The 282,457-nt window shown below is 40.8% G+C and overlaps 2 protein-coding genes across 4 annotated transcripts; both read left to right on the top strand.

Moving 5' to 3' along the window:
* The first annotated feature begins 60,338 nt into the window (after positions 1-60,338).
* On the top strand, positions 60,339-176,944 carry mef2aa (myocyte enhancer factor 2aa). Of its 3 annotated transcripts, XM_033968513.2 has the most exons (10): positions 60,339-60,476; positions 102,603-102,772; positions 123,499-123,702; positions 157,540-157,641; positions 157,705-157,839; positions 160,283-160,466; positions 167,778-167,941; positions 173,715-173,844; positions 174,037-174,160; positions 175,358-175,985. In XM_033968513.2, the coding sequence occupies exons 2-10, from the start codon at positions 102,719-102,721 to the stop codon at positions 175,653-175,655; spliced, it is 1,395 nt and encodes a 464-aa protein (XP_033824404.1). In that variant the 5' UTR covers positions 60,339-60,476; positions 102,603-102,718; the 3' UTR covers positions 175,656-175,985. The 3 variants fall into 3 exon arrangements, with proteins under 3 accessions (XP_033824404.1, XP_055078299.1, XP_033824405.1); XM_055222324.1 differs by lacking the exon at positions 157,705-157,839 and having other exon boundaries at positions 175,358-176,944; XM_033968514.2 differs by lacking the exon at positions 157,540-157,641 and having other exon boundaries at positions 175,358-175,984.
* A 17,400-nt stretch (positions 176,945-194,344) lies between these two features.
* Positions 194,345-277,373, top strand: mctp2a (multiple C2 domains, transmembrane 2a). The gene is made up of 23 exons (XM_055222323.1): positions 194,345-194,449; positions 197,165-198,087; positions 200,093-200,152; positions 202,346-202,445; positions 208,972-209,114; positions 209,802-209,878; positions 209,964-210,078; positions 210,175-210,198; positions 220,880-221,053; positions 223,960-224,090; positions 224,673-224,859; positions 225,850-225,943; positions 227,156-227,258; positions 227,348-227,441; positions 227,512-227,613; positions 228,957-229,031; positions 229,208-229,327; positions 256,044-256,163; positions 260,269-260,310; positions 270,269-270,378; positions 271,001-271,110; positions 273,672-273,769; positions 276,757-277,373. The coding sequence occupies exons 2-23, from the start codon at positions 197,182-197,184 to the stop codon at positions 276,817-276,819; spliced, it is 3,048 nt and encodes a 1,015-aa protein (XP_055078298.1). The 5' UTR covers positions 194,345-194,449; positions 197,165-197,181; the 3' UTR covers positions 276,820-277,373.
* The last annotated feature ends 5,084 nt before the right edge of the window (positions 277,374-282,457 follow it).

Genomic DNA, 282,457 nt, shown 5'->3' with positions numbered 1-282,457 from the left:
AGGTTTTAGCTGCATAAAACTGAAACACTTGTTCCCCATGTTTAGTCCTGACTCTGTGCACCTGCAGGAGGCCGGTCCCTGAAGTCCTCAGAGTGTGAGATGGTTCATGTGACTCTAACATGTCAGAGATGTACTCTAGACCTAGGCCATGGAGACACTTGTTCACAAGCAGAGCTGCTTTAAAGTCTATTCTCTGAGCCACAGGAGCCAGTGCAGAGACCTGAGCACAGGACTTATGTGCTTGTACTTCCTGGTTCTAGTCAGGACCTGAGCAGCAGTGTTCTGGATGTACTGCAGCTGTGTTAAGGCTCGTTTGGAGAGGCCAGTGAGCAGGCCGTTAGTCTAACCTACTGGAGACAAATGCATGGATAAGCCTCTCTAAGTCTCTCAAAGTCAGTATGTGACTTTCTGGATGTGGCATGCTTGCATGATTCCATGGAAAAAGAAAGTTAAAAAACATACTTTGGAACATTCTCCACTGAGATAGGCAAATTTTATGCCACAGTGTCGAATATTATAGCTAAAAGAACCACCTTTCCATGGAAACAAGCTGAGAAGCTCTTCATCGACTCCATAAGAGTCAGGTCTGTGGATATGCAAGCCTGTTCACAGAGAGGGTGCATGTTTTTATTCATTTTTCAGTACAATAAAAAAAAAACATATGAAAAAAAACATGCTTTTATCTTTTGGCTTAAAGTTACATAATATAGCTTTAAAATATTTTAAGACCCAGTTAGTAGCATAACACACACCAAACACAATAAGTGAGATAAGCTTTTTTTTATTCAGTAAAAATTGTGTACAGCATGCTTGTATCAAAATGTCTGTGCCAAATTCAAAATATTTGGCTGGTGGGTTAATAATGACTGAAAAAAATGACATGTTGATTTAAAAAGGTGAAATGGAAATAAAGTGTCACATTTAAACTCAGTGAATTGATTTATGAATTTGAATTGGTTTCACAAAATCAAAGTACATTTCCGGTACAAAACCTATTTTAAAGAGGTAGTATTATGCATTTTTAAAAATGTATTTATTTATACATTCTACCATGTTATAATGTTCCCTCATCAAAAACATGCTTGAAGAGGTGTTGATGTCATCCTACATCACCCATGCTCCCACACAACAATTCTCCATAAATATACAAATACATGATACAGAACTGTACACTGCAACCTGACAAACCTGATGTGATGTGCAATAATTTCCTTTGCGGGATGTACGCTGATTGTGTGGTGATAGCACTCTGAAAGAGGAGTGAATTAGTGTGGGGAGCAAAGGGAGAGGAGACTCAAAGCATCAAATACGTATGTGAAACTTATAAAACATTTTAATGTATTGAATGCTTCAACCCACAGACATCAATGAGGGCTCTACTGAAAGCTCACACTGAGAGGAATCTGTATCTGCACACCCAGCGGCTCTATTACTGATGTGCATTTACATAGCATATCGAAACCCAAAATAAAATGTATATTTCTGTATAAAATATAGTCAAAACAAGTGGTATGGGTCAAAATAAATATATATTTACAAACTCCACATACTGCAAACATTAAACAAACACACACACTTCAAAATGTAAACAAACACTCACTGCAAACTAAAAACACACTGTACATGATTATGGCTGGTCTTCTGTGTGCCAGTCATTAGGAGTCTCTTTGTTGCTAGAAGCATAGGGGGATATTGTCGGTTAAATATTTCACTGGCATGTCACTTCCTGCCTTATGTCTTCTTTGCGCCAGGGTTGACGTACACAAGACGATGATGCTTCTCCCTGCTTCCTTCTTCCTGCTGTGTTCTGAAGGCTCCAAGACAAGAGTTTCTCTAAAGGCCTTTTGGTGCATGTAAGGATTTTACCCTTTGATCTACAATGTCCTTTATCAATAATGAAGGTATTCACAATAGCAATGTCCACAAAATGGCTGATGAGCACACCTGATAGGTCAACATCACCCATGTTCCTAAGGAAAAACACAAACACATCAGTCAAACACATTAGTAACAAGAAAGTACAAAATTGAGAGGGGGTGGACTAATATTGTATTATACACATATTCATAATCATCACACAAAAACAGTAAAGGACACACAATGATGCAGGATTTACACTCGTGAAGCTGCATCTCTACACAGTCCTCTACGTGTGTGTAGTAAAGCATGTCAAACTATACATCATCTTGTTCAGCAGCTCATTGGTTATTAGCGTAAAGCATCGGTAACATGTAATGTGTAGTAATTAGTTAATACTACAACGGTGAGAGCAAGTGTAAACATACTGCGATCTGGAGCTTCAGTGATCTGCAAAACCAACAATGATTGTCAAATTAGGTGTCAATCAGAAGATAACATTTGGGTTTAGCATTGGGCAGCACAGTTATCGCTGTATGAACTATATTCTGCCAGATATCAACAATAAACATTTCTGATCTGTAACTCTCCACAGGAACATGCCAGAGCGCATCTCACTCATGCGCACAGATGAGATGCTAATGTGTACACATCCTACAATAATGCAAACTGCAGAATAAAACTACAACTTTCAATCAATAGACAAATGAAGTCTAATTCATACAGCTAAACACAGATGTGCCAGAGCGCATGGTTCGAATGCTCACTATGTGCACAGAAGCAATGCTAACGATTTCACATGATATATTTTACCTACCATTATGTCAATAGCAGAATAGTGGGAAAGATGGACTGGTGTGGGCAGAGTTGTGTTTTAGTTTTAGTTTTTCCTCGAGTCATGCAGAAAAGAGGGAGCCACTGTCTGTGTGAATGGTTATGTGTGTTAGCCACGCTTAAACCACGCTTACCGATCGAGAACAGCATCCAGACCATCAAAACATAAGGTCCTCTACTCCTGAGTCCACCTTGGAATTTTCACTCTTTGCAACAAACCGCTCCAGGTCCAAGATGCCTCTAGTATAACTTGAACAAACATTAACAGTATCCTCGGTCGTGTACTTTGTTTTGTCTGTTTCTCATGTTTAGAACCAAAACTGTTGCAAAACAACAGTGCGTAAAATGTGCATGAATTATGCACGTAGTCTCTAGATTCTTTGTTTATGGAAAACCATGACATATGATACATCGTTCTGCTGCTCATTGGCTATAAGGGGAAAATGTCACTAAACGTGTGTAATGTAATTAGTTGATTCTACAAGGGGGAGAGTGGAGCATAAACTTTCAGTCATCTGTAGGATTATATTCTCTGGACCTGTACAGAACAAATGAGACCAACTTTGTGTGAATATGTTGATGTTTGACAGAACCAGAGCGCTCAAAGGTAAGTGAAGTCCAAATCCACATTTTTGACTTTTCTGTAAAAACGCCTTTCTGTCAGCACTGTGGTGATTGCAGATGAAAATGGTTTGCATATTCGGAAACACAAGTGCTGTAGCTTTTATTTGATGTGTAGATTGTTTACGTGGGTGACGGAGAAGTGTATGTACATTGCTATATAGTTGTAAAGTCGAAGGGTCGGATCTATAACAGGATATGAGAGAAATAAACAGAAGGAAAGGTTGAAATGTGTTTTTCTGTAAAGTCATGATTTGATCCCATATTGGACGTGCTGGTCCACAGGTAGCCCTAGACTGGAATTAGTCATTATTTGTAGATGGTCTAAAAGTTTGTAAACAAAAACATTCTAACAGAGCCAACTGGAGGCAAAGGGAAAGTGAAATATTATGTGATTTCATTGAGGAAGCTGGAATTAAAGCTTCTATATTTTGCTATTTTCTGATCAAAACTAGTCGGTAATCTCGGTTCAGTATAGGTCCTGCTGTAGATGTCTCAAGAGATTCTGGTCAGTATAATTTATGTTGTGTAAATATGAATTCATCTGTACTTTAAAGGTCCAGAAATCAGAGAGGTATTTGTTGATCAGTGCATGATGTTTACAGTAGTCTCCTGACCACAGCTGTGTACAGTTGTGAGGCCTGGGGCAGAATATGCAGAGGAAATGTAGTCTCCCTGTAAAAACATTCTCCTCCTTAGTCAGATCTGTGCCCACTAGTTATGGGACTTTCGGCTCCTTTATGATCTTTTTGGATCTGTTCATTTTAGAGTCGTTCAAAAGACTGGCTTTTTACTATTTATTAATATGACAGAAGCCAATGTGAGAACTCACTTTATCTACAGACTAATCACAAAGAGAAATGGCCAAGGCACAGATCTGTTTAAAATGGTTCAAACTGAGAGAGGGAGAGTATTTGCCTTTTAAAATGCTGCATACTCTAAATAAACATTGCACTACAGTAATAATCTCGATTTACCTGTCAATCTACGCTCCTACCTTCACTTATGAGCTTTGTGTAGTGACCAAAAGGACAAGATCGTGGATACAAGCGGCTGAAATGAGTTTCCTCCGCAGGGTGGCTGGGCGCTACCTTAGAGATAGGACGAGGAGCTCAGTCACACAAGAAGAGCTTGGAATAAAGTCGCTGCTCGGGTATCTGTTCCGGGGGCCTCCTGGACGCCTCCCTGGGTTAGTTGTTCTCGGCATGTCCCACTGGAAAGAGACCCCGGGGAAGACCAAGGACACACTGGACTGAATTTCTCTTGGCTGGCCTTGGACATCTCGGAGGAGGGGCGTCAAAAATGAAAGTGAAACTTAACATGTTAATACGTTGTTTTCAGTGACTATAGCATTGTCAGAATAATAAAAGGCAACATGGTGATCGAAATAAGTTATGTATCGGCAATTAATACGTTTCCCTAGTCTAAATAACCAAGAGCGTTCAGCCAAATCATCCAAAATGCAACACAGGCTTAAAAAAACAACCAAAGACCTACAGATACATTGTAAGTTGGAGCAGCAATCACAGAGGAGCAAATGAACCCACAGAAAAATATCAGCATCAAATATCAGTATTGAGTATCATCATCGTCATGTGAAATAACATTGGCCAATACCGATACTTGGCCCGATATTTCACTCATTTCTAATTTTGTATATAGTCAGTCATATTATAAAATCGTAGCCTCAGTATTCAAGGTCCTACAGGAGTGCTCCGGCCCCTGAGCCTTCGGCCCCAGAGTCCCTGGCCCCTGGCTCTGGCACAGCCCTGCATACCTCAGTTCTGTGCTTGTTTGCTTGTCCCTGGCTTTTCCGGCTGGACTTTGCCCCCACATTTTGGCCCCTGTCCCTGATGGCTGAGGGGCTTGTATTTCCGGACCCCAGAGGCCCTTAATGAAGCTGGTAGGGCTGGCACGGGGCCCTCAGACCGGGGCCGATCACAGCCCACAGAGTCCTGTCTTGGCACGGCTCTCGCTCCCTCTCCGCAGCCTTCCTAATTTAGTAACGCGCGGTAAAAATATGTGCTAACGAACAAGGTCTGGTATGTCAGGCTGGAGTCCAGGGGAGGGAAATGGGAAAGGGGGGGGGGTGGGGTAGGAAGAGGAGAGAGTAAAAAAAAGGGGGGATGGAGAGGGAGAGGAAAGGAAGAGAAAGAGGGGGAGAGGAGAGGGGGCATAGAGGAACGCGGAGGTGCAAAGGAGGAAAAGATTTAGAGTAAAATGGGAAGGTGGGAGAGGAGGAATGAAGGAGAGGTAGAGAAAGAAGACCAAGAGAGATGGGACTGGAAGGGGGGAGTGAGAGGAAGGGAAACGGAAGAGAGGAGAGATAAGGGAAAGAGAAGAGAGGGGATAACAGAGGTGTGGGTGAGAGAGGAGAGAAGAGGGGTGAGATGTGAGGGAAGCTGGGTGAAGTAAAAAAAAAAGTGAGAAAGGAAAGGGGGGGCTGATAAAAAAAACGGTAGAGGGGGAAGACTGAGAGAGAGAGACAGGAGAGGAGAAGAGGAGTTCTGTTTCCTCCCTGAACCCTGTGACCCACCGTTTCTTCTTCTCCCACTTACAGTCAGGATCAGAAAGTTTTGGTTACACACTAATAATAATAATAATAATAATGCCCAACACGTGTAATGTGCTTTACTGTAGGGATGCACCGATCCAGCTTTTTTAGCTCCGATACTGTCATCGATGATATTGGAGCCAGTAACCGATATTAACCGATACCAGTGTTGAGTCCGAGAATGGCCTTTTCCCCCAAAAAACACAGTTAACTGACTAAATGGATAAAATTGTCATTGGTAATTGTTATTTTTCCTGAGCTAATATTATGAAACCAATACCAGATCCAGCAGAATTTCCTGGATCAGTGCCAATATCCACCTACTTCATGGTGGTAAACTGCTACTGTAGTCAGACTAGCATAGACTAGCGTAAACTCAGAATGTGCTCAGAGCGAGGCTTGGCTAAATCAAAGCTAATATTTAGGCGGTTTGAGGATTCAATTTTTTAAATGTTCTTGTTGTGAAAATAGAGAAGAATCCATTCAAAATCAGACCTTTGTGAACGCTGTGGATGCCCTGCAGCCGGACACGGCAGTTTGATTTCCCAATTCTTTCTGGGCCCAAGCTCCCGGAAGCTACAGTACCTAGGGAGCTGCCACTATCGATCTCGCACCAGGACAGAGGGCAAGTGTCTTACCCAGTTCATATTATAGATCCATGGTGAATACACAGTGTGATACATCTGGGTTATATGTTGTTATGATTACTACACAGTGCATTACAGGAACCTGCCTCTCTCCTGTATGGCCCTCTGTCCTCTGTGGGAGACACATCAAAGTAAAGTGAACAGAAGCAGGACATATAGAAGTCCCCTCAGTCCTTCTGTGTGCTGGTGTGTGTCAGACTGTGGCACAGGGACCACTGCAGGCGCTCTCTGTTATAGGGAGGAGCTGTTTGTGTCTGTCCCTCTGTGTCTCCCTTCTGAGTGTGTGTCCAGTGCATGAAGTGCACATCCACCACACAGACAGCACTGCACACTTTCCGAACCTCAAGTGTCAATCATTAAAGAGGGGCTATACACTTCTATGGCGTATTAACTGTTAGCACATAACATATTTAGATCACCATGTTACCTTTTATTGGTTTGCAAATGTTATATTCACTGAAAACAACATATTAAAGTGTTTAATTAGTTTTAGTTGTTGGCACTCACTGTTCTACAAGGCGAGGGCTGTGCAGTGGAAGCATGGGGTGTACTGCACAGAACTTCTTGTTATGTAGGATTGTGGGCGGAGCCTAAGCCAAGATGCATGGTCTTGTACACCTAACCATAAGGACGATTCGAATAGTGCCCGTGAGAGAGACTACCCAAGCAGGCATGGATGATTCAGAAAAGCTCCTCAGGCATGTTTTGATGACATAGCACATAAAACAATTAACTAAAGTAACATAAAAACAGCGAGGAGTAACCGTAGACAGCTCAAGACATAGAAACAGACGTGGTCCCATGGTCATTTCCTTTTTTTTTTGCACTCGGCAGCAATTTCTTCTCACAAGCGGCATTTTATCCTTCTCTCTCTGGCCACATGTTTAATGTTGGAGGGTGAGGTTCTTTTCATAAAGTTAAGATGAGACTTACAAGTCACCAGTGCAGTACGTATCACTCTGACCACAAGGTTTCTCAGATAAGGCTCTAAGCAGCTCTACGTGTAGTCCCATACTTTTATCCATTCCAGAAAGACCAGCAGTCAGGCCCATAAAGCCTGTATCTGTACCTGGGGCTTTTTGGCATTTCCAACAAACAGCATTTTTGCTACGAAGTCTTTTTAGGATTATGCCAATAAAAATAAAGGTTTGATTTAAAGACCATTTAGATAATATTTTAAATGTTTAATTAATAAGTGATTTTAAAAGGTACAAATTTAAAAAAGATAAATTGGTAAATATTTTTTAACACTAATTTAATTGTCCATTTAAAATAAAATTTAACAATAGATGTATTTTCTGCAATCAATAGCCTAATACACTAACACACATATATTGCTAGTTGGATTAATAAATCTGCTACAAACACAATGTTTAAATTGTAATTTAATACAGCTGTAAAAGATTCCTTTAGAGTGCCATACTAAATGTGAGACCAATGCAAAAAACACTGACATAACACAAGGGATTCTCAATTCTTAAAACTGTTGAATGAATATTTGGTGTGATGTTCTAACTCAGTGTTTGATTTTTGTATCACAGGTGGAGTCTGAGAAGATGAGCCTGCTCCACAGGACAGGTGTCTGTTTTGTGGGGAGGACATACATAACAACGTATTAAAACAGCGTGTCAAACTCTGCAGGTATGTGCCAAGTTTTCACATTCACCCCCAGTCATATGTTGGACCTGTGGCCCTCCAGCAGATAAGAAAGAGCACCTAATGCAGAAACATCACATTTAAAAACTACATTTATCTAATTGCACTGTTTCATTTTTGTTATTTGCCTTTGAGTGCCTTGTAAAGTGCTATAGAAATACAGTGTAAGGTGTTTGCTCTACATTTATTTTCAAATCTTTGTTCTTAATGTCTTTTTTGCTTAAGTGAAACTGTTCAGAGTGTGTTCTCCACTGATTCACCAACTGAAAATGTTGTAATACTCCATGTCGGGGTGTTGTAAAACTGCATGACGCACGGCTCCTCGTCATTTAAATCAGACCTATTCTGTAAAAAGTGTGGTTTGCAGCAATCCATAGGAGAGGTCGACAGCTACACGGCTCTTTGTTGTGATGACGTTTACAGCTCCCATTGGCACCTCAGTTTTCTAACATGGAAACCAGTGCACTTTTTTTCTTTTATCAAGGTGGTTTAGATCAATATTGTGATATATACAAATTATAACATAATGATCCATGGGTGTCAGAGATTAGAACAGGATGTCATCTTTAAATTGACCTATACATCAGATAATTAGTGGAATTTTAAAATAAAAGTAAATTTCATTACACTTATAGACTTTACATAATTGCAAATGTAATATGTTTTTTTTTTCAAAGTAGACATCTCTCTCCCATCTCTTTGCCCTCTCTGTCACTCTCTCTTCTTTCCCTCTTTCCTCTCTTCCAGTCTACTCCTAAAAGTGCTTGCGATACACAAATCCATCCAAAGCAGTTTCCCCTCTGTGCCAAACACTCTGTTTATCCCTGTCTGAGCTTCAGGCACGTCTCAAATCCTCCATTCTACATCACAATAGCACTAAAACTAGCATTATGAAGATACGTTCAGGCTGTTTGTTGTTTTTGCTAAGCATTGTCTAAACAGAGAATGCTTCCATCACCTCAGGAAGCTCTCTGTAGTCTTCTGCATACAATAAAATTATGTTGACAATGGACGTGCGTTTTAGCGAACTCAAATTTGGTTTCAAAGGGGGCTTTGAATCGAAGACTTCAGCTCCACAGGGCAGAGGTAGCTGAATTAGTAGGGTAGTTATAAAGTTGTGCTTGTTTTGACAGAAGTAGTAGTTGTACTTGCAGAATCAGTACTCGTGTAGTTGTAGCAGAAGGAGTATTAATAAGTAGTATTGGTAATTAGTAGTAGCAAGAGCAGTATTTGTAGTAGTAGATGCACCAGTAGGCGTGACAGTTCTAGTGGTGATAGTAATAGGCTGAGTGGTTAGTCTGTATAGTAAATAATAGATGGCAGGAATAAACCAAGTAGTATTGGTGGTAGTAGTAGCAGTAGTGGCAGTAGTAGTAATACTAGTAGTAGTAGTAGTCAGGCCTGGGCACAAACCAAACTGACTGAGGGTTTTCTGATCTATGATATAACTGATCTAAAACATACCTAGAGTTGTATTTTGTTTCAGTCACACAAACCCTGAATATATAGGCCCAGTTCTTCTCTCAAACTGAAAACACTCTGTTCCATCTTGTCATGTGGTAACACAGGAAGTGCTCCACTGTGTTTTTAAACTCCATACACCTTCATTAGAATCATTTGGATAATTTCAGCCTGGAATTCCAAATCTACGCTAAACAAAAGGTAAAAGGTAGTTCTTAACTTGAAAACTACCACTACATGACGACACAATGTGGAAAAGAGCATTTTTAACTTTGGAGATGTAGACAGATTAATAATAAAGGATTACTTAAACATGTGTGAATGAAATAAAACACAAATCCAGCTATGTTTTTGATGAGGTAACAGCATTATAACATGGCCTAAAGCTCACAAGAGTCCATTTTGTGTAATATAGGACCTTTAAGTGGCATTATCATTATTATTAGGCATTTCGAAAGTAGCTACATCACAATAGAACTAAAACTAGCATTATGAAGACACACAAGCTGTTTGTTGTTTTCGCTAACCATTGTCTGAACAGCATCACCTCAGGAAATTCTCTGTAATCTTCTAAATACAATAGAAATTATGTTGACAATGGATGCACATTCTAGCACACTCAGATTTAGTTCCTATGGCCACTTTGAATGGAAAACTAGCTTCCAGAGTACAGAGAATAAAGGGACAATGGCGAGGAGTTATCTTATCGCACTGTAACTAGCATGTCCATGCACAAAGAGAGGAGGGGAGCTAGCTTAAGGCGCTTCTCCGTCTCAGCTCAGAGTTAGCGCACTGCTATTGAAGAGCGTTTAATTTGTTATCTGGAATGTAGCAGCTGGAGGACATTAACATTTCACTGGTACTTAGGATGTGAGGTGTGGAGTTTGGACTGCAGTGGAGTTACGGAGTTGCAGTAGTAGGTAAAAGTAGTAGTTGTAACACAAGGTCGTATGTAATCATAGCACAAGGTAGTAATAGTAATGGGGGAATAGCAGCAGCAGCAGACAACAAAAGTTAGTAGTAGCAAGCTTAGTAGTAGTTGTAATAGCAGCAGTAGCACAGGCTAATTACCAGTAGTAGCAGCACAAGGTAGTCATAATAGTTGTTGTAGTAGTAGTGGTGGTAGCATAAGTTCATATTAGTAGCAGAATGTAGGCTAGTATTAGTAGTAGCACATGTTAGTTGAAGAACAAGTTAAGTTAGTAGCAAAAGTTAGTAGTAGTAGTAGTAGTAGCAGCAGGATATTTACTAGTAGTAGCAGCACGTAGTAGTAGTAGCAGTAGCAGTAGTAGTAGTAGCAGTAGTAGCATAAGTTCATAGTAGTAGCAGATTGTAGGTTAGTATTAGTAGTAGCACATGCTATTTATAAAACAAGTAAAGTTAGTAGCAAACGTTAGTAGTTGTAGTAGTAGTGGTCGTGGTATAGTAGTAATTGCAGTAGCACAGAATATTTAGTAGTAATAGTAGTTGTTCAATTCAATTCATTTTATTTTTGTAACGCCCAAAATCACAACAACAGTTGTCTCGAAGGGCGTTCATGTTTTGGTTGATGGGGGAAACCGGAGTACCCGGAGGAAACCCATCCAGACACGGGGAGAAACATGAAAAACTCCACACAGAAAGGCCTGGGCGACCCAGGGATCGAACCAAACCTTCTTGCTGTGAGGCATGAGTGTTGCCACTCAGCCACCGTGCTGCCTACACACAAAAACAAACAGGAAAAATCAGACAAAACAAGAAAAATCGGCCAGGCGAGGAGGAGAAAGACCAGGTGAGGAGGAGGAGAGCCGGGCGAGGAGGATGAGAGCCAAGCGAGGAGGAGAGGGAGGCGGGTGGAGGAGGGCCAGGCGGGGAGGAGGAGAGGGTCCAGCTGTCATCGGGGCATCTGAAAGAGTTACACTCCACAGGGGGAGTGGGACAAGGGACAACATGTGAATAGCATTGCTGATGAGAAAATAGGAGGAAGCAGAGGATAGTGCTCAGGTTGCCATACTTCCCCCAGCTAGTTATCTCCTACTGCAGCCTATCTTATCCTGGGTTTTAATGTCCCTAACTCCCTCACTAAGTAGCCTGGTCATAAGCTATACCGAAGAGGAAGGTTTTAAGCCTGGTCTTAAATACAGAGACTGTGGGGGCCTGTTTAACATCAGCAGGGAGTTGATTCCATAGCACAGGAGCTTGGTAACTGAATGCTCTCCCTCTCACTGTACTTTTGGACACTCTAGGAACCACTAATAGTCCTGCATTCTGAGAGCGGAGTGCTCTGTTTGGCTGGTACGGGGCAATAGCATCTTGCAGATAGGATGGGGCCATACCGTTTAGGGTTTTGTATGTCAGGAGGAGGACTTTGAATTTGATTCTAAGCTCGACAGGAAGCCAGTGCAGATATTTTAGTACAGGACTGATGTGGTCTCTTCTTTTAGTTCCTGTTAGGACTCTTTTAGTTCCTGTTAGGACTCTGGCTGCTGCATTTTGGACCAACTGGAGGCTCCTTATAGTACTTTTGGGGCAGGCGGCGAGCAGAGAATTACAGTAATCAAGTCTGGAAGTAACAAATGCATGGATGAGTTTTTCAGCATCGTTTTTAGGTAAAATATTTCTAATTTTAGTTATATTTCGCAGGTAAAAGTATGCGGTTTTACAAGCTAGGTTTATATGGGCTGTGAATGAGAGATTTTGATCAAATAGGACTCCAAGATTTTTTACAGTAGGGCTAGAACCTATACTCACATTGTCGGGTGAGATTATCTGGTCCGACAGAGAATCTCTTTGACCTTTGGGACCAACGACAATGACCTCTGTTTTTTCAGGATTTAAGAGCAGGCAATTCAAGGTCATCCAGGTTTTGATGTCCTTCACACAGGCACTGAGTTTATCTATTTGATCAGTCTGATTTGGTTTCATTGATAAGTACAGCTGAGTGTCATCAGCATAGCAGTGAAAATTAATGCCATGTTTTCTGATAATGTTACCCAATGGCAACATATACAGAGTAAATAGGATTGGACCAAGCACAGATCCTTGTGGAACACCACAGGCTACTTTAGAACAGGGAGAGATGCTCTGGTTTATACTAACAAACTGGTACCTATCTGATAGATAGGATTTAAACCCTTTGAGGGCGGTCCCTCTGATTCCAATGTCACATTCTAACCTCTGCAGTAGAATGTTGTGACCAATGGTGTCAAACGCTGCACTGAGGTCCAGTGGGACCAGGACTGAAGCCAACCCATTATCAGCAGCTAGTAGTAAGTCATTTGTTACTTTAAGCAGTGCAGTCTCTGTGCTGTGGTGAGCTCTGAATCCAGATTGAAATTTTTCAAATATATTATTGTCCTGCAGGTGGCGGCAGAGCTGTTTCACCACCACTCCTTCTAGAATTTTTGAGAGGAAGGGAAGATTAGAGATAGGTCTATAGTTGGCTAGTTCATCAGGATTTAGGTTAGGTTTTTTTAAAAAAAAAAAAAACCTAACCTAAATCCTGATGTTGTTGTAGTAGTGGTAGCACATGTTCATATTAGTAGCAGAACTATAAGTAGGCTAATATTAGTAGCAGCAGGTTAGCTGTAGAACACGTTAATTAAGTTGTAGTAGTGTAGTATTAGGCCTGTAGAAGACATAGCCTAGCAGTAAAAATAATAGTTGTTATAGAAGTCGTAATAATTATAGTAGTAATAGTAGTTGTACCAGCAGAATTAGTAGTAATACAGTTGTACTTGTATAGTAGTATGGTAGCAGGCTACTACTACTACTGCTATAATATAGTAGCCTAGTGGTAGTAGCAGTAGTAGCCTAGTACCACTGTTGTAGTGTTAGTAGTCATTGCTAGAGTAGCCAGAGGGTCTGTGGGAGCAGTAGTAGTAGTAGTAGTAGCAGTAGTTGTAGTAGTCATTGCTGGAGTGGCTGGAGGGTCTGTGGGTGCAGTGAGAGGAAGTGTGTATAGCTGTGAGAGTGTGTGATCGCAGAGTAAGGAGAGCCCAGATGATTCATAACTCCAGGTCTGAGTGTAGACCTTCTTTTAGCAGGTCTGATGTGGGTGTAGTGTTAGATCAGTTTTGTGTACACGCTTTCCCCAGACTATTGCTAATGGTGGTGCTAATATTGTTCTTGATCTGCACGGCGAAAAGGACTTGGCTCTGGGGAATGGGGAAGTCACCATTTGACCCATGCTGGGCCTGTCAGGGAATCATCTCAAGACATTGTGTTAGGATTTCAGTCAGGAGTACTTATGTAGCTGGAGGAGGTACATGGATTGTTTGGGTTAATGATGTGTCTAGACTCAGACAACCAATAAGAACTACCAGATCCTGTGCAGCCAGGATGAGTGCTTCTGTGCTGTCCTTCAGTCCAGCTCTCTCCAGCTATTGGTAGAATTTGTGGATTTCAGCCACTTCAGTTATGTTCCGGTGGTACATCCCATGCAGGGGCTTGTTCTCCCATGATGGTTCCTCCTGCATCTCTTCCTCTGTGCTCCACTGTCTGAGACATTCACTGTCATCTGTTGGAGTCTTGTCCTTGATGTACTTATGGATCTTGGATGTTTCATCTTGGACTGTGGCTCTAACACTCACTAGTCCTCGGCTTCCTTCCTTACGGCTCTCGTACAGTCTCGGTGCTGGATTTGGGATGGAACCCGCCATGCATGGTCAGGAGCTTTCGGGTCTTAACGTCTGTGGTCTGTATCTCCTCCTTTGCCCAGCTTATGATTCCTGCTTGGTATCTAATTACTGGCAGGGTGTAGCTGTTTATTGCCCAGGTCTTGTTCTTGCCATTGAGCTGACTCCTTAGGACTTGCCTTACTCGCCTGAGGTATTTGGCCGTGGCTGCTTTCTTTGTTTTCTCTTCGAGGTTGCCATTTGCTTGTGTGATACCAAGGTACTTGTAACTGTCCTGAATGTCTGCTATTGTTCCTTCTGGGAGTGAGACACCTTCTGTGTGGACTACCTTCCCTCTCTTTGTCACCATTCGGCTACACTTCTCAAGCCCAGATGACATTCCAGTGTCTGTGCTGTAGATCCTGGCGGTGTGGTCAGTCGATGTCTTGCTCATTCTTAGTGTTACGGCCCTAGGCCTTACGTTCTTTTGTTTTGTTAGTATTTGCCTGTTATGTTTAGGGTGTAACTGAATCTGTCCCCTTTTCCCCATGAAATCCTGGCTGTGTGAGCCCTTGCTGGTTACTGGAGGACTGTTTCCCTGCCTCACCAATCCTGTGGCTCACCTGCAACTGTCTCCCTCTACTTAAGAAGATTCAGCACAGAGTTCTTCCTTGCCGAGAAGGAGGGTCTAAGGACAGGGGATGTTCTGGGACAGCAATCCATTTGATAGTTTTCTGGTGATTTGCTTGTGTTTGTTTGTCAAGAAGATTTTGTTCTGTTATTGTAAAAATGAGTTTCTTAGTTAAACTTCACCTTACTCTTGTGTTTTGTCTTTACTCTTTTGTTTAAACCCTTGCATGTTGCCTTTTGTTTAAATATTTTAGATCCCTCTTGTTTAATGTACCTTTTACATTCCTGTTCATTAAATTGCTTCTTTATTTCACCATTTTTCCATCTTGGTTTTTGTTACCTCCCTGACACCTAGGCAAGCCGGGTTGTAACACTTACCGTACAGCTTGATGTCATCCATGTAGAGGAGGTGACTCATGGTGACCCCATTCTTGAATTGGTATCCATAGTCAGTGTTTTTGACGGGCTGAGGGGTTCAGATGTATGTAGAACAGCAGTGGGGGCATCGATAGATATTTTACTGTAAATACATAAAGATTCCAGTTAGCATATATCTTTTTAAAAAACAAAACTATTTAGCAGAACACATCCCCTTTAATGTTTACCATAGTGTAATTCATTTCTATTCCCCACCCCAACTCTACCCACATGCCAGCCGCCTGACCCTCATCCATCACACACACGTTTACATAACACTGTGTGGATGATGGAGAACTTCCACATACAGTCACATTCACAGCACCTCTACACCCACAGCACCCCCTGTGCCCCCTGCACCATACCCCTCCTCCCCTTCTCACCCCCTCCATCCCCTCCCACCCCTCGCCTATTTTTATGATTCCACACTTCCACAAACAAGTGCTTCTCATGTGTCTAAAGGTGCTCTGGATGCCATTTTTCTGATGGAGATGTTATTGCTTTGCTTAAAATGTTGCGCAATATGGCATTAAACGTATCAAACCATGGGGCCATTATGTGACACCACTGAGCCAAGTTGCAGGTCAGATCATAGACTTGTAATAGAAGTGGACTAAGTGAGTGTGACGTCACCCAGAGCCAAATTAAGCTCATTGAGACTAGCAATTATAGTGGCTAATCTGCAAGTAGGGACCATGTAGCAACCTTTAGACCTATTGCTAACGCTAGCGGGAGCGACCTCTGGGAAAGCAGGTGGCAGATTTGTATTTTATTAATGTTCATATCTTAATGTAGGGGCAAAATAAAAAAGACCCGTGGAGCGGGTGAATACAAATATTTCAAGACCAAAATGACAAGGCTCATAGCAGCGGTTACGTAGAAACGGGGCCTCAGTTTTTCAAAATAAAGTGAATTGCAACCAGACCTTGAAGAAACCATATTGTACCAATGCTAACTTCCTATTTGGAGCTAACGTATTAACTATGTCCATTTATATATACAGTCTACAGGTCAGATCTGTGGATAGGCCACCCCACTCATGCTTACATACATGCTTTTCAAGGCATTTTTAGCAACAAAACACTTTACTTTATAAATAAAGGATGAACATAGAGTGTAGTATAATGCCATACTTTGTAACATTCTAGTCTAAGCAATAACATGAAAACAAGCAGGGGACAGACCCTAGTGCACCTTTAACCTCCAGCAGTATTCATCTGACCTTTCACTCTCTCTCTCAGCTCAGGTAAGCACAGGTCATGCGATACGGTGATTTTTTCCTCCCTCTCTCCCCTCCCTCCCTACTTACCTCGTCCTACACCGCACCCCCTCCCCCCCACACCCACCTCACCCTCCCCCCTAAACCACTAACCGCCGACCATCTCCCCATGGCTTCTAAGTGGGTCAGGAGAGTCTCTGGGTAGATGGATGGGGGGAGAGAGATTGATGAAGAGCACCAGGGAGAGAGAGGAGGGGGGGACAGCCTACCTCACCCCCCTCCCTCCCTCCTCCTCACACACATACACACACACACTCATACGCACGACCCCCTACCGAGCACACATGCTCTTTAAATGACCTTCAAATTAGCCGTATTTTTCACACCAGAAGATCTCGTCCCTGAGTTGTGTATTGTGGTGATGGTGGTCGTAGATGGAGGAGCAGACACCAGGGTGAAGGTACACCAGTTGATACAGTGTAGATCAGAATGAATCAAGTCATTGGTTGTCATGTGATGTTTCAAGTTCAATCCCTGCAATGAAAATAAAGCTGTTGTGCAAGAGACTCCCAAGAGACCATCTTTCTTAGCATCCACAAATCTATCTGTTGCTGTTGGTAGGTTTTGATAAAAAATGAAACAAAAAAACAAAAAAAAAACATGTTCCTTTGTATACACTGAAATATCACAGCGACTGTGTTCAAATAAATCTTATTATTCACGTTTCTGATCTAGGCTCTGTCGTCTGCTTGTCTCCATGGAGAAGTTATGCTGTTATTCCACAGCATTAAATCTAGTCTAAATCAATCTAAACCAGTCTTGCATTTATAAGGGTGTATTTATTCTTACTGACCTGTAAGTTGGTTGAGCATCATCACCTTCTTGTAAAACAACAAGGAACCACTCACCCATTCACACACACATTCATACACCAGTGTACGCAGACAAGGTGGGTTAAGTGTCTTGCCCAAGGACACAACGACTGCATTCATCTGTGTGAGCTAGACTCGCACCGCCAACCTATGGATCAGTGGATCTGACCGCTCAACCAATGACTGAACCGATGTTTATGTTGAGAGCGGGATTTGAACCGCCAACCTTCGGATATACCACATTCATACTAGTCAAACTGGGTGAAGTTGCCTAAGAACACAACAGAACTTGGTCAGGAATCAATCCTCCATTGCTGATAAGTTAGAAGAGGGATGAAAAGAGAGGAAAGAGAGGACTGAGGAGACAGAGGGGAGCCAGAGTTTTGGAGTCACCGTGATCCTCCTCTTCAGCAGATCCCAGGTGCAATGTGAGCCTGTCCTCCATCCATCAGAGCTCAGAGGTGATGTTCTACCAGTAGGAAGTCCACTGTCTCTCCTCACTAATGTACAGTCATCAGGACACGAACAAGGCATTACTCAATACTGACTAATTACACCAAGATCATACCCATTTTTCATGCAACAATTCTGGTTTTTAACCTCACAGCATAGAAGGTTGTGAGTTACATTCCTCCTTCCTTCCTTTTTAATTATAGTATTTATTTGATAAGGACGAAGCCAGATGTTTTGTTGTCTTATAAGAAAGATCACAACTTTTATATTTATTTTTTGTTAAATGTACTCCCCGTGTGTGTCGGTATCTTGCCCAATGTCACATCAGACTGGTAACCTTCAATTTTACGGGAAAAACACTCACCCACTGACATTAATATTTTAATTAATGTCACACTATGTAACATGTCTGGTGGAGGGTCAGCAACCTTCTTGTCTCCATGGAGATGTTACCACTTTGCCTGAAATGATCCACAGTATGGTATTAAATTTATCTATCTTATTTTTATGTAATTACAGGTGTTATTATTGCACAAAAATATACTGAAAAACATGCATCCTAACCTAAAGCTGGATCACCTCTCCACAGATCTGGCCTGTAACTTGACCTGGTGGCTTCATGGAGATAGATAGATTTAATGTCATACTGTTAAACATTCCAGGCAAAGCAATAGCATCTCCATAAAAAGAAGCAGGATGCAAACGCTCTACCGGAATTGGTCCTATATAACACAAAATTTAAAAAAATAAAAATATATATTGCATGAAATTCACTTGTGTGAGCTTTAAACCATGTTATAATGTTGTAACCTCATCAAAAACTAATCTGGAGTTGTGCTTTATTTCATTCACACATGTTTGAGTGATCCTTTATTATTAGTCTGTCCATATGTCCAAAGCTCAAAATGCTCTGTTCCACATTGTGATGTCATGAAGTGATAGTTTTCAGGTTAACAGCAGCCTAAATATGCAGGATTTGTGTGTTGTGTGAATGAAACAAAACAAAACTCCAGGTATGATTTTGATGAGGAAACAACATTATTACATAGATCAGAAAATAGTGTAATACCAGCTCTTTAATTGTCAGCAAAGTTTGAAGTTAAAATCCTTATACATGACTTTTCCCTATATACTTGAGCAAAAAGTGTCTCGCCCCAGAGGTTAAAACTCTGCTCTGGTTTCTTGAAGTTGTGAAAAGCTCTTATAAACTCTTTGCGGTAAATAATTAGGATGCATAAGGTAAGTGAGGAATAACTTTCGAGCTCTGCAAACAGCTTAAAATGAACTAGTTCTGTTTTTCACATAAAGACTGTAAAACTCAGGTACAGCGCCTTTAATATTTTATTGATGAAATGCTATATTATAACGTGTTCAAAGCTGTTTACACTACAGGAGGCTCCGGTGTGAAGCTCAGAGGTGACCCCAAACATCAGGCTAGTCTTTGGGGAGACGTGTGTGGTCTCTGGTTTATTTTGAAGAACACCATGCATCTTTGCCTATCCTCCTGTATTTTATATTTTATTACCTCCAGAGACGATTTGTCATGAGGCTTCTGCTCATGCTGACCTTGGGCTGAGGGAACTTCAGACTTCTTTACAACAATAGTTTATTTCAGCCTGGAGAGATGTAAACACACTGTAGTATAATCCAGTATAATGACAAGAATGAAGAGGAGGAGATGAGATGGAGAAGCTCAAAAGCTCAAAATGTTCTGTTCCACCTTGTGATGTCATGAAGTGATAGTTTTCAAGTTAACAGCTCCTTTTACCTTTTAGTTCAGCTGAGATTTCTACATTTCTATGTCACATAATAGTCTCTGTGTGCATTAGAGGAGTTTTCATCCAGTGTTCAATTGCGTGATGTCATGATTTCTAACCAGGAAGTAAAATTTGAAACATAAAAAATAGCTTGGCATGGTATAAGTTGGTCTGTGATACAAACAAACAAACAAATGAAATGAATGAATAAATTTTTAAAAGTTAAATATAAAAAGTTGCACCGTTGCTCCGTAGAGAATCAGAATCATAATAATCAGAATCATAAACATAAACGATATAGCCATACAATTATAAAAATAAGAAAGAATAAGCAAATCTAAAAAGGTAGGTTTTGACTTGGGACTTAAATGACGTCTCTACCTGATTTCGTCTGAGTTCAGGTAGGAGGGACTTCCAGAGGGTGGGGTTGAGCAGCTGAAAGTTCATGCTCCCATGGTGACCAAGCGGGTGGAGGTGAGTGAGCTGTAGGGAGCAGGAGAACCAAAGGGAGCGGAGGCAGAGACATGGAGGATCCCTGAGAGAGATGATGGAGACATGTTATTGAAAGCTTTGAATGTGAGGACAATGCTTTCATATTGACTGCATTGTTTGATGGGTGACCAGTGGAGCTGCTGGAGGACTGGGGTGATGTGATGAATGATGGGGGCTCTGGTGATACACAAACGTCTCTGAGGTCAGATCTTCCTCAAAGCCCCAATGTGCAAAGTTCAGAGTTTATGGATCGGATTGCAAATGTAAGTTTTCTTTTTTTTAGATCACGAACTTCAAATGGAAAGTCGTGTACGCAGCATTTTTGTACATACACGCGCTTAATAAATCCTTGATGTGATGTTTACGCCGACATCAGTTTCTATTTGGCACTGTAGTTTTCAGCAGACTTGTTTCTTTTATCAAATCATTTTGGATTTAGAATATTCCCTCTTCCAACTCAGCATTTTACTACTACTGTGAGTATAGGATTTTATTGTATTTCTATTGTTGTCATACACTCAACACTAACATACCTGGACAGAAAGACACAGAGGGGGCTGTAGCGGTGGGCTGTACTGATACTGATGGAGGTACATGGCTGTGCTGTAGATGGGCTGCTGGGATCTCCTGTATGATGTTTTGGGATGCCCATGTAGCATTTGGACAAAGAGGAGTGATGAGGAACACGCAGCAGTTACATATATGAATGAAGAGACTGGGGCAGGAGGCAAAGCTAAAGCTGGACTGTGCTCGTACTGCAGGACTGGGACACTCACGGTGGATACACAAATGAAATGGTCTGATTGGACAATACCTAAGTTACAAGGTAAATACAGTTGTTCAGCCCATGATAAAAACCACTTAAGGAAAACTGAATCCTAGTTATGACTCATTCATTTCACTCATGAAGCTATACCGAACGTTACACAGTAATGTATATAAAGCTATCTTTCTTTCATTTATTCAATTATCCAATTATTTATTGCCAATGCTTGGTTTGGTGGAGTCGCTTCTTTCCATTGAGATTGCTAAGTTCTGTGGAAAATTCCATAGAGAATAGCATGGATGACATGTGATTTTACACAGCCCATGTTACCATGGGACAGTTAAAAGAAACTGAGTCACAAGCAGAATTCAGAAAATGACTCAAATTCACATTTTATATCTATTCATAAGTAGGACTACATATAATTTAATTTAATTGCACAGTGTGGAAATTCTGATGAAGGAACAGGACACAAGCTGCTGACACACTGCTCTTTCCCTCTGCTGCTCCTCTTTGAACACACTTCAGACATAGTTCAGAGTATATAGAGCAGTGCCAGCCATGTGCAGGACATATGCTAACACCGGGCGCAGGGCTAACCCGAGTGTCTCTGAGGTGTTCCTCGGCTCAGGGAGGTGGAGTATGAGTTTGTAAGAAGAGCATGGAAATCCTTTAGTGGACAAGAGAAAAAAGGCAAATAGAGTTTAAAAAAACTGTATGTAGCTGAACACTTACTGTTTTCAAAAGGTACTACAATCGCAACTGAACCTGGCCTGCCAGTGTCTTAAGCTACAGATAGAGACACATAAAAGTTTTTCTCATTCTCAGTATATGGACAGGCCATGCCCCATGTGAAAGCTCAGACCCTGAGCTGCAGAGGCTGCACTAGCACTGATTAATGATTGGCTGCAGGTGCAGGGGCATCAAAAACAAAGGTGAAACTTATGGTTCTTGGTGAATATAGCATTTTCAAACAGTAAATGGTAATCTAAATATTGCATGTATAAACAATCACTTCCCAATAGAAATAAAAAAACCTAATTTTGCCATAGTTTTCCATAGCTTGAATATAATTTTAACATTTCAGCAGTTTTCATGAGGAATGAATGGGGAGGATTTTGCCCCAAATGTCCCAGAAATGGTTGGGGATGGAGTAGACTGTACACAGAGATTGTTTAATGATCACAGATTTATGATTATTCAGGTTTAAAAAGTTTGCTTAACTTCAATATTCGTCAAACCAAAGAGCATTGTCCCTTGTGTGAAGTTACATAATTATACACTTAACAAAGTATACATCATCTTATCACAGTCTACCTCTTGCTCCAACATTCCTGTCTCTAAACACCATCAGCTCTGTGGCTCTCCTGGGTCAGACATGAAGCTAAATGTTAACTTATCGTCGCTAATTGACCACTGGAGTGTTTGATTCTCTCAATCCACTGCAGAACTCTTAAAAAAGTCAACTCCACATCCAGATTAGACCATTTAACACCTCCCAATGCACAAACCCACGCGAGAATACCCCTCTTAAGTGCAGTCGCGCTGATGGCTAGCCCTCCGCGCGGGACGCTAGCTCTTTAGTCACTCCTGTTTGCCCCGTGTGATCCCAGACTCCAAGGCAGCGCCAGTAAAAAGGCTTCTTGGCGGGGGGGAGGTCGCCCTGACATCTTCATCATAATTGCCCTAAATACCCCCATTAGAGCAGCTAGCCGCTCTCCTCAATAATGCTAGTCAACCCGGGGAGCAGCGGAGCATCTAATTGCCAAGTTTTTTTTCTGTTTTTAGAAGAAAGATTGCCTGACATCACACGACTCCCCACGGACTAGCCCTCTTCATTCTCGACCTAGCAAAGCATATCGTTATCGCAGCTAGCTAAGAGACCCTGCCTCCCTGTGCCGCGATAATTAACTGTCTGGCTTAGCGGCGTAATGGAAAAAATGCGAACATTGAAGTGAGCAGAAACGAGGAGTGGAGACAATGCAGGGGTCATTCATGCTTTCTCAACGCTGATAATGGAAAAGAATAAGCAGTTATATTTGATAGCAAGGCTGGCTTTGCGGGATTGGTTTCATATGATAATTAGCCGTGTATGCTAATTGCGGGAGGCTTGATGAATTACCTCTTTCTCGCGAGTGGTCCCATCTTCCTTATTCAAATGTCGGATCCGTTTTTTCTCATCTACTTTGAAAACCCTGTTCGTCTGTCTCCTTGTACAGAGTGTCATTGAGAGTACTGTCATATCACTACCAGCATGTAGGCCCTGGGGGGTTGGGTGAAGAGGAGTTGATGACTTTGGAAGAGTGGGAGATACGTTCAACCTTAAAGGCCGTAATTTCTGCTTAAAGCCATACTATGTAACTTTTTAGCCCCACGCATTTAGGTTGTTTCTGCGCTGAAAAACCTAGAAAAATGTGCATTTGTGGCCTCCTCCTGCTTGTTTCCATGGAAATGTTGTTCCTTTGGCTATAATCTTCAACAGTATGGCGTAAAACTCATCTATCTCCCTGGAGAACATTCCAAAGTGAGGAAAACTCAGGTGAAAGTTACGTATTGTACCTTTAACTTTACTGCTTTGGTCTTTTAACCCTGTTCTAATGTAGTTTCCCCTTAAAAAAGCATATCTGAAGTTGTTTAAATCACTGGTGGCATGGTGGCTGAGAGGTTAGCACTGTCACCTCACAACGAGAAGGTTCCGGGTTTGACTCCCAGACCTTTCTCCCTGTGTCTGGATGGGTTTCCTCAGGACAGTCCGGTTTCCCCCATCATCCCCCAAAATACACAAAAGGTTTAATCCTCCAGCTAAGGTAGTCCTGACCAAGACTAGCTTAAGATCTGGAGATGAAAGCTGATTAAGCAAGATTGGTTTCTTATGCTAATTAGCCATGTATGCTAATGACTCACAGAGAAAGCACTGATGGATTCTCCTCCCTATGGTCCTGTTCTTCAAACACCCTTTATCATCTCGCATATACTTCACCCCCAACTTATAGGACAGTTTCAGAAAAAAAATAAAAACAAAAAATCTAAATCAGCAGTCTGATTTCAGATTTGGATTCATTATTCACCTACCGCACAACTAGCAACCCAAGCACAAAGTGACATTTCCAGTGTGTTCCTGAGGCTACGTTGGTTTATGTTGACGGTAATCAGAGCGCGGCGTGCACGTGTTTGTCTTTCCGTTACCGGGTGGTTGGTGCCGCGCTGGGATCAAGGACACTGCATTAGTGCGCACCTGGACAGGAACAGCTTGTGCATTCGTGGTGGAGGTGGGGTTGGTGGAGGATAGTTGGAGCTATAGGTGGTTGTCTGTGACCGCGGGCCAGGCAGAGACACTGCGCCGAGGTGACTGATGGAGCTCCGGAGCGCTGTCAGATCTAGGCCACTCCCAGGAGCTGCAGTTTGTTTGGGCTGACAGCGAGGCTCACCGCGGGGCCGCCCCACTCCCAGCCATCCCACCCGTCAGCTGCACCAGGAGGGGGGGGTGGGAGGATGGAGAGGGGGAGAGGAGGAGAAAGAGAGCGAGAGAGAGCGTCCTTACCTAAGAACGGAGAGTCCTTTCTGCTTTGGAAGTGAAGTTATCGCAGTTACAGTAACACTAGTGAGGTACACAAGAGAATGACTCCTTACTATTAAAGCTCATCTATTACACAACATGGATTCTTGTGAGCTTTAAGCCATGTTATAAAATTGTTCAAAAACATACCTGGAGTTATTGTGTTTCATTCATGCATGTTTGAATAATTCCTTATTATTAGACTATCTACATCTCCAGTCCTCAAAATGCTCTGTTCCACCCTGTGATGTTGTGTAGTGGTATTTAACTGCTACCTTTTACCTTTTGTTCTTTACAGATTGGTAATTCTAAGGCTGAAATCATCAAAATGATTCTAGTGAAGGTGTCCATACCTGTCCTCTCTATTCTGTCCATACACCTTCACTAGAATCAATTTAGAATCAGTTTAAAAACACAGCGGAGCATTGTATTACCACTAAGTGTTTGCTGTTTGAGAGATTAACTCAGTCTGAATATGCAAGGATTGAGTGTTAAACGTGTGAATGAAAGAAAACACAACTCCAGGTCTGTTTGTGATGAGGAAACATTATAACATAGATCAGAAAATAGTGTAATACGGGCTCTTTAAAGAGGAGGGACACCAAATATAGTCTGTATAGACTATATACAACAATTCCCAGTGAAACATCTTGAGCTTAAAGGTCCTATATTATATATCCAAAAATGACTCCTATGAGCTTTTTGCCATGTCATAATGCTGTCACCTCCTCAAAAAAGTACTCGGAGTTGTGTTTTGTTTCATTCACTCATGTTTAAGTAATCCTTTATTACTAGTCTGTGTACATCTCCAAAGCTCAAAGCTGCTTTCACCTTGTGATGTCATTTATTGGTAGTTTTAAGGTTAACAGCTCTTTTACCCTCAATTTAACTGATTTACTTTACCATACATAAGAATAAGTTGTTGCTTTTATTTTTGAATATATTTGAATATTCCTGTGTTCAGTTGAGATTGTCTAGGAAGTCGGTAAAATATCAGATTGTGTGAGACACCAGGAGTGAGACTGTTTCAGTGTGGCTAAATAGCTGTAACTTCAATGTTCCTGGGCTGAAGTGATCCAAATGATTCTAGTGAAGGTGCATAGAGTTTAAAAACACAGTGGAGCACTTCCTGTATTACCACATGACATCACAAGGTGGTTTTCTGTTTGAGAGAAGAACTCAGCTGTGTGTGCTCAGGATATGCAGGATTTGTGTGTTGCACATGCAACACATTATGACAAAAATAGTGCAATATAGGCCCTTTAAAGCTACCATCTGTAAGTACATTGTATTTTCTTTTTGTTCAGGCTCACCTGTGCTCTCTGGTCTTCTTCTATCAGGCCAAAGCTGACACACTGTCAGACCGCAGTAACTTAGATAGCATCTAGCGGTGACATATAAGAATGCAGCAGGGCCAGGTCGGTCAGTCTAATTACAGATGGTCGCTTTAAATGAAAAATGTACGGCTGCTTGCTATGGTTAAGTTATCCGTTCTGCAGTTCTGAACAGGTCAATTAACCTTTTTCTATTACTAAGCCTTTTTAAATCAATATTGCAATTTACAATGTAAAAAATGTAAAATAATCATCTACCTTATAGTTGTTTAATACTCAGTAAATAAAAGTATAAAATAATATAATAATATAAAATGGTTAGAAAGTGTGGAAGCAACAATACCTCTAAAGAGACTGGCAGGAGCAACAAAGCCAATCATGCAGGCTCCCCTCTCCATCTTCTGATATGGGGCTGTTTTGTTGTTTTCTCACACTATTGACGCAACATCTTTGCCTCATAAATCACATCTTATCATTCTCCTGGGTCTCTTCACAGCTCTGCACGTTCTCTTGTAAACATACACTATGAAAAGGCCAGTCTCAAAACTCCCTCCTCTCTATTCTGTCTGACCTCCACACATTTCAGACCTCCAACAGACCGTCAGCACCTCTTTCCCGTGTCCAGGCTGAGGCTCTGGCGGCGGGGAGCCTCTCCTGAGGGACCTGGTGCTTCCCTGGTGCTTCTGCTGCCTTGGCCCTGTTTACCAGCCTCCTCCTCGGGCTCTTTCCACTGAGAGAAGGCTCTAGAGTCCCATCTGGATCTGGCATTTGTCACAAACAACCGCAGGACATGATGCTAGAGCCTCAGAGGGCTCTACCACCCTGTGCCCCCCTCCACCCTCCTTCTCCTCCCTCCCTCTGGGTCCCGTGGGTGCTGTCACACTCATCAGGCTGACGTCTCAATACATAAATCACGCAAGCCACATCTAATTGAATCATTTCTAACCTTAACCTTAAAGATCCTATATTACACAAAACTGATTCTTGTGAGCATTTAGCCATATAATAATGCTGTTATAATGCTCTTGTGTTTTGTTGTCTGTCTACATCTCCAAAACTCAAGATGCTCTGTTCCACCTTGTGATGTCATATAGTGGCAGTTTTCAATGACTAGCTTTTACCTTTAGCTCAGTAGAAATGGCCAATTCCACAGCTGAAATCATCCAAATGATTCTACTGAAGGTGTGTGGAGTTTAAAAACACAGTGGAGCACTTCCTGTTTCAACATATGACATCACAAGGTGGAGCAGAGTGTTTTCTGTTTGAGAGAAGAACACAGCCTAAATATACAGGATTTGTGTGTTACACTTGTGAATGTAATAAAACTCAACTCCAGGTATGTTTCTGATGAGGAAACAACATTATAACATAGATCATAAAATAGTATAATACGTGCCCTTTAAACCAATCTTATATTATGTTATTATTATGTAAGTAATAATACTCTTCAGAGCACAATCACAACACAACTAGCATGCACCCCGCTAATGGATCTACTGCACATCGCATCAGGTTTGTGAAGTTTAGTGTATGGTTTTGTATCATGTTTTTGTATATTTATGGAGAATTGTCATGTGTGTCATTGGATGATATAGGGTTGTGAGCAGAGCATTGCACAGAATCTTACAGTTAACCATAAAAAGGGTTTGAATTGGGAGAGATTGCTAAAAAAACATGCATGGATGGCATATTAAACCTCCTCAGGAAAGTTTTTGATAAGGGAACAATGTTATAACACGGTAGAATGCTAAACAAATCAATTTAGCATAATACTATTTATTACTTAAACGTCTTCTCTATAAAACTTTTGTCCAGTTGAAACAATTGGATTTTCTTTTGCTATGGAACCTACTTGGATGATGGAAGGATTACACAGAGATTCACATTGTGGCATATGATGTGCAAGAGAAAAATGCCAACTAAATATGCCAGTATCTGCCACTGGTGGTGGTGAAGAGGAGGAAAGGGTTAAAGACGATGATAGTTATGCTTCTGCAGGCTAGAAAAGATCCATATTTTCTTACTTCATACTGTCCAGAATTTTGTGGAACTACATCTAACTTATAGTTTTCCTGGGCACTTTTTTCCTCGTCCGATGGTTCAGTTGCTGGGGTAAATGTGGAGTGTCCCTGTCCGTGACATCGGGAGGCTCAGGCTGTGCTGATCTGGAGGTCACATCCAGATAAAGAAAACGGAAATCACCTTCTAAGTTTAACCTGCTCCTTAATCTCAGCGGAGGGGGCGCCAAGAGGACACCAAACACACAGCGTTCTGGAATGAATCATTCACAATAAATCACAATAAATCATGACTGTGAGCAGGCTTGCCTCTCCACAGATATGACTGACATATAGCATGACTGATATACAGCATGTCCTGAATTAGTTCTCTGAATTATTAGAATGTTTTAAATAAAATTATTATTAATAATAATAATACATTTGATAGCATTATCCATTCACTCCACACTTGGTGGTGGTAAACTACAGTTGTAGCCACAGCTGCCCTGGGGCAGACTGAAGGAAGCCATTGGTGCCTCCAACCACCAACACCCACATACACAAAACTTTCACACATGGCAAGGTGGGTGAAGTGCCTTGCCTAAGGACACAATGGACAAAGTTTCCACCAGAGCCACTGTGGCCCCTGGTATTCACAGCAGTCTCCCAAGTACTAACCAGGCCCAGTCCTGCTCAGCTTCTGAGATCAGACGAGATCAGACTTTGACAAGTTGGTATGGTATATTGGTGAACATTTGCTGTCATAGGTTAATCCTGGTTTAGATCTGATTTAGCTCAAGCCTTGAGAAAAGTTATGCAGTGTGAAATAAAACAGTTGACTATCTCCTTAATCTGCAGTTTCAAATACCTCAAAATTTAAGTTTTTCACTCGCCCTGTCACGCTTCAACTACCACTATCTGTTCTCCATTTTCTGCTCTCTCTCCTCTGTCTGCCTCCCCTTAACTCGTTCTTTTCTTCCTCCTCTAGCTCTCTCTCCTCCCTCCTCTGCCCTCCCCTCTCCCTCCTCCCTCCTCTGCCCCCCCTCTCCCTCTTCTCTCTCTTCTCCCTCCCCTCTCTCCCCTTTCCCTCTCTCCCCTCTCCCCTCTCCCTCCTCCCTCCTCCCTCCTCTGCCCTCCCCTCTCCCTCTTCTCTCTCTTCTTCCTTCCCTCTCTCCCCTCTCTCCTCTCCCTCCTCTCTCCTGTTTCTCCACTTTCTTCTCCCTCCTCTCTTTCTCTCCTCCCTCTTCTCCCTTCTCTCTCCCTCTCTCTCTCCTCTTTGCTCTCCCTACTCTCTCTCATCCCTCCTCCCTCTCTCCTCTCTCTCAGTGAGCACACATTTGGGATAGCTCAGTTTTATTGAGGGAATTATCTGCTTCATCGCTGCCATCTCTCATCCAACGCCCCTGTGCCAAATGGCTGTGTTACCATGGCGCCAGGGTGTGTTTACTGCACCTCTCTCCCCTCTCTCTTCCCTATCTCCCTGTATCTCCCTCTCTCTTCCCTTCTCTCTCCCCTCTCTGTCTCTCTCTCTCTTTTTTTGGTCCTTCCTCTGCCCATTCTCACCCTCCCTCTCTTTGTCTCACTCCTCTTCTTGCCCGTTTCTCTCTCTTCTCCCTCTCCCACTCTCTCTTTGTCTCTTTTCCATTCTCCTCTTTCTCCTCCTCTATCCCCCATCTTCCCTTCTGTTTTTTCTTCTTTTTATTATCCCTCCCTCTTCCTCTCTCTCTGTCACTCTGTCCCCTTCTCGGCCCCTCCCTCTCTGTTCCCTTCCCTTCTCTATCCACCTCTTTCTTTCTCTGACACTCTCTTAGCCTCTCTCTCTATCGTCCCTTCTCTCTCCACCTCTCTTTTTCTCTGTTTCGTTCTCTGGCACTCCCCTCTCCTCTCTCTCTCTCTGTCACTCTCTCAGCCTCTCTCTTTATCTTCCCTTCTCTCTCACCTCTCTTTTCCCCTCTCTCTTTCTCTCTGGCATTCTCTCAGTCTCTCCCTCCCTCTCTCTATCTTCCCTTCTCTCACCACCCCTCTTTGCCCTCCTCCCTGTTTCTCTCTGTCACTCTCTCAGCCTCTCTCTCTATTCTCCCCTCTCTCTCAACCTCTCTTTCTCCCCCTCTCTCGTTCTCTCTGTCACTTTGTCAGTCTCTCCCTCCCTCTCCCTCTATCTTCCCTTCTCTCCCACCTTTCTTTTCCCTCTCTCTTTCTCTCTGTCACTCTCCCAGCATCTCTCTCTTTTCCCTTCTCTCTCTACTTCTCTCTCTTTCTCTCTGTCACTCCCTCACCCTCTCCCTCCCTTTCTCTCTATCTTCCCTTCTCTCACCACCCCTCTTTGCCCTCCTCCCTCTTTCTCTCTGTTACTCTCTCAGCCTCTACCTCCTTCTCTCTCTATCTTCCCTTCTCACTCTGCCTCTCTTCCTCCCTCTCTCTCTTTCTCTCTGTTACTCTTTCAGCCTCTACCTCCTTCTCTCTCTATCTTCCCTTCTCTCCCACCTTTCTTTTCCCTCTCTCTTTCTCCCTGTCACTCTCTCAGCATCTCTCTCTCTTCCCTTCTCTCTCTACTTCTCTCTCTTTCTCTCTGTTACTCTTTCAGCCTCTCCCACCCTTCCGCCCTCCCTCTCTCTGATACATGGGGGTATATTTGGGTCCACCTGCTCCTCCACACTCGTTCCTCCGTCTTTGGGGTCTCCCTCCATCCCCCTGGTCCCATCGCAGACACACAGACAGACGGGCTGATGGGTGGAGAAGGCTGTGCCGCTGGTTGGGCATCGGTGGCAGTGGCGGTGGAGGCAGTGCCAGGGGAAGACATGGCACCACCAGCTGAGAGTTTTCACAGTAAAATAACAGCATCATAAGACACACAGACCCTGGTTTATTTCACATCACTGTAAAAATGATCTTGAGACAAAGTCATTTACTGTAAAACAGAAGGTGCTGTAAAACAAATGGCTGATAATGTTGCATTGTTGTTGACATTTTGCGTGTGTTTACTGCTGCCACCAACATATTTAGATCATCATGTTACCTTTTATTGTTTTAAAAATGCAACATGTTGTTTCAGTTTCATCACTCCCCTTCAGAGTGCTGTCACAACACAATCAGTGTGCATCCCCCCAATGAAACTACCAGTACTGCACTTTTCAGGTTGGTGAAGTGTTTTTTGGGGCTTTTTTTTTGTATCATTCTTTTGTATGTTTATGGTGAATTGTCGTGTGGGAGCATGGGTGATGTAGGCTTGGGGCTGGGCTTTGGACAGGATCATACAGCTAATTGTAAGGAGGGTTTGAACTGGGCCTGGGAGAGGTCGTTAGTTTACTGAAACATGCATGGATGACATCTAAATCCTCTTTCAGCATATTTATGATGAGGGCACGTTATAACATGGTAGAACATTATTTTGCATAATACCCCCCTCTTTAAAGAAGACTTATTATAATTATAGTCTATGTCACCTGTGGATCACTATGTTATAACTTGGACATTTAAACTCACAATATTGATCTAAATCAACATAATAAAAGAAACAAGTCCACTGACTGTGCAGCTGTGGGCCCCTCCTATGGATAGCTGCACATCACATTAGTGAGGAGTGGAGTTTTTTTTATTTTTTATTTTACATTTGTACCAAAATAACTATCCAACGCTGCTGAATCCTACGTTTATCACTTACTAAGAAAATAAACTGGAGAAGGAAGTAAGTGCGACACAGTGGGCGTATGCCGGTGGCGGTGAAACGGGGGTAGATCAGAGCAATGACATCTTGAATACATAAGAATAAAGATTACTCAAACATGTGTGAATCACTCTAAATACAACTCCAGAGGGTAAATGAGAAGGAAACAGCTATAACATGGTTAAAGGCTCTGAAAGGTTGATTTTTCAGAATAGGTCTGCTTTAATATACACTTTAAGTGTAAAGAAGAATGAAACCTGCTTTTCTCTGTGGAGATAATTATAATAGAGACAGTGTAATGGAGATACATTTGTCTAATGTTGTGACATATTCCAGACAAAGCAATGACCATGATGATCTCCATGGCGGGTCATTGATCAGAAAAATTACACAGTGCGCCTTTAAGAATTTATGATCATTTTAATATGAGTTATTAAACAGTAGAATACCCACGGTTCATCTTAAACATACTCTTAATAAGATACATACTTTTAAAATACATGGCCATCTACACAGTTCATTAGAGTGACACTATGGAAGAGACTTGGAAGACATTTTGATGGCAGTAGAAGTGTAATAAAATGCTCCCGCAGACTGCTTTAAGGCTGAGCACATGTTTGATCTGAGAGCAGTTTGTTTTATAAGCCTGCTGTTATGTGGCTATGTTACTCAAGCAGTCGCCATGACAAAGAGCTGCAGATCAGAGACTGTGGAGAAGTGGAAATAATGAGACAAAAGTCATAAATCATCTGGTACATCAAAGCACATTAATATACTTTTAAAAGTTCTACAGTGTCAGTGTCTGTGTGACAAACAGCTTAATGACCCTTACAAATATTACCCTCAACATTTGTCAGTAGTTCATATATTGCTTTTACACAGTGTCATGTCAACAGAGACAGTGGTGTGGTTTGTGCTAATATAGTGGCACTTTTGGATCACTATCAGTGTATCACAAAACAAAATATATCCACATCCTGTTCATTGTATGGCATTATTCAATATTAAAGCACCACCACATAACCTTCTGGACATGGCCATCACCTGCATGATGGAAAAGGAGAACATTAAAACCATACTTTGGAACATTCCCCATGAAGATTATATTAGCTTAGAAGATTATTATATCCCAAGGAACAACATTTCTATGGAAACAAGCAGGAGGAGGCCCTCCTCCAGGTTAAATAAGAGTCAGGTTTGTGGAGATGCAAGCCCACTCACAGTAAGGACATATTATTTTCTACATTTTGCAGTGCATTAAAATGATCAAAAAAGCTTTTGTTAGGCTAAAAATGTTACAGTTCAAAGGTTGAACTTAATTTGGCAAATAAGTAGAAGATTGAGGTGGAGAACCCTAGAAAAACAACACAGTATTTGAGTTTTACGCAGACCGACTATTAAACTAGGTTTACTTTAACATAACTCCAGTTATGTTTTTGAGCAGGTAACAACATTCTAACACGGGTTAAAGCTCACAGGAGTCAGTTGTGTAATAAAGGACATTTAAACAATACTCACAGATCCAAAACTGCAGTGACTAGCAGAGCTTTCAAACTTGTATGAGGCGTCCTGCTGCCTGCGTCTGAGTGACAGATGCACTTGGACAGGCCCGCCCCCAGAGCACTGATACTGCACCTGATTGGTGGAGTGGAGGGGGGCATTACCTGAAGACATGTGAGTCCCAGCTGATCCTGCCTCAGTCTGTCAGCTCCTATTGTCATCTGTGCTGTCATCTACACAGAGAAAATTTAAGACCTATTCTGAAAAATCGACTTTTCAGAGCTTTTAACCATGTTATAGTTGTTTTCCCTTTTCATTTACCATCTTGAAGTTGTATTTGGAGTGATTGTTGGAGCAATCTTATTTTCAAGACACTATATTGCGGATGAACTAATTTTACACAACCACTGCTCTGTGCTTACTTTATCTCCAATTTTATTTTCTTAATTGGTGATACGCATATGATTTGGTAGCGTTGCGTAGTAATTTTGGTATAAATTAAAACAAAAAATCCATGGCTCACTATTGTGATCTGTAGCTATCCACAGGAGGTGCTGTCAGCTCTTTGTTGTGATGGCGTTTACGGTGACGTCAGCTTCCACTGGGCACTGCAGTTTTCTGGAAGTCAGCGGACTTGTTTCTTTTATTAAGTCACTTTAGATGAATATTGTGATTTCAAATGTCCAGATTATAACATACTGATCCACCTGTGTCTTAGAATGTAACTATATAGCAGATCAAAGTTTCTATTGTAAACCTGATGCTTTGAGATTTCCCACCTCACTGTGATTGGTTCCATCAACCTGTTACTCTGAGCGGCCAATAGGAGGAGTGGACGGGGAAAGTGTCTGTGTTTGGGCATAGATCTGTATTATTAGTGCATATACTTTTATTTCTTCTTGTTCAGGAAATGGCCTTTGTTTCATACAGGATATTGTTAAAGTAGCCTGTTTTCTCTTAAAAATGGAATTAGAACCAACTGCTTGAACTATATAGTTGCAAGTGGGTTTATCTCAATCAACAAGTTCCCAGTTCAACACGAGTGAAAGTGACATGTGGGCGGAGCTAACGGTTCATTCTGAATCATACTCCTCAGTGCAAAACTGGATACAGGTTCTTTAAGAGAAAAGTCAAAAAAGGGAAAATTGAACTGCAGATAAGCCACACAGCAAAAGTTAAAATAAAGTAATTGATACTTTGCAGCTGATGTTATTAACATTCCCTGGGGATGTGATTCTAACTGTAGGCACTGCTCTGTCTGAGACTTTATTAAACTTCACTCTTTATTTTAGCACAATCTGTCCAGAAAGAGCAGACTTGGAACCACAACAGGTGAGATGATTTTTTTTACTGTTAAACAAGTCTCTCTCAAATGACATTACATTCACAAGCTAGCATTAGCCAACAGCCTTTCAGTCGCTCTCACCTTTTTTTTTGTTGAAAAACAAGCACCTAAACATGCCCATGAATGCTTGTATAGATCACAGATTCCTGAAAATGTGCTGTTTAAATTCATGTAGTATTTTTTCTTGAGCTTTCAGACTATCTTAAAACTTTTTTTGCAGTGTTTGCTAATCACCATGGTAACTGCTGACCATTCTGACATACTCATACATGTAGAACACCCCTATGTTGTCACTGCAAAGTATCAATTGCACTGTCAAAGGGGGCCATTGCTAGCTTAACATTTTCAATAATATAATATATATCACATTTACTAATCCTGTTTGGTGACACAGTGTGTGTGGTCCATTCACCTTCACTCATTCTGAGCTTTATCTATGTGCACAGTGTTGTGCACACGCTTTTAATTTCAAAATGCTTCAATTATTGTCACAGAGGGTCAGGCCCATAATCCAAGAAATCTCTCTGAAAATTTACGATGTCCATACACTAATTAATGTACTGAAGACATAACAAATGACAAATCAGTAAAGTAGCATACTTAGATTTACATAAATAAATCAGTGGTTGACTTAATATAAGGTCACACCAAGATTAAGGTTAAGACAGACTTTATTGCCTGGCTGGATCCTTCTCAGAATCAGGACTTTGGTCAGGAGTACCGAACAAGACTCTTCACCAGAGTCAGGTCAGACATAACTAGTTGAAGGTTGATGACCAGAGTACCCAAAACATCTCCATAAATCCTCCATAGTCTAGGTTTACACCAAATTTAGTCTAAAAAAAACACAACCCAAAGTTAGTTACATCAACAGTAGATGGAGCTACATATCGCATAGAATGTCCACCAAAGCTGTAAGGTCACATGGCTAATCTTGATCATCACAAATGTGCTTCAACTCCTCTCTTTACTTTGTTTATGTTCTTATTCCTTGTGGATTAGATGCTTTAAGACAAATCATTTTAGTGAATTTCACATTTCAGTCTTCCATCATTCATACAGGGTGATCCTGGTATTAGCTTCTATTTAAACAAGACCCAGGCAAAGGCACTTGCAATCGACAATCTCTGGATGAGATGATTGTTAGATAACATGGAGGATTATATGAAATGTTTATGTATTTGTTTTTTGTGTGTTTCAGTGATTGTGGATTAAGCAAATATGTACAGATTTTGCCAGCATAATTTAATACCTGAACAGTTGATTTTTTGAGCTTTTGACCATGTCATAACCATAGACTGTATAAAAAAGTGGACTAAGTGATTGTGATGTCACCCATAGTGTTTGGCTCCAGTCAAATGACGCTGATCGAGGCGAGCAGTTACAGGGGAGAGCAATTATAGGGACGAATTTGGAGTTGATTTCCATATTTCTGACCACAAGCATCACAGCAACCAAAGAGCCAATCCGGAGGGAAGCTGTTGAGGAGGGAAGCTGTCAACCTTGGGGAAAGGGGGCTCCTGAGTTCTCTGTTGTTAATGTTCATATCTTGATTTACGGACACAATAGTGAAATAAAAAAAAAACAAAAAACAAAAAAACAGGATCAGGCAGCACGGGTCAATACGAACATTCAGTCTATGGTCATAACCTTGTTCCCTCATCCAATTCAAATCTGGAGTTGTATTTAGCTCCATTCACACTTGTTTCAGTAATTCTCTATACAAAAAATAATAAGATTAAAAAAATTCTCTGAGCCTATTATACACAGTTTGAATTTTCCCATGATTGTTGCATCACAGTTAGAAATCCTGCACAGTTTTAAGTCCATAAATCATTAGGCCAAGCAGGAGGTCAGGTCTGTGGAGAGGTGCCCCTGCTGACAGAATGCATTTTTTCTGTTTTTTTGTTTTTTTTTCTTTTCAATTAAAAAAAAACAGTAATTGAATAAATGCAAGGCAGACAGGTTTAATTCTGTACAGTGGAATTTCGGTCCAGGTTATATACCATCTTCCAAGCTGATGCCGTACCAACTCAACAAGGAAGGTTACATAGTGCACCTTTAAAGTTAATAAAATGTTAATGTAATTCAGTTCAATTTCTGTGATTGTTAAGATATTGAAAAAGAAAAAAAATATCTTGCTTCTCAACTAGAAGTCTTGGGTTTGATTCTTGATCCATATGACATAACTTTTCTCTTAGTGAGACTCAATATTATGTTTTAAACTGCGTCCACACTAAATTCTGATCAAATCTTAACTAAACCAGGACTAAACCAGTACTTAAAACAAGATCACATCAGGACTAAACAGGGCTCAAACAAGGACTAAACATGGACTAAACATGGACTAAACAAGGACTAAACAAGGACTAAACAAGGACTAAACAAGGACTAAACAAGGACAAGTGAGCACAGTCTTAGTCTCTTGTTGGTACACTTCTATTGTGTGTGGGTGTTCCCTAGTGTCATGCATATGCTTTGTCTCTCTCTGTACTTAATACTAGACTCCGGATACACTGGGCAGCTCTGTTCCACTGTGAGACATTCTTCAACTCTTTCCTCTGGTATAAATAGCCCCACAATCTAAAGATAAAACAGGCTTCCTTCACTGTACAATGGACCACAACGAACACAGCAATATGTCAACAAAAGCAGGGGCCTCAAAACTACTGCCTGTGGGGTGACTGTTGATGTAAGCAGGAGTGGAAAAAGACCTACCAGTAACTACAAAGGCAATTTTGAAGAAGCAACAAATGGTCGTGTGCATACGTTTTTTTTTCTTTTAAAGGAACTGTATGTAAGATTAGGATTTTAAATATTCAAATCGAATATAGTTCTGAGCTTTCACATGAATCATGGCCTGTCCATATACTGAGTATGAGAAAACCTTGTATCTTCTACCTCCAGGTTAAGGCTCTGGCAACCCAGGTTCAGTTGTGATTGTGATTGTAGGACCTTTTTAAAACAGTAAGAGCACAGACTACATACACTTCCTTTAAGGTAAGATATACACTATTTAGATAATGCTTTATTATTATTTTACAAAAATCTGTTGTCTGCATTTGACCCATGCTTCAACCAAAGCCACTAGGGTTGAACATGTCAGAAGCAGTTAAAGAGAGAAGTTGTAAGATCGGCCTTGTGCAAGTTTTAGGATAATGGGGTCAGACATCAAATACTTGACCTTTGGGAGTGATAAGCATCTACTAAAGTATATGGTGATGGTCACATGACAGTCCCGTACCTTAGCCCTGTGTGATTTCAGATTGTGTTGTAGAACAATTGAGTATGACATCAGGGTTTTTCCAGCTGTAAGAGCTCAGTCAGTGTCACTGAAACAATGTCTTTCGACCAGACTGACTGTGACCTAACAGTCTCTGGAGACTGTACTGAAGAATAGGGTCAGGCCTGGAGATGTCATGTTGTAATATGTCTTAAGTCTTGTTTTATTATAATAAATAAAACTGTATCTTGGATCTTCACTGGGACCCAGAGGGACATCATCTAAAACGTCTCCCTGGTGAACCAGCTCATCAGCCTATCTCTGAAGGATCAGCCAAGCACCATGTGAAGGAGCCATATGTGGAATCAGGAAATGAACTACGAGAGATGACTTTTGTTAAAAGAAGACTGTATATTGTTTAGCTTCTGGTACTTAGTATTAAACTACAATAAGAGCAAATCACCATTTACTTTGTTTCATTTTAAACCATGATATTGACCTAAAACAGCTTAGTAATAAACATAGGACCTCTTTATCATGGCATTTCAACATAATATGCAATAGATTTTCATGTATGTGTTAGTATTTTTTGAAAAACTGCTTATAGACATTTTTTTTAGGCCTATATTTATTTCAGATAACCACGACCAAGCACAGAGAGGTGGGTGGAGATAGGGAATAGGTGAAAATGATCATTTATTGACCACTCGAGTCTATATTGGCATGTTTTTATGACATCATCCTGTTCGGGGACTGCAGGTGGAAATGGGTAGTTTTGCTAAATGAGCATCTCTTTTCTGAAGGTCAATGTTTGTATGTGCATTGTCTCTGATAAATAAACACATAAACTAAACTGAATTCAAAAACATGCAAGATGACTCAAACATGCAAGAGTCCAAGTCCAAGTGAATAAGAATGCCATTGTCTCAGATTTGGAGATGCTGATACTCATTCCAAAAGCTGTACTGTGGACTGCAAACAGCCAAGTCCATCCTGAAGGACAACATAATCTGCAAATATCAACAATTGGATAGTTTTCTATTTCGTTTCCTCCAACATTGCCCCCCCCTAGACCAAATGTTTTGGTTCCTATTCCCACTCTGAGTAAGTCTAGTGAGAAAAGCTTTATGTTGACAATATGAAATGATTTGAACATTTGTGTTTCTTGCAGTGCTTCTTCAGATATGATGTATTTTTTTTCTCTTTTGTGTGTTTATCCTATGAAAATAATAGATATTTTGCATTTTGTAAGGTTCTGACCTTAAATAAATTTGACCTAAATCAATTTTTAAATCAGATGTTACAATTATTCTTACTTTTGTTCCCAAGTACTGTTTTACTCTTACTTGAGTCAGTTTTTGGACCACTTCTTTGTACTTTTATTAACGTTACTCTTACTTGATTAAAATGTCTGGCTACTCTACCCACCTCTACCTTAGGCTCATAGTTGCTGATAAAACGCACATCCGCCTGTGCTCGTCCTCAGCTAGCTCCTTCACCTTAAAACCATATGGTGCGGGTGTGTGTTTATTATGTTCATATGGATGATTAACCTTTGACCCTGGACTCTGCTCATTAACTCCTCCCCTAAACACAATCACCCTAAAGAGTCCCATTGCCACGCCAACATCCATCACTGTCTAGCCTCACGTGGGACGGTCCATTCACCGGGAGGACTGCTTCTCTGTACCTGCCTGTCACTTCTCCTTATGTATTACAAATATGATCACGCTCTTATAGACATATATACCATCATGCAAAGTGCCTATATAATGCAATGTATTGATTAAGCCATGCCCCACAGAGGTCTGAGTGTCTGTTACGTCCAAACACTTTCCTACATTACGTCGTTAAAAGTAGTGAGTAGTATTTATACAGGCAACGCAGTCCTTTTGAATCGATCAGTGGGAGAATGTATGTTGGAATATCTCGTAAATGTATAGGGACGTTGTAACACTCACAAACACGGTGACGTACATCGTTCTTCTAATGGGAAAAGTTTCAAATGTAAAGCATGTTGATATAAACTATGTAACTTTTCTGGTGGGAGGCCTGCTGCGAGCTTGATGGCTTGAGATAACATTGGTTTGCCTAGAATGTCGCACACTATAGCATTAAATAAGACCTATTCTGCTTATGTATGCTATATCGTTATTCGGGGATCATCGTGGTATCATTTGGACAGTTTCAATCGCAATATTGATCTAAAAGGACTTAATAAAGATAGACAAGTCCGCTGATTTGTTTGAAAATGGTGGTGCCCAATGGGAGCTGATGTCGCTGTAACGTCATCACAACAAAGAAGCGTGTAGATGTCGGTACCTCTGATGGATAGCTGCACATCCCACAAGTGAGCAGCTGATTTTGAGTTGATTTGGAGAAAAAAAAGTAAGTACAGAGCAGTGGGCGTGTCCTGGTGGCGGTGAAAACAATAGGAAGAAGGAAACAACTATAACTTGGTCAAAACCTCTGAAAAGTCCATTTTGCTTGCAAGTTTTACAGGCTGTTTTTATTGCTAAACTTGAAAAACGTGCATTGTTACTACACTATGAAGCATAGTGGGCAGGGTCAAATCACCGCAGATCTCAGCTTGGCCCGGTAGCATCACCTGATCGTTTCCATTGCAATAAATACGTTTATTGCCATATAACTCCACTTTTACCTTTAGTCCCCCAGACCCCGCCCCTCCTCCCCCCTCACTCTCCCCTGTAGTCCTCCAGGCACTGTCCAGTTTACTTGAAATGTGGTTGTGGGTGGAGTTAATGTGCTTAGTTGCACTTTAAACTTTCTGTATTTTTTACTGCGTTGTTAGTAGCAGTTAGCAGCTGTTTGTCCTCTCTCACTCCCTATCTTCCTCATTTCCCTCGCTCGCCCGGCCACCTGCACGCAGCCCTGCCCCCGCTTGCTGTTTGTGATGAATACATGAGTATATTTTAGACGCTGTAGTGTTCGGGGTACTCTCAAGGGAGGGGGCTGTGGGTACTCCCCTTAGCCCAGCGGAGACATTACTCTGCTTATAGTGTATAGTGAACTCCTTCATCATACGCGGCGGTACATTAAAGGAGCAGTATTCCTCAGTGGTTTGGTGCTTTGAAGTGGGGCTATGCTGTGTGTACATAGGCAGCGCTGGGGTTCACTCACAACGTTTACATGCACACAAGGAAAACGGATAACTGGAGTAGTCCAATTTAAGCCGATTCATCAAAATTCATTACAAATTACGGTTGAAATGTTGTAATTAGATTCTCCCAGACTAGGCGAGGCTAGGAGAGGCATTCAACTGCAAGGGGTAAGAAAAAGTCAGAGGAATATTAAGCATGTGTTTGAATTTACTAAAACTTTGCAGCTGTAGTTGCTTATAAAAACAACTGTCATACATCTAACCACACTTTTGGCAGATGCAGGTATGCAACATCTCATTCACCCTGAGCATTTGATTTTCAGACATGAGGAACTGCGTTACTCATAAGTTATTTGCTCTCTGCAGCGCTATGCAACTACACTGAGTAAATCGGTAAGTTTCATATTCACCTTACAATGAAACAAAACAACATATGGTCAGTGGGTGTGTGTCTGAGAATCATATCAGCGTAAATGAGATGTTGCTTATCTGTTTCTGCCAAAAGTGTCTCTCTCCCTCTCCTCTCCTCCTCTTTTCTCCAAGCCCCTCTCCTCATCTCCTCCCCCTCTTTTCCTCTTGCTCTCCACCTCTCTCTCCTCTCCCTCTCCCGTCCTTCACCTCTTCTGTCCTCCTCTCCCAACCCCTCCCCTATTACCCATGGCCATATCTTCTCTTCTACCAGACCAAACAACTCTCCTTCTCTCCTGTCTCTCTCTCCTCCTCTCTCAGCTCTCCCCTCCTTCACTATCTCATCCTCTCTTTCTCTGCTCTCTCCTCTCTCTCCATCCTCCATCCAAAACATATCCTCGTCATTGCCTTCTCTCTATCCTCTCTTCTTCTCTCTATTCTCCTCCTTTCTTCTTCAAGCCCCTCTCCTCATCTCTTCTCTCTCTCCTCCTCTCCCTTTCCTCTCCTCTTCTCTTCTCTCAATCCCATCTCTTCATCTCCTCCCCCTCTCCTCCTCTCCTCCTCCTCTCCCATCTCCTTCTCCGCTCATGCCCCACTCCCTTCCTCTCCCTCTCCTCCTCCCCTCTTGTTCTCATCTCGTCCTCCTCTCAGTTCCTCCTCCCTTCCTCTCCTCCCCCTCTCCTCTCTTCTCCAAGCCCTTCTCTTTATCTCTTCCTCCTCTCCTTCTATCCCATCTCCTTCTCCTCTCATGCCCCTCTCCCCTCCTCTCCCTCTCCTCCTCCCCTCTTGTTCTCCTCTCATCCTCCTCTCCCTTTCCTCCTCCCCCATCCCCCGCTCCTCCTACCTTCCTCTCCTCTCCCTCTCCTCGCTTCTCCAAGCCCCTCTCCTCATCTCTTCCTCCTCTTCTCCTCTCCTGCCTCCGCATCTGCTCCCTCTTATCTCGCTCTCCTCTCCCTCTACGCCTCCCCTCCGGCTCTCCTGTCCTCCTTCTCCTCTCTCAGCCTCTCCCCTGTTACCCGTGGCCATATCTTCTCTTCTCTCCTCCCCCTCTCCTCCCCCTCTCTGGCCGCTCACACAAAGCGGGGCGGGAGGTCAGCAGCAGAAGGAAATCCAGGGGAATTCCCAGTGATCGGTGATAAAATGGACTCCTCTGTTCTGGAGAAACACTAGGCTCTGTTATCAGGAAGTTTGAAGAGGGAATTTGTTTCATAAGCGCTAATAAACTAAGGATTTTAAAATGTATGTAGGTCTCTCTGGGCACAATGGGTATTTAAAAGTATACATGATATTTTATTATTTCAGTGCCACCCCAGCAGTATCACTATGCAAGCGGCGACAGTAGCTCAGTTGGTAGAGAGTTTGTCCACTGAGCCGAAAGTTGGCGGTTCGAATCTCGTTCTTGATGTAAATATAGTAGGGCTGACTTTACGGAGCAACCAGCTGGTGGCAGTAAAGCAAAAACTATAAAAGTTTCCCAGCTGTCTTTGGTCTTCCTCTGACTTGCTCACTTCCACCTGCTGTGTGATCTGCTCTGTCCTCCATGATGAAAGCTGAGACAGTTGTTTTAGGAAATTCAGTTCTAACATTTAGGTGAACTAATGTAACTTATTCGGTGTAAATTTACTCCTGAGGTGTAGCTGTGGGTGTTTGTGGTGATGGGTTGACTCCACATCACTGAATTAGCATGGCTGCGAGCTTTGAATGAGAATAAAATACTTCAACCAGCTATACACTTTAAATTACACTTATTTCTCAGGTTATGGGGTTTGAATCGACGACACCCTGCAGTGCATCCTTCTGTCTGGCCTTCACTTTTTTGTTGCTTTGGATAGTAATTGTAACCTGTGAACATAAAGAACCAAACTGTTCAAGTGAAGGAAATTATATTGGTCCTTTTATAGTGAATGCATTATAACAATCAGACATTCTACCTCCAGCTGTTTACAATTTAAAATAAATGCCACTATTTAAACTGGAACTCACTTGCCTGCATCAGTGAGTGAACCTGTGTTGCTTAGTCTTTAGTTTAGTTAGATTAGTTAGTTTATTTTTCCATGTTAAACCCGGTGGCACTGCTAGTTTAGTTTTAGTTAGTTTACACTGGCTCCATTGATTCTGGCTTTAATTCACTTTCCTTTTAAAAAAAAACTGTTATCTCTCTCTGTAACTGCTGCAGAGAGCCTTGTCATTTTTTTATTTTTTATTTTGATATTTTGTCCGTACATCAACATATGAACATTAATAACAGACAAATCAGCTGTCTTCTTTCCCCGAGGTCACTCCCAAACAACAGATTTGACTTACAGCGTTGCTAAACCAACAGTGCAGAGAGGAAGAGGGGCGTTACCTTCAACAGCCTGGCTCCGGATTGGCTCTTTGGTTGCTACTCGTGGTCGAAACCCGGCTCCTAATTCACCCCTGTAATTGCTCTCCTCAATGAGCGTCATTTGACTGGAGCCAAACACTATGGGTGACGTCACACTTACTTACTCCACTTGTTTATACAGTCTATGGGTCAGATCCACTGGCCCACAAGTTGGCGGCGCTATTCCAGCTGTCGTTGTGTCCGTGCGCGAGAGTCTAAACCCACCTTGTCCCCAGCGTCTGTGTACGCTGGTGTATGAAAGTACGTGTGAAAAAGTGAGTGGTTCCTTGATGTAAAGCGCTTTGAATGTCTTGAAGGTAGAAAAGCGCTATGTAAAAATGTGACCGTTGACCACAGTAGTAGTAGCGAAGAAGAGGAGATGCAGGGGTGAAGGTTGTACTGCTGCAGATATAGGGTAACACTGCTCATGACAAACCAATGACATAACAGGTGGTGGAGTCTTCACCAGAAACAGTACAAACTGCAACATTAAAAAGGTTAAATAAAACATAAACAGACCATAGAGCTGTTTGTCACGTTCTATGGTCAGGGTGTGAAAGGGGCTAGCTGGTCACGAAGCGCTTTTCTTCAGGGCTCAACCTCAACGAATCTGTGACCCTTTGTGCACACATGCCCAGTCCCTGCTCTGAACACCTCCTCATAAGCTCTTACACCCCACACACCTCCATGGATGCCCTGTCCTCCTGCGACCTACATGCCCCCCTGGACCTCCTTTCACGCCCATGTTTGATACAGAGGTGTAAATATTAGCCCAGGCTCACGTGAACATAAAATCCTCTTGTTTACCTACTGTGGTACATAAACATACCGCACTGGTACATGAACGCTCTGTGTGTGGGGGGCATTTCCACACCACTCTATGATCCTTGGGGATGTTTTTTTTTCATCTGGGAGGTTTCAAAGTATGGCAATAAAACGTATAATTTCTCTATGGAAGTAACTGACACTACCAAGTCAAGTTAGTGGAGAGGCGACACCACTCTCAGTAAGAATCCATGTTTTACAGGGGATTTTTGAGAAATAAATCAATTGAATAAATGCAAGATAGATACATAAGTTCAATGCCACACTCTGGGGCATTACAGATAAAGCAATAGCATCTCCAAGGAGACAAACAGATTTCCCCCCACCAGGAAAGTTGCCTAGTCCACCATGATAAATACTATATAACAGGCACAAGTATCGCTCATAATTACATTGGTTACTTTCAATCATTTACTGCCCTCCACATTTGCACACAAAAGCAGAAAGTCTTAGAAGTAAAGGAGGTTTTATCTCTCATCCAAGAGTCCCTGACTTTAAATACTTTTGTGAGTGAAGGAGAAATGAACCGCCCCCGACTGACATAACTTAAACTGGAGTTGACACATATTTAGGACAAAGTATGCAGACTCTCTGACTGAAAAAATACACATTTTATACCAGTGCTGAAACATGAGGGAACAATGTTCTACCAGTGTTTCTCAACTCATACTTTTTTAACTGCAGTTCTTAACCTTAATTTATCTGTATGTAAAATTTTCAAATGAAAAATAGGTTTGATTTATTCTTTATTCCAAAAACATTGGACATGATGGCCAAGTTTATATTATAATTTGGTGCTCAAGATGATTATTCAATCAGAAAGGTCACCAGTTTGCTGAAATCCAGTAGCTTTAAAACTAAAATGCCTCTCTCTGATCTGAACGGTTGCTACCTAAACACCAGCACTTCATGAATCAGTGCTAGTGCAGCCTCTGCAGCTCAGTGAGTGAATTCTTTCACATGAGGCATGGCCTGTCCATATACGCATACACCTTTATGTGTCCTTTGTCTGCAGGTTAAGGCTCTGGCGACACAGGTTCAGATGTGATAGTGATGATACTGCATTTGTAACATACAGTTCCTTTAATTGTTTTATTTTTAAATCAACATGGGTTAAACCTGCCAGGAGCAGTGGGAAACCTGCACCTCGGGACTAGTCTCTAAATCTTTAGCTGGACCATGGTCAACGTAAAGTATCTCTACAGGGTTAGACAAAGATTACTTTGTTCTTTTTTAGGTCAACGAGGAAAACCATAAGTATAAGTAAAGTTGTACATGAGCAGTTGTGTGTCTGAAACAGTGTGTGAGGGAGAGAGTAAGTGGGCCATCTCTGCTCAGCTGCTCCTCTCTGCTCCTCTCCGCTCCTGTCTGCTCCTGTCTGCTCCTGTCTGCTCCTGTCTGCTCTCCTCCTCTGCTCTTGCTCTTCCACCGTCTCCTCTTGTCTGCTCCTGTCTCCTCCTGACTTCTCCTGCTTGCTCCTGTCTGCTCATGTCTGCCCCATCTGCTCTCCTCAACTGGTCCTGTCCACTCTCCTCTTCTGCTCCCGTTTGGCCCTGCTTGCTCCTGTTTGCTCCTGCCTGCTTCTGTCTACTCCTGTTTGCTTTTATCTCTTCCTGCCCGCTCCTCTCTGCTCCTACCAGCTCCTGTCTGCTTTCCTCCGCTGCTCCTACTCTGCTCTTTTCTCGTCCCGTATGCTCCTGTCTGATCCTGTCCACTCTCCTCCTCTGCTCCTATCTGCTCCTGCTCTGCTCTTGTCTGCTTCTGTCGGTTCCTGCCCTCCCTCTACTGTCCGCTCCTGTCTCCTCCTGCCTGCACCTGTTTGCTTTTGTCTGCTCCTGCCTGCTTCTGTCTGCTCTTATCTGCTCCTACCTGCTCTTGTCCACTCCTGTCTACTCCTGTCTCCTCCTGTTTGCTCCTGTCTCTTCCTGATCGCTCCTTCCTGTCTGCTCCTGTCTGCACCTGCTCCTTCCTGTCTGCTCCTGTCTGCACCTGCTCCTTCCTGTCTGCTCCTATCTGCACCTGCTTCCTCCTGTCTGCTCCTGCCTGTGTTCTATAGTGACCAAAGTGCTTTTAGCTCCTGCTGACTCAGGCGTTATCTGATGGTGAATGATGGTAATCCTGTACGCGCTCTAACCTGCTTTCAACAAGGAACAATAGAGAGGGCCATATACTCAGGTCTACACGTGTGAGAGGAGAGGAGGAGAAAGAGAGGAGGAGAAAGAGAGGAGGAGTGAGGAGGGAGGGGAAAGGCAGTGAAGAGAAAATATAGAGGAGAAGAGGAGAGGAAATGAGAGAGAAGAGAGGAAGAGAGAGGATGAAAAGAAAGAATGAAGGAGGAGAGGAGATTAGGAAAGGGTGAGAAGAGGATAGAGTGCAAAGACTGAAAAGAGGAAGGGCTTAGAAAAAGACTAGAAGATGAGAGAGAAGAGAGGAGAGTGAGAAGTGGAGATGAGGTGAGGAGAAAATAGAGAAGAGAAAAGAGGAGAGAAGAATGAGAAGAAATAGGAGATCCTCATCGTAAGATCCTAAGAGAAAAGAGAGAAGAGGAAAGGTTGAAGACAGGGGTAAGAGAGGAGAGAAAAGAAGAGAAGAGAAGAAAGGTGGAGGGGAGGAGGAGGAGGAAGTGGAGGAGTTTTCAAGGTATTTATTAAGATATAAAAACACCTGTAACTGTATTAATGCAAGATAGATTAAGTTTGTTTGCTGTGGAACATTTCAGACAAAGCAATAACTTATTCATGGAGACAAGCAGGTAAGAGACCCTCAGTCATAAAAGTTACATAGTATACCTTTAAATGGGGGGTGCATCGTTCAGGGAACCTTCTCTAGATCTGAGAAAGTTCTTCTGGTTAGCCACGCAGGATTGGAAACCAGAAACACACCTCAAAATCAAATATTCGACCCTTTGATCTTCTCGTTGTTTGTCAAAAGTGCTAACTACTCTGCCACTGTCCCAAGTATCATGATTATACTCAATGGTCTAAGCTTTTCTATCAAAATCACTCAAAGTATACACAGGTACCACAGACAAGGCAGGTTAAGTGTCTAACAACTGCGAACTCTGGAATCGCACCACCCACCTACGGATCAGTGGACAATGTTTATGTCAAGAGCGGGACTTGAACTGGCAACCTTCAGGCCAGAGGACTTGCACTCTACCAACTGAGCAAAGTTCGCCTCTAACACCGGACAGCCCTGCCTCGTGACACACGCTCTCAGCTCCCAGACCGCAGACAAAGTCCTGCTCGCCCCGTGATTAATGACACAGGTGAGAGTCGCACTGGGCACGCTCAGACCGCCGACCAATCACTCTCCCCCCGTACATCTGACAGCAGGCCCCCCCCCCCTCCGCCTCACACCACGGCACCCACAGCAACCGTAGCACCCAAGCCCCCCGGCCCGCACGCGCTCCTCTCAGCTCTCATCGTAAATCACCCCAAAACAAAGCGCGTGTAATCTTTGACGCGCAGCCTGACACGCAAATGTATGAGCTGTTGTGTTAAACCGTGCGCAGCCCATTCGGTATTTACCTCTGAGAAAGAAAAATGCAAAAAAAAAAAAAAAAAAAAATGGAGGGAACACAAAAGTCTAGTGTTGAAAAGCTGATGAGCGCGTTGTCTTTTTGCGGAGGACAAAAGCAGGTTTAAGGAGAGGAGGGTTGACACGCCCGCGCCGCTTTCTCCTGCCAGGACGACTGAAGGATTTGTCTCAGAACATGAATACCAAAAAAATCTCCACAGGATTAGTGCTACAGAGCCCTGTTTGTACAACTGTGAGTCACTGGAGCTAAGCACTTATGGAGTACAATGGGGTTTGTATGGTAGGTTTTCATGTTTTTCTAATTCTGACTTGGTTTGGTGGGACAGGAACTAGTTCTAAAACCGAATCCCTCTACTTATGTCATCGACGCCAAAGCTTCCGTCCAAAATCCAGGGACAATTCACGCAAAAAGAAGGTATTTGAGAGATTAAACATTGATTTAACAGAATAATGGCATAATCATTTATTTTTATTCATTTATTAATCTATTCATAACTATAGTGTCATTTGCCCGTGTCCAACCAGAAAGTAAAATTAAAAACTTCAACAAAACTTTTTTTTTTTTTTTTTTTTTTTAAGTACTCGTCATGTACTTTGAAGAAGAAGTTAAAGGGTCGCTATGCACCTTTTCTGCTCGTTTCCATGGAGATCTAACTTTTCTACTTTTCTGGTGGTGGTGGTTCCGTCACCTGCTTGTCTCCATGGAGATGTTTTTGCTTTTTGTATGGCAATAAAAGCATCTCCACGAAGACCAGTTAAACCAAGTTACAGGTCAGATCTGTGGAGAGGAGATCCAGCTCACAGTGAGAATCCATGTTTTTCAATCACCTGTAGCTATAAATGCAAGATAGATGGTTTAATGCCATACAATGTAACATTTCAGTGAAAGAGACAACATCTCCATGGAGACAAGCAGGTGACAGACTCCACCAAAAAAACTACTATGTAGTTACATAGTAAAGTTTAAAGGTGCACTATCTTAACTGTGACGAGCAGATGATGTCAACGGGCCAAGTTACAGGTCAGATCTGTGGAGAGGAGTTCTTGCTCATTGTAGGACTTAATGTGTTTCAATGTATTTTGATGAATAAAATACCAGATAGAGAGAAGACAGCGGAGAAGAGGAGAAATGAAAAGAGGAAGGAGAGGAAAGGAGGAGATGAGGAAGAAGGAAGAGGAGAGAAGGAGGAGGGGAGAGGAGCAGAGAGAGAGAGGAGGAGACGAGGAGAGTGAGAGGAGCAAAGGAGAGGGGAGAAGAGGACAGAGAGGAAGAGAGGTCAGGGTGAAGAGAAGAGAGGAGAAAAAAAGAGATGAGAAGGAGAGAGGTACCATAGTCTGCAGTACCACAGTTTGCAGTCTCACATTCTCCAGTGCCATAGACTGCCCAATCCCTGGAGTACCACAATCTGAAGTGCCATAGTCTGCTTTACCACTGTCTTCAGTACCGTAACCTGCAGTACTATAGTCCGCAGTACCATTGTCTGCAGTATCACCATCTGCAGTATTTTGCTGGAGGACTGGTTTCATGTGTCTGAATGCTTCTTTAGGATCTCCAAACCTCATCTGCTCTGCTCATGGCCCGCAACTCCTCTCTTCTCTCTGAAATCTTTAGTCGTCGTTCGCCCTGCCACTGCACGTTTGCGTAGCATTAGGCTGACGTGCTAAACAACCCCCACCATCTTCACCATCAGAGCGGCGAAAATGGGAAGTGATGGCACCTGACAACTGCCTACCGCCAACAGCCCGCCACCGCAGCGCCTCTGATGTAATCTACACCCGAGAAGTGAGGAGAGAGGGAGGAGAGAGAGGGTGAGAGAAAGAGATGGAGAGGGGGAAAGAGAGGGAAAGAGAGAGAGAGCGGAGGGATAGAAGGGTGGGTATGCTCCTGTCTGCACCCTGTCTGCTGTCTGCACCTGTCTCAAACAAGAGGAGGAAGGATTGACTTAGAACAGAGAGAAATTTGGCTTTTGTACATTTTTGCGCTCACATTTATCAATTAAATGAACTATATATATCCATGTTATGTGCCACTTGGTCCAGGGGTGGAGGCACGCACCGAAATCATGTTAAAACCCAGGTGTAGAACAAAACGGGAGCGTGGAGATGTGGTTAAAAAAAAAAGTGATAAATTATATTTATTATAACTGGATACAAATTAAACAACTAGATAATACAAAAATAAACTAAATAACTAAGCAAATTGCTACAACGGAGGACCTCACTGGTCTCCGATGTGCTGCGCGCTCCAGGCTTTTATTCCCCAGTTGGTTGCTGGCCGCTACAGGTGTGGCTCAACCGGTGGGTGGCTCTGGATAAGCAAGGCTAAACAGGACTGGTCTGTAACAGTCCTGTTCTCTTACTGTTATAAAAAAAGTACTATAATCACAGAACCTCCAGAATTCACTCACTGAGCTGCAGAGGCTGCACTAGCACTGATTCATGATGCTGCAGGTGCTGAAGTTTAGGTAGTGACAATTCAGATCAGAGAGAGTCATTTTTAGGGTTAAAGTAACTGGATTTCAGTATTGAAACTGGCAAATGAGAGACTTATAAGAGGCTCATTCTGTTTTCTGACTGGATACTCCTCCTGAGAGCACTAAATTATAATGTACATGGTGATAATGTCCAATGTTTTTATAGTCAAGAATATGTTTGCCTTATTATTTATCAGTAAAAACTATATCTGATTTGCATATGTTTACCTCACATCTGGGGACACGCACAGTTCAAGTTTATGGAATTTAAAATCTAAATCTTACATACAGTTCCTTTAAAACTATTTCAGATGACATCACAATATTCCAAGCCTCTGCCCTGGTGACCTGGCTTGTTTGGATTCATGAAGATTAGATAAGTTTAATGTCATACTGTGGAACATTTCAAGCAAAACAATAACATCTCCATGGAGACAATCAGATGACAGACGCTCCACCGGAAATGTTACACAGTTAAAACACAAGGGAGGCATCCTTAACCTTACTGGAATTTATAACACATGCATACAATGTTTTAAAGATGCAAACAACATAATAACAATATTCCACAGTATGGCATTCAACTTTTCCATCTCCACGGGGACAAGCAGATGATTTGAGTTGATGTGTAAGAATGCATGTTTTTAAAGGTATAATTGGAGGGAAACGTGCAAGTAATTAAGTAAATGCTACAGATTACTTTAATGCCATACTGTGGAACATTCCAGGCATAGCAATAACATCTCCATGGAGACAACCAGACAGCAAACCCTCTACCAGAAAAGTTACATAGTTCACTTTTAAAAATTAGTTTTGGTTGCCTTATTCTAAGTTATAGCTTTAACAAAATAAAACACACTTTCATACAAACACATACAAGTTTTTGAGGTACAACTGATAAAGCTCCAAAAAGTCAATTAAGTCACTAGAAATACTACACTTTTTTTTTTTTTTTTCATTAAACTGGGGGAACAGTTGGCCGAAGCACAAAGCCTGTTCAGAGCAAAGGGCACTCGGACAATCACTTCTGTGACTGTGTCTTTGTTTAATAAAGTTTGAAACAGTTCTGGCCTTTACATGTGAGCTGTTACATTTACACAGAGCTGTGGGTTTGCAAGCTGTGTGGTGTGAACGAACGTGAGGTCAAAGGTCAACAGACAGACGAACCCCAGACCGACTGTTCTACACAAAGTAATAATAAGTCTGCCAACTGAAGAAATTAATAGACAAACTATAAAGATCCTGGCAGGATGAAATAAAGCCTTGCTGATTTAATTTAACCTTCCACTCTATTTGCTAACACTTTTTTCAGACCTCTGTTATATGATGTTTGTTTCCTGCAAGATAAGTGCCATTTGAAAAAGTCATTGGAGGCTTGTAGTTTAAAATACACTATGCATTATTGTCGTTGATAATATCTCTAAAGTGTGAAAAAAAGAAAAAATTGAATGGTTAGTTTGGGGGTTCTGAAAAGGTGAAAAGTCACGTATGGTAAAATGAAATCACTGCTGCACACGACACCACAGCATCTTCCGTCAGGTTCAGTAGGGACAACTCTATTAGCCTTCACTCAGAGGGTTAACATTTCTACTTTGTGTCCAATTTCACAACAAACATCTGGGGTCAAATAAGGACATGCGCTCACGACCTGCTCTGCTCTAACCTGCAGAACAAGAATCTCACAGCAACAATAAAATCCAGACATAATGAGGCTGCCAAACCCGACCCGACCGCGCTCCTTTCACTCCCAAACACCAGGTGAACGAGGGGTATGTACAGTCCACAGATGTCACCTAGCAACAGCGGACACCTGCCTCATCTGAGCCTGATTAATGAGAGGGAGGGGGGGTTGTCGGGGACACAATGAAGAATGGTGCGAGCAGGTTCATTTCTGACCCCGCTCAATTTTTAATGAGACCGACGCGTTCGAGAAATGGATTTGGGGCTCACATACGACACTAAAAGAACTGTAATGTTAAATAGAATCACTGTAAATCCAAAGGTGGCTCGTACTCAGTTACATTTACCCAGTTATGTTTACTTGAGTAACTTTTTAAAGAGGGGCTATGATGCAATTTTTTTTTTTTAGCTTTCTACCATGGTATAATGTTGATCCCTCATCAAAAAACATATCTGAAGAGGTTTTAGATGTCATCCATGCATCTTTGAGTATTTTAGCAATCTCTTCTTATCCGAACCCTCCTTACGATTAGCTGTAAGATTCTGTCCAATGCTCCGCCCACAAGCCTAAGTCACATACTCTCCCACAAGACATTTCTCCATAAATATAAAAAAACACGACACATAACTGTACACAGCAACATAACGAACCTGATGTGATGTGCAGTAGGGTTATTAGTGGGATGCACGCCGATACTGTTGCGATAGCGCTCTGAAGGAGGAGTGACTTAGCGTGGGATTAAAGGGAGAGGAGACTCAGAGCATCAAAAATGAAAGTGAAACTTATAAAATATAACATTTTCAAGACAATAAAAGGTAACATGGTGATCAAAATATGTGCAATTCATACAGTTCAGAGTATTTTTCTAGGATAATCTTACACCTACTTAAGTAATTTCTAGACTATAAATTGCACTTTTTTCATAGTTTGGCCGGGGGTGTGACTTATATGTAAAATTATTAAAATATATAATTTTGCAGCTTCGTTATTGTCACGCTGACAACCGCACAAGGGAACTTTAGGCTTGCCTATCCTTAAAAGAAAATCGTATTCTGCTGAGTCTGATGACAGCCACACAGAAGAGGAAGCGGCACTTCATCTACCTCCAGAGTTAGTGGAGTTGTTCAGAAGCGACACCGAGGATAAAGAATTCAATGGATTTAGTTATTTTGAGTGAGTAAACTTGTTAGCTTGTTTTTTATGCTTTATTTATGTGATTAACTGTTAATATCTTACATTATCATACCAGACACATATTCAGTTCTGTCTATGCTTCATGTAGTTGAATAAATATAAATGTGTTATGTTAGAGTGTTATGCTGCTATTCAGTCTGGTGTTCTCTATTTTATTGTTGTTATTATTATAACCTGCCTTTAGAGATAAAATGTCTATTCTTGGTCTCAAATTTTGTAACATAAATTTACCCCAAATATGCGATATAGTCCAATGAGACCTATATGTTTTTTCTTCATTATTATGCATTTTTTGCTGATGCGACTTATACTCCGGAATGACGTATAGTCTGGAAAATAAGGTAATAGTAATAGTTTCCTCCTTAAACTTCGTAAACTGTCACCTGTCTGTTTAATTTGATGGACCTGATTTTCAAATTAGAGGGAGAAATTGGTATTTAAAGATGCACTATGTCACTTTTCTGATGAAGAGTCTGCCAACTACTTGTCCCCAAATTTTATGGTAACGGGACGGACCCAGAGTATTTCCACTGCATGAAGTGATCCGTAAAGTCCTGTTTGGGGGTCCCAAGGGGGTATGACCTTCCAAGGTTCCAAGTCTGGCACGGTTAGGACCTGGGACAAGCTTGCAGGGGGTGGGACTGGACACACGCACAGGACGAATGCTTAAGACATTTCTTGGATAAACGATCATCATTCAGATGGCAAAAAACAGTTGTAAACAGAAAATAATTTCTCACCAAATGCTGACTTGATCTTGTGATAAACCGTTGTATTTCCAATGATGGCAACTTATGTTGAGCCGATATGCTTCACAAAACAAACCTATCCAGCTGTTTCCTGTTTATCATAGCACGGCACTCGCTTCAAGATCAAAAATATTATATTTCCAGTACATAATACGTCTAATATGAGCCAAACTCAATGCATTACATAAAGAGAGGTTAAAACACAGCGTAGAGGTGCACAGAAGTGAAATAAATACAGAGAAAACTGGATAAACTGTAAATACTTTTATGTTTACACTGGCTTTAGCTTTAGCCACGTCTCACAGCACAACAAACGTGTAATTACTAATCGTCTTTTTGTTAATCACTGATCGGATGAATAATTAAGAATATCATTCATGTACAATTGAAATGTTGTATATTAAGAAAACAGTCAGTATATGGACAGGTCATGTCTCATGTGAACCTCAGAACTTCCACAATTGAGCTGCATTAATGTTTCATGATTAGCTGCAGGTGCTGGTGTTTAGATACTGAAGATTCAGATCAGAGCGAGTGATTTTAGGCTTAAACCATCTGGATTTTAAGTTTATTACAGGTTTATTATTGCACAAAAACACCTAGGAAAACTGTGAGCAGTCGTCTCTCCACAGATCTGACCTGTAACTTGGCCTGGTGGCATCATCTGGTTGTCTTAATGGAGTTCCTAGGTTTTTTTGGTGGTCAATTTTAGTACAATGTAAATTTGCAACTTTCTGGTCAAAAAACGGCCTCTGCAATTCCGAGTACTACGTGACATCACACAGGACTGTCCCGTCTCTCTGATTACAAACACCTGATCCTGACCCCCGCCCCTCCTCCTCTCTCACTTTCCCCTTTAGTCCTCCAGGTACTGCCCAGTTTAGAGGCTGTATTTGAAATATGGTAGTAGGCGGAGTTTAGGTGCTCAGGTTCACTTTAAGCATTTACCCACCAACCAGAATACTGTAACCTCCGCTGACTGCATATACCGCCGCTGTGTCATTGAGCAAGACTCTCCACCGACTCTGCCCACTCCAGTCTCATACGTCTTTTCTTATCCGTTAGTCTAAAGTTGACAGAACCCTCAGATGTCTCATGTAGCGCCATCTTCAGGCTGTGGATGGTTGTACAGTGCACTTGTGTTGACAGAGCAAAGCAAAGTGTGTACAGAGGAGGGGTGTTAGGCCTGTCAACACTGTTAACACCAGGACCGCCAGAAATGTCTGAGAAACATCACGGCAGAGATGACTTGAGCAACTTAGAGAGAACTGTGGAGCTGATTTGGGGAATGAAAATGAATTTGTTAATCATGAGTCTGTCAAATGTGTGTCAGACTGAAGTGGTCCCATTTTTCAAAATCAGCAATCACCACTGCACAAAACCGTGATACGCAGTCCTGGTTTAGTGTTCACTGCAGTTTCACTTTAGATGTATTTTTTTCCTCACCTCCAATGCACTCACTTTGGTCTCAGACTGGTTTAGGCTCAGTTTAATCCTGGAGTACTTGGTTAGCCCTAGTTTAGTCCCAATTTCCACGTGGTGTGTATGCGCAGTTGTGTGTGTGTGCTTAGCAACTGTTTCGGTGCTGCCTTGGCACTATAGACTGTATACATAAATGGACCTGCTAGCCACCTCATTCTATATCAGAAGTGATCATGGGTAGGCAGACACTGGCACCAATTCACTTTCTATTGAAAAACTGTCACCCCTCTCTGTAACTGCTGCTGCCAGGCTCATCATTTTGCTGTTAAAATGTTCATATTAATCTGTGCCTCATGATCCTGGTGTTTTTATTTGGATGTTTTGTTCGTAAATCAAGATATGAACATTAATAACAGACTAATAAAGTGCCTTCTTTCCCAGAGGTTGCCCCTTCTAACGTTAGGAACAGGTTTGATTGACAGCTTTTGCTAAGTCCCCACTCCCTGCTAAATCAGTGTTGCGGGCAGGACCTTGCCTTCAACAGCCTCGCTCCGGACTGTTTTTTTGGTTGCTATGACACTCGCAGTCGGAATTTCAAATATGGAACTTGGGTCCAAATTGGCCTCTATAACTGTTAGCCTCGACGAACTTCATTTGACTGAAGTCGAACGCTATGGGCGACGTCACACTCACTCGGTCCACTTCTTTACACACTCTGTGCTTGGCACTGGTAGCCTACATGGTCCAATAGACAAATAATATATATGTTAAACCAGACACAACATAACATAAGTCCTTTATTAAAACAAATTATGCATCTTACGTACACAGAGTACACAGTGTAACATTTCTGGTGCAGGATGCCATCTGCTTGTCTCCATGGAGATGTTATTGCTTTGCCTGTAATGTCTGTGTAATCCCTCAGTCGTCCAGGTCTGATCTATAGTAAAAGCCAAAATTAAATCTTCTCTGAAGAAGCAGGTTGGATGAGCAGCGAAACGTCTTCCCTCCTACAACTTTTGGTCCAGTTGGCAGATTTAACCTTTGTCAATTTTTTTTACAAACATCTAGTTTACCCTCAAATTTCAGACACAGTGAAAAGGTTTACTTTGCACTTTTACTTGAATTGTTGCAGGGGACATTTGATCCAACAGGGGACTCTGATCCAATGCAGATTTACTTTGACCCAATGGATGTTTTTACTTAGACTTATCCAGGTTTGTACTTATGCATTTACAGTTCTGGTGTAGCTAAGTCAAATAAATGTACATTGTAAAAGTTTAATGGGGAAAATCAAAAACAAATAAAATCTTATGGTAAAAATGACATAGTTGGTTTTGTTAGTATTTTTATAACATGACATAGTATTCAGAGACGAGACACATCATGCCTGTGCTGTGCAACCTGCTCTGGCTCCTATTTCATATCGGGTGAAATTCAAAATGTTATTGACAGATGTCGCCACAGTGTTTCCATCTGCGCCTGGTCTGATCCACAGTCTGCCGTAAGTCTCTGACGCTAATCGCTCTAATTAGCATTAGCCTGTGTAGCATGCAGAGCACCAGTGGATGCTAATAGTCTGTTAGCGTTAGCCTGCCGTGCACAGGTGTGGACCTGTCACCCTTTATTATGGGATCCATCACTGTCCACAGTTTGACCTTGGACCACAAGAAGTGACAATTGATATGTAAAAGTAATTATATCTAAAATAAATTCTGTCTAAGAGTATGACTATTACCAGTGGCAAGTTAACAGATTTATTTTCTGTTTTTTAGCAAAGGTTTTTGAAGCTACCATTTTTAAGTTTTTTTCTTTTTTCACTAGTAGATGTCAGATGTGAAATCTGTTCAACCAACCTCCCCCCTCCCTTCACCTGGCCCCTCCCCTCACCTAGCCCCTCCCTCAATATACTAGTTGTCATTAGCTTTACAAGTACAGCAAAACTCCGCTCTGGTCTCTGAGAGTTGTGAAAAGCTCTTATGAAGTCATCAAGGTGAATAATTAGATTGCTCTGAATGCATAAGATAAGTCAGAAATAACCAAGATCCTACGCTAATATGCAAAATTGACTCTTGTGAGCTTTTAGGTGAGTTAGAATGTTACCTTCGCAAAAACATACATGGATTTGTGTTGTGTTTCATTTACACATGTTTGAGTAATCCTCCACTATTAAGCTCTGTACATCTCCAAAGCTCAAAATGCTCTGTTCCACCTTATGACATCATGTAGTGGTAGTTTTCAACAGCTCCTTTTACCATTATTTCAGAGATTAGCAATTCCAGGGCTGAAATCATCCAAATGATCCTAGTAAAAAGACTGAGTATTACCACATGAGGTCACAAGGTGGAACAGAGTGTTTTCAGTTTGAAAGAAGAACACAGGGTTTGTGCATTAAATGTGTGAATGAAACAAACCACAACTCCAGGTGTATTAGTAATGGGTAATATTATAACATAGATCCAAAAATATTATAACATAGATCCAAAAATAGCACAATATGGTCACTCTAAATGAACTAGTTTTGTTTTTCATATTTTAAACAAGCACTAACACAGCACCTTTTACTCTCAAACTGAAGTTAACTCAGATATCTCACTCTTGGCTCTGTGGACTGAGTGGCGTTGTGTACACCCATTACCTGGCATTACTGCACCGTGTGTCTGCCTGCTTCCAGCTCACAGCCCAGGGGAGATGGTTGGAGAGGAAGAGGAGGCTCAGATCTCCTCTGGGACTCCACGCAGCAGCACCAGGGACGGGCGCCGTATAAATGAACCTCGTGCATAGCAACTTTCTCCCAACCACTTTTCTATGCAAGAAGCATTCAAGAACGGTGAAAAGAGGTTGCGTTTTAATTACAACCAGCTCCTGTTTAACATTTAAGGAGTCAAGGGAACTTGCAGAAAGTTACACGTTTACAACCTATTCTGCTAAAACTTTTAAGCTATAAGCCATATTATAATGTCATTAAAATGCACAGTACAAAATACATGAGCTTAGGTCTGGGTCTGTTGTCAAGCCAGTCAAGGGGTCTCAACAGTGACCGCCCACCCCCAGTTCAGAAAGTAAATTTTCCATTCATTTTTTTCCATAGCGTCTCCAATAAATAAATAAATAAATAATTGAAGGTTTGAAAGCTGAACGCTAATCAACTATATGGTAACTAATGATCACAAGACCTATAATTTTATTTAAAATCTGTTTCTGAAACTTTATAAACCACTTAACCTCTACGATGTCTTTGAAGTCTTAATATTTGAATTTTTCCAAAACGTCTATGGAGAAAAATGAAAAATTTACTTCTAGAACCAGAGCAGACTTCGAAGTCAGTTTAATACTTAAAACTTATAATAGTAATTCTGAGGCAGAACATTTGAATACATTTATTCCTTTATAGCAACCACTTGCTAAAAGAGAAGTATCATGCTGGATATGTAAAACATCATGGGGAAGTTTTAACACTTTTATTTTCTGTCAAATCATTCTGACAAGAATAAATATCAGTTTGAGCCAAATACACAAATAGAAAATAAGACTTAAACTGATTAAATGTCATATGATCACACCTGCTCCCATTGGGCCTGCAGTTTTCTAACACGAAAGTCAGATAAATATTGAGATTTAAAATGTGCAAATTATAACACAACAGGCTCAAGCACAATGTCTACTTTAAAAAGTGACTCAAGAAAATGTAACTGAGTACTACCCACCTCTGTTATGCATTATTCTCTGATTTATGTTATGAAGTTGTTTCCTCATAGAAAACATACCCAAAGTTGTATTTCATTTCTTTCCCACAAGTTTAACTCACAAACCCGGTATATTCAGAGTTCTTCTCTCAAACAGAAAGCACTATGTTCCACCTTGTGATGTCGTGTGGTAATACAGCGAGTTCTCCACTGTGTTTTTAAACTTCATACACCTTCACCAAAATCACTCGGGTGATTTCAGCCCTGGAATTGCCGATCTCTACTCAACTAAAGGTAAAAGGTAGTTGTTAACTTGAAAACGACCACTACATGACATCACAAGGTGGAACAGAGCATTTTGAGCTTCGGAGATGAGAACTAATAATAAAGGGTTACTCAAATGTGTGAATAAAACAAAATACACCTCCAGTTGTGTTTTTGAGGAGGTAACAGAAATATAACACGGCTAAAAGCTCAAAAGAGTCAATTTTGTGTGATATAGGACCTTTAATTCTAACTTTTCTTTTTGTGAATCTGTATTGAGAATTAATGAATGTGAGCTTAATGCCTAATTTTTTACTGTAAAACTAGAGGTAAAACTTGTGCAGAACCCTGGTGTATTCCTCATTACTTTCACTAGAAGCGCTCAGACCATCACATCTCCTCCGCTGCGTCCAGAGCGCTCTCCTCCAGGACTCCCAGACTCTCTGTGGCACCTGCTTCCACGCGCCCGCTCTGACAGTCCAGCGGGGCCAGGAGCCACGCCTCCCCGAGTCTGCAAATACACGTGACCTTTGAGTGCGAGCGCGCCAGGTCCCGCCCTCCTCCGCCTCTCATTGGCCGCTTCACAGGCGCTGCAGCCTCCCATTGGTCGAGAGGCGCGTGCATCAAGCCGAATTCCATCGCCGTTGTCTTAGCGATGTGACGTCAAATGTCTAATGTGACACGAGGAGTGGGAACGTTTGGGTAAAGTTGGCGAAATTCTGTGCGTAAAAGGCGCTGCATTCAATATAGCGCTTTGTAATCATGTTAGTGGATGTTGTTATGTCAGTAAATGTATTTAAACCCCGAAACTGACGTAGTTCAGACGTGTTTTGGTCAAACCTTAACTTAATAACACAAAACAGTTTACTAAGTTACGCTGGTATCGCCTCATTACAGCTTTATTTCCAAAGGTAATGACATGCATGAATCTTGCACCGACACGAAAATCCTTAACTTGTGTGCCAAAAACAACAAATAACTTCATATATTTAAAATTCTTTCGTGCGTAAAACAAACAAAGTACATTCCCGTTAGTTCTCCGCATGTTTCGGTGGTGCGTTCGAGTGCCAAGGGAAAGTAGCGTGTGCGTCGCTCCGGAGGGGGGCCACCGTTCGTCAGCGAGGAAGGGGGCGGAGTCTCTCACTGACAAGACAGAGCCTGGCTTCTGTGAGTTTGTCCAAGCCCCCTAAAATAGCAGTCGGCGCGTAAATGTGCACCGAAATTACTCGTATCCAAGCGGAGACACCGATATAGCGCCTCGAGTCTATATCCAGATACTGACTTCGGAGCAGAGGTGAGTGGCCGAAATAGACGCGCTATTACAGGAGAGAGAGCTGTTTGACAGGGACGAACGCGGAATGTGTCAAAGACTGAGCTCCATCATGTTGTAACGGACCTGGTTTAGTCCCGGTTTAGACCTGGTTTAGTCCCGCTTTAGGGTGCGTTCACAGCTTAACTCACAGCACATCAAAACTGTGATGAACTCGGAACTAAACCAGGACTTAAACAGAACCAAACCAAGTCTACATCAGGACTAAACTGGACTAACACCAGGACTAAACCAGGACAAGTGTGAACGCACCATAAGACCTGGTTTAGACCTTATTTGGACGTTAAACATGTCCAAGATCGACCTACCTGATTTATTCCGTGTGTAGTCCAAGTTCAGACCTAGTGGCCTGTTTAGTTACGATTTAGACTTGGTTTAGTCCCGTTGAAGTCCTGGTTTAGTCTGTGTATTATAGATATCCAGGTTCATTCCTGGTTTAGACTTGGTTTGATCCTGGTTTAGTCCTTGTTCAGACCACGTTTTCTTTTTAGTTTGTGCTGGTTGAAGTTCTGGTGTGGTTGTTCTTTGGTAACGACCAAGTCCTGGTTTATAAAGTTCTTGTATTAATACTTGTTTATACCTATTTTAGACCCCATTTACGACAGATTTTGCTCTGGTTTAATCTGTATAGTTTAGAGGAAAATATTTAGGACTGACGTCTCTGATACGCACGGGAAGCACTTTGATTCACTGAACTGTCTTGAAACAAAAACTCTTAAATAACCGTGCCATAAACGCGCTCTTCTGTATAATACATTTCACCCACAACAATTTCTGATAAATCCTGTCAACTTGTATGGTTTTATCCCACACTGCATCAGTCGAATTGCGCTGTTTTCGCTTGGGGTTCGTGCGTAATTGGTGCCTCGAAAGTATCTTGTTGTGAGTTTGTTTTGGGACAGCGCGGTAATCCTGAAAGTGCATTCGGTAAAGCGAGCGCGCAGTACGGGCAAAACAGCAATCAGTGTCTATGTAATAACATCCCTGCGCAGAGACAACATGCTCCCGGGCTGCGAGACACGGTCCGCGCCACATAACCGTGTCATGGACCAGGTTTAGTCCGGGTTTAGTCCTGGTTTGTAACGTGTAGCACCGGGTTAGTTCTTGTTAATTGTCTATTTTTTGTTTGTGTTGTAGCTGTTTTATTCAAGGTGTTCTATGGTTCTTGTTTAGTCTTAATTTGGTCCGAGCTCTGTGCTTGTTCAGTCCTGGTTTAGTCTTCGTTTAAATGCTGATTTTGTCAGAGTTTAGTTTTGGTTTAGTCCTAGTTTACAGCAGATTTTGTCTGGGTTGAGTCCTGGTTTAGTCCTGCTTAATCCTGCTTTAGTCCTGGTTTAGTCCTGGTTTAAACCTGGTTTTGTCTGGGTTTCATCCTGGTTTAGTTCTATTTTTAACCTGGTTTTGTCTGGGTTTAGTTCTAGTTTAAACTTGGTTTTGTCTGGGTTTAGTCCTGGTTTAGTCCTAGTTTGAACCTGGCTTTGTCTGGGTTTAGTTCTAGTTTAAACTTGGTTTTGTCTGGGTTTAGTCCTGGTTTAGTCCTAGTTTGAACCTGGCTTTGTCTGGGTTTAATCCTGGTTCAGTCCCCGTATACCACCGGTTTGGCCCTTGTTAATTAAATATTGCTCCATAATATATAATATATATTTATAATTTAAGCTTATACGCATCCCCAAAAATGATACCATAAGCCGCCACTGCACTTAAACCTGGTTTAGTCTTGGGTTTGTCCCTATTTAAACTTGATTGATGGGAGTACCTAGGTTAGTCCTGGTTTAGATCTGATTCCAGTCTTCAGTTAGTCTGGGGGTGGATCTAGTTTGTTTTTTGTTTACCTGGTTTAGTTCGAGTTTAAACCTGATTTTGTCTGGGTTTAGTCCTGGTTAAATCCATGTATAGTACAGTTTTTTCCTTGTTAATGTACTTTTGCTGTTATACCTGGTCACGACCTGGTTCAGTCTCAGTTACTCTATGTTTAAAATAGGTTATGGAAGTACCTATTTTAGTCAGTCAGTTAGTTTGGATTTTGATCTAGTTTTGGTCTGTGTTATACCTATATATTTTATTCTGGGTATTAGTCTTAATTTAGTCCGAGTCCTGGATTAGTACTAGTTAAAGATCCTATATTACACAGAGCTGGAGTTGTGTTTTGTTTCATTCACACATGTTTGAGTAAGTATGTTTGGATTATTAGTCTGTCTACATGTTCTGTTCCACCTTGTGGTGTTAGCTTTTGTTGAGTAGAGATCGGCAACTCTAGAAGTGACATTATCCAAATAACTGTAGTGACACTGTATGTGTATGCTGTAATATTGTGGAGAACTCCTTGTATTACCAGATGACATCACAAGGTGGAACAGAGTGTTTTAAATTTGATCTTAAGAATGCATGGGTTGTGTGTTAAATGTGTGAATGAAACAAAACACAACTCTGGGTGTTTTTGATGAGAAAACAACATTATAACATAGATCAGAAAATAGCGTGATATGGGCCCTTTAACACCTAGTGTAGTTCTGGGTTATACCTGTGATATACCTCTTTTATTCTGGGAAGAGTTGGGTCCTGGTTTAGCCTTAATTTTGTCTAAGCTCAGTCCTGGTTTAGTTCTTGTTTTTTCCTGGCTGGAGAACAATCTGTCTGCTTGTTTTTTTTTATTGCCCGTGGGCAGTTAAATTGTTTAATGTGTAAACTGTTCTCTATTGGTTAAATAAATTTTTTTTCTTCCTAAAATTTTAATCTGGTGTAGCGACAGCTGTTTTGATATTAGGCTGTAGGAAAATAAAATGAATTGAACAGTTTAGATTTGGTTTAGTCCTGGTTTAGTTCTGGTTTAGTCCTTTTGCATTCCTAGTTTGATCATAGATTAGCCCTGCTTTAGTCCTGCTTTAGTCTTGCTCTAGTCCTAGTTTAGTCCTGGTTCAGTTCTGATTTATTCCTGGTTTAGTCCTGCCTTAGTTCGGTTTAGCCCTAGCGCATTCCTAGTTTGATCCTATATTAGTCCTGGTTTAGTCCCGGTTTAGTCCTCACATTAACAGTAAAGACACTTGATAATAGCTGGACCTATGAGACCTGGATAGTGCGGAGACTGTGGATCATACTACACGCTTCCTGACCCCGGCGTTTGAACTGTGCAAAGTGGACACAGCCTCTATATCTTCATTGCTGGTCACTCACTGGTCACTCACCACTAGAGGTGAAAGCTTTTGGAAAAATATCTAATTTTCTAATATAGACTGTGATTAGTGTTGTCACTAACATTTTAAACTAAATTTTGATACTCAATACAGATTCTGATACCACAATAATAATAAAAAAAACACTCTTTAGATAATAGCAAAACCCCCCACAAATTTCTGTTAGATGGAGAACCTTGTTGTTATTGCAATATTTTGTTTTTGTATATATAATATACAGGGCTGATATTTGCACTTTTGAGCATGTCAGCCATCAGCCTTAAATATCCAGCAGAGGCTGAAATTTTGTTTGTGTCTACCAGCTGCCTAAATCTGAATACATTTTATTTTATTTGAACACTTCAGACACAACAGTGGGTAGAGACAAGGCACTAAATGTGATTACACTGGTCTCTCATTCAGTTTGGAGTAAAACAGGGCTGTCTGAATTTGTAATAAGTTCAAATGATATAATCGAGATATCGGCCCAGAAATATCGTTGAGTTGATATCGGACATCAATTCCTCTGGACTGTAAACAAGCATTATCGACATCAGCCATGGAAAAAAAACAAAACACACATATTAGTCGTTCTCTAGTTTTTTGGGATATTATTTATTTTTTCAGCCAATATTGCGACATCGATACTTTTGCTATATGTTCAAAACATTATTCAATATTACACAAATAAATGAGTAAATACAGTGTTTTTGATTTTTGTCTACATAATATTTTACTGATAAAAAGTGAAGTAAACATAAACTTGATCAGGAGTACCTAGCTGGAGGGTGACGTCACGAAGGGGGTGTTCTACATGTATCTCTATGGTGAAATGTTCACCAGTTACCAGTGCACACATTAGCAAGCACTATTAAAAAAAGTTATAAGATCGTCTGCAAACTCAAGAATCAATACAAAATGAATTTAAAGAGCACATTTTCAGGAGCTTGCGATCAATACGAGTGTTTATGGTCCTGTTTAGGAATTGATTTTCCACAAAAAGATGAGAGTGACTAACTAAAAAGCTGTTGGCTAATGCTAGCTAGCTTGTGGCTGTAATACTATGTGAGAGGCCTTGTTTAACAGCACACATCATCTCACCTGTTGTCATTCAGTTAAGTCAGTTCTTTATGGTCAGATTGTGTTAAAACAGATCTCAGATTAAAGTCTTAACAGAGCCTCAGACAGAGCAGCGCCTCCAGTTAGCATCACACCTCCAGGGAATGTTGATGACATCAGCTGCAATAAATCAATAAAGCAGAGATGTGTACCACAGTGCCACTTTAATAAGTAATAGTTTGTTGTTTGTGTGTAAAAGTGTCGAACTTAGAGTGCTTGTTTAAACTCATACTTGTGTTCAGTAAAGTGATATTACCATAACAGTGATATAACATATAAACATATTTTTATTTATCAGTTTTGTTAAATGTTTTTGTTATTAGGTTTCTTTATCTCCACTTCACTGAATTTGACTACTGTGCACCATACTCCCACTTTGATTAGGCGTACATCAGTGTAATAAGTACTGCTCTGTTACCCAGTTTAGTAAATCCAAGGTTGTGTATGAGTTTGTATTGAATTCAGATGAGATCATTTGGGGAAAATTGCCAAAGTCTGCCCTACATTTCTGTCCAAAAACATCCGCAGTGGAGTGGTTAGCCTTCGTTAGCCTCAACGCGTAATTGAAAATAAGTAATCCAGCCCTGATCCAAAATGCTTCAAACGGTTCATGTGCTCTCTCCTGAGCCTGAACGCTGAATAGCAGTACTGTTTATGGTGTGTCTGCCCCCTGCTCTCTGTTTGTGTGACCTGTGTATGTGAACATGTTTTACACTGCCCTGTCTGCTGTGGTGCGTTCAGGTGCTCTCTGTTTGTCTGACCTATGTGGACATGTTTTACACTCTTCTGTCTGCTGTGGTGCGTTCAGTTGCTCTGTCTTCTGTCCGCTGTGGTGTGTTCAGGTGCTCACTGTTTTGTGACCTGTATATGGAGCAGTTTTCTGTCCGCTCTGGTGCTTTCAGGTGCTCTCTCTGTGATGTGTGTATGTGGACATTTTTTACACTCTTCTGCCTGGTGTGCTGCGTTCAGGTGCTCTCGGTTTGTGTGACCTGTCTATGTGAGCACTCTTCTGTCCACTGTGGTTCTTTCAGGTGCTCTGTGTTTGTGTGACCTGTGTATTTGAACATGTTTTACACTCTTCTGTCCGCCATGGCACGTTCAGGTGCTCTGTGTTAGTCTGACCTGTGTAAATGAACATGTTTTACACTCTTCTGTCTGCCGTGGTGCGTTCAGGTGCTCTGTGTTAGTCTGACCTGTGTATGTGGACATGTTTTACACACTTTTGTCCGCCGTGGTGCGTTCAGGTGCTCTGTGTTTGTGTGACCTATGTATCTGGACACGTTTTACACTCTTCAATCTGCCGTGGTGCGTTCAGGTGCTCTGTGTTTGTGTGACCTGTGAATGCGGACATGTTTAACACTCTTCTGTCCGCCGTGGTGCGTTCAGGTTCTCTGTGTTAGTCTGGCCTGTATGGAGCAGTCCTCTGTCTGCTGTGGTGCGTTCGGGTGCTCTGTGAGAAAACGAGAGGTGAGGATCAGATGGTTGTGTTTGAGCAGAGCGGTGTGTGGGCAGCAGAGAACACAGGAGCCATCTATCAGCCACAATATATCCCTCTGCTCTCTCTCCCTCTCACCCGTCTGTTTGTCCTGCTTTCTTTCTCTCTATCTCCCATCTCTCTCATTCTCTCTCTCTGTCTTCTCTCTTTCTGTCTCACTCTCTTTCACCTCTCTATTTTCGCTCTTTCTCCCTCTCCTGTCTGTTCCTCTCTCTCTCCTACACCTCTGTCTCTCGCTTTCTCTCCCACCCCTCTTTTCCCTCTAGAAGGAGACTTCTATCTCTGTCTTTTCCTTTTCTGTCTGTTTCTCTCTTTCCATCTGTGTCTGATTGCCTCTCCCCTCTTCCTCTCCCCTTTCTCTCTATTTACTCTTGTATGTTTTAAGTGACATATAATAAATGCATTGCTTAAACTCAAAGTTCTCTTTCTACCCCCCCTTTCTTTCTTTCACTCCTCTCCTTCACCTCTCTCCTTCCCTCTTCTTCTTCCTCTCTCTGCCTCTTCTCTCTCATTCACCTCTTTCTATTTCACTCTCTCTCTTTCCTTGTATTTTTAAGTGCATATATTAAGTCAAAAGTCTCTCTCTTTTTGTTTCTCTTCCTCATCTCCTTTTCCTCCCTCACTTCTCTCTCTTTCCCCCTCTTGTCTTCTCCCTCTCTCTCTCTTCACCTCTTTCTCTCTGTTTCTCTCTGTCTTGCCCTCTCCATCTCTGATTTTTTCTCCCCTTTCTCTCTGTTTTTTGTATTTAAGTGTCATGTAATAAATGCATTGTTTAAAGTCAAAGTTCTCTCTCTATCCCCCTCACTCTTCCTTTCTGTCCTCCTCTGCTTTACCTCTGCCTCCCTCCTCTCTCTCATTCACCTCTTTTTTCTCTCCATCTCTCTCTGATTCTCTCTTCCCACTTCCTCTCTCCTTTCTCCTTATCTCTCTATTCTTGATTTTTAAAGTGATATATAATAAATGTATTGTTAAAAGTCAAAAGTCTCTCTCTTTCTCTCCCTCTTCTCCTCCTCCTCCTCCCCTCTTTCTCCAAAGAGGACACATAGCACAGAAGCAGAGGATGTACTAGCACAGTCGTACAAACAAACCGCTCTCTGATTGGACGGTCAGACTTTCTACCTTTTTATTTATTAGTAAAACATTATAATTCTTTCCTGTTGTGTTCTTGTTCTGCTGGTAGAACTTGGCAGCCATGTTTTTTTGCAGCAGCGGCTACAAACGTAACTCACGACTACTGAGTGTAATGACTGTAAAGAGGTGGAACTTGAAACTTTCTAGAGTGTTGATCTCTCTCGGGACATATTTGAACCCTCTTTAGCTATAAGATTCTGTCCAGTGCTCATGCCGCAGCCTTTTTTCATAAATAAACAAAAGCATGTTACAAAACAATGCACTACAACTTCACAAACCTGATGCGATGTGCAGTAGTTTCATTAGCAGGATGCACGCTGATTGTGTGGTGATAACGCTCTGAAGTGGGAGTGCAAAAACAAAACTGAAACAAATGAAACGTTTTAAAGCAGGCCTGTTACACCAAATGGACTTTCCAGAGCTTTTCACCATGTTGTAGTTGTTTCCTCATTTACCCTCCCGAAGTTGTATTTGAAGTTTCACCCCCGCTGTTCTGTACTTAGGTCGTTCTCCAATTTTATTTCTGATTTGCGTGGGATTCGGCACCGTTGCGTAGTCATTTAAAAAAATCTGCTACTTGCTAGTGTGATCTGCAGCGATCCATAGGAGCGGCCGACAGCTCCACGGCTCTTTGTTGTGTTGGTGTTTACGGTGAATTCCGCTCCCATTGGGCACCGCATTTTCTCACATGGAAATCAGCGGAATTCTTTCTTTTATTACCTCGTTTCAGATGAATATTGCAATTTAAACTGTGCAAATCTTAACATAATGATCCACTTATGTCATAGATTATAACAGAGCAGACACAAGCACAATAGGTCTTCTTTAATGTTTTGTTTTTTTTTTTTTTTTCCAAGAATATAGCATTTTCTATTAATACCTTCCTTTAAAGTCGCATTATGTAACTTAAGTGGTGGGAATTTCACTTCGTGCTTGTCTTCCTGGAGAACGATAAATATAATGCCATACTGTGGGAGATTCCAGACAAAGCAAGAACATCGCTATAGAGACAAAGTTACATCATGCATCTTTAATTTCCACATTTAATAAACCATATAAACATTATTCAAATCTATATCCAATTATAACACATTAACACTGGAAAATAACGAACCACGTCTGTTATTTAAAATTATGGGTTATTTATGGTTTGGTCTATGATTTAAAACAAACGTAACCTTTTTATTTGGGCACGTACTTAATCATTCTGTTCATTTAATCCTCAGAAATTACACTTTTCGTTTTGGTTTCATCAGCAAAACAATTACATAGACACAGAAAAATATGAGTCAAACAAATGACCACTTCAAATTGTCAGTGAAATCTCGCTAGAATGAGAGGACACCCTGTTATGTCCTGCTTGTTTGAGTCTGGCCTCGGACATGCTCAGATGAGTCATGTGACGGGGGAGCAGATGCGTCCTGTTGCCATGGCGATTGTTTATTGTTCATCAACAGTCGAGCAGTTTGTAGATTCCCGTGCGGGTGTGAGAGATCGACCGTCGGTGTAGAATCTGGCGCTCTGCAGATAATGTGAGCCGGGGCAGTTAGCTGTGGACTGTCCCGATGCTAAATGTAATCTATATATATGCTCATAAACAAACAATTAAAGGAGGATTACGCAACTTTTCACCACCATGGAGATGTTATTGCTTACCTAAAGTATTCTAAAGTATGACGAAATTACACATCTTGCATTTATTCAGGTATAGGGGTTATTATTGCTCAGGATACACCTTGAAAAACACGCATTTTTACTGTGCGCTTTATCGCCTCTCCACAGATCTGACCTGTAGCTTGGCATGGTGGCATTGCCTGCTCATATGTCACAGTCTTAAAATGCCTATACCAGATTTTCTCCATGTATTTGAGCTAAATGTGTCTTTCTCCAGTAGAGATATATTTTATAAGCAGCTCTTGAGATCAAAACAAGTCCAATAAGTAGGAAGTGCGCTTTAGCATGCTAGTTGTCGTCTCTGCGAGTTGTGAAAAGTGAGGGTGAGTCGTTTAGATGCTCTGAATGCAGAAGGTAAGTGAGGAATAATTGCAAACTTGTTAAAATTCAGTTTCTAGTTCTGTTTTTCACATTTTCAAGTCTGTAAAAAGCAGGAACAGCGTCTTTAATTTCATGAAGACTTTTAATAATTTCCATTTAGCACACACACACAAAAAAAATGGTCAAATTACCTCCTCCAAAGTTGCGCGTCTGCTCCAAACCACATGCTTTTACTGACAGCGGATTGGCCGTAGACCTCTCCATTACAGTTTAGAAAGTCAAAATTTTGGCACAAATTCCAAAACTTGCCACTCAAGGAGCCAATACTCAGTTCAAGCTAGCACCACGTTAGCATTTACAAGTATTAAATCTCATATCAAAACTACAAAACACTTATTGCAGAACCTAAAACACTACGATCAACTATTTGAACACAGATTACAATTCTAACTGTCTGCGTACTTAAACACAGGGGCGTCAGACTAGAGGGGGGTGAAGGGTACTGTTTACCCGGGGGCCCAGAGCAGGAAGGGGCCCCTCACAAAGTCTGTAATAGGCATTTTTCATAAGACAATATGTAATACGGGCCCTCTAAGATATATATATATTTTTTACCTAGGGCCCAGAATTTGGAGCTACACCCCTGTCTAAATACTACACAACGCCATAGAGCAAAGACACAAAGGACACAACTGAGCACACAGGAAGGATTCACAACATGAAGAGGTTTTTTAGCAGTTGGTAGTGTGTAGGAGTGTAGGAGTGGGTCTAAGCCTGTCCGCAAAAACTCTTCATGTTGTGTTCCTGCGTGTTCAGTTGTGTCCTTTGAGTATAGCACATGCAGAGAGCGTGTTACATTTGCTATCTATGTTCAAATAGTCGATGCTATTAATATATAATATAATAGTTAATATAATAAATAAAATAAATACATAAACAAATACTACATAAATAACACTACATAATAATAATAATAATAATAATAATAATAATAATAATAATAATAATACATAAAATAATAAATAAATAAAATAGTATATTAGTACTGCATAGGCCTGTCACTATAAATACTATACCAACTTATTCAGTATATGAAAGCTGGAACAATATTTTTTGGGGTCAGTATTTCTCGTGTGTACTTTTTCTTTGCACTTCTGGGAGATTTTGTTTTTTTGGTTTGGCTTTATGATAAGATTTAAACTGTAAAAGTTTGAATTAATAACGTCTATGACTCATTACAGATGCAAACTAAGTACGAAAGTGTTTCATTCTGCAGTTTATTTATCGCACCTCATGTTTTTTTCACAATACTGTAGATTTAGAATAGTTTTTATGTTTTAAATCTGCTCTTGAGTGTGAGTGTGCGTCAGTGGCATAAATTAGTTTCAATATTATCGTTTTTTTCGTCTATATTTTCTTGAGCAATATATCGTTCTTCATGTGTTATTGTGATAGGCCTAGTACTGCAAAAACATGAACTAAGTATTTGCTTCTCGAGTGGCGAGTTTGGGAATTTGTGCCGAAGATTTTGACTTTCGTGTCGCAATAATTGAAAAAACAAAACAAAACCGGTAACTGTCAACGTCAACCCCAAGCCCCATCACAGATCATAGAGTTGTGGTAATAGCTTGCATCGGGCCCACTGAATCAAATGATAATGTTGTAGTGCATCGTGTTGTTTCGCTGCACACACATGCACACACGCACACACACCCCCACACACACTGCACACACACATACGCACACACTGCCTGATCAGCCCACACACTCTGTATTAGTCATGTGCTGCTCTAGTGCAGTGCAAGGACTCTCACTATTTCAATTTTAGAAGCACTTTATCTTTCAATACATTTCTTTTTAATTTCGTTAAAGGTTTTTATTTATGTTTTTCGATTAATCGGCCAGTCAAACGATTATTTCTGTTAAAGTTTGAGATTTTAAACACGTTATAAAAAAAAGTTGAAATATAGTGACTTAAAAGTGCTTCATTTATTTAAAAAAAAAAAAGGGGAATCAAAATAACTAAATGCTTTTTTTTTTTTTTATCAAATTCATTTCTGCCGCAGCAAGTTTTTTTGACTTTTTAGACAGTCATGAGAGGTTGGATTAAAGGTTTACGTATCATAGTTCAACAACCAAGTGAGATATTCAGGCAGTCTGTCATCATAGTCCCTTATAAATACACATATACACACACATACACACATACATATACACACACACACATACGCATACATACACAAACATATACACATACATATACACACATATATACACATACATATACACAAACATATACACATACACATATACACATACATATACACATACACATATACACATACATATACACATACATATACACACACATATACACATACATATACACACACATATACACATACATATACACACACATATACACATACATACACACACACATATACACACACATATACACATACATATACACATACATACACACATACATATACACACACATATACACATACATATACACATACATACACACATACATATACACACACATATACACATACATATACACATACATACACACATACATATACACACACATATACACATACATATACACATACATACACACATACACACACATATACACATACATACACATACATACACACATACACGCATACACATACATATACACATACATACACACATACATACACATACATATACACACATACACACATACATATACACACACATACACACATACATATACACATACATACACACACACATACACACATACACACATACACATACATACACACATACATATACACATACATACACATACATACACACATACATATACACATACAGTGTCGTTCTCTTCTGACAGATACAATGGCTAAACTACTTTTTCATAGCGTGTACAGTGATGTGTTTTAACATGGCTCACCTGCTACGAAACGAAGGACTGAGGGAAAGAGCGGATCTGAAAGTTTAGTTTAGATTATATCTCCATAATCTCGTACATGGTATATGGTCAACTAGGCACGATTAGTCTGTTGATCGTTGCACACCTCTTGCCAGTGATGAATAATAAAAACTTTCATGAGATTAACAGCAAACATGGTTAGGGAGTTTCTGAGGGGATTTTTTAAATTTTTATTTCAAAGTAACTGTCACACGTGGAGTATTATAGCTTCTGTGCACTTTGACATGATCAACCTCTAAAATGTAATGCCAACAAAGCGAATGCATTTTGTTGATTTTGTTATACTATCTATAAACTTTTACTTTTGTTATAACATGTTAAAAAATGTTAAAAGGCTGATATTATGCTATTTTCTGATCGATGTTATAATGCTGTTTCCTCATCAAAAACATGCCTAGAGTTGTGTTTTGTTTCATTTGCACGTTTAACACACAAACTGAAAACACTCTGTTGCACCTTGTGATGTCATGTGGTAATACAGGAAGTGCTCCACTGTGTTTTTAAACTCCACACACCTTCACTAGAATCATTTGGATGATTTCAGAACTGTAATTTCCAATCTCTACTGAACTAAATCTAAAAGGAGCCGTTAACTTGAAAACACCCACTTCATGACATCACAAGGTGGATCAGAGCATTTTGAGCTATGGAGATATAGACAGATTTATAATAAAGGCTTACTCGAACATTTGTGAATGAAACAAAACACAACTCCAGGTATGTTTTTGATAATGTAACAACATTATAACATGGCTAAAAGCTTACGAGTCAATTCTACGTAACATAGGACCTTTAATCATTGTTATATTGTACTCTGGTTTGTCCAAATGGGGTTTTACCATAGTTATACCACTGACACAAAGCAAGATAATCCCAGTAAACCCATTTTTAAATATACTGTATCATCAAAAGGCATAAGCTGCAACAAATAAAAAGCAGAAGGAACCAATAATTAGCCAGAGAAGTTATTTATTCTACCCTCTACAGCTCAAATCTTACATTATCACACAAAAATGGCAAAAACCTCCCCAGTACTGCAAAGAAAAAGCACACACAATCCCAGCTATCATATATTGAGCCATAAGTTGTCGTGACAGACCTACCTTTCCGTTAGAGATCGGCCGATACGGGTTTTTTCATAGCCGATGTTGATACTGATTGTTTAGTATACAGAACAACCGATAGTCGATAAGCTCTGCCGATATTTTTTGAGCTGAAATGTTGAGCTGATTTTGATTATTTTTCCCAAATTATGTCATTTAAATTTACTACACATTCCCCCAAGCACATTTTTTACCACAAACCTTTAAGAGAGCTGTGTACTCAACTATCTCTTTGTATTAAAGTGTTAATATAAAGCTTTATGCGCATTTTTTAGGCAGCAGATCGACCAAAACAAAATATCGGCCTATGCTGGAGATTTAAGGCCGATCTCTGATGCACCAAAAAGGCAAAATATCGACCTGATATGGCCAATTGATTTATGGGTTTATCTCTACTTTCCATATACAATTACAATATAATATTAATTTTCAACAGAGAATAATTACAGTTTTATGAAGTGGCTGTACATTTCTTTAAAGGTACATTATAAAACTATGATGGAAATACATGTGTTTGTGTAAATGCATTTGATCTGTGTCCGTCATGGCTGCGAAACAAAAGTCACTCGCTTGGGACACCTGAAGGCTGCTGGTCGGTCTATATCTGTGTAACAAAGAATAAACCTTTAGATATTTAACTTCCCAAAGCTTCACAAGTGGAATATTATCATCATCAACACAGATTGAATTTCCACAGCATAACTTTTTAAATGGAGAGTCTGGTACCTGCGTGTTTCCATAGAGGTGTTATCACTTTGTCTGTAAAGTTCCACAGTATGATATTAAACTTCGTCTCCATAGAGAGAAGCAAGTGATGGCCATGGCCCGTTACAGGTCTGATTTGTGGAGAGGCAAGCCCACTCACAGTAAGAATGCATGGTATTTCTATAGCAATAAACGCGTGTACTTGAATAAATGCAAGATATATTTAATGTCATATTGTGGAACATTCCATTCCCGGCAGTTGAAGACCATATATAGTATCAGTACATGCTCGAAATAGTATCTGCTTAATATACTTGTTTTAGAGCGGTATGTTATGTGATTTCTACTGTCTTAAAACGTGAAAATTAATCTGTATTATTATTTTTTATTTTTCAGTTTGCAGTTGTCCAATGTTATTCCTCACTTACTTAATGCATTGTGACCATCCTAATTACTCACCGTGACGAGTTTGTAAGCGCACACAACCCCGAGCCGTGTTTCGCTGTGGCGGTAAAACATAACAACAACTAGCATGCTAATACGCACCTCTTGATTATCGGACAATAAAATGCATTCTGATTAGATGCCGACAGCACGCAGAGGATTTATCTGTAGTGGAGCAAGACACTTTCTGCTCAAATACATGGGGAAAACACTTTAAACAGTGACAAAATAATAGCTGCCCTACAATATTTACACCAGTCACTCCATGAACCCACTGACAGGGCGTTCGGGGACTGGAGCGTTCCTGTCCCTGCTTGTTAAATAGGTCATGTTAATAATATGCGTAGTATGAAAGTGACAGAGAGGTGCGGGTTGGCGGCTGGTTGGTTGCGGGTGTCGGTAGTTTCCGTTCGGATCTCCGTGTTGAATCCTCTTTATTAGGTCCTGGTGATGAGCTGTCATTAAGGAGCTCCACTGCTGAGAGGGGCACGGGGCTGTGAAATACCATCGTCCTGCAAACAACAAAACATAAACACGGGATTTGGTGGGAGATATTGACAGAAATGAACTATACACCGATATTCAAAATGTGCAAACTCAAAACAATATCCGCTGACTCATTTAGTATCCTCGAACAACCCCCCCCCATCCCGAGTCACCCCCTCTTACACCTTCTCACCCCCCGCCCCCCGGTGTTTGTGGAGAGCCCAAACCACAGCCGACACAGCAAGTGTGTCAGAGGACAGAGGGTGAGAATGCAGCACACCAGACCTGTGGTTTAGAAGGCCCTTTCAGTTATCGCTACCGTTTAGTTTTAATCTTCATTCCTGCTCTTCGGTGATACCCCCTACACTGCTGCTGCCCGTTATGGATTCTTTTTTTTCGGTGCCATCCTTCAGCTGTGCCCCTAGTTTAACTCTTCACTACCCTCCAGTCTCTCCATTGTGTGTCAACCTTTAGTGCTATTTCTGCCCTCAGTAGTGCCCTTCATTGCTGCCCTACAACTCCGTGTCTTCTCTTCACATCTCTACTGTACTCATTCTTTTTGATACCACCCATCAATACCGGCTTTCACTTCCACCCTCCAGTGTTTCCCTCCAGTCTCTCCCCTTGATGCCACCCTTTAGTACCACCCTTTCCGCCCGCATTTGCTGCCCTTCGCTTCGGCCCCTTACTAACTGCTTTTGCTGCCACCTTTCAGTAGTGCCCTTCAGTATCACCCTTCACCTCCGCCCTGCAGTGTTTCCCTCCAGCGTCTCCCTTTGATGCCGCCCTTTTGTACCACCCTTTATTTCTGCCCTCCAGTAGCTCAGTTAGTAGAGTATTTGTCCACTGATCTGAAGGTTGGTGGTTAGAATCCCGCTCTCGACACACGGCTCTAAACATCATTGGTCATTAGCGGCCAGATCCACTGACCCACAGGTTGGAGGTGTGATTCCAGTTTCCACAAATGAAAGCTGTTGTTGTGTCCTTGTCCTTGGGAAAGATGCTTAACACACCTCACACTGGTGTATGAGTGTGTGTGAATGGGTGAGTAGTTCTTTGATGTAAAGAGCTTTGAGTGCCTTGACGGTGGAAAAGCACTATACAAAAATGTGATCATCGTTACTGCCACACACTCCAGGTGCCCTTCACGTCTGCCCTTCACTGGCTTCTTCTAGTACTACCCTCAGTACTACCCTTTAGGATCGCCCCCCTCCAGTGTTACCCTCCAATGCGTCCTGTCACTGCTGCCCTTCGTAGCGCTCTCTCACTCTATGCTGCTGTAAGCCCCTTGTTTGGCACACTCAGCAGACAGGGTGCTTAGGCTGGCCCTCCCGTGTCCCCTCTGCTGTCCTGCACTGTCCCGCACAGAGACGCAGTCATTTACTCCATTTTCTCAAGTAACATATTACAGTTCTATCAGGTATTAACTGCTGATACATAGTGTATTTAGACCACCATGTAACCTTTTATTGTTTAAAAAATGCTGTATTTGCCATAAACAACGTGTGAACATGTTTAAGAATTTTCAGTTTTGTTTTTGGTGCTGTGAGTCCCTCCTCCCCTTGCTCTCGTCACTAAGTCACTCCCTCTTCAGAGCGTAATCACAACGCAAACAGTGTGCATGCTGCTAATTAAACTACTGCACATTGCGTCAGGTTTGTGAAGTTGTAGTGTACTTGTTTTGTATCATGTTTTTGTATATTTATGCAAAATGGCCATGGTACATTGTGCATAATATAAGAATTACAGGTGATAATAACTACACCTTAATTAGCCTTAAGAGAGCATGAATGAAGACTTCATAATGAGTGATTAAGAATGATTCAGGCTTAGTGAGGACTTAATAAAGGGGTTATTAGTTAGGGTTAGGGTCATTTTTGTAAATTTCCAGCTTTGACTTCAGCCTGCTTCTGCCTCCTCTTTTATTAAGTCGTTCACATAACATACGTGAGTCATGTTTTGAATGCTTACTTTCTACTTGGCTAATATAATATTGCAGGAACAGTATTTTTTGCCTTCCCTGTTGAAGTGTGTACCTGCTGCAGTGTACTGTGGTTGCTCTCTAGACCTCAGCTCAGGGGACGTCCCAGAGGAGCCCCTCTCACAGTCTATGATGAGTCTGCCTCTGACTGGACCAGTGCTGAAAGTCTGCAAGATACATGTATAAGTAACTAGCGTTGTCAAAAGTACTGAAAATCAGATTCTAATCAATAGTAAAACTAGTGTCGAAACATGATACTCATTCGAGAAAGTCACATTCATAGGACAGAGATGAACCTTTCCTTTCCTAAATAGCATTAGAATGACCTTCAGCTGGATCAGAACAAGTTTAAGAACAAGTATAAGACCACGCAGACTAGAATACGCCCAAGGTGCGGTGGTGATGTGGCGTGTTCCGCTGACTCATTTAGTACCTCTTGCCACCACCCCCCCTCACAACTTCTCACACCCCCCTTAACACCCCCAGTGTTTGTGGAGAGCCCAACCACAACCGACACAGTGAGCAGGTCGAAGGGCTGAGGCTGAGACTGCAGTACACCGGACCTGTGGTTTAGCAAGCCCCCCCCCCTCCAATGTGCTTGTAAAGGTTACCATGGAATTGTGTGGGGAAATACTACAAACTACAGACAACAAGACAATAGGGAGGACAGACAAAACAACATGTGTCCCTACAGAGTTGTTCTAATAATTGTAAATCAGACCTATTGTGCTCATGTTTGCTATATAGGTATAATCTATGACACCTGTGGATCATTATGTTACGATTGGCACATTTTAAATCACAATATTTGTCTAAAACGAAACAAGTCCACTGGGTACTGCGTTAAAACACTGCAGTACCCAGTGGGAGCTGACTTCGGCGTAAACGTCGTCACAAGAAAGAGCCGTGTAGCCGTCGTCTCCTCCTATAATAACTTCAGATCTCCCAAGTGAGCAGCGGATTTTTTTCACTTGTACCAAAATAACAAGCCAACGCTGCCGAATCCTACATGTATCACAATTAAGAAAATAAAATTGGAGAACAAAGTTTGTACAGAGTGGTGTGCGCATACCAGTAGTGGTGAAAATAAGAGTTGATTTGCAGTATGGCATTTTGAAAATAAGAGATTAAAGATTGCTCAAACATGTACAAATCACGACAAATACAAGTTTTTGACTATAACTATAACATCGTCAAAAGCTCTGAAAAGTCAGTTTTGTATTGATTAGTATCTGATTTTTGATACTTTTGACAACCCTAATTTATTTAATTACAGATGTTTTAATTACTGAAAATAACTATAATAATTACTTTGAACTGCTTGGTGCAGTGAAGATGGATTAACTCAGTGCCATACTGTGAAAAATCCCAGGCAAAGCAATAACATCTCCATGGAGACAAGCAAGTGGCATATGTGGCACTTATAGTGGCAAGTTAGATCGTGCCGCTTTAAGATGACACATTAAAGTTTTGTAATTTATTAGCTTGTATCTGCTCTTTTGTCCTTTCGGTCATTGCCCAGAGCTCATGACCATAGGCGAGGGCAGGACTGTAGATTGACCGGTAAATCGAGAGTTTTGCCTTTGGACTCAGCTCCTTCTTTACTACAATGCACCAATACAGCGACCGCATCACTGTGAACGCTGCACCGATCTGTCTGCAGTGAAGCGATGCCTGTTATATAATTGTACTTTGTTATAAGTGAAAACAACAATGATCTAATTGGGTGACAGTAGCTCAGGTGCAAGAGTGTTTGTCCGCTGAGCCGGAGGTTGGTGGTTTAAATCCCGTTCTCGACATAAACATCGTTGGTAGAGCGGTCAGATCCACTAAACAAACAGGTTGGTGGTGCGATTCCAGATCCCACAGATGAATACTATCATTGTGTCTTAGTTCATTTCAAACAGTTTGCAGTGATCCAAAGTTACTGCTCATTTACCTACCCATAATCACTTTAATATGACTTTATCAGCGCTTTTCACAACTTTCAGAGTCAAAAGTGAAGTTTTGCCATGACACTAAAGCTAACAACAGCTAGCACTTCATAATTATCGAACAATAAAACGATTTACAGTCACATTCAGATTCAGACAGGACACAGACGTATTTCGACCTCAAGAGCTGCTTACTCAAGGGGCAAGACACATTTTGCACAAATTCATGGAAAAAACAAAAACAACTCAGTGAAAGTTAAGAGAATATTCCTTTGCTGAGTTGCGATTCTGCTGAATTCTAACCAGACAAATCAAAAGAATACATTACAATATAATTATGCAGATCAAAGGCTCTCTCTGTTTGCTGCTGTGAAGTATACGGCATTTTACTGTAGATGTAAAAATGTGCTTTCCACCGGGACGTGTGGGGAGTGTGGGGAGTGTGCGGTGTGCAGAGGGCCCCACTCAGAGCCGTGCGCAAAGTAACGTTCATGTACACCGCAGACTGGGAGATTCTATTTGCGGAAGATGAAATATATGCGACTATTTATTGTTTGAAGTAGTCTTTGTACATGGCTAAGAAATGATATCCACATGAGCTACAGTGACCTGATTTCAGGATAAAAATGTGGATCAGAGATGGTTTGACTGTCTTAAAGGGGGTGTTTAAAAAAAAGTCTTGCTCCAGTACAGATGTATTGTATAAGCAGCTCTTAAAGTCAAAATGAGACCACTGTTTCTATCTGCATCTCATTATAAAGGGTTTTTATCGTCTGCGAACCTGGGAGTGAGTCTGGTGTCCTGTGAACATGTTGTTAGCAGGTCTGTAATGGCAAAACTTCACTCTGCTCTGAAAGTTGTGATACGCTCTTATAAATACATTGCAGTGAATAATTAGGATGCTCGGAATGTGTTAGGAAAGTGAGGAATAACTTTGGACCACCGCAAACTGTTTAAAATTCTGTTTTGGAAATCAGGTACAGCGGCCTTAAATAAGTTCTGTTATTAGTTTTAATCAAATTTATTAATAATTTGCTAATAATAATAATAATAACATTAAAAATTATAATAAAGCAGAAGAAGAAATAAGTGGGCAGAAGTAATAAAATGTTGCTTTTAAAATTTTTGACTATATTACAACTGGCTGTATTTGGAACTAACTAAATAACTAAATCAGCTTTTTTTTTGCTACTAACCGGTGTACATGGTGTTTTAATAGTTCTTTATGCTGTCAGAACTATGCTGGCAGAAAATGCCCAAACTTTTTTTTTTTTTATCAAGGGCCTCATCTCAAAACATATTCGAAGTGGAAGGCCACAGACCGGTGATCAATGCAGTGCGGTGCTTTAAACACAGCTTTAACAGAGCCTCTGTGTATTAATAAGGATTGAAACACATTCATTTTAGGTCTGTATCACAATGCAATGTGATGTTTGAGGTTATAGTGGTAGAAATAGTTTAATTTGCTGTTAAAAGTACTGCTTATGATCAATTGGGCTGGTTCAGCAGGAGGGCTGAGGACCAAAAAAACTGGTCTGAGGGACACATTTGGCCCCCGGGCCATGGTTGGATAACCCTGGTCTAAGGTGAATTTGCAGATTTCTCATCAAAAATCTCAAAACTTCAATTGTCTATGTGCCATCACGCATGACTGCCTTGATTACCGCCAGGTGTTTCTGATTACACACACCTGGCTGCAGGGGCGGGGTTTGAAGTGTGGATACCTGTTCGACCAATCACACTGTTTTTATACTGCCAGACCCCACCCCTTTCTCCCCCCTCACTCTCTTCTTTAGTAGTTGTTTTGCGGCTCTATTGAAATGTGGTTGCAGGAGGATGTTTAATCTGACTCTAATTTGAAATGATTTGCCATTTTCTTACTATACTAACTAATAAATATTGCTCATAATACATTCATACATTTCAAACCCATCATGAATACACTGAATGAAGCTTAAGGCACAACTCCAGCTAGTCTTTTTAACTCAAATATCTTAAGTGTAGTGCAGCCAGGAGCACAGTGGATACAGTTCCTTGAGTAGCTGTAACAGTGGGGCCCCTGCAGCTGCTTTGACCCCTGTGTATGTGGCCCCTGTATGACCCTGTGTAACCCCTGTGTGTCTCCTGGAGCTGTAGCATCGGCCCCTGTGCTGGTGCTGTCTGTCTGAGCACCTGCAGGACGCGGTTCCTTCATTATTCCTCTGGGACAAAACACCAGGAAATAGCTCGTCTGCTCCTGTCTGCTCGCACCAGTCCTCACTACTGTTTTTTTTTTACTCCTAACTCTACTCCTTTTTTTGTGCAGATTTGATATTTCAAAAATATTTAGACTAAAATGATTCAGGACCGTTACGTGTTTGTGTTGGCTACATTGAAATACAGTGTGGGCGATATTGTTTTTTGCCAACTAATATCAGGCAGGGCTGTGGACTTTCCCATGGCTTTAAGCAGGTTTATTAACAGGCCGAGGCAGTTATTCATCTAAAAACTGAAACCTAAAACTTATTTAATAATGATAGTTTGGACAGGTTGTGTGTTATTACTTTGGAGTCTATATTGGTTCATATTAGCAACTAGAACCAATATCGTGGCAGGTCTTGTGTCTGGCAAAAGATGATCATTTTTTAGCTAAAATGTGCTTTTAATGTCACTTGGTTCATGCAAGTATCACACTACCCCTGTGTGAAAGTTTACTCTACAGGTTTGTAGAGTTGTCACACTACTAAAATTTCAAACTCGATTAAATACTAAGGAATAGACTCCATTCTCAATACCGATTTCCAATACCGTGATTTCTTTTTGATTACCATGTGGTCTTATATCGGTGTAACCCCTCAGTTGTGCATGGGCATATACTAGTCTGTGTGGGCTTATACTTGTTCTGATACAGCTCAAGATCATTCTAAAGATATGTGACTTTTTTAGTATCGACACCACCTCCAAAGAGTGTCTAATTTTGATACTAGTTTTATCTGACTTTGACTTTCTATGTAACTGTGTGATTAAAATGACTAACTACCCGTTAAAATAACTATTAAACTACAAAAAAAAAAAAATCCTCAACCTCCCGTTGCTTTTTCCAAGTAAAATTAACATCATTTGAGCCTTATTTGTCCCACCCAGAACCAGCTTTTTACGATCTGTACAGTCACTACAACGCAGAGCAAACTACTGCCCCCTGTACACAGCGGACTGTGGTCAAACAGCATTGACCAAGCGCACAGATATCAGAACATTACAAACATGAACATGACAGCTCTGATACACAAGTAAAACCAGAGGTGAACCGCCAAACAAATAATATCAGTTGCACTTAAGATAAATAGCGTAAGTAGAGGTGTTAACTCTTACACTGCTGATGTCTTTTTAGCGATCTGTAAACTCCAGACGCTCGTGTCACTTCCTCTTTAGTCGTCTGCTTGTGCTCCCATTACAAAGAGTCGCCAAATAACAAAATCCACAAGAATCTGCATATTTCTTCATGTGTGTCGAAAACAGCAAGTATTTGACCTGATGCTAGTGGCAAACCAATGAAAGTCCAGGAAAGTCTTAATGGCTGCCTAGCGCTGCTTCTGATTGGCCATTTTTACAGTCAGTCTCTGTTTTAGTTTTCTGTCACTGTCTTTAATACCTCGTTTGATCTTGTTTACTTCCCAAAACAGAGGAAAAACTTGACAAAGGAAAAAACAGTGACCGCTTCTGCTTCTCACAGTGAAATAACAGACGCAGTTACTCTGGCAGTAACTATAACGGCGGTACAGCAGAGGAAAGAGTCATTAGTTAGATTACTCATTACAGGTAAAAGTGACTCCGTTATTAGCTCTCAATTAATTCTCAACACTGCTGATTTTTGATACTTTTGACAATGCAACAATCAATACATTTTTCAATATATCTACCACATCCTAATTGCAATATGATTTTTCCAGTATTCTTCCTTACTGTCTTGATATCCATGCCAGATTGTCTAAAACTTGTTGATCAATAGGGAAAGTTCAGTTGTATGAATAGATCCATTGATAATTCCATATTATAAGTAATGCGTGGACATTTTTAACATATGTGTCATCCATTTTCCACACTAACAGTTCCCTAAGGCTTAGACTATTTATACTCAGGGAGAAACACTGAGCCAATACAAGTAAGTGATTAAATCTGACATCTGAACTATAATCAGTTATTGTTCAGATATTGTCATAAATACAGCCAAGGTTAGGAACAAAAGAATGGTTAGAATGGCATTGTATTAGAGCAAAAGGGTGTGGGTTGAATTCCTGGGTCATATAGAAACTTTGTGTAGTTTATAGAAAAAAAAAAAAAAAAAATCCACTAAAATATAGAAAAAAAACATGAATAGTTTATATTTATTTATTATTTTAATCAGAACTTTTATAAGCGTTTTTTTTTTTTTTATTACAATCTTGTCTTTAAATTTTTTTTTACTGTCATTGTGGTATTAAAATCAGTATTGAACCATTTAAATCAATCAATCAACATTTATTTATAGAGCGCTTTACAACACTCATGGTGACCAAAGCGCTCTCCAGTAAAATCAAATTAAAAAACAAGTTAAAATCATACTAAAACAGTAAAGTAGGAGAATAAAATAAAATAAAATACATTAATACAACAAAATATAAATAATGATAATGTGTCACAACATTACTAGGTGTTGAAAGCCAGTCTGAATGAATATGTTTTAAGCCTGGATTTAAAGCTTCACTATGTAACATCTCTGGTGAAGGGTCCATCACCTATTTGTCCCCATGGCATTATATTTTTAATGATTGGTGTGCTTAAAACATGCATTGTTATTGTGAGCGGGATCGCCTCTCCACAGAGCTGCAGCTTGGCCTGATGGTGTCAATAGCTGGTCTCCATGGAGATAGAATGAGGCCCCGTGTTTAAGCTAGGTGCGATCGTGCTACACTGTGAGTGCTGTGATTTGAGGACACATTTGGAGGTGTTGTATGGCTCATTATGTTTAAAATGACTGTGGACTGTGGATATGTCTGGGGAGATCTGCCATGTTGTTTTTGGACATTATTCACTCCTCAGTCCCTCCAGGATTTCACAATGTTGAGACGGCAGCTATTAACACAAAATCAACTAAACTCCACCAAATCACGTTCCTCTGCAACGTTTTCCAATCACCACAACTTCTTTGCAACTAATCAGCCCTATTGGCCGTTTCTGAGCAGTTTAATTCATCCAATTTGTGCACAGAGTGGGGCACAGACATGTTTAGGGCCCCACACAGAGTTTTTTATGCAAACAGAAGGAAGAAGTGCGTGGTTACCTGAATCTGTCCAGTGAGGATGGCAGAGCGGGCACATGGGAGGTGTCCTGGTTGGTCGTGTTATGCCATAAAACTCCTGCTGCATATTTGAAAAAAGCAGATTGGTTCTTGCACAAAGTGGCCAACGGAAATGACAGACAGCCGCGGCCACACTGACCTCTGCTGCGACTCTGTGAGGAGCTGTGACCTCTGCTTCTTTCAGTGTGTTGCTTCTTTTTGCTTTGTTTCATCTCAGGACACAAAACGCCATCAGGTTGTGTCTTTATTTACAAGTAGTAATAAAAAGTTCCTCCAGCGCTTCATGCTATGTCGAGGCTCCACTAACATCCTGTGGTCCTTTCAAAATAAAACAATCCGCAATGAAGAGCTACTGAATGGCTTTATTGTGAAAAGGTTCAAAAAAGACACTAGCACTAGCACAAAAGTTGTTGGTTGCTGATGTCGTAGGTGTAAAATATTTATTGAATTCAAACATTTTACTTGGAATAATAGATGTAACATCGCATTTAAAAGAAAGAGTCTCGTCTATGTTGTTTTATAGAACCCAGAGATAGTAAAAAGTGTGATCTCTCTCAAAATACATTACAATTTAAACTTTTCATTGCAACTTTTGGAGAAATAGCCCATTAAATCTGCTATTTAAGCCTGCAACAACAGAAAAAATTCATGTGAAATCCTGGAGGGACGGACTATTGTTGCATTTAAGACGTCGTATAAAATGCATTTATTGAAAAATACGATCAAGCTTACTACATGTATTTGTGGATTCCAAGTACACATTTACAAACTTTTTAAAATCTTGCGCACCTCAGTAGTTTTCAGACCTCATACTTTTACTCCTACTTGAGCATAATTTTTAAAGAGTAACAGTACTCTTACTTAAGTAGACCTTTGGCTCCTGATCTTTGTTGTACATGTTAGTCAGGCCTCTCATTGACCTCCTCCAGTCTCAGCCCCTCTAAGCACCTGCTCCTATCTGATCCTCACGGTAACAGGATACACTCAGTCTTACAGGGACACTTTCCGCAACAAAACCTGGATTTAAGTCTTCCAAGTAGGCCATTATTTTTGACAAGGCTCTCTGTTTGTCGCTGCCTGTCCCTTCACTCTCCCCCTCTCTCTCTTTCTCCTCTTGCCCTTTTGTCTCTTTCTCCTATCTCTTCTCTGAACCTTTTCCTTCTCTCTTTTCTCCCTCTCCTCTGTTCTCTCTGTCTTTCTATCTCTTTTCTCTCAGTCACTCTCATTCTCTCTCCCTCTGTCGCTCCTCTCTCCCTTTTCTTTCTCTTCTCTCTCTTTTTCCTCTTGCCCTTTTCTCGCTCACCCCTTTTCTCTTCTCTCAACCCTCTCTTTCTCCCTTTTCTCTCTCTCCCTCTCTCTTTTCTCCCTCTCTTGCTCTCTCCCCCTTTCTCTCTCAGGGTCATTCTCTCTTTGTCCTCTCTCCCTTTTTCTTTCTTTCCTCTCTCTTTCACTCCTCCCTTTTTCCTCTTGCCCTTTCTCTCTTTCCTCTCTCTTCTCTCAGCCCTCTCTTTCTGCCTTTTCTCTCTGTTTCCCCTCTCGCGTCTCTCAACCCTCTCTTTCTCCCTTGTCTCTCTCTTTCCCCTCTCTCGTCACTCAACCCTCTCTTTCTCCCTTTTATCTCTCTTTCCCCTCCGTCTCTCAACCCTCTCTTTCTGCCTTTTCTCTCTGTTTCCCCTCTCGCGTCTCTCAACCCTCTCTTTCTCCCTTGTCTCTCTCTTTCCCCTCTCTCGTCACTCAACCCTCTCTTTCTCCCTTTTCTCTCTCTCCCTCTCTCTTTTCTCCCTCTCTTGCTCTCTCCCCCTTTCCCTCTCAGGGTCATTCTCTCTTTGTCCTCTCTCCCTTTTTCTTTCTCTCCTCTCTCTTTCACTCCTCCCTTTCTCCTCTTGCCCTTTCTCTCTTTCCTCTCTCTCTTCTCTCAACCCTCTCTTTATCCCTTTTCTCTCTCTTTCCTCTCTCTCCTCTCTCAACCCTCTCTTTCTTCCTTTTCTCTGTCTGTCTTTCTGTCTCTTTTCTCTCTCGTTCCCCTCTCTTGTCTCTCAACCCTCTCTTTCTCCCTTTTCTCTCTCTTTCCCCTCTCTCATCTCTCAACCCTCTCCTTCTCCCTTTTCTCTGTCTGTCTTTCTGTCTCTTTTCTCTGTCTTTTTTCTCACACTTACTCTCATTTTCTCTCCCTCTCTTTCTCCTCTCTCCTTTTTCTTTCTCTTCTCTCTCTTTCTCCTTTTGCCTTTTTCTCTCAGCCCTGTCTTTCTCCCTTTTCTCTCTCTCCCCTCTCTCTTCTCTCACCCCTGTCTTTCTCCCTTTTCTCTCTCCCTCTGTCTCTTTCTCTCTCTGGTGTGACTGTGAATGCTAGGTGTTGAGTCGTCCCGCTGTTCCCTCGCTCCTCCGTCCCCCCCTCCTCCCCTCCTCCCTCCCGTCCTGGTCCACTTCCATCTGTGTGCTGTGGGCTGCAGATCTAGGTGACAACGTACCAGCACCATCGAACCGTTTGGCGTCCACGCTGCAAACATGAATAACTAAATGGGTGGTTCAAAGGAATTCTGGGTGTTTATCTTGGTATGTGAAGTTTGGAGCATGTGTGCTTTACAGGCCTTGGCTTTTGGACTAGTTTAATGTTCTTATCAGATGTAAAAGTGTTTTGGATTTTGTCCTGCCTTTTACTTCTGTGACTAATCCTAAGTGTTCACAGCAGTGAGTATCAGGAGGGCGAAGAGCGAGTGAGGAGGTGGGTTTGATCAACGAACAAGTCCAAGAGGGGCGGTAATACACAAGTGAGGATGGCAATATTGACTATAGACATTTACGCTTTTGAAATGAAATAAGACACAAAAAAGGCTGCGAGATTATGGAAAAAAAAAAAAAAAATCATGAACACACTTATTTTCTTCATAATTTAAATCACAATTATTTCAAATTTACAATGTAAACTTGTAAAATTACATGTAAACTTGATATATTTAATTAGTTAAGCTTCGTGATGCTGTTGTTTAAAGGTGGTAACATTCCTGCCATCTGCTTGTCTCCATGGAGATGTTGTTGCTTTACCTAGAATGAAGTAGACCCTCCACTAGAAAAGTTACATAGTGCACCTTTAAAAGCCTATGTAGATTAGCTCCAAGTTTTGAGGGTCCATGTATTATTCTAAACAGAAGGTTCATTGTTATATTGTATTCTTATTATTGAATAGGGTAATAATTGAAATTACAATTTTAAATTCCAACTAATGAGAATAAGACACATTTATGTATTTATTTTACAATACATTTCTTTATAAACCAAAACTATAACTGCATATAATAGTGTATCCAACATTAGTCATGGCTTTAAACTCTTAATATAATATTACATATTTACATTTCTAATAAATTCTATATTAAAAAAAATGAATGCAAATGTGTTTCCAGACACTGAATAAGCTTCAAAGTGGACTGTTGAGCGTAATAAGAGCTGTTTTTGAACTTTTTTTTTATCCCTTTTCAGTCACACTTAAAAAAATAAATAAATAAATGTTGTCTTTCAAAAATGTGTAATATTTTATTGCCAAATCTAAGAACATGATTCACTATAAAATGGATTAATTCCTCGATGTGATACAATTATTTTGAATGATTTTATATGATTCATAAAACTGTATGTGGTTGTATTGGTGGATGGCCGCAGGGGTGTGCTTTGTCCCCTCTGCTCTTTGCACACTGTGTTCATGTGACAGAAAGCACATATCATCTGATTCGGCTGCAGAATTCCCCCTCACAGCTCACAGGATCAATGGGACCATTCAGCTCCATACATGATGATGGACTGGAATAGACAAGCACTCAAATGCACTGTAACACAGCTCTATCGCCCTGTGAAATCTGAAGGAGATATTTCACAGCTGCGATCTGCTCACACCGATGACCTCTTGACTTTTCATGGGGAGGGTGTAAAAATAGACTAATTATTTTTTACACAAGACAGAAAAAAAAAGTTGTAATCAAATGACTGTTGTGCAAGCTGCTTTCAAATCGCAATCTTAGAGTTTTTAACCTATGTATTTGAACCAGGCTAAAATATGCAGTTGAAACCAGACGTTTACTTGCACTATATAAAAAGACACTTGAAGACAGACAAAACCTTTCCTGTTTTCGGTCAATTAGGATTACCAAAATTATATCTATTTGCTAAATGCCAGCATTTTTTTAATACAATTTTTTAATACATATGAGCCTTTCTATATAGCATGTGTAAACTTCTGATTTCAGCTGTAGTTATTGATCTCACAATTTTTTTTTTGTGTTTAATAGTACCACAACATAACATACATAGATTTAAAAAGATATATATTATTATTTTTTTTTGTAAACCACAATATCTATGATCTGTGCAACTAAATAATAGAGTTACTTTTTCTTGTTTTTAATAAGACCACAGCATAGTGGCATTTTCATTTACAGTGTTTTCAATTTTGAAAAATGGCAACACGACATTTCAGAATCCTTTGTATAACCTGGAGTTAACATTTTCAAAGAAGATCAAGCACGTGCAGCTCTGTGGGCGGGGAAAGAGGTGGGTGAAAACACAATTTCAGAGGTTTCAAGCTTCGAATGCATCACAATACAGGATTACTCAAACACGCATGAGTCAGTCTCATAAAAGTTGATTTTGCATAATATGTAATCCATGCACCTAGGCCTGTTACAATAATCACTACATTGATTTATCGTTCAATATATGAAATCTTCAACAATGTATTTTGTTAATATTTATCATGGGTACATTTTATTTGCAAATGTTGGGCTATTTCAGTTATTTTTGTTGTAGTATGATAAGATTTGAGCTGTAGAGGGGTGTATAAGGCACTTCTGTGGCTAATTAGAGCTGCCTTCTGCTATTTATTTGTTGCAGCTAATGGCTTTTAATGAAACTGTCTATTTAAAAAATGATTTCCTGGGATTATCTTGCTTTATTTTAATCTTAATTAGTGTCTTAAACTAGTTTCAATATTATCGTTTATTGCAACATTTATCCGTAGCGATAAATGTGTTGTTGTGAGAGGCCTACATGCACCACTTTATTCAGTATTTGACATAAGCCATTAACCATGCTTTACTCGCCAGTCCTTTTTCCATTTGTGTTGTAAAATGTCAATAATAGTATACAAACTATCTGATGAATATCTGATGTTAAAGGGGATCTATGATGCAAAAAACAGCAAAAACAATACACTACAACTTCACAAACCTGATAGGATGTGCAGTAGTTTTAATAATATAGTGAATATAACATTTTCAAAACAATAAAAGGTAACATGGTGATCTAAATATGTGTTTGCAGTTAATACCCCATAGAAGTGTAATATGTGTAATACAAACTGTTTCAGATAATGATCTGCATAGTTTATAGTTTGAGAGTTTAATAGTAAATTCTTGTAAAAAGGATAATAGGTCTTGTTTAAAGTCCCCGTTGACCCCCCTTCCCTGACTGTATTCTGTCTCCCGCACAATATAGTTCCAGAGGTGTAGCGTGTCTCCATTAAAGCTCCTATAGACAGAGGAGCAGCCTGGGCAGATCAATGCTTCAGACAGGATCACTACTGTTACCACTCACAGCCTCTCTCCGCTCACATAACATCCACTTTTTATGGAACGCAACAGTGGCTGCAGTTACATGTGTGCTCAAAATCTGATTATTATCACATTTTTTCTTTTTGTTCTTGGTCCCTCTGATTACTCACATTGGATTTTGCAGTTTGCATGCCCTTCAAAATAATAATCTTAAAGGTGTAGAAATCAGATTATGTTAGATTTTGGTGAGTTTGTAACTGCAGACACTATGGGGAGAGCCATGAGAGTAGAGGAAAATCTAATATTTACTTTCAGCATGTTCATATATATATTTTTTAATCAAACTGGACCCTAACGTTAACTCTGTACATTAAAATGAAGATTAACGCTTATGGGAGTTTAAAAAAAAAAGCTACAAATATTTTTTATTTTATATTTTTATATTCTTTAGATTTCTGCTCTCGATTTCTTGACTTGGTGCTATATCATAATTAATTAATTCTTCTGTCTGTGCCTCTCCACTGAGCTAACCTGTAACTTGGCCTCTTGGCATCACCTTTTTTTCTCTATGAAAAAAGATTAGTGCCCTAGATTTAATGCCGTATTGTGGAACAGTCCAGGCAAAACTATAAGACCAGCAGATATCTCCATCTCTGTTTCCATCTGAAAAGTTAACATCGTGCACCTTTAAAGTGGGACTAAGCACCTAAACTCTGTTAAACTGGACAGTACCTGGAGGACTAAACTGAGAGAGTGGGGGGAGAAGGGGCGGGGTCTTGACCTATAAGCAACAGTGTGATTGATCTATCCACACTTCAACCTGCAGTTCAGGGCAGTCTTTCATCATGTCACCTAGTACTTGGAACTGCAGAGGCCACTGGAGGCATCACAAACATAGATTTAGGCTTTTTTATTTTATTTTATTTTTTTTTACCAGAAAGCTGCAATTTTACCTAGTTTGCACTAACTCGAAAACTGACTAGAAACAGTAGATAATGCTATTCAGTGGATTTAATGTTTAGTTCCACTTTAACTATAGAGTCCTTTCTTAGATTGAACATCAACAGTAAAATTTCAAACACATTTTGCAACCACATATTTTAACAATTTATTCCCAACGATCTGCACTGATTATGACATTAGAATACGCAGAATCTGTCCAATGTTTTCTGTTTGGGGCACAACATTTGTAGGCTCTGATAGACCATCATGTGGAGGACTGTCCCTGGAGCTACAGTCTGTCTTGCACTGGCCTCCTTCTTTTTCCCACAGTCCCACATCACTCAGTGGAACATCCAACTGCACTGCTCCAGGGCTCCTCAAGGGGGCGCCACACTGGGCTGGCATTACCTCAGTACACTGGGGAGGAGCGGTGATAGACAATAACCAAACACGGACAAACAGACAGGGGGGTACTGTGCAAACAACGCTATGCAAATGTATGGAAGCCAAGCATGTGATGATTGTAGGCAGTGGTTATCTTGTTTTGTGCCAAACTTTTTGCTTTCCGTCTGTGTTCTGTTTCTGTTGCAGCAGTGAACCAGGTAGTGACTTGGCAGTTTTGTTATACCCTTTGCTTATACTGGTTATGGTGGGAAAAGTGGGTTGAAATCAGTGATGATATTGTTGGTGGGTGACTGCTTCTACAACTACGCCACTGCATCCATCACCACTTATTTTTATTCTGTTCATGTGATGTTACTCAGTTGAACACTCAGACGTTTTTCAGGCCCCTGTGATATTTTTTCCCTTTATTTTGTCCTTATTAGCAGCCATATTTGTTTTGATGTGGACTGACCATGCATGTCCCTGATTGGCTAATCCACCTGTCAATTTTTCCTATCTGAACTCGACCAGACTCACATCTTTGTATTGGTGAAGTGTGTAATCTAGATCCCAGGTAAACCATACTCTGGAATATTGGATCATTATGTTATCATTTGCACATTTTAAATTGCAATATTCATCTAAAACGACTTAATAAACCAGCTCTGCCGATGTTAGAAAACTGCAGTGTCCAATGGGAGCTGACATCGGCGTAAACGTCATCCCAACAAAGAGCTGTGAAGCTGTTGGCTCTTCCTATGAATATCTACAGATCACTCTATGCAGGCGTTGCTGAATCGTTTAAGAAAATAAAATTGGAGAATGAAGTCAGTACAGAGCAGTGAGCAAACGCCGGTGAAAATGGGGGTTGATCGACAATATGGCATGTTGAAAATAAGCTTTTAAAGATTGCTCAAACATGCATGAATCACTCCAAGTACAACTTCAGAGGGTAAATGAGAAGGGGTAACAACAGTAACGATTTTGCATAATAGGTCTGCTTTTCCATCTCCATGGAGACAAGCGGGTGGTGGATTGTTCTCCAGAAAAGCTCAGGGATAGTATAGTTAGTACACCTTTAAAAGACACTTTATTCAGGTTTTAAGGATGTCAAACTATTGGGCATAATGCTGCAAACTGTCAATCATTAACAATCAATAATCCCTGACATAGACAAAGGTCATCCTAAAGGTCAAAGGGCGTCGCATTAACAGTATCAATCTGCTGGGGTCAAACGTGTCTCTGACCAGTTGTGAAGAATGCTGTTCCATGACCTCATTGAAACCTCATCAGTCTGTCCTGTGAATGTACCAGCCTCTCATCAGGTCCATTCATAATTAATGTGCAATAACTCATCCTCACTCACATTAAGGGAGGAAGACTTTCTCTCTTCTACTAAAAGTTTGAAAAGAATGGTGCATGCTGGGATCTACCATTTTATGCTCTTGGTTTATTCTGATGGTTTGAGGGTGACGCAGTTTAAATAAGACTAAATAATACGATTTGTTTTTAAGTTAGATGCATTGTAGTAGAAGCAGTCTGGTTAAGTTGTATAGATTGCCACTAAATGACAGAAAGAGGTGGACATTTGTATTGAATTGTGATTGAATATTCCTAGATGATAGATATTAGCTGTTGTTTTTTTTAATGGACAGGTGTGCAGCCAATTCCATGGCAGTAAACATGGTGCAATTTTGCACTGTGTATTATGCAAAATGGACTTTTTGAATTTTCTGCCATGTTATAATGTAGTTCCCTCATCAAAAACATGGCTAAATAAATCGCTGTAGTGTGAGAATTGAAGAGAGTTTATTTACATCAATATGGGGACCAGTACCCGGACACAAGAACCCTTATCACATTATGATAGTGTCGCCCATTCCTGTCTAGTACAGTCCAGTTTGACTATGCTTCTGTTGGAGGGAGTAAATGATGATGAGCTGGCAGTGATCGCCCTCTGTACAGCACCAAAATGTAACTTCTCTAACAATTATAACTTGAAAAAATGCCAATGGAACAATAGTATTTTTTTTCTTATTTTAGGTTCAGTAGTTTGCATCTTCATTTCAAGTGACTATATTTTTATATTTTTTCTTATTGTGAGTGAATCTTTTAATAACTACTACTACTACTTTTATAACTATTACTTGATTCAAGCACGTATTAACTATCTTATTTAAAGGTCCCATGTTGTGTTGCAAAATTGACTCTTCTGAGCTTTAACCATGTTAGAATGCTCAAAATGCTCTGTTCCACCTTGTGATGTTATGAAGCGGTAGTTTTCAAGTTAACAGCTCCTTTTACTTATAGTTCAATTAGCAATTGGCAATTCCAGGGCTGAAATTATCCAAATGATTCTTGTGAAGGTGTATGGTGTTTAAAATCCCATTGGAGCACTTCTCGCATTACCGCATGACATCACAAGGTGGAACAGAGTGTTTTCTGTTTGAGTTAAGAACTCAATACTGCCTAAATACGCAGGGTTTGTGTGTTAAACATATGTGAAACAAAACAAAACTCCATGTATGTATTTGATGAGGAAACAACATTATAACGTAGATCAGAAAATAGTGCAATATTTGCCCTTTAAGAGGCACAAAATATCCGCTGTTCGTATTATCACACCTGCAGTCCTGTGTTGGTTTGAAGCTCACAGGGGAAGTTGCAGTGTAAACTTTGTTCTCAGTGAGGAAACCGTCCATCATGTCCCTGTCTGGTCTGTCTGCTGTCCGTCCTGTATCCATCCGCGCCTGGAGCTAGTCCCTCTGCTCTCTCCAGACTGTCCAAACCTCGAGTACGTTAGAAGAGACGTGTATTAATGTAATGTCAGTGCGTTTGGTGAGGAAGGCCCCGGGCGTCTCCTCAAAGTCACCTTGTCCTCTGCGGTCCCCTCGCTCCCCTGACACCACATTCTGTCTGAGCCTGTGTCTGCTGGAGGACGCGCTCGCAAGCATCATTCACACAGTTGTACTGCAGAGCACAAAGCACGGGGAGCTCTTATACAATATTGGCACTTATAATATCAACACTGTAATGGAGATGGGGGCCATTATTATTGTTAAAGGCCCTGTACTCGATGTATCTGAGCAAAATGTGTCTTGCCTCAGTACAGTTACAGATATACTGTATAAGCAGTTCTTAAAGTCAAAATAAATCAGCTGTGAACCTTCTTCCTCTAATTATACACTGTTTTATTGTCCAAGAATCAGGAAGCCCACTGTTAGTATGGTAGTTGTTGGTAGCAATACCGTGACTGACTCTGCTCTGGTCTTTGAGTTGTGAAAATCGCTTATAAACAAGTGGGTAGAGTGGCCAAAAATTGTATTCAAGTAAGAGTAATGTTACTTCAAAATAATATTAATATTAGTGGTCCAAGAAATTACTCGAGTAAGAGTAACTTACAGAGCTTTAAGTGAATTTAATTTGAAGGACAAAACATGAAATAATGGATAAAATGTGGTATTTTCAAAGAATAGACACAACAATGAGACAAACTAAATGATGTCCGAAGGAGCAGTGGAAGAAACACAAATGTTCAAATCATTTCATATTGTATCATAAAGCTTTTGTCACTTGTAGACTTACTCACAGTGGGAAGAGGAACCAAAACTTTTACTCAAGTGAGAGTTCTGTGTGCTTCACTGTGCAGTGCAGCCGCTGTCTGTGAGCTGCAGCCTCCCACTGGGCTGTAGACAAATGCTGCAGACATCAGTTCTTGTCCAGTCTAAAACTTTTGTCCAGACTCCTGTCCTCTACACACTTTGGTTGAATTCCTATAGAAGCCACATAAAACATGAGAAGTGCGCTGTGGTCTGTTGCAGTATTTGTGCTATTCAGTCTATAGATGTATTAGTTCATCAGTTGTTTGTGCTTGTAACTTTGTGAAGAAGAGGCAGTTTGGCAAAAAATAAAGACTGCCTAAAAGCTTGTATGATGTAGAACATTATCTCAAACCACAAAGGCTGCATTTTAGGTAATAGAATGCCCTCTGCAAACAACAACTTACTAAAATACATAGACCTCATTGTAATTGGGAATGTTATTATATAATGTTATGAGATTATGTTATGTTATGTTACGTATAATGCATCTGAATGTGAGTTTGCTCAAAATATCCCTGACTAAACATCTGATTCCTTAAACATATAACAACTGCTATTAGATTATTGTGAAAACATCTAATAGCAGTGTTGTTGTTTATGTGTGTTGTTGAAAGGCTTCAACAACATTGTTCTGCAAAATTGCCAATTTAATACTGAACCAGGACTAGACTAGTATCAACTAGATCTTAACCAGGACTAATCCAGAATCAAACAAGGACTGAACCCAGAGTATCCCAGAATTAAAGACCACACCAGGTCTAAAGCAGAATTAAACAAGGACTAAACCAGGACCAAATCAGTACTATTTTTAACCATAAATTACACCAGGTATAAACTAAAAATCTATGTTTTAATATTTGGAAGATCAGGCCACCAGTGTGAAGAAATAGTTTTGTTTTTAATAGATCCTGGTTGTGCATTTACTAAATGTAGGACCTGCCTACATTTATAACAGTAGAACTTCAGACCTGAGAGAGATACAGAATTGGTGATCCCAAATATCCAACCTAGCGCCTCTCAGCTTGAGGGTAGGATCTTTAACCACTCCTCCACCACCCCATTATCCAGACTGTAGACCCATTCATTCCACTTGTGTCTTTTCACACTCTTGCTGCCTTCACTTTTTGTTCTGCCCATCGCGTTTATTAATTACCTCTCATTAGTCGCCGTGGAAACCGAAGCACTTCCTCCGCAGCACCGATCCGGGGGCAAGCGCGAGAAAATGTGCCCGGAGGAGAGGCCTTGTTCTGGGGATCAGCTGTGTGTCAGATTAGCATCAGGAGACATTAGCGCTAGTGACGCCACCGGGCCCGCTAGCCTGCTGCCTTTGAGTAGATAAGAGCGTGTACAAAAGAGGAGGAGAGGAGGAGGAGGAGGAGAGGAGGATCATGGGATGTTGGCCGTGTTCCACTCTCCCTCTAGGCCGATCACAGTAGCATTCACAGGTACAGAGAGGACAGGACGGAGCAGGCATGTTGGTTGTATGTTGGTGTTAGGTGTAATAGTGGATTTGACACTTTGAGGTAAATGTTCTGAAGAATGTCGTAATGGATTAAGTGTGGACATAGTATCTTAACGTATCAGAGAAATTGTGTTAAAAAGCATGTTGTCGGATTTTATAAGAGCGGTGATTCAAGCTTATGTAACCAGAGAGTAAGTTTTGTAAGTGTGTTTGAACCAAAGGGGACCGCCATAGTATTTGCAAGACAAGATAAGACCTTTTCATAGAACCCACGGGCCCCGTCTGTCTGACTCTTAAGGGTCAAATTTACTTGTGAAATACACTTATAAATTTCTCATTGTGCAGAATTGCGTTAAGAAAGTGAGGAATCAGTTTGGTCCTCTTTTGACTAACAGATATAGTAACTTTAAGGCCATGGCACTTTTTGAAGGTTACACTCTAAACACAGTGGTGCAATGAGTTCAACACTCACCCACGAACTGAAGGTTTGTCGGTTTGAACCTGACTTGAGTGATAACATCTGCCTTTGTGTCCCTGAGCTTGCCTTGATATTTATTTATCACACACGTTAAAAACACTTCTTAATTCAGTGAAATGTCCAAGGAATGGATGAATGAATTGGAGTTATTGTGTGACTGTGTAGGCTCAGATCTCTACAGTTCTGAGGACATAGACTGACAGGCCTTGTTTCCGTCAATATGCCACAGGGCAGCTGTGGCGACATTAGTAGCGTATCTCCACAGTGTAGAGTGAATGTATAATGCACCAAACTGTAAATGGACTTTGAGCATCAGGGAAAGTGCAGATACATCCCTCTGATGGCGCCCTGTCCTTTCTTCCTCTATGCGCCCTACCTCCTGCACCCTACTTTCTACGCCCTACCTCCTCTCCTCTTGCCTCCTACGACATACCTCTTGTCTCCTGCTCCCTAGCTCCTCCCTCCTCTGCCCTTGTCCTCAGCTCATTACAGCTCCCACAGTGCCGCGTGGTGTGGTTGGCGCGGTCGTGAATAACAGGAAGTGGGGTGTGGGGACAGGAAGTGGAGTCTCGTCTGCCTTCTGCCTTGTCCGGTCCTGTCCTGTGGGTGCTGGGGGGGTTGAGTTGAATGGACTGCTACTGTTAACAATAAATAAGAAAAACATTTTTTGGGGGAATGATGCAACATTGACTTTTTGGAGCTTTCTACTTTATGTTTTTTAAAATGTTGTTCCCTCATCAAAAACATGCCTGAAGAGGTTTTATGTCATCCATGCATGTTTGAGTAATTTAGTGATCGCTTATAGTGGATATCTATGTTAATCATAATTAATAACACCACTTTTTATACAAACTACATTGCAAACGAGTGTATTTATTCTTACTGACAGTAAATGAATATAGAGCCATTTTGGAGTCAAATTGAAATGCCTACACCTACATAGTTTACTAATATTTGTGTTTTACATCCTGTCAGTGAGCTGTTTGTTTCTTCACAAATTTGTCCTACTCCTACACCTCCTGCAGCTGGGCCTTCAGTAATATTGTATTTATGTAATTATTATTATGCATCTAGAAACCGTATGAATGACACATGACCGCTCTACACATCTGTAATGTACATAATGTACATTAATGAAGAGATACTATCAATGGCTGTGCACTGGTCAGACAGGTGCACTGGTCAGACAGGTGCACTGGTCAGACAGGTGCACTGGTCAGACAGGTGCTGTAGGCTATAATAAGTCCTCATGTGCCATAAAAAAACATCACCTTAAACACTGCCCTGCTTTAGAACAAACTCTCTCACAGATGCAAATCAAAACCACGTCTTTTCTGAAGAAACATCTTGTATTTCCCTAAAGTGGAGCAGGTCCAGAACAGCCACATGCTCCTCCACACATGTAACAGTCCCGTTATTTCATTAACGCTGCCACTCCATAAACAGACGAGCTCCTCGCCAGACGGTCACTCTACTGCTCTGACCAGATCCTCCATTTCACACAAACTAGCCCTGAAACTAGCCGACTGGAAATGACTCCCTGTATTACTAACTAACATCTAATAACTAGAAACGTGAAGCTAAAAATGTGTTATTTTAGTCACTTGTGTTGAAAGTTGGCACTGCGGTTGTCGTCTCCTGCTACCCATGCACACTTAATAGAAATCACTTCAGATGTCCGATTCCTCTGTGTTTTTTTCAGTGCTGTTTGACTCTCGTTTGAGCTGGCTGTGGTCCTCTGTATGCATGCCTATAAAACAACCGCGTGGCCTCTCCGGTTGTAAAAGCACATGGTGAGAGTGTGGCACGGCATGGCTTCCATAACAGAGGACAACAACACAAGTTAATGAGACGTTCAGAACCGCATTTGACGCAGTTTTATCAATGACCATTAGGGTGTACTAAAGGACACTTCAACCACGCTTCACACAGGCAGAAGTGAAGGGAAAACAGGATTATTTGGATATATAAGCTATACAATGATACTTTGATGATTTTAGATTTTTTTGGGCAAGCACTGGTTGCCTTGATTGCCCTGACCGCATGCCACTGCAATTCTGCACAATGCTCAGCCCACAAGCCTACGTCATCCATGCTCCCGGATGACAATTGTCCATAAATATACAAAAGCAGGATACAAAACAATACACTACAACGTCACAAACCCGATGCGATGTGCAGTGGTTTCATTAGTGAAGTACATGCTGATTGTACTGTGATCGTCAGAAACAAAACTGAAATTTATAAAACATGTTAATGCGATGTTTCAGTGAATATAACATTTTTAAAACAATAAAAGGTAACATGGTGGTACAATAAAATGGTACAATAAATAGATGTAGACAGCACATAGAGGACTTTTTTTTAACTCAAGATCTGCTTATAGAATATAACTGCACTGGGACAAGACAACTTTTGCTCAAACACATGGGAAAATTGGGTACAGGGCTTTTCATCCCCATGGCGACACAACCAAAACGTTACATACCTTTACGGCTCGAACAACATTGCGCAACACTCCAAAGTCAGTTTAGCAGAACACTTCTCTTTTACAATACTTTATCATCAACAAACAAAATGGTGGCCCTATTCGACGCTCATTATTCCCCCCCGCATAAATCTGTAACTTTACCGTACATTTTATATAGGACAACAGTTAAGGGAGTAATTCCTCAAGTTTGTGCGGGCCAGGCGTTCTATGGGGAGGCGACGCTGCCGGATCCGGTAATTACACAGGGAATAGGGCATGTTTTATTGATCGTGAAAAGGCTAGCCCTGTCACTGAGTCTGTCTGGGGACTCACAACGCAGGGCCCATCTGCACCTGTCACCTCGGATAACGGCGATCGGACGGTGAAGAAGAGGAGGAGGAAGAGGAGGAGGACTTTTGGAGGAGAGACTTGTGTAGTGTTGCTGGATGGAGTGATCTTTACGCCTGTGATGATAATTACTATATCGGCTAATCTTTCAATATATAAAAGATGAAACAGTGTTTTTTAGGGGTCAATATTTATCATGTGTACAGCTCATGCATTTTTAACAATACTTTAGATTTCACAGTGTTTTTGTGGTATAAATCTGCTCTTAGGTTTTTGTGTCAGTGGCATAAATTTGTTTCAGTATCATCATTTATCGTTCAGCAATATATCGTACTTTAAAATGTGTTATCGTGACAAGCCTAGTGGACGTATGTGAGAGGAGAGAGTGCAGTTGTTTTAGTGTAAAGGGGAGATAGAGAGAGGCAGTTACAGACAGGAAACGCAGCAGAGATAAGAGTACAGGAGGCAGGTTTACAGTGAACAAAGAGGAGTTATGCTGTTGGAGGTAACAAAGCTTAAGATGTGTGCTGTGAAAAGTGAGGGCCTGGAATCAAAGGGTGGAAGGAACATTCTAGTAACTAAAGAGGAGGCACGCAGTTCACACTTATATATAGATAACATATAACATACATTAGTTCCAACATTTCCCTCCTTTCTTCTTTCATTCGTGAACAAGACCAAGAGATACATTAGTCCAGGGTTTCCACGGCACATTTCAAGCCTTCAAGCAGCCGAAGTTTAAAGTTTCTCAACAAGTTCCAAGCGCCTGCCCTCAAATGCAAAGGCTCCAACTAGGCATTTGAGACAATTCTGATGCCATGGTCTGAACTCAGCATTAGAGCTGTACATCTTCATAGATCTCCTGTGAATAGTCAAACAACATGGACCATGACATGACTGGTATAGTGCAGCCTGCAGCCCCAGGTCTGGGTTTGGGCTCATATATTAACAGCTAAGGCCTGGCTATGTGGAGCCGCCCTTCTCTGGCTTCACCACCTGCAGAAGGTCTAGGTCAAGGTCCTTGACACCCCGACCTGCGGACACTGCACCAGACCCTCAGGACATGGGAAATACTATTCAGATGTAATATTTTTTCTGTTTCTGGTATTTTTTCACACCCACATATCATCCCTTTCTTCATCCTCCTCATGTCTCTTCTCTTTGCACACAAAATCACATGTCTCTCTCACTCTCTCTGCCCCCCATTCTTTCACTCTCCCCCTCTCTATCGCCCCCTAGCACTCTCTCTGTCTCTTCTCTCTTTCTCTCCTGTCCTAATCAGCCTCACACCATCTTGAAGGACCCCTGCACAGAGCCTGTATTGTTCTGTCCATCCTCTAACGCGCCAGTCTAAAATGACATCACTTTTATTCACCCAAAAAGAGCTGCACATCCTGTTAGCATCCTGTTAGCATTCTTTTAGCTCATCTAATGGCTCTACAGACAGGCAGAGCAAAGCAGGACACAGCTCCAATCGCTCAAAATGGAGACTTGTTAAATTTGGTGTTTTCATTGTGAGGCAGTGTTAATTTTGACAACTAATTTTAATTTTGTTTTGGTAACATCTTTTGTCTAAAATGCTTTTTAGTTACTAGATGGTAACATTATTGTTTTTAGTTTCCTTTTATGATCCCAGTCTTTATAAAAGTTGACAAACATTTAGTTTGGTATTATTCAAATTCTACTTTTTGGAGTATTTCCATTCACCATTTCATAATGTTGTTCCCTCATTGAAAACATGTCTAAAGTGGTTTTATATGTCATCCATGCACGTTTGAGTCATCTTGCAATCCCTTCTGGGCCTTATTTGAACCCTCCTTAAGGTTAGGAGCCTGTCCCTTTGTCCCAGTGCAGGTTAGACTTGGATTTTTAAAGTGTCCTGTGTCAAAATGACACGTGCACACACATATATCACGTTATAAAAGTAAGTAGAGTCAAAAATAAAGTTTTTTTTATTATCTCGGTGCTCAGGGACCTGCAGGTGTTCAGGTGTTTGGCTGTGATGAATGTGACTCTGGAGAGGTGTATGGTCCTGTCGGCTCCCCCTGACAGGACAGGTGCCCAGGGGAGGAGCTCCGGCTGAACCAGGGGAGCCAGGTTACTGCAGGGCCTGGAGGGAATATAAACACCGGCCCTTGAGATTGGGGCCCCTGTCAGCCCCTGTCGGCCCTGCGACGGGTGCACTCTTAATCATGTGAGAGCAGACACGCCGCTGACCTGCTAAAGCTAATAAATGTGCCCACTCTGTCACTGCAGCCACCAGACATTCTGTTTGTGTAGTAGACAGTGGAGTGGGCAAGGGCAGTGGGATTTTTAGATTAGATTTTATGACAGATTTTTATGTAAAACTAGATATGAATCTGTTCTCCCTGTGGGTTTCAATGAAGAGCTGGGCCAATAATTGTGTAGTGGTTTGTGGTTATAATGCCAAAACATGTTAGCGTTTACTTGCCAAATAAAAAAAATATATTCATGAGTATGTCTGTCCCAATATTTTTTACTGAATGAAGATGTGCAATCCTTTAAATGTTAATAACTGATCATTTTTGAGTGGAGCATTCAAGGCCTGAAGACACGCAACCTGCACCCTGTGACAAACGGTTTTTTTAATATAGATATTTGGCAGTTTAATATGATGTTTATGTTATAGAAAATTATTGAATGTATTTCCTTTTTATTTTATTATTAAAATATAAACAATTGTATATGGCTATATGGTTAAAATGATGCAGAATCCCTCAGTCGTCCAGGTGTGGTTCATTGTAGGAAAGGTTTCAGATCAAATTGAAAATGGCTTCTGGATGAGAGCTGAAACATCTTTATTGCAAAAACAGTGACCACCGTTGAAACCTATCATCTTACAGTATCAGTATCAAAAGTAAAGGACTGCACACATTTTTTGTTCATGGTGTTACTTAATAGTCATGGAACACTTTTAATTTCTCATATTTCCTTCCTCTTCTTCCCTCTCTTCCTCTCCCTCTCTCAGGTTGTATGTGACCTGAGGAGCAGCAGCAGACCAGGCCCACCATGTGTTAGGAGCTCCACACAGAAGAGCCTGTTGTTCCTGTCATATCTTTGAAGGTTCCACACACTGGAAGAGCCATGGGGCGCAAGAAGATCCAGATCACCCGCATCATGGACGAACGCAACCGGCAGGTGGGTGTCACGAGGGAGCGCCGTCACCCAGCAGCCACGGGCTCACCCAGTCCAAACAGTTACACAAAAGCAAGGGAGATGTGAGGGGAAGAAACTGGTTGATTTGGGTCAACTATTTTATTGGCAACTCTCACACATACTGTACTCTACAAATGAGGGCCACATTGCTGGATAATTAGTGGGAATTTCCTGAGCAGAAAAATGTGCTTTGTAATATGAGCAACATGTCGGACAGCAGTGGGTAGTACTCACATTCACTCATGTATATTTACTTAAAAAAATTATATTGCATTTCTACTACTGTTCCACTATTAGTGACAATATTCTAACAGTGTAACAGCACTCCTACTCTTGAGTAAAGGTGTTGGCTTCTCATTGCAATTTAGTCTACAAGTGGCAAAAGGTTTATGTTGGCATTGCAAATGAGTAAATGGAATTTTCCCCCATTGGAAAGCACTGACAACAAAATAAAAAAAAAAAATCAGACCACAAAGTGCATATGACAGGTTAAACTAATGATGTCACAATCATAGTTAACATGGTTATATTTAAAATTGTATTAAAATACATTTTTTGCAGTTTTTGTATTAAAATAAGATAATAATAATAATAATAATAATAATAATAATAATAACAAAAATAATAATGATAATAATAATAATAATAATAATAATAATAATAATAACAACAACAACAACAACAACAACAATAATAACAACAACAATAATAATAACCCTGTGGCAGTAACAACGTGAGGTACTGGTACTCTTGTTTAGCTGAAATCAGGGCCACAGGGCATCAACTTTAGACTTAAATCTGCACAATTTGACTTAAAGTCCAGTGTCCCTCTCTGTCTCTGTGTGTGTGGTTTCTAGGACCACTCTCCCTCTCTCTTTCTGATCCAGCGTCAGCTCCTCACATTTTCTCCTCTGTCTCTCCTCTGGTGCTTCAATTCATTATAATTCACATCATGGAAAATAAATGACTACTTTATTAGTATTTATAAATAAAACAGACCTGATTTAGTGCACAGACAAACTTAGATGGGGATTTCTCTGGAATTACCATCACAAAACTCTATTGATCCTGGTGCACTGCTCTTTATACCTGAAGTCTACCCCTCTATGTTTTCAATAAGATGGAAGAAAATCAAATAAAAGATCAATAAATGATTTGAAATGACAAGACATTTCAAAACAGTGCAGACTTTCCTCTACCACCCTGCAATTTCCTCCAACCACCCTCCACTGGGTGAGGAGGCAGCAGAGAGGCTGCTGGTGTGGGACTGAGCTGAGGTTAGCCTGGCTTTACCTCCAGACCTCCTTCTCACAATTTGCAATTGTCCAAAGCTATTCCTCACTTACCTTATGTGTTCTGAGCATTCTCCTTATTCAACGCAATAAGGTTATAAGCTAACAACAGCTAGCATGCTATGCACACTTCCTGACCTCAAGAGCTACTTATGTAACATATCTGTACAGGACCATTTAAAGCCCATGTGAGCTGAGCTTAGCTGCTCCTCCAGACCTGCTCCTCTGGCTCACCGCTTCCTATGTCCCATGTGACCAGAGGTTTTTTTTGGGGTGATTAAAGCAGCCGCAGCCCCACAGCACCCTCTCATTTGCAGGGCGGGTCAGCGGGACACATCGCACCCTCTGCTCTGCCTGAGTTTAAATTTAAATTGGTAAGGAGGAAAACAGGCAAGTGCTGTGGTTCTCAGAGTGTGGTGTGAGTTCTACAGCTATCCGTGGGTTTTAGCAGAATGGAAATTGAGGACTGTTGCCATAGTGATTAACAATTTTAAACAAATTGGGTAGACTTACGGAAGCGAGGCTGCCAATCTGCCCCACTGGCCCGTCTGAATATGATCAACACACATACACCACTTTCAGACTAGGTAATGTGGGTGAAGTGTTTTTCCTGAGGACGACAGACAGAATTGTAATTGACAGACCACAATGCTAGTACTACTTCCCGAGATGTTGGCTAGTAAAGGAAATTTTATCACTGAAATTATCCAAAAGAGGTGGATGAAGAGATGAACGTAAAAACAGGGGCGTTTGCTAGAATGATGATCACCAAATGTCCTTAAAGCAAACCCATCAACTTTTCAGAGCTTTGAACCATGTTATAGCTGTTTCCACTCACCATTTACTCACTCGAAGTTGTTTTTGGAGTGATTTGTGCATGTTTGAGCAATCTTTAATCGCTTATTTTCAAGTCGATCAACCCGTTTTCACCACCACTGGTACACGCCCACTGCTCTGTACTAACTTCGTTCTCTTATTTCATTTTCTTAATCGGTGATACTCATAGGATTTGGCAGCGTTGCATAGCCATTTTGGTCCAAATGAAAAAATCTGCCACTTGCTAATGTGATCTGCAGATAACCATAAGAGGAGGCTCTTTGCTGTGATGACGTTTACGGCGACGTCAGCTCCCATTGGACACTGCAGTTTTCTAATGTGGAAATCAGCTGACTTGTTTCTTTTATTAAGTCGTTTTACATCTTTTTAATTATAAATGTGCAAGTTATAACTTAATGATCTGTGAGTGTCATAGATTACAACTACTGTATCTAGCAGACATGAGCACAATATGTTTTTTTCATATGCAAGGTTTCACACAGCTACTAACATAAGATAATTGCTCCAAAAAGTAAGTTTAAGAGAATATTTTCAAAACAATAAAATGATATCTAAATATGTAATGTGTGCATTTGCTACAGTCAAACCAGATTTGTGATTTCTAGGAGTGTTTGTGAAGTGTGTGTAACACGATGCCCTCCTCACAGGTGTTAGCTGCAGCCTCGTCCGCGCACACACACAGATATACATGATGAGCTTAAACTCAGCTAGCCCCTCTGCCCGAGAGGACCAATTACCTGGTACAGCTGGCCCAGAGCGGAGGGTACAGAGCAGGTCACCCCCCTCACCTCACCCATACAGCAGACTTCTTCTGTCAGTCACGCCTCTACAAACAAGCACCGCAAAGGAATATTTAGGAAGAAGGTTAGGCTGGGTCGCTCAGAATCAGCAAAGTTATAAGGGATCTGTAGCTGTATGTTGTGTTGTTGAGCTTATAACTGAAGGGCTCAAAAAGGATATGTGTCAATTTGTGAATAAAACAAGACACAGTAGGACAAAAACGGTCAAAAGCACTAAGCAGCATATGCCAAAATATTACAAATATATATCTTTAAGGAACAGTATGTAAGATTTGGCTTTTAAATTTCATAAACACTGTGTCCCCAGCTACAAGGTAAACATGTTCACATCAGATCTTCTTTTTTCTGATAACAATTGTAATGCTGATTTATTCTTAATGAACCCCCCCCCCAAAAAAATAAATAAATAAATAAATAAATAAAAATAAATAATAATAATAATAATAATAATAATAATAATAATAATAATAATAATAATAATAATAATAATAATAATAACAATAATAATAATAATAATAATAAAAACATTGGGCCTGATGTTCCATTTATTTCCATATGTTGTAATTTAGTGTTTTGGTTCTCAAGAGGATTATCCAATCAGAAAGCACAATGAAATCCAGTTGGTTTAAACTAAAATTCCTCTCTCTGATCTAATTGGTCACTACCTAAACCCCAACACTTGCAGCCAATCATGACTCAGTGCTAGTACAGCCTCTACAGCTCAGTGAGTGAATTTGGGAGGTTCTGAGCTTCACATGGGGTATGGCCTGTCCATATACTGAGAATGAGAAAAACTTGTGTACCTGCAGGTTAAGGCTCTGGCAACCCATGTTAAGATGTGCTTGTAGTGCGCTTTCTAAACTATAAGAGCACAGGCTACGCACAGTTTATTGTTTTCTTTTTACTAATTAAGCAGCTCAAATAAAACTGTACTGTACCGAAATCTGAAATAGTCTATTCCGACCAAGTACCATCTTGTATTGTATTACCTACAATGTTCCACAGCGTGGCGTTTAACCTATTGATCTTATTCGTTTTTATTACTAAAAATGCCTACTAAAACACGCATTCTTTCTGTGAGCAGGGTCACCGCAGATCTGATCTGTAATTTCATTTGGTGGTGTCACTTGCTTGTCTCTATGGGGATAGCTGCCATACTGTGGAACATTACATGCAAAGCAATAACATCTCTATTGGGACAAGCAAAAATTACATAGTGCATCTTTAACATTTTATAACTAAGCCAGTAATAGTAAATTATATTCTTTTAGCCTCCTCCTCTGTGTAGTCCCTGTCTCACTAAATATCTGTTACAAAGTTTATCCGACGCTCCAGACTGCTAAGTTTTTGCTGTTTATGCTAACTCAGCAGACAGTGCAGTGCCAAAGGCCGTACGCTAAACTCCAGTGCGCTCTCGTCTCCACGGTGATGTATGTGAGAGTATTATGGTCTGTTTGCAGAGGGACGACTCCCTGGGGCCCAGCGCTAACCAGGGGGGACAGCCATTACCCATTAGCATATGTGCCTCGTTGTCAGGAAGCCATTTGAATCTTTACCCAGCCTCTGTGGTGTATTCTCCAAGCACGAGGATGAAGGAAGAGCCCTGTGCTGCAATTAAATACTCTTACTATAAGTTACAGATAATATGAGCTCCTATAGTGTTAGCAAGGCCTGAGCTAACTAGAGCAGTCCCATTGAAACAGCAATCCAAATATTTATGTTACCACAAACTACACTTAATACATTCTAGGGATAGGACGATATACGATAATATTCATAATCACGATAAAAAAGGTCCGCAATTAATCGTTTGTGACATTTTTTAATAATCGTGATCATCACACACAATTATAATCGCCTTCACAGCACCAGACTGCCTCATGTTTGAGAAAACGCCACTAAATGTGTGTAATGTAATTGGTTGATTCTACAAGGGGGAGAGTGGAGTGTAAACTTTCAGTCACCTGTAGCCCCGATTCACTGTCTGGGGCTCCAGTAACCCACAACCCCCACATTATTGGCCAGCCACATGCTAACAAGTTTGTTTAGCACTGAGGAAATCGACAAAAGAAGTGCAAAAAAGTGACGGAGCAGATTTCACATTTGGAATACTTTCCTGCAGCAGATTGGACATGGAGGATCTAACTTATTTTGTGGACATAATTTCTTCACTGAATTATATTCTCTGGACCTGTACGGAACGAATGAGACAAACTTAATATGTTGGTGTTTGACAGAACCAGAGCCCTCAAAGGTAAGTAAAGTTCAAATCCAAATCTTTGACTTTTCTGTAAAAACGTCTTTCCTGTCAGCACTTTCCTGTATCATATTTCCTATTCAGAAAGGTGAAAGCCGTAGCTTTCATTTGATGTGTAGATTGTTTGTAGGGAGGACGCAGTATATGTACATTGCTGTAGAGTTGTAAAGTAGGGTTAATAATTATCGTGATAACATCGTTAATCGCAATTATTTTGGTCACAATAATCGTGAGTCTAAATTTTTATATTGTCCCATCCCTAATACATTCATAGAGAAGGAAGTTTACAAGGGACGACAGTGGAGTGGATGAATAATGACCAGTGTAGGACTTTGAGAGGCTTGTAAAGCACATCGCAAGTGAAAGGGTTTATTTATTTATTTATTAAAGGGGACATAGTCTTAAATTTTACTTTTATAAGTTCCCTCATCATTATCTTATACTCAGAGTTGTAATTTGAGTGATTCATGCATGTTTGAGTAATCCTGTATTGGCCCGCATCTCCACCCACTGGCTCGCTTTTATCAACATTGCGGTGAAAAGGGTGTATATTTGTGTATTTGTGCACACGCCAGAGGGCACATAGTATTTATGAACCTGCGTGTACAGCATTCATCCTGTCAAACACACAAGCAGCTGGTGATAAATATGGCAAAACTAGGCTTGTACAATTTGGGAAAAATATATCATTGGAATTTTTCTGTATTGCATTTGGATGAGCAAAATATGACATCACATTACGATATGATATCACATTACAAGATGAAATCATATTCCACACAATGACATATAACATATTCCAATATTAAATCACATTCTGATGTGACATCATTATCTTTTAATGATAGAATTATGTTCAAAGTTCACATTTTTAAATGCATCCAGTATAACTGACTAAATAGGGCTATGAATTCTGGATATTTAGGATATATTTTTTTTTTCAAATTACATTATTCTATTGATCCTTTGTAGTGACATCACACTGAGGGGTGTTCTGTGTGTTTGTCTATGGCAGAATGATTTGCAGTTACCATGGTGGCACAGTGCAGACATTAGCAATTTTAAGACTGAAGTCTAAAAAAACCAAAAAACAACAACTACTTGTTACTGAACAGGACAAGTATAAGACCACATAGATAGACCACTATGGAACCTACTGGACGACTGAGAGATTACACAGATATAAGACCACATGGGAATATAAAGGAAAGCACTTTTATTTACTGCTGAATATGATGTTCTGTTGTCTAAAGAAGAGTGTTTTTATTATCTTTGTGGTATCATAATTGAGAATCACATCTATTCTTTAGTATTGAAATCGAGTTTGAAAATTTTGTATTGTGACAACACTATTCAGGAGACTATTATGATTACACATTTTTCAACAAAAAAGGTGAGAGTGACTAATAAAAAAACTGTTGTTTAATGCTAGCTTGGGACTGTTATTCAAGAGGGGCTTGTTTAAAAGTACAAAATCAGCTCACCTGTGGAATTTTCAGATAACACAGTTCTCTATGGTTAGATTGTTGTAAAAGCTCAGATTAAAGTCAGAGCAGAGCCTGAGTATCACACTGCCAGGGAATGTTGATGACATCAGCTGCAAAGTATCAATATATAATTGCAGCCTTTGTGTTCTGATAGATGATGATAAGGTTCAAAACTGGAATTTTCTTTTTGGAGATGACGTCACATTCCGATATATAAAATCACATTCTGATGTGACATCACATTCTGACGTGACATTCTGATTTGACATTGCATTCCGAGATGACATCATTATCTTTTAATACTAAAATTCAGTTTAATGTTCACGTGTTTTAAAACACACCAATAGAACTGACAAATATGCTTATGAGTTGTCTGTGTAATCCCTATACATAATTGGAGCCTTTGCAATTTGATAGATGATGATAAGGCTGCATTCATGTGATCTTAGAAACTCAGAGGAAGCTATGTATTCATGTGACTTTCCAAAATCAGGACATTCATGAAAGCAGCTGGTGCGAGCAACAGTGACAATAACAAACACATGCACATCAATGATAATGACACAGATTTGCATAACTTGATTATCTTATCTATTATTATTATTGGAAAGATGTCCAAAAAAACGACTTGTAACTGATTAATGTCATTAAGTAGAATATAACATTTCCAAAATTTTTGCTTAAATGTGTTTCATTTGTGAAGTAAAACCATCTATGTAATATAAAACAAAATCACTGTTCAGAGTCCAACGCTTTTGCACATGTTTCCCAGTGAAATTCCAAACTGAGCTGTTTTCATTCCCATTTTTCAGTGATGGAGGACATGAATGCAGCATAAGGTTAAAAATTTGATTTCCTTTTTGGATATTACATCCCTTTCTAATATGACATCACATTTCAATATGATATAAAATTCCAATATGGCATCACATTCTGAGATGGAATCACATTCTGATAAGAGACCATATTCCAAGATAAAATAACATTCCAATGTAAAATCACATTTCAAGATGAAATCACATACCGATATAAAATCCCATTCCGATAAGACATCACATTCTGAGATAAAATAATATTCCGATATGGCCTGCGGTGACTTTTATGAGTAGGCAAGGAGACAACAATGACGATAACAATGAGTAAAACCACTTTTTACACAAACTATATTGAAAATGAGCATATTTATTTTTGTCCTGAGATATACTAATGTTCACTACTTCACTACTATTGTTATCTATGTAATTACTGTCCTGCATCTAGAAATCATAGATGCATCAGAGTGACATATGACAGCTCTACACATCTGTAACGTACTACACATAACGTACATTCATGAAGAGATACTAACACAAGTCCTCCACATGTATAATAATCCCGTTATTCCATCATAGCTGTAGTTTCATAAACAGACGGGCTCCTCTCCGGCCGCTGTCACTCCACTGCTCCGTGACTGCCTATATCACCAACTAACATCTAATCACTAGAAACATGAAGCTAAAATCGAGTTATTTTAGACTCTTATGTTGAAAGTTGGCGCTGCTGTTGTCGTCTCCTGCTGCACATGCTCACTTACTAGAAATCACCTCAGATATCCAGTTCCTCCATGGATCTATAATATGTGTTGTTTATTCAGCGCTGTTTGAGCCGGATGTGGTTCTCCGTATGCGTTCACAAGCCTCTCAAACAATCTGCTAGCCTCTCCGGTTGTAAAAGCACATGTTGAGAGTGTTGTCTGGCAATGTCCTCCATAGCACAGGACAACAACACAATTTAATGAGATGTTCAGACCCGCGGTTGATGCCGTTTGCTCAGTGACCATTATGGTGCACTAAAGGACACCGTGACAACGACCATGTGTTCAAACAGGAAGAAGTGAAGGGAAAATTAGGTTATTTGGATATATTTCCAAACTATTTAGTTATACGTTAATGATTTTAGATATTTTTGGACATGCGCTGGTGCCTTGATTGCTCTGACCGCATGCCACTGCTTTTCAGCGGTCATTCACGGTGTAAATTATGCTTCCTCGTCGCTAAATTATGGTTAGTTTCGTGCAGTAATCCAGCATAGTCTCCCATTCCAGAGCCAGACCATACACTTGAACCTCTGTGCTCATTTTAGCAACGCGTTTTAATTTACTTTAAGTCAATCATTTTAAAAAGCTGTTTACTTGAGCTACTTAGATTTTACAATTCTGGTTAAGTTGAATGCATTCTTAAAACTACTAATACTAATGTCATATCCATTATCGTATAGAGATGTGAGTGGTAATATTGCTGCAGCTGTCAGAAGTCTTCTCTGTCTGGTCTGAGGCGGGCCGCAGTCACAAAGTCTCATCACCACAGACAGAGACAGATGATTGCAAATGAATGAGCCATAATAAGCACACCACTCTGCACACGGCACACGCTCTGCACACGGCACACACACACACTCTACACACTCTACAGACGCTATGATTGGAGCATTCACTGTAATTATGACCCTCTGACACTGACTCACACACACAGGCGCGCTTACCTCTCTGTCTCACACACACCTATCGCACAAACACACACACACTAGTCGGTGTTCTGTGTCTGCCGCAGCTGTAGATGCTAAAATACAGAGCTCATCAAATATCTGATAATGAAAGTTGGGCTGTTAAAACCAATGTTTTAAATCATTTGACCCGAAGAATTGTGACATTAATCCTGAATTTGAACTAACTACTAACCATGCTCAAATAAGTAAATTCTTTTTTCTTATTTATTTGTCAGGAATCATGTACAAATTCATTAGTCTTACAAAAGAAAACACGATTTGTACCAGATTTAGCTGCTGCTACTTTCCATCTGCAGTCCATCCAGTTATAAGTATACTGGGAGTCCTCTGAGCAGCTCAAGATCGCTACAGAAATGTAGAGTTGAGCACTTTGCTTTAGCGCTGGTAAATGAGATGATATAAAAATGTTTCCCAAGGCCTAGATGACGAGAAGATGGAGAGGCTGAGGAGGCTGAGGCTTCTGCTGCTTTGGTGAAGGTTTGGCGGAGCTGAAAAGTGGAAATGAGAGGAGAAAGAGTATGTCCAAAATGGCGTGACAGGTGATTTTCGGTAGCTGGCTGTGATTGGCTAACAGAGACAGACGAGGTAGGAACAACTCGGATGAAATGGTCAGGTTTCGTGCATTTCCATATTCTGTTCTAACTATCTGTCTCTCACTAAGCACTAAGTTTAGCCTGCGTCTTCATGCCAGACCATCTCCACATGTGAAAGACAGTGATTAGCTTGGCGCGCTGCACTTTGGTGAGCTAGCATAGCGTCGCAAAGGGCCCGGTGTCGCCTGGTGAGCGCCGGATGCCATTACGCCAACTCAGTCCCGCTAATTGCCCAAGTCATTAAAAGTTAGATGGCTTGGCTGCCGGGTGGAGGGTTGAATTCCCGGGTTGCGGTGGCTCGTTTTGGGTCGTCTCGTGGCACATCAGACGCCCGGGGGCCCATAGCTCCAATCTCTCTCCTCCTTTCTCCCTCTTCTCATCCCTCTCTCTCTCTCTCTAGGGAGGAACGCAGTGTACCCATTAAGGCTTGCTGAGAGTATTTGGTTGGCAGCTAAAGCTCTTGTTGATTGAGACTTGTCTGAACAAACTTAAACTGTTGTAAGTGACGATGAATAAATTATAGTTGGAGGATTGTGGGCCAACTGTGCACGTATTATTCAGGGAGAGTCTGGTGAAGCCTTTTCATTTCATAACAGTTTATGTAAAACTGCAAATCTAAAAGTACAAAACAAAAAGAATTATAACTAGGCATGTCACAGTAAATGCTATATCTGCTTATTGTTCAGTACGTGACAGATAGAACAAACATTTTTGGGGGGCATTATTTATCGTGAGTACTTTTTCTTTTAGCTGTGGAAAGGTGAATACGTCCCTAATTATTGGTACTTTCTGCTGGTTATTTGTTGCAGCTCAGGCCTTTCAACGAGACTATCATTTAAAAATGGTTTACTGGGATTATCCTTATTTTAATCTTAATTAGTGGCATAAAGTAGTTCCAATATTATCGTTTATCGCAACATTTCTCTATAGCAATATATATCGTGCTTCAAAAGTTGCTATCCCACTGTACTTCTAAATTTTAAAAAAGTTTCAATTTTATCGTTTATCGCAATATTTCTCTATAGTGACATATCATGCTTTATTTCATAACTTTCTGTTGGTAAATCAACAATTATGCTGCAAGCCGACAGCTTTTATAATTATGGGCTATACAAAAATACATTGAATTGGATTAAATTGAAGGCAGTGGCTCTCAAACTTTTCAGACCAAGCACCACCAAAGAAAAGATTTGGGTTTCAGAGTATCACCAGCTCTAACCCAGGACGATTCCAAGTCTGATTTAGGGCTAAACCAGGTCTAAAAGTGGACTACATAATTCCCACTGTACTTCTAATTTAAAAAAATATATATATATGTATATATCCAAAGGAGGACAACAAAGTGGATAAAATGAACTCTAAATCAGGCAAACCCACAAACAGAAGCTGTCCCAGTGCCACCTGAAGGAGCTCACGTGACTCCAGTAGTACATGCACCACAGTTTGGGAAACACTTGAATGTATGATATTTGTGGCTGAACCTCCTTGTCAAAGCCTGATCTGATCAGATCTCGAGGCGACGCGGGGCTGGGTCTAGACAGTACGTGAATGGGAGTTGTTGTGTCCTTAGGCAAGGCACTACAACCACATTGCCTGGAAGGAATGTGGTTGTAGTGTGTGAGTGTTGGTGGTGGGAGGGGCTGACAGTGCAGGTTAGCAGCCTCACTTCATGGTCTGACCCTGGGCAGCTGTGGCTACAGTAGTATCTTACCCCCACCGAGTGTGGAGTGAATGAATAATGTATGAAAATGTAAAGCGACTTTAATGCATTATTAATACTATAGTTTCTTCAGTTCTCGCCAGATTGCTAGTTGCACAGAATTTATTTTTTTGTGCTATGGATCATACCTGATCACAACTGAGGGATTTTACTATTACTATTAATATGAGTATAAAGAAAGCAGTGTTACCTGCATCAAGGCATCCCATAGTGTGTCACCTCATCAGTCCTCTTCAAGTACATGCCACTGGAGTTGTCTCTTTTGGCTGAGTTAAATATAAAGTGTGAATCATCAGTTCACTCCACATCCTTTGTCTACACTCATGTTGTGCATCACTAAGACACAATTACACCTTACAACATTTACATCTGAGACTCCCAGCCATATAAACCAAACAGGATCAGTGAGCTCTAATTGCGTTCCAAGGTCGACCCCTGTGAGGACGTGTGCTGCCTCCTCCCACAGAGAGCTCCAGGGGCCCTCGGCTGTCGGGGTGAGCTGATCTGTGCGGACAGAGCTTTGGCCCCAGAGCCTGAGCAGGGGCCTGGGCAGAGGGTCCGGAGGGTGGGTCAGTCTGCAGCTGGTGCCACACTCCAGAGGCCTCCTCTCTGTGCAGTGTGAGCCGTGGGGGGTCTCGCACAAGGGGCTTCTCTCTGTGCTGTGTGAGCTATGGGGGGTCTCACACAGGGGCCCGTCTCTGTCACAGCCTCTGATAGAGCAGGGGCCCGGGGACACATGATAGAGTGTTTGATTGACAGTTGATGAGCGGTGACAGGATATGTTTACACTGCCTATGAACAACAAGCCCACTTGTACTGAGAAAGTGAAACTCAAATGAATTCATAATATTTGGTTATCGATAACATTCAGGAAATTGAAACACTTATTTGAAAATTATAATACCATGGCTTGTCTGTTCTCTTTAAAGTTGCACTATGTAACTCTCTGGGAAGGGTCTGCCTCCGACTCTTGTGAGTTTCTCATAAACATACCTGGAGTTGTGTTTTGTTTCATTCACCCATGTTTGAGTAACCTTTTATTATTAGTCTGTAACATCTCCAAATCCAAACTGCTCTGTTCCATCTTGTGGAGTTGTGGAGTTTTCAAGGTAACAACACAGTGGAGCACGTCTGTATTACCACATGACATCACAAGGTGAAACAGGATGTTTTCAGTTTGAGAAGAACTCAGCCTAAATATACAAGATTTGTGTGTTAAACATGTGTGAATGAAACAAAACACAACTCCAGGTCTGTTTGTGATGAGGATTATTATTAACATTAACATTATAACGTAGATCAGAAAACAGCATAATATGGGCTTTAAGTGTTTTTATTGCAAAAAATATCTTGAAAAGCTACATTGTTACTGTGAGTGGACTTAATAGAGCAATACAACAAAGTAGGAGGGACCGTCTTGCAAGATGATGATGCTAATCTTCTGTATTATAAATACAGGTAGTAATTCTTGTAAACCTTTTATTGCTGAAAACAAGGATACTTGTTGTTAAAGCCTCCATAATGGTTGTGACGCGGAGTTTGCATGTTCTCCCTGTTTCTGGGTTGGTTTCTCTTGGTGCTCTCATTGTCTGAGTCCAGACAGTTGTTGGTGCAATATTACAGTAAGAAATGGCTATAAGAGGTGGGCCAAACCAAACGTGTGCAGCAAGATGAATTCTTGCAACAGTGTGAGTTCACAAAGAATCCATCTTGGCAGGTTCCCATTATTACAATTGGACCTGGGCCGCCAGTGGTTCAGACCAATCGCAAACAGCATTGTGGTTTGGGCGGAGCCAAAGTTTAAGCCACGGAAAGAGGTCTTTCTTGTTCCGCTATTGTGATGCTTCAACTAATCAGATTAAAATATTTGTTATGAAGTTCCACTGTTCCAGACTGATGTGGAGAAGAGAGAAAACATGATCTTTATTTGTTGTTCAAAAACAGATACAGGATATTAGCATAACTAACCATCTAATTTAGGTAAAATGAAAGATATTTAAAGGTCCTCTATTACACAAAATTGATTAATTGAGCATTTAGCCATGTTACCTCCTCAAAAACAGCTCAAAATGCTCTGTTCCAGTGAAGCTGTATGGAGTTTTAAAACATAGTGAAACATTCTTTGTATTACCACATGACATCACAAGGTTTCAGCCTTAATATGCAGGATTTCTGTGTTAAACATGTGTGAATGAGTCAAAACACAACTGTGGGTATGTTTGTGATGAGGAAACAACATTATAACAGATCAGAAAATAGCGTAATATGGGCCCTTCATACATACAGTCCAAATACATGCAGTTCTAAATGAGCTCCAGATAGGTTGAGCTTGACTTTTGTGAGCCTGCTCTAAAAGGTCAGACTATTTCTGCACCGGCTAACTGTAAACCAGTGTGGTATTCTTATAATCCTGACCCTATCAAATGTAGGAGCCGTTTTCTAAAGCACAGAGCAGGTGGAGATGGTGCACTTCAGTTTTACTAGTAACAAATGTTCCTCTGTGGTTCTATGTGGGCTGTGAGGAACTGGTGCTCTGGAGAATGTGGTCCCCGGGTCAGTGTGGTTGGCCTGTGGCTGAGCGGCAGAGTGGTTAGCCCAGCACACGCCCACTGCACCTCAGGCATGTCTGTGGGTAAATGTGTCAGATGCCCTCAGAATAAACAGGGCTGGACCAGGGTACAGCTGGTCAAAGTGTGGGATTGCAGAATGCGTCCTTCATATAATACATTGTTAGAGGATGTGATCAGCTGTGGAAGTGGGGGTTTGATTCCCAGTGGGGCTTTACTGTGAAGTTTACATGCTTTCCCTGTATCTTGGGAGTATTCCTTCTCCATTAAAGTTGAACTACTTTTGTTTTTCTTTTTATTGATTTTTTTGGCTACTAAACTGTATACAGGTTTTAACAGCATTGTCTACTGTTCCTAGTAATTTGGCAACATTATTGCAAATTAGGTAAATTTGTAGCTTTCTTGTCAAAAATGCCCAAATCTAAAAATAAGTACTGCCTTCAGTGGCTTCTGCAATTTCTAGTAGTTGGTGACATCACACAGAACTGCCCTGATCACTATAAAATGTTTCTGATTACAAACACCAGGGGGCAGAGTTTGAAGTGTGAATGTGTTAGACCAAACCCACTGTTGTATTTTGTCTTAAATCTGTTTCATTTGTGAAATAGAACCATCAGTGAAATATAAAATAAAATCCCTCTCAGTTTGTCTCCATGCTGTCCTGCAATCCCAAACGAACTCCTGTCAGGGCGACATAAAGCACTTCCACACGAGTTTCCGAGTTGATATTTATTTTATTTTATTTATCTATTTATTTATTTGATTGGGACAATGCATGTTAATGAACATGATTGAACATGAATGTAAATACACCGGATTATAGCCAAAGGCAAATTTCCATTTGTTGTCCCCGAGACGAGTTACATTCATTCCCATTTTTCTGAGTCAGAGGTCGGATCTTTTGAGTTTCCGAGATTACATGAATGCAGAGTAATCCTTATTCTTGACCATGTACTCAAGATATGTGGTAGGGTCCCGAATAAAACAATACTGTCTCGCTCTGGTCTTTACAGGTTTCACCAGTGGCATTGACGGATACGTCTGAGAGACATTTACTGGTACAGCAAACATAGGTTAAAGGGAGGATATCAAGAATTCCATAAAGTGTAGCTTTTACTAACAACAATTCTAATGCTGATTTATTCTTGATTACAAAAAACATTAGGCTCGATGGCCAAGTTGTTTATGTTATAATTTGGTGTTTTGGTTCTCAAGACGATTATCCAATAAGAAAGCAGAATGAGCCTCACATGACTCTCTCATTTGGGTTGCCGGTGCTGAAATCCAGTTAGTTTAAAGCTTAAAGGACTCTCTCTGATCTGAATCTGCACTAAATCCCAACACATGCATTAATCAGTGCTAGTGCAGCTTCTGCAACTCAGTGAGTGAATTCTGGAGGTTCTGAGCTTTCACACGAGGCCTGTCCATAAACTGAGAATGAGAAAAATGTGTATGTGTCCTCTATCTGCAGGTTAAGGCTCTGGCAACACAGGTTCACTTGTGATCATGGTACTTTTTTTAAACCACTAACCCTTAACCAGTCATAACAATGTGCAGCTCAAGTGTATGTATCTTTTCACACAGACGCTGCTCTCGTGTCATATTACCACAGACACAAACTGCTCACACTCTGAATAGACTACAGCCACGTCACCTCCCCAGGCTCTAAAGGACAGGAGTAGGACTGACTGCCCCCAATGAGGTTACAATCAAGCCATGCCTGGGTCAGCAGCTCCGGGCCCCGCGACACACCCATCCGGAACATTACCCCCATTAGCACACCCTGCCTCCCCCCTGCCTCCCCCCTGCCTCCTCCCTGCCTCCCTCCTGCCTCCTCCCTGCCTCCCCCAGCCTCCCTTCTGCTGCCCTCCCTGCTCCTGTGCCCTGTGGAGGTGACACGGAACAGGGCTTAACCGCTCTGTCATTCCCCTAAGAGCTAAAAGCACCCCCTCCCACGCACACACACACGCACACACACACGTACACACACACGTACACACACACATACATATGCACAGACCAGGTAAATGGGTCAATAGGCAGTGCCAGTGTAAAATGTGACACAGTTACCGGGTGCAGATCACACGGTGAACAGCTCTTACACGGGCACTGCCAGGGAACAATGTGTGACCTCAAATCAATGGAATCATGATCTGTAATTTGTACAGGTTTATTTTCATTTGAGATTTTCCATTTGACAAATATTTCTACATTTTTTCCATATATGAAAATGCAGTATAGTTTATTACCTACTTGAACATTTTGGTGAGACATTGGTGAGTTTTGTGCTCTTCTCAATGTTTTTCCACTATACTGTTACTTAAAATTAAAGATGCACTATATAACTTTTCTGTTAAGGGGTTCACCATCTGCTTGTCTCCATGGAGATGTTATTGTCTTGTGTTTTGCAGTATGACGTTAAACTCATCTATGTCCCTGGAGACAAATGAGTGACACAACCTAGGCAAGCTACAGGTCAGATCTGTGGAGAGACAAGCAGTAAGACAATTAGACACATTTTCAAGATATTTTGCACTGCATTCTAATACATTATCTGTAATTCAGTGTAATTTAGAGGCAAGGCAAGTTGATTTGTATAGTATGGTATGGTATGTATAGTATATTTTGTACACAAAGTAATTGAAAGTGCTTTACAGAATAAGAAAGACAATAAAATTACAATTCAACAAATCAAAACATAAATAATCAGAAAATTAACATTAAAAGAGAAGAGTGCAGAATAAAAACATTTCAGTTAAACAGCTAAAAAAACCCATTTTGAGCCTGGATTTAAACATTGTCAAATTAGAGGCCTGTCTCACATCTTTCAGGTTTTAGCTCCATAAAACTGAAACTCTGATTCCCCATGTTTAGTCCTGACTCTGGGCACCAGCAGGAGGTCGGTCCCTGAAGTCCTCAGAGTGTGAGTTGGTTCATATGGCACTAATATGTTCATGTACTTTGGTGCTGGTCCATGGAGAGACTTGTACACAAACAGAGCTGCTTTAAACTCTATTCTCTGAGCTCCAGTGCAGAGACCTGAGCACAGGACTTATGTGCATACTGTGGAACATTCCAATACAACGAGCATGTCAAGAGATTTTTGTACCAAATACCAAATTTCAGTATCGGTATGTTAGTTTTTTCTGCATTTTAAGTTAACTTTAAACACTGACATTTTTTACAAATAAATACTTTAAGGCATTAAGGCACAAGGACAATATGCAAACTTTACACAAAAAACTAAAAAGGTCCCGTCTCATAAGGTTATAGGTTATAGAGCTGACAATTGTGCTGCCAGTACAATATCTTTATCGAGTTTGCACAACATTGTACAACACTGACAGATTTGTGTGTCTGTCTGCAAGGCTGTGGGTTCAATCACCAGTATATGCTGAGGATTGGTTCTTTGGTTCCTCCTCTGCCTAACTGTCCAGTCCAGGTGTAGCTCCAGCCCAGCACCTGCAGCCTCTAATGAGACTCAACACAGACACATCTCTCACTGTCGACTGTCTGCTCCTATTGTTTAATCTGGGCTTTAAAACGGAAAATCTACAAGGCTCAAATAAAATTAAGTTAATTAAGAGTTTATTCTGTGTTTCAGATGCCCTCCCCATGTGTCAGATTCCATCCCTGTGTCTCCATGGGCTTTTATTCTGTTTAAAAGCTGCTAACCCTGTAGTTTAGACCTCTACAAATATGTTCTGAAATACCCCTGTGTGTCAGATGCCCTTCTTATATGTCACATGCCAGTTACTCAAATTTTCAATCATTTCTATGGTCAGTGATCAGTCTTTTTACGAAAGGTCGATAACCAGTCCTCTGTCAGTAAAAGAATGTGGTTTGAAGCAGATGGAAGACTTTGGAGGAAGAAACTGCAACAATATCACCAGTATCTGTACTTCTAATCATTCCAGAAAGTACTGCAAACACAGATTCTATCACATAAACATATCATATCCACATGCTGCCTCTTCGTCCTCCACTCCCTCCTGTTTTGTAGCGTGTACCGTAAAGAGCCGTGTAACATAAGAACATGTGTGAGCTGACCACACCGGCCCAAGTTCAGATATACAGTCACTTTGGAGAGAGGGAGAAGAGATAAGGAGGGGAGACAGTGTGAAGACAAACAGAGAGGGGGATACAGAAACGGAGAGAGAAAAGGGAGAGAGAGAAGAGTTAAGCATAGAGACGGCGGAAAGACAATGTGGAGACAGATAGAGAGAGAGGGAGAGCGAGGGGATAGCGGGAGAAGGAGAGAACGTGGGAGAGACGGGGAGGATGAAAGAGAGGGGGAGAGAGAAAGACAGAAGCAGAGAGATACATCAGACAGAGATGGAGAGAAAAGAAGGGTTGGAAAGATTGAGGAATAGGGAGAGATGGGGAGAGAGTGGAGAGAAAGGGAGGGGAGAGAGAAAGAGGGGAGAAAGAGAGAGAGAGGGGTGGATGGGGACATGGCAGTGGGGTTGTGATGGATGAGCCTGTCCCTCCCTCAGCTCATGTTACAGGCTTATGCTTACATGGACATCTATATGGAGTCATGTACCAGGGGGGAGAGGAGGGAGAGAGTGGGGGGTGTGGACAGACGGGGGGCTCTGACTCAGCACGGTCGCTCCTCACCCCAACAGCGACCTCACGGGCAGGAGCAGGAGGAGAAGGCTGTCAAATATCGTCATGTATTAGTCCAATAGTGAAACCTTAATTCTGAGTTCTTCTCTCAAACTGAAAAAGCTCTGTTCCACCTTGTGATGTCATGTGGTGATACAGGAAGTGCTCCACTGTGTTTTTAAACTCTATACACCTTCAGAAGAACCAAAGAATAATTTGGATGATTTCAGCCCAGGAATTTCCTATATCTACTGAACTAAAGGTAAAAAGTAGCTGTTAACTTTCAATTCAAATCAATCAATTCAATTTGTCTTTATTGTCACATGTGCATATACATACAAGATATATAGCACAGATGAAATTGCTGTCCTCTCCCACCTCAGTGCAATCATAGTGCCAAACAACAAAAATTCACAGAAAAAAAAAAAAAAAAAAGAAATGTTCATGACATCACAAGGTAGAACAGAGCATTTTGAGTTTTGGAGATGAAGACAGACTAATAATGAAGGATTACTCAAACATGTGAATGAAACAAAACACAACTCCAGGTATGTTTTTTTTCTTAACATGGCTTAAAGCTCAAGAGAATCCTTTATGTGTAACATAAGACCTTTAAGTGAAAGGTGCATTACCTATCATTATTATTTAGCACAAAATAAAACAGCATTATAGCCAGAGCTGCCTTGGGGCAGACTGACGTAAGCGAGGCTGCCAAATTGCACCACCGGTCCCTCCCACCACCACAGACTGTATTGTGCAATGTGGTGTCTAAGTCTAACGACACAACAGCAGTTTGCAATAGAGCCACATTTTATTGTCTGATAATCAGGAAGTGCATGGCTAACAGGCTAGATGTTAGCATTACTTTGATAGTGAAACTCCACTCTGATAATGAAAACCATTATGAACTCATCACAGTGAATAGTTCGGATGCTCAGAATGCATACGGCAAGTCAGGAATAACTTTGCAAACCCTTAAAATGAATCAGGTACAATGTCTTTAAGTTCTTGAGTCAGGTCTGGACTGTGCCCTCTGGACTGTGCCCTCCTGTTGGAGCAGTGCATAGAGCTGTCCACTGCCCCGGAGCAGCTGATCCTGTTATCTGTCACCTTGGCAACAGTCACATGGTGGAGCCGAGTGAAAAGCTCCATAATTGGACCATTGTTTTGGATTAGAAGCACTTGACATAATAGAACAGAGGATCCAGAGAGATATGAGAGCAGGCAGTGCTGCAGACAGGTTTCACACAGACAGGAGGTAACAGTATTACTGACGCTGCATTTAGTGCGTTTGAACCTCTTTAACACGCTGCTTGAAGGTTGTGGGTTCAAACCTCGGCTTGGCATACAGAAATCACACAAAAAATCAGGACTTTGTCCATGTGTATCAATGTTTTAAAGCCTCTACTTTCAGCCCACTGTCCTGAAGTAGGTCTTTAGGTCTTGGTCAGGAGTAGCTGGTATCCTGGCTAACACCAGAGTGATATGTGCAGCACTCTACACATCAGTCTGGGATGGCTCTCGCTGAAAGCCATCAGGACACTCAAAGGAACCCTTCACACTGAATAGTCCAAGCATCACAACAGCAGAACAAGCCAAGAAATCAAACCTTTGAGAGAAAAGCACAGACCGGCACAGTGGCTAGCACTCATGCTTCACAGCAATAAGGTTCTGGTTTGATGCCCCAGGGGGCAATAGGCCTTTCTGTGTGGAGTTTGCATGTTCTCTCTGTGTGTGTGGGTGGGTTTCCTCTGGGCCTTCTGGTTTCTCCCCTCAACCCAAAACATATGTTCTTGGTGTGAACAGTCTCCCCTCTCCAAAGATCTGACGTGTGACTTGATCCTGCCCGCGGGTTTTCTCCACAGAGAAAAATATGTTGCTTTACTGTGGAATCTTCCAGATAAAGCAATAACATCTCTATGGAGAAGAGCAGATGTTTGACCCTCCTTTATAAACAGTCTAAGTTCTGTCTAATGTGTGTGTGTGTGTGTGTGTGTGTGCAGGTGACGTTCACCAAGAGGAAGTTTGGCCTGATGAAGAAGGCGTACGAGCTGAGCGTGCTGTGTGACTGTGAGATCGCCCTCATCATCTTCAACAGCTCCAACAAACTGTTCCAGTACGCCAGCACCGACATGGACAAAGTCCTGCTTAAGTACACCGAGTACAACGAGCCGCACGAGAGCCGCACCAATGCAGACATCGTGGAGGTGAGCACCTACATTACACCACTGAGGCACCAGATCATTTTTAAAACACTGTATGTAGTTATCATACATTAATGAAGTCTTTCACTTTACTAATGTATCCTAACCACGTGCTTATGTTGACTATGGTCAGAATTACTGATCGATAATCAAGTAAGAATCTGGACTGAAAGTGAAGCTAGTGGAGCTCCACTCTGGCCATCGACTGCAGCCACACCCTGCTCAGAGGAGTGCTGGAGATTTGAGATCTTTACTGATAATTCATATATAACTAACCGGACTGAACATGCAACAACTAATAACATTCTTGTTGCCTCATCATAATCTGAAGAGGTTTTATATCATCCATGCATGTTTGAGTAATTGCTCTGGGGCCTATTCGAACCGTCTTTAAGGTTAGCTGTAAGATTCTGTACAAATGTGCATTGTGTTTGCCATTTTTCTTGAATCTGCAATTAGTGATAAAGAAGACAAAGCAGAAGCAGTAATTTTTTTTACTTTACTTTACTTTGCTTTGTATCGGTTTAATTTTACAATCCATACAGCACAAGTCTTTTTGACCTGCGTGTTCTGATGTATGAATGTGTGTGAATGACCCAAGAGAAGTACAAAAGTGCTATTGGGCTTGTCATGATAATTACTATATCGACTTACATTTAGAATATTTCCTGTGGTATAAATCTGTTATCATGACAGACCTAAAGGCCATAAACATTAGAATTTTGTTGCCATGGTTATAACAAGTCTACTTACAAATTGAACTTTTTTTCCACCCCTTTCTGTTCAAATTTGGAGTCCTGCCTAAAATACCCCACAACAACCACAACTTTAAAATGCATTACAAAGATTAACCGATCACATCCCAACCGTCTGGCCTCTCTGACCTCGCACCAGCCCTGCACAGCCTGATAACTCAACTCTAACGGTCTCCTAATCCCTATCTTTACATTATAACCCTCTCCACTGCTACTCCTACTGCTCGCCGGATGGTCGTCTCCAATGGCAACGGGCGCCGCGATGTCATCTTTTTAGGAAATGATACAAAGTCAACAAGCTCTTGTGGTCTTCGGGCTTAAAAAGAGCGGAAAGAAGAAGAGAGGCCCACTTGTTCAGCCATCAGAGCAAATGAAAACAAATTAGCTTGATTAGCAATTCAGAGCTAGCCAAAAATCATGGAAATATTATACAAATGTTTATTGCATGGTTTTCCGATTACGTCATTCGATTCTATTGGCGGATACGTTTACAGTGAATGGGGTGGGTAAATATAGTGGGATAATAGCGGGGAGCATGTCATGTTAATAGATTTAGCATTTTTTGATTTACATTTTGATAAAGGAATACTGGCCAGTGTTTTAGGGATTTTAATACATTTTATCATTAAAGTAGTAGTTTATTAGTAGTAGTAGTAGCTGTTTAAGGTGACCGGTATTGTAAAGTGTCCAGTTTAGTGCAGATATTCTGAAGTGTCAATGGTACAGATATTATAAAGTGTTCATGAGACAAACAGCAGAGGGGAATAAACTGTTCTTATGATGAGAAGTTACATGCAGTTCCTCTAAAGATACACAACCTTTCTCCATGTAGATATTTCTTACATTTATTCTACTACAGATAGTTTATATTGCTAAAAAATGTTTGAAAAAGATGCATTCTTATAGTGAGCGGGGTCGCCTCTCCACAGATCTGACCTGTAACATGATCTGGCGTCTGCGTAGAGACGAGCAGGTTGCAGAAACTCCACCTGCAAAGTTACATAGTAAATCTTTAAACTAACAATATCACATGGATATTTTGTTTTTCTATGATTGCCAAAAACCTGTACATCTTTAGCTTGTGTAAAATGTATTATAACCTTTAAAATGAATAACACATTTAAATGAAAAAAAAAAAAAAAGCTAAAGTATTTCAGCCCTGATTTGGGAAAAGAGATCCAGTAGATTCTGTGCTCTCTACTGCCAACAGAATGTGGAACAGATAAAATGAGGCTAAAATAGTAGCTGCTTATGTCAAAGTTGGTTGTGAAGTTATGACATGTTTTATAATGAAGTGACTGTGAGTTTGAGAGAGTAAAGAGATGAAGAGGAGGGGAGATAAAGGTTGAAGAGGAGAGAGAGTGAGAGAGGGTGAAAGAGATAGGGAGGAAGAGAGGAGGAGAGTGAGGAAGAGGGAGCACGATAGGGGAGGAGGCAAAGAGGGAGAGAGAGGAGCGGGGGACGAATAAGAGAGAAAGAAAGAGGAAAAAGACAGGGAGGGAGACAGAGGAGTGGAGAGAGAGAGACGAGGAAAGAGACGGTGAGAGGAAGAAGGGGTAAAAGAGAGAGCGCTGTTAGAGAGTGATACACACAGGGAAAGAGAGAAAGGGAGTAGAGGAGAGGAGAGAGTGCTGGCACCATCAACAGCCACACCTGCATGAAAAATACATTCACTCATCCAACTGTGTCTCTGCTCCTGGTCTCTCTCTTCCTCTTTCTCTTTCTCTCTCTCTTTCAGTGTGCCTGCGTGCTCCTGCTCGCTCTCCCTTTTTGCTCCTGCCCTCTCTCTCTTTCTCTCTCTGTCTCACTGCACCTGGGTTCTCCTGCCCTCTCTTTCTCTCTTTCCTCTTTCTCTCTCTCTCTCTCTCTCAGTGCACCAGTGTTCTCCTGCCCTCCCTCTCTCTCTGTGTGCCCAGTCTGAGGCTCCATTCTAGGGTACATCTGTTCGTGTACCCGCCTTACCTCCACCATACACTTTACCATTTAAAACCACTCTATTTACTGTTCAAATCGTAAAAACATTCAAAAACTGTAATAATTTACATTCCAGGACAGGCTCATGGTCCTGCTCATGAAATATTAAATCTACAATATACTTTTTAAATTCTATACTAATGAATAGACTTGATGATACGATACTAAAAATTCAAACTTGATTTTGATACTAAAGAATAAACCTGATTCCTATACCTCAGTGATAAAATATGCTCTTTCTTTAGCCCACCAAATGTGAACTTCAACATTAAATCATAGTACTTTCTTTTATAGCCTGTTACCATGTGCACCTATATCTGTGTAATTCCTCTGTCGTCCACGTAGGTTTCATAGTGGTCCATGGGCATGTACTAGTCCAGGGGCGTCAAACTCAATTTCACCGAGGGCCACATCAGCAAAATGGTTCATCTCAAATTTGCAAAGATATAAAAAATATGTCTGTGTAACTGTGTAACTCCTGATAAACTGACATTTTAAGACAGTCATACTTAAATTTACCTTGTCGCGGGCCACATAAAATGACATGGCGGGCCGCATTTGGCCCCCGAGCCTTAAGTTTGACACATGTGTACTAGTCCATGTGTCTTATACTTGTTCTGATACAGCTCAAGATCATTCTAAAGCTATTCAGGAAAAGTTCAGTTTTCTGTCTGTCTGTGAATGTGACTTTTTTAGTTTCGATACCTGCTCAAATAACTGTCTTGTTTTTATACTAGTTTTATTGTCAATTAGTATCTGATTTTCAATAGTTTTTACAGCCCTATACAAGTTAACTAAACCACAAACTTACCTTGTTTGTACACATTTTACCTGTGCAGTTATTAAATGTGTCATTCTGACAGGTAGGGGGCGCTCTACAGGATTAAAAAGAGCAAAAAGTGACAATGTATAGATAAATATTGTGGGATAATTGAGCTATTATTAAAGAGGTAATATGGAACTTCTGTAGTGGGGGCTACACTACACTTTTCTCCATATAGATATTTCATTTATCCAGTGACAGGTGGCTATATTGCTAATAATAAGTTGGCTAAACAACAAGCTTCATGTGTTTGTATAGAGTTTAGCTTTGCAGGTATTTAGTGTATTAGTCTGAAATGTAGGGGGCGCTTCACTAGGGTAAAATAAGGCAAAAATAGAAAAGACTGACACCTGACTAAGTTGTTATACTTGATGCCATATTCTATATCTGGCACTTGTTGCGTAAACTAGGCTTGTAGTAAATAGTTGGTGTTTGTGTCTGTTGAGCTCTCTGTGTCCCCCCCGAGCGTACACTGAGCTCTCCACAAAAGGCAGTACAAGCCCCTGTTGTGCCAGCTCACTCGACCGTCCCCTCGGCTGATACGTTTACCCTCTGTGCTCCCGTAACTCCCGCTGAAATGTTTAAACCCCTCACCCACTATTGCCTGGTCCCCTCGGCTGATGCGTTTACCCTAGTATCTCGTCTCGTCCCTCCGGTTGATATGTTTTCATCCCCTACCCCCATGTTCTTGCCTCCACCCTCCGGCTGATCCGTTGTCACTGGCTTGGGCTCAGGTTGTGAAGTGGTGAAGCAGAGCAGAAGTAACAGGCCGGCTCACATCACAGTGTCAGCTCCATGGATGAGCTTTGATCCACCAGGAGAGTCTGTGGTTTCAGAGGAGCTGAGAGTTTGTCAGATTTAACCAACAAAAATAGTCATGTCCACTTTTTTTGTCTATTATTTTTAGGATTGATGTTTCATTTTCTTCCGCTTTATCTGGTGCCGGGTTGCGGAGGCAGCAACCTGAGATGCCCAGACTTGCCCTCTCCACACACTCTTCCCCCAGCTCTTTCGGTGGAATCCTGTGGCGTTCCCAGGCGAGCCGAGAGACATAGTCCTTCCAGAGTGTCCTGGGTCTTCCCTGGAGCCTCCTGCCAGTGAGACATGCCTGGCGCACCTCTTTACAGTTTGGTGGCTGTAATTTGAAAATCCCAAAACTGCCAAAACTGGATGTTTGTCTGGTTTCAAAATCTCTGGCATTTCTTCATAATGTAGGAGAGACCAGCTCAGCAGGCAAGCACTGCTTCTCCCTGTGGGCAGTGCCAGAAGACTGGAGAGCCCAAGGCCTTTCAAGCCAGAGCTGAGGCTGTGTGAGGAGGTGTGTATGTTTCAACTTCCCACCAAAGCACCTCCTCTTCTGGCTCCTGAGCCCTATGTTCCCTCTGCGGATGATGAACCCCGAGAAGGATACCAGGCACTCAAATATGAGCACCAGGCTTAGATCTGACCCGTCACTTAGTCACCTGTTTGCATTAGGAGAGCAATGCCACATTCAGCCTAGCTCCTGGGATCACTGCGGCCCTCAAACTCCCTGACCACAATCAGGTCACAGTTCAAGTTACAAACCAGAAGTTCTTCTAAAATAACCAAACTATTACTTATATATGAAGGGCCTGTCTTGTGGGCCCTGTCCTCTGCACACTGTCCCACACAAGCGGCCTGACTGTATCCTCTCTCCCTTCTTCCTCCCCCTTCCCCCTCAGCAGTGATGAGGAATGTCTCTCACATGAGGACACTTACACTGGACACTTATCGCAAATACTTCAATTACATTACATTAGAGCTCGCTATGCTAATGGTCATGTGCTACTGCTACTCCTACTGCTGCTGCTGTTGCGGGTCTCTAAGACAAAGTCCCAAGTCCAGGTACTGTTTGATTCTGGGCCAGTCTGGGCCAGTCTGAGATAATAAGAGACAGGTGGGGACAGTGTTTTTTGTTAACTCTTCTTTTTTCTCGCAACGCATTTTTAACCCATTCCTTTACAATTCACCAAAAGGTCACTATTTTAGACTTTTGATACTGATTAAATTGCCATTATTCTTACATCCATATTTACTTGTATTGATATCTGTTGAAGAAAAATGTGTCCTCTGTATTTGACCCTTCATTGCTCCCCCGGGACCCATCTCAGATCTTGTTCAGGAGTAGCTAGCTTTAGCCTACAGTTTTTGTTTACTCTTGTCTTCACCTGCTCCTCTGTGCATTCTGTCACACAGCCAAATGAATCCTCTGCCGTTAGTCATTACATTAACCTAATAATATCCCCTCTCCCGCCCCTGTCCGCCGGGGAGCTAATCGCATTGACCTCATGCTTCTCGATGAGCTAACAGAGTGCCCTTTATTTCCTAGAATCTTCAGAAGACATCGACAAACAACATATGGGTTTATCTGCACCACTTTGAATTATCCAATCAAACCAAAATGTCTGCTAACGTATGGAATTAGCGCTAGGACATTAAACCAACACTTAATTGTAATTTTGTAAACTTCGAATCGCGAAGGACCGTTAATTCAATTTGGGAATGTGATTTTGAAATATCGCAGCCGTGTGATGGCGCGTAACCAGATTGACTTCTCCTCGTTTGCACGCCCGGAATGAAAGCGAACTTTTACACATCATTCAAAAAGAAATTATTATTATAAGATTCCAGACCACAAACAGGAACAAATTAGCATCCGTTTTATGGTAAGATGCTATCAGGTTGTTATGAATGGAGCGCTATTATCTAATAAGATATGCAGATTGTGACCGTTTTAAAATGTCAGCGTATAAGTGCTGCGTTGATTCTTACGGTGACCTTTCACAACAAAAGCTTTTTTAGGAGTGTGGGAATCCCTAAGAGACAGGGCGAGGAGTCTGGCTAAATCATTTATGTACGTTTGCAGTGTGGGTAACTGTGCTGTACTTTTCTAACTCCAAAACTAAACTAACTAGCGTACTTCTTCAGCAATGTTTTATGGACTAAACCAGGATTAAACCAGGACTAAACCAGTGCTATCATTAATTCCTGTATATTTTTGGACCTCTTTAATCCTCCTCCTTTCAATTCGTGAAGATATAAACACAGTGACACAGTGAAAATACTACGCTAACTCGAGCTAGCATGCAAACAGCTGTCTGTAGTCAGAAAAGGTTACTAAGCTCGGAGTTAAAGCAACTGTGACTGTGATTTTAAATTTAATAAACTTGTCCTATCTGGGCCCCCGGATATGAGGTAAACATGTTCAAATCAAATATAGCAAAAGCAAACCTATAAGCAAACAAAAAGAAACAAAAGAGAACAATAGGAGGGCCATTAACGGTTGAATAGGGTTGTTAAAGCAGAAACTGAAGACAGTAGCTGTTTACATTTTCAGGTTAGTTATCCCCTCCCTTCATATAGATATAAGGCAGTGTCCACCAGCAATTTTACCAAAACTGTCTTCACTTGTACAACAATTTGTCCAGTTGACAGATTTAAACTTCGTCTTTTGCTATGGATCAGACCTGGACGACTGAGGGATTACACAGACATCAAATCAAATATAGTTTCAGTGCTGACATCCAGTTGGTTTAAATGTAAAAGGACTCTCTCTGACCCTCACTACCTAAACCCCAGCATCTGCAATCAATCATTAACTAGTGCTAGTGCAGCCTTTGCAGCTCAGTGAGTGAATTCTGGAGATTCTGAGCTTTTCACATGAGAAAGAGTTGTCCGTGCCCTCTATCTGCAGGTTAACGCTCTGGCAACACAGGTTCAGTTGTAATTTCAGTACCTTTTAAAAAACACAAACACAAGTAGTCTTGCGCAGCTCCAAGGAATTTCTGGTCCATTTCCTTAATATTTCTTTTATTTGGAAAGTGCTGGGAGGACTTGGCTGGTTTGTAGGTACATTTTAAGATTGCCAGCAACAGTGGCACCCAAATATTTATCAAATTTAAAAATTGTGATATTAGTTTTTATCAATATTTTGAGGGGGAAAAAACACAAAAAACAAAATATAACAATGCAATAATAGGTTCCTTTATATGGTTGTCCCTGAGAGGTCATGGGTTAAGATAAACGCAGATGCTGTGATTGACAGGTGACATGGGGAGGGTCCAGGCTCAGTACAGTTGCTCAGTATGTCTTCCATATCTAGAGTCCATAACGTTTGGACTTCAGAACACTTAGTTTAATCCTAATTACAAAGTGCTTTGTTGTGTTGTTGTGGTGAGTGTAAGGAGCAGTGTAAGGAGCAGTCTGGCGGTCAGGATACGGCGGCATAGTCATTAAAGCTCCTCTTCTGATATAATGGATGAAACTGGCACATTATCTGCACATTGGACTGTTCTATAGAGGTTATGCACTGACATCGTTTTATTTGAAAAATGCTGAGTGGCACTGAGAGGCAGAACTATGGGCAGCAGAACGGGCAAAATGTGTTTCTTTGCTTTTTATGTCCTAATTTTTGTCTAGGGAGCTTTTTTTTTTTTTTTTTTTTTTAGCTCAAATTAGCTTTATACGGCAAAATGGAAACTGAAAGTAGTTTCTTCGTTGTTGCTGTGACTGTGCAGAGCTTAGCTAGCCTGTTAGCTAATGATATAAAACAGAGATAACGGACACCTCAACTCACCCAGGAACAATTAATATCCTCAACACGCTAACTCAGTAACATGTTATTTCTTTCTTTAACAGTAGCTCAATCGATTTGTGGAATGTTTGTCCACTGATCCGAAGGTTGCCAGTTCGAATCCTGCTCTCGACATAAACATCATTGGTAGACTGGTCAGATCCAGTGACCCACAGGTTGGCGATGCGATTCCAAGTCTTACAGATGAATGCTGTTGTTGTGTCCTTGGGCAAGACACTTGACCCACCTGACCCCAGTGTCTGCGTACACTGGTGTATGAATGTGTGCGTGAATGAGTGAGTGGTTCCCTGATGTAAAGTGTTTTGAGTGTCTAGAAGCACTATATAAAAATGCAACCCAATGAGAATTTTGGCTGTTTTTCATGGGCGCACTATTCAAAATACAATACAAACAAAAAACATGAAAGTATATAAGTACACATAAAAAACATTAAAAACAAGTGTAGGTGGGTGTATAAAAGTTTATAAAAAGTATAAAGTTACCTGATTATTAAATTGCGATTGTGTCACCAATGAATCCAGTTTAAGGGCAGAAAGGTTTTGTATCAGTGATAAATGTGTGGGTAATCTGCAATGTCCCTGTTGTTTAACTTTTAGCTGGTTTTCTACAACTTTTTTTTTCTTGATTTTCTTGTTTTAAAGTGTGTGGGGGGTGGAGAGAGGGGAACTGTGGGAAGAGAGAGGGAGGAACTGGAAGCAGAGGTGATGAAGTCGCCTAAAAAAAGAGATAGGGAAATGTATGTGGGTTAATATTGTTTCAAGAAGTATATCAGAGCAAAGTATTACAACTGTGCTGTACTGTGAAGAGAATATCAGAAAAAAGCAACAGTGAAAAAAAAAAAAATTAAGATTGTTTTTTCCTAAGCATTGTCAAAAAAAACATTATATATTTTCCTCACAATAGTATGTCACAAATGTACTCCGTAGATACAATAAATAGCCTATATACATCATAATGAGGGAATCTTCTGAGTTTTTGCCACAACCTGGGACTCCACAGAGAAAAATGACAAACCTGAACTTAAATCAAAATCAAACTGTGATTGTGATGTTTGGCCAATTTAACCCACTGCCCACTAAGCCACGGATTTTGAAAAAGCAATCCACGCATTTGTAACATCATGTCTGGATTTTTGTAATTCTTTGTATGTGGGGCTGGAGCAGGGCTCTCAGCAGTGCTTACAGAATGTCCACACTTGTCTGCTGACAAAAACTAAGAGACAAGACCACATCACTCCTGTGCTGTGCAACCTGCACTGGCTCCTTATTTCATACTGTGTAACATTCAAATGGTTATTGATTGTGTTTAAATGCCCACACTCTATGGCTCCTCTATGGGTCCAATGAGGGAATTACTGCAGCTCTATACTCCACCCAGACTGTACTGTGTTATCTGTATATTTGTTTTTTGTTTTATGTTAAGCACTTTGAGCAGCTGAAGATGTTTTAAATTTGGTATATAAATAACCTAAAGTAAATAACTAAATTTAATTGAAAGATTTAAAATCAAGATGAATAAATTTACTGTTCTCAATTGAAAAAACACACATGGAATAAGAAGCGCTGGTTTAAAGTTACCACAGTGTGGTATAGAATCTACACAAACTGAAACTACAAATGTATGTATAAGTACAACATTTCAAGCTAAATATTTAAAAAGACCATGCTTGTACAAAATCCCACATTTCACACCAAAGATGAGAGACTTGGACATATGTGAGATGCATTCATGGCGTGGACATAGTATACATTTCCAAATCCTTGTGAGTGATTGTGTATTCTTTTAGAGGCAGTAATGTTGAGCGGATGACATCACTTCCTGACTCTGATGTAAGTGTTTGTTCTGCTCTTCAGTGCAGCCCTGATCCGAACAATGATGGCCCCTGCTTTTCTAATGAGAGCGTGGCCCCGGGTCCCTGACGTCTCACTCATATTGTGTACTGTGTCACTAGAACAATGCTCGGCCTGCCTCATCTCAGTACAGCGAGTGCAGCTACATACAGAGCGATGGAAGGAATATTTTTTCTGTGTAATTTTTTTTATTCAACTCATTGGATTGAATTATAGACGTGCACCAGTTTCTACTCCAAAAATGTTGTACTGGATTCATTTATATTTACAGTGCAACTAATATCAGGAGAGAGTCAACAGTAGCACAGAGAAGCCACATTGAAAGGTTAATGTTCTTGCTCAAATACAGTTACCGCTGTCCCCAAGGGTCCTTAAAGGTCCTATATTACATCCTGTATTAGCCAATCACCAGTGGAAAAAGTACTGAAGATTTGTACTCACATCATTGAGTCATTATTTAATTAATTTGCATTTTCTATTAACTCTGACCAATCACAGCAGGCGATATATTTGGAATCGCCAGTGTATCCAAGGAAAGGGAGAAATCGAATAGGAACAACTGGGCTAACCACTCTGCTAATCTGCACTAAAATGCTGATTAACCACTAAAGCAGTCGGGAACTAAAAAAAAATCTTGGTGGACTAAAGAAAAGACATGTCCTACTGATCGATTAGTCAACCGAAAAGGTGGCATGGGAAAAGCTCTCAAAAATATTAAGTATCTCTATGTATCCGACCCAAATTGCACTCAAATGACTAAAGTACCAGTTTAATCTGCGTTTTTACATATAAATACCAAAAAATACCAAATCTTCCGCTAACTCACTCACTTCCCAACTTTTCCTTTTTGCTGTTGTCCCATATAAACCCTTACAATCAAAATAAAATGATGAACAGAGTGATTAAATGACTGTTAACCACATTTACTGCTAAAGGTTTTGTGCACAGAACCATCACAATACATTATGATTTGGGTTATATTCCTCATACATAGGTGTCTTGCCCAAGGACACCATGGCAGTATATGCTTTGGCTGTAGCCGTGATCGAACCAGCGACCTTCCACTGCTTTAATCACTAAGGGCAACCTAAATTGTGACAGCGACTCAGCGGAGTTTGTAAAAAATGCATTGATGGGCGGCCATTTTAACTAGCGCTGCGACATAAATTATGAATGAAAACCTAAAGCAATATTAAAAATGTCTCCCAAAATATAACGCTCACTCTGTCCACTCAGATGTCCATCACCATATGAGTGTTTGGATATTGCTCAGTGCTAGCTCCTTTAAGCTAACCCAAATGTCACTGCTGTTGACACAAACTTATTGAGCTGGTGTTGGCTTTCAGGCCTGTCCAATAAGTCACATTTTAATATCACGGAAAAGACTCCAGTGATTTAATGGAGCCATATTGAAATGATTTTCTATTTCTATAAAGAGAATAATCTAATGTATGTATATTAAAGTTGGGTTTTGGATGGAACTTTTTGGGCTGGATGTAACAACAATGTGGCTTTGGTGAGTTATGTTTTCATGAAAGTCATATTACAGAGGAGGAGGACGAATTCAGGATGGACAGTTTATTTTTGGATTTTACAATTGTCAAATCAACGGGTTGTTTAATAAAGACATTTGTTATTAGACCTACATTTTAAAAACATTTGGAAAAACATGGACCACATTTTCTATAACCCAAAATGAAACATATTTAAATGTCATAAGGGTAATAATTATTGTATAGAAATAAAAAAATAAAGGATTATGGTCTATGTAGTAAGCTAGCCTGACAAATCTAAACTGATATCTCTTTTTTTTTATACAGAGGGATATCAGTCTGGTCACCATTACCTCCATCACGTCTCAAACCAGAACCAAACATGTTCGCCCAATCAGATTTGTATTTTTTAGTGACACATGAAACAAAGAAGCTCATTGGTCACCCCTCATTTAGAATAAAATTACATTTCTCTCACCTTAGATGAACAGAGTTTAGTTCTTCTCTCATTGATTCTGAAGAAATCGCCATGTTTTTCAGTCCCCTGTGTTAGTTTTTCTTTTTTTCTTTTGTCCTCGTAAACACCGATATTTGTTTTGCTACGGTAGACCATGTGTATCTCTGATTGGCTAATCCACCTGTCAATCACACTCATCTGAACTCAGGAAAGATTCACCGAGGACCCGACTCACACCTTTGTAAAGTATTGGAGAAGTGTGTGTTCTGGATCTCAGGTTTTGCTCGTAGCTGCAGTAAGTATCGATACTGGAAAAAAATGGTCTGGATCTTTATTAAAACCATCGATCCCACTGTAATATTTAAAGGTGCACTATGTAACTTGTCTGCTTGTCTCTCTTGCTGCTAGTTTGACAGTATGGCATTAAACTTCTCTATCTCCATGGAGACATCCCCCACCAGAAAAGTACACCTTTAAGACTATTATACTTTCTTAGTGGTATCAATATCAATCCATTTCCGTAGTATCAAAATCAAAGTTGAAATCGTAATACTGTTTAGTACTTTTGAGAGTAGCACATGGCTGTTCAGTGCCTCTTTTGTAGGACAAGGACTGTTTTTCCACTGGGCTTTAGTGAAAGAGGGTCACCACTCCTCCTCTGTGTCTGCTGCCCGTGATGAAACCACTGTCCCACATCGAGATAGGATTTCTATCGAGAGGAGTATCCAATGGCAACCGCGCTTTGTGGAGGTTATGGTCTGCATCGTTTAGACCTGGTGTTGTCTTTTTCTTGGTTTAAGCCTGGTATGGTCCATCTTTAGTCTTGGTTTCATCCTTGTATATTCTTGGATTAGACCATGTCCATCTTGAAACTTATCAGTTCTGGTTTAGTTCTGGTTTAGTCCATGTTTAGTCTCGATTTGCTTTTGGTTTAGCCCTGGTGTGGTCCTTGTTTAGGCTTAATCCTGGTATATTCTTGTTGTTTAGTCTTGGTTCAATCTGAGTATAGTTATGGTGGAGAATATTAACCTCGGGAGTCCGGCTTTAATACTGGTTTAGTTCTGATTTAGGTTCAGTCTAGTCCCTGTTCAGGCCTGAATAAGTCCAAGCTTAGTTCTTGTTTGACTTGATTTGGCTTTGTTTAGTCTTGGTTTGGTCCTGGTTACATGAAAAAAAAACAAAAAAACATGGTGGACACCTCTATACGACTTACACGGTCACCAGTAGCTTTATAAAGATGTGTAATAGCGTCAGTACCAGCTCCCAGGTTACCATTGGGAGCTCTCCTTCTCTTTGGCTCCTGTTTGGCTCATCTCGGTGCTGGCGTCAGAGCGATTCAGGCTCTTAAAGACATCTTGTGAATCTTTTGTCTGGTTTATTATAAAACGCCAGAGCTGTACAAAGCACCGGCTCCATGGAACACTCCGAGGAGGAAAGTACAAGCGTAATTGGGACAGAACCGATCACTGATGAGTATACATCATGTCCTGTTTATGAATGAGTCATTAAAGGTCCTACATGGGGTTAAATGGATGTTAGGGACGGTAGGATCAGTGAATCGATAATTGTGATTATTGGGCGAAGCAAAAAAAAATGCTGAAAATTAAACTTAAAAGCAAAAATAAGTCACTTCAATTACATCTGTACGTAGAAGTGGGTAGAGGAGCCAAAAATTGTATGCAAGTAAGAGTAACGTTACTTCAAAATAGTATTACTCAGGTAGAAGTACAAAGTAGTGGGCCAAGAAATTACTCAAGTAACAGTTAAAACTCAAGTAACTTAAAGTAACTGTCGGGAAATAACATCTGATTTATAATCTGAAGTGAGCGTAATTTGAAGGGACATAACATTAAATAATGCACAAAATCGGTATCTTGAGTACTGTTACTTCAATAAAGAAATTACTCAAGTAGGAGTAAAAGTATGCTGCTAGAAAAGTATGACATTTTTTCTTTTAGTACCTATGTTTTGGTTGTATTTATTACACAAAAAAACATGCGTTCTTACACTGAGCAGTGTTGCATCTCCACAAACCCGACCCTTACTTGGCCTGGAGGAGGGCCTCTTCCTGCCTGTTTCTATGGAAAATGTTCTTCCTTTGTTCATAGTTTGGCATAAAGTATATCTATCTCCATGGAGACTGTTCTAAAGTTTGGCTTTAACTTTCTATTTCCATGGAACCGTGTGGGTGATGTGCCACTTCCAGAAAGTGACATACTGTACCTTTAGAGAAGACAGACTATGATTTGTTTTGTTTTGTTTTTTTTAGGTTTTTAGGATTGAACTAAAGCCTAAGTAGATCATTATTGTACATTTTATTCATTGTAAACTAATCTAAAACGGTCAGATTTTTTCATTGTACAATTAATGATTTAAGATAATTTCATTACTATAAACCACTTTTCCACTTGAATACTTATTTGAGAGGCGCTTTCTATAACAATTTGGAGAAGTAGCTTTAATATTTACTACTAAGAATATAGTGTGTTCAGCCTCCAGCAGTTTCAAGTACTATGTGACATCACATAAGACTGCCCTGATTATAGCCACCTTACTGCAGGGGCGGAGTTTGAAGTGTTTTTAGACCAATCACGCTGTTCCTTATACCCCCAGACCCCGCCCCCTCCTTCCCCCTGCACTCACACCTTTATTTCCTCCAGACCATCCCTCCTCCACCCTTCACTCTCTTCTTTAGTCCTCCAGGTATTGCCCAGTTTAGCAGCTCTATTTGAAATGTGTTTGTAGACGGAGTTTACGTGTTTAGTGCCACTTTAAACCATTTTCCCCCCTGCCCTCTCCCAGCCTCCCCCTCTGCCCACACGGCCGAGTGTAGCGGCTTATCGGAACTCCTCGGCCTCATGAATATTTTACAGGAGCAGGAATGGAAGTGAGGCTGGATCGGTTACAAGTGATCCATCAGAGAGCAGAGACTGTACGAGCTTTCACTGTAAGCTCAGGTCGCTCTGTAGGAATGCGATGCTTTTATACAAACATGTCCGCTACAAGAAACAAAATATGGCATTGTCGTGTACTTAAAGGCGCTGTATGTCATTTTCAGTGTCTTAAAAACGCGAAAAACAGGTCTAGTTCATTTTAAACAGTTTGCAGTGTCCAAAGTTATTCCTCACTTACCTTATGCACTCAGAGTATCCTAATTCACAACTCCCAGAGACAATAAATCAATGATAACTAGCATGCTAACAGTCCACTTCTTGATTTTCTGACAATAAAACGCTTTATAATTCGATGTGGACACTGGACAGTACACAGCTGACTTATTTTGACCTCGAGAGCTGCTTCTACAGTATATTTTTCCTGTGTCAAAACGTTTTGCTCAAATACATGTGGTAGGAGGGTAAATGAAATGCTTTGTGAGGTATTCAATTGATAATACTTTAATATCCTCAGAAGTATTTTTTATGGCATCATGCATATTAATAAGACTGTAGTGCTAAACTTGTAGTGGTCTAGACTCTACCAGGAAGTGTCTGTGAGTTCCCTCCACGTGCTCCAGTTTCCACATTAAAGGCGCATTATGTTTTCTGGTGTAAAATGTGACACCTGTTTGTCTCTATGAAGATGTTAAGGTACAGGTCAGTTCTGTGGAGAGGTGGTCCTACTTACAGTGAGAATGCAGGTTCATCAAGTGATTTGCTTAGCTATAAAAACATCTGGGACTGAAAAAATTCTGAAAAGTTTAATGCCATATAGTGAAATATTCCAAGCAAATCAATACCATTTCAGACACTTGTTTGATTTAGTGATTTTGCTCCTACAACTTTTATTTTCTTGTCACTAGTCATGTTGTATTTTTAAGGGTGGAAATGGTATCATTAATGTAGTGGTAGAAGTGATAGAAGTATGCAATTTTGTTTTTTTAAGTAAAAGTACAGATTCCGGAGCAAAAAAAAAAAATACTCCAGTGAAAGTATCACATAAAAAATATGCTTAAGTATAAATATTAAAGTCCTTGTTTAAAAATGTACTTCAAGAGTAAAAAGTAAAAGTATTTCATGCAGATTTTGAGATCTATAATGAAGCTTCAAATGTAGTGATTTTCATAAAAATGTATGCTGAAACAACCGAATCAATCAAGTTAAACCCTGAGCCTTTTCAGCAGGTTTCACCAGTAATAAAAAAAAAAAAAACTTTACTTTTCAGCCCTGTTCAAAAATGTAGTGGAGTAGAAAGTAAAGCACAGATACCTAAAAAAATACTTAAATGCAGTGCTTGACTACTTTTACTTCGTTAAGTTCCACCTATTGTCAACTCTAGCTTTATGATTTTTTATTTTTTTTTATGGTGTGGCCCTACTTCAATAATGTCATCAATTCTTATGTAAACTAAATATGTGTTGTGCATCTTTCTAATGTTTCTAAGTGAGCACAAAGCGTTTCCGGCCACCTGCAAAAACCCCGCAGTCACTAGTCTACAGATCCAACACTATTCACACATTTATGTCATCATGTGTCTATTGTCTGGCTGACAGCTGTACAGGGTCCGTCCACAGAGCAGACAGGGGACTCCTGAGGCCCTGTCCTGAGACTTTCTCCCGAGGGCCGCTCCCGAGGGCCCCTCCTGAGAGCCGCCCCACGAGGGCCCCTCCTGATTGCCCCTCCTGGCTCTTCCGTTGGAGAGGGCCCCAGACAAAGGCCCCGACACAGGAAGGACATGCCCCGGTCTCATATCCTCATATCATCCCCATCACTCTCTTGGTTTAACAAGAGCACACAGGGAATTACCCAGGCTCCCACAGCAAGGCCTGCTACTGTAGTCTCAGAGAAATGTGTTGAAATCCGTTTACCCACCCGAGTTGATTAAGATTAACACAGAAAGTCAGTCATATCAGCACTGATGATAAATTTTCCTATAGGGATATGGACCTTAAATGCAGTGTTTCTGTCTTAAACACATGAAAAACAGCACTAGTTCATTTTTTATGCATTCAGAGCATCCTAATTATTCACCATGATGAGGTTATAAGCACTTTTCGCAACTTTTGAGAGACGTTTAGAGTGTTTTTTGTTGTGATGGTAAAGCTAACAACATGATGACCAAGTAGTTTATGTTAATTTGGTGTAGACGATTATCAATGCTGAAATGCCTCTCTCTGATCTGAATGGTCAGTACCTAAACCTCAGCACCTGCAGCCAATCATGAATCTGTGCTAGTGCAGCCTCTGCAGCTCAGTGAGTGAATTCTGGGGGTTCTGAGCTTTTACATGAGGCTTGTCCATAAACTGAGAATGGGAAAAAACCTGTATGTGTCCTCTGTCGGCAGGTTAAGAAACTAGCAAACCAGGTGTGGTTGTTACTGTAGTACTTTTTAAAAGCAGTAACAGTGCAGGGTACATACGTTCCTTTAACCCATAATTACCTTAAGACTGCAAGTGCCCTGGAAGAATCTTATGGACCTGATCTCTTCACCAAACTCCTCTGTGCCCTCTGGAAGCTCAGAGCCTAGGAATTACCCCCAGTTCCCCTGGCAACCTGCTCCCAAACCTTATCTGAGCCACGCACCAAAATAGCCTTCTACTCAACGCCCAAACACAGCAGAGGATCATGGGAGTGCAGCTTAGATCTGCGGAAGAGAAACTACTTCAGATAAAGTACTGTGGTATCAGGACCTGGTTTTTCCGATCGCGTCCACACTCAAAGGCCTTGGATAAGCACGTTAGCTGGAACCAAACGGAACAATAGTGATGTCACAAGGCTTAGCTTAGCATGTTAGCTTTAACAGCGGGCGCACAAGTTAATCTAAGAGTAGTGGTGAGATGGTGGCACGCCTGGTTGAAAACTATTAGGAATGGTTGGTTGTTTTCAAGAGCAGTGAAATACAGCTTTAGCACTGAAGTTTCTCTATTGAAAATATGTGTAACTTGCTTTTTCATTAGCAATCCACAAAGCAAAAAAGGGGTTCATTTCCAGTATGAGTCATGAGTCCAATATACTGTTTAAATATGTTTTGGTTCTCAAAGCTGCCACTGGTGTATGCTGATGCCCTGTCTCTGTTTGCGATGTAATCTAGAGCTTACACTTATAACGAGGCTCTGGTGCTCATCACGGACTCACAGAACACCCTGGACTGTGACCAAATACTTGCAAAGCGTTTCTAAAAGAGTGCACTTAAAAAATAAAAAATAAAAAACAACAACAAACAAAATGGGTTATCTAGACTTCAATATTTAAATTCAAACAAGTTCTAATAATCGAGGCCTATATCTTTTGTTGCAGTAGCATTTATTATTTCCATAGCAACAGGATAGAACTTGTTTTATCTCAGAAGATAGTGTTGTAGCCAAAACCGCACGAATCAAGACCAAGACCTGTCCAAGACCACAGGGTCCCAAGACCAGGACAAGACCAAGACTTTTTAAAAGTTGAGACCGAGACAAGACCAAGCTCACAGCCCATCGAGACCAAATCGATTTGTCATTTTCTGCATTTATTTGTATTTTACCGTTGTTGTGGCACAGATATATTGTAGTTTTAACGCAGATTTAGGCTTCAAATAACCCAAACGAACTGTACTGTACTGAAACACTTACTCAAACATGCGCCACAACACTTTTTTCACGTTCATATCTGGAGTTACATTCTCTTACTCTGTCTGTAGAGATATTTTCCAGCCTCTGCACTGCTTACTTACTACAGTAAACGCACATCCTGACAAATACAATGAATTTGTTCACTTTTATTAGGCAAACTTCAGCCCAGATTCATTGCAATCCTCTGTGTGAACTCTGTAGCATAAGTTTAGATTATTTTTTTGGCTCAAGTTTGGTCTTTGTCAAATCAGTGCATAATGAAGAGGGAGCCTATGTGTCGATGAGTGTCAGACCGAGTCCAAGCGCTATCCAGATCGAGACCGAGTCCGAGTCCAAATGCGCTCAAGACCGAGACCATCAGAAACAGAGGGATTTACCTGTTATAAATCACCTGCAATGAATACAACAAATTAACGAAAATTGAGCCAACGTTAGCATTTGTATAGATAAATGAAGGATTAAGGAAGTCAACAAGCTGCAGTATGTAACTTTTTAAACCAAAAATACACTTTTTTGGTTGTGCGTGGGATTGCATTTCCACAAACCTGACTCTTATTTGGCCTGAAAGTGGGCCTGCTCCTGCTTGTTTATGTATAAATGTTGTTCCTTTCACTATACTCTTCCACAGTATGGCATAAAACGTATCTATCTCCATGGAGAATGTTCCAAAGTATGTTTTTAACTTTCTGTTTCCATGGATTCATGCAGGTGATGTGCCAACTAGCTTCTCATGTTCCATTTTGAAAAACATCATTTTTGATCAGCTCCAAGTCCAAAACCAGGCGTAAACACCTGCATTAGCACGGTCACGTTTTACCAAATCTGCTCTCTGCGTCTTCTGTCTTCCATTAAGCTAACATCCCGGGCCTTGTGCTAGCTCCTGGTCCAATCTGAGTGGGGCGCCATGGTAACTGCCGCTCCATCCTCCCTCCATCTTCTCATCATCATCTCTTCATCCTGCCTTCTCTCCCTCTCTCTGCCGTAATTCAGCACTCAAGCCTTTTTCTGCCTAAACACTGCTCCTCTCAACTGTACAGAGGTAAGTGAGATGTAGAGGGAAAGAGAGAGAGAGCGCAAGAGGAGGAGATGGATGACAAAGAGGAGAGCGGGGATGGGGCGGAGAAAGAGAGGAGAAAGAAAAGGGAGAGGGACACAGAGGGAGAGACAGAGATAGAGAGAGGAGTGAGGACTAGGAGGAGAAAAGGATGAGTGAAGGGAGAGGAGAAGAGTGGGAAAAATTTGTAGAGCGAAGGGAGGGAGAAAGAGGGAGAGAGAGAAGGGAGGGGTGAGCGGAATGGGAGGAAAGATGGAGGGAGAAAGAGGGAGAGTGGGAAGTTTTGGGAGAGGAGAGAGAGGAGAGAGGGTTGGAGAAATAGGGAGGGGGAATGAGTGAGTGGAGAGGAGAAGGATAGAAAAAGAGGGGAGAGGGGGGAGTTTGGAGTGAGGAATGGAGAGAGGCAGGGGGTATGAGTGAGTGGAGAGAGGAGAGGGATGGAGAAAGATGGAGAGAAGAAGAGTTTAGAGAGAGGAGACAGGGATGGGGAATGTGTGAGCGGAGAGAGGAGAGAGATGGAAAAAGAGGGGGAATTTGAAGAGAGGAGAGAGGGATGGAGAGAGAGGCAGGGGGCGTAAATGAGTGAAGAGAGGAGAAGGATGGAGAAAGAGGGGCGAGGTGGAGTTTGGAGAGAGGAGAGAAGGATGAAGAAAGAGGGCAGAGGGGGACTTTGGGGTGAGGAGAGAGAGGAGAGGGATGAAGAAAAAGGGAGAGAGGATGAGTTTAGAGAGAGGGGAGAGGGATGGCGAAAAAAGGACAGAGGAAGAGTTTAGAGAGAGGAGAGGGATGGAGAAAGAGGGGAGAGAGAGTACGTGTGTGTTCTCCCGTCTCCTGATGCTGGTCCATTTGTGAAAGAGGAGCCTGAGAAGGAGCTGGTGTAGGAGTCTTATGTAACAGGATTTTTATAAACCAGAGACGACGAGCTGTGTGTGCCGCTAATGTCCTGCTCATGTGAGAGACACCAGCGCGGAGCAGGTTTGTGTCAGTCAGGACGTCCGTGCGGCGTGGAATATACAGTACACACAATTGAAACATAATCCCTCGGTCGTCCAGGTGTGATCCGGAGTAAAAGTAAAAGTCTTTTTGTCCAGTTGACAGATTGAATGTTTCTTTTACCACACACACAAATGCAAAGAAAAGTCAAAAAGTAACTTGCAGACTTATCTTAAAGCAGTCCTGTTCTGCATAATCAACTTTTCAGAGCTTTTACCATGTTATAGTTGTTTCCTCGTCTCATTTACCCAATCGAAGTTGTATTTGGAGTGATTCGTGCTTCATCCGTCCATTTTCTTCCGCTTATCCGGGGTCGGGTCGCGGGGGCAGCGGTCTAAGTAGGGACTCCCAGACTTCCCTCACCCCAGACAGCCGAGAGACATAGTCCTTCCAACGTGTCCTGGGACTCCTCCTGATGGGACATGCCCGGAACATCTTCTTATTTGAGCAATCTGTTATCCATTATTTGCAAGACGCCATATTTCAGATCAGTCCCCGTGTCCACCAACACCGGCATACTCTCACCGTGACGTATGTACTTCGTTTTCCAATTTTATTTTCCTAATCGGTGACACACGTAGGATTCAGTAATGTCGCATAGTCAGTTTGGTACAAATGAAAAAAAAAAAAAGTACCACTTGCTACCGTGATCTGCAGCTTTGTTCTTTGTTGTGATGACGTTTATGGTATCGCTACAGAGAAATACTGCAATACTAAACGATTACATTGGAACTACTTCATGCTGCTACTTAAGTTCCCAGTAACCCATTTGTAAATAGTTCCATTAAAAGACATGTGCTGCAAAACATGAATAGCAGAATGAACCAATAATTTGCTATAAAAGAGACTTATTCACCCCTCCACAGCTCAAATCTTATTATACTACTACAAAAATACCCCATATTCTCCACACTTTTGCAAAGGAAAAGTACACGAGCCTCAAAATATATTGTTCCATTTTGCTTTCTTATATTGAACAATAAGTCGCTATAGTGATCATCATGACAGGCCTGCGCACTTCGGTTTTCTAACACGGAAATCAACCGTCTTGTTTCTTCTATTAAGTCGTTTTAGATTAATATTGTGATGTAAAACGTGCAAATTATAACATATTGATCCACGAGTGTTGCAGATTATAACTATACAGCAGAAATGAACACAATAGATCTACTTTAAACACTTGTTCTGGAGGTTTAAGCTGCAGATCCTACTCCACGTTTGTGATACAAAAGATCCCACGTTTGTCCCATCAATATACCCACTTCAGGTTCCTCTCTCCCAAGAAATCAAAAGGTTCTGTACTCTCTCTTTCTATTCATAGTTACCCTGTCCTCTCATTTCTCTCTCCTCTCTCCATCTTTCCCATTTCCTCCCCCCCATGGTCCTGTTTCCTGTCCTCTCTTTCTGTCGCTCACACCACCTCTTTTCATTCTTTAAATATTCTCTCTCGTCTCCTCTTTCTCGCTACTTCTCTCTCACACGCACATACGCCGCTCTATCCTTTCGTTCTTCTCTCTCTCTGTTTTCCCTGCGCTTGTTTGGTTGAGCTGGGGTAGATGGTGGAGATGTTTGAACGCATTGTACATCTATAGCAGATCCAAGGTCCACATGTTTGTAGTTTTTGATATGAAAGAAGCGTGTAAGAGGCGCACACGCATACACTGACGCACGCATACACTGACGCACACACACGCACACACACGCATACACAGACACACACACGCTCTCCTCCATTCAGAATTGAATACACGGCTCTATTAGCGCAGCGTTGGAAGGACAAGAAGAAGCATCATCAGCCTTGGATCTATCTGCAGCTTTCGGCCGTCTTGTAAATAGATTTCATAGATTTTTACATTTCCTTTCCTAAACAGAAAGGGAATGAAAAAGATGCCCTCAAAATGAATGATTAAACAAAGAGATAAATAAATACACGGTTTAATTAATTTGAAATATAATGTCACATTTTCCAGGTGCAGTATGGAACTTTTCAGGTGAGGGTCAGCTAGTCTATTTGTTCGTCTCCATAGATTATTATTGCCTCCAGTGGTGCAGTGTAACAAAGTAAAAGTAATAAAGTACAGTAAAACTTATACATTTTAGGGATCTGTACTTTACTTAAGTGGATAATTTTTTACTTTTACTTCACTATATTTGAGAGCAGGTATCTGTACTTTCTACTGCACTACATTTTTGAACAGGACTGAAAAGCTAAAATATTTTTTATTGTTGTCTGAGACCTGCTCAAAGGCCGAGGAGTTTATTTTTAACATGTTCATAATTTATAAAACACATGAACGTTATTATAAAAAGATACAAATAAAAACAGCCAGAAAAAAATCGATTCAATTGTTTCTGTTGAACAAAATTCAGCGCAAGTCTTTAGCAAAATCACTGCGTTTGGAGCTTTATTAGATCTCAAAATACTTTTACTTTTGACTCTTTAAGTACATTTTTAAACATGCACTTTAATACTTTTACTTAAGAAGACTTTTTCATGTGATACGTATTTTTTTCCTCCTGTATCTGTACTTTTACTTAAGTAACTAAAAACTATTTCATCCAGTGCTGGTTAAGACTATGGTTTGGTGAAGTTTAAGAACAGGGCTGAGTCCACACTTCTATCTCTCCTTTTTAGCACTATCCAGGACTTTCAGGTTTAGTAGGTTCTGTGGTCCCAGTCCAGAACAGGGGAGCAGTGTGACGCTAACTCTACTACACTAACCCTGCTACACTAACCCTGCTACACTAACCCTACTACACTAACCCTGCTACACTAACCCTACTACACTAACCCTGCTACACTAACCCTACTACACTAACCCTACTACACTAACCCTGCTACACTAACCCTGCTACACTAACCCTGCTACACTAACCCTGCTACACTAACCCTACTACACTAACTCTACTACACTAACCCTACTACACTAACCCTGCTACACTAACCCTGCTACACTAACCCTACTACACTAACCCTGCTACACTAACCCTGCTACACTAACCCTACTACACTAACCCTGCTACACTAACCCTGCTACACTAACCCTGCTACACTAACCCTGTGAGTCAGTCTGAGAGGCATTCAGGACACAATACTCATGACGCACGTCCAGTCTTTTCATCAGAGATCTTTTCACCGGGGAAAACTGAAAGAGTCTTTGAAAATGATTGTTACTGGTCATCAAATCAGAAGGACGAGTGGGACTGTAACCAAGATCTAAAACATGACTAAAACTGGACTAAACTAGGTCTAAAACAGGACTAAAACAGGACTAAACTAGGTCTAAAACAGGACTAAAATAGGACTAAACTAGGTCTACAACAGGACTAAACTTGGACTAAAAAAGGGACTAAACTAAGTCTAAAACAGGACTAAAACTGGACTAAACTAGGACTAAAACAGGACTAAAGTAGGTCTAAACCAGGACTAAAACAGGACTAAAACAAGACTAAACTAGGACTAAAACAAGACTAAACTAGGACTAAAACTAGACTAAACTAGGACTAAAACAGGACTAAACTAGGTCTAAAGCAGGACTAAAACTGGACTAAACTAGGTCTAAAGCAGGACTAAACTAGGTCTAAAACAGGACTAAAACAGGACTAAACTAGGACTAAAACAGGACTAAACTAGGTCTAAAGCAGGACTAAAACTGGACTAAACTAGGTCTAAAACAGGACTAAACTAGGACTAAAACAGGACTAAACTAGGTCTAAAGCAGGACTAAAACAGGACTAAACTAGGTCTAAACCAGGACTAAAACAGGACTAAAACAAGACTAAACTAGGACTAAAACAAGACTAAACTAGGACTAAAACTAGACTAAACTAGGACTAAAACAGGACTAAACTAGGTCTAAAGCAGGATTAAAACTGGATTAAACTAGGTCTAAAGCAGGACTAAACTAGGTCTAAAACATGACTAAAACTGGACTAAACTAGGTCTAAAACAGGACTAAACTAGGTCTAAACCAGGACTAAACCACGTCTAAAACAGGACTAAAACAAGACTAAAACAAGACTAAACTAGGTCTAAACCAGGACTAAACCACGACTAAAACAGGACTAAAACAGGACTAAAACAGGACTAAACTAGATCTAAACCAGGACTAAACCACGACTAAAACAGGACTAAAACAGGACTAAAACAAGACTAAACTAGGTCTAAACCAGGACTAAAACATGACTAAAACAGGACTAAAACAGGACTAAAACAGGACTAAACTAGGACTAAAACAGGACTAAACTAGGTCTAAACCAGGACTAAACTAGGACTAAAACAGGATTAAAACTGGACTAAACCAGGACTAAAACATGACTAAAACAGGACTAAACTAGGACTAAAACAGGACTAAACTAGGTCTAAAACAGGATTAAACTAGGTCTAAACCAGGACTAAACTAGGACTAAAACAGAACTAAAACAGGACTAAACTAAACTACTACAACTACCACTGCAACTACTAAAACTACACTCAACTATAACAACTACTACAATTACTACTACCATTGCTACTGCTATCACTACTACTACTATTATTACTAATACTATTACAACTGTTACTATTACTTTTACTACTAAATGAATAACTTTGATGTGGAAGGGAAATATTGTTATTTCTACTACTACTACTAATACGTTACTGCTAGAATACTATTACATACATAATACTACGCCCACTGTATATTTATGCACAAGGGAAAAAGCCGATATATTACTGTTATACTACTTTCTTCTACTACTATTACTACTACTGCATTATTCCCACAGTAGTCCTACTTTTACTGCTATTGCTTATGCTATTTAGGCCTCCTCCTCCTCCTCCTCCTCCTCCTCCTACTACTACTACTACTACTACTACTACTGCTGCTGCTGCTTAAACCATTGTTCCCGTCCTCCTGGCCTCCTCCCGCACATAGTTCTTCCGGTGGTTTCTCCAGACTGTTGATGGAACAGGAAATGGCACTTCCTTTACTTTGTGCTGAGCTTTATGATGCTGCAGTACTTTTAAAACCATCTATTACTTTTTTTTTGGCAATTTGGAAAATTATATAGTCAAATATGTCATTATAGATCCCATTTGAATAGTTAAAAGGCCCATATTATGCTATTTTCTGATCTATGTTAAAATGTTGTTTACTCATCACAAACAGACCTGGAGTTGTGTTTTGTTTCGTTTCACACGTTATACACACAAACGCTGCATATTTATGCTGAGTTTTTCTCTCAAACAGAAAACACTTTGTTCCACCTTGTGATGTCATGAGGTAATACAGGAAGTGCTCCAATATGTTTTTAAACTCCATACACCTTCACTAGAATTATTCGATTGATGATTTCCCTGGAATTGCCAATCTCTACTGTACTAAAGATAGAAGGAGCTGTTAACTTGACTACCACTTCATGACATCACAAAGTGGAACAGAACATTTTGAGCTTTGGAAATGTAAACAGACTAATAATACAGCGTTACTCAAACACGTGTGAATGAAACAAAACACAACTCCAGGGATGTTTTTGAGGAGGTAACAACATTATACCTTTAGCATAATATAGGACTTTTAAAGAATCTGTAATTTCAGAGAAGACTTTAAAAGTGCATGTAAGGTGCAGATTATCATCTACTTGTCTTTGCCTGGAATTTTCACAGTATGGCATTAAATGTATCTATTTCCCTGGAGACAATCAGATAATCAGGTAACATCACTGGTAGGTCAGATCTGTGGAGAGGCGCTCCGCTCACAATAAGAATACATGTTTTTTTCAAGTTATTTTGGTTATCTCCATGGAGACAAGTTACACAATGCTGCCTTAAAGGAACTGTTAGATTTGTGAACTAACTGTGTCCCTGGATACGAGGTAAACATGTTCAAATCAAATATATCTTTTACTGATAACAATTGTAATGTTGATGTATTCATAGCTACAAAAACATTGGACACAGTGTCAAATTTATTTGATGTTTTGGTTCTCGAGACAATTATCCAATCAGAAAGCAGAATGAGCCTCACATGGTTTAAACCTAAAAGGACTCTCTCTGATCTGAATCTTCACTACTTAAACTCCACCACTTGCAGTTGTAGTACTTAGTTATAACAGTAAGAGTACAGGCTACATACTGTTACTTTAAACTTTCAATCAAGCTATCAGTCATGCCTCGTCTCCAGGATTCCCCTTCTCCACCTCCTACCCTTCCATCAGCCCCACCCCAGCCCTGCTGCAGGCCCCGCCCACACACTGCCGGCCCCTCCCACTCCCGGCCCTCGCCCCAACCCACACACTGTCCATAATGAGCAGGTGGGTCCGGATGCCTTGGACTCTCACCGCTCCTCGTGCACTGTGACCGCTCCCCGTGCACTCTCACCGCTCCTCGTGCACTCTCACCGCTCCCCGTGCGCTCTGACCGCTCCCCGTGCACGTCTGCCGCCCGTCTATGCATAGGCCTCCTCTGGCTCTGCGTAAACAGGAAATAACAGTGTGTTTTTAGATTCAGGAGAATGTGTAGTGGTGAGGCCAGGGTTGGTCATTTAGGTCCAGACGCTCCAGCTCTATATGGACTGTGTAAAACCATTATTTATGTGGCTGTGGCACAGTCTGGTCCAGGAACGTCCCTCTCACCATGTGGTTGTGCAGAGAATGTTTGTGGTAAAACAGGATGGAGAGGGCAGAGGAGGCATAATGAGCTTTTCTTTCATTTCTAAATCTAGAACAACATTACATATTTCACAACGTTTTAAAAAGCACCAAGTCATTTCTTTAATTCCCCCAAAAGTGGTTGGATGGACAACAGGTGGCCATAGTGTAGCTGAGTAGCTATAGCTCACATGCCCCACAGCAAGAGGCTCTCAAGTTCAATTCCTGGGTCTGGGTGGGTTGGGTGGCTGGGTGAAGCTAAAACGTACAATATGCCAAACAGGCTAAGTCTCCAGCTATAAGCTAGTCCTGACAAAACCTGGCTAAAAATCTGGGTGTTAATCGAAATTTGACACAAATCATTTTGCTGACGTGGCCCTCGGTGAAATTGAGTTTGACGCCCCGCGTCTAGACATTACTTATGTACTATTATATAAAGAAACTTTTATTTGTCCTACAATGGGGAAATATCTTTTTGCAAAAGAACAGCAGAAAAACATTAGAAAAAACACTAGATATGCTAGAAATCTCAATATAAATAACTCTTTAAAATATCCCTTAAATCTTGCCTTTTAAATAAAATCTAGATTATAGTGTTACCTTTGTTAGAGTAATGCATTTGTCTTTGTTCTGTCAAATAAAGTAATGAAGAAATATGCTATTTGGGTAAAGTGTTAAAATAGTGTTCTTTACAAACAGTTTACCAAGCGCACTATACCATCCCGTCATGTGGATCATACTCTTTCCCTCCTTCCTCTGTACACAGGCTGTAGTGTGATGTGTAGACAGTCCCTTACCTCTGTGCCCCCTCTTTCATTCTGCTGTCATAGAGACATGAGCAGGAGGAAGAGTGAGGTTGTGGTTAGCACTTTGGGTTAGCCGCACGCGCATCACTGCACTGTAAAAACAAACAAGCTCAAAATGACTAAACTTAAGTTATAATTATCATGATTTAAAGAGGGGGTAGTATGCAAAATCGATTGTTTTGAGCTTTTTCCATGTTCTAACGTTGTTCCCTCATCCAAAACATGCCTGAAGAGGATTTAAAAGTCATTCAGGCATGTTTAAGTAATTTAGCGTTCTCTCTCAAGACCTACTCAGACCCTCCTTACAGTTAGCTGTAAAATTTTGTGCAATTCTCAAACCGTAAGCCTATATCAACGATGCTCCCACACGATATTTCTACATAACTGTACAAAAACATGATACAAAAGTGTACACAGCAACGTGACAAACCTGCTTCGACGTGCAGTAGTTTCATCAGCGGGATGACAGCGCTCTTAAGGAGGAGTGACTTTACGCAGGGAGCAAAGGTGTTATGTGTTAGCAGTTAATACCCCATAGAAGTAAAATACCCCCTCTTTAAGTATTTTTCTCGGCAATGTGTGTCTTAAAACAATAGTGGAATGAAATCACCACTCAATGACATCACAAGGTGGACTAGAGAGTTTTCAAATCTGTGGAAGGTGACAGTTCACTCAGACTGAATGAATGAAACAAGACGAAAGTCCAGTTATATTTTTGATAAGTGAACAACATTAGAACAGATCAAAGTTTTGGAAGTTTTGAACATACATTTTTTTCATCAACCCTTCGCAGTATTGTCAGAATGTTAATAATCTGGCAACCTCTCTTTCAAATAACTTCACCTTCACCCGCGCAAACATTTTACAGTGTGTGAGAGGAAGTAGCAGCTGCGTTACCCTCTCCTCCAACCCCCTCCCCTCCGTCCCTCACGCCTCCACACGTTTGTCGGGCTGACGGGGGCGAGACAGCGGCGTGTTGGGTCTCATTAGAGTGACTGCACTGTGACCTTTGGCCTACGCGTACACGGAGGGGTCGTGACCTCTGGGTGCTCCGCAGACTCCGGGTCAGACCTGCGTGGAGTGGGACAGGTACATAAATCAAACGGACGCGTGGAGATCCAGAGAGCTGTCACACACTACAGGGGTCTTGTTAGAGTAGAGTACAGTATAATTAGGAGCAGGGCCACCACCAAAGCTAAGCTAAGAATAGAGGAGAGGATAGCTACTGTATTTTTGAAGTATTTTTTAATCAATGTCATCTTTTTGCTGCCTACAACTAAATATAAACTAAACAAAGAGTAACTATAATGACCCGTGGTGGAAGAAGTGATCCATTTTGCGGCTAACACATGCTAACATATTTAGATCACCATGTTACCTTTGCTAACTAATGCTACAGTATACGGCATTTGCCCAAAACAAGATATCAACATGTTTAATGAATGCTGAGTTTCTCCTCTCTTTGCTTTGCTTTCCTCAGAGTGCCATCACAACAGAATTAGTGCACATCCAGCTAATTACACTACTGTACATTACATCAGGTTTGTGAAGTTGTAGTGTGTTGTTTTGTATCCTGCTTTTGTATATTCATGGAAAATGGGCATGTGGGAGCATGGATGACGTAGGCTTGTGGGCGGAGCACTGACAGAATAGTGCCCAGGAGAGATTGTTAAATTACTGACACATGGATACATGGATGACATCTAAAACCTCTTCAGGCATGTTTTTGATGTTGATGATGTTATAATATGAGAAAAAGCTTCAAAAAGCTCTGTTTTGCAGAATACCCCCTCTTCAAAGGCGCTGTACCTGTTTTGTATGTGAAAAACAGAACTAGTTCATATTAAACAGTTTTTGGTTCAGATATTATAATTAATTCATCACTTATATTAATCAATTATATATATTATTAGTTCACAGTCTAAGGTGGACGCACGTCTTGGCCGCCCTGTGTTTTTGTGGCGTGTTTTCAAACGGCACAGCACTTTATGCATTCTGAGCTTCCTAAATATTCACAAAAATTAGTTTATAAGTGCTTTTCACAACTTTCAGAGACCAGAGCTCTGTTTGCCATCACAGTAAAGCTAACAGCTAGCATGCTAAGGCACACTTCCTGATTATCGGACAATAAAACACTTTATATTTAGATAGTACACAGTGGACTTAATTTGACCTCGAGCTGCTTACACAATATCTGTACTGGGGCAAGACACATTTAGCTCAAAAACATGGGGAAAAAATTGTGTACAGGCCCTTTAAATGAAAAACAGAGTGACATTTTGTGTTGTGGTTGGAGAAGTTGGAGCAGGTGTTCTCAAGCTGTGGTTCTTGTACCACTGACGCTATGTGGGCTCCTTCTGGCGGTACCCTGGGTCCTCTGCAGTTTAAAAGTTTTATTTCTGTTTCAGTGCTGAATTGGTTTTAGATTTAAGACAGATTTATATATGTTTTTTTTTTTTTTTTTTTATGAAACTTGTGTTCTATCAATCTTTTCACTATTCATAAGAAATTTTCAACACAGACTTTAAAGAGCCTATACCTGATTTCAAACCATGAGTCAGGGACATGTTTGAGCCCCACCCACTTCGTTCTTTATAGCCTCAATTTTTGTTCTTAAAAGTCAAAAGTCTGTTCACCCGAGAATTATAATTAGTCTTTTGGCTGAAGAGTTGGTGCGGACTGGCAGAGAAGACACTGAACTTTGTGCCAGTGCTTGTTTCATGTGGTTAGGTGCAGTAATTACAGAGATATTAATAGTTAGTTATAGGACAGTTAAACAGCAAATTCCACCATAGATTTTTTTCATTGTAAGCGTTCTATATTGTTAAGTGGGTGGTGAGTGGGTGAAGCATCTTATTTATTTATTATTATTATTATTATTATTATTATTATTATTATTATTATTATTATTATTATTATTATTATTATTAGTATTATATTATTATTATTATTATTATTATTATTATTATTATTATTATTATTATTATTATTATTGTTATTATTATTGTTATTGTTATTATTATTATTATTATTATTAACTATGCAATTGTAATTTTATATATCTTAATTTCTGTTTTTTTCTCAGGAATGTTTCAGATCATTAAAGCATTTTCTGGTGGAGGATCGGTCACTTGCTTGTCTCCATGGAGATGATTTTTCTTTGCCTGTAGGCTCTCTGTTAGCCTAGCTCTATGTAGCATTTAGCATTTAGTCTGAAAACATGCATTCTCACACAGATCTGACCTGTAACCTTGACCCAGCGCCATCATCTGCTTTTCTCCATTGAATTCCATTAAGTAATACCATACTAACATAACATTACAGGCACGGCAATAACATCTCCACGGAAACGAGTGTGGCGACCGACGCTCTACCAGAAAAGTTACACAGTTCTTCTTTAACATTAAAAAAATAATTAAATATTATGCTATTTTCTATGTTATAATGTTGTTTCCTCGTCACAAACACACCTGGAGTTGTGTTTTGTTTCATTCACACATGTTTAACGCACACACCCTGCATATTTAGGCTGTGTTCTTGTCTCAAACAGAAAACACTTCGTTCCACCTTGTGATGTCATGAGGTAATACAGGAAGTGCTCCACTGTGTTTTAAACTCCATACACCTTCTCTAGAACCGTGTGGATAATTTCAGCTCTGAAATTGCCAAACTCTACAGAACAAAAGGTAAAATGTAGCTGTTTACTTGAAAACTACCACTTCATGACATCACAAGGTGGAACAGAGCATTTTGAAAACAGCGGTCCACAATATTGGACCTTTAAACTACAGAATGCTCATTTTATACAGTTTATGCAGCTTCATTTTTTGTATTTTTTTTTTAAATCTCCATGTGAATGTTCCACACAGCTCTATGACAGCTCTTCAAAGCTCTCTGCTGACGTGAAGGCAGCAGACTGATCATTGGAGCACACTGAGCTTTATTCTCGTTGATGAGAATGGAGCTCGGGGCTGAAAGGACTCTGCTCTATGGCGTCCTTACACTGTTTTTATGTCCATGAATGAGCCAGGAGAAAGGGAAGACAGAAATGAAAGAGGGAGCGTAGACAGAGAGAGGGAGGAGGGGGGAGATTTGCAAGGAAAGAGAGAAAAAGGGAGAGAGGAGGGAGGAAAGCGGAGAGAGAAAGGACTCTGTTTTTATGTCCATGATTGAGCCAGGAGAAAGGGAAGACTCAAACGAAAGAGGGAGCGTGGACAGAGAGAGGGAGGGTGGAGAGAGAGAAAGAGAGGAGACTTGCAAGGAAACAGAGTGGAAGAGAGAGAGGAAAAAGGAGAGGTAAAGGACTATGCGCGATTTTGTCCTTATGCTGTTTTTATGTCCACAAATGAGCCAGGAGAAAGGGAAGACTTGAATGAAAGAGATGAAAGAGGGAGTGCTTTGAGGGACAGATGGAGAAAAAGAGAGGGGGAGACAGAGAGCGAGAGGGAGAGAGAGATGGGGAGAGAGGGGGAGAAAAGAGGAGAGAGAGAAAGGCCTTTGCTCTATGGCGTTCTTATGCTGTTTTTATGTCCACGAATGAGCCAGGAGAAAGGGAAGACGCAAATGAAAGAGAGAGCGCTTTGAGAGAGAGTGAGAGAGAGGGAAAGAGAGAGGGGGAGAGAGACAGAGTGAGGGAAAGAGAGTGGGGAGAGAGACAGAGAGGAAAAGAGGATTCTGCTGGGGGGACAGATAGAAGGAGAGGGAAGAGAGTAAGAAAGAGGGAGAGGGGGGGAGAAAGAGGGGAAGGGAGGGGGAGAGTAGATTTGCAAGGAAAGATAGAGGAGGGAAGAAAGAGGAGAAAGAAAGGACTCTGTTCTATGACGTCCTCATACTGTTTTTATTTCCACGAATGAGCCAGAAGAAAGGGAAGATTTGAATGAAAGAGAGAGTGCTGTGAGGGACAGAGAGAAAGAGAGAGAGTGGGGGCTTGCAAGTAAAGAGAGAGGAAAAATAGAGGGGAGAGAAAAAATAAAGAGAGAGAAACAATGGAAACAAAAGGAGGAGGAGGTAGGTTTCCAAGAACTCTTGAGAGGGAAGGATATGAAGTGACACTCCAATGTCTCTCCATTTCAAGGAGCCTTAATAACCACATAGTGTAAAAGTAAAGAAGTAAAAGTCTCTGCTCTGATTAAATCTATGAAATGTCAACAAGTCAAAGTCAAATCTACAAATAATAGAGCACGTCAAGTGTAGAAGGAGTCGTTAGATCTTACGGATGTATTTTATTTTTTATTTGTGTATGTATTTATTTATTCATTTTTAATTTTTTAATTTTTTATATACATATTTTTTTGCCCATTTCACATGTCCACTATATTTGACCCACCCTGTCCACTCCACATGTCCACTATATTTGACCCACCCCGTCCACTCCACATGTCCACTATATTTGACCCACCCCGTCCACTCCTCATGTCCACTATATTTGACCCACCCTGTCCACTCCTCATGTCCACTATATTTGACCCACCCTGTCCACTCCTCATGTCCACTATATTTGACCCACCCTGTCCACTCCTCATGTCCACTATATTTGATCCATCCTGTCCACTCCATATGTCCACTATATTTGATCCATCCTGTCCACTCCTCATGTCCACTATATTTGACCCGTCCACTCCACATGTCCACTATATTTGACCCACCCTGTCCACTCCTCATGTCCACTATATTTGACCCACCCTGTCCACTCCTCATGTCCACTATATTTGACCCACCCTGTCCACTCCTCATGTCCACTATATTTGACCCACCCTGTCCACTCCACATGTCCACTATATTTGACCCGTCCACTCCACATGTCCACTATATTTGATCCATCCTGTCCACTCTCCTTTCAGAAATTACGAAACAAGGGCCATAATGAGTGTGCTAGCCCTGAGGCAGAGGACACTTTCGTGGAGGACCACTTCGACTCTGACTTACTGTACAAGCGCTGCGCCGTAAGTACCTCCCCGGCTACGGAAATGTTTCATGTTGTGTCTTTATGTGGCTGTTCTATGCAGGCGCTAAACAAGAAGGAACAGAGAGGGTGCGATAGCCCGGACCCCGACGCGTCCTATGTGCTCACCCCACACACCGAAGAAAAGTATAAAAAAATAAATGAGGAGTTTGATAATATGATGCGAAATCACAAACTCGTAAGTACAGCGCTCACTGAGACAGCTGTTTGTGCTTGGCTTTGTGGCACTCCTCTTTGGTTGCCTCCCCACGCAGCTCCTCTGACCCTCACTGTCTCCTCTGCTATGGATAACACCGGTGCAGAGTCAGATACACCATGATAAGATCACATGACATAAGCAGGTGAAAGTGTTCTAGTGTTGGCTACTATTATGTAAAACAACAAGTCTTAGATACTCTTAGATACCTGGGTATAGCACAAAACTTTCAAAAATAATCTGAAAGGGCACTTTATTAAGCAGGGATAACAGGGAGACAATTGCTGCTATTTAATTAGCTAAAACAGAGAATAATAGAAGATTATTATTATTATCATTATTTATTATCATTATTATTATTATTGTTTTTTTTTTTTTACAAAATATGATTATCTTTGCCCCCTCTGCTTCCCACAAATTAGCTAATTATCTTTTGCAGTTATGATCCAAAAATACATTTATATAAAATACCTCCTTGTGATCTTATCATGGTGCTTGTCTTTAACCACTGCGCCCCCTGTAGGCTTAAACTCAAACTCTATCTCAGAGGTTACACACGGACAATAACGCACTAATGCTAACATCACAGTATGGCTAACAATACAAAAATACTAAGGCCAGAGTAGACTAAGGCTAGCCACAATAGGTTAATGCTAATGTCACTGTCATTGTCCATGTCATAGCAGAAACTCACTTTGTACCTTTAGCTAAACTTGTTTTATTTGTGTCTGGGGTTTGTGTTAAATGTAAAAAAATTTAAAAAACTAAAACAAAAAACAAATCACACACAGGGCCCTCCAACTTGTTAACATGCAATTTAATATAGGCCATTTTAAGGTTTTTGCCATTTCGCTAGCAGGGACGCTAGCTGCCACGGCTAACTTTTAGCTTAAAATGCCAATTAAAGAGTATGCTTTCTATCAGCAAAGTTTGTGACGTACTTTCATAGTCATCTGTAAACAATGTCATCTGTAAACTTACTATAAATTGCTATAAGAGCTTTTTTAAATAATTGCTTTCTAACGACGCATGCACAGTTAAAGGTACAAGATGGGTTTCCGTGACACAAGAAGCAATGACAGTGCTAACACCACAGTAGACTTATGCGACGACCACAGTGGTGCTAACTCCACAGTAGGCTAATTCTAACGCCACAGTAGGCTAATGCTCCTGCCAGAGTAATGCTAACTCCACAGTAGGTTAATTCTAACACCACAGTAAGCTAATGCTACCGCCACAGTGATGCTAACTCCACAGTAGGCTAATGCTACCGCCAGAGTGATGCTAACTCCACAGTAGGCTACTTCTAATGCCACAGTAGGCTAATTCTATCGCCAGAGGGATGCTAACATCACACTAGGCAAATTCTAACGCCGCAGTAGGCTAATGCTACCACCACAGTGATGCTAACTCCACAGTAGGCTAATTCTAATACCACAGTAGGCTAATGCTACCGCCACAGTGATGCTAACTCCACAGTAGGCTACTTCTAATGCCACAGTAGGCTAATTCTACCGCCAGAGGGATGCTAACACCACACTAGGCAAATTCTAATGCCACAGTAGGCTAATGCTACCACCACAGTGATGCTAACACCGCTGTAGACTAATTCTAACGCACAACAACCGCTCCCAGATCAAAGCACCTGTTCCTCTCACTTCTGCCGGGTACAGTCAGCACACAGGTGTAGACACGGGTGTGACCAGGTGACCAGCAGCAGAGGAAGGGGACTCGCGGTGACGCCCCCTTCAGTCCGTACAGAGTATTACAAACAGCAAAGACTACAGAATACATATGTGTGTGCTGACTGAAGCAGGGCTGAAGTGACTCTCTGATGCATGTTCACAGTGTGTTTGTGCACTATCATGGCACTCAATATGTTGTGAAAGATATACCATGTAACATTTCTGAGAGAAGACTTGTTTGTCTCCATGGAGATGTCATTTGTTTGCCTGGAATGCCCCACACTATAGCATTAAATTTATCTAAGGCCATGGATTACATAATTTTAGCCAGAAATACCTGTAATTGAATAAATGCAAGATAGATAAATTTATTGGTATACTGTGGAACTTTCCATACAAAGTCACAACATCTCCATGGAGACAAGCACGGACCTGCTATCAGAACAGTTACATAGTCTATCTTTTGTTTACAGTGTTAGTCTGGTCAGTTATTTTAATAATTATTAATCGGATAGTCAATATTTGAAGCTAATTTGTATAATAATCCGGGGCCTAGATTTGAACCAATGACCCTCTGGTTAGTGGGCGAAAACTTAACCACAGTGCTATCCAACCTCATTTGTATTGGAAAGTGGATTACTGGCCAGACTAAATACAATATGACTTTGATAACCTAAGACAGGACTGTATTGCTCTCACTAATAATAATTTGAAATTCCTTCTTGTCTTGTGCTCTCCAGCCCAGCGGCCTTCCCCAGCAGAACTTCTCCATGCATGTGGCGGTCCCCGTGTCCAACCCGGGCTCCATGTACACCCCAGGGGCCACTCTGGGTGGGCCAGACAGCGGCATGCTCAGCCCCGGCGCGGCCCCTCTGCACCGGAATGTGGGTTCCAGCGGAGGCACCCACAGGCACCCAGGCACAGGTCAGTCAAGAGGACCCACCGGAGCACTAGAAGCAGACAATGAACTAGTAAAGAGGCTGGAAGTGACTTGTGTTATGTTAGATGGAGTACAAGACGCAATAGTACTTGTAGTAGTACAGTGAATATGTTGCTTTCAAGTTGAGGAATGCGACGTCTTCCTTTGAGATGCAGGGACGGGCTTGTATTTTGCGACAAGTGACCATTTTGGAATGAAATACCTGAACAGAAATTTGTAGGAATTTCCGCAAATTGTATATACAGTCTGTTTCAGGTGCTTCGTACAGTGTGAGCAGGTCAGCGTGTCTGCGTCTGCTCACCCCCTCTGAGCGCTCGGGTCTGATTGAGAGTTAGGTCGAGTTTGGAGAAAATACGGAAAGTTTTGGAATGGCACAAAATACCCTAGTGTACGCATAGCTGTGGGATGTAGGCTTTGGAGGCTCTGAATGTTTGACAACTAGGGCTGCAAGATTAATCGCAATCAAATCAAAGTCGCTATGTGTATGGACGCAATGAGCAAATCACGAACACTGTTGCTACTGAAGTTCTTTGCAGGCAACAAAATATCCTGTCTTATTATCTAAAAAAAACAGAACAGCTTAACATCTATAGACATGGTCTGAAATCTGAAAGTCCCTGTGTGTCAGATGCCCTCCCTGTGTCTCCATGCTGTCTTATTCTGTGTTAAACCTCTACAAACATGTTCAAAACACCATGGGATTCTTTTCTTAATTTAGCAGTTTATATTTCAGTCTTCTCATGTGTAGAATATGCACTTTGAACGGAACTGGACTATCAAAACATAAATCACAAATCTATCAAATTGCCAAACTGAGACTGTGCACAAATGGGACAAACGATCTCGTGAGATTTTATCCTCCGTCTTTACATTTGGCACGGGCATGAAACGGTTATGCGTCGCTCAAGCGCTGAAGAGTTTTGTATCTTTGAGCAGCTGTAGCTAAAACACTCCTGCACACAGAGACTTGTCACTCACATATTTAGACAGAAAACACTTTAAACTATAGGACCAATATTGACGCAGATAATCAGTGCTAAAGTTTGACTGCGATAAACTGTAATGATATTTACAACTTCTTCAGCCATAACTTAGCTTAAAGTAAGAAAGATAAGTATAGTGCATCTGTAGTGGGGGAGAGGGGGGTGCAGCTGGTCAGGAACAGACGGAGCTGGTTCAGTCTTAGTTGAATAGTCATTTCGATAATAAGTAATAAAAATGAAGTGTAATAGACACATTGGATATTGAGTATATTATAAAAATCAGTGATGCATGTGGGGCCTATGTGTTTATAACATACAATGTATTTAGGCTATTCAAAGCATATACCGTATTTTGCGGACAATAAGTCACACTTTTTTATAGTTTGGTCGGGGGTGCGACTTATACTCAGATGTGACTTATATGTGAAGTTATTAAAATATATGATTTCACGTTTTCGTTATTGTCACCCTGACAACTACCAAGGGCACTCTAGGCTTGTGTACCACTATCTACTACTACTGTATCAGTGAAAATTAAAAATGTCAACATTATGATAATTTCAAAGACATCTGAGACAGACTGAACAAAATAGATTAGCATGCTGTACTGCTATTCAGCCTGTTGTTCTCTATTTTATTGTTGTATTATATCTCTGTTATCTCTAGTTTATTCTCGGATTTTATGAAATAAATGTCCCCAACAAATGCAACTTATAGTCCATTGCAGCTTTTATATTTCACTATTATTATTTTTCTTCACTATTATGCATTTTTGGCTGGTGCGACTTATACTCCTGAGCGACTTATGGTCTAGAAAATACGGTACTTAATTTAGTACATTTTATATACTATACAAACTATAGTTAGTAGTTATTTTATGTGTTGATAAACTGTATCAACACATAAAATATACAGTGACAACACAATATATTTAAAAATATTATAAAACTAAATAAATAAAAATTCATGTGAGCAAAATTATGAATTGATCCGATTATTTTGGTATATCGCAAATGAATTCAAAATCTTGTGTTGTCTCGTTCTCCTGAAACCTCAGTTGAATCTGCTCATGATTCAGCATCCACATCGTACACACTCCCCACACACAGGGGCACGGGAGGGCAGCAGGTGCTCTGATCCATTAAAGATGTACTATGAAATTTTTCTAGTAGAAGATCCACCGCTTGTCTCCATGAAGTTGTCATTTCCTTGCCCTGAATGTTCCAAATTATGGCATTAAACTTAATCTATGGAGAAGTTACAGGTCAGAAAAGTTATTAGTTATGATTAGTTATGATTAGTTAGTCAGGTAGTCCATAGTTGAAGCTAATTTGTATAAGGCATTATTCTGTGGCCTAGATTAGAACTGATGACCTTCCAGTTAGTGGGCAAACACTTAACCGCCATGCCATTCGACCTCATTTGTACTGGAGAGTGAATTACGGGCCAAACGAGTCACAACATAAATTTGAGAATATAACAGGACCCTTATAAGGCAGCGAGGCCGTGTGAGAGGCGTGAAACTATGACATCCCACCACCTCCTTCACACTCCCCACACACAGAGAGCATGGGAGGGCAGCAGGTGTTCTCCAGATGTTTATCATGGATTATTGATCACTTTCATGACGTGTGTTAGAGGAGAGCAGCTCTAGAGTACTGAATAAGTCTATTTTTGGCAGCACTTTTGCCATACATAAGAAAGCTCGGAGATGAGGCCTGGACTGTATGGAGTTTGCATGTTCTCCCTGTGTATGGAAGGGTTTTTACGTCATGGTTTTCTCTAAAGCTAAAAGATTAAAACCTAATTTAAAAATACATACATGTGATTGTCAGTTGCTAGTACATGAACATAAACAAAGGCTTCTGCTGCTCCACGTGCGTTTGGATTGGATGTAGACCTCTCCATTAAAAAGATCTCATCCTACATGTTTATCCTCCTGGTCGACATAAGATCCCGGTTCAATATCTAGAGAAATGTCCTTTTGGTGCTGTATTTTCTCCATCATAACAAGTCTAAGAAAATAACCATAATATGTGTGTTAAAGGTGCATTATGTAACAAGCGACGCCCTGTCTCCGTGGGGATGGTGTTGATTTCATTTGAATTTGAGGTATTGTCCCTGTAGAGAAAGTCGTGTTTTGTTTAATTCACACATGTTAAACACACAAACCCTGTATATTTAGGCTGAGTTCTTCTCTCAAACAGAAAATACTCTGCTCCACCTTGTGATGTCATGTGGTAATGCAGGAAGTGCTCCACTGTGTTTTTAAACTCTCTACAACTTTACCGGAATTATTTGGATGATTTCAGCTCTGGACTTGCCAATCTCTACTGAACTAAAGGTAAAAGGAGCTGTTCACTTGAAAACTACCACTTCATGACATCACAAGGTGGAACAGAGCATTTTGAGCTTTGGAGATGTTACAGACTAATAAAAATTTACACTCAAACATGTGTGAATGAAACAAAACACAACTCCAAGATACTTTTGATTAAGCAACAACATTCTAACATGGCTAAAAGCTCACAAGAGTCTATTTTATGTAATAGGTCTTTAATTTGATGTGTGAAATAATAATCTCTGTGTACATTAGAGAAGTTTTGGCTGTGTGTAAAACGTTGTTGCTAGGTAACAGTTATGGAATTCCCTAGCGTGATGTCATGACCTCCAACCAGGAACAAAAAATTGAAACCTAAAAAACCTAAAACTTGATAGAAGAATTTTAAATTTTTTGTTAAATCTTAAAATCTTAAGTGTTTTAGTAAAATTAGTAGTCCAATCTGTCATAGGCGCTTGAACTGGACAAAAACTTCAAAACAAGTGACCAATGAAGACATTCAATTGGCAGACGCATCACCAGAAACGTTACACTACAAGTTCTATATAATCCAAAATGACTCCTGTGAGTTTTTAGCCATGTTATAATGCTGTTACCTCCCCAAAAACGTACCTGTGCTGTGTACCAATATCCTCACTATTCCCTACTTAGGGCACTATTTAGGGGTCACACCATTTTTAGTGGTGTCCAAATGACCAAAGAGTGAAGAAGTAGTGCACTCAAAATTACCCACAATGCACCTTGAAAAGTTGCAGGGATCAGTGGTCACTAGACCGGTCAATATAGACCACAAAGCGAGAATTGGAAAAGTAACAGTGCAGTGGCAGGTCTTTAACTGGACACACCACTGCACCATTGATCGCTGATTATGAATGAAATACTATTAAATAAACCGTTGCTGTGTAAAGTTGTTAGACTTAGCCGCTTACCTTAGTTTGAGCTGTTAAGAGAGCAACAATTTCCAAGATTTGTTTTTATCCAGTCCGTTTACATGAGATCTAGCTTGGCAAAAACTTGTATGGTTATTATTAGCCCATAAATACTCGTGTCTGTCCAATCTGATCATTATTTATGACAGAAAGCAAGTTTTATCAGAGTTTAGCCTTTAGACTTTTGTTCACCCAGACACCAGAGTCATATAACTAAAAAGTAGTGAGCTGTGTGTCCAAATCACTCTGAGTGAATGCACTATATACAGTCCACTAAAGAGTGTGGTGAAAGAGGGGTTAGGGGCTAGGGGGGACATTTGGACACAGTCCTGGAGTTGTGTTTTGTTTCATTCACACACTTTAGAGTAATCCTTTATCATTAGCCTGTCTACATCTTCAGAATTCAAAATGTTCTGTTCCATCTTGTGATGCCATGAAGCAGTAGTAAACCAGTAAAAAGTAAACCAGGCCCCAGATCTCTCACTTGAGTGACATCTACACATACATTCTATTACTTCACATTAGTGCCATTGTTTTCTTGTTTAAGACACATTTCTATATTTACCAGAGTGTAATGACAGAGTAAGCTAGTGTCTTGCATAAGCCCACACTGAAGCTGAGAGCGGCATGTTGACTCAGCTGTCAGACCATTGTATGCCTCAGATTGTTTATTTGTCCCTTTATTGTTCTATTCTGTCAGGAGCCCGCACACACACACACAATGGCCCCGGGCCCCTGTGCTCCTGTGTCACTGATCTCTGATACAGTAGCAGATAGCATTCCCGGCAGACTCCCTCGGGCTGTAGAGGTTCTCCGTACTTCTGTTTATGTTGGAATTTGTGGAACCATTTCATGGTTCTTGGAAACCATGTCAATAATAAATGTATAACTTAATAGACAGCATCATTATTCAAATAGCAATCTATACCATCAGGCTTTATCAACTTTTATTCACATTTCTTCTAAAGTGAACTGTACTTCCTGTTTGAGGGGTCTGAAGCAAACCCTGGAGGGTACTAGCTCCAAGAGGCCAGCGTGGTACGGCTCCCGAATCCCTTTAACTGAAGTGTGGCAGATAGAAGATATAAACATAAAATAATCATCTCTTACCAAACGCTGACTTGATCATGTGATAAACCACCATATTTACTGTAATGTGACTTATATGTTGAGCTGATATGCATGGCAAAACAAAGCTAGCTTGCTAGCATCAGCAGTTTCCTGTTTATCGATGCATGGCACTTGTGTATAAAGATCGAAAATATAATATTTCCAGTGCATAATACATCTAATATGAGCCAAACCCAATGCATTACACAAAAAGAGGTTAAAGTGCAGTGTAGAAGTGCAGAGAAGTGATGTGCCGAATCTGGCCTTGTGATTAAAGAGTATAATTCTGATGAGATTTTGATTTTTTATATTTGTTGTGTTCGGGTGACATCAGTGTCTCACATCGCAGAGCCCTGCCCCTGGACCCGGAGCTGTGCCTAGAGCCATGCTCCAGAGGGAGCCACACCAAACACGCTCCAAGGCCCCGAGTGAACTGTGCCAATGGAAAAACGGCTGTAGAGGACACATACAAGTTTTTGTCATCGTCAGTATATGGACAGGCCTCATGTGGAAGCTCAGAACCTCCAGAATTCACTCACTGAGCTGCAGAGGCTGCACTAGCACTGATTCATGATTGGCTGCAGGTGCTGGAGTTTAAGTAGTGATGATTCAGATCAGAGAGAGTCCTTTTAGGTTTAAACTAACTTGATTTCAGCATTGGAACTGGCAACCCAAATTAGAGACTCGTGTAAGGTTCATTCTGCTTTCTGATTGGATCATCTTGAGAAACAAAACACCAAATAAACATGACATCATGTCCAGTGTTTTTGTAACCATAAATCAGCTTTACGATTGTTATCAGTAAAAGCTATATTTGAGTTGAACATGTATCTGGGGACACAGTTAGGTCATGTTTATGGAATTTTAAATCAAAATCTTGCATTAAAAGTTGACATAAAAAGGCTCAGTATTGAGTTTCAACAGCACAATGGCATAGCATAGTTATATATAGTTATTTTTATACATTTATTTTTTTTACAAAAACCATATCAGTAAAATGGTATTAGTTTATTTAATATGATCATGTGGTCTACTCTAGCACTGTTCAGAAAATGTCCAGTTTTGTCCTTTTAATTAGGGTGATTTTTTTATGTATTCATTTTGCACCAGTTAGTTTCTGGATATCAATTTGTTGACAATACATACATGGAAATATATTTTTTGAACTTGATAGAGACTTGGTTTTGTAATTATGACTGAATTGAGTGCACAAGAGTTTTTGTCAATTTGGTATTCATAGAAATCAATCCACTGGTATGAATATTACCAATCCTATACTTTGGTCTATAGGGCATCTGATACACGAGGACATTTTAGAACATGTTTATAGAGGTTTAAACTACAGTGTTAGCAGCTTTTACACAGACTACAACCCCATGGAGACACAGGGAGGGCATCTGACACACAGGGGCATTTCAGAACATGTTTGTAGAAGTCTAAACCATACGGATACCCACTTTTACACACAATAATACCTCAAGGACACATGGGGACATTTCGTTCTTACAGACAACATTATCTTTACTTGTAATTGTACTTTTGCTAATTGCTCCTGTTTAAATTACATAGGTTAGCAGCAAACACTACAAACTCCATGTTGCACTGAAGCGTACATGGAAGTGGAGAGATGAAACAACACTTTTATAGTTTAGAATTCCCTGATGTGTTGGAGCAGTCACAGTACATTTGTCGGTGATCTGCTCCTCAGCCCACACTACAGAGACTCCATAAAAACCTCAGCCTCATCAAGTCTGCAATGGACGTGTTACTGCTGCACACGCCGCCATAATTACCGAGCCTATTAAAAGTTCCCAGAGGCGCGCAACGGTTAATGCGGCGTGGAGCTAGTGGTTAGCTGTTAGCGGTTAGCTGGGGGTGCCGGGTCACGGTGCCTGGTTTGATGGTGTTTTTGTTGGTTCTTCTCTCTCACAGGGAATGGATTTGTAAACCCCAGCAGAGGGTCCCCTGGGCTGGGTCAGAAGGGGGTCCACGCCAAGTCACCCCCGCCCGCAGCCCAGAGCCTGGCGCTGGGCAGAGGCAAGCCCGAGCTCAGGGTGGTCATCCCGCCGGCCTCTAAAGGGCTCATGCCCCCTCTGGTGAGTACCGGCCCCCGGGCACGTGCCGCTCAATGGGGACGGGGAGGGTCATTTGGATGTTCTGATTCATAGGTTTTTTATGAGTGTCATTAAGAAGGACCCGCTGTTAGACAAGTTGTGAACATGAGTTGGGTCATCAAAGTGAAACTAAAATATTGTTTACTTAATCATAAAACTTTGAGGTAGGACAAACACACATTTTATAATATCAACATCACAGGGGACTGAAAAACATTGCAGATTTCTTAAAAATCAATGAGCGAAGCACTAAATTTTGAGAACTGAGAGAAATGTAATTTTGTTCAGAATGATAGGTGACCAATGAGCTCCTTCGTTTCACATGAGTCACTGAACTCGTGATTGCATCAGAGCAGTCTGGGCTTGTACAATGTGCAGTTACATCGGGCATAAAGCAAAGATGCTTGTACCAGACTGTAGCTTAACGGCTAATTTCCATCTGTAGTTCTGTGGTTTTCTCAGGGTTGAATTAGGTCAGACAGACAAAGCTCCGGTGTGTGAGCAGAGCCAGCAGGGGGCAGCACACAGCCTGTCATTACTACAGATAATATCATATAATAATGGTATCAGATGAATCACATCAGAGTGTGACTGTGATCATGACATCTTAATCAGCCCTGAGGAGATGATCAGATCTGCTGCTGGTGCTTTGCCCCTGTCTCCTGAGGGTGGAGGTCTGGAGTCTAAGATGGAGACACGAGGGACGTGCCTCATTTACTGTCACACAACCCTAAATGAAAACTCATTCAAACACAGACCCGGCCATTGGCATAGGCAGAACAGCCAAATGTTAAGGTGCACGAAGATGCAGGGTCCGAGCCTCTACCCTGTGTGCAGTGCTGACAAAATACATGTGTCATAAACATCATACAGTGTGAAAAACTCCTGAAACAGGTTCAAATCCAAAAAGATGTTCTCCATCCCATAAGCCTTTAGACACTGTCTATTTTGTGTCAGTTCTCCTCTTATTCTCAGACTTACAAGCACAAACAGCTGATGAGCTAATACTTCTATAGATTTTATAGAGCGAGTTATCGTTGTGATCCGCAGTGATGCATTTCTCTCCACACTTCAGTTGAATTCTTATGAAGGTAACATAAAAAGTTACCTTCATAAGGATTTTGGACAAAAGTTTTAGACAGGACTGTGTCCACATCCCAGTGTGAGACTGGGATGTGGACATCAGACAGGACTGTCTGACTGGCACAGAACCACTGGACATATGATATACAGATATAAAGGCCTAAGGAATGGCCCCATTTGAATTTGCCCCAGATTAGGAATTACATATATTTTTGTTCCAAATTATTTGCTAATAATGAATGGACTTAAATAATGCTCAAGTTTAAATAACACCCCCTGTTCTGATGGTGGCACTCTCAGAGAACAGTACATTTAGACACTGCATGGTTTGGTTTGGATAATTGACAATTTTAATATCAACACGCCTCCACATAGCAGCAGAAAGGGTGAATATAAACCATTTTTATGTAGTAGCATTGTTGCAATCAGGAAGAATCTGTTAGAAAGCAACACCATGTAACTTTCTGGAGATGGTATATCATCTGCATGGTTACATAGAAACAAAATATTAAAAGCATACCTCATATGTTTTATGTCATATTGTGAAATATTATAGCCAAGGGATCAGCATTTCCATGGAAATGAGCAGGAGGAGGCCCTCCTCCAGGCCAAATAAGAGTCAGGTTTGCAGAGGTGGATCATAAGTCTGGTGATTTCTGGTTCTGGTTGTGGTTGATGAAACAGCAAACTCCCAGTGGATATCCCGCTGATGAAGGGAGACAGAGTGTGTGAGGTTAAGGTTTTGCCAGGCAACTTTTAAAGGTGTCCAAACTTGGGTTTCAAACTATGTCCATTGGTAGTTGATTCCATTGACAGTTCGTGGGTTGTATTGGGTCAGAAGTGAGAAGTTACAAAACATGCTTCTCTAAACTCTTTCAAGCTTAGTCTTGTCCTTTGAAAGATGAGGATCCCAGATGGTTGCGTAGTATTCTAGCGTTCTAGATACTAGCGAGTTACAGGTCTTGGCCTCTGGGGGGCAGTGCTGCAGATTACTACCAATAAAGTTAACTTCTTTATTTATTTATTGGACAGGGACAGCACAGTCATACAGAGTCACACGCAGAGCATGCAGCTGATGCCACACATATTGAGTGTATGGCAGCCCTGTCATGATAACACATTTTGAAGCGCGATATGTTGGTGAAGTAAATATAGATGCTAAACGATAATATTGAAACAAAACCATAGAAATCTCCCCCAAAAAGTTTTCTAAATGTACAATAATGTTAAAACACATGAGCTGCAATAAATACATAACAGAATGTAACACTTAGTAGTTATTTTGTACATATATATAAGAAGTTATTTTGTATATATGTATAAGAAGTTCATAGTTAAACTCTGAGAAGCGCTAATCTCATTGTAGTATAAACACACACACGCAAATTCCTACTGATACAAAGATAAATTACCCACAGTAAATATTGACCATAAAATGTATTGTTCCATCTGTCATGTATTGAATGATAAGTCCATGTAGTATTTATCGTGACAAGCCAAGCGTATATTGCTAATTCTCAACTCCTGTCCCTGGTTGAGGTTCTCTCTACACTAAACATATGTCCAACAGTGCACACACACACACACACCCACACCCACACCCACACACACACACACACACACACACACATACAGCATTTACAGGTGGGTACAAATTTACTTATAAGTCCTGTAAAAGTCCAGATGCCTTTTTTTTTTTACTTTACAGACAGATTTTTGATGAGAAACAATGTTACAACATGGTAGAAAGTTAATTTGGCATAAAACCCCCTCTTTTAAAAATTGCACCCTTTACGAATTGCTCATTTTGTCCATTCAAATTGCATGTTGATTTAACTGCGGTAAATGCTGCTACTATTTCAATCCTGCTCTCACCCAATCGGTGCTGACAGCCTCTCTGCACCTGGCCACCCAAGAGAGCCGAGTTTTTTGTTTTGGTAAATTTTTTTGCTTATTTTGTCAATACGCCTTCATTAGCGCTTTATGAAGTGTCGCTCTGAGTCTGTAGCGTGTAGCCCGTGTGCGTCAGCCGTAGTTCTAATGACTGTTGTGATGCTGTGAGCTCACTGTGTTTGTGCTCTGTCAGATCCCTCTGTATTATGGTCAAACTGCTCTGATGTCATATTCTTTACCCAGACTCTTTAAAGCTCTTAGGCGCACTGTAGACTAGCTTATAATTACTGGGAACAATGTCAGTGAACAATTTAAGATATCGTCAACCTTAAAGCAGTTGTTTTTTTATTTTTTATAAATGAGTCAATTTTGTGTTTTCACCATAGACTGTATAAAGAAGTGGACTAAGTGAGTGTAACGTTACCCATAGCGTTCGGCTCCAGTCAAATGACACTTATCGAGGCAGTTATAGGGACGCATTTTTCGACCGCGAGTATCATAGCAACCAAAGAGCCAATCCAGAGCCAGGCTGTTGAAGTGCTACAGTGCTAGTTAAGCAGGGAGCGGGCGCTTACCAACACTGTCAATCAAACCTGTTGCTAACACTATTGGGTGCAACATCGAGGAAAGAAGGTGCATGATTTGTCTCTTACTAACGTTCATATCTTGACTCACGGACATGATAGCAAAACAAAAACCAAAATGACCAAAATAATGATCCTGACAGCAGTAGTTATGGAGAGAGGGCCGTTTTTCAATGTAAAGTAAATTAGAGTTGATGGAACCGAAACCGCGCCTATTCTCACTTCCTATTTGGAGCATCACAGCTAGCGGCTTAGCTATGTCCATTTATATATACAGTCTATGGTTCTTCCCCCAAAGAGTACATTGCAAAAGCAGTAATTTGTGACAAAATGAGACCGCTGTCCACTGTCTGTAGCTAATAATAAAGTTTTTTTTTCTCTCCTCAATCGGAAAGTTAGCACAGAAAGCGTTCCTCTGATTGTCTGTACTTGGGCGGTACACCCCAGTTTCACTTCTGAAAAAAGCTCTTCTAAAGCCGCACACACACACCCAAATGAAAACATGTTGTTATTAACGATGTGCTAATTTAAAGGCCTGTATCAAATTTTTTTGAATGTATTTGAGCAAAATGTGTCTTGCCCCAGTACCGATATATTGTATAAGCAGCTGTCTACTGTCTGCATTTAGCATTAAGTAAGTGTTTTATTGGCCGAGAATCAGGAAGTGCACGTTAGCATGCTAGTTGTTTTTAGCATAACCATGACGTAACCTGTGAGGAGCGGCTTTAAGTAGTGAACAGTTACATTAACTATAATATTTAAGTGGCATCGTGTGCTCTGGAGAGATTGAAGTGGGGTAAAACCTGCTACCCTGTTATCTTATGATGTATTATGTGTTTTTACAATTACATATTCATGATGTTAAGGTTCATGCAAGGATGATATGGGGTTGATAATTAATAATAATAATAATAATAAAAAAATAAAAAAGTTAATATACATTTTTGGATCAGCTTTGAAGTTTTGTGGAGTTTAGAGTAAATTTTAAAAAATGAAGAAATTTTAATAATAATAACCTAAAACTAGTTGTGTTTTTCATGCGTACTTTTACTTTTACTCAAGTATTATTTTGGCAGCCACTTGCAAATCAGTTCTATTTTTTTTTTAAATCACATTTAAAGGTCTGTTCTAGCACTGTGTATAATGACTATGAGGACTGTGGTTATAAAAAAGTATCAAAAATCAAATACAACTGATACTAAAACTAGTATCAAAACTAGATACTCATTTGAACAGGTATTGATGCTAAAAAAGTCACATTCACAGGACAGAACTGAACCTTTCCTGAACAGTTTAGAATGATATTGAACTGTATCAGAACAAGTATAAGACACATAGGCTAGTATACGCCCATGGACCACTATGAAACCTACTGGACACTGAGAGATTATCTAGATATGAAATTTTAGTATCATGACAACACTAATGAAGACTTGTTTACACTCTGAAAAACAATCCACCATGGAACCCAGTACCCATGCATTATCCACATGCACCAGCTCCCCCTTGTGGCTGCAGCTTCTATCATCCCAAACCTTGTAACATGTTTGACTCAGGGTTAGGATTGTCACATTATAAAACTCTAGTGTTATAGTCATTGTGAGAAGAGGCATCACAGCATTACAGTGACACCATGATGTAAAAAGTGATATTCTGAACTTTGTCTATTCAGTCCCCATTCCTCTAGTATTTTTACTGTATCAAATCAAATGCTCTACATAAACCTCTTTACATAAAGGTTTAGTTTTTATGTGTAGATTGAGCATTTTCGTTTTTAAAATGGTCTTAATTCTAATTGTTTAGGTGGGGGGCAAATGCTAAAACGCCAAAAAATGTTTCCAAATAGTTTGAAACAGAAGAAAAAAAATACAAAATGGATTTAAACGCCACATTTTCAGAAGGCTGTGAACAATATGAGATGTTTGATTTTGATTTTAACACCACAAATCATCTCACCTGTTGTAGTTCCAGCTAAGTCAGTTCTTTATGGTCAATATCTGTTCAAATAAAGCTTAGAAAATGTCTAACTTGAGTAACAAATCTTCAGACAGAGCAGTGCCTACAGTTAGCATCGCTTTTCCAGGGACTATTGATGACATCAGCTGCAAAGTATCAATTAACCAAATAATCTTGACCTACTCTAGACATCAAACCTCATCATGAGAATATATTTAACACTGTTTTCTGTCTTCCAGAACTCACAAAGGCTCAGCAGCTCAGCACCCTCTCAGTCCCTGGCGACCCCCGTGGTGTCAGTGAGCACCCCGAGCCTGCCCCCTCAGAGCCTGGTGTACTCGGGCATGCCCTCCTCCTACAACCCCGCCGGTGAGTACCACATCAGGCCACATAAACGGGCACAACTTTACAATCTTGTAGTCTCGCAGTAGAAAGGTCACGCCTGTTTAGCCCTTTACCCTCTGTTGTGCGATTGTTTTTCAGACTACTCCCTGAGCTTAAACCTGATGCCCTCCCTGTAGTTAGATGCCTGCGTTTACCCTCTGTATATTTGTTTTTCAGATTACTCCCTGAGCAGTGCGGACCTTTCCTCCCTTCAGGGTTTCGGCTCCCCGGGGCTGTCGCTGGGGCCGGTGTCGGCATGGCAACAGCATCCTCTGGGCCAGGCGGCGCTCAGCTCTCTGGTGTGAGTACCAAAGCACCGAACCCGCCCACTGCTCCACAGGCTGAGTCACAGGCCTCACACACTGGTTTTCTGTTGTGTGTACTCAAATGATCAGATATTACTCCAGTCTCAAATGCTGCTGAGGTAGACTACATGAGGCTGTATATGAAGGAGAATATGAAGAACACATGTAGCCTGAAATCTTTAGCCTTACAGTTTTACTAGAAGTACTACAATTACAAATTAACTGTTTTAATGATAGATTACCAATGCGCTCCTCTGTTTCCCATGTGAAATAAACAAACCTGATTGGACGGTTCTGTCAGATTTTGACTTGAGACACAGAAGAAGAGGAGGAGATGACCAGACTCACATCCTCTGTATGTAGACTATATAGAGAGCACCAGTCTGGCTGCCAAAGTTACCTTTTCAGTGTCTGGTATCGATGGAACAAAGGCCTAATGCATTTTTAATGGGGGCATTAGTGTAGCATAGCGATTAATGAGAATAAAATGTTTCTACAACTTGACAACAACTTTATCATATGTGTAATATCTGTACCTGAATAAGCTGCGACTAGCTATTTCAAATATCACTTAGAACCTTCATAATAAAATCAATGTATCGTTATGCTGGACAACTGAATACAGAACTGACTGTTGTTTGACAATGAAAGATGTAGTTTACTTAAAGTGATACTATGTAACTTTCTGAGGGTGGAAAGTCACCTGCATGATTCCATGGAAATAGAAAGTTCAAATCTTACTTTTTATGTCATACTGTGGAAGATTATAGTCAAAGGAACAAAACTTCCATGAAAACAATCAGGAGGCCCTTTTCCTTTTCCAAATAAGAGTGTGATTAGAGCTCTTATATAATTTGTGTGTTTAGCACTCAAGCTTCACAGTTAGAACGTTTTAGGTCAATAGGTCAAATCCTTCAGCTTAAGTAGTTCTGACCAAGACTAACTCAAGATCAGGAGAGGGGTCCCACTGCTCCTGCGACACTGACTGAAGGATGGGTCAACTGAGAATGAAGTTCCCTCATGAGAGATCACTAACCTTAACCTTAAATACAGGATATTTGTATTAAAACAATATTACTATTATTATTGAATATTTTTAAAAGCTCATTTCATCAAAAGTCACTGATGTAGCCTAATTGTGTAAATGTACCTCATTGTACCACCCCTGACTCCTCCCTCTACTCCTCCCACAGCGGCGGAGGTCACCTACCTCAGGGCTCTAACCTGTCCATCAGCACCAGCCAGGGCATCAGCATCAAATCAGAGCCCATCTCTCCCCCTCGAGAGCGCCTCACCCCCTCCAACTTCCCCCCTCATCACCCACCCCCGCTCCCTCCGCAGCAGCAGCTCCAGCAGGGCGCCCCCGGCAGGCAGGACGCGGTAGGACGCTCCCCCGCAGATAGCCTCAGCTCCTCGTGCAGCTCTTACGACGGCAGCGACCGCGAGAGCCCGTCGGTCAAGAGGCTGCGCATGGACACATGGGTGACCTAAGAGGGGTCAGGGGAGTGCTCCAGCCCCCCACCCCAGAGAAGGCAGGGTGCAACCAGGCACGGACCGCCGCTACGCCCATGGTCCACGGAGCTTTTCTTCAAACTATTATTTCGGCGCGTGAGATTGATTGTGAACGGTAAATGGCGTTAATGGAAATATGGACGTGCACACGCAGCAGGTGCAGGTACTCAGAGAACCTTAGTTACAGTAGTTAGGTTTGAAGGCGTGGTGGATGGGGACTCCCTAAAAGCTCGGCATTTCGTCCGGGGACAGGACTTAATATTCTATTGCTACCACGGCAACCTACTTTTAAAGTGTGTTTTCCTATTCACCTGTGTTGCCAGGTATAAAAATCTGACTCTTTTGACAAGGCAAAGCTCATTTAGGCTGAAAATTATACAGAAAACACATCCAGCTTTTTTTTTTTACTTTGCGTTGATGCATCAGGATGGCTATGTTGATTTTTGACAATATATTTTTTTTCACAGTCAGATGAAGGCTAGAGTTAGGATCAGAGTTAGCTTTAGGAACAGGTAAGATTAGGATTTTGAGACAGGTTTGCCATCAGTGTCTTGGCAAAACTGAGCTGTCATGTTTTGTAGACCAAAAAAAAAATATAAATAAAAATATAAGTTCACAAAAAAAACTCGCTAACCTTAATATTTGCTGTAGTTATCTCTGCTGATTATGAAATGAACTCACTTTCCTTGGAAAACACAACACGCGACAGTTAGTTTGCTTTGATTGACATAGAACACTAAGCCACGCCCCCGGACGAAATGCCGAGAATGCTAATGGATGCTAACTGATGCTAACGATCAGAGCATTTAAGCTTAAGCCACAGGAACCTATTTACAATGTACTGCAGGAAAAGCTGTTACTATACAATGTTTTTAATATATAAGTGGCCTCTTCTTTGCCAATCCATACATCACCACACACACGCCTAGTTTAATTAAGGCGAGACACTGCAGGGAAAACTATTTTTAAATTGGTTCATTTTAAACGGTTTGCAGTGGTCCAAAGTTATTCCTCACTTGCCTTTCTGCATTAGGAGCATCGTAATTACTCACCCTGATGAGATTTTAAGCACTTTTCACAACTTCTAACAACAACTAGCATGTTAACGGCTACACAGCTGACTTATTTTGACCTTGTACAACACATCTGTACTGGGGCGAGACACATTTTGCTCAAATACCTGGGGAAACATTGAGTACAGGACCTTTAAAGTAGCACCTATATGCACAAAACTTTACAACATTGTACTTTTGACTGATAATACAGAAGGATTTGTAGATATTTTGTTCTAAGCATGATTTAATAAAAAAGATACAGTTTAAAAAGTTATACTAAACAAGATGTCCAAAATCCACCCTGAAAATTGAATTGTATCTAATATGTCAGCAAATATAAACACAGAATTTTATCTATTTAATAATATTTACTTATTAAAACATTACATGAAGAAACTTTTTTCTTCCTCTAAAAACCAGTGTGCGCAAAATTTCAAATCTAATCTTTAAAGGTCCCATAGTATAATTTTGTTTCCTCATCACAATTCTACCTGGAGTTGTGTTTTGTTTCATTCACACGCTTAACACACAAACCCTGCATATTTAGGCTCTGAAACTGAAAACACTCTGTTCCACTTTGTGACGTCATTAAGTGGTGATAAAGTAAGTGCTCCACTGTGTTTTTAAAATCCATACACCTTCACGAGAATAATTTGGATAATTTCAGCTCTGGAATTGCCAATCTCTACTGAACAGACTAATAATAATGGATTACTCAAATGTGTGAATGAAACAAAACACAACTCCAGTGAAGTACATTATAACATGGCTTAAAACTCAGAGTCAATTTTGGCATAATATAGGATCTTTAAGATTTTTCCTATTCTCCTGCAGCGTCTCACCTTAAATCGACGTAAACGATACTTTTGGTTGTTACACAAATTAGAATTTCTTGCAATAATGAATGCTTTTATAATTTAAAACGTTGGAAAATGTTATGTGCAATGACGAGATGAAGAGGCGTCACGGACACATCAGTAATATAAGCCAAAGCTGTGGTCGTGTGTGTACAGTTGCTGTGGTTACACTCAAATGCACCGTTTTTTTGTTTCTTTTTTTTCTATGATTTGTTTAACGCTGTTGTAAAAATATGTAACTAATACTGATATGAAAAAGCCATGGACATTTGCTGTATGACTGAAGGTTTGATGTAAATATTGACTTTAAAATAAGATCAGGGTTAGAACATTGTCGACATGTTGTACCGTCACAATTTTTGAGAAACTTACACGGGCCCCGCCAAATTCATAATTCATAATTTTTCACATTCAAAATCTGAACAAAACCGCCCACATGTCGGCCTCCAGTGCATCTCTCTTCTCTCAATTGCTCATTTCTCTCTCTCCATCTCCTTTCTCTTCTCACTTTTGTCTTTGTCATCCCCCTCTCCCTCTTTACTCTTTATTTCCCTTTTTGTTTGCCTTGTTATCCTCCTCTCACTCTAACCTCCTCTCCCTCCCTCTCCCTTTCTCTCTCTTCCTTCATCCTTCCCTTCTCTCTCTCATACACATTTTCCCTCCTCCCTCTCTTCCCTTTTCTAGCTTTCCCTTAGACTTTCTCTCCATCTATCTCAAACACGTTTTCTCTCTCCCTCCCTCCATCTTCACTCCATCCTCTTCTCAACTTTTCCTTGCATCTTTTGTTCTCTCCTTCCCCTCTCTTTATCTCACTTTCTCATCCACTTTCTACTTTCCCTCTCAATATATAACTTTCTCTTTCTACCTCTCTCTACCCCTCGCTCTCTTTCTCCCCTTATTCTTTCTCTCTATCTATCGCATACACTTTCCTTCCCTCCATCTTCTCTCAATCCCTTTCTCAACTTTTCCTTCCCTCTTTTGTTCTCTCCTTCCCCATTTTCTCTCACTTTCTCTCCCTCACCCCCTTTCTCATCCACTCTCTACTTTTCTCTCTCTATATATCTCTCTCTCTACCCCTCTTTCTCTCCTTCTCGTTCCTTTCTATATCTCTAAATCACCCTCCGTCCTCTCTTTCCCTCCCTCTCTCATCTTTCGCTCTCTATTTCTACTGAAGGCTACAGGAAATAGCTCTCCTCTCGCTGTAGTTCCAGTGAGTACCACAGGCCCAACCTTCAGAGCAAGGTCCTGTGCTTCTAACCAGATCTACACTTAAAAAAGAAAAAAAAAAACTTTTTCATAACTGGTATCATGTAAATATTATCTATAAGTTTCATTCACATTTTTTACAATTGATTGGGTCAAATTTTCAGATGGAGACAGAGGACAATATTATTCTATGGAACAGATGCGTTATTATGCGAAACCCAAAAACCCAAATTCTATAACTTTGCAGCGTCGAGCAGCCTCATTGTTAGCGTCACTACTTCCTCTCTAATTTTATCTGTATGAGTCACGCTAAAATGAATAGGCTAAATAATAAAAAATAAGGCAGCGGACAGAGAGATGTGGGCGTAGGGCAGCGACAACATGCTAAAAACTGAACAAATAAAATGAATACTTCACTGGAGGACACTGAATTTTAATAGGTTTGTTTTATGTTTTCTGGTTTTAATAAAGCGTGACTGTGAGCTAGCGAGCCTACAGAGCCTACAGAGCCTATTCCTTTTCCATCCCGCCTACTTTTGCCTCTAAATGCTACTAAAACGCATTTTCGTGTGGTGGCACTTCTGGTTAAGCGGGAATCCCATTTGTTTCAATTTTGCCGCTAAAATATGAAATAAAGTAGGTTGATTTGTGTAAAATGTTCTCTGAGAGGCTCTAAAATAGTCCTTATAAAACTTATTTGCCGCCCCATACAAAATAATACAACCCGACTATCACTACTACTATTAAATCAAATATTCAATTACAATTTTTTTTCCAGATGTTTTGTTTTCTGTTGAAATTGGGATTGGGTCCATTCCGCAAACTGTATAAAGAAATGGACTAAGAGAGATCACCCACAGCGTTCGGCTCCAGTCAAATGAAGTTCATCGAGGCGAGCAGTTATAGGGGCCAATTTTGAGCCGAGTTCCACATAGGGAATTTTGACCCGAGTATCATAGCAACCAAAGAGCCAATCTGAAGCGAGGCTGTTGAAGGTAACGCCCCTTTTTCCCCCACCTGCACCGCTGGTTTGGCAGGTGGGCGAGTGCTTAACGACACTGTCAATCAAACCTGTTGGTAACGCTAGCGGATTTGTCTCTTATTAATGTTCATATCTTGTGTTACGGACACAATAGCTAAATAAAAATACCAAAATCACGTATAGCGAGTTAATACGAACATTTTAAGACCAAAATGACGAGCCTGACAGTAGCAGTTACAGAGAGAGGAGCCACAGTTTTTTAATGTAAAGTGAATTGGAGTCAAAGTCGATAGAGCCGGAAGCGCGCCCTGATCACATCCTATTTGGAACATGGCGGCTAGCATGTTAGCTATGTACATTTATATACACAGTCTATGGTCCATTCACAGTATTTTGCATACTTTTTTTCAAGTTCTTTTAATTTTTTTCCCACCAGATGTCACCACAGAGCCAAAATGTCCTAAACATTTCACTTGACAGGACTTTAACATATGAAGTTATCAGATCAAACCTTAACTAAGTATAATTTAATTCAATTTTGGGCATCATTTGTTTTCTGTTTGAGGATTTTGCAAAGCTTACAAATCTCACCAATGGAATAATACTGATTCTTGCTCTCCATCTGAAATTTCAACCAAAACTGTCACAATTCCAACACAAATCTTGTACAAAAACGCTTCAACTATTGCCCATTTCCTTGACCACCATTGTGTAGGCCTTGTCACGCTTTCTGCTGTAAAGAATCTATACATCTGATCCATATGATAAGTAATAACTCCAGCTTCATTCACAAACATACGCTCTGTCTCTCCCTGCTGATTGCACTCATGTTGTATAGAAGTCTGCTGTATAGAGGGGCGGCGATGCGTTCACTGTCCCGGTTCTGGTGTGGAATTCTGAGCTCTCCCCGCCCTTGTCCTCATAGCTCCATGGTAGCTCTGAGTCTGCGGTAATGTATGCAGTCATTCTCAAAGCCTGATGTCAACGGGCCTGCTTCACAAATGTGGTTTAGAGTATGGAGAGGGGAGGGTTAAATCTGCGACGTTTCAGAGTGGTTAGTACGTTGGCCATACAGCGAGAAGGTCCAAGGTTTGATTCGCAGACTGAAGTTTTGAATGCACTGTAGGGAAATTGTACAGCGGGATACTCTAGCTGCATATGACAATTTTTTATTTATTTTTTTCGTAGTTCTACATCAGTTTATTGGCAGTTTGTGGGGGAAAAAATACAGGAAGTATCGGTTGGTTCTACAACAAAATCCCTTTACCTATGTCATAAACACCCATGGAAGGAATTTTTTTCTGTTAGTTTAAACCTTCATTTAACAAAATAAAGGTGCTGTGATCCATTTATTATTAGTCTAATCATAACTATTGTGGAATTTAGATCAGTTTTGGCCTTTGTTAACTTGGAATCACCTCCACGTATGTCATATCTGCTGTCGAACTTGAGACCTTCTCGTTACGGGGCGAAACTCACGCCACTACACCACCAAAGTTAACCTAAAACACCTTTATGAAGCAGGGCCTGTATTAATCCTTAGGAGGGAAAAACAGCGTGGGCCTAAAATTAGTGACTGTTCCGTCAATCCCTAAGTGCCATGCTCCATGACGCTGGAATCGAACTCGCAACCGATTTTTCACAACCGCCCATTTCCATACACATACATTATAGAGACAGCAGGTTAAGTATGTGATAGCAATAATGATAAAGACAACACAGAGCACCTCACAGAGCACGTTTAGCACTTAAAAAAAACACATCAGGGAGATTATGCACAGACACAGATGCCTTATCCCAAAGAAGTCACTTATGTTTAAACTACAGCAGACGATAGAAGCGCTCGTCCCAGCTCAGAATTCCCACACCTCTGCTAAAACAGGGCTAACACGGGGCAATGCACAGCTCCAATCTGGAGTTTGGGCTAGTTTAGATGTTTTTGTGTTGTAGGACTAGAACAGTGGTGGATGAAGTACTCAGTTTTGTTACTTAAGCGCCGATACGGAGCTAAAAAGATGCTCAAGTAAAAGTAAAAAATGACAACATCAACTTGCTTAAAAGTATTTAAGTATGTGTTTAAAAATGTATTTAAAGAGTAAAAAGTAAAAGTGTTAATTGTGATATTGAAAAAAAATACATACATACACACACACACACACACACACAGATTTAGGCCAACAGTAGCAATACGAATCCATTTTATTTTCCTTATGTATTTTGTGTATTTATTTTTGTTCGCTCAAAGCTGAAGATTGAACTCAAAAACTTTAGTCAGGATGTTTCCACAAACATGGTAAAAATAACCCCTCAAATCATATGAAAAGTACTATTTAATTTTCAGTCCAGTTCAAAAATGTAGTGGAGTAGAAAGTACAGATACCTGCTTTCAAATGCACCAAAGTAAAAGTAAAAAGTATCTACTGTAAAATGTACTTAAGCAAAATACAGATACCTAAAAATTCTACTTAAGTGCAGAACTTTACTACTTGTACTTCGTTACCACTGGTCTAGAATATTTCTTTCTTTTACTGGTTTCACATTTTTAAAAGCAGCTAAATATTTTGCCAGTAAGAAAACAGTTCTTAATGATTTTAACAGTACTTAATATTTTACAATATATCTTTAAAAATGCACAATGTAACTTTTATGGTGGAGGATACTACTCGATTGCCTCTAAGGAGGTGCTATTGCTTTGCCTGGAATTTTCCACAGTATTAGGGTTGTCAAAAGCACAGAAGCATTGAAAATCAGATACTAATCAATACTAAAAGTAATATCGGAACTAGATACTCATTTGAGCAGATATCAATACAAAAAAGTCATATTCATGGGACACAAATGAATCTTTCCTGAATATCTTTAGAATGATCTTGAGCTGTATCAGAACAAGTATAAGACACATAGACTAGTATACACCCATGGACCACTATGGAACCTACTGGACGACTGAGGGATTACACAGATATAAGGCCACATGGGAATATAAAAGAATGTATTACAATTTACTATGATGTTGGAAATCACATTTTCTTGTCTAGATAAAAAGTGTTTTTAAGTATTATCATTGTAGTATCAGAATCGAGTATTGTGTCTATTCCTTAGTATCGAAATTGAGTTTTAAATTTTAGTAGAACAAAATCTAATATTTTAATAGCTACACTGTGGAATATCCCAGGTATAGATATAACATCTACATAGACTAGATGGAAGTGAACCCTTTGTCAGTGCTAAGTGCTGATATGATCAGAATGAGTCTGCTAATGGTGAATGGACGTGGATTTCAACCTAATGATGTCATAAGGTGGAACATAGCACTTTGTATGAGATCAAAACATCTAAAAACTTCTCAAAACTATATTAATACTTTGAATTAAGATCAGTTTAGCATCACTATACCTTTTGCAGTGAACCTGGTCAGTGAACGCAGTGCAAGACCTACTCTCTTATCAAATCAATGCACAAAGTAGAATGTGAGGGGAGGAGGGGAAGGACGGGGGGATAGGATGGACTTTGGAGAAGACATTGGATCGGACTCTGGACCATTGGATCTTGGGACACTTTTGGAGCAGAAGAAGGACTCTGTTTGGTGTGGCGGCTCTTTGCTAACTGTTGTAGCTGTAGCTCCTTTAGCTGAACACAACAGCCTGGTCCTGGTCTGTCCTGGGACCAGTTCGGCGACACAAGCTGGACTTTGTTGCCAAAAATGAAACTATTATTATTATTATTATGATTATGATTTTTATCAAAAGGAGAGTGAAAGTTACATTTGATTTCCCTTAAAGTGCGTATGACAGGTTTTGATGATTCTCAAATTTGGTATGATAATACTTGGTGTAAATATAAATGATAGTTTTACACCAATCACGAAGCATTTTTGTCAAGAAGTAAAATATGCTAAAAATTAGGCTACAAGAAGTAGAGTGTTCTATTTTAAAGAGTCCCACATTGATGACGTCACACGAGGGAGAATTCTACCAAAATGTCTATCACAATTTACCTACAAGACACACAAAATAAAGATGTTTTCTCAAACTTTTATTTGTCAAATAATCATTTCTGCGTACATTACAGGAGTTTTGGCCCTATGTACAATATTGTTGCTAGCTAACAGTCATGGACTTCCCCCGTATTTCCAGAAAGTAAAAATTTAAAGCTACAAAATCCCTAATTTGGGAGAAAAAATGGTAAATATAATGATCTTAAGTGTGCTTTAGTAAAATGAGTAGTCCAACCTGTCATAGGCGCTTTACATGTGTTATTTTGTTTTGGTTATAAAGTAAATATTCAAGTGAACTTTTTATGATGCAGATACTATGCTAGATATTGTTGTACAGTTTGTATTCCTCACAGTAGTACAGACATTGGCTTGTACATGTGTATTTTAGGTTCTTGTTGTGTATAAAATACACGGCTCTTAGACTTTGTCCTGTGACCTTCTAAAACGTAGAATCCACAACTTTATTAAACAACTCTGTGTATGCACCGTGTCTCCTTTGTTTATTCATATTGTTTTTAGATTATGATATATAGCTAATAATATTTTAGATTTTATATTCATTATTTGAAGAATACTATAGTATAGACTAGGGTGTCAAAAGTATCAAAAATCAGGTACTAATCGATACTTAAACTAGCATTGAAACTAGATACTCATGAAGGTTCCATGGTACAACATTACATTTATCAATCTCATGCTTTTCAAGGTATTTAAGATGGGATAGGTGCACACATTTTGCACACAAAGTGCATTTTACAGGGAACACTCCTCAGAAATGGTTTGTTGATACTTTCCAGTTTCATCATGCTGGGGGTGTTCTACATGTATCTCAAGGGCCGGACCAGCCTCTTAGCAGACAAAGCAGCTGCTTAGGGCTCCGAGGCCACCAGAGCCCCAATGGGGCTCTGGTGTATGGTGTATGGGCCCCAAGAGCCCATACACTTACATTGAAAATAATGATTGGAAAGTTTTTTTCCCCTGAAAACTAAATGGTGCATGGGTGTTTAAACTAGTCAAAATATCCTTCTTAAATTATTAGATGTGTTTTATTTCCAGTAGCTAAATATGAGCTGCCTATATTTGTTTTTGATTCAGGCAGTGGTGTGGACAGCTACGTGTTTACACCGGTGTGAAGGACCCCTCCCCTCTAGGTGCGCTCTGAGTGCACTGAGGCAGAGGGACATATGAATGGGTGTTTTACAGACTAAAATACTTTAGTTAGTGAAGTTAAGTTTATCTAAAGTACGGAACAATGTATGAAGAGGCCAGAGGGAAATTGTTTTGGGGACAGGACTTTTCAGAGAGGACTCAAAATATGTCCCCACTTTACACCATTGGACCTGCAGATAAAACAGTGAAGCTGGACTTGTATAATTGTGCAGACAAGACACACCTCAGAGGGACAGAGGACACACCTCCGGGAGACAGAGGACAGCAGGTGAGTCCGTTTATTACACTGGCTGTTTTTGGTTGTGGCTCGTCTTTCTAAACATCAGATGATGTGAGTTTAGTTAAAGCGTCACTGCTCCTGTGTCAGATTAACCACGTTGATTATGACAGAAACTACATCTGCTGGACAAAGAACAACCTGTGAACGACTCCTGAATGTGTTGTGAATACTGGTATAGGGATGCACCGATACCACGTTCTGTAAAACAAGTACAAGTACTTCATTTTGAGTACTCGCTAATACCGAGTAAAGATACCGATATCGGACATAATTTTTACTGGTGTTTGATTATAGTAGTAAATCGAAACGAATTATCCTTTCGGATTATTTTTATAATATCGACTACTTTTTAATCTTAGAATACTTGTCTTATCTACTGAAATCCCTGTAGTTAGGTATCATTCAAATATAATTTAGTTAGATAAGCAGCTGGCTCTAATTTTTACCACTTCCACTTTGCAGACTGCGCCGAGCTAACTGCTAACGAGCTAACTGCTAACGCGCTAAACGCTACCGAGCTAACTGCTAACGAGCCACTGTTAGCATAACAGTGACTGTTGTGTTACTTTTACCAGGGCCACACTTTCACCATTATGAACATGCTGTATGTCTTTTTAAAGCTCTGAACCCGCTCTATTCAGTCGTTAAATGTTTTTGTCAATTATATAAAGTTCCACTGCAACACAAGCAAATAATCACCAACGCCACTTAGCAACGTTAGCATGCTACTATTGTAAACACAAGCGCTGCGCTGATATCCTCTGTGAACTATAAACACCTTTAGAGTCCTAAATATTTGTATATTTCATGTGACAGTCACATATGATTACAGCTGTGCTTAATGTGCAGCTTTATGTCACCTCTGCACTGCTCTGTGGAGAGATGAGCTGTGAGTCAAACAAGAGGCAGCACAGCTACAGTGGTATCGGCTCTTGGTATTGACAGTCCATTGAAGAGGATGAGTACTGGCCGATACTGTATTGGTATCTGTGCATCTCTACTCATTAATATGCGCATTTAGGCACAATCTCGCATCCAAAGCCTGACAATAAACATAAAAATGATGTGATCCTAAAATCCTCTTTTATTTAATGTTTAGTCCTTCCAAATGATCTGGTGATTATAAATCTGATGTTATGTTCAGGCTGTTTCTCTTTTGCAACTCTTAACTTGGATCACTACTTTGTACTTCTTGAGTGATATGATTTTGAAGTAACTGTACCCTTCGCTTAAGTACACCGTTTGGCTACTCTATCCAATTCTGCATTTTATGAGATAAAGAGTTGAGAAATGTAGGCCCTTTTTAGTTAACTGGAACACATTAAAATGCACCAGAATTTAAACATTTCTCTGCAGACCCTCCTTCCTTACATGTTTTTATACTGTTATACTTGTGGTTATTGCTGTTGTGAGCCTCTAGTATTTTCAATCTTTTTACAACTGATTGTGATGAAGTTTTAATGTTGTGGAGAGGGCCCCCAAGGGCCGTCCCTGTGTATCTCTATAGTGAAATGTTCAGTCGTTACCATGGTGACACAATGCACATAGTAGCAAATACTATAAAAAAAGACTGAAGATCTTAAAAGAATGGACTCAAACAGCACATTTTCATGGTCCTCTTTAGGAGATTTTCAACACAAAGGTGAGAGTGGCTAACTGAAAAACTGTTGGCTAATGCTAGCTAGCTTGTGACTGTAATTTTATGTGTAGGAGACTCGTTTCGCAGCACAAATCAGCTCACCTGTTGTAGATTCAGGTAAATTCTTCTTGGCCAGATTGTGTTAAAATAAAGCTCAGATTACAGTCTAACAGAGCTTCAGACAGAACAGTGCCTACAGTTAGCTTCACTCCCCCAGAGAATGACAAAGTATCAATGTCTGTCTGTTTATTTAAAATGAGATTGATAATGAGAATGAAATGTACTGCTCCATCCAAACCATGAACATTTAGGACATCTAGTGGTGATGTGGAAGAACTATTATGATTTCCTTTCTGCAAATGTAGTGTAGTACGAGTAAGTGGCCAGAGGAGGGCGATACAATACAATTAATAAATGAAGCAAGACCTTTTTTTGGCCCTCATTTACAAGGTAGAAGGGAAAAATATATATTTACTTTACTGTTACTCAGCATTGATACTTTGCAGCTGACTTCAAGCACTCATCTGTCTGAAGCTCTATTAGACCTAATCTGAGCTTTATTTTAACACAATCTGACTATAAAGAGCTCACTTAGGTGAAACTACAATAGATGAGCCAATGTTTAATGTTCAGCTAGTTTGAAAAACCATTGGCTAATGCTGGCTAGTTTGTGACAATAATTTTTTGTCTGACAGATAAGCACTCTCACCTTTTTTTTGAAAACCTAAACACAACCATGAACACTCGTATTGATCACAGGCAGAACATGTGCTGTTTAAATCCATTTTGTATTTTTTCTTGAGTTTTCAAACAGTGCTTGCCAATATGTGTCACCATAGTAACTGCTGAACATTCCACCACAGCTATGCATGTAGGACACCCCCTGTGTGCTGTCACTGCAAAGTAGGGCTATCAGTAGTCCTCAGAAGGTGGATCAGGGGAGTGATTATTTTTACATTTATCCTAGTACATCAAGTCAAATATGTGTTTGTTTATTGATCTTTTTTAAATTTATTTATTTGAGATATGTAACTTTAACAGAGTGGAGTTTAGAGGTTATCTTAGCTCAAACGGGACTACCATTCACTGAAAAAATAAGCTAAATACAGGACGTTTTATTAAAAAGAGGCTCAATATAACTAGTTAAATAATTTATTGCTGCAATTATTTTCAATTTGAGTCAAGTTTCAGTTACCCAGGAACCAGGTCCCATCAGATAAAATTCATGGAGGGTGTGTACGATGTCTCTCATAAAACAGCGTAGCGGCAGGGTACCTTGTGTAACCACTAACCTAAGAGAGCAGTACTAATTAATCATTAATAAAAGACTCCACCCTGTCTAGCAAACCAAATGTTCAAGGACCACGTACCAACTTATTTGAAGCTGGATGTGTGACACGGCATGACCCATCCACAGGACCATCAGGAGGACCACAGACGCTCATCGAGGCATTGACCAGTTAGAGCGCCGAACTTGGAGCACATTTGGATTTGCAACCGTTAGTATCATAGCAAGCAGGGAAAGAAGGTGCCTGATTTGTCTGTTATGAATGTTCATATTTTGAGTTAAGGACACAAAAGTGAAGTAAAAATATCAGGATCATGTAGAATGGGTTAATACGAACATATTAAGACCAAAATGACAAGGCTCACTGCAGCAGTTACAGAGAGAGGGGTGACAATTTTCCAATGTAAAGTGAATTGGAGCCAAAGTTGATGGAGCCAGCAGCACGCCCATGATCACTTTCTTTTTGGACGTGATCATGGACGAGGCAGGCAGAGCGTTAGCTATGTCCATTTATATATAGTCTATGGTTAAACGGAGCACCGAGCACCAAAACATAGGCGTAATGTCACCTGAAAGTGCAAGAAATCAGAGGAAGATTAGCTACAGACTCAGTCCTTTTATACTGGGGTTTGGTGCCATCTGCTGGTGCGTGGGCTGTAATAACCAGACACGTTCACTCTACCACATAAATGATGAAGCAAAAATGTTTCGAAAAATATTCTACATATATTTATTCATGCAACTTGAAAATCATTTTAACTAGTGAATATTAATATGAGTTACCTAAAAAATGAAACCTATTTTCTCCCAGGCTACAGCAGGTAGACTATAACAAAGAGAAGGTAGGCTATACTAACAAAGTTCTGTAGGAAAGAGGAGGTAGACTATAGGAATGAGGAAGCATAGGCCTTAGGAAAGAGCAGGTAGGATATAGGAATGAGGAAGTATAGGCCTTAGGAAAGAGCAGGTAGGCTTCTGTAGCATTCTCAGGGTCAGAGCAGGTCACTAGCTCCTATGCAACTTTTTTAAATGATATGCAGTTATAAACAGTATATTGTGCATTCCACCTAAAGTAAATTGTAAGTTCTTTTCTAACACAACAAACACTCATTCACACGTCATGTGCGTGCAAACTCTGAGGCAAGGGATTGTGTTTTGCCCAAGAACACAACAACAGTATTCTTCTGTGGGAGCTGAAATTGCACTGCCAACCTGTGAGTAAGTGGATCTGGAGCGGCTCCTGGCCCACTGGAGCGGCTCCTGGCCCACTGGAGCGGCTCCTGGCCCACTGGAGCGGCTCCTGGCCCACTGGAGCGGCTCCTGGCCCACTGGAGCGGCTCCTGGCCCACTGGAGCGGCTCCTGGTCCACTGGAGGCAGTAGCTGAGTGGACCCTCCTCAGAGGGTTCAGCTCTGGATCACTGTCTCCAAAATCGAATGAACCCTTCCCCTGCGTCACCCTCAGCCCTGACCTTGCAGACCCCACTGACCCCTTCCCCATCGTAACCCTCCTTTTCTTGTAAATTGTATGTAAATAGCTTTGTGGTGTATAGTATTGTACACATCATGTTACATACTTCTGATTTGCTTTTTCTTTTGGAAATAGGATGAGGTATAGAAGAATCAATAAAAGTTAAAAATAAAAATCTTTCAATTGCTGTTTCTCTCTATCTATCTCTCTATCTTTCTCTCTCCTCTTCCCTCATACCAGCTGTGCCATTGGCTTAGACCCCTCTTCCTGACTACCCAAGCTGGAGATGAGCTGTGCCACCTGTCAAGGGACCCTGCCCTATCCCCCAGTACCCCCCCACAACGAGCCCCGCACCCCCCCACATACACGACCACAAACGCCCCACAAGCCCCCCCCCACCACAGACACACAACCCTCCCCCCCAGAACCTCCCGATCTGCCTTTCAACCCAGAGCCAAGTTTGGGAGCGTTCATGTGGCCCTGAGCTCCTTTAAGACGCTGGTAAATATTGAACAAGTCGCGGGCCATACTCAAACACATCTGCTGTGTCTGTGCACAGGGGAGAGAGAGGGGGAGGGATGGAGGGACGGAGGGTAGAGGCAGAGTGATGGGGAGAGAGAGGGGATCGAGAAGGATTGAAGGAGTAAGAAGAAGAGAGACAGGCAGAGGGTCAACTAGAGAGGGTAGAGAGAGGGGAAGGAGACAAAGCGATGGAAAGAGGGAGAGAGAGACAATACGTGAGAAATAAGGAGAAATAAGGGAGAGGGTAAGGCATGAGGGAGGAGGGCAAGGAAGAGCAGAGAAAGAGTAAGAGGGGAGATAAGGGAGTGAGGAAGAGACAGCAAGAAGGGATGAGAAGAAAAGAGTGAAGAGAGAAAACGCGGGATAATAGAGGAGAAAGAATGGGAGCAAGAGGGCAAAAAGAGAATGAGAGAAAGAGAAAAAGATGGACTGAGAGATAGAGCCAGAGAAAGAAAGGACGCAAGTAAGAGAGGAGGTGAGTGAGGGAGGAAGAGAGGTAGAAAGAGAGGAGCAAGGTAATAAGAGATATACAGAGTGAAAAGGGAGGTAAGAGAAGAGAGAGCAAGCAGAGGGAGAGGATGCAAGTGATAGACGGAGAGAGAGATGGACAGAGAGATAGAGGCAGAGGGAGAAAGTGAGGAAATGAGGGGGGAAGAGAGAGAGGAGCAAGGGAGAGAGACAAAGGGAGTGAGAGCAAGAGAGAACAAGCAGAGGGAGAGGACAAAAGACAGAGAGACAGAGGTGGAGAGACAAAGGAAGTGAGAGAGAGAGAGAGGCAGTAAGGGAAAAAGAATAAAGACAGGGATTGAGAAAGTAAGAAGGGAAAGAAAGTGAAAATGAAAGCAGAGAGAGCAAGCAGAGGGAGAGGGAGAAAGAGGTGAAGAGAGAGGCAGAGAGAGAAAGAAAGTAAGTGAGATAGTAGATGAGGGATTGAGAGAGACAGGGAAGCACGCAAGTGGGGGGGGAGTGAGAACAGGAAGGAATAGAGAGAAAATTAAAGGAGGGTAAAAAGCAAGCAGAGAGAGAAAAAGAAAGAAACGGAGACCAAAAGAGAGAGGAGGGGGCAGGCCCAATAACTGAGAGGGGAAAAGAGAGGGAGTAAAAAAAGAGCAAAAAGGATTGAGAGAGAAAATGAAAGGAGGGGAGAAAGCAAGCAGAGGTAGAGGAAGAAAGAGGGATGGAGAAAGATGGACAGGGACATAAAGGCAGAGAGAGGGGACAAGCAAGTGGGATGTGAAAAGAAAGGAAGTAAGAGAGAGCAAGAAGGGATAGAGGAAGAAAGAGGGATGCACAGAGAGAGAGGCAATGAGAGAGAGAGATGGGAGCAAGCGAGGGGTGAAAACAGGAACAAAAGGAAATAAAGAGTAAGAAGAAATAGAACAAGAAAGAAAGCAAAAGAGAGAGGTGGACCGAGAGATAGAGGCAGAAAGAGAGAGATGGGAGCAAACAAGTGAAGTAAAAAGTGAGGAAAGAACGGAAGTAATAGAGAGCAAGAAGGGATGGAGGAAGAGAGAGAGATAGAGGCGGAGAGACAGAGAGAGATGGACAGACAGAGGTATAAGAGAGATAAAAGAGGAAAGAAAGGAAGTAAGAGCAAGAAGGGATAGAGGAAGAAAGATGGACAGAGATGCAGGCAGAGACAGAGAGAAAGATGGACAGAGAGATAGAGGCAATGACAGAGAGATGTTAGCAAGCAAGTGAGAGAGGAAAGAACAGATGTAAGAGAGCAAGAAGGGATGGATGAAGAAAGAAAGAGAGAGATGGACAGAGAAAGGGGGTGATTCAGTTCAGTTGTAAAGCTGTAGTTTATACATAGCAAACAGAAATGTGCTCTCTGGGTGGGTTGGGGCCCGGGGTAAACAAAGCCGGGGGTTGCAGGATAGGGTGGGACTATGGTCGGACTTATCCTTGGACTCTGGGACAAGACTCCACACAGCGAGAGATCCGAGCTGAGCAGAGAGGAAAGACACGGCCAAGATGTCATATGCCCCACAATCCAGCAGCACCACGGGTTTGGAGCCACCAGGACAACAGTCGGACGAGGAGCAGAGCTTAACAAATTATTCAAATAATTGGGCCCATATTTGAGGAAGTGTAAAGCATGCACAGAGCAAACAGCGTCATGTAGGAAAATAAATAGCCAAATACTGTGATAAACACGGGACAAAGAGAGGGGTTTGATACGAGAGAGCGACGTAAAGCTTGTGTTAGCTCATGTTAGCTTGCTGCAGGCAGGACACAGGGAGGACGGCTCACGTAGGGATCGTACTTTCATTTTGTATGTGGGCACATTTTAAGAACACCTTCAGATAAGAGAAAGACCCTCATCCCTTAAATACTTCTCCCACAGATCAGTTTGCAGTGACCTAAAGTTATTCCTCACTTACCTTATGCATTATGAGCATCCTAATTACTCACCGTGATGAGTTTATAATTGTTTTTCACAACTTTCAGAGACTAGAGACTCACTGTGTCTCCACTGCTCCTCACTGTGTCTCCACTGCTCCTCGCTTTGGCTCCTCTTCTACTCGCTGTGTCTCCTTTGCTTCTCGCTGTGTCTCCTCTGTTCCTTGCTGTGTCCCTTCTGCTCCTTTCTCTGTCTCCTCTACTCTTTGCTGTAACTCCTCTGCTCCTTGCTCTATCTCCTCTGCCCCTCGCTGTATCTCTTCTGCTCCTCTCTCCTCTGCCCATCTCTCCCCCTGCTCCTCTCTCCTCTGCTCCTCGCTGTGTCCACTCTGCTCCTTTCTCTGTCTCTTCTGCTCCTTGCTGTGCCTCCTCTGCTCCCCTCTCCTCCTCTTCTCCTCTCTCCCCTCTGCTCCTCGCTGCGTCTCTTCTGCTCCTCGCTCTGTCTCCTCTGCTCCTTGCTCTGTATCCTCTGCTCCTCGCTGTGTCCCCTCTGCGCCTTTTTGTCTCCTCTGCGCCTTTCTCTGTCTCTTCTGCTCCTTGCTGTGCCTCCTCTGCTCCCCTCTCCTCCTCTGCTCCTCTCTCCCCTCTGCTTCTCTCTCCCCTCTGCTCCTTGCTCTGTCTCCTCTGCTCCTCGCTCTGTCTCCTCTGCTCCTTGCTCTGTATCCTCTGCTCCTCGCTGTGTCCCCTCTGCGCCTTTCTGTCTCCTCTGCGCCTTTCTCTGTCTCTTCTGCTCCTTGCTGTGCCTCCTCTGCTCCCCTCTCCTCCTCTGCTCCTCTCTCCCCTCTGCTTCTCTCTCCCCTCTGCTCCTTGCTCTGTCTCCTCTGCTCCTCGCTCTGTCTCCTCTGCTCCTTGCTCTGTATCCTCTGCTCCTCGCTGTGTCCCCTCTGCGCCTTTCTGTCTCCTCTGCACCTTTCTCTGTCTCCTCTTCACCTTTCTCTCTCTCTTCTGCTCCTTGCTGTGCCTCCTCTGCTCCCCTCTCCTCCTCTGCTCCTCTCTCCCCTCTGCTCCTCGCTGTGTCTCCTCTGCTCCTCGCTCTGTCTCCTCTGCTCCTTGCTCTGTATCCTCTGCTCCTCACTGTGTCCCCTCTGCGCCTGTCTGTCTCCTCTGCGCCTTTCTCTGTCTCTTCTGCTCCTTGCTGTGCCTCCTCTGCTCCCCTCTCTCTCCTCTGCTCCTCGCTCTGTCTCCTCTGCTCCTCGCTCTGTCTCCTCTGCTCTTCGCTCTGTCTCCTCTGCTCCTCGCTATGTCTCCTCTGAATCTGACAAACTTTGAAGTTACAGCTATTGCTTCAGCCTTATTGAAACTGCTTCACTCCTCGATGCAGCAGCAGACATTAGAGACCATCTCAACTGTACAAAAGGTAAAACACAGATGAATACTGTCATTGTGTCCTTGGGCAACACACTTAACCCACCTTGCCCCCAGTGTCTGTGTACACTGATGCGTGAAGGTGTGTGTGAGTGGTCGGTTGTTGTAAAGTGCTTTGAGTGTCTTGATTTGAAGGCATAAAAGCGTTATATAAAAATGTGACTATGACCATTTAAAAATAGCTGTTACCACTCAATGACATCACAAGGTGGAACAGAGCATTTTGAGCTTTGGGGATGCAGACAGCCTTATGTAGGATTAGTCAGACATGTGTGAAGGAAACTAAACAAAACACAGTGAGCCTTAAGCGACTTTTGGTAGTACTTACTGTACTGCAGGACTGGTATTCAGATGGTTGAAACCGGACTGGTGGGACTGGTCGGGTGAGTTTGACCCGGTGTACTTCCTGCACCAATCCCAGGTCGGGTGCTCGAGTGTGGGGCGGAGGAGCACACCAGCCGGGCCTCTCTGGTATGTGTCATCACTATGGGAAGCTATTGACATGAGCGCTGTGTGAAACTAATTTTTACTGGTCAGGTAAAGTACAATTTGAATTCATATATTTGATTAATAAGGTGATATAGTAACTTAGGTGTGATTTGATGTTAATTTATTGAAATAGCTTGATGGGGAATGTTTGTTTTTGCTTTTGGTTTTGTTTAACTGGGATAAGTAAAGACAGAGTTAAGAGTTGGGAGTTATTTTGAAGGAATCTTGGCTCTCAAATGTTTTAAACCATTTCATATAATATTAGATTATACTTATTAAAGACTTGGCAGGAGACAACATTACATGCAACTTCTGAATTGTGTGAGTCACAATATGAGAAAAAGATAAAACATTCCCATAAAAGCCATGGCGTTCTAAATGAGTCTGTTGACTTTATACATCACGCTGAGGGTCTTCTACATGTATGTCTATTGGCGGAATGTTCAGCAGTTTCCATGGTGACACAGACAAACACAGACGAAAAAGTTTTAAGACAGTCTTGAAGTCTTGAAATCTGAAGAAAAAATACTAAATGGGTTTAAACAAAACATTTTCAGGAGCCTGTGATCAATCCGAGCGTTTCATGGTCCTGTTTAGGTGATTTTCAACAAAAAGGTGAGAGTGACTAACTGAAAAACTGTTGGCTAACGCGAGCTAGTTTGTTACTGTAATGATTTGGGCCGTTAAACAAGTCTCCCACACAGACTTATTTAACTGCACGAATCATCTCACCTGCTTCAGTTCCAACCATGTCAGAGCTTTACTGTTTAAAACAATCTGACCAGAAAGAGCTGGTTAAGTCTAACTTGAGCAGCGGTGGAAGAAGTATTCAATTTTTCCACTTAAGTAAAAATACAGATACCTGAGCAAAACAAAAAAGTAATACTTTTACTTAAGTAGATTATTTCATGTGATAAAGTACTTGTTTTAAAATGTACTTAAAGAGCAATAAGTAAAAATATTTCATGAATATTTTGAGGTCTTATATCACTTCACATATAGTGATTTTGATAAAGATTTGTGCTGAATTTTGTCCACTGCATCAAATCTAGTGAAAAAAAGTGAATTGTATCCCCTTTAAAATGTACTTAGGTAAAGTACAGATACCTAAAATTTGTGCTTAAGTGTGGTACAGTACTTTTACTTCCACCACTAAATTTGAGTAACAGAGCTTCAGACAGAATAGTGCTTTGAATTAGCTTCCCACCCCCTGGAAATGTTGATGACATCAGTTGTAAAGTATCTATACAAAATTTAACATTAAAATACAAGGCCTTTTAATGGGAATATGCTTCACAAAAAATAAATAAATAAAATAAAAATAAAAAAATCATACAAAAATATACAACAAACAAATTTGTGAATATAACTGGGAACAGCAACACACAGTAATTCCTAGAACTGTGGCGTTCTGAAACCACAGCTAAAATGACATTTGGATGCCTGTAGGTGACAGCCATCACTTCATTAATGATGACAGGTGGATTACAAAGCTCTTGTCTCAGATGTGTGTACGGTCTGCATATTTATGAACATCTGATCCAATAAAAATAGTTTCTGAACTGTGTCACTGACAGGTCAGTGCAGATATCAGGGCAGTCGCTTCCATACTGAATCCAGCCAACAGTTTCCTCCTGGCTTTCCACTGCATTATAATGGACTGATATAGTTAGTGCATTTCCTCGTCATTACTTTAGATTTTGTGTATTAGTTTTGACATGTATGCTCATCTCAAATCGTAATCATTGTTTATCATTGTTTGCATATCTCAGTGTAGTTCAGACATTTTAAAACAGATCTGTTTATACTTTTGTACAATGTAGTATGTTTTTTCCCTCAGCACCACTGTTGTATTTGAGCAGTTTAGGCAAATAATTTGTTGGGAACAAACTACCCGATCCTTGGCCTTTGCCCAGTTGGCCTTTTCTTTTCAATCAGACAGTGGAATCAGCTCCAGACACTCTGAAATTGCCTGTAGATCTTAACAATTTTACCAGAAATGGGAAAAAACACATTTTTGATTATCACGTATGACAGCATTAGTCTAGTTAATTTGCACTGTTCTGTTTTCACTGTAAAAACTTGCACATAAAGAGTTTACATTTGATTACATTAGTGAGTGGATTCATAGCACGGGGGTGTTCTTTGTCATCTTTCTGGCAAAAACGGATGGGATTTTTATCCATGTCTTGCCAGTGGTCTTACATTTAAATGACTTGCCTTATAGTTAGGTTGTATTAGGCAAAATCTTTTTTTTTAAGCTTTTTACCATGTTATAATAATGTTCCCTCATCAAAAACATGCCTTAAGTAATCTAGCAATCGCCACCAGGCCCTATTCAAACCCTCTTTACTGCAGGATGATTCTGTGCAAACAAAAGCATGATACAAAACAATACACTACAACTTCACACACTGATGCGATGTGCAGTAGTTTCATTTGCGGGAAGCACACTGATTGTTTTGTGATAGTGCTCTGACGGGGGAGTGACTTAGCATGGAGAGCAAAGAGAGGGAAGACTCAGAGGGTCAAAAACAAAAGAACTATAAAACAGGTTAATGCATACATGTTTCCATCGAATATAGCATTTTCAAAACAATAAAAGGTAAGATTTTGATCTAAATATTAACACCCCCATAGAAGTAAAATACCCCGTCTTTAAAGACTCTTGCATGTCGCCTCAAAATCTTTTTACAATAAATAAAGTAACTATCTGTCATTTTGTGTTGCTTCAGTCACTAACACACCATTCTGTCATTCCAGGTTCAACCCTTTCCAAGATGGACGAAAAGAAGAAGAAGAACGTGTTGGAAAATTGGCGCATCAAGGCCAAGTTCCCAAACCTGAAAAAGCTTGGCAAGAAGAGCCCTTCAAAGCCTCCTAAGAAGCTAGCATACCGACGCAGCATCTCCGTACCCGACCTCCGCATGGTCAAGCCCCAACTGGATGATGATAACGAGCCATTCAACTTCGACATCCCCCCTGCGGCCAGTGATTCCGATTCGACCTCCAGCAACACTGCGAACGATGTTCCAATATACATGGAAGCGATACACGAAGTCCAGCTAAGATATCTCTCGGAAACTAAACTGCTAGCTTCCAATCGCATTAGCGCACCGGCAGAGGCTCTCTTCGAGGACATGAGTGAACTGCAGAATCTACCCAGAGACCGGAAAAGTAGTGTCTTGGATGAACCGATTTACGCTCAAGTTGATAAAAACAAAGCAAATCCACTGCGATCGACCTCTGAACCTATTCCCACTCCTAGAACTGTTTTTAAGAACGTACAGCAATCCAGCGATAAACTTCAATACATGGACGATGTGGAAGAAGTTGGGTCTCTTGCCGCATTTATAGCCCGTGCTCATTCCATGGGGGCACAGTCGGGGGTGAAGAAACCTGAGAAGAAACCTGCATCCGAAAAAGGTACTCCGCTCATGATTAAAAGGAAGTGTCCGAGCAGCCTGGGTTTGGACATTCCGGCGACACCAGCGGAGACGGATGGGACATCGCTGGACTCGGCCTGTGAGTCGCCCAGTGATGAGAAGTTGCCCTGGAACGCCACCGACTCAGAGGAGCAGGAGAAGGAGATGTTTGCTCCTCTAGACATGATCGAATTCTGCCTGGATGAAGAGGAGACACTGTTAGGAAGCCCCTGTGAGCGCAACACTGAGGAGATGGCAGAGGTCAGGAAAAACATTGTTTTGTTTGTCATGTTTCTATTTAACAACACTAAATGGTCCTATATTATGCAAAATTCACTTGTGAGCTTTAAGTTATTATTAGTCTATCTATATTTCCAACACTCAAAATGCTCAGTTCCACCTTGTGATGTCATGACGTGGTAGTTTTCAATTTAACAGCTCCCTTTTGTTTAGTAGAGATTGGAAATTCCAGGGCTGAGATTATCAAAATGATTCTAGTGAAGCTGTATGGAGTTTAAAAACACAGTGGAGCACTTCTTGTTTTACCACATGACTTCACAATGTGTAGTGTTTTCAGTTTGAAGGAAGAACAAGGTTTGTGTGTTAAACATGTGTGAATCAACCAAAACACAACACTGGGCATGTTTTTGACAAGGAAAATAGTGTAATAAGGGTCTTTTAACTGTATGTAGCCTGTGCTTTTACGGGGTTAAAATTGAAACAAAAACAACTGAATCTGTGTTGTCAGAGCCTGCAGGTAGAGGACATATACAAGTTTTTCTCATTCTCCGTATATGGACAGGCTTCTTACTTACCAACCTTTAAAGAGAGTGTTATGACCTGAGTGGCTGCAGGTGCTGTCTGTTATGAATCACTACTGGGATTTTGTTATTGAGAGTTATTGTGTGGCACTTTCACTTTCTTTTTGAAGACTCTTGATATGTTAAGTTGTCTGTGCTTGGAACAGTAGGGCGAGCATGGTTAAATAGCAGCATGGCTATAGTTACATGACACTAACAGACAAATGCTAATGGTGGCAATTTGATCCCACTTGTGATAAGTTATAATATTGATAATGTTTGTCCCGTCAAAAATAAAATATACTTATAAAAAAACAAACAAAAAAACCCTAACAAATTTCTCAGGATTATATAGTTTTGCTATTTAGTTGTTAAAATGTAAACACCTGTATCCATCGCCCATGCTCCTGCAAGGTAAATTTTCCATAAATATACAAAATCAGAATGCAAAATATTACACTACAACTTCACAGACCTGATGCGATGTTATTTCATTTCAGTGGGATGTATGATGATTGGTTTCTGATAGTGCTCTGAAGGGGTAGTGATTTAGCATGGTAAGCAAAGGGAGGGGGGGGCAAAAGTGAAAATGAAACTTGCTGAACATAATACAATGTTGTTTTTGGGGAATATTTCATTTTCAAAACAATATGAAAATTGCAATGGCCATTATCTTATCAGGCGCTGACCTGGGAGCATGATGCCCCAGAGTGGTCCCTGTCCTAAGGTGGGTGAGCTCAAGGAGGTGAATCCAGGAACTTGTTTGTTGCTGTAAAGCAGATCTTCTTTATATTTGTTTCGAAATCACGTGACCAACTAGGACCATAGGTCAATCAAGAGGGTTTTTTCTTCTTGTTTTCTTCTACAATATGAAAATAGATAGACATAGGTATAAAAAAATATAAAAAAAATTGTACATTCTAACAACACCCTGACCTCCACCAGACAAACACCTTCACAACACAAACAAGAGAAAACAGACACTGCAAAAATATGATTTGATAAAATCTAAGGAAATACATTTTTGCACTTTAAATAAACTGTTGATGACCTAACAGTGTCCCCATGAGGTAAACATGTACAAATCAAATATAGCTTTTACTGAAATAAATTGTAATGCCTATTTATTCTTAAGGTTCTGGTTGAGGTTCTGAGCTTTCACATGAGACATGGCCTGTCCATATAGTGACAATGAAAAAACTTGTATGTGTCTCTATCTGCAGGTGAAGGATCTGATAACACAGGTTCAGTTGTGACTGTAGGACCTATTTTAAAACTGAGTACAGGCTACACACACTTCCTTTAAAGAAATAACACTAATAATTTATTTTCAACCACATTTTTATTAAAAATATGATTCACCTCCAATCTCAAATGTAGCTAAATATTTAATTTTGAGTATATTTCAATGTTCTTGCCTTTTCTGAACCAGATAACTAATGACTTTTGTTGTATTTTTGTTGTAGGTGTCCAGTGAACAGTTTGACTTCAATGATGACAACCTACTTGAACTGCCAGAAAATTCTGTAAGTACATCTCAAAGTAATACAGCATATTTATGCAGATTTTTACTTATTAGGATGTAACAGCTACACTGTGTAACTTTTCTGGTGGAGGTTCTGCTACATGCTTGTCTCCATGGAGATGTTTTGGCTTTACCTGGAATTTTCCATAGAGAGGCATACAACTTTTCTGATGCTAGTAGTTACATGTCAGATTTGTGGAGAGGGGAGCCCTCAGGCAAAGCAATAACATTGCCATAGAGACAAGCAGGTGGCAGATCCCTCAACACAAATGTTACACAGTGTATCTTTAACAACCATGGTTTTAAAATGATATTTTGGCCCAAGGGTAGTGCTCATTTCTCTTTGTACAGTGTCTTTAGTCAGTCCTTGGGCATGTTACATTAACATAACAGTAGTAACAGTCATTATTGGTGCTGAGTCATCTCTGCTGTATAATTAAATGTAATTGTAAGGGATGGACCTCATGCCACACAGTTTCAGTGTGTCGGGAAAATTTTTAGTATATATAGTTGAGTATGTATATAGTTACAAAATACTGAAAATTATATTCAAATGTACAGTATATTGCAATATATTCTGTTATATTGTAAACTGAATACTGTATTCTAAATACCTAAAATACTTTCACTTTAAGTTGCTGTGTAAGACGCGACAGAGGAATAACACAGCATGTTTCTTGAACTGACTGAATGCATTTGTCACTGATTAAATCTAATTTGAAGCCTAAATTGCTAGCCTAAATGTAATGCATTCCTTTAATTTTAAGAAAGGAACTTTGGTCAGAACATCACCAAAGGAAAGAATAACTTTACCGGATGTACAGATACTCAAAAGTACAAAAAGGAATTTTGATACGTATTGGTGTATTTAGTTACCTCCCAACACTGCCTGAAGGGTAAAACCGTATAACACTGTGCACACATGTTTATGTTTACATTTAGCATGGACAAAATAAAGCTTTTGGTGAGTTACATCTGTTGAAAAGGCATAATTAAAAACACACAGCAGAGAATATAAAAGAAATGAATCATGTGGCTAAAATTTGATCAAAGTTGTGTTGTTCTCATGGACCCAATCTTGTGTCTTGTCTCATCTCAGTTGCTGACTTTCAGGTGACATCACAACATTTTATAGGCCAATAATATTGATTTGTGTTGTAATATAGGGAGTTCTTTAGGGTCAAGCATACATTGTATATAGAAGTGGACAGAGGGAGTGTAACGTCACCCATAGCGTTTGGTTGCTGCCAAATGAAGCCAATCAAGGCTAGTCGTTATAGTGACTAATCTACAACCAAGTTCTAATATCTGTAATGCTGCGTGCGCAACCAAGGAGCCAAACAGGGGCAATATTGTTGAAGGCTCCTCCTTAGCAACGAGACACGATTGCAGTCAATCAAATGTGTTGCTAACGCTAGTAGGAGCTGACCTCTGGGAAAGAACCTGACTGGTCTGTTATTAATGTTTATATCTTGATTTACAGACAGACAGAAAGAAGTAGTTCAATAAAAGTTACAGAGGTGCAACCATTTTTCAACAGAAGTCAACTGAAACCACTTTTTGTTTGGAACACGATGGCTAGGGGGTTAACTGTCCATCTAAGTCGCTAATAGAAATGATCAAGTCCAACGTTTGTGCATTTATCTTTTAACTCATAGGAAAATAAAATGTTATCAAATGGGAAATCTGACTCTTGGCCACAGCTGGGAGTATGACATCATTACATTGAAGAATCTGAATACCACCAATTGATACTTTGCAGTGACATCAGGCTGGGGGTGTTCTACATGTATTGCTATGGTGGAAACATTTTAAGATTTAAACACCCGAGTGTGCATGGTCCTCTTTAGGTGTTTGATTTTGAAGAAAAAGGTGAGGGTGACTGACTGAAAAACTGCTGACCATAGATTGTGACTGTAATGTTATTTTGAGCAGGACTTTTTTAATCGGACAGATCATCTCAGCAGTTGTAATTCCAGCTAAGTTTTTATTTATTTATTTATATATTTATTTGTAAGTTATAGTATATATTTAAGTAAGTTCTTTATGGTCAAATTGTGTTAAAGTAAAGGTCAGAATAAAGTCAGACAGAGCAGTGCCTACAGTTAGCTTCAGACCCCATGGAATGTTGTTGACATCATCTGCAAAGTATCAATTCTCATCCGATCCCTAAATATATATATTTTACTCCCAGGTGTCTACAGAGCCCCAAACCCCTGCTCCCTTCCAGAGGTACCTCCTGAACATCAACCTCAAACATGGCCGCAACCTGGTGATCCGAGACAAGCGCTCCGGTAAGCTTCTTCAACTACTCATTTGACTAAAACACACTTAAGATCTTTATATTAATGATTTTGCAAAAAAAAACAACAACATGTTTTTCAACTTTTCTTCACAAATTGCTTCTTGATTGGTGTAAAGCTATCACTTATATTTACTCCATGTATTATTCCACCAAATTAAATCAAAATTATAGAATCATTCCATCAGAATTCCTGGGCCCGTCCACATGAAACAAGAACTGGCACAAAGTGTAACGTCTTCTCTGTCAGTATAAATACACAAAAGTGAAATTATCTTTTCTATATATGTTCAGAATGTGGTGCCATTATTGAACTCCAAAGATGCGATGTTTGTCAATTTAAAGGGATTTAGACCATGAGGCTATGTTGGTTATTTTCCAAAAACTTCCACAGAGGAAGAGGTTATGACATCATCAAATCCTAGAATGTGAATGCGACATATTGCTGATACTGCTAATATTGTTAAAATGTTGATTTTTATTGTAATATTGGCTATAGTAAGTTCTTGGGCCTGGTCAGTACTAGAAACGATCAGGTTAAACATGTTTATTCATGTGCATTTACCTTTTTGTATATTTCATGACAGTACAATGTAATAAATGACATCAATACGTTCATAATATTTGACACGCTACGCAAATATGCTTCTAATACGCACACAGACACACACAGACACAGGCCTCCTCTTGAAAGCGAGTTAAGAATGTGTTGACCGTGAATTGAGTACGAGTAGCACATGAGAAGAATGTGGTTGGACCAGTCTGACGGAGTAGGAGGAGTCAGTGATTTCTAAAACAGACACAGACGTATAACACTTCTGACGTCTTTACTACATCATGTTTACCAACTTTTCAGACCGTCAAACCTCGACAGTTTGGGCTGGACTTGCCTTGTTCAGAAGTGTCACGTGATGTTGCTGTGATGTGATTTAAAAAGATTTTGACTGCAGACAGTGCTGTCGTCCTACTGCTTCAACTAGGAACACAGCGCCATCTGCAGTCCGACTTCTTTAGAACTGTATCCCAGGTGTGAGAAAGTTAGTACGCCCCCTCATCGCGATTCACGGTCTGACAGGCACTTTTCCGGATCTCGATGTCCTTCCTGATCCGACGATGGTACTTGTTGCTCTCTGTGTCTATCACTTTTGCGTTGTCCCGATCCAGGAGATGGTTTTCACTCTTGCAGGAGACTTCATTTATTCTTGGTGGGTTTGGCGCTTAGTAGCTCGGGGTCGGAGTTTAATTCAGCTGGCCAGACACATCACAGCAACATCACATAACACTTCTGTGAAAGGCGGCTGAGTGCAGACGAAACTGTCAAGGTGTGAAACAGATAGAGGTCTGAACATATGAATCTAAAGTATAAGCAGTGCAGAAGACCTAATGAACCTAATCAGACAGTAATAATAATAATAATAATACAGTGTGTGCATCGGTTTTATATAGCGCTTTTCACAGTTACTCAAAGACGATTCACACCAAACAAGGACTGGACAAACAAAACTAGTAGTGAGGATTTGTGAAGGGTATTAAGACATTTTTGAGCTGTTTTTTTCAAGGTATTAAAGTCTAAAGTAGCTTAAAAAGTCCTATATTATGTAAAACGGACTCTTGTGAGCTTTAAGCCATGATACCGCAACAAAAACATACCTGGATTTGTGTTTTGTTTCATTCACACATGTTTGAGTAACCATTTATTTTTAGTCCATCTACATCTCCAAAGCTCAAAATGCTCTGTTCCACCTTGTGATGTCATGCAGTGGTAGTTTTCAAATTAACAGCTACTTTTTACCTTTTAGTTTAGCAGCAATTGAACCATTGTTTTGGTGTTCTCTATGGAACATTTCGACAAAGCAATAACATTTCCACAGTATGGCTTTGAATGTATCTATGTCCATGGAGAGAAGCAGGCCGAGTTACAGGCTAGATCTGTGGTGAAGCGACCCCGGGCACAGTAAGAATGCAGGTTTTAAAGATATTTTTGAGTAACAGTAGTAGCAATATCATCTCCATGAAGACAAGAAGGTGGCAAACCCTACATCAGAAATGTTACACAATGAACCTTTAATTTTCAGTATATATGTAGACAACTTTTTTTTCTTTTTTTTATCTTAGCAACAAAACAAAATCAGTCATATATCTCTTAAATTATAACGTCCCTGTCGAGGTGTATTTTTTTTTTTTTTTTTAGAAGGCATCACACATCTGAGGTGATTGTAACATTTTTCACATACTTGGGAAATGTTTTCAGAAATAATAGTCGGCCATATTTCACAGCATTACAATTATTTATCTCCATGGAGACAAGCAGGGGGTGCCAGAAGGACAAATCACAGGTCAGATCTAAGGAGAGGTCACCCCGCTTACAGCAACCTTACAGTTTCTAGTTAATAAAACACCTACAGCATGATACCAGTTTAATGCCAGACTGTGGAACATTTAAAAAACCTTTATAGATATAGATTTATTTTGAAATATCATAATATGCAAATGTTTTCTTTGTGAGATAAGAACAACGCAAATACGATAGACCGTTAAACCAGTTACTCAGGTGTAACTTGCATTTTCACCCTTATTTGAGTATTTGGTTCACTTCTTCATACATCTTCTAATCTCTATATTCTCTAGTAATAGTATTTTGAAGTAACACACAAATTTGAGAACTTTTTGGGTTATTGTCCCTGTGTGCTGCTTTCAACTGGACAGAGAGAAGGGAGTGGGGAGTGCACTGTGGGAAAGCCTGCCCCCATGTGTACAACTCAGGAATTACAATCAAATGATCTTAATACTGTGGAAAATGTGCTCGTTTTTGGCTATACTTCATTGTTTCCTTAGGCTAGTCAATATTGTGTTTTGTTTCATTCACTCAAACAGAAAACACTCTTTTCCACCTTGTGATGTCATGTTAACAAAACAAAAAGGCAAAAACTGCTTGTAAACTACCACTGTATGACATCACAGCGTGGAACAGAGCATTTTGAGCTTTGGAGGTGTAGACAGACTAATAAATAATGATAATAATAATGATAATGATAATAATGCTAATAATAATAATGATGATACACATTTCTGAAGCTCCTTTAATTCATAATGCTTAACAGTTTTAAAAGACCCTTACAATAAAACAGTAAAATCAAGATAAAACCATGTACATAAAATAGGGGCCTCTGAGTGCGTTCCACAGCTTTGGGACATATTTGGCAGAATCACACATTTTATTTCCTCTTCTTTCTGAGACTTGTCGAAGGCCGTCTGAGGAGAACGGCATTGTTCTTCTGCTGATGTAGTGTACAAGAGAGCTGGAGATGTAGTCCGGGCCTTGGTCATTTACTGCTTTCTAAATTAATACACGAACTATTACAAAGAGTAAACTGCAAGCCCCTAATGATTTTTAAAATACGGTAGTACTTTTGTGTTTTTGCAAATTAACTCTTCATTTGGTTATTCCTCCCTTTTCCCGTGTTCTTGTCAATATTATGACTTATTATTATTTGAGTGCATCACTGGTATAGTTATTGATAACCTTAGAGCTCAAAACATTGTAAAAAACACACTTATGTTTTACTGTCAAAAAATGAAATGTACACCCAAAATTAGAAACACATTTTTAATACATTAAAAATTTCAGTTGATTCAAAGCAAACAAGTAAGTTTTTAGGCTATTTACATTAATAATCTTTTTTTATTATTTTATTTTATTTTATTTTTATTTTTTTTACATTTAATTGAACTAATGCAAAGTGACATAATGCATTTATTGAGGGTCAACATTTTCAGTGTACATTACATTATTACTTACCATTTACCAGTGTTTCTCAAACTCCGGTGCCCGTACCCATAGTGTATGCAGAATGATTACAACAAGGAGGCGCTATTCCATTATTAAGTCTAGTACAGAAAAAATATGATGTAGTTGTAAATACACTTACACCAAACAGCCTTCACAACACAGATAACCTACCGTGATGCTAGCAGCTATTGTTTTTAGCCTCATTTAAACCGCTTCACTCAACAATTTTTGTTTTACAATTGCCTTATGCTAGTTATAGTTTTCTGATTACAAAACGCAACCATTTCTAAAGACAAGCAGGTCATATACCACCATATGACATGGTTTCTTACATAATTAACACATCATAAACTTATTTGATAATTAATCGCGATGAAAGAATTAGATCAGTGAATGTGTGAGGGCATCTTGGGTAACTATGATGAGAATGAATGCTGCAGTGATTAAAATGGCTCAGTGCAATTAACTCAAGGACACAGCAGCACACCATCTTTCACATGTTACACCCGGCTGTGCAATACTGCCCCACTGTCCACCGCTCCTGTGTGGGGTGGGGGCAAAAAATTATCATCTGAAATTTTATCTTTTTTTAAATTATGCCGATGATCATTCAGACAATAGTATATGGCAATACAAAAGTGAAAAAATACCGGTAGATGTTGTAACTGAGGTGCAACTAAACTTAAATGGACTGTAAAATTAACCCCAAAAGTGCTAGAATATCATATGTTTCAAAGATTACCCTGTAAGTACGTCTGTCTTTTTAAAAAATTATTATTTCTTGACTACATATTCTAGTTTTGCATATCTCAAAAAACAAACAAACAAACAAAACAAATACATAAATAAAATAATGCAATAACCATTACACCTATATCACTGGTATTGATGTTTGGATTTACTTAATTGCTTAAAAAGTAAATTAATTAAATTACTTAAAAAAATAAATAAATAAAATACAGTTTTAACTAAAATGACAAATAAATCACATAAAATATAGACAGGAATAAGGGAAAAAATAAATTATTATTATTACTATTAACAATAATACAAGTATTCATAACAATACACACTATTAACCACAGGGTTCAAAGTGTTTTAAAATGTAACTACAAAAAAAATGTATTCCGTTATTTTTGTCATCATATAATATAGAAATATTGTTAGTTCAAGTGTAACTTTAAAAATATGATGAGCAAACTTTTAGTGGTCACACAATGGGACAATTCCAGTGTTGCAGCGCAAAGAACAAGTATAAGGAGAATAGAAAATAAATTCAAAATAGAGTCAAATTTAACCAGTTGTGAACACTGAAATTGGAAAATATACATACGAAATTGACATAAAAAACTATATTGCCTAGTACTTTCTCTTCCGGAGGCCCACAGACCACCCCTGACACACGGACCCTCCCCTGTCTCACATGGCACTGAGATGACGCAGCCTCTCTCGCCTCTGCTCCCTCCTCTGTTTGCCCAACAATCAACCCGGTGCCAGGGACCCACCAGTGGCATCACACATTCTGAAAGACCCTCCCTGCCTCCCCACACAACCGCCCCCACCACCGGCCCCACCCCTACCTCCCACATCCCTTTTGTTCTCCCCCTATTTTCCCCCCATTAATTCCCACCGTCACCGTCCCCAGTCACGCCGGAGCTTTTTCTCCTCCTGTCAAGTTGCCTGGAGCTTTGGCTGTCAGGCGCTGGCAGGGGCTGGCAGGGGCTGGCAGGGTGGGGCTTGCCGTGGGTCACGCGGCCGGTGCGAGATGTTCATTTGGAGTGGGGAGCTGACAGGCCTGACAGCACCATCCCCACAGGGCTTTTGTCATGTGATTCAGGCATCCCCGCGGGCGCTCCCCAAGGCTCCCCTTTATCCCCCCTCTTCTTTATCTTCTTCGAGCCAATCTGCATGCAATCCCTGAAACAAAGACGTCCCTGAAACATACCCGCACGCACCGTCCCACCAGCAGACTTTTTAACAGGCGTGGGGAGGAGATTAACACCGGTTGCTTCAGGATTTGGGCTCCCAGCGAGTGTTTCCATTTCGCTGACAAAGAAGTGGCTACATGGCAGTGTTTCGGCACTGTGTGTGGGTGCGCCTCCTCCTCCCTGTGTCCTCCATCAGTCTCTCACCACAACGCCGGGGGGAGGAGGTAGGGGGGGCATGTGTGACTGTGTACAGTTGATTTTGGCGAAGGATTCCACGCGTAGTCGACATGTTTTTGTAATGATTTGAGAGTTAAATGGCAACACGTTTAAGGCTGTAATGTCACACAGTTAGCACTTAGTCGCAACATTTTGCCTGCACTGCAAAAAGAGGATTTCTTACAGTAGAGGTAACAGTGGCTTAGGTAGTAGAGCAGTTGTCTTTGAAGCAGAAGGTTGGTAGATGGATCCCTGTTCTGACCAGAGCATACTCCTTTTGGGCACTATTCAATTATATGATGTATGGTGGTCGTCAGTGGTGGTTATTCAGCCCCAGAGCACATGCGGCTACAGAACATAGTTCTTTCATGATTTTTCTGAGGGGTTTCAACAAATTTTTATTAAGAGATCAAATCTGTGGCTTATAAACACAACTAATTCCATATCTTAGAATAGATTAAAAAATCCAGCCCTATAACTACATTGCTCAGAAGTACAGTATACAATTCATGATTAGTTTTTGAAGTCCTCATATTATAACTAATGTATGTTGATCATATTTTGATGTCGTGTTATTGTCTTAGGTACAAGTGATCCTTATGTGAAGTTCAAACTTGAAGGAAAGCAGTTCTACAAAAGTAAAGTGGTTTACAAGAACCTGAACCCACGCTGGAACGAGTCCTTTTCACACCCTCTGAGGGACAGGGAGCACCAGGTGGAGGTCCGGGTAGGTACTCTGAGACAGGGAGCACCAGGTAGAGGTCCGGGTAGGTACTCTGAGACAGGGAGCACCAGGTAGAGGTCCGGATAGGTACTCTGAAAGACATGGAGTGCCTGATAAAGGTCCAGGTAGGTACGCTAAAGTACAGGGAGCAACTGATAGAGGTCTGGGTAGTTACTCTGAAGGACAGCGAGCACATGGTGGTCCGGCAGGTACTCTGAAGGGCAGGGAGCTCCTAATAGAGGCTGGGTAGGTACTCTGAAGAACAGGGAGCACCTGGTAGAGGTGTGAGGTAGGTACTCTGAAGGACAGGGAGTGCCTGGTGGAGCTCCAGGTCGACAATCCCTCAACTATCGAAGCAATATGTACATTACGACAATAAACAAACAAAAAATAATTTGAACACAGCAAAATATAAAATCTACATGGATAAATTAACTTATTAATAAGAAATATGTAAATAATGCATATTTACGTTTTAGAATAGAATTAAATGCAGCAAGAATTCTAAAAAGTGACCACTGGATCTTATGCTCATAAACTGCATTCACACTGTTTTATGTGGCACAACTTGAGTTAGCTTTATTCTAACACACACCTGCCAACAAACCAACTAGAAATTTGAATAAAATTTCCTCCCAAGTGCCATTAGCTCTACACTTTAATAATTTCATTTTTGAATTCTTTATCCAGGTGTATGACAAAAACCGCACTACGGACGACTTCATGGGCTCTTGTTCTATTGACTTGAAAAACCTGGAATTATACAGGTTGGCGGCGCACTATCTACTGTTATTTCCTATTATTACAAATCAAACTAGTTTCATTTGCATATTTGGGCTCCTCTCTTGTCAGAAACTACGAGATCGAGCTACCTCTGGACGATCCCAAAAGCAAAGAAGACGATATGGGCGTGATCATCGTAGACGTGTGTTTAATGTTCCGAGACGCCACCATCAAAAGGAGTCCGGTAAGTGGCCCTTTAAGACACACGTGTAATTTTGATTTTATACTTTCACGCTGGATTTTGTGATGATTTATTTTTGTCATTTCTGCTTTTTAACAGCGCTGGCCACAAAAGAAGAACAAGGTAATCATTTTCTGTTAATAATAGTTGTCTTAAACCAGTGCTTTTTGCGCATTAGTCTCGCAAGTTTCGCTTTTTAAAATTTAATATTGGGTTTTCATTTGTGTCCAAAGTTAGAGTGAAAACTTAGTGACACAATGAAAATAATGTAAATATTGTAGTGGCATAAAAGTTGATGCTAATGCTAAAACGGAATAATCCCACAGATTTAAAAGGGTAATAATCATAATTAAACACAGTGGTGGAATGTAACAAAGTAAGGTTAGGTATTTGTACTTTACTTAAATACATTTTACAGTGAGAACAGTTTACTTTTACTTCACTACATTTGAGAGAAGGTATCTGTACTTTCTACTCCAAAAAGTAAATATTTTTTATTATTATTTGAGACCTGCTGACAAGTCTGAGGGGTTTATTTTTAGCATATTTGTAACAAAAATATACAAATAAAAACAGTATTTTTTTTCATGTTATGTTATATTTTTTTGCTCCTCTATCTGTTCTTTTACTTAAGTAACAAAATGGAGTACTTCTTCCACCACTGATTAAACAGACAAGAACATGGTTGGTGGCTGTTAATTTTACCAAAAAAACACACATAAAGATGAAAAATAATAATTAAAGGGCCTGATTTGTATTTCGTTTATTCAAGATAAATGCTCTTGCCTATGTGTCATATGGTAAAAGCTGCTACATACAAACAAATGAGACTGTTAAATATAATCTATTCAATTTACATAGCACATTCTCAGGTTTAAATTCCTATGGAAGCTACAAGGGTCACCGTTTTTCTCCAATCAGGCACATTATTGCTAAGAATCATGGGAAACCAAGTGCCTGACCCAATCCCAGACAGTAGTTTCTATGTCATGATGCAAAATCACAGCAGCAGACAGGACTAAGTGGGCGGGGCTTTAAGTAACTGACTCATGTTACTGTTACTGTTACATGTTACTGACTCATGGTTCAAAATGAGGTATAGCCAGACCTTCTTTTTTTTTTTTTCATGCATGAGCTCTTAGTTCATGAGTTGGACAACTAGAAAACAGAATATGTTTTGATTTTCGTAGTTTAAACTTGTTTAGATTTGATGAAGTTAGGAATGGATTTCTACTTTGCTTCAGATTTGCAGTGGAATAAGATAATACTATTGATATGTACCTTATTTTATAGTTTTGTGTATTTCCAAAGATGCACTATGTAACTTTACTGATTGGGGTTTTGGTGTTCGGCCATACGTCTCCATGGAGATGTTATCGCTTTTGCCTTTGGGTATTAAACCTATCAATCTTGCATTTATTCCATTATAGATGCTTGTATTGTAGATCTAACCTATACATTGACCTGGAGGAAACACCTTGTCACTGAGATTTTAGTTTAAAGCAATACTCTGGAATATTTTCTCAAACTTCTCTTGACTAGAAAAGCTAATTCACCTTTAACATCTTTCCGTAGTTTGACTGTTTTGCTTAAAAAAGAAAAAAAAAATCTATTTAAACTTTTCAAACTACTCAAAGACGAACAGCTTTCATGTACGTGGCAGTTTTCACTCTTGGCACTAAGGGGCAGTGTCTGACTGTCTAATAACACAACAAAGGCTGGGCTGTGCTGTCCTTTTGTACGGTCCCTCCTCCTTTTGTCAGCACACACAACATAATCCACATCCCATACACTCCGGTCTATCATTTACTGCACCAGATATTACGCTCTGATCAAAGACAAAATCATAAACAAATCAGTTGTCATGGGAACACTGCTGTTATAGCTATAGACATTTTAAAATGCTGTGTCATTAGAATGAAATGAAGTGTCAGTCATAATCTCCTATTAAACTAGCTGTACCTGATTTTTACTGTCTTCAAAATGTGAAAAACAGAACTAGTTTGCTTTAAACAAACCGTTTGCCATGGTAAAAGTTATTCCTCACTTACCTTATGCATTCCCAGCATTCTAATTATTCACTTTCTGATTCTCGAACAATAAAATGTTTTATAAGTAGATGCAGACAGTACACAGAGGGCTTATTTTGACCTCATGAGCTGCTTATACAATATATCTTTACTAGGGCAAATCAAATTTTGTATACATGGAAAAATGGGTAGAGGGCCTTTAAAGTGGAACTAAACACCATCAAGTTTTGTTTTTCCTGCTACTGAACTGTGTATATGGTGTTGTAATAGCATTGTCTACTGTTCCTAGTCATTTTTTGGGGGCAATTTTAACCTCTTTGAACCTGGCATCCTCATATGTGGACAACACATTTTAGATTGTATAGGCCACCATACAAATTCTTAGAAGAAGAACATCATACAAGAACAGCAACAATGCAAAAATGTTCAATTTAGAATCTTTTTAAGAGTTTAGAATGTTCAGAATATTTTTTTTGTAAAGGCACATGTGTTCCTGCTCCTGTCAGCAGCACTTCACATGAGACACATTGTTGCAAGAGGCACAATTGTTGTTTCTCATTTTGTTTTTACATTCAGGACAAATGTTCCTGTGTTCAGGCACTTAAATAGTTTTTGCAAATCATTATTCAAATGTTTTATCAAAATGATTAAAACGTCCACATATGAGGACAATTGTTTTACATCACTTTCCTCAGAAACTACATAATGTAAAAAGATAGTAATTTGTTTTTACACTCATCAGGTTTCAATCAGCCCAAATAACAAAGAGAAATGAATAAAGCATGTCATGCAAGAGCTCGGGTCTTAGAAGGTTAAAGCAAACTATCGGTATATTTTAAGCTTTTTGCCCAAACGCGCCTAAATCTAAGTGTATGCTGCCTTCATTGGACTCAGGAATTTTAAGTACTATGTGACATTACACAGGACTGCCCTAATTACAACCAGTGATCGACTTGTGGACCGATCACACTGTTCCTAATACACCCAGACCCCGCCTCTCCTCCTTCCCCCCTCACTCTCCCCTTTAGTCCTCCAGGTACTGTCCAGTTCAGCAGCTCTATTTGAAATGTGGTTGTGGGAGGAGTGTAGGTGTTTAGTCCCACTTTAAAAACACATCACTTATGTCTGAGTGGTTTTCATTTACCAAACTCCCCTTGAGTTTTCATATTTTGGGACTTTCCAAGGCTAATCGCAATTTCCCTGTGTGATTAGCATGCTAGTGGTTAGCTTTAACATGACGACTCCGCTCTGGCCTCTGCGAAGTTCCAAAGAGCCCTCATAAACTCATTGTTGTGAATAATTAGGATACTCAGAGTGCATAAGATAAGCGAAGAATAACCCCTGTAAACCACTTAAAATGAACTAATTCTGTTTTGTCACGTATTAAGGCAGTAAAAATTAGGTACAGTGCCTTTAAAGGGTCTATAACACATCACTCTTTGGTTTTGTTAGGGGTAAACAAACTTGTATTTCATTGCGTTCTTTTGGATATACTGGCAGCGTAATGAGATTCAGAGTGAAATCGGCGGTTAGCTGTTCGGGATGGGCAGGCGTGGGTTTAGCTTTCACGCCTATGGACCCTCTGCAGCTGTCATGGCTCTGTCGGATCGCGGCGTCTCAAATGAGCTGACAAAAGCACCAAAAACGCGAGCGGTTTTTAATACGCACATTCTAGGTTATCCTCTGCAGATGGTTAAAGCTACTACACAGGGAGTTCGCCATGTTCTGTTGTAGTGTTGTGTTGACAATGCAACCCAGCTATTTTCTGACTTTTTTTTTTTTTTTTTAACAACACTTTTTTTCCCTTTCTGGGAGTTTAACAGCTCTCCCCCTCTCCCACTTCTCTTTAGTTCCAGAAGATAATTTTCTACACTCACAAAAATGACATGTTGACCATATTTAAATGCCATTATTTAAAGGTCCTACGAGTCCTTGTATATTATGTGAAATTGACTTGTGAGCTTTTAGCAATGGCATAACAGTAAAAGAAAAACTCTAGCTAAAAAAAACCCCCAAAACATGAAGATTGATATGCTTAATGCCACTGTGGAATATTCCAGACAAAACAGTTACTTTGTAAGACAAGAATTTGGTGGGACCTCCATCTGAAAAGTTAAATAGTGCTGATCTATTTACAGTGATTTGCTTTGGATAAGCATATAATAATCAAATGGAAGGAGGTGACATATCATATTTAAAGTGGAACTAAACACCTAAACTCATGTACAGTGCGCACATCATGTAAGAGAAGCAGAGTTCATGTTTCCATTAAGTTCCATGCGTCTGTGTCCTCTGCTGCACCGTCTCTCCTTGAGCCCCTCCCTCTTTGCCCCCATATGTCAATCAAACCCGCCCCTTATGGACTCATGTTTCGGAGGTCCGTCTCATTCAGAAGTCAGATTGCATTGTTCTTTTTCTGCTGAATATTTTTCTACGTATGTGAAGTTTGGGTTTTGTTACTATGTGCTCTTTTATTTAGAGTTCCACGCACTGTTTTATAAATGAGACCTCGGGAAGTGGCTGGAAGACTAAAGGGACGAGTCAAGGGGGAGGGCAAGTGGAGTTTGGAGGTTTAAGGAACAGGGTGATTGTTCTTACAGATATCCACACTTCAAACTCTGCCCCTGTAGCCAGGTGTTTATAATCAGACCTGACTCTTAATTCATTCAATTCAACTCAATTAAATGTATTTTTGTAAAGCTGCAAATCACAACAGCAGTTGCCTCTTAGGGCTGAACATGATAACTGATTTAGCCAACAGAAAGTTAGAAAATCAACAATGAAACAGACATTGGTCAATAACCGACAAGCTAATTAATCAACAGAAAACAAGGAAATCTAAGCAAGGACTTCCCGCCTCCGGGTTCCCAGTTTCTGCTCCCTCCTTGGAAGACGTGATGGTGGGATTGAGGAGAACCTCAAAGTATTCCTTCCACCATCGGACAACATCCCCACTCGAGGTCAGCAGTTCTCTGCCGACCTGTGTTGGTGAAGCATTGCTTTCCCCTCCTGAGGTGTTGGACCGTTTGCCAGAATCTCTTTGAGGTCTCTGATAGTCCTCCTGCAGGGCCTCCATGGCCCAAACTCCTCCCAACCCCGAGTTTTTGCTTCTACGACAGTACGAGCTGTGGCATTCTTGGTCCACCGGTACTCATCAGCTGCCTCAGGAGTCGCACAAGTCAACAAGGCTCGATAGGACTCCCTTCTTCAGCCTCACGGCATCCCTTACTTCCCGTGTCCACCACCGGGTTCGCAGGTTGCTGCCGTGACCAGCGCTGCAGACCTTACGACCACAGCTATTAACGGCGGCATCAACAATAGAGAGAACATGGAGAACATGGCTCACTTGGAATCCATGGCCCACTCGGAATCCATCTCCACAGCCTCCCCCAGGATCTGGGAGAAGCTCTCCTGGATGTGAGAGTTGAAGACCCCTCTGACAGAGGGCTCTGCCAGACGTTCCCAACAGACTCTCACAGTACGCTTGGGCCTGCTAGGTCTGTCCGGCTAGGTGGTGATTGGTCGATAGCTCTACCCCTCTCTTCACGGCCGAGTGTCCAAGACACGTGGTTGGAGGTCGGGTGACACGACAACAAAGTTGATCATTGACCTCTGAGCTAGGGTCTCTTGGTGCCATGTGCACTGATGGACACCTTTGTGCTCGAACATGGTGCTCGGTCAAACTGTGGCTAGCACAGAAGTGCAATAACAAAACATCACTGGGGTCTGATCTGAACTCGAGTGGTGTTTTGAGGCCATTCTTTCTGATCACACCCCTCCAGGGGTCACTGTTGTTGCCCATGTGGGCATTGAAGTCTCCCAGTAGAACAACGGAGTCCTGGTCAGTGCACTGTCTAGTGCCCCTCCCAGGGACTCCAAGAATGCTCGGTACCCTGCACTGCGGTTTGGCCCATAGGCTGACACAACAGTGAGAGACCTGTCCCCGACCCGAAGGAGCAGGATGTGACCCTCTCTTTCACCGGGGCGAACTCCAACACGTGGTGGCTGAGTTGTGGGGCAATAACAAGCCCGCACCAGCTCGCTGCCTCTCCTCGTGGGCAATGCCAGAGAAATGGAGAGTCCAGCCCCTCTCAAGGAGTTGGGTTCCAGAAACCAAGCAATGCGTGTAGGTGAGGCCGGCTATATCTAGTTGGTAACGTTCAACCTCCCGCACAAGCTCAGGCTCCTTTCCCCCCAGCGAGGTGACATGTCCCTTCCATGTCCCTAGAGTCAGTCTTCATGCCCAGAGATCCAGTTGTCGATGCCCCTGGCTTCGACTGCCACCTAGATCTCTCTGCACCAGCACCTCATGGATCCTCCCGCAGGTGGTGGGTCCATGGGCGGATGGACCCACGTCTCTGTTTCGGGCAGCGCCCAACTGGGCCCCGTGGAGAAAGGCCTGGCCACCAGACGCTCACTGTCGAGAGCGCACACCAGTCCTGGCTCCAGTGTAGGGCCCCGGTAACGCTGGTTGTGGCGATGTAACTGGCCTTGCTGTGGTACTCATCATGAAATGCTTTTGAACCGCTCTTGATCTGACCTGTCCTCCAGGACTGTATGCCATGGGTGACCCTACCAGGGGCATGAACTCCCCGACAACATACCCAGGATCATTTGAGTGCTTAAACCCCTCCACCATGTTAAGGAGGCGGTTCAAGGAGGGGATATTGTGATCAGTAAAAGCTGTATTTGATTTAAACACCTATCTGGGCACCCAGTTGAGTTTAAAATCCTAATTTCAGATACAGTTTCCCTAAAAAGGGTTAACATTTTTGTTGTATTATTATATTTTTTGAGTGTACATTACCATCACAGAGACAAGCGCTTAACTAAACTCTGACAGTTTTCCAAACCAGGGGGTAGTGAGTTGAAGGGAGGGGGCTGATTCTCTGGGCTGGTGCCAGAGAGGAGATGCCCAAGTCCTGCCTGATCATTCCCAGGCATAACAAGGCAATAACCCAGATGTTAGCATGTAAACTGACAGGTGCAGATGGACAGGTGCGGATGGACAGGGCCGCGATGCCAGCCAAATGGACCCAAGACAAAACTCATGCACGGGTCCCCATGCTGTTCTGCCATATGGAAGCGATCGTGCAGACATTTTAGGAGACAAATACAGTCTCTTCAGGGGCTTTTAAAGTTAAGTGGAATTCTATTATTGTTGGCTGCTTGGATAGAAGTGTGGCCAAGATAAACACTGGGAGGACTAACAGAGGTGGGTTTTTGAAGAGGACCTATTGTGCTTGTGTCCACTATATAGTTATAATCTATAACACCCGTGGATTATGTTATAGTTTGCATATTTTAGATCGCAATATTCATCTGATATGACTGAATGAAAGAAACAAGTCTGCTGATTTCTGCGTTTGAAAACTGCGGTGACTAATGGGAGCTGATGCTGCTTGAGTAATATTTTGGTGGAACAGTACTCTACCACCTCTGCTGCCTTGGCTATGTAGCAACTCCACTCCCTCTGCTTCTCTTTTGAAGTGGCCGATATTTACAGGGCCTTCCCTGTTCCTCTGCATGTTAAGATGGGTCCCTGTGCCCGGCTTTGATCCCTTCGGATTAGGTGCCACACGAGCTGTGACCTGGTGGTGAAAGAGGAGGAGGAAAGGACCCATCAAAGGGGAGGTGGTAGGCGACTTACCCGGGCGAGGTTTCACTACAGTGGGGTGTTTGTTTGGGGAGCCCTGGCCTATCAGCACAGAGCCTCGCGGGACATGGAACATTTCAAGGCTGTTGGCTTTCTCTCTCTGTGCCTCACACTCAGTTGGCCTCGAAATAGATAATTAATTCAGCTAAAATGCAAAAGTACATGTCATAGTGAGGTAGTTTGACAGATTTTTAAGCCAGATGCCCTCTCTGTGTTGCAGTTAACCATATTATAGTGACTAAACATAACTAGTGAAATAGGTAAAATGTGTTGCCCAAAGATTCGATCCAGCTTTCTTCTGGTACCAAAACAAATGCTTAACTCACTACACCACTATAACTGCAATTTTTTTATAAAGCAGGTAGAGGTTCTGGGAGTCATTTGTCAACTGGGCTAAAGTGTAAGTGTATACTCTTACTTGTGTCGTTGGGCAAGACACCTCACACACCATGTCTGAATACAAATGTGTGGTCAGGTGATTGATGTTTTTTTGGACAGACTTTTGGCACAGAATGGCTGCCACATGTCTGTATGCCTAAGGATATCTGTGCTTTAAGTTTAGTGCAGTAGTAGTCGTAGTTGTAGTATGTTTGCAGCTACATAAGCAGTTTATCAAGTAGCAATATCAGTAATAGTTGTAGTAGTATATTAAAAATAGTTTATCACAACATAGTATTTGTAGTCTTAGTAGTAGAAGAAGTAGCATTACGATAATCCAAGTTGTTTATTACTGGTAATAGTATTAGCATTAGAAGTAGTAAGTAGTTTATCAAGTAATATTAGTAGTAGTAGTATCAATAGTCATAGTAGTAGGCTAGTATTAAGATATTAAAAGTTGTTAATCATGAGTAGTAGTAGTAGTACTAGTAGTAGTGGTCGTGGTGGTGGAAGTGGAAATAGAGATAGTGTTAGGATATTAGGATATTAAAAGTTGTTTATCATGAGTAATCGTAGTAGTAATAGTAGTAGTAAGACCAAGTAGTTTACTAGGGAGTCTTAGTAGTATTAGTAGCAGTAGTAGTAGTGGTAGTAGTGATAATAGAAGTAGTATTAGGATATTAGGATATTAAACGTTGTTTATCATAAGTAATAGTAGTAGTAGTTTTAATAGTAGAAAGAAAAAATATGATTAATATTAAAGAACTCATTATTTTTAATGTTTTTAATTTTCTCCCAGCGTATTACATTGATTTGAAGCACACCATATTAGCACATGCTCTGTTAGCATCTTAGGCTAATGCATCACCTTTAAACTTTTTATTCTAGATGGGACAGAAAGCCGTTAAAGCCACACAAAGTGAATCATATCTGCCTGAAGTAGTATCCTTGTCCCAGATCTCCTGCTACACGACCTGATTGATGACCGTGTAAACACAGCCATTCTTATCTCCACTTTAGCCTCTAATTTACTACTTTACTGCCCAAATCCAATCAGGGTGGGGCTTGCCAGCGCAGTAAACCAGTCTCGGGGCTCACATAGGAACACATGTATGCATCATTTGCTGAGTGGTTAGCGTCATTACTCACCGGAGCCTGCTGTCTCTGGGTGGACCGTGCCAAGTGCCCTGTATCTCCGCGTTGGGTATAGGCGCAAAGGGTTGTGGGACTGTCTGAGAGGGGGTCGGTGGTTGATTAGGTGGGGTGGGTGGTGTCAAGGGTGCTGTGTGAGGAGTGGGGGGCCTGGTTGCTTATAATGGAGGCATGATGGACAAAAAAGTGTATATTTCCTATTTCCTTACAATGAACATGTCTGGTAAATTCAGGAAAGTAAATTCTCAAAATAGGTCTACTGTGTACTGTCTGCATCTAATTATAAAACATTATATTATCAGAATCAGTAAGTGTACACTCAGCATGCTAGTTATTGTTAGCCTTACCGTGACTGCAAACATTCAAAATTAACTAGTTCTGTTTTTCACGTTTTAAGACAGTAAAAATCAGATACAGCGCCTTTAAATAGCACACCATATTTAATTTTGAAAATCATATCAGAACTCAGAGACAAGATCTAATTTAGGGACGCTGCTATTGGATCACTAGACTATATCTACTTGACAAATTAGATACATCCAATTATAGCAAAAACAAGTCAACCACATGCTTGGCTCCATGAATTGTAACCATGCACAAACCAAGTGATGAGGCTGAATTTTCATTTTAAAGGAGCGCTGTGTAACTTCACTGGGGGAGGGTCTGCAACCTACTGGGAGAAGTTGTTGTTTTGCCAATATTGTTCCACAGTATGGTATTAAACTTATCTCCATGGAAGCAAGTCTGTGACACCACCAAGCCAAATTAAAGCTCAGATCCCCAGCCCCCAATAAAACACCTGCAATTGAATGTTTATAATGTATTAGTCTTATACAGTGCTTCCAGATGCTCAAAGTCACTTTATGTTAATTCATTAAATACAGGACAGTGCACATTAATTATCATGTGTTTGTACAGCATGTAAATGTGCCAGAGTTAGCCATGCTGGCAAATTTTCATCCTTAGTCCCATTGGTAGGTTGATGGCAAGACAACAACCTCAGTCCATACACATGACAAAGAGTTTAAAAATCAGTATAATACAAATGTAGATATATTAGTGAAATGAGAACATGCTGAAAGCACACACAACACACACATAAAGGCAATAGGAAAAACTCAGTCTCTCAACAGGACAGACATTTGTAAAGATGTTGAAACACATAGAGATTAGTCCATGATGGCTTTACAATATCAGGCATTATTCAGTCACTCCACACGCCACAGCCGCCCTTGACGGGAGCAAGGCTGCCAATCTGCACCATCAGGCCCTCCGACCACCAGTCACACACCACATTCATACTAAGCAATATGAAGTGTCTTGAATGAGGACACAAACACCGGTACATCACTGTGGCACCTGGTATTCCCAGCAGTCTCCTGGTACTAACCAGGCCCAGCCCTGCTTAGCGTCTGAGATCTGACAAGATCAGACTTTGACAAGGAGGTTTGACCACAAATGATTCTCCACCAGAGAAGTTACATAGGACACTTTTAACAGTGAATATAACAAATCAGAAAATAAGATAACTATTACAGTACATGTATGCAGAGTGTTTTAGTGATGTTTTGTTGTCTTGTTTCCACAGCTCCATTCAGCACAGACACAGAGGTCTCTGGAGGGGACCAAGACTCAGTCTCGTACCCGCATGTGGACAGGGCTCCTGGGGGTCACTCTGGTGGAGGGACAAGACCTGCCTCAGAGTGGTGTGGGAGATGTCTATGTGCGCTTTAGACTGGGAGAGCAGAAGTACAAGAGCCATGTGAGTCTCTGGGCAACAGCTGTAGAAGCAGCAGTAGTACTAGTAGTAGTACTAATAGTAGTACTAGTAGTAACTGAAACTGGACATTGACTGGGGTGGTTTTAAACATGAACTTAAACGTGTGTTAAAGAGTAGTCAGACATATACATAATCACTGACATGCATTTGCCTTTGTATATTGTTAAATCATGAAGTGGACCCTGTGTGTTTGGCTTTTGGAAAAGCCCTTCTAACTGCAGCTTTTCCAAGAGGCAGTTATCAATCCGGTTCTTACCATCAACCCATAGTCTTAACAAGTAGAAAGAGGCAGCAGATATGGCTACAAGCAAATATATAGAAACTCTTTATTTATTATCTCTTTTGGCCTGTAGTCTCCCTTCTCCTATTCTCGCTTTCACACCTGCACTCTTCCTCGCTCTCTGCCCTGCTCTGAGAGTGCCCGGGTGTCTGCAGGTGCTCGTCGGGCGCTCACCTCCACCTGGGCGAGTCGTGCCATGGCAGAGGCATCTCATTACGCTGAACCAGACTGCTCCTCTTCGGCCCCTTTCTCTCTCTGTCTCCCTTTCTTTCTCTTCATCTCTCTATCCCTTCTCTCTTCTATTTTCTGTCTATTTCTGCCCCTTTCTTTCTCTCCATAACTTTGTCTCTGTCTATCCTTCCTAGCCCCTCTTTCTCTTCGTCTCTGTTCTTTATTTGCTGTATTTGCACATCATCGCCATTCTCTTCTCTGTGTACCTTCTCTCTCTACTTGTACTGCTCCCCTTCCCCCGTTGAGTGGCTTTCTTCCCCCTCACATCCCTTGATGTTTGGATGGTACCTGCTTTCTCCGTCTATACCACTCCCCCTGATGTGTAGATGGTACCTGCTTTCTCTCCCTCTTCCTGTAGACTGGATGGTACCTGCTTTCTCCCCCTCTTCCTATAGAGTGGATGGTACCTGCTTTCTCCCCCTTCCCCTATAGAGTGGATGGTACCTGCTTTCTCCCCCTCTTCCTGTAGACTGGATGGTACCTGCTTTCTCCCCCTTCCCCTATAGAGTGGATGGTACCTGCTTTCTCCCCCTTCCCCTATAGAGTAGATGGTACCTGCTTTCTCCCCCTTCCCCTATAGAGTGGATGGTACCTGCTTTCTCCCCCTTCCCCTATAGAGTGGATGGTACCTGCTTTCTCCCCCTTCCCCTATAGAGTGGATGGTACCTGCTTTCTCTCCCTCTTCCTGTAGACTGGATGGTACCTGCTTTCTCCCCCTCTTCCTATAGACTGGATGGTACCTGCTTTCTCCCCCTCTTCCTATAGACTGGATGGTACCTGCTTTCTCCCCCTCTTCCTATAGACTGGATGGTACCTGCTTTCTCCCCCTTCCCCTATAGAGTGGATGGTACCTGCTTTCTCCCCCTCTTCCTGTAGACTGGATGGTACCTGCTTTCTCCCCCTCTTCCTGTAGACTGGATGGTACCTGCTTTCTCCCCCTTCCCCTATAGAGTGGATGGTACCTGCTTTCTCCCCCTTCCCCTATAGAGTGGATGGTACCTGCTTTCTCCCCCTTCCCCTATAGAGTGGATGGTACCTGCTTTCTCTCCCTCTTCCTGTAGACTGGATGGTACCTGCTTTCTCCCCCTCTTCCTATAGACTGGATGGTACCTGCTTTCTCCCCCTCTTCCTATAGACTGGATGGTACCTGCTTTCTCCCCCTCTTCCTATAGACTGGATGGTACCTGCTTTCTCCCCCTTCCCCTATAGAGTGGATGGTACCTGCTTTCTCCCCCTCTTCCTGTAGACTGGATGGTACCTGCTTTCTCCCCCTCTTCCTGTAGACTGGATGGTACCTGCTTTCTCCCCCTTCCCCTATAGAGTGGATGGTACCTGCTTTCTCCCCCTTCCCCTATAGAGTGGATGGTACCTGCTTTCTCCCCCTTCCCCTATAGAGTGGATGGTACCTGCTTTCTCCCTCTGATGAGTGGATGGTACCTGCTTCCCCCCCCTCCTCCTGTAGAGTGGGTAGTACCTTCTTTCCCCCCCTCCTCCTGTAGAGTGGGTAGTACCTGCTCTCTCCCACTGATGAGTGGATGGTACCTGCTTCCAATCCTCTCCCCTCCCCCTCCTCCCCCGGTTGAATGGCATGCAGATGATGTGAGGGTGGCGCGCTTGTTTCGTGTTATCGTCTCTCCCTGTAAACCGTAAAGTGCTTTTCCTGGCGGGTTGTGTGTTTGTTTGCTGAACAAAGCTGCTTCTAATTGGGAGCTGTCAGTGTTTACAGTCCCAGAGAGGCTGCTGAGGTGTGCACGTACAAGTGCGCTCAAACAGAGAGAGAAGTACAGCTCTCTACTGCACCCTCCCCACCTCCACCCTCCCCCACCTCCACCCATGTCTACCCTCTTCATCCTATTTTAAGACAGTCAAAATGTACTTAAATCAAACACTTATTAACTTATCTTGTTAGTGGTATTAGTAGCAGCAGCAGTAGCTAGTACTAGTAGGCTAGTAGTAATAATAGTAGCAGTACTTGTTTTACATTGTTAGACTTAGGCAGTTACATACAGTGAAGCGCAGTTTGTTTCAGATATAGAGTTAGAATCATTACTAGTTGTACCGACCTGGATTATGTGTTTCAAGACTGGTTTCAGTAGAGCTGATCTCAGGGAAAAAAACAGGGAAAGGTATTATTATTTTACATCATCAGGAAAAAAGAAGAAACAAAAGACAGTGTGCACAACTTTCCTTAGCACCCTTGTGTCTCGGGGCTAGACACTTCACCCATCTTGCATTTTATTAATCAAAATCTAACACAAAACCTTTGTTACTTAGTCTCATAACTATTATTAGAAGAAGCACGAACTTTAGCGTGTAATTAACTAAACATTGTATAACTCAAAATGATCACTTCTGTATGGATCCTGTGCCACGTCAGAACCTGTGCATCCAGCCCAACCCCCAGTGGAGAGAGCAGTTTGACCTGAACCAGTTTGAGGACTGTCAGGAGCCACTGCAGGTGGAGGTCTTCTCCAAGAGGGGGCGCAAAGGAGAGGAGTCCTGGGGCATGTGAGTATCTTATGTAAAGGAGTGGGTGGTGTAGTAGTAGTCGTAGTCGTTGTCACATGTATGTATGTATACATACATATTTTATATATTTTTTAACTTTTTCTTCCTTAATGGTTACTTTTGTTGAACTATTCAGTCAACAATTTTAGTAGACATATCTTAAAATGTAAGATGTTAGGTGCCTCATGTTAGTGCCTCAGTGGGGCGCCAGTAGCAAAAACTGCTGTTGTGTCCTTGGGCAAGACACTTCACATTGCCTAGTATGAATGTGGTGTGTGAGTATTGGTGGTGGGAGGATTGGCTGATAGTGCAGATTGGCAGTCTTGCTTCTGTCACCTTTTCTCTGGGCAGCTGTGGCTACAGTATTAACTTTCCAGTGTTGGTGTGGAGTGACTGAATAATCCACTGTAAAGCACTTTGGGTATCTTGAAATGCGATATATAAATCCAGTGGTTAATCAATGAATTAGTCAAAACTAGAAAACAAAAAAGACCAGTATTATGAATTCAAACCCCAAATCTTTTAGAGAGACAGTTTTTTCCAGTGTATTTCCAGAGTGTAACCACGTCTCTCGTGTCTCAGGATAGAGGTGGACCTGTCGAGACTGCCCCTGAACGAGGCCCAGCTCTGCACAAACGTCCTGAACCCGGGGAAGGGCCGCCTAGTGTTCCTGGTCAACCTGAGGCCCGTGTGGGGAGTGTCTGTCACAGACATGGAGTCCGCTCCTCTGGAGAAACTTGAGGAGAGGGAGAGCATCGAGGACAGATTTGTGAGTCGTACTGGTATTTTAACATGAGAATAAACATGACGGACTGCTGTCAATTCAATCTTCTTGTTGAAGAAGGTCTATTGTCCTTGTGTTTGCGATATAGTCATATATGGATCATTATGTTATAATTTGGACATTTTAAATCACAATCTTCATCTAAAACAACTTAATAAAGGAAACTATTCTGCTGACTTCCGCATTTGAAAACTGTGGTGCCCTTGGGAGCTGACGTCACTGTAAATGCCATCACAACAAAGAGTCGGCACATCCAATGGATAGCTGCACATTCTAGGGAGCAGCAGATTCTTTTTCATTTGTACCAAAATGACTACACCACACTTCCAATTCCTACATGTATCACCTCCAAATAAAATTGGAGAATAAAGTACAGAGAAGTGGGCACATACCAGGGACGGTGAAAACGGGAGTTGATTGGCAATATGGCATCTTGAAAATAAGAGATTATAGATTGCTCACACAAGCACGAATCACTCCAAAAACAACTTCAAGAGGGTAAATGAGAAGGGAAAACAACTACAACATGGTTGATTTTACAGAATACGTCTGCTTTAAAGTGGGACTTTGCTACTAAACTGTGTATGTGGTGTTTTAACATCATAATTCCTAGTTTTTGTTTTGTTTTTTCTTGGCAATTTTAGAACAAGCTAGGTAAATTTATAGCTTGTGCATTTTCAGTGGTCACTGCAATTTCAAGTACAATGTGACGTCACACAGGACTGCCCCGATTACAGCCCGGTGTTTCTGATTACAAACACCCATTTTCTCATGCACTGACTGCAGAGGCGGAGTTTGAAGTGTGGTTAGACCAATCACACTGTTCTTCAAATGTCCTGACCCTGCCCCTCCTCCCCTCACTCTTCCCTTTAAACAAACTCACGACATAAAAAATAGTAGTGTAAAATGATTTTGACATAAGGTTTTGATGGACATCATTAATATTCCTAAATAAATGTGTCTGTTCCCTTACAGAGTTTAAAGAACACTCACAAGTGCATGAGCGAGGTGGGCTTTCTCCAGGTGAAGGTTGTCAGAGCCAATGACCTGTCCTCCTCAGACATAAATGGTAAAGTACTGCACAGCATGTAAAGTGTATACTACAGCTTTATACATGACCAGTCCAAAGGTTACACACACTTTTTCAGCTATTTTTCTTATTTATTTTCATGATTTTTTAGAAACAAAAGATTAAAGATTAGATTAAAATACTTTAAAAATAGCCACCCTTTACTTTGAACCCTCTTTTTGCATTTCTTGATCCTGAAAATGCACAGCTGTGAATTGAAAACCATTTCATCAAGAAGCTCTATATATTATATATATATAATATATAATCTTATAGCTCATATAACTTGACCCCTTTGTGATCCCAGCCCCTGGGACAACAGATGGAAATTAGCCTTTGGCTGTAATCAGGCATGTTTACATTCATGCTGAACCATGTTTGTTCATTAACATGCATTGTCCCAGTCAAATAAATAAATATCTAACTAAATTTAAATTATGTCTTCCAGATGTATCTAAAATGTACTAAACATGTAAAAAAAAAAAAAAAAAAAAAAAATCACTGAATGAGATGTGTCCAAACCTTTGACTGGTGGTGATAGTATAAAATGCAGAAACAATTTTCACACAAGGTATCTGATAGTTTAAACATGTATATAGGGCATATACAAGTTTTGTCAGTATATGGACAGGACATGCCTAATGTGAAGCTCAAAACCTCCAGAATTCACTCACTGAGCTGCAGAGGCTGCACTAGCACTGATTCATGATTGGCTGCAGGTGCTGAGGTTTAGCTAGTGACAGTTAAGATTACCGGTAGTCATTTTAGGTTTAAACCAACTGGATTTCAGCTTTGAAACTGGGAACTCAAATGAGACCTGTGAGAGGCTCATTCTGCTTTCTACTTGGGTAATCATCAACCAAAACACCAAATTATAACATAAATAAATCAAATTAATGACAACATGAACAACTAGGCCATCATTTTCAATGTTTTTGTAATAACCAGTAACTCAACATTACAAATAGTAGTTAGTAGAGCTGTGACATCACAACGTGGAAGTGGAGTGTTTTCTGTTCGAGAGAAATACTAAACATGCAGGGTTTGTGTGTTAAACACGTGTGAACGAAACAAAACACAACTCCAGGTGTGTTTTTGATGAGGAAAGAATATTATAACAGGTCAGAAACAGTGTAATATGGGCACTTTAAATTTGCATCTCAAAAAGACAACAGTGTTTTAATAGCGTATGGTTTATAATTTCTTGGACAGGTAAATGTAACCCGTTCTGTGTGGTGGAGGTGAGCAACAGCCGGCTGCAGACTCACACAATGTTCAAGACAGTCAACCCCGAGTGGAACAAAGCTCTGGCCTTGTAAGCTGTACTACAGTCGAATCATTTCACTCTCATTTTCATACACTTTTGTCAAACTCTCTGCATAACAATCACATTCTGACCCACAGCCCCATCAAAGACATCCACGAAGTCATCGAGGTGACCGTGATGGACGAGAACGGAGATAACTTTTTGGGGAAAGTGGCAGTTCCGCTACTTACTGTAAGGATCTGAAATGAAATGAGTGGGTTTATAACAGAATAATGCTAATGCTAAATATGTGTTTGTACAGGTAAAGAATGGCCAGCAGATATGCCTGTTTTTAAAGAAAGAAGACTTGGCCAGGACATATAAAGGGACTATTACGTTAGAGATAGATGTCATTTATAACAAAGTAAGTACACAGGACTTGTTATTAGGTGTTAACTGATTAAATATTGGCCTTTCAGGAGACACGCTGCCTGTCAAAAGTTTGGACATAGCTTCTCATTCACTATGTTTTTTTTTCTTTGTGTTTCCTTCTTTCTACATTTGATATAAATACAGAAGACATCAAATATATGATACAGGATGTATGGAATTATGTAGTAAAGAAACATTCAAATCCTCAAAGTAGGCACCCTTTGCTTTGTTGACAGTGCTGGAAAGCCCTTGGCCTTCGCTCAGTGAGCTTCTTGATGAATTCACATGAAATGTTTTTCACTTCACAGCCGTGACGTGTCAGGGTCAAGAAATGCAAAAAGTATGAACCAGGGTTCGAAGCAAAGGGTGGCTATATTTTACATATAAAAAACTTTTGGGGTTATTTTGAGTATATTTTTTGTTTACTACATTCCATATGTGTCATTCATAGTTTTGACGGCTTCAGTGAGAGTCTACAATATAAGTAATTATGGAAATAAAGAAGAAACATTCATGAGAAAGTGTATCCAAACTTTTGGCTTTTACTAGTGTATATGCACTCTTACGGTGTAAAAAAAAAAAAAAAAAAAACTGCAGTCACAACTGAGCCTTAACCTCCAGATAGAGACACATACACGGTTTTCTCATTCTCAGTATAAGGACAGGCCTCATGTGAAAGCTCAGAACCTCCAGCTGCAGAGGCTGCACTAGCACTGATTCATGATGGCTGCAGGTGCTGGAATTTAGGTAGTGACCGTTCAGGTCAGAGAGATTTTAGGTTTAAACCAACTGGATTTCAACATAGAAACTGGGAACTCAAATGAGAGTTATGTGAGGCTCATTCTGCTTTCTGTTTGAATAATCATCTTGAGAACCAAAACACTAAATTACACCAATAAACCAAATTAAAAATTTAAATAAATCAGCATTACAGTTGTTTTCTTCAAAAGTTATATTAGATTTGAACATGCTTACCTCATATCTGGGAATATAGTTTGGCCAAGATTACAAAATTTAAAGTATTCTATTTTAAAAAATGTATACATTTTTTTTAAAGGCAAAATAAAATCCCACTATGTAACTTTTGAGAGTTTACCACCTGCTTGTCTCTCAAATTACCAAATACTCTTTAAAAGGTAGTCAAAACCACATGTCCATTTCTGTCTGTCTGTCTGAAAGGTTATGATGTGAACTGAGTTGAGTTTAGCTTTTCTTAATGACAATATAATAGTTGTGTTAGTGTTTTATCATTTGTGACTTTAAAGTTCAACCTTTTACAGCTAATGAGTTTACAAAAAGCCCTCTTTTTTAATACAACTCTTTTCTTTGTTTCAGGTCCGCGCTGGAATCAAAACCTTCAAACCCAAAGAGACCAAATTAACCGAAGAAACCCCCAAGTTCAATAAAAAGGTGAGGAGTTCTGCCATTTTGTTTGCAGATAATTAGCGGAGTTAGCTTCAGGTCCGCCTCACTGCATCCAACCAATTAGGCTCAATTCTTAACGATTTTAACACAGTCCATCCACTCATAAACATAATGTCCTTCTATGCATTTCTATTAAGAGTTGTTGTAATGGTTTTGCTTAGGTGCTAGCCCAGAACATCTACCGCGTGCGGAGGATTAGCACGGCCGTCCTGTACACGCTGCAGTACATAAACAGCTGTTTCCAGTGGGAGAGTACACAGCGCAGCCTCATAGCGTTCTTGGTAAGTGAGCGGCTAATGCTAATAGTGTCTTTACGCCGCGGGCCCAGCTAGTTTATGTCACTGCAGTAGAGTGAGGGTGTGAGCGAACTCCAGATCAGCACTTTTGTCTAACTATGAGGGACTGGGAAATGTTTAAGAGGTTTTTGGGGAAATTGAGTTCTTTCAATAATAAAAACAGTTTTGTTAGTTCAGGCGTTTACAGTGAAGGTGAGCTAAGCGTGTACTTTTTCTAAATCTACAATCTTAACAAATTCATGAAATAAATCATTTTATCACCATTTGCAGAGATGGAAATGGTGATGCTTCATTCCAATTTTATCCTCCATTCTTCTAAAAGGTATTGCTTTCCCTAGAATGTTCCACAGTATGGCATTAAACTTATCTAAATATGTCGGACAAACAGATCTGTGGAGAGGTGAGCCCACTTTTCTTTAAGGTATTTGTAGCAACAAAAAAACATTTAGAGTGGTCCCTCGTTTATCGCGGGGGTTACGTTTTAAAAATAACCCACAATAGGCGAAATCCGCAAAGTATTCAGCTTTACTTTTTACAGTTATTCTATATGTTTAAGGCTGTAAAACCCCTCACCACACACTTTATACACTTTCTCAGACAGATATTAACATTTTCTCACATTTCTCCCTTGTTTAAACACACAAGTTCAAACCTTCGTAGGTGCTTTTGTCGGTGCATCATCATTTCATTGACATTGTGGATTTCATTGGGGAGAAAACTTGCACACAGGACTTTAGAGTCAGAGATTGAACATTTATGTAAATTTGTCTGAACACATTCTGTACTGTACAGGAGACACAGCACGGAGGAGACTGATTGACAGTGGTCTACAGTCCCTTAGCCAATCAGGACGCAGAACACAATGCATGTTCACTAAAAAAATCAGTGAAACAGCGAGGGCACGAAAGATGAACCACAATATAGTGAGGGACAACTGTATTTGACTAAATGCTAGATGTGCTTAATGCGAAACTGTGGAGCCGTATAGGGGAAGGATTAACATCTAAAAACAAGCAGTTGTAGAAAAAGTACCTAGTGCACCCTTAATTATGAGTTTTTCTTACTGGAAAAATACACACACAGAACAAAAGTCTCTAAAGCATGTTTTCAGAGCCAAATGGTACAAGTGCACAGAACTGCTGAACAAATGGGTTGGAAATTCAGAACTAAACGAATTAAAGCAAAACATTTCATGATATTTTATTACTGGTAACATCATTTCTGCACAAAGAATTCCCCACCGTGGTTTACAAATTCTTTTCTTAAACCTTTGACAACCAATTGTTTAAGAAAAAGCACATGGACGTTTGAGCATTTTCATCTCCAAATGCTCTCACCCACCCCCTTTGAGTGGAATTTTCTCCCCTGAAAATCCTAACCCTTCATTGGATCCCACGAGTATAAGAGTCAGACATGTTTTATCCTCTGCCCTAAACCCACTCAGCTCTTCTCGTCTCAAGGAATATTCCACAGATACACTTGTACATGAGCGTGTTAGCAAAGCGCGCTAACCCCTCGGCCCGGTGTAGGGCTGTGTGCAGATTTGAGCAGACACGCACTGAGTCCTGTTCAAATGTCTTACTTTAGCTCCTTGTAATGAGCAGCGAAGACTTACCATCTTTCACAGCACCATCGCAGAACATGCAGCCTGGCCTTGTTCTACCATAGTCTGTCTACAAGGCCTATTCTAAACCAGACAATCTACTGGTTTCAGATTGATAAAAATTATTAAATTTGAGCAGTTGCCATAGCGATGAATGATTCTAAGCGAAATATTATAACTTGAATGAGAGAAAAGTCCTCAAAATGTCAGAGATAACACAAAGCTGAAACCCATGAATAGGTTGCGTTCACGTTCTAGAAATAGATGACATCATGGTTTCAGATGGAGCGCAGGGGTCTGTATAACTCTATGGGAGATTCACTGTTTTTGAAAGAAATATCCAAATCTGTGCACAAATGTCGAACCCATTATTATTGGTTAGATAATGGCACCACAAACTTGCAGTGTTGAATAATGACATCACTTTCTGAAGCTATCCAGAGAAAATAACTTCACTCGTGATTATTCATGCTAATTTTGAATATATTGAATTTTGTGCCAGGTTTTGTTTGCCATAACGGAATGTGACGTCGTATCAGAATGTGATGTCGTAGCGGAATGTGATATTGTATTGGAATTTGATGTCATATTGGAATGTGAAGTCGTCTTGGTATGTGATGTAATGGAAATTTAAATATTGTGTCATTATTTTACCTTTTATAAATCACATGGTCTCGTAACTAAAACTAATTTGGTTTGGTCGTCAAAGACAGTGTTAGAAAAACCTTTCATGTCAACCCTTTTGTTCCTTTTTGGTGGCTAGACTTGTTAAGATGTGTTGTAATGCAAGTGAACGTAGATGCAACCAGACCATACAGTCGGCCTTCAGTCCCTCCCTATTGACCCCCTGAGGGGACCCAGCTCATGAATGTCTTCAGGAGCTGGTCTGACCACATCTCAGCAGAAGTACCACACTCCCTCCCCTGAAGTGTTCCACATCTAGTATTGTTTCTACTCCACATGCTACTTCACACCTTGTATTGTCTCTACTCCAAATGTTACCTCCTGAGGAGAACCGGCTCCTGAATGTCTCCAGGAGCTGGACTGACCACCCCTCAATGGGAGTGTCACATGCTTACTTTGAAATGTATGTCCTCTGGTCATCTCAACCTATATAAACTGGGTGCTTTCCAGCATTCGGGGTCTGACATAAGGGGGAGATGCTGTCGGACCTATTTCTTGCAAGAAATAAACTCTTTGTCTTTGCTTCAACATTCACCAGAGCCTGGAAAAGGAGTCTTATTTCCACGACAGTGATGTCATGTTGGAATGTGATGTTGTATTGAAATGTGACGTCAGATTGGAGTGTGATATCATATCAGAATGTGATGTCGTATCGGAATCTGATATCATCTTGAAATATGAGGTCATCTCAGAATGTGAAGTCATCTCGGAATGTGATGTCATCTCGGAATGTGATGTCATCTCGGAATGTGATGTCATCTCGGAATGTGATGTCATCTCGGAATGTGATATTGGAATGTGATTTCATATCGCAAAATAATGTCAAATCAGAATGTGATGTGATATCAGAATGTGACATCATCTTGGAATATGACGTCATCTCAGAATGTTATTTTATCTTGGAATGTGATGTTATGATGGAGTGTGATGTCATAATGGAATGTGATGTTCTATCCTAAAAGAAAAATCAAATTTTGAACCTTCATCACTATCTATCAAATCACAAAGGCTGTGCTTATGTATATAATAGAATGTCCTCTGCAAAGAACAAAATATCCTGAATATCCCAAATATCCCGAATATATCTCAAATCTACATACAAAACAGACCAAAAACAATACCAGTAATTCATAACATTTATTCTTTATGGATTCTAAAACTACAATTACAGTAAAGCAGGTCATACCATCTCACCTATGGAATATTTACACACGAGCTCCATCTGCTAGTGCACATCGGAACAATACATCAAAACACTGTCTACTCACAAGATTATCTGCATAACCTATGACAACACGTCTGGTGAAGGTGTATGGACTTAAAAAACACAAAGGAGCACTTGAGGATTACCAGCAGATGATCTATACCAGGGGGAGTGTGTGTTTGGGGCAGACGGACTAATGCTCCGGGATTACTCCAACATGCCACAATGACACGCAACTCCTTGTATGTTATTGATGAGGGAACAATATTATAACCTGGTTAAAAGCTGAGAAAGAGCCAGTCAGATAGGCCGATAATCTTCCTGTCTTTGCTTTGGTGTAACGTACCTGGAGTGTCTGGCCGGCATGGGGGTCGGCTAAAGGTTGCAGACTGGGTGTGTGTGGTGCTCTCCTTTCATTGCGGTACTTTTCTGTGTCTGCTCCGGATCGGCGTGACACAGGTGACACCCAAGTCCTACCTTCCCTATCACCTGAGCCCATGCTAGCGCTCCCGCAGGCTAGCTGGGCTTTAGAAGGATCAGCGAGCAGACAGGAAGCACTCAGAACAATGAAGAGATTGTGTGGGGACGCGTGGGAGGTGGACTCATATCAGGGACAAAGTGGCAGACAGTAGAGGATACAGTGCTTACATGATGGGACAAAAAACTGTCACGAAGTTCAACGTCTTCTTTGTCAGCATGAATGGCTTAAGATATTTTGTGTCATGTAGAATTAGTGGTGGCATTATTCAAACGCACAAACTCAACCATTAAAGATCCTATATTACACAAAATTGACTAATATAGGCCCTTTAACCAAGTATGGAAAAAACATTTGTGGATCAAAAACTGTGAATCTCTCATAGAGTTATAAAGGATACTACCTGGGTGAAAACTTTGAGGGACATTTGGGCAAAAGAGTGTTTGTACGGTGGAGCTCTGCAGACAGGAGCAGAGGAGGGGCAGGTGCAGGCAGGTGGGGAGGTGACAGGGCAGCGGGACAGGAGCAGACTCATAATTAGATTGCTGGCAGGGGACAGGAGCCAGCACCACCACACTGCAGTCTCTCATTTCCACTCTCCTGCTGTTACAAATGCAGCCGCAGACAGGGAGGGACTTGTGCGTGAATCCTCCCGACAAGTACTGCATCAGTCATCATACATGTACGTTATAAACTACAATATTGATCTAAAATAACCTGTTGAAAGAGATAGATTCAATGACTTTCTCCTTCTTGATAGTGTTGTTTCACCGTAGCAAGTAGTCGATTTAGTATGCACTCTTGTTTTAAAAAGGTCCTATAATCACTAGTGAACCTGTGTTGCCTGTGTTGTCAGTGCCTTAACCTGCAGATAGAGGACACATACAAGTATTTCTCATTCTCAGTATATGGAAAGGATGTGTCCCGTGTGGGGAAAAAAATGGACATAGCTAACCCGCTAGCAGCCGCGTTCCAAATAAAAAGTAAACATGGGCGCTCTTCCGGCTCTAATGACTCTGGCTCCAATTCACATTACATTGAAAAACTGCTGATGTCAGGCTTATCACTATGGTCTTACAGATTTCATATTGAACATTATCCTGGTGTTTTTATTTCGCTATTTCGCTAGCAACAGGTTAACAGCATTGCTAAGTGCCTGCTCCTTGCTAAACCAGCGGTGCCAGCGAGAAGAGGCGTTACCTTCAACAGTCTCGCTCCAGATTGGTTCTTTGGTTGCTAAGATACTCACGGTCAGAATTCGAAATATGGAAATCGGCTCAAAATTTGCTCCTGTAACTGCTAGCCTCCATGAAATTCATTTGACTGAAGTCGAATGCTATGGGCAACATCGCACTACCTTAGTCCACTTCTTTATAAAGGCTAAGAGTTTAGGTTGTGACGATTCAGATCAGAGACAGTCCCTTTTTTTTTTTAAACCAACTGGATATCAACATTGAAACTGGCAAACCAAACCCTAGACATGTCCAATGTTTTTGTTAATTCATAGCAAAAGCCGAAGTTAAATCTATCAACTGGACAAAATCTTGTAGGAGTGAAGACGTTTCGCTGCTCATCCAGTTCAGTTCTGGTCAGATTACTGGTGGATACTGCCTTATATCTGACCAGAACTGAAGAAGCAGCTTCGATTACACAGACAACTTTTTGTAATTAAGAATAAATCAGGATCACAGCAAGTCAGCATTTAGACAACAATCTGAAAACTCATTGAAAATTCTTAAATAACTGGCCAAATGTGAATACAGTTTCAGTAACAGATTGTAAATGTTCGGTCTTGTGGTCAGCAGTTACCACACAGCTGATTAGCCCTCAAACTTAGCTTTACCCCAGGACGTCTATGGGGAAAAATGAATGGGAAACAGAACCATGTGCCCTGTTGACCCTCTCTACCCCTCCTCCTCTGCACCCGTGCCTCCTCTATGCCCTCATTGGTAATTGTGTTAGCGTTATGGAGCAGTCTAACCCTCTCCTGTGTGTACATGCTTAAGCTGAGGTGATAAGGCGAGGAGCTGGACAGTGACAGATGGCTGAGCTCTGCATAATTACAGTAGTGTCTGCTCTTCCCCGCTCTCTTTCTCTTTCCTCTGTCCAAAACACTGCATATGTGGGACTACGCAGCAAAAGATACCTACATGGTAAAATAACTCTCAGAAAAGTACTTTAGACTAGTTTAGAATTATTTACTTTTACTTACTTTTCTCAGCTTTTAACCAGGTTTACTTTAATTATTTACTTGTACACATCACGTGTTTTGAGCTGCAGCTAAATAATAATTGAAAAGTAATAAAAGTAAAATAAATGCATTGAAACCAATTTGAAATCAAGCTAACAATTAAAATTCATAATGTGTATTTTAAATTTTTTTCCAGCACAGCTTTAAAATACATTACGATCCATAATTTATGCCTCAGCTCTGGAGCGGGCCTTTTACACAACCACTGCTGGGACAGAGGGAGGCGCTTTCTCCTTCTCTCTATCTTCCTCCCTATTCTCTCTCTCCTTTTTCTGCTTTCTCTCTCATCAAGCTCTAACAGGAATACTTATCCTTCTCATTTTCTCCTTCTCCATCTCTCTCTCCCTGCTGTAACAGCAATAGTTAGCTATTATCCTGCCATCGTTCCCCCTCTCTCCTCCTCTCTCTCCACAGTGCAGAACACCTCTCTTTCCCCTTCTCTCTCTCTCCTTCCAGTACATAACACTCTTTCTCCTTTCCCTTTCTCCTCCTTTTTCCTCTCTATCACTCTCTCTCTCCAATGTGGAACCCCCCTTTTTCCCTTCTCTCTCTCCAGTGCACAACACCCCTTTCTTCTTCTCTCTCTCTCCTCCTCTCTCTCCGTCTTTCTCTCTCTCCAGTGCAGAACACCCCTCTTTCTCCTTCTCTCTCTCTCTCTCTCCCCCCTCTCTCTAGTGCAGAACACCCCTCTTGCTCCTCTCGCTCCCTCCCTTTCTCTCTTTGCAGTGTAGAACACCCCTTTTTCTCCTTTTCCTTTCTCCTCCTTTTTCTCTCTCTCCAACGTAGAACACCCCCTTCCCCTTCTCTCTCCAGTGCAAATCCTCCTCTTCTCTCCCTCCCGCTCTCTCTCCCTCTCTTACCCTCCTTTTCTCCCTCTCTCCCTCCCTCTCCCCAGTCTCAGCGTGCAGTCTCTTCTTCATATCCTTGTACACTTCCATTATGAGTCTATATACTGTGATGTGTAAAGGATCAGCGCTCAGGTCCAAGATGGCGTCTGGGGTAAATGGGCTGTTGTTGTTTTGTAAATCTGCAGTGAGGGAGAAGCTGTGTCTCGTTATATTCAAGTTGTGACAAAGTTTGAAAAGTTTTATTCGAATGTAATTAGAATTTTCAGCAAAGTTAATAATAAGCAGCGATGTTATGTAATGGCCAGAGAAGAATATGCAATTTTCTGGACAGTGTATTTTGTTGTGTAGAGATTAGCAAAAACATAACTCCAGGTCTGTTTTTGATGAGGAAACAACATTATAACATAGATCAGAAAATGGTACGGGCTCTTTAAATTTTAATCAAGTACAATAAGCTGCTTCCTTATGACAATTTTCACAGCTGTATTATAATGTCAAATTAAAATCAAGATTATGTGAAACAAAAGTGAACCTGTAGGCCAGTATTAGACTAAACAATATTGTGTGATTATTTTCTGAAAATCTGTAAATGAGAGAAGTGACTTTGCTCCAACATTATTCTTTGATTTTAATATTAGCAATTAAAGGTACAGTATGTAACTTCCCAGTGCCCCATCTCCTGCATGATTCCGTGGAAATAGAAAGTTCAGGAACACTGTTTTCATGGAAAGAAGCAGATCAAATAAGAGTCAGGTTTGTGCAGATGCAAGCCCACACACAGTAAGAACACGTGTTTTTATAATATTAAGAAAAGTCTATCATGTATCAAATTATTTATTTTTATTATCTCCGTGACGATAATCAGATGATATGTTTGCAGAACTGTAAGTGCAGAAATATTACTTTATCATTTTTAATAGCAGGACAAATGAGAGTCAGGTTTGTGGAGATGCAAACCCACAGACAGTGTTTTTATAATTTTTTTAGTGCAATTAAAACAACAAAAAGAAAATTATAATGGTTTTTTTTGTTAATTTTTCTTTTTTTTTTTCTTTTTTGGTTTAAAGGTTACGTACTGTAGCTTTTATATACTGTAAAAAGTGAACATGTAGAGCCAGAATAAACTCATTATTCCCATAGCATTTCATGTTATTGTAAATTAGATGGATGCTTTTGCACTTTGATATTAGCAACAACATTTAAAATACATTTCTACCATTTTAAAAACCTCCGTGCATATTGTCTCATTACCTCCGCCTATACAATCTCTACTTTCAAATTTACAACTTACTTTAACTAGCTCCATTTTCAAATATACGAAACTTTTAACAACCACAAACATCCCCAAACACAGGCTCCCTCCTCTGATGTTTACTCCACAATAATGAGCCCGCACTCTCCTTCACTTTCGACAGCTCAAATCTCCTCCAAAAACTCCTCCTTAAAATGTTCTATCCATCTACAGCGACGTGGAGGGGTCACTCAAAGTTCTCCACCTGCATTTAAACCACCGGGCTGTAGATGGCGCTATAGCATTGCTCAAAAAAAGCGCTCCGGAGTGATGGGGGGATATTGCTTTACACGTCCCACTAGAATGCAATCCGTGGGAACAGCTCGGAATCGGAACATTTCAAAACCAGAGGAACAAAAGACGCGGAAAAGATGGAGAGATGGATTTGTTTTGGAAGTTGAGACGTTTTTGATGAAAGGGAAAAAAAGAAAGGGATGAGAAAAAGGAGCGTGCGGTAGTCATTAGAGGACTTGAGGAATTTAAGTAGAATTAATATTTGAACATGAGGTTTAACTGACAGACAGGTGCAGAGGCCGAGAGATGAAAAAGAGACACTCTAAAAAAAACAACGGCTTCAATGTATTTGCATAATTAATAGAATTTAATAGATCCAAATTATCCATCTTGTTTCTGTGTTTTCTTGGTCATTTCAGTTACACAAAATCTGCTAAAACTGCTTTTGAAGTAGGGTGAGTAATATTAAGAAAAGTGTACCATGTATCAAATTTTTGTATTTTTATTATCTCCATGACGATAATCAAATGATATGTTTGCAGAAATATTACTTTATCAGTTTAATATTTATTTTTAGCTAGCTTTAATATGCAGTTAATACAATTGTTTTTATAGACAGTACACTCCATAGACTAAAACAACATGTATATATTTACATTTTTTTTGGCCATATGTGATACGTATAAGTATTTCTCAGTACCTGCTCAAATCAGTATCCAGTTTCAATAGTGTTGTTGTAGTATTGATTACTTCAGTATTGCATTGACTTTATGGCAGTTCTGTACATACAATTTGAAATAAGAGGCGGATTTTCTTACAACTGGCAGAATCCCGCTCTCGATATAAACATCATTGGTTGAGTGGTCAGATCCACTGGCACACAGGTTCGTGGGGTGTGATTACAGCTCCCACAGATGAATGCTGCCGTTGTGTCCTTGGGCAAGACACTTAACCCACTTCGCTCCTAGTGTCTGTGTACACTGTTGTATGAATGTGTGTGAATGGGTGAGTAGTTCCTTGATATAAAGAGCTTTGAGTGCCTTGAAGGTGGAAAAGTGCTATATAAAAATGTGACCATTCATGCGAGTTACATTATCTTAGTAAAACATACACTTTGAGTTAGAGGGCCTGGACCCAATTTTCTACCTGAATTTGAGCAAAAAGTACATTATATATTGTATGCGCAGCTCTTGAGGTCAAAATATGCCAGCTGAGTATTGTCTGCTTCTAATTACAAAGCAATTATTCAAAATCAGAAAGTGCGATGTCTTGTCCCGGCCTCTGAGAGTTGTGAAAAGCACTTATAAACTCATTGCGGTGAATAATTAGGATGCTCTGCACTGGTCCAAAGTTATTTCTCATTTACCTTATGATTTCAAAGTGTTAAAATGAACTAGTTCTGTTTTTCACTTTTTTAAGACAGTAAAAATCAGGTACAGCACTTTTAAGTAGTCAAAACTTTTAAATCGAGGCCTTGTTAGATGCCACATATTGTTTTTTTTTGCAGTGTCCTGGGCTTATTTGAAGCGTTTTTTCCCTGGGTTTTGTCTGTCAGGCTGCACATACCTGACAGACAGTGGAATGGGGAGCGGCGTTCACACATCACATCAAGACATAAAGAGGTTTTCTGATGAAAGTTTGATGCCATCTCAGACATGATTGGCAGATGTGAGGAGGCGAGCTTCTCCCTCCTCAGCAGCAGAGGGCAGAGTGCGTCGGGGTGAGCGGAGGGGGCGGTGACCACAGGGATGATCAGCGATGACATAATTGTTTGTGAAAATGAGGAAAAGTATAAACTACTTCCTTTTTACGGTAGTGACAGAAGTGATTAGATACAATTTGGCAATATTTAAACGTCCTATATTACGCAAAATTTACTTTAAGCCATGTTAAAATGTTGTTACTTCATTAAAAACATACCTGGAGTTGGGTTTTGTTTCATTCACACGTTTGAGTAACTCTCCAAAGCTCAAAATGCTCTGGTTCACCTTGTGATGGCATGAATTGGTAGTTTTCATGTTAACTCAGCCTAAATGTGCAGGATTTGTGTGTTAAACATGTTTGTGATGAGAAAACAACATTATAGCATAGATCAGAAAAGGTTTGCCCTTAGATTTTTGTCAGTCTGAGTGCAAACTAGGTAGATTTACAGTTTTAGGTTCAAAAAGAGCCCAAAAAATTGAGTATAGACCTAACAAGAATTATTTAAATGATTCTACAGTTAATTATCTAATCTACCAACTGTATATGAAAATTATTCTTGAAATATAGGTAAGGCAATATTAACAAAAATTAACATATAATTTTACTAAATATAATCAGGTCAATCATCAAAAATGTGCTAAAATGTGCGTTTTGGTTAAGGGTCAAGTATTAACTGTACAAATATGACTTTACTGCTTAGCAAGATTAGCATGTTGTTTTATATTTATTTTTATAACATATTTCTTTTTATTAATAACCTATCATTGTGCATACATTATGGACAAAGTTAGTTGTTATTGAAAAACTGAGTATGGGTTCAAGTACTATGTGACATCACACAGGACTGCCCTGACTGCCAGGTGTTTTTGATTGCTGATTATAAGTATGAACATCTGGCTGTAATCTCACTGTTCCTTATACCTCCAAACCCCGCCCCTTCTCCCGCTTCACTCTCCTCTTTAGTCCTCCTGATACTGCCCAGTTTAGCAGCTGTATTTGAAATGTGGTTGTGGGCGGAGTTTAACTGTTTAGTACGACTTTAACTGAAATTATACACCTGTACATTACGTGACAAAGTTAATATTTTAACCTCTTTAACTTCACTATAATATCTCAAGATTTTTAGTTTCCAGCAGTATAATAGTCGTGTCGACACTATGCACATTGCTTTTTTATAACATGCACTAAAAATTTATAAAATCAAGAAATATAAAAAAGAACATCCAGATTTTTTATTTTATTTTATGTGTTCATTAATTACATTTTACTACAAAATATTTGTGCTGTCAGATTTAAATTTTCTTATTTTATTGTACTGAAAAATTGGATTAGCATATATTGCAGATCGAGTACAATACATACAAACATGGTCAATTTATTAAAGCCACTATACTACACAAAATGGATTCCTGAGATATTTAATCCATGTTATAACATTGTTACCTCATCAAAAACATACCTGGAGTTGTCGGTGTGTTTGAGTAACCCTGCATTATTAGTCTGTCTACATCTCCAAAGCTCAGAATGCTCTATTCCACCTTCTGATGTCATGAAGTGGTAGTTTTCAAGTTAACTGCTACATCTTACTTTTTTTTGTTTAGTAGAGTTTGGCAATTCCAGGGCTAAAATGATCCAAATGATTCTAGTGAAGTTGTATGGAGTTTAAAAACACAGTAAAGCACTTCCTGTATTACCACATGACATCACAAGGTGGAACAGAGTGTTTTCTGTTTGAAAGAAGAACTCAACTGCCTAAGTATGCAGGGTTTGTGCGTTTGTTGAACATGTGTGAATGAAACAAAACACAACTCCAGGTATATTTGTGATGGGGAATCAGCATCATAAAATAGATTAAAAATAGTGTAATATGGGCCCTTTAAGTGTATTATATTATATATTATAAATATAACTAGATCTAACCTTGAAATTAGGATTAAAACATGTCACTAAAATGAGTACTAGGCTGTAGTAAAATAAGATAAAACCAGGACGAACTAGCAAAATTCTAGGCCAAGATAATACCCAGGACTAAACCAGGACTAAACCAGGACTAAACCAGGACTAAACCAGGACTAAACCAGGACTAAACCAGGACTAAACCAGGACTAAACCAGGACTAAACCAGGACTAAACCAGGACTATACCAGGACTATACCAGGACTATACCAGGACTAAACCAGATGTACTCAGTGTCAGTTGTACATTCCTTATTCCCCTTATCTTCTCGGTTTCCCGTGTGTATTTTGCTGCATTGCGGTGCGTGTGTCCGAGCCTCCTAGACCACTCCTCTGCTCTCCTCCTCTCCTTTTCTGTTTATTTTCAATATGAAAAAAAAAAAAATCTTCTTAAGGAGTGGGTAGTTCGAGTCCTGTGGGAATTTACACTCTCGTCTCTGCCGTTCTCGTACCGCGCGGTGGGAACGTGTCTCTAAAAGAAAAAATAAAAAATAATAAAAATAATGACGCCAGCATCGGACAGTGTGTATTCTACAGATATTAATTATTAAAATATAGACTCGAACTTGCTGCAAAAGCTCGTAAGTGCCTCCTAAATTAAACAAATATTTTTTAACTGGCCTGGAAAGCAGCGGGATGGTAGTTTGTCAAAGCGGGAGTTAGCTAAATAAAATGCGTAATACTTTTGCCTCATATGTCAAGGAGAGATTTAAATTCTATACAGTTTATGCATTTTTTTTTTACTGTTGACTTAATCAGTTGTAATGGTTTGTTTTGTCTGGGCCATAATTAAGGTTGTATGAAATATGGATTCTAAATAAAAACACATATTTTTTCAGTATAACCATGCAAATAAAATAACTTAAAGTAACATAGACAAATGTAGTAATTATTAAAGTATACCATTAAAGGGGCCATATTATGCTATTTTCTGATCTATGTTATAATGTTGTTTCCTCATCACAAACAGACCTGGAGTTGTTTTCATTCACACAAGTTTAACATACAAACTGAAGACACTCTGTTCCACCTTGTGATGTCATGTGGAAATACAGGAAGTGCTCTACTGTGTTTTTAAACTGCACACACCTTCATGAAAATCATTTGGATAATTTCAATCCTGGAGTTGCCAATCTCTACTGAACAAACGATAAACAGTAACTTCATGACATCACAAGGTGGAACAGCACGTTTTGAGCTTTGGGGATGTAGACGGACTAATAATCCAGGGTTACTCAAATGTGGGAATGAAACAAAACACAACTCCAGGTCTGTTTTTGAGGAGGTAGCAGCATTATAACATGGCTTAAAGCTCACAAGAGTCCATTTTGTGTAATATAGGACCTTTCATGTTTTTTATATGGTAGGCAGTTTAAAACCATCTAGTCTCCTCTATGTTTTTAAAGTCCATAGATTCAATTTTCTTTTTCTACACAGCTTCAACTCCAGCAATGAAGTGCACATTTTTGGACTGGGACTTCACAAGGTTCCTCACAGTTCAATACAATACATGGCTCACAATATGACATAGGAGACTTGCATTTCATGTGATTTTCTATGATAGGCTATAGCACTATTTAAAAAAAAAAAAGAAATTATTATAAGGCAGTTTTTTTTTTTTTTATTAAAGCCCCGGTATGTGTATATTTGCCAGAAAGTAAAAAAATAAAGCATATGGTTTTATTATGGAGGTTTTTATTGCATTAAAAAACAGAGAAAAACATTGCATCTCCACAAACCTGACTCTTAGCTGCCTCCCACTGCTCGTTTCCATGGAAATGTTGTTCCTTTGGCAATAATCCTCTACTTTATGGCATAAAGCATGCATGTATGTAAAGCAGTATGTTTTTACCTTTCTATTTCCATGGAACCATACAGTTGACTTTCCACCATCTGAAGGTTCATACTTCACTTTAAAGAAATGTGTTTTTTAAGAGACAGTATTTCTTTGTTAAGCCGCTACCTGGACATTCTGAAATGGTAAACACTTATTTGTCTAATGTCTCACTACAAAACAAAACAACTGCATTACATAAAGTTTACTTCTAAATAATCAATACACAATGTAATACTGCAAAAGCTTTATTTAGTGAAACATGTATTTGACACAATATTGAAATAGCAACCACACGATACTTACAATATATTGACACCCCCGTAGTGAAAAAAGACCAAAATCATTCTTACTTATCAGTGTATCCTCCCCAGTCTTACCACACAGTAGAGTAATGTTCCATAATGTCCTCCCTGATCACTACATGGGTCATGGAGGACACCGTTCCCCAGGCGACCGGCGCTGCTAGCTCTCAGCTCCGGCGCGTTTATGTTCATGCTAGCTCTTCTGACAGCTACAGAGCTCCTGCCCTCCACCACAAACCCACCCCCGCTCTCTCACCCCCCCTCCACACACACAGCCACCGTCCGGCTCCTCGGGGCCCGTCGGAGAACAGGTTCACATGGCAGATCTGTCGCCCCGCAGGTCGCTCAGTGTTAACGCTCCCGACACGGTTTAAACAGTAGCGGCCAGCGCGGGGCTACGGGGTCAGGGGGGAGCGCTCATGCTAGCCTGGTGGTGACGCGGTATGCTAACCCGGGTGCTTGTCAAACAGGGGCAAGAGCTAGCTAATGCCCTGCAAGGCTAATGCTAACGCCGTGGTACACATGCTGACATGAGCTCCTCCTGAGAATTTTTTTACAGAAATAATTGAAAAGTTTCCTCACTTCATTCAGATAATTAAAATTTGTTAGACTATATTTCAAATTTCATGTGCTTAAAAAGTCTAGTAGAGGTTTGATATTTAGAAAGACTTTTGACCTTTTAAATTTAATTAACCAAATTAAAAAGTGAAGTCTTAAGTTACTGTTTACCTTTTAACTACTCAAAACTGCATTTACCCACTTTTACTAATTTGTTAAAAATACTTCTTTTTAAAATTTGTGTAAAAAAAGAGATAAGATAAGAGATGTGTGCTCCATTGCTCAAATCTGGTGTGACCTGTAATTAAGCAGTTTTTTGTTTTTGTTTTTTTTTGTCATGATGTTGAATAATGAATTTGAATTGAAAAATATAATTAAAAAAATGTTAAAGAGCAACATATAATACATACAGGCAATGATCCAAAAAATATAATGCACAAGTAATTAATTTACTAAATAAACACCATTCCATTTAATGCCCTTTATCACCGCAGTTTGTTCATATCTAATCAAGTGCTGTCCATGGTCCTGAAGTGTGCCACCCTTTATCCCATGTATCATCCAGCCCAGGTGCGTCCTCACTGCAGATGGTCCTTTACCTGGGCCATCTATCACTTACTGTGGTTTCATCAGTTCATGGGGATTATTTCCATTCATCAGTCCCAGCTCGGCGTGTAGGACTGGCACATGTGCAAATTGCTTTAATTGTTCCTGTCATAGAATGCTGTCTGTTCCGGGCATGTTGGCCCTGGGTGAAGACATCAGGTAGAGATAGAAGACATCACCATTTAGAGCAGTAACCTCTAACCCTGAAATAACATTACTATCCACATACTTGTGCTTGTGCAGGAGACCCTCAGAACAAAAGTTGGCTGTACTGCCAGAATCTATAAATGGCTCTATCTGGACATATGCTTTTGGAGACACAAACTGATCTTCAACTGTTGGCTGCTGCTTGGTTGTCTCATCCTTTGGAGTGATCATGAAGTATGGTAGGTTGCTTCGCCCCCGGAACAGATCACAGGAAAAACGACTGAGAAATAATTTACTTCTGTGCCCACCATTTAAACATGAAAAGCAACTATAACTCTTCAATGAACTTCATTTTCTCTCAGTGTTTCATGATTTCATGATGCTCTTCATATAGCAGACAGGCCTGTTCATTATGTGAGTTATTTTATATCTGTCCATACTGTTTTCAGGTCCACAAGACTCAACACTTGTAGCCAAACGTCCTTTTCCTTTGATAGTGGAAAGAGGGACATTGTTTATTGATCTGTTGGCACAGACGCAGATGAGTCCTGGATCTTGCCAAACACTGGATCTGAAACAATGGACACTTCTCTCCCCACAAAGTCCACAGTATGTTTAAAGCATATGTGCTTTTCTTGAAATTCATATGCAGTGGTCCTGCATTTTCCCTCATTTTTATGGCAGTTTGAGGATTATGCTGCACATATTGGACTTCATGTTGAGTTCAGACATACAGCCTATATCTTGTACAGCAATGAAACAAACATGGAGAAACAAGGCGAAAGCTTGTAAAGATTTCACATCTTCATCTCCAAAATGTTCTTTGAGCAGTGCCTTAGCTTTAAGGTAACCTTGGCCAGGCGGCATGTGCTGACAGCTTGTGACTAGCTCACAAGGCCGCCCACTGGTGTAGTGCTGCAAATAATACAAGCAATCAATACTGCTCACTGCTTTCTTTTCCACACCTTGCACAAAAGCCCTCATGAAGATGCTGTACTGCATCAAAAGTTGGGATTTCTCTTGGAGTTAAGAGCACCGCTGACTGCTGCTTTGCTAACAGTTCTGTTATCTCATTCTGTTTCTGCAGGATTGACAAGAAGCTTTCTTGATTTGAGACAGCAGACTGAGCAGCAGCACTCTGCATGAGCAAGCTCTGAGGGATATGAGATGCAGGACAGTTCTGTTGTACTTAGTGTTACTTTGATCACCCTGGTGACTTCTCTCTTTTGGCCTTCCTCCCTTTGAAACATTGAGTCTTGCTGTGTGAGCAGCCATTTCACTTTGTAACTCAAGGAGTTCCTTTCTTCTCCTTAAAGCTGCCTCCTGAGTCTTCAGTTCATGTCTTTCCTTCAGGGCCTCTAGGGCGACTACTGCAACCAATTCAGCCTCTGCTTCCAGACGGGCTGAAGCCACTGAGGCTCTAAAGCTGCATACAGATGTGCATCTACCACTGGCATTGGAAATGCTATTACTTTGGTTAAACACATTTTGAACACTATATTAAAATCATAATTTTCATTACAATTCTATTGAATAGGTTCTTATGTATCTTCTAGCCACAATTGTATTGTGTTAATATTTCATCACTTCTAGTTATTTTTTACTTTGAATCATTTGCTTTGCTTGTCCAGCTCCTCTTCTGGTAACAATGGCTTTAATGACACATGAAACTTATTTGCATCAGTTCTCAGCTTTACCAAGCTCTCATATGCTGTTTGGACCTCAGGTGCTTGGACATTATGAGTTTGTGAATGTCCTGTTTGAGTTCATTTCCTTCATCACAGTATTTTGTTTGGTTTATAGAAATAACACCTTTTCTTCCATAGCTTTCATAGTAAGTTTAACTGCCCTGTTACTAATTGCAGTGCCTGTTTTAATTTTACTTCCCTCTTTCTGGTTTTCATTGAAGAGTCTATAACAAATTACAGTGTATTTTCAAACACAGGATCTCTCCCTTTAAATCAGCGGCCCCATGGCCTGGGGGGCCTTTGACAGGATCAGGCAGCTAACTGCAAGGAGGGTTTGAATAATGCCTGAGAGAGAGAGATCTTCCTCAAACATGCATGGATGATAAAACCTCTTCATGCATGTTTTTGATGAGGGAACAACGTTATAACACGGTATAGCTCCAAAAGTCAATTTTAAATAATCCCTCTTTAAGAATAGCAACAAATAACAAAGTAAGAGTCTTAAGTGTTTTTAAGACCACCGGTATTCAACAACTACTTAGAACATCCAGACACTTCATCTGTGGGCACTCTTCTCTCCACCTCTTTTTTCCTCTTTATCTTTCTTTGCTCCTCTCTCCATCTTCCTCTCTCCTTTCCTCTTTCTGGACTTCCCCTCACCATTTCTGTTCTCTTTCACCTATTGTTTTCTCTTCTCTCTTTCTCTCCTCTCGTCCTTGCTCTTCTCCCCCGTCTTCCTCTCCTCTCTCTCTCCCTCTTCATCAGTGTGAGCCAAGCAGGTGAAATCCACCTCCAGCCCACACACTGCACCTGTCTACCTGCTCCAGACAGGATCTAATATGGAGAAAAATACAGGACATGTCTCATAGCTCTGTATTTAGAGACTTCCACTGCTTCTGAGAACTCGCACAGCTCTGTCAGAACAAAATGTGAGCCAACTGCACACTAAAGCACTTACAAAATGCAAACTATTCTATGTGCTACTGTTCATAAAAGTACAGTATTATGTAAAATGTACTTTTTTGAACTATTACTATTATATTATGTTAGAATATAATAACATACCTAGAGTTGTATTTTGCTTTTGCTTTCATGTTGGTTCCTTTGACCCTAAGCTTCACAAAACAATTTCTTTATTTAGTTAAAATTTTCCAGGATTGTTCTGTCACAGGTTAAAACACTGCAAAATTTTTAAGTCCATAAATCATTGGCAGACTTGTTTTAGAGCAGACCTATTATGCAAAATCAACTTTTTAGAGCTTTTCACTATGTTATAGTTGTTTACCCTCAACATTTACTCACCCAAAGTTATATTTGGAGTAATTCATGCACGTTTGAGCAATCTTTAATCACTTATTTTCAAGGCACCATATCACCGATCAATCCCCATTTTCACCACTACTAGTGTATGCCCACCGCTCTCTACTTTCTTTGTTCTCCAATTTAATTTTCTTAAACTGATACATGTAGGATTCGGCAACATTGCGTTGTCATTTTGGTACAAATTTTAAAAATCTGCTGCTTACTAGTGCGATCTGTATCTGCTCATCAGAGGCGGCGACTCTTTGTTGTGGTGAAGTTTATGGCGAAGTCAGCTCACATGGGGCACCGTAGTTTTCTAATGCAGAAGTCAATGAACTTGATTCTTTTATTAAGTCGTTTAGATGAAATGTGCAAATCATAACATAATGATCCACGGGTGTCATAAATTATACAGCAAATACAAGCACAAATCATGTTCATTACTCTTGCATACTTACATTAATACATCTGGGCATGTTCCTCATTACATAGTTTAGTTATTTCCCCCCCAGTAATACCCTCAGCTGCCAGTAAGTAAAGTAAATGTGCTCAAGACCATGTTTAAAGGCCACTGTGCAACAAGTAATGGACAATATTTTTCTTTAAGACTTTAGCTGTTTATGTATTTATTGCTTTGCCATATTTTGTTGTATTAGTAAAGGTGCACTTTGTAAATACACGTTTTCACCAGGGTAATTTTGGTACTTGGTAATTTTTTTTTTTCGTTTTGATTTATTTCATTCTCGGAAATAAGATGCAGAAATTCTGTGAGTTACATTCAAGTACTATAGGCTGTCTCAGGGTAGAACTAAAATTATTGCTGGGTTTCAGATGACGTCATTACAGTCTATGGGCCAATACTGTAAGTAGGCACTTCTGATAGTCGGAAGATAAAATGAATATTGTTAAAATGCAAAGTTAAGTTTTAGGTCTTGTCACTGTTACTAATAGAAATGATCGGGTTCAGCATTTGTGAATTTACCTTTTGGATAGTTCATGGCAAAGTACAATGTTGTCTCTTGACCCAATGTGGAAGTACGAAAGCTAAAATCTGAAAACGTTCAATAGGCCGGGGCACTTTTGAACCCACGTTGTTTTATAAGATCTTTTGGCTTACTCTACTCACTCCTAAGTTATCACTACTTGGGCTGCCATTTTGTTTCTTACCACTTAAGACTTTCGTCTCCTCTTAATCAATTTCCATGAGAATCCCATCCACGGCTGTCCCCCAGTCTCTTTGTCTGGGACCCTCCCGGGAGACTGTGGGTGGGAGCGCCTTTGCTTGCTCAGCTTTAACTTGTTTTATTCACACTTTCTAATCGCTGAGTGCTTTATTATTAGGTGTGGGATGGCGTTGGCCAGGGGAGCGCTCGGAGGATGCATTTAGTCGAATCATATTAATGGCGTCGTAAAACAAAGCTGTCAGCGGCGTTCTTAACCCCGCTGGCACAGACGCGGTGCCCGGGGTCGCCCTCTTCCCCGAGTGCTTACAGGTGCTCCGAAGAGTACATCTCCATCATGGGCTACAGCAGACGTGCGCTAATAGTTTTACTCATTCTCCCTCCCCCTGGTCCTGTGCATAATCATACAGACATTTTTCAGCTAAATGGTGTTTGTCAGGGGAGGCGCTGGCATTAGCGACACATATGCTAACAGTCTTTCCCTCCAATAAACATGCAGTAAATGGCTGGTTACGTTTCAGAAAGCTTAGCCACAGTGACCAGTGTCAATAACCAGCTAACGGTCCTACCATTACATGTGCTAACAATCCTACTATTGTAAATGCTTACAGTTCTCTTGTTACACATGCTAAAAGTCCTACCATTACACATGCTAAAACTCCTATTATACATGCTAACAAGTTTTCTCATAGCACATGCTGAAAGACCTATCGTTACGCACACCAACAGTCCTACCATTACACGTTAACAGTCCTACCATTAAACTTGCTAATAGTCCTACCATTACACATGCTAACAGTCTTATGTTAGACATGCTAACGTTCCTACATTACACATGTTAACTGTCCTACCATTACAAACGCCAACAGTCTGACTATTACACATGTTACATTATACATGCTAACAGTTGTACGTTACACATGCTAACAAACCTTCCGTTATACATTCTAACAGTACGACCGTTACGCATACTAAAAGTCCTCCCGATATAGATACTAACAACAGCCCTACCCTAACGCACACTAACAGTCCTAATGTCACACATGCCAGTACTTGTTCCATGACATTTGTTATGTTGCCCTGCTCAGGTGTTTCGTTAGTATTAGCCAATGTTCTTTTGTTAAGTTGCACAAGGACAGGACACGACAGAAAGCACTGGGATCAGAGTTGGAATGGAAGCACCAGGCTTCGAGTTAGTGGGTAAGAAGCTCTATCTACTGAGCCACTGTTGTCACTGTTGTTGGTTATTCACAATGCTTCAAGAAGGTCTTGTGGAGTTTGTGCACTTTCTCTTATTTGGATGGATAGGCAAAATTTTCCAGTTGGGCCAACTCCTGAAAAAAATATGGTTCTTATAGAAATTTGTCTTATACATTTGACCCAAACTACAACCCTTCCCACAACTTTATCCCAGATTTTGGTGAGAATTAGCCAACCTAAAGGTTAACTAGCACATGTTTTATATTGATGAAGAAAGCCAGACCGTCCTGAGAATCTTTCCTGTAGAACATGCAAACCTAGAACCCTTAAATGACCTGAAATCAAAACTCGTACCTCATTGCTGTGAGAGTGCCAACCACCCTGCCACCATTACTCCAGCACATCTCTCTGACATCGTAATAGTGTTCAAACTGCTCCCACATGGCATTCGGGAGGGGCGCGGTGGACATCTTGTGACAGTTCTGGTTTATAGCCTCATTTAGACTCTCACTTTTTACCTCTTCTCCATTGTATCCCTTCATTCCAGCCTCCTGCCTGCTCTCCCTGCGCTTTTATCTTGTCCACTGAGCCAGAACTGGATGGAATTTGCATTAGCGGCCGATTATGAACACCTATGACAGATCCTTCCGCTGGGTGCCCCGCAAGGAGAAGAATAGCCTCCCCCATGTTGTCTCACGCGGGGGGAGACACGGACCAAGCAATTAGAGTTTAGTGGTTAATGTAGAAGCGATCGCGGAAGGGGTGAGAAGGTTCAACTCTCCCGCTGCGTCGGTGTCAGTTTCCAGGCAATATTTTCGTCTTGCTGGGTCTTTCTTCCCCCTCTTTCGGATGGAGAGTGGTGGGGAGATGACAAGCTACCTGTCTGCCGGTGAGCATGAAACCTCCGGGGTGAAGGGAGAGAAGGCAGCAGAGTGGTCTCGGGGGGGAAAGGGTGACAGCTCATGACGTGGGTTGTTCTTAGCAGTGAAGGAGGAGAGGGAGGAAGAAGAGTCATGCATATTCATTGTTTATATCATATTTATATAGGCGCATACACGGACAGGAGCGCATGGTTGTGGTGGTTCATTCAAATGAGTTCCATGTTGGTGGTGGAGTTTCGTCCCGGTCAACCTCTTGAGTTATGGTGTAGTTTTCTGTGTCGTACAGAGTTTTCTCATGCAGGGGTATTACTGGGTTTCTTTCAGATAATGTCACAACATTCTATAGGCCAATATTAATTAATACAGATGGGGGCAGCTAAAATTAATATCGGTAAAATGCAAAATGATGCTGTAATACAGGGAATTGTTGGGTTTGGTCAGTCATTTAAAATATCAGGTTCAATGTGTGCATTTACCTTTTGGATATTTCATTTTGGAAAGAATAACCTAAGACGTTGGGGGTGTTCTGCGCCTCTATAGAAGAATGTTCATCAGTTACCGTGGTGACACATGTAAACATTAGCAAACTCAAGAAAAGATACAAAATGGATTAAAACAAAAACATGTTAAACACATTTTAAGGCGAATGTGATAAAGATGAGCGTGCATGGTCATGTTTAGGATTTTCACCAAAAAAAAAGTTGAGAATAACAAACTGAAAACTGTTGGCTAATGCTAACTAGCTCGTGACTGTAATTTTACATGTGAGAGACTTGTTTAAGAGCGCAAGTAATCTCACGTTGTAGTTCCAGCTAAATCAGTTGTTTATGGTCAGATTGTGTTCAAATGAAGTTCAGATTAAAATCTAATTTGAGTAACAGGGTTTAAGACAGAGCAGACCCTCCAGTTAGCGTCACACTCCACAGGAAATGTTGATGACATCAGCTGCAAAGTGTTCACTTGACATTAAAACATCATAGTATCCCTGTCGTTTAACCTGAGCTGGAGACAGGTCAGAATTCCATGGTGGTATTTGCTGTTTAACTGTCAGACTGCAGATTCATTGACTTGGTTTATGGTTAATATCTGTGATAGTTTTTGCTTTATGTGAATAGGCCCAGGAATTAAAGTTTAACGTCTTCTCTGTCAGTATAATTCAGCAAAAGTGAAATGATTTTTTTTCCCCCACAACTGCTTCAGAGAGTATTGCCATTATTCAACCCCAAAGACGTGATTGTTGCCAGTTAAAAGGACTTTAACTGCAAGATAAATATGAAAGTTTGTGGAGCCAATCCCAAACACAAAATGATAAGGTTCAACATTTGTGGATCATAGGTTTCGAGGTTAACTTCAAAAACAGTGAATCTCCAGTAGAGTCACATAGGCCCCCATCTGAAATTATGAAATCATCAAGTTTTAGAACGTGAACACAACCTATTTGCGTCTATTCACTGTGTTAATCCGTGTTAATGCTGTTTTCAGTGGTCTTTTGAAAGGTTCATTAAAAAAAAATATATCTAACATAACATTTTACAAATTAATATCCATAGTAAGAATCAATACAATACAAGACATATTTATGTTATTAACCTTACTGTTACAAGCAATATTTTGAAAACATTTCCCCATATAATATTGTGTTTTAAATCATTAATCTTTATGCCAAAGGAATTTTTCACAATTCTGAAACTCAAGGATAGATTAAAAGTGAATGTCTGAGAATAAATGAACCATATGAGACTAAATGTCCCTCTCTGAGTCAGTCTCTAGAGGAACTGTCCAATCCTGTATATGCAAAACCTGCTAGAACCACAGTGGACAGGACCCTGGGGCGATCAGGTCTCGGTAACGTGTGCATTACTCACGGTTCACGGCTTCCCCGTGGCTGTGTGAACCTGGCGTGGCGTGGTTAGTAGGTAGCACCCTGGGCAGTCATTCAGGGTGGGTGCTGTGTGCCGCTGTGACAGAATCGGTCTGCTGTTTACCGACCTGCCTAAAGCCTGCAGGCCCCACACACATCCTGTCCCACAACTTAACACCAGCATATTGTTCAGAGCATCCCCCGGCTACGCTAACTCAGACAGTACCAGACACTTCCTAGACAGTACTTGACCCCGTGTCCTGTGGGAAAGCCGCAGACCTGTACAGATGCAGGTGATGATACAATGACCACAGAACTGGGGAATGGCTTTACGCTTCAGGTTTGAAAACTTAACACCAGCATATTGTTCAGCTTTTCTAACCAGGACAGCACCCATGGCACGCTACCTTATGTCACTCACACTACCCCAAAATCTGTACTATTGTAAGCTAGTTGGTTGCACATCAAATAAAGATAAAATTCCTGTGATTTGGATAATGTTGCATCTCCAATATCTCTTATGGATTTCTTTCAAACTAATTTCTTGGGAGTTTGGCATATAGGTTAAGGTACTATATTACACAAAATTGATTCTTGTGAGCTTTAAGCCATGTTATAATGCTGTTGCCTCCTCAAAAACATACTCAAAGTCGTGTTTTGTTTCATTCAGATATGTTTGAGTAATCCTTTATTGTTAGTCTGTCTGCGTCTCCAAAACTCAGAATGCTCCGTTCTATTTTGTGGTGTCATAAAGTGGTAGTTTTCAAGTTAACAGCTACCATTTACCTTTAGTTCAGTAGAAATTGGCATCTTCAGGGTTGAAATTGTCCAGATGATTCTAGTGAAGGTGTGTGGAGTTTAAAAGCACAGTGGAGCACTTCCTTTATTACCACATGACATCGCAAGGAGGAGCGGAGTGTTTTCAGAACTCTAAATATGCAGGCTTTGGGGGTTAAACATGTGTGAATGAGACAAAACCCAACTCCAGGTATGTTTGTGATGAGTATATTTGTGAATAAAGCTTTTTGGTACATATCAAAACATGTGTCTTTACTGGGATGGCTCTAAGCTTCAAGTTTGAACACTTAACTCCAGCATATTGTTCACTGCAGTCTACAGCTTTTCTAACCAGGACAGCACCCATGGCACCCTACCTTATGTCACCCACACTACCTGAAAGTCTCTGCTATTGAAAAGTGTGTTGATTGCATAATAACCGTGGAAATAGGGGACGCTTTGAGCTTTAAAACTTAAGTATAACAGAATGGTCATTGTCACAGCAGTTTAGCAGCTCTCTGGTCAAATAGTGATTCATGGCTCTCAGCTTTCTGTTACATGCAGTGGTGGAAGAAGTACTACATTTTTTTGTACAGATACCGGGGCAAAAAAATACTCAAGTTAACGTATCACATGAAAAAATTTACTTAAGTATTAAAATGACCCATTTAAGTATTTCACGCAGATTTTGAGATCTAATGTAGGTACAAATATAGTGATTTTGATACAGATTTGTGCTGTACAATTCAATTAATATTTTTTTCTGTCTGTTTTTGTCTGTATATTTTTGTTCGCTCAAATTATGAACACGTTAAAAATAAACCCTTCAGCCTTTTCAGCAGGTCCGGAGTAGAAAGTACAGATACCTGCTCTCAAATGTATTATGGATACCTAAAATTTGTATATTTCAGTACCATACTTTACTTTTACTTCGTTACATTCCACCACTGGTTACATGGTACCATTTTGAAGACAGTGAGCTGTTCTAAAGATATAATATTATTAGGTTTGAATTGTAAATTGCTGTTAACTTGGCTCAGACTGATATGTGTAGCACTCAGACATCCAATCTAAGAGTTCTCTGTGAAACTGAAAGATGCTGAATGTTATACAAATGTGGAAGCCCTTTTAAACAATAGAGCACTTCGACATCATAACCAAATCACTATATCAACTTCAACATCGACAACTGACACGTTATTATTTTAGGCTCACTCCTTATGTTTCTTTACTACTTTAACATTTGGGCTGAATAATGAGCAAATGATTTATTTCTTTTTATTTAAAGTGGGTGTACTTGGATAATCATTCCTGTTACAGTAGACTTGTTACATTACCTGTAGCGATACTTAACACTCTGAAGTCTGTTCTAAAAGGTGTAGACAGCACTCAGACAGTACATGTCCTGTGGGAAAGCTGCAGACCTATGGAGAGGTTTGGTGACAGTGACCACAGAGCTGCAGATGGCTTTAGGTTTGAACACTTAACACCAGCATTGTTATTACTGCTGTTATTGTTCAACTTTTCCACGCCAGACAGCAGCCGTGGCACGCAACCTTATTCTAACAAGGATACAATAGAGTACAACTGACTTTGGTAGAGGCCTCAACTAACTGATTCTGCTAATTAGTTAATCTGGCAGGAATTCTTTTAGTTTATTGATTAGTTTGCAAAGATAAGAAATTTGATAAAAATGTGCATGTTTACTATATTGTTTTGATGTATTTTTCCCTCTCAGATCTTCTTAATCTCTTGCTTTTAATCTCTTGCATGTTCTTGACCAGAGTTATGTTCTCCTCAGATCTTCAGTACTCATGCTTTAGTTATCCTCATTCTTGGTTGTGACTGTTGTGGCGTCCTCCTCAGACCTGCTTGATTTCTTTTTATAGTTATCTTCACGCGTGATCTTGACACGTTCTGTGTCCTCCTCAGATCTTCTCTCCTCTCACTTTAGCTCATGGTCTTGACTGCTATGATGAGGTCCTCCTCAGATCTTTTCTCCTCTCACTTTAACCCATTGTCTTAACTGTTATGACTATGTCCTCCTCAGATCTTCTCTCCTCTCGCTTTAGCCCATGGTCTTAACTGTTATGTTGATGTCCTCCTCAGATCTTCCTGGTGACGGTGTGGCACTGGGAGCTCTTCATGCTGCCCCTCTTCCTCTTTGTCCTCATCGGGTGGAACTACTTTCAGCTGAGCGCTGGGAAAGTCACCTCCAACCAGGATGTGGTGAGTGATCTACACACAACACAAGTCAACGTAGCCATTTTCAGATGCAAACACACTATCTGCTAAAAAAAAATTTGGTTTTCTGTTCTTATTATTTATTTACTCACTTAAGATATAGGACTTCCTGATATTCCTGACTAAATAGACTTTTTTTTTTCTATCCAAAATAGAATTGGATGATGTTGTTGTTTTCTTCTTTTCCCCCAGATACATTATGAACAATATATTATTTTGGGTAGAAGTAAAGCTGCACTATGTCACCTTTTTTCAGTGAGGGCTCAATCACTAAGGTGATGTTATTACTTTGCCAGTAATGTTGAGCTTGGTATTAAACCAGGCATCTATTGATTCAATTACAAGTGTTAAAACATGCATTCTTAAAGTGAGCGAGGACAAGTCTCAACAGATCTTGTTTCCATGGTTCTTTGGAACCTTCCAGGCAAAGCAATAACATCTTCATGGAAACAAGCAGGGCCCTCCACCACCAAAGTTACATAGTGCACCTTTAACGAAAGTATTTTAAAATCATTCATAAATGTTTGGTGAAGTAAGGCCGACTCCACACTAGAAGATTTTTTTGGGCCTCATATTCCGCCTGATCTGCCTCTCCCTGAGTCTGGGGGAGTGAGGCACAGTAGTTATTCTTGTAAGTGATTATTTGAAGTGACACTCCTCATGTCTGTGGGTTCAGTGCCATTCTGTTATCACTTTTTGTCAGGCCACAGCTCCAAAACCTCAGATTGTAAGGTTCAAACATGTTGGATATTTGTCACTTGTGATAATGGAATGGGTCGTTAAGTCCTGAATACAATACTCGTGTGGCCTTTACAAGCAGGATTTAATCCACACCTTTCTTTTGGTTTTGAATATTTACACTTGGCCTTAAATCTAATGCGGAGGTGGATATTCTGTTTAGGCTAACCAGCTGCCTATGTATGAATGAACTCTTTTGTGCGAAGAGGATACTACACAAAATGGGACTACACGGTTCTCTTATCCAGTTTGTATTGACATGAGGCTTTGAGTAACTTTTTAGTAAATTTAAATTAGATTGTTTGGGAAGAATAATCAAAATCTCCCCTACTTATTGGCCCAAAAATATTAGCAGACCTCATCAGCCATCGGTTGCTCTGGATACAAAACAATCGGCATCGAACATGAAAAAAACAATAATGGTTGATCTCTAATGATCTTATTCCACCCCGCCCACTTTTACCTCTAATTCTACTCTTACAACAATTATAATTTGCAATTTCAGGCATTATTCAGTCACTTACTATATATAGTGGTGGTAAGATACTTCTATGGACAATATCAAAACCCAACTCCTCAAAACTACACATACTCCAAACATCTGCTCACATTCCGTCATATCTTGGCAGACAACAGCGCTTATCTTATATTAGCTTGTGTTATGCAATCCCACAGAAGCGTACAATATACCACGCAACAGAACGGGCGTCATTGAGAATGCGAACAGTACGATTGATCGCGTCCTCCCCGTGCACGCAACCGTCCCATGCATACTGTACATCCTCCGTGCTCATGTAACCACGGTGATTAGACTGCTTTCTCCAGTCTCCAGAGGCCCATTAAAATATCAGGAACCGGCTCGAAAAACAGCGCGTATGTGGGCATCTCCTCCCCCAATTTACAACATAAAGGCAGAACATACGAAGTGTCAAATCAAGAGCTTATTAGTTATACAATTCCACTGGAGGTATTAGATTTTGTGTGAAATTAAATAGGTTGCCTTGGTTTAAAATTGAGGCGGTGGGCAGCAATTGAAAGAATTTGCTCTGAATGTGTCAAAATGTGCTTTTCTTGTCTGTGTTAAGGTCAGGATAATTACAGGGCCAATCCACATAGAAGAAAAAGTGTCCAGGATTATTGAATACACGTTTGACTGTATGAAAATCAGATACTAATCGATACTAAAACTAGTATCGAAACTAGATTATCATTTGAGCAGGTATCGATACTAATACTACATTCATAGGGTAGAAATGACCCTTTTCTGAAAAGCTTTAGAATGATGTTGAGCTGTATCAGAACAAGTATAAGACACACAGGCTAGTATACACCCATGGACCACGGACGATTCAGGGATTACACAGATATAAGGCCACATGGGAGTATAAAAAAAACACTGCCCTTTAATGTGGAAAATCACATTCTAAATAATTGTCTAAGTAAAGATTGCTTTTTATTATCATCGTGGTATTGGAATCGGTATTGAGTATCGAGCCTATTCCTTTGTTATTGAAGTGTATGTGAAGGAGCGGTAGGCACTTGCGAGACTTGAATCACTATTTTGATGACTTGAGACTTGATTTGATAAAATGAGCTTAGACTTGAGACTTGACTTGACATGCACTTGAGGGCCAGTGAGTCAGACTGCAAGTTTACAGGAATTAAGTGTAGCGTGCCCCAACTCTCTTCTCTAATCATATAAAATGACAGAAATATGAGTTGTATTGGATATTTTGCTATAAAGACATCACAGGACTTGAAGCTCAAAGCTGAGGACTTGGACTTACTCATCTTTGACTTGAGACTTCACTTCCCACCTCTAAATTGTCAAGTATCACAACATGTAGGCCTACATCTGTTCAAAATCTTTTCAAATCAAAACTCCTAACTAAAGCAGTTTTAACTATTTTATATAGCAACTGTCATACTGTTTTCAAATTCTTCATTATTCATCTTCTTAATTTTTAAACTTAACCAATATATTTTAACACAAAGTACTGGCATTAAATAAATAAACATATGGTCCTATGTTTGAATGTTTATGGTCTTCTCACAAGTGCTGCCTTCAGTCCCACAATCCCCCCCTCTCCACCAGATCCAACTACCAACCCCACATCCCCTGCCCCATGCCTGCTCGCCAGCCCACCCTCTTGACCGGGCCCAACCACCAGTCCCATAGTCCCAACTCTTCACCAGAACAAACTACTAACCCCACTTCTCCCGCTCCATGTCTGCTCGCAATCGCATCCTCTTGACCGGGCCCAACCACCAGTCCCACAGTCCCCCCTCTCCACCAGACCCAACTACCAACCCCACATCTCCTACCCCACGCCTGCTCACCAGCCCATGCTCTTGACTGGGCCAAACCACCAGTCCCATAGTCCTAACTCTCTAATAGTCCCACACCTCCTGTCCTGGGACACTGTGCACTGGAAAAAAATGAACACAAATTAGAACTGAGTACATTTAAAATGGTCCAAAATACTGTTTCATTATAATATACTGCATTCAAAACATTCAAACTATGAAGTAGTATGATATTTGTTTAGTGGTACTTCCTCCTTACCCCATTCCAGGGCAATGTTATGCAATTCAAATTAAATATTAGGTTTGATTTAACCAGTTTTGACCGGTTTCTTCTTATTTTTAACTATTTAACTCTTGTTAACATATGCACATATTGTTTGATTCTCAGTACTTGCCTAAGAATAATTTTAATATAGCATTTCCTTTGAAAGCTGTTTAATCTAGATTTAACATAAATGCATCATAAAATTTCTCAAATACATTTTAACAATCTGAATTATAGCCATTTTCATGTATGCAGTAATTTTCACAGTGCAGCCACTTCCTCCTTGCCCCATGGCCCTGCATTGTGCCTCTGTCCCTGGGTAATGTTAAACCCACGGCTTACCCTCATCTCCTGCACATCACCCGCGTATCACCCACCGGCCCCGCGCCCGACCTGCCAGCCCCGCCCGCCACTCCCGCCACAACCTCCCCTCACTCAGGTCAGGGATGACTTGATGTGAAGTGATCTAAGGCAACAACATCCGAATGAAACGCATTCTGTCCCCTCCCTCTCTCCGCTCTTTGGAGTTTTCTTCGTGCGTATGTTGTTCCGAAATGAGATTGCTTTGGTGTGACAGAGCTCGGGCGCAGAGGGCCCAGTGTCACCCCGCGCTTTTGTGTGGGGTCAGGCCTGTGATGCGGTCGCCATGGAAACAGGCCTCCTCCCAATAGGGGTGAATGTACTCAAAGGAAATTTCATTACAGAGGTGTTGGTTAAAAATGGTCCAGTGCCCACATCCCAGCGCTCCGGTCTCACCCTCTGCTCTCGTCTTTTCTCCAGGTGAACATCAGCATGGCGGAGGAGGACGAAGACGACGAGAAGGTATTTGAATCGGCTTTTTTTGTGGGCGCTGTAAAGGTGATGCCGCTACACTCACAGCACAATGAAAACAAATAGGTGTTTTCCATTTGCCCAGCTCTTTGGTGTCACATAATAGCGGTGCCCCACAGTTTAAAAGTTTCAAGGTAACTGTAAAAATGTGTTTTGTGTGGCTGCATATTCATTAGATGTGTCTGACCTCATTGTGATGACAGGAGAAATAGCACATTCTAGCAATCCCCTGTAGTGTAGTGGCACAAGGTACAAAGCACATCACATCATTTTCTCAGGGTTCATAATAATGGTAATGCATCAGTCTTTTATAGTGCTTGTTCATGCTCCATTTTCAAGAGACTGAAGTGTCTGGCACGAGGCATAACAACAGTATGCACAGTCTGAGCGTTGTGATTGTGATTAGATTTGCAATAAATGTTTAAAAAGTAAGATTTTGTTAAGAGGATATTCAGGATTTTTTGCTCTTTGCAGTGGATATTCTACTATCTAAATCATGAAATGACATCACATTCCGATATGAAATCAGATTCTGAGATGGCATAACACTCCAACATGACATCAAATTCTGAAATGAAATCACATCCCGAGATGACACAACATTCTAATATGACATCACAATCCGACATTCTGATATGACATTCTATTATAACATCACATTCCAAGATGACATCACATTCCGATATGAAATACCATTCTGAGATGACGTCTGTGTAATCCCTCAGTCGTCCAGGTCTGATCCATAGTAAAAGCCAAAAGTAAAATCTGTGAACTGGACAAAAAGTCAGAGTGATTCACTGACATCACATTCTGACATGACATCACATTCGGAGATGCCAGCACAATCATATTCCATTATCACAATGACATGACATTTTAATATAAAATAGTAACAGCAGCATGTGGGTGTGTCTGTGCCTACATTACATCCAATCTGACATCTTTTTTTTTTTTCACAAATAGGATTTTGTTCGAAGTTCAAATTTTAAACGTGTCCCGGAGAACTGACAAATAGGCCTATGAACTAACATCTAGTGTCCTCTGTCAGCAGGTTAAGGCAGTGGCAACCCATGTACGTTTGTAATTATAATACCATTTTAAAAGAGAATCTGTACAGTTTATTTTAAAGTAGGCTATAAAGTGCACATGAAAAATAATACTCTAAGTACTAGTTACTCTATTATGCAATTTCAGTGGCATTTTAAAAAAGCCTTTTGTACAAAGTTGGAATAAGTTACTTTCCACCCCCGCTTATAGGAGGTATTGTTTGCGTGTGTGTGAGCCAGTATACGGCTGAATAGAGGGGAGTATCCACTTACTTAGCTCCACCATTTTCTCCACAGTCTGAAAGAGGTCACACCAGATAACTACTCACTACCCAAAGTAATTTTTTCACAAAAACAATGTCAGATACAATTTACTAAACTTTCTACTCACTTTTCCGCTAGCACTTCTCTCCGTGGCACAAATGAGGCACAGCTAGCACGCTACGCTAACTCCACTCTGCCCCCGAGGTTAGCTAACCCTTTTCCACTCGCAAACAAATCCGAAATGTTTATTAATACATCTCTAGTGTTTTATCCAAAACAAAGCAACAGGAAATCTTTAAGTAGCCGGAAAATTATACTACCCCCTCAGCACATAAGATTCAATTACGCTCATGCTTACTGCTAGCGCGCTATAGCTGCGTTTAGGAGTCAGTGGGAAGAAGAGGAGGGATATTGCTCAACCAGCCCGGAGCCTTGCAGCGATGACCCCTGCACGGAGAGTCTAGCCCAGATTCATATCCATAATGCGCTCAATATATTCTGCCTGCGTGACCCGGGGCTACGCAAAGACTCTCCTCAACAAAATAAAATAAAAATAAAGAGGCGTCCAGCACCAAATCCAGTCTGAAAGGACAGGCTAATTCAGCAGTCTGCGCGGCTGCGGTATCTGTGGGAGTAATAGGGCTAAACAAACACTGGAGCTCATAAATGTGTGCTATAATATGGGCGGTAAAGAGCTCATATGGTGCTGCTTTGTGCTTGTTTAAAAAGTTTTGGAAGCCGAGCCTTGGGATTTCACCTTTTAGAACTTAAATAATGTGCATGTTTAGAGAATAAAAGAAATACTTCAACCCTCATTATATATCATAAAAAATGGTATGTAATGTGTTTGATGTGAAGCAGTTCACTGAGATGGTAAGATAATAGCTGATAGCCTGGAAGTTGTAAACAGGAAATTTGAGCAAATGAAATGAGTCTGTTGCAGTCGACTATGTAACTGCACCAGCTCAGATTGTTAGAGAAGGGACCCTGATCACAATAAGAATGCATGTATTTCAAAGTTTTTATTTTAAAAATAAAAATAAAAAACCCATTAATGGATAACAATGCCATGCTGTGGAACATTTGATACCCCACCAGAAAAGTTTTACTTTATTTTAGATAACTCAACAATTTGGTGGACAGGGCTGTTGCTTCCACTATATAGAAAATATGGGCTAATTCACAAGACAAGTCTTTGTGGAGTACTACATAGAGACAGTGTACATTTTCACTTGTTTTGTACTATGTGCAATTTTATGATTACCTTTTAAAGAAAAAGACTCGTAGTTTTACTAAGGTGACTATGTAAAGTATAGTTGATGTGTTAGAACTCATTCCTGAAGAAATGGCACATTTATTGTATGGAGGAGTATGTAACACCAGCCTTGAATGCCTAATTTTGGTTTTATCGTTACTTCATACTGGCTACCTTTATTCTGTCCTTGGGCAACAATTGAGACTTTTAACATGATTAATAGTTACAAGTATACAGCCGTGTTCTACCAACATAGTCAACTTTCTGGAGGTCACACTTCACCTGCATGATTCCACAGCCCGCTCAGAGTAGTAGACTTTAGTAGAGTTTTTCAGTGCAATAAACACAATGCATTTTATTTAGTCTACATACTGGTTACATTACGTTACATTTTACATTCTTGCCGAAGGACACGCACCGCCATCACAGGGAACTAACTTTTAGTGAAAAGTGTCTGTGATCAGCTTGTGTCCACAGTGACCTCTACATTTTTTATATAGCACATTTAAACACAACTTCAGTCGCCCAAAGTGCTTCACATAAACGTCAACAAAAACAAATATACACGTAATACGATATATAGTCAAAGAACAATTAAACAATAAAAACGAACTGTTACTTTAATGATTTATTTATAGAACTCATTAATGCTCATACTAATTGTCATTCTTATGTATCTACTTTCTGCTGCCCCACATTCAAAATCCCATTATCCTCCATCATTCCACACGTTTACTTTAGCTAATTCACACCAGTTAGCACGTCTCCCTATCGTCGCTCGTGTCTGCTTTCCCGAACTGTCCATGTGCTGACAGCTAACCACTAAAGGCAATATTAGCTACGGCAAACTACTTCTCACAACAGCGGACTTTCCCTTTAAACGCCTTGGTGCGGTTTTGGCTCAGCCTCTGCATCCCCGTTCACACTCTTCTCAAATGAGATCTCCGCTTTCATCCTCTAATTAAGCAGTCGGCCATGTTTGTTTTAAGCCGTCAGAACTCATTTAGCGTAGCCCGTTTGAAAAGCTTGTTATGGTTTCACTGTCACTCCAATGTGTTATTTCGCCGCTACATCAAGACGGTAGCTTTACACCTCCTATCAACGCAAATATCTCGGGTTAAAGAGTGATCAGTGTTGAATTTAACAACTTGAAAGCTCACGTTTTTTTTTTCTACGAACATGAAAACAGCGTTCTCTCTCTAAGGAGGTTATAATTTCTTCGCTGGTACGTTCTTTCCCCCATGAGAAACCAAATATGCTAACCCAAGAGCTAGCAAGTATGACGCTAAGAAGAAAGGAAAGGCTGTGTTACACGGGCAGTAATCCGGAACAGACGCGGGGCCCCTGGACAAATCTATCCCGCGGGTTAGTGGGGAGGGCCGACAGATTACAAATTACATGTTTGGCAAAGTGACTTCCCATTTCGCCGCGAGGTATCCAGACAATATTTAATCATAACATAAAGAAACAAGTGGAGGAAAATAAGAGTCCCAGTTTGGTTGTAGCAGAGCCCCGGGCAGGAGCGCTGTTTCGGGGGAGACTGGTTGCAGCGCTGGGGGAGATGTTGGATGTTGAGGTTGGTTAAGGGGGCGGTTGGTTGGGGCCGGTTGTCGGGGCCGGTTGGGAGGGAAGGGGGTCATCTCGGGGCCCGCTCTAACCTTGACTGCAGCGCGTGTTTTGGGTAGGACCACACTTAACGAGCCCGGGCGGTGACCCAGAGCAGAGGGACTTGGGGAGATCAAGAGTCAGTACCAGAAACAAGTCATTCTCTGAGAAGTGGGATTGTATGTGACATGGAGAGGAGTTTTATGTTTTTGGAAGAAAGAGAGTCAGGTTTTTTTTTTTTTGAAAGACCATACGCTTTATTTGGGTTATTTTAAAGAGTGGGTATTTTTTTTTTACCATATTATAACGTTGCTTCGTCATCAAAAACATGCCTGAGGAGGGTTTAGATGTCAGCCATGTTTGAGTATTTTAGTGATTTCTCCCAGGCCCTATTTGGACTGTCTTTACGGTGAGTTGTACGATTCTGTCCAATGCTCCGCCCACGAGCTCCCACAAGACAATTCACCATAAATACACAAAACTGTACACAACAACATGACAAACCTTATGTGACATGCAGTATTTCCATTAGATTTGTTCGTGTTGCGATAGCGCTCAAAAGGGAGAGTGACTTAGCATGGAGAGCAAAAAGAGGGGTGATCTAAATATATTATGTGTTAGCAGTTAATACACCATCGACATAAAATACTCCAAAAAAAAAGGTTGGCAGCTCACACCAGTGCGTACTGCCTTGGTGTCTATGGGCAAGACACATACCTGCGTGCTGTGTGTGTGAGTGATACCTCGAACTTTACTGAAATATAAAGGTTAAGATACACTTTATTGACCCATCCTTCAATGCCACAGAGGCAATCGGTCAGGAACAGTGGGATCCATCCCCAGATCTCGAGCTAGTCTTGGTCAGGACTACCTTTAGCTGGAGGATTTGACCAAAATTTGCATGTTTTGGGTCGATGGGGGGAAACCAGCGTACCCGGAGGAAACTCACCCGGACACAGAGAGAAATATACAGAGTGGGACCCTCAACCACTAGCAGTAGCCACTCATCCACTCTTCCACCATCGCCAAAAAGTGCTATATAAATTGATGGCAAAACACTAAACAATACAAGTATGTCAGCTTTGGCTTTTTATAATTAGACTAAAACCTGTAACTGCTAACACCAAAGTTAAATCTGTTAAAGCCAAAGTTCAATCTTCAGTTCTGGCCAGACTGATGAAGCGGTTTGGATGAGCAGCGAAACGTCTTCACTCCTACAACGTTTTGTCCAGTTGACAGATTTAACTTTGTTTTTTTTTACTATGGGTCAGACCTGGACGACTGAGGGATTACACAGACATCTTTTAGCCTAATTTCAACTGTTTCACACTCCCCATGGTTCTTGTAGAGGTCGCAGACAGAAGCAATCCAGCCATTTTGAGTTGTTCAGTTTAATTTTGCCTTTATTTGAAGAGACAATGTATAGAAACGTTAAGCTCATGAAAACAGCTGAATTACTTTTAATCTATACATAAACATCTGCTTACGTTAAACACACAATTGCTTAAGCCACGGTTTGAAACATCTGTTCAGACGGATAAACACCAAACACCGAACACCAAACAACATCAAAAGTAAACTAACTACTATAACTTTATATTCACTCATTTTTACAGATAATGACTTTTGTTCTTGTCCGTCTAAAACTCCTGTTAAACTCTATTAAATGAGTTCTCCGAGTCTGATGGCGTCCCACGTGTTGATGGTGTTTACTTCTCCATGAGTTCCTCCGTAGACCTTCATCCTGGTGCTGCTTTGGGCTCCGACTCCACACACGCAGCTCTACTCCAATCTGCCACATTTAGGCCTCATTTACGCTTAACCATCTCATTCTCGCACTCAAATCTGTTATTTAGCCAGTCTCCCTCGCTGCCCACAGATTTTCACAAACCAGAACAAAACCATGAACGCAGACACACTAAACCACCCTGGGATTTCGCTTTCTTCTCGCAGATCTTAAACAGCGAGCCGTGGTAATCGCGTCGTCTCTGCTTCTTGATGCTCACTTCACAGGCTCATATCTGTCCCTCTGTTTACTAAAGACCATATTCCCGCTCTTATTTATGGATTAATGTGTTCGGCGTGTGTGTCCTTTGTGGTTAGCGCGCGGAGCTGCACGTTTCATATCAGATTTAAAAGTCTAAATCGTGTAATCTGCCCACTTAAGGCCGGCTAAATGAAAAGGATGTTGGTAAATGATGAAACGCCATTTTAAGTAATCCATCTCCTCTCTGTTCACAATGTACACAATTCTGTATTTACTTTGAAAATTATATCCAAAGTGCTCATTTGATGTTTCATTTGGGACGAAATACCAAAGTCTGTTTTGTTGTTGTAACCTTAAAAGGTCTATATTGCACTATTTTCGATGTTATAATGTAGTTTTGTCATCAGAAACATACCTGGAGTTGTGTTTTGTTTCATTCACACATCTTTAACACACAAATCCTGCATATTTAGGCTGAGTTCTCTTCTCTCAAACAGAAAACACTCTGTTCCACCTTGTGATGTCATGTGGTAATACAGGAAGTGCTCCACTGTGTTTTTAAACTCCATACGACTTCACTGTTAGTATTACTACTTCCTGTCCAGTTGTATCTGACTATTTTGCAAAGTGATGCAAAAATTAACAAACATTTAAAGATAAGACCGTGGACAAGGAGCTGCAGGTGGATATCACTGACATGTTAAAATTTACACAAATAATATGAGAAAAAGGGGTTTGTGTCTCTATGCTAAAGCTAATGCTAGTATTGACGTATAACAAATATTAAAACATTGTAGTCTTTATTTTAATTAATTTGAATGTTATTAGTTTTTTTATTTCATGTTTTCTCCACTGAACTATAGGTAAAACATAAAAGTTAACTTGAAAACTACCACTTCATGACATCACGAGGTGGAACTGAGCATTTTGAGCTTTAGAGATGTAGACAGACTAATAATAAAGGGTTACTCAAACATGTGTGAATGAAACAAAACACAACTCCAGGTGTGTTTTTGAGGAGGTAACAACATTCTAACATAGCTCAAAGAGTCAGTTTTGCATAATATAGGACCTTTAAGTATTTACAATTTCACCTCAAATAACCCAAGTTCCGCTGGTTTGCTCCCTCCCAGTCCAGTCCAGCACAGACCAGACCAGACTGAAGATAATCCATGACACAGATCGTGCACTGGCCTTGATGAGTCGAGGAGAGCTGCATATTTGTGATACTTTGTCCTTTTTTGGCATTGGGCTCCAGATGTGCTTGTGGTGTGAGGAGTGGACGGCATGTGCAGGGGTGTGTATGTGAGTATGTGTGAGTGTGGGAATGGTTGTCTCACTGCCCAGAGGTGATGCAGTCTGGGGCCTCCTGACAGTGGAGAGGGCTCCCAGGGGCCCCTCAGAAAAGAGCCGGGAAAAAGTCCTTGTGTCACTCAGACCAGTGCTAACATAAACATAAGGATTTCCTGAAGAAACACGCCCACCGCAGTTCCCCCGTGCTCCCAGCTCAGCTCACCCCCACCGCCCTCTCCACACTCTCCCTCCCTTTCACCGTGAAGCCTGACCTTACACTACAACTGGACTCTACTAGAGGACCTGTTCATGTTTATATGTAGCTCTACTTTTGATATAAGACTGAGTTTATTTCATTTAAACTCACAGTGAACCCTCAAAAGTCACCTCGTGTTTTCACTTCCACTGCTTTGCCGTTAAAGATGAACAATTCATTTATGTGAGAAAACATAACATCTGGCAACGATGGATTTATTTATTTATTTTTTTTACCAGTGCTGAAATGTTAATACTACATTTTACCACAGTGAAAAAAATATAATGTAGTGAGTTAATATTATGAAAAAATTAGGCCGTTGTCATATCTAAAGCTCAAAGTAAATGTCAAATGACAGTAATTAACCAGAGTCAACACTCATAGCTTATTTAGGGACAATATACATTATTAAACATTTCTATAATTGTACCAGAATTAGCCTGTCCCTGGGCAGATGTTTAAAAGTTACGCTAAAAATCAAAGGCAATATTATAATATGTAAAAAGGAGAAAGCTGTACAGATGAAAGACATAATAATAATAAAATAAGCTGACCTATTCTGTAAAATTGACTTTTCAGACCTTTTGTTATAGTTGTTTCCTCTTCTCACCCTCTTGAAATAGTATTTGGAGTGATTTATGTATGTTTGAGCAATCTTTAATTGCTTATTTTCATGACGCCATTTTGCCAGTCAGCCCCCATTTACACCGCCATCGTTACACACCCACTGCTCTTTATTTATTCGTTCTCCAATTTTATTTTCTTAATCAATGAGACAGTCATTTTGGTACAAATTTTTAAAAATCTGCTACTTGCGAGGTGCCGACTCTTTGTTGTGATGACATTCAGGGTAATGTCAGCTCGCATTGGGCACTGCAGTTTTCTAACTCAGAAGTCAGTGGACTTGTTTCTTTTATTAAGTCATTTTAGATTAATATTGAAATTTAAGATGTGCAATTTATGTCTTCTTCAAGTAAGTAACATTGTATCGCTGTGGTCTATTATATCATACATAAAGCTGCCTGTAGATAGTTTTGGCGTTATTAAAACTAACCATTTCAAATGGTCAGTTTGACTCTCATTCTGTGATGTCTGTGTATGTAAATGTGTGGCTCAAGTTCTCTTCACCAAGAAACACCCTAAACATAAAGTGCTTTTAGGATCATTTACTCCAGACAGCTGCTGTGTTTCATATTGTCATTAATCGGTGATCATTTTTTGTGGTACTATGGATTAATTTCAGATGTAAAATTATCAGGCCAATGTATTACATAAGATTGGACCTTTAAACTCAACAAAAATGTACCATCAAATAATTCCACAAAAGATAAAAAACTGAGTTAACAGTCCCATATCTACTTCCAAGTATCAGTCCTACTCACATGTAAATCTTTTGGATTTCTCTCTAAGTCCGTCCATGTCACTGCTCTGCTTGATTGCGGAAGCCATTTTGAGCACTTTTCATCTGGACTGAGGAGCGCCATGATTATGCTGTGCTTGTTACTGGAGTTTTATTGTGCACGAGATTCAAAATCTCCACAATACCTCCAGAACTTTCCACTGAACAGGCTCATCTTCATGTGTTATCCCTGTGTGAGGAGGGGGGAGTGCGAGCCATAGATTCAAGCGTAGTATAGATAAAACAAGTGTAATCTTATATTGGACATAAAAGTGCTTGTGTGTTTGGTCTGGTGGTCGACGTGCACAGAGCCTAATCAGACTGTAAATCTGTGATGTTGTTTTATGGATTTATTCAATCGCATACACTGCCAGTGTTTCTTCTTTATTTCCATGATTATTTACATTATAGATTTTCTCTGAAGGCGTCAAAACTACGAATGACACATGTGGAATGTAGTTAACAGAAAACTCAGAATAACTCGGCTCTTTTTAAATGTAAAAAGTGACCTTTGCTTTGGTCACTGCCTTGCACTTTTCTTAACCCTGAGAAGACACAGCTGTGAAGTGAAAACCCATTTCAGGAGACTTCATCATGAAGCTCATTAAGAGAAGGTCAACAGTTTGCAGCACTGTTGACAAAGCAAAGGGTGTCTACTTTGAGGATTTAAAAATAAAATATAAACATAATTTTGTTGAGCTATATAACTTTTTTTTTCTTTACCACATAATTCTATATATATTGATTTAATATTTCCTGTATGTACATAAAATGTAGAAAGTAAAAAAACATAAAAAAACAAAACAAACGAACATTAACATATAACATATTTTCTATTTTTCAGGATGCTTCTCGTAAAGGTCTGATGGATAAGATACATATGGTGCAGGAAGTGGTGCTGGTTGTCCAAAACGTCCTAGAGGAGCTCGCAAACATCGGAGAAAGAGTCAAAAAGTATTATGACAATTTGAAAATATTACATAACGTTGATTAAAAATTAAAACGTGAGAATTCAGTACTTGGTAATATATTAGTGTGTGTTACAAACCATTTCCTAGGGAAAAAAAGGAAGGCAACACAAGATAGTATAATAAAATAAGTAGCTTTTATGTAGGGAAATGAAGGGCATTTAAGAACTTAGGATTACAATACAAAAAAACAAAGTCAACAAAAGGAGGCTCTAAGAGTAGAGTACAAAGTCAGTGAAATGGCATGCCGATTCACAAACAGAATCTGGCTGCAAGGAGTAACAGGGGGCGAGTCCTTTTGAATCTGGAGCAGCCACAGGTGGAGGGTGACGATTGGCTGAGCCTTGATTGTCCCTCCAATCGCACATAGAGTAGACTGTCAATCAACGCCAGCTGCGGGGCATAACCGGAGGGGCCGAGAGAGAGGAAGAGAGAGAGAAAAAAGGAAGAGGCACATGGTAGGAGGAACTGGAGGCCAGGGGCCGTAACATGTGTACAAAAGTTTAGCACTTTTTTTTAATGGTACTTTCATTTCTATACTCCCACCACTCAACTGCAGTAATTCAAATAAAAGAGCATTACGTTAAAATGTGTTATTTGTTTGGCAGTATATTTAACTGGTCGGTGCCGTTCGTGTCGTTCCTGGCTGGTCTGATGCTGTTTATAGCCGCCACTCTGCTCTACTTCATCCCCCTCAGATACTTGGTGCTCATCTGGGGTAAGTCTACACACCTGAACTATCACATCAAAACACACGTCTGAGAATGGGCAGTGTATCAGTTACAATTACTCAAATATGTTTACTCAGATCATCAGTTATTTTATTTTGATGTAAAAGTAGTCTTAGTTAGAAAAAAAAACGCATAAAGGCGATAGATACTCAAAGTGGTTACTTTATGTTTTTTTTGAAGTAAGTATATAACTTTCTGGAGGTGGCCCATCACCTGCATGATTACACGGAAATATAAAGTTGAAACCATACTTCGGAACATTTTCCATGGAGAGAGACATATTTTATGCCATACTGTGGAAGATTATAGCCAAAGGAACAACATTGCCATGGCGACAAAACAATAGGCCCTTCTCCAGGTCAAGTAAAAGTCAGGTTTGTGGAGATGCAAGCCTATTCAGAGTAAGGATGAAGTTTAACACATACTGTGGTTTTGAGTGTTTTAGATCTGCCAGTCTAACAATCTGCATATTCTCTGAGCTCTAGCCAATAGGAGCACATAACTGCGCTCATCTGCTCTTAACACCTATAGCTTCAGATCTCCATGGACAATATTCCCAAGTATAGTTAATAAATCTCTATTTCCATGGAATCATGCAGGTGACATGCCATCTCCAGAAATGTACATAATGTTGCTTTAAAGGTAACTTAAATATGTCACCCACAATAACACTACTCACTCTTTACATCTTCGGCCACTCTCCCCTTTAACCTTTCCAAACTCGTATCCACCACACATCATAATAAACTCCACTTCTAATGAGACAGCTGCAGCTCAGAGTGGGCCTGTACAAACAAAGCCTTCCATGTACTCTACTATGTCCTTGGGCATCTGCTCCCCTGGTCCTCCCTCTCATTATCCACCACTGCCGTACCCAACGCGCTAGCATCTCAGCGGTCAGAAACTCCTCCACGTCCTCCAGCAACCAGACCGCTGCCTACTGCCTCTCCTCAGCTCGCCGATCAATACCCAAGCACATGCTATCAAACGCGCTCCTGTTAACCCCGGTTCTGCTGGGAGGAGGAGAGCCTTTCAAGCCCCCCGCCAGCGCATGGAGCTCCCTAGGTTGTGCGTGCGGAGAGGATGTGTGCTAGCTAACACTCCCAAAACACTAAAAAGTAAATATAGAGAGATGGTTAGGGTAGAGGAGACAAAAGGCAGAAAGTTGGAGTGTATTCTGTGCTATAGTTAGATCAGTCCTGAGATCTTTAACTGCTAAAACAGATGTTGTGGAATGTATATCTTAAAACATGGAATACAGAACCAGTTTAAACAGTTTACAGTGGTCCAAAGTTATTTCTCACTAACGATTATTGCAATTCCTGATTTTGGGGCAATAAAATGCTTTTTGATTAGATGCAGGCAGTACACAGGACTTATTTTGACCCCAAGAGCTGCTTATACACAGTTCCACAGTATGGCATTAAACATATCTATGTTGCATTTCTTCTGCCTTGAAAAGCTCAGCGGGCTGGCCCCCTCCACAGATCTGACCTATAACCAAGGTGTCACCTACTTGTGTTTATGATAGAAAACTTGAATGCCATATTATAGGACATTCCAGGCAAAGCAGTATCATCTCAGCGGTGATGTGGTGGCAGGCCCTTTACCAGAAAAGTTACATGATAAACCTTTAAATTACAACAAACTCCCAATTCTCTGAACTGTTCACCAAGAACTGCTGACGGATTAGAACAGGGGTCTGCAGCCACTCTCTCAAGAGCCACTCTTTAAAGCCCCCAGTTGCACTTTGATTGAGACGTTTTATTGGGTGTACTTTATCAAGTTTGTATTTGACAGAGTTTGTAACATACCAGAAAGTATTAATTTTATAGAAAGTGTTATTTTTTCATTTATATTTTTTTTACTATTCATTCAATTGGAAAGAGTGATGAAATTTTGTAGAGTAAAATATGATGTAAAATGCACCAGTCTGTAGGAAATTACATATATAATTTGCTAAAAAAAAACACAAAAAAAACAGAACGCCTAAGCATCTTCAGATAAGTCCACAAAGTTCATAAATACAACGCTTTACATATATATTTTTTTAGTTTTAATAGCTGCAAACAGTCGACTTACGGTACTACTTTCAAATTAATTGATAAATCACTTCATCTTGTTACTTGCAAAAAATGTCTTGCTCTTTCTGACTTTGATTTGGTTTGAAATGTCCCAATGCGGCTCTTTTGCTGTTAAAGCTGCAGACCTCTGTATTAGAATAACAATAAGACGATCACATTACTTGTTCCTGTTGTTGGGTCCTTGGGCAAAGCACTTCTCTCATCTTGTCCGTAAGACTCTGTATCATTCACTGGTGTTTAAACTTCATGTTGATTACTGCATAGAACTAGTGCATTGTTATTATTACCACCAATACAAATATTACAAACAGCACCGTGAATATAATGATGTCTTTGCAACTATGGTATTTGTGCTAGTATCCTGACATTGTGGAACCTTTGCTGTCCTCATCTGAATATTTGGGTTTAAAAATACTCTGCTTACTGGGACACCTTTATTTATTAATGCGCTCTTGTTTTCACAGGCGTTAACAAATTTACCAAGAAGCTGCGCAACCCATATACTATTGACAATAATGAAATACTGGATTTCCTCAAGAGGGTGCCTTCTGATGTTCAAAAGGTAAGGGTCCAATTTTACATACGGATGGGAAGAAGAGGGAATTCCCAGAAGGTGTCGGCATTATTTGCTGTAGCGCAATTCCCAAGTGTTGCGGAAATATATCCCCCGGCTTTGTTTGATTATTAATGGATTCGCTACTCTGGCCCAATTATGCACGAGGCAGAATCCTAGCGATGGGGGGAGATACTTAGATCTTTCCGGTAAGCATATTGCACCAGCCTGGTCGGTTGTTAGCGGTTTGATGGAAGTTTGATGGAGGTTTGATGGAGGCGAGAGGGACATGAAAGGCGGCGACGGGGGCGGTTTTGGCGTGGAGAGGTCACGTGATGCAGCGCGGGGGGACGGGGACTGCGAGTGTAGCGATGTGCCCCCGGTGGTCGTGCTGGGTGCCATATGTGATCAGATATTAGCCGCGGCGCATGTGTCGTTAGCGCTTACATCACAACAATGGTAGAGCTGTCAGGGCAGAGCCGGGGTGGGCCGCTGTACAGACGAGGAGAGGAGGAAATGAAGTGCCACACACACTGTTACTCGCACAGACACACAGGATCTGACTCCAGGTGACTCCACAGGCGGCTCGGCTAGCAAAGACAGTGTCACCTCAGACTGGCTTGGGCATAGTGTACGCTCTTATAACTAAAGATTGGTAAATACGGGTGTTTTCGAATGAAGCTCAAACACAGAGTTAAGAAGTCCTATAGAGGATGGGTGTCCAAACTTTTTTTACTGAAGCGAAGGGCCACAGTCAATGCTCTGAGTTCTGTTAGGTGCATTTGCAGTAGTTTTGACGCCACCACCATACCTTTTAATACAGATTGGAACATTCATTTTACGTCTGTTTCACAATGAAATGTGATGTTATTGAGGTTTTAGTACTAGAAATTCTTAAATTGCAGAGAAAACATCTATGTGATCAATTGGACCAGGTCAGCAGAGGGTCTGAGGGCCACATTTAGCCCCCGGGCCGTAGTTTGAACACCCCTGTTATAGAGAGACAGGGATAATATCTTGTGATGATTGTGCAGCTGTAAATAAATGATTAAAAAAAAGTTTAGCTGCTTTAAAACTAGAGCCAGTGTATATTGTCTAGATTTATGTGAGATGGAGCACTACTTACACACCAACAACACTCTTGATTGTTTAAAACTGAGATGGACACAATGTTTAATAGACAGTTCATTGTCATCCAATAAGAAAAACTTTTGCTCACACTTTTCCAGTACTTTACACAGACATATATTCTCTCCCGGAGTTCCAATAGGTGTGATTGATAGCTGGATTAAGAAAAAAAAAAAAAAAAGCATGGAGAGAATTGGTGATAATGGGCAACCTTGTCTGTGTCTTATATGCACTTTGAGTTTTTTCAAGTTAAACTTTTGAAATTACCTCCTATTCTAGTTATACCTAGTCTGGATAATGCTTAACTCCCAGATCATGTTTCAAAGACTCAAAAGATTAGATAAATTCATTAAACTGTTCACTTAAAAAGTAACTTATACACTTAACTTTACACACTTCCAGAAAAGAAAAGAAGCATTATCACTGTGTCTGGTCCATTTACGTGACAGAGAAGGCAGAGCAGTTGGGGCAATGTCAGTGCATCTGGGTGGGACCACAGCAAACAAAGTAGCAGACACGGAACCTTAATCTCCCAGGCGCCTCGAACGCACCGCACACAAGCCTGTCACCTCCGTGTTTTTGGTGGGGCCGCCTTCATCTCCTCCTCCTCCTCTGTAACCATCTCCGCTGCTCTGTGATGTGCGGCTGCCTGGACTGTTGCAGATTTGGCTGACTGAGCTGGCAAAACAAGGTGCCCAATACATTTTTGATTCTCATCCTTTGTACGTCCTCCCTCCCAGTGGAATACCAACGTTTGAGCTTTGAAAAGGATTCACTTTCAAATTCTGAGGGAGACAATCGGTTTTTTTTTTATGCCGATTTAAAAGACAAAGTACATCTTGAAAATAGCTCCAATCATGAAAACACAAACAGTCTAAAAATGGTCCCGAGCATGTTTCATTGGGCTGTGAAGAATCACCTGAGCATGTGATACACAGGGGAGCGCGTGTGTTTGTGAGGGCTTAGAAGTGTGCTCAGATAGGTGTGCACAAACAGGAAAAAAGCACAGACTGACTCTTGTCTTTCTCACAAATGTGACTTGGCAATTAGAGGCAGAGCTCCTCCACACGGCCCTCTGTCCCACATGCCACATCTGTCACTTCTGAGGACAGCCCATGTTCTGATGCACTCACTTTGTTCCCACGTCCCATCTCCCATTCTAATAACGCAGAGCAGCTAATTAGCATAGCCCACCTTTATCCCACACACTCACAGCACAGTGCTGCTCTGCGGGCTTCAAAAGGCACTCTCATATGCTCCCCTCCTGCCTCTCCTCATATGATCAGTGTTTGTGAATTACAGCTGCAACTTTACAGGGAAAAATGCACAGTTTAATAATTTGAGAATGTCAAAGACACGCAGTTTGCACTCTTTGTACACAAAGTCATGGGCATGAATAAATGCATGTCATTTTACCATTGTTTCCTGAGGGATAAAAAGTGTTGTGATGTTATATTTAGCGGAGGTTTTGCCTGGAAAAACCAGGAGGCAGTAGGTTGCTGTGAGGAAAGTTGCTCTGTGCCTGCGTGGTGAGGACAAACTTCAGTGAGGGCATAGAGTTGTGCTTGTGCAGGTGGGCAGGTGCTGGCAGGTGCTGTCAGGTGCTGGCAGGTCGTCTAAGAGCCTGTTTGAACACTGATGTGGCAGAGGCGGGGGAGTGGAGGACCCCGGCTCTTCAGATCCTCCCCCGGTGTGATTAATCCCCTCTGCTCCACAGTTTAAAACATGATTCATTACAGGCCGGCCCGGCTCTCCGGGCTCTCCTCGCTCGCCTCACTCTGCGCTCACCTCTCCTCGGGGAGCCATTAGCGTGCGCTCTGCTGAGCTCTGGTTACCTGCTCTGACCAAACTGCTGTTTGTTTGTACAGGTGCAGTACAGCAGTCTGTGGGCGCCTGCGGGCGGGAGCCAGGCACATAGGAGGAGGAAGTGAGGGGCTCTCCACACCAGCACACCACCCTGCCCGTCCTGGCACCTGCACTTGCCCCACTGCTCCTGCCCCAGGACCCACCTGACAGGACGGCCCGCTGCTTTCTGACACCCCCTGACAGGGCCCTCTCTGGGCCTGCACAGACGACACATGGTGCTGTCACTCAGAAACCTGGATGTAAAGAAAATAGATGCTTTAGAAATTAATCCACTAACCCTGCATCTCCAGATTTAGTTTGACTAATGCAGCTCAAATGAGAAATGTGCTAAAGGTGAAATGGCTGCACACTTCAGGAAAATACGGACAGATTCTTTAATCCTGGATCATGTGTATACCTGTATATATATTACAAACTATTTTATAATTATGAGTACTTTTTGTTAATTATTTTACTGTTAAATGAGTGAACTGAATGTATTTCTATTTTTGACATGGCAACAATTCTCTGCACATAAATGACACTTTAATAACCACATGCTTTTTATTGCATTTAACTCGTGTCACTATTGTTATTATAAGTTTTTGTAGACTTTCTGAATAAAGGGCCTGATCAGTCGAACCCTGGTTGTAGATGACTGCACACTGCCCTGTTTCACACACACAAACACACACACCCACACCCCCCACACACACACACACCCCCACACACACAGGCACACACACGCAGACAGAGGCAGGTCACTTCAAAATGCCTCACTCTAATGCTCCACTGTCCTCATACACACCTCCAGACCCTGCTCCTCCTCTGTCACTCCTCATCTTCAGCTCCTCGTCTGCTGCTCCTCATTCACTGCTCTTCATCCTCCGCTCCTCATCCTCTGCTCCTCATCTGTTCCTCCTTCTCCACTCCTCCTACTGCACTCCTCATCCTCTTGAAAGTATGATAACAATTCTCGACGAGTATATAACATGATTCAGTTTCAGGAGAAAACATCATTGAACATTTCTATTGACAAAAGACAAGCCCTCTCTAAATGTGACATAAAGTGGAGTTGTGTGAAGTGAGGCTTGGACCCCAGCTCTGAGAGTGTGCTGGAGGGGGGGTGGGGGGTAGTCCCGCTCAGCAGTGGCTCACTGCTGAAAGAGCATCCATCTGTGCTTTGTGAGGAGTTTGATTGGCTCACAGGGACCCACTGGAGCCCCGGGCTATCTCTTCTGACAGGCTGATAGAGACATCACTGCGCTCTCCCAGGAGCTGCCACCAGGGGTCCATTTCAAAGTGAGAGGCTGTGGAGGTGACCCCGCGCTCCTGACGAGCAGATCCCACACACTGGCACAGACCCTCTGCATTCTTGGCTGCGCTGAGGCTCAGGGGGGTGAGGGGGGCTTTTGGCTGAGCAGGGAGGGGAGGAGACCGGCAGTTCACCGGCAGGCCCAGATCAAGTGTCCCCAAACGGAGAAACCAATTAGACAGTGCTCCCTGGACTCCCCTCAAACATTTTGGAGAACAAAAGGGCCATTAAAACTTTGGGAGTATTACCTGTAAAAATGTCTCATTAAATTAAGAACATGTTAACTAAAGTGAAGATATTTTTTCATGCAAACATTAAATAGTCATTATGAAATCCAGGAGGAGCAGTACAGTTCCCTGAGGTGAGAGGGGAGTCTGCAGTGGAGCCATCTGAGCAGTGAGGGAGTGCTGTGACCTGTCAGTGTCTTAAATAGGACGGAGGGTCTGACAGAGACAGTTGGTGATTGGTGCACACACCACAGCACACACACACATACATATACACATATTTAAGTTGTTATTTATCTGAGCGCGATCCCGTGGGACTCTCTGCACAGGGTGTCTGGGTGCATCTGCTCTTCATTGGGACAGTTGTTTTACACGTGGCTGATGCAGATTTGAGAGACACTTTGCGTGTGATCAGTGCAGCTCTGGTAGACAGTGATGTCTTCATCAGGCTGTCACAATTTGAGCCCCAGCGGCGGAGCCTCCCCAGAGCCTGTCACACGCCTTGTTTCCATGGCACTCCTTCAGGCAGCACCACAGGCAGTGTGTGCACGGACCATACAACCTGTTCTCTCCTCCAGCGCTCCTCTGATGTGCAGCCCCGGAGCGGGTGGCTCATAACACAACATAAGCAATGCTCTGTGTGAGAGGCTTCATGAGCCAGCGCTCTGCAGAAACAACAACTCATTTGAATAAGGAACAACTCCTCTGCAGTAATGTGTACATGTGCCGAGCGTTCAGGTCCTCGGACATCCCCAGAGAGCACAGTGACAGCTCAGAGACAGCTCAGTCAGAGTCAGAGCAGAGTTAGAGTCAGAGCAGAGTCAGAGTCAGCATCAGAGAAGAGTCAGAGCAGAGAAAAATACTAGAATCACCAGTGTCCACCTGCTTTGTACTTGCTGCTTGTAAAAACAAGTTAGAAGGTCAGAGCTCTGCTTCAACCCCCCCGTCTCCAAACACCAAGACAGCCCCACCTCCAGACCCATAATAGTCCCGCCTCCAACAAACCCAACCCCCAAATCCTCTCTGCACAGTGTCTTGCTTGTACTTCAAACACTATGACTATGTAATGTGCCCTGCCAGGTGATCTGCCCACATGTGTCTTCAGGAACCATAGATAAAACTTGTTCCTTATTGTTCCACAGTGATGCTTTCAATGTTCAATGATGAAGATGAAGAGGCTGCAGCCATCTCACAGCCTGGCGTCTGTACCTCACAGGGCAGTGTGTGTGTGTGTGTGTGGATGAAGTGGAGCTAATCAGAGCAGGCCTGGTGCTAGGCTAAAGGGGCAGAGGGATCACACTGAACAGCACATGCATACTCACTAATAGGCCCCGTTTTCAACCGCTACACCGTGCTAATAATTCATCTCAGTCCGCAGAGCACAACGGTGTTAAGACGTGGCAATGGTCGTAGCTCTTTACAGCATCCAGAAAGGAGGAATTAAATCATTGGCCTTTAAAAGCATCTCTCTGAGGGGCCCGCACATTAATACATTCAACCGATTCACTTTAATATTATTCCGAGAGCATTAAAACGAAGACAACAGCTGGGATGGTGCCCAGTCTCAGGAGAACGGGAGGGTGAGGGGATGTGGAGCAGGTCTGAGCATATCTGAGAGGCAGTGTGTGTGGAGGGTAGGAGAGCAGAGGTATGGGCGGGGATTTATCACATTGTGAGGACTGAAATATGTATACACTCATTTTATGCAGACCTCCTGCTTTGCTTATGGGGACAAAAATTTGGTCCCCACGAGATAAATCCTTAATATATCGATGACATGTTTTAAAGTACAGATGTGGGTTGAGCAGGTTTAAGTTAGGGTTTAGTTTAAGGAGTAACTATGCTTTAGGTTAAGATGAGTCACGAGGAAGAGGTGATAAGAAATGTAATCGCTCGCTCAGATTGCTCACTGGAGACTTTGGTTTGAATCCCTCTTTGAACAGACTCTGGTTTTAATACCGTGCCTGCCATGTTCTTCATAGATGACACCAGTTAAACTTGATTGTTTGAGCATAGAAACCAACTTGAAACCAACAACTCCAACCTAAGTAAGCAGAGTAGTGGATAAAAGCCATAAGATCTATGGTTCTGTCCTGATCTGACACTGGTATTGCAGTGTATCTACTTTAGTTTTAGTTAGCCGTTTGACTAAAGTCGTTTTTAGTTTAAGTTAAGATTATGTTAGATAATACATTCATAATAGATTTTGTCAACCAGAAAATATATGTTTTATGTTAACTTTAGTAACATATATGTGTTCTTGTTTCATGGGACTAGTTTGGGGCTCTGGGATTGAAAACTTGAACTCAGATCTAGTCTCAGCTCATCACTTTTTTCCATCTATGTTTAACTTTTATTATCTGACACAAAACAATATCGACAACATTTAATTTTAGTAATGTTACTCACAGTTACGACTACTTTTAATTTAATTTTAGTCAGCAAAAATATGACATTGACAAAAACGAGGATGAACGTAATTCATTCAACGCAATTCACACCGCAGGAAATGACCGCGAGTCGATGTAACGTCCCCGTGAAGTATAAAAACCCAGCTCGCACGTGTGGATATGTGTGTGTTCTGGGGGCCACCGATGAGCGCCCGCGTTCTCTAGTTCCAGGTGCGCTCTGACAGTTGTGTTCAGATCAGAGGTCTTCCAACGCTGACACCGCTACAGGACAGCTCATGCCCCCCTCCGAACAATGTCACGGCAACCGACAGGGGCCACCCGCCGATCAAACGCACCTGACTGCACTGCTCATGAGCTCCTCCACGCCCTCCTCTTCTCCCTGCAAAATGGATGACTCCCCTCGGCCTTGAAAACGTCCCCCCTCTAAATAAACGTTAGCATGTGAGCGTTTAGCGTTCCATCAGCGCGCCACGGTTAGCGCACGAGAAACAATGCTAGCAATAATCGCGCCGCATATTTCATTCTAATTAACCGTGATATAACGCAACGCGAGTGTGGGGTCTCCGGGGGGAAGAGGAGCTATTCTGTTTGATGAATCTGCCGAAGCTAGGCTAGTCGCGGCGCATACCCCCCGCCCCCTCGGGAATCAGGTATCATTAAGATATGAGGAGATCTGCTTTTTGTCTGCTGAAAGGAGGGGAAGAAGCACCTCCGAACGGCTCCTCCGCGCGAGTGTTCCATATTAATAGGCTCTCATCAAGGACACAATTAGAACACCTCTGTCTGACACGTTCTATAGGCCAGCGATGAATATGGATAGGCCCAGTGGCGGAATAACAAAGCGCGAGATGAGGAACGCAACATGGCGATTGGGAGATGATGTATTTTGATGTGTGCGCATTTAAAAGAAGCTGGAGACCGCTAGCGTGCAGTTGTTAGCCTGATTTAGAATTCACGGCCCAGGGCAAGTCGTATATTTATCCACATTAGCATACGTGTGGCCGTATAAACCCACAAATGTAGCACATGTGATGAAAGATAATAAAGGCGACGTGTTAATCCAGCAAACATGTTTGTGTGGCTTTAAAGGAGGGGGCCCACTCTGAAGTTAAGATCATGGTCAGATAGCGGAATTTGAATTTTAAGGGGAAAAAAAAAAAACGTGGGAAAAGATTACAAATTTCAGAATCAAGGCGAAAAAAGATGAATGGTTATAGAATCAAAGGTAGAATTTTAAGAATAGTTTTGACATGACTGGTGAGAATTTCATTTGAATATTTTTGGGGTTCTGCAATCCAAGAATTTTATGCGGTTTGGAAAATTTGGACAAATAAAGTTAAGTACTGTACATTCAACATCAGTGAGTTTTTTCAACACTGCTTCCATGTTATCAGCCAATCACAGCCTTCCACTTTTCCACTCAACCAATCACATTTAAGCAATTCATATAAAGGCTCTCTCTCTCTCTCTCTCTTCCATCTCCACCACAGCCGCAGCAGCAGAAACAACAGTCTCATCAGCCTCTCCATCTCCTACTCTTCACCTCCACAAATCTATGCACCTCATCACTGACTTCTCTGCCCTTTAAGGTGTAAACCCCAAAGTCTATCCATTTAACAAACTTAAACAAATAGGGGGGTATTGTGCAAAATCGACTTTTTTGACCTTTCTACATTGTTATGACATTGTTCCCTCATCAAAAACATCCCTGAAGAGCTTTTAGATGCCAACCCTGCATTTTGCCAGGCCCTATTCAAACCCTCCTTACAGT

Source organism: Periophthalmus magnuspinnatus, chromosome 6, assembly GCF_009829125.3.
Source record: "Periophthalmus magnuspinnatus isolate fPerMag1 chromosome 6, fPerMag1.2.pri, whole genome shotgun sequence".
Taxonomy (NCBI): domain Eukaryota; kingdom Metazoa; phylum Chordata; class Actinopteri; order Gobiiformes; family Gobiidae; genus Periophthalmus; species Periophthalmus magnuspinnatus.
Note: the sequence above shows the minus strand (reverse complement) of the source record. Positions and strands in the feature narration are given on the sequence as shown.

Excerpts from the sequence above, each read along its gene's own strand:
- mef2aa (XM_033968513.2), top strand. The coding sequence starts at position 102,719 with ATGGGGCGCAAGAAGATCCAGATCACCCGCATCATGGACGAACGCAAC. Across the intron at positions 102,773-123,498 it reads TGGACGAACGCAACCGGCAG|GTGACGTTCACCAAGAGGAA; the intron begins GTGGGTGTCACG and ends GTGTGTGTGCAG. Across the intron at positions 174,161-175,357 it reads GCGGCGCTCAGCTCTCTGGT|CGGCGGAGGTCACCTACCTC; the intron begins GTGAGTACCAAA and ends CTCCTCCCACAG.
- mctp2a (XM_055222323.1), top strand. The coding sequence starts at position 197,182 with ATGGACGAAAAGAAGAAGAAGAACGTGTTGGAAAATTGGCGCATCAAG. Across the intron at positions 227,259-227,347 it reads TGGAACAAAGCTCTGGCCTT|CCCCATCAAAGACATCCACG; the intron begins GTAAGCTGTACT and ends TCTGACCCACAG. Across the intron at positions 229,328-256,043 it reads GCAGCCTCATAGCGTTCTTG|ATCTTCCTGGTGACGGTGTG; the intron begins GTAAGTGAGCGG and ends TGTCCTCCTCAG.